General features: G+C 39.0%; 9 protein-coding genes, 1 long non-coding RNA gene and 3 other non-coding genes across 43 annotated transcripts; 5 read left to right on the plus strand and 8 right to left on the minus strand.

The window, feature by feature from the left end:
- Window positions 1-3609: 3609 nt before the first annotated feature.
- LOC106650160 (voltage-dependent calcium channel type A subunit alpha-1) lies at window positions 3610-142337 on the minus strand. Of its 17 annotated transcripts, XM_023463399.1 has the most exons (34): window positions 86792-87027; window positions 47371-47485; window positions 46003-46382; window positions 43028-43131; window positions 42526-42681; window positions 42222-42442; window positions 39180-39283; window positions 38240-38355; window positions 37904-37963; window positions 37698-37799; window positions 33958-34170; window positions 33450-33877; window positions 33053-33375; window positions 32845-32967; window positions 32189-32764; window positions 31717-32062; window positions 31446-31610; window positions 28619-28729; window positions 25027-25110; window positions 24675-24722; window positions 21651-21767; window positions 21510-21575; window positions 19995-20086; window positions 18910-19391; window positions 18713-18817; window positions 18540-18640; window positions 17000-17056; window positions 13586-13833; window positions 13126-13135; window positions 9770-9900; window positions 9555-9700; window positions 9067-9099; window positions 6784-7274; window positions 3610-6704 (listed from the first exon to the last, which is right to left on the minus strand). In XM_023463399.1, exons 1-34 carry the CDS (start codon window positions 87025-87027, stop codon window positions 6645-6647), a joined length of 6150 nt encoding a protein of 2049 aa, XP_023319167.1. In that variant the 3' UTR covers window positions 3610-6644. The 17 variants fall into 17 exon arrangements, with proteins under 17 accessions (XP_023319167.1, XP_023319169.1, XP_023319168.1 ...); XM_023463401.1 differs by lacking the exon at window positions 9067-9099; XM_023463400.1 differs by lacking the exon at window positions 9067-9099 and having other exon boundaries at window positions 6784-7277.
- A 1116-nt stretch (window positions 142338-143453) lies between these two features.
- LOC106650127 lies at window positions 143454-161064 on the minus strand. Of its 12 annotated transcripts, none has more exons than XM_014367959.2 (21): window positions 161039-161064; window positions 159454-159509; window positions 158119-159378; window positions 157359-157919; window positions 156496-157290; window positions 155942-156281; window positions 155123-155599; window positions 154826-155054; window positions 154063-154473; window positions 153895-153992; window positions 153620-153818; window positions 152905-153165; window positions 152697-152835; window positions 152166-152609; window positions 151005-152096; window positions 150275-150385; window positions 148748-149026; window positions 147965-148400; window positions 147797-147876; window positions 146570-146656; window positions 143454-146063 (listed from the first exon to the last, which is right to left on the minus strand). In XM_014367959.2, the coding sequence occupies exons 2-21, from the start codon at window positions 159457-159459 to the stop codon at window positions 145980-145982; spliced, it is 7389 nt and encodes a 2462-aa protein (XP_014223445.1). In that variant the 5' UTR covers window positions 159460-159509; window positions 161039-161064; the 3' UTR covers window positions 143454-145979. The 12 variants fall into 12 exon arrangements, with proteins under 12 accessions (XP_014223445.1, XP_023319176.1, XP_023319181.1 ...); XM_023463408.1 differs by lacking the exon at window positions 161039-161064 and adding an exon at window positions 160729-160840; XM_023463413.1 differs by lacking the exon at window positions 161039-161064 and adding an exon at window positions 160196-160715 and having other exon boundaries at window positions 157359-157664.
- Window positions 161065-161773: 709 nt separating this feature from the next.
- Window positions 161774-163544, plus strand: LOC106650128 (vesicle-trafficking protein SEC22b-B). The gene is made up of 4 exons (XM_014367966.2): window positions 161774-162125; window positions 162503-162612; window positions 162688-162995; window positions 163069-163544. The coding sequence occupies exons 1-4, from the start codon at window positions 162051-162053 to the stop codon at window positions 163215-163217; spliced, it is 642 nt and encodes a 213-aa protein (XP_014223452.1). The 5' UTR covers window positions 161774-162050; the 3' UTR covers window positions 163218-163544.
- Window positions 163545-163608: 64 nt separating this feature from the next.
- LOC106650129 (box C/D snoRNA protein 1) lies at window positions 163609-165224 on the minus strand. The gene is made up of 8 exons (XM_014367967.2): window positions 165104-165224; window positions 164850-165031; window positions 164679-164770; window positions 164424-164602; window positions 164266-164352; window positions 164081-164185; window positions 163894-164018; window positions 163609-163811 (listed from the first exon to the last, which is right to left on the minus strand). Exons 1-8 carry the CDS (start codon window positions 165166-165168, stop codon window positions 163642-163644), a joined length of 1005 nt encoding a protein of 334 aa, XP_014223453.1. The 5' UTR covers window positions 165169-165224; the 3' UTR covers window positions 163609-163641.
- A 185-nt stretch (window positions 165225-165409) lies between these two features.
- LOC106649948 (zinc finger CCCH-type with G patch domain-containing protein) lies at window positions 165410-168004 on the minus strand. Of its 4 annotated transcripts, none has more exons than XM_023463387.1 (10): window positions 167956-168004; window positions 167587-167887; window positions 167324-167521; window positions 167165-167248; window positions 166960-167097; window positions 166752-166894; window positions 166493-166671; window positions 166134-166415; window positions 165881-166060; window positions 165410-165812 (listed from the first exon to the last, which is right to left on the minus strand). In XM_023463387.1, the coding sequence occupies exons 2-10, from the start codon at window positions 167611-167613 to the stop codon at window positions 165523-165525; spliced, it is 1521 nt and encodes a 506-aa protein (XP_023319155.1). In that variant the 5' UTR covers window positions 167614-167887; window positions 167956-168004; the 3' UTR covers window positions 165410-165522. The 4 variants fall into 4 exon arrangements, with proteins under 4 accessions (XP_023319155.1, XP_023319156.1, XP_023319154.1 ...); XM_023463388.1 differs by having other exon boundaries at window positions 167587-167668; window positions 167789-167977; XM_023463386.1 differs by having other exon boundaries at window positions 167587-167668; window positions 167785-167977.
- Window positions 168005-168057: 53 nt separating this feature from the next.
- On the plus strand, window positions 168058-170924 carry LOC106649949 (60S ribosomal protein L3). Its single transcript, XM_014367679.2, has 7 exons — window positions 168058-168141; window positions 168655-168847; window positions 169158-169326; window positions 169596-169918; window positions 170079-170281; window positions 170367-170522; window positions 170706-170924. Exons 1-7 carry the CDS (start codon window positions 168139-168141, stop codon window positions 170922-170924), a joined length of 1266 nt encoding a protein of 421 aa, XP_014223165.1. The 5' UTR covers window positions 168058-168138.
- LOC111694617 lies at window positions 168504-168582 on the plus strand. The gene has a single exon (XR_002763674.1). It is a non-coding gene; the product is annotated as a small nucleolar RNA U43 (small nucleolar RNA).
- A 4033-nt stretch (window positions 170925-174957) lies between the features above and the next one.
- On the plus strand, window positions 174958-176828 carry LOC106649951. Its single transcript, XM_014367681.1, has 2 exons — window positions 174958-175160; window positions 175939-176828. Coding segments are annotated over exons 1-2 (891 nt in total). The 5' UTR covers window positions 174958-175159.
- Window positions 176829-179693: 2865 nt separating this feature from the next.
- Window positions 179694-183289, minus strand: LOC106650096. Its single transcript, XR_001339317.2, has 11 exons — window positions 183205-183289; window positions 182566-182689; window positions 182214-182344; window positions 181783-181881; window positions 181399-181457; window positions 181125-181207; window positions 180745-180832; window positions 180477-180552; window positions 180235-180286; window positions 179970-180051; window positions 179694-179773 (listed from the first exon to the last, which is right to left on the minus strand). It is a non-coding gene; the product is annotated as an uncharacterized LOC106650096 (long non-coding RNA).
- LOC111694619 lies at window positions 182417-182494 on the minus strand. The gene has a single exon (XR_002763676.1). It is a non-coding gene; the product is annotated as a small nucleolar RNA U43 (small nucleolar RNA).
- Window positions 182760-182837, minus strand: LOC111694618. The gene has a single exon (XR_002763675.1). It is a non-coding gene; the product is annotated as a small nucleolar RNA U43 (small nucleolar RNA).
- A 3720-nt stretch (window positions 183290-187009) lies between the features above and the next one.
- On the plus strand, window positions 187010-189771 carry LOC106650024 (ankyrin-1-like). The gene has a single exon (XM_014367799.2). The coding sequence runs from the start codon at window positions 187087-187089 to the stop codon at window positions 189448-189450; it is 2364 nt and encodes a 787-aa protein (XP_014223285.1). The 5' UTR covers window positions 187010-187086; the 3' UTR covers window positions 189451-189771.
- Window positions 189772-190029: 258 nt separating this feature from the next.
- LOC111694615 (transmembrane protease serine 11D-like) lies at window positions 190030-202930 on the minus strand (the record flags this gene model as incomplete). Its single annotated transcript, XM_023463407.1, has 6 exons — window positions 190030-190205; window positions 194301-194505; window positions 194594-194845; window positions 194927-195240; window positions 202460-202745; window positions 202819-202930. Coding segments are annotated over 6 exons (1345 nt in total), but the record flags the coding sequence as incomplete, so codon positions are not given.
- Window positions 202931-205071: the final 2141 nt, after the last annotated feature.

Genomic DNA, 205071 nt, shown 5'->3' on the forward strand with positions numbered 1-205071 from the left:
TTTCAAACAAAAAATATATGTATACAAATAAATAAATTTAAAAACATAATTTAGAATTTTTATGCTGGTTCGAATAATTTGCTGTTACTTGCATGGATTATTATAGAATTTGTGATTATTATGAATTTTACTTACTTATCGTGATTGTCTATACGAAACAATTTGTATCCATTCCTTATAAGTACGAAAAAAATTGAACTTCATATTAAATAGAAGCTTGCAAACGCTGTTATTGACAAGATCGTTTTCAGTTGGTTGTTATAAAAATTAAAAATAATTCAACGCAAATAGATTTACAATTAAGTCGACGACTATTTTATATTGAGCTTTTTTAACAGATGTAAGTTTGCTTAATGATTTTACATTTCGAGTAAGACTGTAATTATACAAAATGAACTTAGATTTGACCGTGGGGCGTTGATGTTATAGCGATAAGTACAAGTGCGTCGAAGCACAGCTTTGTATACGAAAAGGGCACACAGTTATTGTATACGAAAAAGATCGTCCGCGAATGTGATCGCTTGTGAAGCGGCATCATTCTACGGCCGTTCCTTATGATATAATATACACTAAGCGGCTCTAACGAACCTTTTAAACGAAAATAAGATGACAAAAAAAAATGTAACAATATGTATTTGCAGCAGAGATTTTTTTAAGATAAAAAATCTGCAATCACTTCTAAACTAAATAATGCGAGAACGGAATATTCTTTTCGTTAGCGTGTTTCACTCGATTTTTAAGGAAAAAAAGATTTGTAAACTAGAAATGACATACGACGATGTGCAATGTAGTCAATCTTTCTATGGTATACCGCTGATATAGCCTTTTTTATTAATAATCGTATACGTATGTGATAAGGATATTGAATCGACGTTTTATGCAACATTATATTATATTATAATATATTTAGAAAAAAATTATATCATTGGTCACCGTGATGGTTTAAGAAAAAAAGTACGGTGTTTACATAATACGAAGGTATACCAAAATGAATTACACATTGTATTTACTAAAGAGCATTATAATATCGAAATAAAATTCTCAAAAATTGTTCTGATTTTTTTTATTTCTTATTCGTTTGATACACTTGTACTTCTTTCCTGGTAAAAATTTACGACAAAGATAACGGCCTAATGACTTTTCTAAAGTTTAAAAATGGTTATTGAATAGAAAAAAATGAAGCGCCGTATGGTCATAAAATATTGAAAAAAGTTACATTTTTCATTAGTATATGTCCAATTTTAATAACTCTTTTATGTCTTAGAAACTTTGGGTTGGGTTAAATGAAGGAATCGGGAATGAAAAACTTATTAAGAACATACTTTTGTTTGATTTTTTTCATACATTGTTTATTTTTCTTCTTAAAAAAAGAATGAACTTGAAATTGTTTATTTTTTGTTTGTTTGTATAATAATGCGAGTAATGATTGGGCATTTTGAAGCGACGATAATACATGCTAGGTTTTGCAAATTTAACTAAGTTTTTGTATTTATAATCTTTTTTTTCGATTTATAATTATATTTATAATTATGTATATATTTATAAGATTTTCTTCGGTAATCATGACCCATACTGCGTTTATACTTGAAAATTTTATTTTCTCAATGTGATGCATCAATTGAGTTGCCATCGCCAACACGCACAAACTCATTAGAATACATGTACATGTAAATTTTAATAAACCAGAGCTGTAGCAACTTATTTCCTTCTTTTTTGTTGCATTTACGTACATTTGTGCGATTTTTATTGCCCCTCAAAAATAAATCGCTTTTTTCGTCTGTATTTGATACAATTTCGAAAAAAATTGTTTACAGCTCTGTTTATTACATGATTGTAAGAAAATGACGATTTATCGTATTATACTTTTACACTGCACACTTGCATACATATGTGAAGATTTTTACGTCGTTCCGCGTTTGATTTTTAAGATGTTATGTTCAGAAACTAAAAATTAAAAACGAATTTGAAATTTAACAACCGTATGACTGAAAATGATGATTTTTTTCTACTTTTTTGTGTTATCTATTATTCGAAAACATTTCAACATTAATGACTTGATTATGCGTGTTTCAATTGACGCTTTCATACATTCACATAATATCTTCTCCGATTATAATCGTCACAAACAAATATCATTTCATCTTTCTATACATTACTTAAAATTTAAATCTTTCGTACAGTGTTTATTCACGTATTAATATTGATTTTATTAGTATGTATAGTACATAAAGGTACAATCTTTCATTAGTTTGAGATGAAGAAAAATGTGTGTTGTCATTATCATTTGACATTCGTATGTACATTTAATAAGTAATATACAATGACTTTACATCGATAACGGGATCAAGATGACAGATTTTTACTGAGGGTTTTTCATGAAAAAATCTTTTTTTTACCAGAATACTTTGATTCTTAATCAAAAATAACAACAAAACATTCCATTACCAATGGATTTCATTTTCTTAACGGCTGCCATAAACTTTCCAATAGTCTATATGTCTTATGTCATTGATATAAGCTTTTTCCGATGATACTCGCATCGAGATTTTTTTCTCACATTTAAGTCTGTTATATATAGCAATGAACTAATGATCCAAACATTCATATTTAACATTCTTAATGCTAAAATAAATATTACTTGTTCCGTGTGTCGTGTATGGCAGGGTTTTGCAAACATTTTATGTATTATTTTTATACTCATCATTACATGCATACAAAATGTGGCCTTTTTTGAATGGGCAACGCATAAACATGAACATACAGTCATTATCTGAGGAAATTTCAACTTTTCGTTGTGTGTTGCAAATATATTATATTATATATTTATGGTCTTGCAAAACCATTCAGCTTCACATGCTTTTTTTTAACACAATAATTTCGAAATTTTCTTCATATTTTTGTCATTTTATCATTTCATTAAAAAAGAAAATTATAGTTATAGTTACATCATGTCCTTGAACCGATAAATTTGAAAGGCATTGATAGTTACTTATTTTCAGAAAGTATAAGCTTATAATTATTATTTATCATTTATTGGCAATGCAAGCGTACAAGGTTTTACAAACCATCACCGTATAGTTTACATATATTTAACTCTTTTTCAACATTTTATACCTTCCAATCGAAAAACAACGACTCATCTAATCTCTTACAGAAGTGTAACGTGTTATTTTCATTTTTGAACAAATCAATATCTTTATCAGGCACACGCTCATCTTAATCACACTCAAAGGAGCACTGGTAGAGAATATTTTGATGGATAAAAAAATTTAATCTTACATTATTGAGATAAAGTTTTTTTATAGATTATATCGAAGTGATGTCGATTATATTTTGTAAAAGTATGAAACTTTAAATTGAGCCATAACAAGTTGCTGGCTCATCAAGTCCATGCGACACATTTTAACAGAATACGTATAATATATCTTGTCATTCATTTTAAAATAATATTATATTTTTTACATTTATTAATGACTTTTTTATTTTTATTTTATTCGATTTTTAATGTTAAACATCCTTTTCGCATTTCCAATATTAGTTAAAAAGAACTGTAACTAGTTTTGTATTTTCAAAATGAAAATAGTAAAAAATAATATGAATTATTATCGTATTAAGTTATTTCAACTGATTTTTTAATTAATAATCAAAACGATTTTTTTTTACTATGATCTTAATTTTTAATGAAACTATATCATATTAGACATTTATTTCTCTTACGACATCACTATCAGAAAATTTGGTCGTGTTTCATGCCGTTATTATTTAATCGTTTAATTTAACTTATTATTATGTTGTTTTTTTATCAAGCTTATGTTAACGTATAACTTGAAATGAAAATTGGCTAGAAAATTGAGAGGATGCTAAGAAGTATTCCTACATTTAGACTCTAATAATAATAGATGTAATTTAATATTCTCATTCACTTGAATACACGGTGATCCTAACAATAAGTCATTATGAGATAACAAATACAATTTTTCACGTAGTAATAACATTCAATTACTCACAATAAAATTTAAATATATTTCTTTGTTTAATTTATAAATTCTATTTATTCGATAACTATTTAATATAGATGATGTAGGTTACAATGTACTATATAAATAATTCAGCGTGAACATGATCAAGTCCACTGCTCCAACATTCAATTTTCTTCATTTTTTTGTAATTTAAATTATGATATTTATCACAGAAATATTACATTAATGATGTAATTTAAAAGATTTGAATCCTAGAGCGGTATATTTTCACACTGTGACACGAACATTTTACGAGTCTCTTTTACAATTTATTAATTGCTTAATTGGTTAGTGAATTTTCAATGAGTTCTAATAGTATAAAAACAGTTTCGCATTGATTTTTTTTTACTATTTATGAATATTTTATTCAATAACAAACTAGAAATGGCTTATAGAGTTTGAGTTTATAACGATTTAAGTAAAAGGTAGTCGTTTTTAATTTTAATTTAACTTAAAATAGTCCAAAAAAGTTGTTATGTTAAATATATTTCTGAGCATTTTGACGTTATTCATGTTTAAAATTTGATGCACTTAATATATAATTTTTATTAGTAATTGATTTCACACTTATTGGCAGTTTTCGATTCGAGAAAATTAAAATAAAAAATGAAAATAAAATAGTAACCAAAGCAAATATATCATTCATAAATATTCATTAAATGTTTAATAATTTTTTTAAATATTTTTTCAAAACAATCTTTTAAATAAAATTTTTTTGTAGTAAATAATGGGGAAATTCCACCCAAACATTTTATTATAAATATTCTATACCACATGAAACATTATCTTTAACACACAAGAATAAATTTCTTTTTATTGATAAATGTTAACAAATAGCGCAAAAAATTGTTTTCATTAATTTATAATGTAAAATATTGCGTTGTACTTGTCCACCTGGGATAAGATGTGCAATTATCAATATTATCTTTTTTTCATAAGTGTTTTTTACACTGAAAACTGATCGTCATCAACATAAAAACGGACGAAAGGCAATTCATTTTCCTATATTTTTAATGATAATCAGATTTACGTATTTGTAAGCAACTCCTCGTATTTATTTTTATATATTTTTTTAATTACGTGATAGAATAAATTATTTTACTTTACGATTCAGATAATTTCTAATATTATCTACAATAAGATAATATTACGGTAAGCTAATATTATCAATAAATCAGACTTTTCTCGTGACATGATAAATGGAATGCTCATAAGTTTGCACGAGAGGTGGGTCTTAATAAATTTTTTTAATCGAGTGAATCTCATTCATATGTTTTTTTTCGCGTAGAAAGGCTGCGAATAGTGTTTATTACCTATTAAATCTCTACACACGCAGTGGACTCGTTCGCATTTGACGCACTTCAAAATTCACGGTAAATTTTTAATCGACTGTCTTCTATATTTTATGAATGACGTTTAATAAATTTTGGCAGTTCGGAAGGAACGCGAGAAATGCAACGCTAATCATGCAATCATACTAGGCTTCTAAAAAGCTAAAATTCAGTTATTCTCATTCCTTTATCCGTTTTTTTTACTTTCTTCGGCATTTTAGTTCTGTAGAGGGATATATTTTTTATAATGTTTATTATATTTATATTTCCTTTTTTTATTATAATCCGTATAAAAAGAGGTGGATGACACCGTAATAACGAGTTATTATTTACTTTGCTTGAGTTTAATGATATACATATTAATTTGCTTATGTAAATTACATAAGATATATGGCATGTTAATGATTTTTTTTGTAACGTGAAAAGTATTCGTTCATGTTCTTAATTATTTATAGCGAGATTGAAAAAAATACGAAAAATCTCTTGACTATATGTTCAGTGTCACAATTTTTACAATGAAAGAGTTCTAATAATTAATCTTTTCATGTGATCATAATATGTGTATTCGGTATATTTATATATTATTAATTCACACGATGATAATAGTAACAACATTTCACGTTTTATACTCTTCAATTATATCGATAACGAAAAAGAAAAAACATTTCAGTGTTTTGTAATATGTACAATCGGTCGTGCTCGTAATAAAATGTTCTATAGGATCGTATTTTCATTAATCTAGTCCCTTTTTTATTCGCATATAGAAAAATGAACTCGTCGGAGGTTTATTCCTTAAAAACTATTTTCTCATATATGCTAAGATAATAAGCGCAGGCTGTCAAGCGAAACGCGTCAAATATAGATTCAGCCGGCTGTTGTTATAAATCTTATATTATCAGTTTTACATTACTTATTGAGTAGTACAACTACGTTAAATATAGTCTGTATATTTCTGAAGGACAAAATCAGGATGAAAATTGTCAGCTTCACAAGTTTGTTCCTCTGAGTTCAAAGCCTATACAGTTATTTATAATTTTACGTATTGGTAAACGTGACTAATAATCTATCGGAAGCTTCTCCGTATCGTCACTCTTACCAACAAGAAAACCGCCCGTTTTTAAATGTGTTAGTGTGTATGTGTAAAAAGATGCGCACGCATGGTTATTTACATTATATATTTTCTCGAATGAATTGTTGGGCGGACTACTGTCATTTACAGCGAAACTGTTGATGAGAAAGGCTCGACGTTGCCCGGTGTTCGCTGATGGCAGTGTGGTCCAGACTGCAACCGGGGCTAGCACCAGTCGTCGTCGTCACTGTCGGAGTGCCTGGTGCGCGCCGTTCGCGATTTCGACTGAAAAAAGTCGCAATAAAGTCAGGATCTCGCATCTTTACCGATGGTCGGTAAAACAGATCGTTGTTCGGAATCTTACCTGAGGCTTGTAGCCATTTGGTACAGGACTGGGTAGCATACGGCCTCCTCTACCCATAGCGACAGCTTGCTCGAAACTAAGTGGACAGATTGGTGGACCGATTTGTCCATTGGTCGGTGGTAAGACGACGCCCTGCTGCACCGCCAGAGGGCCGTGTGTCGGGGACGCGCTCAGCTTAGGAAAATTGATGTTCGCCGGCGTCTTGAGCAGCAGCGTCGACGGTTTGCTGGGCGTGGGCGGAAGCCTGCGTCCTTGGCTTATGCGGCGCGTCACCAGGACCGGATAGCTGTGTTGGTGCGGCTGATGAAGATAGTGATGGTGTCCGCCGGGACCGATGCCGCCACCGCCGCGGCCGCTCGTCATCGGGGACGGTGATCGCGAGCGTTGGTCCAGCGACGTGGTTCCGTACCGTCGACTGTGGCTGTCCATGTGATCCATACGATGCACCGGACTGGGCGAGCGTGCCGGGGACGTTGACGCGCTCCAAGGGCCTGCTTTCCAGGGGTTAAAAGTTAGGGCCAATTAATATTTGAGAGATTATCGATTTTATATTGGGAAGATAGTCATTGCAGTTATTTTTGTCCAAATTCACATGTTTACAACACTTGTTTTTGACACATCTATACTCCTCAAAATAAATGCTTGTAACTAAATTATAGTGACGATCGAATTTAGCATTACCAAAGAAATTTTCGCGTTTTTTCATTAACTAAAGCGGGCTTTAGAAAAATAAGTGATTTAACTATTCACAGCAAATAGTAGTAAAGAAAATTTCTTAATTTTTATTCCAAATTTTTACCAAAAAGTAAACATTGCCATTGATATGTCAAAATAATTATTAGCTTGAAATAAATCAGAACGAGGAGTATCAGTAAATTGTCATTAAGAAGTATGAAGTTAATTTTTACAAATAATTTTTAAAAATATAATACTTTAGCTAAAAGTCATTCCTGGATATTTATACAGAAAAGATAATTTTTCATAAAATATAATTTGATATGGCGCTGAATTGCAAAAGCTCATACAAAATTTCATAGCATGAAATTTGTTTTTGTTTTTTGTTTTATATTAGTATAAGTATTATTTTTAGAAGTCTGTGTGGTAATAATTAATTTACCTATAAAACCTGTTTACTATACGTAACTATCGGGATCGTGCAGCTCCTAGTCTAAAAGTACTTTTTGATTATTACAAAAAATATAGTTTTTTCTCATAATAACAGAAACATTATTCAAAGTTCCTAAATAGAAATGCTTAACATTTTAAGGATAGTTTTTGACGAACAAAAAGTTTTTTGTACGTATTAAAGTCATCAGAACTGGAAATTTACGTAGAAAAGATGTAATATTTTTTCCAATATTTTAGGACCACATAATGCTCCCTGTTTTTTGCTATCTAATGACTTTTATGACTACATAATCCTTACAAATTATGAGTTAAACATATTTTCAGTAGTAATTTTTTAATAATTATAAGTCAAATAATTTTATTATTCAATGGTCAAAGCTGTGCTTTGACTCATTCAATGATTTTAACTTTGCCACTTGCAGATTTACAGATAAAGGTATTCGCCATCTGGTGGTTGAAGCCTAAAGTGGTTATTATTTGAAATGCGCTTAATATTTTCATATTACATAATTGTATTAGATAAATCGACAAAAACAAACCAATTAGTGATAATTTATTTTAAAACATTTTAAATAATCATTTTTTTCTTACCAGTTCACTTTTAATGTTAAGCATTTCCCTCAGCATTTCTAACGTTAAGTTATACTACATTTTTTGTAATTTTACTACAAGTTTTTGTCTCTACAATGTGCACACGATCTTATCTAACAAGTGCTGTTCATACACTACAAGATTTCAAACTAACTCCGGTAAAAGGAAAATTTCATGTCTACCACGATGCAAGTCGCTGTGATGATACGCGACTAATCGGGTGTCTATGATTGGTGTCTGCGTCGAACGTTAAACCTTGATTATTACTTTTTTTTGTAAACCATTAACATTAACTGAAAAATCTTAACGATTTAACGAACAACAAAGGTGTTATACTCATTTATGATTGTGATAGGAATCAACAAATGTCTGTGTGGTTTATAAATGTAGTGTGTTCTGTGATTGAAATGAAAAAGAAAATGAAAAATAAGAATCTGAAAAATAATCGCAAAAAGCTGCATTTACAGGATTGAAAGAGAAAAAGAGAGAAACAGAAAGTAAGAGATCTAGAGATAGAGAGAGAGAGAGAGATAATAATGAGAATGCTTTGGTGAAAGAATTTACCATCGTCGTAATAGTCGCAGTGGTCGTAATAATCTGTGTAGCGCATAAAAAAGAACAGAACGAAGAAAACTTATTACATCAATTGATAAAATATTGAGCTTGTTTCTTTGGTAGCGAATGATCTATTGAACAATAACATTCAAGTATCAATAAAAACAATTTAAAAACTCTTGCTGCAAGTTTTTTTTAATTCTTTCCATCTACGGGGGTTGATAATTAAACAAAAATTGTAAATGTTATTGAACAAAAAAATAACACTATTGAAAATCATAATTTTATCGTGTACAAACAAACACATCTTTAACCTAGGTTTCTTCATACAGCTGAATTTTAATAACTTCTCTGAGAAAAAAAATCAATGCAACAAGTACGAGCTAAACACTTGCAGCGCGAGATTCTTCAATTCGTCTTCTTTCATCACGAATCATATTTTATATGATAACAATATTTATTATTATTATTTAAGATGCTCAATTTCGATAACTTACCCTTGTATCTTCTTTTGTATAAGAAATGTGAATGGGGATAACGAGCATCCCTTTGCATTTCAACGACGTTGTTGACGGTGTCACTGAAACCGTCGTGATATTGACTTCCTCGATGATCATACCTGTGTTGCCTCGGGGACGGCGATCTAATAAAAAAGGGAGAATTTATATCACCATCAAGTTGTCCATAGGAGGTAAAATTAAGTATAAATTACCTCAAACTTGGCGATCTGGAGTGTCTGGTTGGATGGGTTTGATGGTGCGGATGAAGCCTCTCGCCGTCGTGCGTGAGACTCTCGAGACTGCCGGCTCGCGAGTCAGTGATGCCCACATCTTGCAAATCCATCTGGTCGAAGAAATAAATGGAAGGCAAAAATGAATTACCGTTCCAAGAATCGAAGGTTGCTTATAAAAAATCAATTAAATTATCAGATGCCAAATCCAGGAAAAAATATATCAGAGGTCGGCTCGTGATATAAAATTCCAGATTGGCCTTTCTCGATCGATATATTCTAGTTATAATTGGCGTCAAACTCTGTTTCGATCAACGATCATTTTATATGACCAAAACATGATAATATCGTCAACGTTTCCAATGACCACAAAATCATTGACGATTTTGTGTTTACATTATGCTAATCGTTTCATTTATTTTTTTGTAATTTTATTCATTTAATGCCTAAACTTTCACTTTTTTTTGTAACATTAAAAATTTTCTTGATCGGATCAATGACGCCTTTTGCCTCTGTCGATGGATCAGCTCTTCGGACGAGTTATAAAGGTTTATGACTCGAACGTAGAGATTACGGTTTTTTCAAATAATTGTGCGCAAGCTCTTCACTCGGTGTTATTATTAGTAGTTAGTACTAATCTAAAGCAGTTCTAATGAATTAATGCTTGTATAAAACTTTTCAAAATATCTTTTTCTAAAAATTCAGTTGCTATATTAGTGATCATTGTAAGTTTTGGTTAGAGACGCAAGAATGAGTTAATTTAAGCATTTGTTAGAGTTTGAAAAGAGGCAAGATGTGATTATTATAAAGATCTAATATGAAGCTGTTAGATGTGTTTTCTAAGTGAAATTTTGTTTTGCTAGTTAGAGAAAAAAGTTGCTTGCAGAATGTAACATTTTTATATTATTATCATCGCATGCTCAAATATATGTATAATATATATAAAAATTATTAATCGTTGTAATCGTGACATGCCCATGCTATTAGTTGCAAGAGAGGGAGAAAAAAAATCGAAAAATAATTCATCCTCTATTTTCAAGATTGATTCTTTTTCATCACCATTGGTTAGATTTGCTGTGAGTGCCTCCAGAGGTAGAGCCATATTCAAGTTTCTAAGTACTTACCCGACAGTCTCAGAAGATAACCGGGACACGTAATTAAATATATTTCAATAAACCAACGAAAAATTACAACTCGATAAAGATACAATCGTTTCCGTTATAACTAGACTAGAACGTTGATCGTCTAAAAATTTCACCGGTAAAACTGAGATCTAAGACTATCAATGGTCGCTAATCAATCGTTTTCTAAAGACCTCGAATGAGACGATGTTAAAATTTTAATACCACTAGACATCGATTCTGTTGGCCCAAATGGACTGCCAACTATTAAAAGGACTAATCCTTTGATGGGGAAACTAAATCTAAGAGGAAAATTTACGAATCACGAATAATTATGAAAAAAATCATCTATAAAAGGACGAAAACAATCGATACCCTCTATGAGGGCCAAATCCAAGATGATCTTGATTTAATATAAAAATGAAACTCGAAAATGCTGGACTCTCTATTGAACGAAAAGTAAACCATATGTACTAAAAAGAACGTAACTATGATACAAGGAAATGGAAAGCACACCTCAACAAGCTAGAAACTATTTATAAAACTTGTGATCAAAACAATATCAAAGATCCAAATTCGACAGAGAGCTGTCAAATCATCACTAAATTAAAGTGACAATTAATTGTAGGGATGCTTTTTTCAGGCGGGCGTGGGGTCATTTATCATAATTCAAACCAAAACTATATAGAAGGAACTTTTGTTGTTGAGAACCGAGTTAATTGACACCTTTCGGTGGCGGATCGAGGATCGAGAAGCATAGATGCTGGAATGATGGCGATGACGCGACGATGACGGTCTGCGATGATGGTGATGATGATGATGACATTGATGATGATGACGATGGTTATGGTGATGATCACGATGCCGCAGACGATTGTATTTGTCATAGTATTTTTTTTGGTTGTCGTAAGCGTCGTAGTAATATTTGTTGGCGTTTTTGTGATGTCGATGGCGATGGTCGTGCTCCTGCTGTTGTCGATGATGGTGATTACGATGATGCTGATGATAGCGCGACTGATGCTGTCGAGGCTCACGATAGTATGGATCGTGACGGTAACCCAGATGCGAGGCCGGCCGCTGCTCGTGATAATAATCACGGCGATGCTCCTGGTGCGAGGCCGGCCTCGCGGGCCGTTGCTCGTAATAGTCGTCCATGTAGTAGTCCTGATGGGACGCGGGCCTCCTGGGCCGCACGTAATAGTCGTCTCGGTGATGGTAGTAATTTTGTTGCGAAGCCGCCCTTGTCAATGTCGGCTGCTGCGGTGGTTGATAGCGATACGAGTAAGCCTCGTCCACGTCGTAGTCCTGGTCCGTAGTCGTAGTAGCTCGTCGCGTCGCGGCATCGTCGGCCGGATAGTAGTAGGAATAGTACTCGTCGCGATAGCCGGGATACGACCTGGAGCGAGGCTCGCGGCCATCCTCCCACTGTGGCCGATCGTTACTACCATGACGATGATTGTAATGATGATCGCGACGCTGCTGTTGCTGCTCGTCGTGAGAGTAATAGCCGTGATGAGACGCGGAGCGCCGCGATCGGCGGTAATCGTTGTGATGACGGTTATTGTACAAATCGTAATCTTGATGAGATGTGGGACGGTAATAGTTTTGTGATTGATCGTGATGGCGAATGGTTGGTGGTGGTGGTTGATCGTACGGCACCGTACGATGATGATAGTACTCGTGCCGACGTGAAGGGGAGGACATGGAGTCGAGGCCAGCGCCGCGGCGCGGCGACGTGGACGACGAATACAATTTGGAGGCACTGTGGCGGAGGCACTCGTGGCCGCTTACGTAATTAGGCTCCGGCGGATACAAGCCGTAAACGTTACTATCGTAATTGTTACGCGCGTCGATCGGCATGGCTCGCTGCTGCTCGCGAGCCCGATCGTAATGAGAATCGTAATCGTAACGACTGTCGTAGTGATCCGCGGGGGACGACAAGAGATCGCGACGATGATCGTCGTCGTCGTCGTAGAGAAAATCGTCGCGCATCGAGTGCCGGGACGACGAAGCGGTAGTGTCTTTCAGCAATGGCTCTAGCTCGGGGCCGCGCTCTCTCTTGGCTCGGTTAGCCTTTCCTGCCTGCGACGCGCCCACCAGCCCATCGTGACGATCGTCGTGATCGATCATCAACCCTCCCTCGTGTTCGTGGCTACCGTCGTCGGCTAATGCGCCGTTCGTTAGCTTATCGTACTGCTGTGACACCTTCCAGTTCACCTTTTTATTCCTGCGAAGCATACAAAACAGACGGGAAGAAGGCAGAGATGTCTCAATTTTGCTCTTTATGATTTGTTCAATTTTAAGGGGCCAGCTACAGTGACTGCAATTTACCAACCACTTACTGCTATACCGACATTATCTATTCTTCATTTTTTCTAAACTAACTTTTTAGAGATGGCTCCATTTGCAGAGATTTACTTTGTAAGAATGGCAATAACTTCAATTAATACTAAATTCTGAATAATTAGAGTCTTTTTCAATAGTTCCATGAAACTGGATATTGCCGGTATAGTAGTTGGTTGCAAACGCTATTAACCGAATGCGTGAAACGTAGCACTGCCGCCGCTTTGAAGTGCTATTTTATGGAGACAGAGCCAATAGATGCTCGTAGTGGCCACCGTGAATTCACGCAGCCAGCCTATGTAGCTGACACCCGATTGGTATAATTCATACGTACTTGAGACTTCGCTGGCGTCTTTGCTCGGCGGCGGCGAATATCCCGAACGCCCCGTCGTCGTCGCCTTCGGTGCGCGAGCCCCTGTGCCCATGATGCGGATGGTGCGGATGATGCGGATGGTGGTCCTTGCTGGGCTCCTGACCCGGTACCGCCGGGTCGAGGCTATTGGTGCGGCTGCCCGGATGGTGATTATTACCCGTGTGATTAACGGCTGCGACGTCCAGCAGCGCCTCGAAGAACGTCGAGCGCTGTAGTGTGTAGCCACGGTGAAATGGCAGATCGAAACAACAACCGTAAACAGGTCAGATTCTCCATTGTCTTTCTCTCACTCGAGTTAAGTTTGTCATTCAAATCATAAAAAAAACTTTCCGCGCGATATTTCTTTTTTTTTCCATATTTTTAAACAAAAAATTGTGTTTCCGTTTGCTTACACGTGTCAACGAAAACATTTCTTTTTGCTCGGTTTATAAACGCGCCGCTGGCAGAATCCACTTTACCGTATGTACACTGGCACATACACAGGCTTTTCCCCGGGATCACGTATCTTCTCTTGCACTGTATTCCATTATCGACGAGCTTCTTTCGTCATATTGTTAACTGTTTAGTTTTCTACTCTCTGTGTTTTCTCCTTTGGCATTCTATATTATAGATATTATATAATATATTTTTGTTATCATATAAATTAACTATAACACGTTTTTTTCATTTAATATTTTTTTTTTGACAGTATGAGAATATATTGAGAAGAAAATTGATTGATGCGAGGTAGTATAGTGAAGTAGTAACATAGAGCTAATAAGTAAAAGGCGGAGATGTTATAATTAGGAGCACGAGAGCAGAAACACTAAGAATCAATTTTTTTTGCATTTTAATCAATAATAGTTGAAATATATTCAATATGTATAATAATATATCACATGCCAGAAAAAGTGTCGTGGTGGATAAGTGCAGAGTGTGATCGTTTTCATCATAGTTAATGAGCAAATTTTGTGAACGAAATTTTGTTGGTTTATCGTTAACATGCATCGATATATGTGTCGATATTAACGATCGTATTGAAATATATAATTCGAATTTGTGATATACTTTTTATAATAATGAGACAGGTTTTTGAAGGATTACACGAGACTTTGTGCTTTTTTTTGTAGTTGTTTGTTATAGTGAATACGGCGACACATAATATTTCATTGATTGCAGTTGTGAATGTAACACTAAAAGTGATCAATCAGAAACACGATCTCACGATACTTGGCCAATTGATTTTCCAAATTTTTTTTCTCTTTCAAAGCCTGTATATATGATGGTCGTTTGAGCGTACATTCTGAATTTGGATGCTGCTCAAATGGCACACAAAAATATTATTGAAGATAAAATAACGTTTTCATCTCGATAATTATTTCTATGAATTAAAATACTTTTCATTAGTCATATTTGTAAAAATGAGACACGCAATCTGAAATGTGTTTTACCTGCAAAAGAATCTATAGAGGCAAAAAAACCATTTCTGATTACTTGCTCATTTAACTTTATGAACAACTATTAGAATTTCGACTGAGTAAACAACTCAACTCGAATTAATCAATAAATCGGATTATTAATTTATAACCATTGAAAAATGTTAACATTTAAAAAAACTTTTATTCTCGAAAAAATATTTTGTTCATTACGAGCATGCCTGATTGGTCATTATTTGAGCTAAAAAATTAATTTCAATATTCATCGACAGTGAAAGAATCTCACGTTCTTTCATTGTTGATCGTTAAAAACTATTTTCTATGCGATGTAAATTTATATGAATTGGATTAAGGGAAATTCATGTTATAGAAGTACAGTCTAATTTCGCTTCAAGACAGTTCAAAGCAGACTAGAAAAAAATCTACATCCATCATATCGTTAGTAAAGTACTCTATAAAAAAATCTAAAAAAAAAATTAAACTAGTCTACAAGATGCTCAAGTGAAAAATTTGATATACGTATATTATATTATGAAAAACAGACTCGACTAGGACTACACAATAGACATGAGAAAAGTAGATAATGATATATATAAAGATAAAAGAGTAAGTAACAAATCTAGTTTCGATCTAAGACCGACTAATTTGTGACTAGTGTGAAGTCGTATTTGGTTTTGTATAAGATTTTTGAATAATTGTTGATGTTGCGGTATATATTTTATAAGACATGTTACATGTGCCGTGAAAAGACTATTAGTATGAACTATTAGTAATGAAAGTATATAGAAATAATCAAATAATTGTCATATAGAGGCAAAAGGCGAGCTAGTTTACCAACTAGTGTCTTCAATTGTATATATACCTCTACGGAGGATGTCACTTCTCTATTTTTACGCTTATTAATTTTTTTTTGAAACACATATCAGACGATCCTTACTTACACATAAAGTAGAATACTCTAAAACACACACAAAACACGTTGACGAAAACGAGATGATATACATATATTATTATGCGACGCAAATATTCTTGCGCTAAACATGTTTGCGCTCGATATTTTTTTATAGTTTATATCAATTCGTTAGTAATAATATTAAATATTTTAATAAAAAGTGTGCCGTGCATAAAAATTCTTCCGAATGAACTGAGCTTTAGACTTTGTTTTCAGAAGTAGTTTTAAGCAAGGCAGAAAATATATTCTTGTAATCTCTTTTGCTACGCATTGAAACAATCTGGAGCTCGAAGAGATTGCAATGCTATTCTACACTATTTTTCTCTACTATTATTATCGTGCTTATAATGTTGAAAAATGGAACTTCTCGTTCACTGGTTCTTTTTTCCAAAAGCTAGTCTATTATTCTATATGCTTTGAACTTATTTTTTTATGTAGGCATTCTAAGAAAAATTTCTATATTTTTCTCAACTATGTGTGTCATATTATAAAATCAAAATAGATCTAAATTACGCTTGTGCGGTAGTTTTCTAACTAAGAAAGCGCAATGGTCGATGTAATTAAAATGTAACAGTTATAGATTGTTTTTATTTTATATTTTTGATACATCGACAACTGCACTGCTCTCAACTTTGAAGAAAAAGAATTAAAATAAAAGAACGCCAAACTATAAAAAAGATGATATCTGTAAATTTGAGGTAAAACAACTAAATGATATATCTTTCAATTCAAGGGAATAAATAACTTTACTCGTTCAACTATGTTGAAACATCAAATGAAACGATAAAAACGCAACAAATGATAAAATAATGATGCGACGACAAGTAGACAAATTATCTTGTCACCAGCGAATTTTTTTCCAGAGATAATCTGTCTTCGTAGTCGTCCAGTGATAGGGTGCGAGCGAATGTTAAACATTATTAAAAATGTATATGTCAATGAAACAAAACCATGAAGAAAGGCGTTGAAAAAGAATTAAGATAAAGAGAAGAAAAGAGTAAGTACTACCGCCTGGGCTCCAGCTTTTTGCCCGGCATTTTCGTTATCGATAAGTTCGTTATCGTTCTGCAAAATAAAGAAAAATCATAAACAAATGATTGAGAGCTTTATTCATTAATCTTTTTTTTTAGTTTTCGTTTTTTACTCATTTGAGTCAAGACCAATTAAGATCTTTTAATTTTTTTAAATTTTTCATATAGAAGTGATTAGATACGTGAATCTAAAACCTATTTTTGCAATAGTGGCATAAAGTACAGATCTGCTAAATCTCTCTAAAGACCCGGCGATGCCGAGTTATTGTTTTCTGCTTATAACATTATCTGTTTCTTTCTTGTAAGAATATTTTTTTACAAAAGATAGTCAATCAAGATTACCACTCAACACTCAAACTCTAATTGTGCCTACTTTTCACATCATTTTTATGATGGTTAATCTAAAAGTTCGACTAAAGGTACTCGTTTTTCGATCAAGAATTCAAATATTGAAATTTTTTACAACAGTTTTTCTAACAGGATCTATCTATGAGTTTTTTTGATATTGTCTATTATTTAGTTTCACTTTACAACATATTAGATAAAAAGAATAGTTTCAGCTACATTTACCGAAAAAATCTAAGTCCATTTATTTTTAGTACACGATTTCTAGATTAAAAAAATATTCATATTTCATATGGTTTCTAATATCTAGTCACATTTTATAACTATAAAAAAATGGATATTATTTATTGCAGCTTTGCAGTACTTGAAAAATTTGATCGCCAGAACGATCGGAAGAGATTTCGACTAGCTCGAACCTCGAAAACTGTATAATTTTAAACATTTGTTTTGATAGGAGTTTTTTTTCGATGTTCGTCACTTCATCAATTTTCATTATGCCGAGAATATTGAGTTTGATCATGATCATAATGTGTTTCGAGTGGACAAACACAAATGAGTGTGTGAGACGTTCGATGAAATGACGATGTCAATCGAACTAACATTTATTATCATGTTTTTTTATATTCACGTTGGATTGGGTAAAACTTTCACATATTTCATTAGCACTACTGAACACAAAGTCGAATGGACTCCATTAAGGTTTCACGAACAAGTAAGTTAGTACTGATTAACTTTTTTTCATTGACAATATGCAGTAATGGAATATTGTTATGCATATAATGGAGACCAGTCTAACAAAGAAATGAATCAAATAAAAACATCTAGAAGCATCGGTTATTTTTCTAATCGATTTTCACAAGATTTCATACATTGATTATTATCTTCGTTTTTCCATTAAAGTCAACAAACATTCATTCCAACGTTCAGTTATATTTATGATATTTCGTAATTACTTCAAGCGGCCCCTTAATTTAAAAAAATCTCTGCTTGTACTTTTAATGTCAAAAATGATTTTCGACGTACAAGACATACGAGACTTTTTTGTTTATATATGCTCGGGCCCTTTTTCTGTCATAATTCATTTTTTCAGAAACATTGATTAATAACATTATAAAAAAAGTAATGAACTCCGCACGTTTGTAATTAAAAGATATGATTTTAACAAAACTTACCTGGGTCGATTCTTTCTGGCTAAATCGTGTGGTCCTCCAACACTCAAGAATTAACAGGCCTGCGTAAATCTTACCAACCGTAAGCTTATTTTTCTTAATTTCTGTAAATCACGGAGATAATGTTTTTACTTACTGATTTTACAAAAATGAATAATGTAAACGCTGATTATTACCTTCTGATCTAGGCACCAGAAGATCTAACATTTTCTTAGCCTGCAGAGGCCATATATTTTTAATCGTTCCTCGAAGTTCTTCGTCAGCCTGGTCCATTTCATCAGCTAAAAGTATGAAAATTTCGAATAAATAAAATCACAATTTTTAACCGAAAAACAATCCCGCCCTCGATCGAGCCCGCAACATGTACGCTCACCGCTTCGCATCTTGATGCTCAGATTTTCTCGAATCAGAGCAAATAGCGTAGTCGTGAAATTGACGCGTCCGTCCTCGTCGACCGGCATGTTCATCCTTATCAATTTCTTGTACGCCAGCCTATTCGGACACTTGTTGCCAAAGCCTAGCGGTGGCTCCATGTTCTTCAACATGTCGTACATCTCGGAGTAGTGTATCTTGCCGGTCGCGTTCGGATCGTACTCCGCCCATATCCGGACGAACTCGTCGAGATGATGGGCGCCGAGGATCGACGAGTCGCGCGTCAGATAATCGAAATTGTCCATGATGACGGCGACGAACAGATTCAGCATGAGAAATGAGCAGAAGAAGATGAAGCTGACGAAGTAGGCGTAGGCCAGATTCGAGCCGCACTTGTCGCCTGCCTCCTTGGAACGAGGATCGCACTGCTGATCGGCTATGCAAGCCAGCATGATGTTCGGCCAAGCTTCGCCCGTCGCGCATCTGTCGGTCGTCCGAAAGAGAAATATTTCGGGCGAAGAAAAAAATTATGGGGTTGAGATTTTGTTACTTTATAAAGTTATTTGTGTACACACAGTTATTATTTTTAGAAAATTTTAAGTTCGTTTTTTTTGTCAAAGTAATAAAAAAAGTTGTTATTGTGGTTAGAAATCAAACATTGAATAGACATTCTAAGCTAGAATTTACTGCTAATAAAATTATTAGGCTTAATTCAGAAAATTTAAATGAGTTAGTTTATGGTACTAAATATGATTACAGAAAAATATACTGTCAAGTTCAGATTTTTTCGCTAAAAAGCCGTGCAATTAATGGACGAAAAAACTAAGACACCATATCACTACATCCAAGTACTAAGTCTCATTGTGTCGTAATTTTTTAATCTCCAAAATTCAAACTACGTGTCCTCAAGATGTGCAGGAAAACTATCAGGTTTTTTCTTTTGAAGTCGATTATAGATTGTAACATGGTATATTCATCATATGTATTTATGTAATTTCGATGCATAGATTATTAATTTTTTTTTGTAGAGGACCATCTGATTCCAGCTTTCGTGCACGTCAAATGTCGATTAAGGCAGGCACTTACCGAAATAGTAACATCAGACCTTGAATGAAACTCTGAAAATTATTGTGCTTGTTGATCGAGTTTTTCTCCACCAAGGCGATGTTACCAAACACCTGAGAGCGTAGGTAAGCAGAAAGGGTTGGCCCCAGCGAAAACAGAGCGGAAAGCACCATTAAGTACGTGGTAATACGAGTGAGCAATGAACGAATTTCGAATGAATCACTGCCGTTATTATTATTTTCTTTTATAAATCATCGATTCCATCTCAAAATTTGTCAATATATGGTCGAATCGTGCGCAACATGTTAATTTTTTTTCTCATCAATCGTTTCTTCGTGTGCTCTCTCTTTTGCTGGGCCAGTCACTATATGTATTCAATGCTATACTATTGCGGTGATAACTATCAATAATAGCACTATTTGCTTTACTTGGTTGTTTATTATGTAATATATAATAGTAAAATGTTCTCACTCTACGTACTATTGTATTATGTAAGTATATAATAATACCATGGTAATTAACTAAAAATAATAAAGTTCATTCTATCTTTTTAATGGGCAATGATAAAGGATTGAGTTTCAAAAGTTCAATAGTTTACCTAAAATAAGAACTTCGTCGAGCAGCTTACTTCTAAAATCTACACTGTCAGGCTTTTTATCAAGCTAATTACAACTCTCTCCCAAAAGTACACAATGAGGTATGTTGTAAAAGTTTTACATACGAAAAAATCGCCCATTATATTTTCAAAAATTAACTAAATGTCATAACCTTCTAAGCTTATTATATACTTCAAATATATAATAAAATTTCAAATAGGCTTATGTGTTTTTCAGTCATTGTTTCTATGAAAATACGATAATTCATAACTAAGAAAACTATTTGTATAAATAAATATATAGTGTTGTTAAAATCAAGGCAAGAAAAAAAAGTATCTTGTTTGAACTATATGTGAAGCAAAAAATTATGGTAAAAACGCATGGGCGATATGTAGTAGTAGTAGTAGTATAATAATTTGTATATATAATATATAAAACGTAAGCTCTCATCTATGTTGAATAAAATACTTTACGTAATAATATAAAAATATTGTAATAATAAAAAAAGTGGTCTGTTTAATAAAGAGAGGATAAATAAAACTAATGAGTCTTTCTCTCTGCCCATTATTCAGCTGCTCGACTCACCGAAAGAGCAACATAAGACCGCCGAAAAATGACTGAAAGTTGTTGTGTGATTCGATAGCTGTCGTCGGGTCGTTGGCCAAATTTCCAAAGACCTAGATGATGAGAGGGGACAAAAAAATTGTTCGCTGTAATTAATGCGCTCGGGGTCGTGTGTAAAAGTTACTAGAAAAAGTCCGTAGAGGTCACTGTTTACAATTCACCGGCTGTTAATAATCCCTGTTAATAATTTTCCTCTGGCCACATTGACATTTTTGCGATTGATTTTTTGCACTCGTCAAATTGTATTATTCATAAATGAAAATGAATTTATAAGGAGTGATGATATTTTATAATGATAATTATCAACGATTCTTACCTGCATACCGATGATCGCGTAAATGAAAAAGAGCATCGCTATGAGTAAACAGACGTAAGGTAAAGCCTGAAATGAAAATTACAATCGTTTCAAGCAAACGATTCGCAAGTCGTTCGGTAGATTTTTTTTCTTTTCACAAACCTTGAATGATTGTACAAAAGTCCAGAGGAGAATACGTATAGTGTATCCCTGCCTCAAAAGTTTGATAAGCCTGGCAGCCCTGAATAGTCTGAGAAAGCCGACATTGATGAAGTTCTCCTGCAGGGAACAAAGAAAATTGCACTTAAACACAAAATATTGGTGTTTCAAAGATTTTAAAAGAGAAGGGCTTCGTGCGAGCAGTAAAGACTCGACGCTCGAGTTTTTGTGTTACATTTGTCGGACGCCAGTTCGGCGAGTGATAAACGCTTTAACACAACCTCATACAGTCGGACTTCAGCGCGCTCGAAGCTATCAAAATTTTTTTCGGTCATGTCTAATTATTTTCTATCATATAATATTGTCAAAAACGTCATCAATCAGTTCTGTAACTTTCTAAATACATTGGTCAATTAAAATTAGTTCTAATAGTTTTCTGGATTCTTAATGAAAGGTATACGTATGGTTTTTTTTTAAACTGATTTGAAATATGATGGATCGAAAGTAAAAAACATTTTTAAGTAAAGTTACACCACAATGTCATTAATTGTAGATTAATTGTAGATTATCATCATGTAATTATAGATGTGATTAAATTTGGATGGCCATTCATTTTTCAGATCAGTTGTAGATTTAATTTTTTCGAATCCTTTTTTCATCATGGTGGTGAAAAATATAGGGTACCACCCGATGAACTGTAATTCAGATTTACAGACCATGTGTTCAAGCTGCAATATAGTTTGCACGTGATTAAATTACAATATACAAATCATTACATAAATCTCTGATTTGTAACGATAAGTCAATTCAAGACAGAAAGTAGAGAAATCCACATTTAAATCAGCATAGAAAATAAAAGTACGTAAGAAACACCAAGCAGGTCAAAACTATTTTCATGTAAAACAAAGTTTACACCGATGCAATATTTCATCGAACACATGGTCAAATGAATGAAAGTAATCGATCACATTTTCAAATGATCGATTCAGTTTTTTCTATTTTCGTAACAGTATGTTTGTAATGATCAAATTTTCATTTAATCACTACGCATGTTGAAAAATACAATCGATAAACTATCTTAAGTCTAACATCATTTTTTCAAAAAATTCAAATTGTTTCATTAGTCGTTAAAAGGAGTATTAGTTTGGTACAATGTCATATTTGAAGTTGCAATTCACAAAATTAATATTAATAATCTTGCAATTCATTAAAGAATTAATCGTAATTACATATGAATTCATGTTATTCATTTATAACTAACCAGATATTAACACCCAGTTAATATAAAGTTGAAATTTACCAAACATTTTTTCAAGGAACTACTTGTGGTATTATTCGGTAAAATGAATCAACTATTCTATACTAAAAACAAAGAGAAAATTTGAATGATTTATCGAACAATTATTTTGAAAAAGTATACACCAAAAGTTTGGCAAGTCAAGCTTTTTAGAAAATTTTTAGCGAAGCATGAACCGCACAGAGTAATCGAATAATATTCGTATATTTACAAACATCAGTTGAAATATTTCAATTGCATTGCAATAGAAGCGAAAGTTACAAGTCTCAGTGTTGCCAAGTCGTTGATTGAGGTATCATTTTTTTTTTAAAGTTGAGCTGTTGTTGTGGTGATTTTTATCTGCAATAGAGGTTCTGTGAAAGGATGAGTAAATAGACACACATACAAGGAGGTATAAGCAGAAACATTCAAAGGTTTTGCAGTTTGAAATACGAAAGGGTTTTGGTAACAATGGGTGTACTCGTAAGGATGTCTGATCGTTAGTCTGATTTGTTTCTAGTCGGAAAAGTTTACAAGTGCTCACAGCAAGCGACACAGATGGAAAAGAACAAGCAAGAAAAGACGGTGTAAACAATAGAGTTTCACATTATAATTCATAGCTTACATTTAGATGCAATATATAATGTACATTTTGAGAGTAGTTTGCGTATTTTAATGCAGAGTTTTTGTGAACGTGTCTCACCTTTCTACCTCTAGTGAAGGGCATGCCCTCTTGAGAACTGAAGTCCTGTTTGAGTTTAGAATGATGTGGTTACGAATTTTATTTTTGGAACATACATGATAAACAACGTGTTTCTTTGTTAGATGATAAAGTAATGACGGATTTAATCTTCAAAACAATTAGAAAATACTGTGTAATTTTGAGACATATACAATTATAATAATGTGCAGAACAATTATCAAAATCGTTGGGCCGAGCTAATGGATATTAATTTCAAGCACTACCAGGTAATGAATATAATAATCTGAATGGTTTAACAGTTTCATCACAATGCAGTTTCAAATTTAGGGAACGATACAAACATGAATTGGTGTGACAATGTTGTGACATTAATACTTGTGTTGTTAACGAAACGGACATCACTATTTAACGAAATATATGTTTGAAGGTTTTTGTTGTTGTTGGCAACACTGTCAGTACAACTAATATAAAACCAATTTCAACAATTTTTTGTTTGTTTTTCACTTGTTCGATAATCCTTTTTCACTTTACAACTTTGCTGTTCAATAAGTTGCTATAAAAACGTAGGGTTTACACATACTTATGACGTAGAATTTTTCTATAGGATTAATTATCTTTGAACATCTTAACGATAATAACTACTTTGTAACATAATTAAATATTTTTATTTACTAATTGGCTACTTAATGCTATAAATATATGTTAAGTAAAATATATTTGTCAGCAGATATCATTTAGATGATTAAAACTAAATGATTATTAATTAACTTATCCAAACAAAGAACATTGATGGCGACTATCAGGTTTTTACTGGTAATTATTACTATGAAGAGGGATATTAAACTAATAATTTGTCGGATTTTCAGAACAGCAACGATCTGCAACTTCCACTACGGCAACTTTCCTCTGATAATCCAAGTCTAGCTTATGTTAATAATAAACTTGTAATATTTATATAATATATTTGTGTCAACGTCTATTGATGTAGAGAAAACTAAACTACAAACTGGACTATTTTCTGACACGTGTTATCTCTCCATCAACTTACCCGTCGCGCGGTATCTTTCTCTGTTTGAAATAATCGAGCTATCGTATCCTGTTATGGGAAGAAAACAATTTTCAATATTTTTTTTCTTTAGTAATGTCAAGCCACGGGCGAATTTGCTAAACGATTTTAGAAAAATTCCGTTCGGTCTATCTGCGAGGCCCGCAAGATTTTTCGAATCGTTTAACATATTCTTACAATCGCAGACTTGATTAATAACGCTGGAATTGTGAAATTGGTATTTATTCTGTTGAAGGTTGATCTCCTGCTGATCGCGAGAAAATGTAATACAAAGTAGTTGCTGGAAGGGGGAAGACGTGAAACCCGATTCAAAGATACTCAAAACTATACATACCCCGAATTCGATGACAAGTGCGTCCACGATACTACCGATGACCGTGATGAAGTCGAATGTATTCCATGGGTCCTTAAAGAAGTTCTACGAGGAAAAGTTAGAAAAAATATGTATTAGCATGATTTTGATGTCCAGAAAATTGCTAAAATCTTTTCATTTTTTTCAAGGAACATCATTATTATTTTTTATCAAATTATTCCATTTTTTCAATTAAGTAAAAAATGGTTTATCATTATGTTCCTTCAAAAAAATTAATAATTAGCCTAATTGAAAGCGCTACTGCTCTATATTTAATGTTGAAAAGACATTTACTGCTACATTGATTTTATCTTAGCATCTTATGTAGAGCTGTTTTTTTCAATCGATTTAATTGTATACCTCATTTTAAACTCGGTATCCGTGTTTGAACAGTCATGAATCCATATCATTATACCATTATGTGTGTGTATAATATGTGTAATACTGTGGCTAATAAATTGTGTCGCACCGGTGTTACATAAAAAAACTTAAATTTTTAAATTGATAACTAGAAAGATGTGTGTTTTGTTTTATTTTTTCATTACGAAAATTCATGTGTGTGACGCGATATTGTGAAAATGTATATAATGCGATTCAATATAACAAGGCGTGTGCGTTAAGGTGTGCTCTTGGTATTAAAGCGAATCAAACTTGGTACGAAGTAGCCAATGTATTATATTCGCTGGTATGTGAACAAGTAATTCCATTGATCATTATATATATTTAAGCTATTCTCCACGAAATTGAATTCTATTTGAGTTGAAAATAGATAGATATAGCAAAATTTTCAGTTATTCAAGTTCGAGAATAAAACAATTTCGCTAAGTGGTCTCGAAAAAAAAATCATATATATAGTGATCACGTAACATATTGGATATATATACTGTGATATTGGTGCGTGTATATATATATTCAATTAACGTGTGTGGCCAAAGAGTCAAATATATTTAAGGCATATATATAAGGTATACTGTTATATGCGTATACTTGAGGTCCTCATACGAAGTATATAGTAAATGGTGATAATATAGAGTCGAGTAATTCGACTTAAATATTTACGAGTGAAAGGATTTTTCTATTGAAAAATAAGTATGATAAGATATATCTACAGGAGCATGCCGGTCTTTTAACAAGCATTCTAGAAATATATAGTTTTCAGATAATGTATTCAATTAATCCATCGCGTTGTTACCAAAAAAAATTAATGTATTTCAATACCAAATAAGCAATATTGTTTTTAACTAAGTTAATACTGGTAAATACTCTGCAGTAATGATATAGTTATTAGTAATAAACAAATGTTTGTTTCAGCCTTTTCATATAATATATAATAGTAAATACGAATATCTAAATAGTAGTAATAATGTGAAAAAACTAGTACATCTATGCAGAGGATGAAAAAATATTCCAAGTAGTAATATTTTGCAAGTCTGAGATACATACGTATTATGAAAAAAACTAAAAGCGTCCAACGCTCGACAAGTTATCATATAGTAATGTAATAATATACCCGTTGACAACTAATTTGTAATAAATGATAATAAATGTATATGAAAGTATATTGTATCAACTAAACATCAATTCTTCGTGCACGATTAAAATATTCAATAGATATATTTCTACGTATAATAATCGGTCTGGATTACTTTCATTCAACATTACAAATAAAAATTAATTAACTTTGATTCGTTTGATTTATTAAGCGACCTTTATCGAACGGGTGTTTTGAGAGATCCTTTTCGATGATGTGATAAGTCCCTGCTTCAGGCCAGACGCATATATTTTTGTTTGTGTTTCAAAGAAACTTTATATCATTTTTTATTCGAGCTTCTTTTGCCACGACGTTATATTATTTTAAAAAAATACTCTTTGTTGTTTTGATTAAGTGAGCGTGATATAACACGCATTGTATATTGCAGTGAGCTATATGCATTCATTACTATAATCAATTATGTTATTGCATAAATATCATTAGGAAAAAAGTTATTTTTACAAATTTTTTTATCATCTTAAAAAAATGTAATGTAACATATGATACATTTAAATGTGTGGTAATATAGTGAAGACTTATGAATTAAAAAAGGCTTGGAATTTTGTTTTTGTTTATGTACCTTGCATCCGAAGGCGATGAGTTTAAGGATGCACTCAATGAAGAAAAAAAGGGTGACGATCAAGTTCACGACGGTCAAGATGTCCAATAGATATGGAGACGCTTCGTGATACTACAAAATACATCCAACACATAAACGTAATACACACGATTTTTTTTACCATGGTTAAAAATCTTTTGTTATGAAATTTTGATGCTATTGTTGTGGAGAGAGACGATGCCCGAAACCGAGATTTTTTTCCTCTCGACAATTTCGATTTCTCTGTGTGCCGTAGTCCACTATTTTCCGTCGACCGAACTCGTCAGTAAATTTATTATGTTACGGTTATTCATTGTATAAATGTTCATTAATATACTTAAGCTAATTAAAATTACGATTGCTTTATCATGCAATTTTTTCACCTACAACTTCTGTAAAATAAATCCAAATTACAGTAAAAACAATTTTATAAAAGTAATGAAAAAGCTCCCGTAAATTTCTACCCAAAAAATTGTATTACAGATAAAAACCCTAATATTATCATCTATTTATTCATTAAATTTTCATATAAAAGCAAGCAAAAGACATGAAAAAGCACTCAAAACGAAAATTGCAAAGAACTATTTACAGTGTGAGTATAGAAAAATTATTTTTAGTATTATACACGTGCTCATTCAAATGAGATATTTTCATGCTAAAGGACTACAACCATCCAATCTAGTCTACAAATAATATTCTAAAAAAAATATCAATTAATAAAAAAGCAAAAGCACGATGAAATATTGTAACATGTTAATAAAAACATTCATATAAGCATACATCAATGTGTCAAATAAAAATCAAGTGTAGGACATGAATGTCATTTATTTGTGTGTTAAATTAATTGGTACGTTGAAAATGTCGAATGTACTGTGTGAATAAAGCTATAATTTTTGTAGATGGATACTTTTTGTTACTGCGCATGTTATACATTTTCAATGACATGATCTGTTGATTATCGAACCACACTCACGCATCTGTGTTATAAATAAATCACCTGTAAAACACCAGGATACCGAAATCCTCAAGATCCGAATCGACTATTTTTTTTTCTTATTTTAATTGAATTCATTTAGTTCATTAAATTTCACTCATTTTTATGCCTATCTCTAATTTTTTTGGCAATTCAACCAAGCTATTAAGCTATATGTTTAATTACTTTTTCATCTACGAAGCCAAACTTATCGGTACGATAAGTTTGCAGTGAAGTTCATTTTACGACATTGTTAGTACATTCATCTGAGACTCTAAGAATTTCTACTTTATTATGAATTAACGAAAAATGTCATGAAATCAAACCCCACTGAAGTATGCAGAAGGAAATATCGGATTTTAGGAAAACAAGTGATGTAGCACCAGTTTATCAATAAAAAGCTGAAGGATAATTTTTTAATAGGTTTTCTTATGGTTCTTTTTGTTCTTGAAGGTTTTTTTGGAAGTCTTACCCTGACGCCGAAAGCGGCGATCTTCATAGTGCACTCGACGGTGAACATCCCCGTGAAGCACATGTTCATGTACTTCAATGTGTTCTTGTACCCGTCGCTCTGCCGGTGGTACTGCAATGCACACACTGACAAACTCACGGCCCACAAAAACAAGCTCAATACCAATAATAATGAAAAAAAAGTCTCCAGCGGACAATTCAAGCCCTTTGAAATCGATTATATTTGATTCTTTTCATTTCAGTTGTTTTCTTTTTAATTATTGTGGTAAAAACAAGTGCTCTCTTTTAAAAATGTTTTTTTTACTTTGCTTACCAAATTGACTAGGTACTTTTCAACTATGTTTTGCCAATTTTGGACAGAATAAATGATTTAATTACTCGGTACTACTCAGTCTAATAATGTAGTATATGTTTCAGCTAGTTTACTGCCAAATGAAGGATTTTGAATCAAACTAATGCTAATAGGACAACGGCAAAATATTATTCTCATTACTTGAAGTATAGATAGATACTAAATGGTATTGGTTCAATTGGGATGTAGAAAAGTACTAATTGTTTCTAACGTAACACACATCATATACGTGTACATCGTATATTACTATTATCCATTGAATGATTTTTATGATAATTTTTCACAATAACATTTATGACAATGATATTCTTTTTCTGGAAAAGCTAACTGGCTCGAGTCTCGTTCATTTTCATTGTCATAATTTCTGTAACGAATTATTAATTTTATAATGGTTATGAATGGTTTGTTTTTTCTTTGAGATAATTATGAAAGGAGTTACTATCAAAACAATTAATGATTTCAGGATTGATAGATCAATTGAAGCACGTCATTCCTTTATGATCCTTGATATTGGGATTGAGGTAGAGGAAAATTGTGAATACGGATATGATATAGAAAACAGGATTGAGTGAATTTTGTTTCGTTTGTGTTTTTTTTTAGTAAAAATAGAAAGTATTAAAAATCATTTACTAAAAATATAAATAATTTTTCCGTGTAACGAGACGGTTTATAAATGCATCAGACGAATGTGAAAGTTGGTGCCTTGTTGTATTTGGTGCAACAAACAACATGCAACACGCATTCAGTTGAATTTTTTGTGGTCAGAATCCATTATTTATTTTCATTTCCGAATAAATAATTCGATCCGAAGAGTTGCATCAAAAAATAGAAAGTGTTCAAAATTCGAAACAACCCTTCGGAAGTCAAATGCCACATAAATATCAAGTGGTAAGAACATTTCGGTGCATTTAAAATTTTTTGATTTTGCAATAAAGGTAAGAATAATAGTTCTAGTGCCAATGCAATAAAACTCGAATATTCATTTCATTTGTTAGTTTGTCAAGCATAAAGAACGAACAATCGTGTAAATATAGTGGTATAAAAAGCTTATCAAAAACAAAACGAAATGAAGATCCACTTTTATATCAGAAAAATAACAGTGCGCACAGAACAATAACCATAGACAAGTAAAATTAATAGGCAGTTTTATGTACAGCAGGAAAATGAAATTACGTACAGAGAGAATTTTTTTTTATTACAAAGATTTCATTCTTTAGAGTAGAAGTAATTTTTTTACGCACAAATACGTTTTGCTGAAGATTTTAAATTGTACTTGGACGTGAAAATCATAAGGCCACGATAAATTGATTTAAAGGCTACTCTAAAAGCGCTATCCTTCCTCTGTTCTCGAGAGGAGTATTTTTAAAAGAATACAGTGAGCAGTATGTCATATTGAAAAAATGAAATAAAAAATAAACCTGTTATCGCGTGGTGCAAAAGCTTTTATCGTTCGAAATTTACTAAGTTTCAGATTGAATTAAGTTAGGAGTTATTGAAAAACTTGTGCTGTCGAGAGATATTTTATTTTCTTTTTTGGTTACTGTATGCATGATCAATCAATCGACCAAAATCTACTTGTCAAAAGAAAACTAATTTTATAGGTTTGTTATGAGAAAAATACGAAAGTACAAATGAAGCCTTCGGTTAGTTGGTTAGCAAAAAATGTATTTACTTGCAAGGAATATTGTGGATTTCAGAGAGGTCTTTCAGAGGATTCGCCGATTTTTGGTAACGTGAATTTTCAGATCTTTGTACAAATTTACAAAGCTGATGACGTACGTAACGAGGGGATTGTATCGACAAGACTGACAATATCTTTGGTTATATTCACAAAGGTTCAAACAAATAACAACAATACTAATTATTAATAAACGATGAACGAATATGCCTATAAATATGTATGTTTCGTGAAAAACATACATAATCATATTCACATTATGGACAGGGTTAACAGACATACTCAAAGAACACATAAGTTGGCAAGCAAGTTATGACCCATTTTTTTCTTATATAAATTTTGAATTGAGATGTGCAAACATTTTTTTTGCACATAAATGTAAGAGAAAGCTCTCATTTTTTTCTTCGTGAATAAAACAGTTTGTAACAATTTTTCGATCTTATCATATGTATATAATAAAACAACAAATTTGAAATTGACATTGAACACAAGTTATCAAGTCAAGTAATATTCAACACAGCAATTTTTCATGAAATATTGAACGAAAAAAACTGGAAACATTATTTACATTGGTGAAAAAGGGTTTAAATATTGATTACGTTATCTCTATTTTCATGCTCCCCTTTTTAAAGTTTCATTTATATATCGAAAATAAAAACCGTAAATTTTTTCGTACCCCGATGTTTGATTTAAAAATAAATACGATGATGTCGCGATCTCGTATTCATGAACATATCAAGTTATAAATATTTGCAATGATAAAGACCGGATAATAATGTTGAAAAAAAGATTGCTTACCTTCATCATGAGTAATAGTGTATTAAATACGATAAGCATCATAATGCCATACTCGAAGGGCGTCGACATGACTATCCTCCAAATTTTATACTTCATACTGTTTCGCTCCTTCGGCATATACCTCTCGAGTGGTCTGGCCTGTATCGTAAAGTCTATACATGATTTCTAAAAAGAATAAAACAGCCAAGCAACACGTTGGTCAATTTTAACATTGTCAAGCTGGATTCACAATTTAGTAAATTCAAAAATAAAACCGCTATCCGATCGTCACCTGATTCTTATCGATTTCCCCGTCCTGAAGCTCGGCTTCGCCTTGCTCTTGGAAGGTAATGATAATCAAGGCCACGAAGATGTTGACGAAGAAGAACGGAAACACGATGAAGTAGACTATGTAGAATATGGACATTTCGATGCGAAAGTTCTGTATGGGGCCCTTGTTCTCGTAGGTGGCCGCCATGGAGTTCTGCAGGACCTGAGGCCAGCCCTCGCCCGTCTGCACGGCGAACAGCGTCAGCATCGCCACCATGACGTTGTCGTAATGAAAGGACTGCGACTCCCATTTTCTTTCGCGCGCCTCGGGATGCAGCTCGTTCTCCTCGAAAACGAAGAACCAGCCCCTGCGCGGATGCACGGAAAATTATTAGTGTTTTTACGATAATTGCGAGTTAGCAGCTATACGAGGCGCAAAATAAATGAGGCAAAAAGTTTTGAAAAAGATTTCGACCAAGCAGGTCGATACTCACTGGCAGTCCTCCTTCGTATATTTGCTATCGTCGGTGCAGTAGAAAAACTTGCCGTTAAACAGCTGCACCGCTATTACGGCGAAGATGAATTGAAACAATATGTACACTATGAGAATGTTAATGACGTTTTTCAAACTGTTCACAACACAATCGAAGACCGCCTTGAGCTTGGGCACGCGCTTGATCGTCTTGAGCGGTCGGAGCACTCGCAACACTCGCAGCGACTTGATGGTCGACAGGTTTTTGCTCGCGGAGCCGCCACCCTCGGCGGCGGTCATGTCGAAGGCGAACGACACGGCCGCGCACACCACCACGATGGCGTCCATGAAGTTCCAGAACTCGCGCAGATACGAGCCCGGGTGCAGTATGATGCCGAGATCGATGATCTTGAGGATCATCTCGATCGTGAAGACGCCCGTGAAGGCGTAATCGAAGTAGTTGAGTATCGTGTTGCGCGGATTGGAGTCGTTCACCGGGTCCTCCGCGGCGAGCGCTATGCTCGACAGCGAGATCACCACCATGATGAAGAAGTCGAAGTAGCGCAGATTCACCACCCAGTGAGCGCCTCTTCTTACTCTGTATATGAAAAAAAAACCGATGCATTTTTACTTTGGTCTATGCGTATAGAGATTCAAACGTTGTGACGTCAAACTCACGGATTAGTAGGAGATAATATAAACATAGACGAGTATGGCAGCATTGGTTTTGGTCCCGAATCATCTTCGTCGTCTTGTTTTTTCTCCTCAGCCTCTGGTTTACCACCTTTACCACTTTTGTTGCTGGAAACAAACGAAAGATGCGTATCAGACTACTTGCCTCTCACGAAAAGTAGAGTAACAACAAAGAGAATAAAATAATGCTTACAATTTGGAGTTGGCGTCCCCGCCCTCGTCGCCGAGGTCCACCTTGGGTCCGTTGGAATCCGGCTTGAGGGACTCCATCTCCTTCTCGAGCTCGAGCTGTTGTTTTTCCTTGCTTTCTTCCTCCTGCTCCTCTTCGGCCGCTGTGAGTTCTTGGGCGTTCGCCAAATTATCGACGGCGATAGCCAAGAATACATTCAGCAGCGTGTAATTACCGAAGAGCACCAGGACGATGAAGTAAAGACAGTATATCATGCCCTTTTTGTGACCACCTTGAGATTGGATGCCTTGATACATGACTTCGTTCCAATCTTCGCCGGTCAATATCTGTATCGAACGACAACAACATGGTTACACAGAGATGCTCGTTTGGGGCGCGACAGGTCGTCACGTATACTCACTTGGAAGACGGTGAGGAGTGCTATGGGGAAGGTGTTGAAGTTGGTGGGCGGCGTGCCGGTCTCGAAATTGAACTGGCCGCCGAAGAGCTGCATGCCAAGCAGTGCGAATATGAGAATGAAGAGGAAGAGCAGGAAGAGGAGAGATATGATGCTGCGCATCGAGTTGAGCAGCGAGATCACGAGATTCCTCAGGCTCGACCAGTACTTGGTGACCTTGAATATCCTGAGCAGGCGCAGGGCGCGCAGCACGGACAGACCGAACGAGCCCGACTTGACCGCCGACCAGATCACCTCGAATATCGAGCCCGAGATGACGACGCAGTCGAACCGGTTGAAGCTCGACTCGAAGTAGATGCGAGGCCCCAGGGCGTACATCTTGATCACCATCTCGCACATGAACAGGCCCAGGAACACGAACTCGGTGTAATCTATGGAAATATTGCAGTTAGTTTCTGGTATGAAAAAAGTAGACTATGTGTAGAGAATTAAGTGTAGAGTCAAAACTCACAAAGAAACTCCGTGAGCCAGTCGGGCTGTCCGTAATGCTCGACGGCTACGCACACCGTGTTGAAGAAGACGAGCACTATGACGAACCAGTAAAACCACTGTGTCTTCACCGTGTGCCTGATCCAGAAGCGAAACCTCTTCTCGGATCGCCAGAAGTCGGCGCAGGCGCCCTGATTCTTCACTTTGGATTTGAGATAAGAGGCTCTGCCGAATCCTAGAATAAAAATCATCGGACGCAGTTAGAATCAACGTTTTTCTCTGCAAGCTGGCAATTTGTACGCTCAGCACGATTACGCATTTTAGTTTTTGGTTCAGCGTTCAAATATATAGATCATTATTAATTATATATTCAATGCAAAAATTGCCAAAAATTGCCGATACAACTATTTATTAATAGCGCGAAGCGCTCACATATCAACGTTAATATTATATATGACAAATATTTCAAATTTTATAGATATCAATTAGCTGCGAGATCATGTCAATTATGTCATCTAAGGCTAGATAGCAATTTATTAATGATTAATTGCGTTTTCTATTGGTGGAGTGGGGATCGAGTTTGCGAGAACACGATGATAATTTTTTCGTCCAATACAAGCTAAAAAATGAAGAAAGGCATCTCGAAAACTCGATCGTGAACATGAATTATAGGACCAGGCTATCTACTGGTAGCTTATTGCGTTGATTTCAACCAGGAACATTTCTCTAAAGATGTGCTCATGTCAATCAGCTATGTGTGATCGATGACTGGCCCATCGATCACAATCTAACGGTAGCATATTTAATTAATACATAGTATATTATTCTATTATTTATATAATATATATGCACGAAATCACAAATTAACTAAGCTATTTCGACAATATAAATGCTATATATAGTTCAATAATTGCACTCACATTTTTTTTCTAAATATACGTACGCACATTATGTAGTCAGCTATTTGTTAAATCTTAAATATAACATAAGGTTCACCACTTATTGTGATATCTAGCAAAGTATTAATCTACTACTTTGACGCGTTCTAATTCTTTATTGTTATCGAGTTTTTTTTCAATAAAACCACTACTTGTAGGATAAAAAGCGACACTAAATTCAATAATTGTTATAATACTGTTTTGAGCTCTATGAGTTCGAAGGCAACAAGTTTCGTGAAACGAAACAGAAAAAAAATAGAAAATGCCAACTCCGCCTTCGTAACTCGCTTCTACTATTTCGAATTCAAATGCAACTATTCGTTTTATGGTTTTATTCGTATTTTTTTTTTAAACATAGCCGCGCACTATGATAGTTTAATCACTATGACGTACTCGTCAACTACGGTTTCAGTTTAATTACAATCGAGCTTTAGCTATTGATCTTGCTATACCATGATTATATGATGTTTATGATGGAGGTTTATATGATGCGAGTTATATGATATGACGAATGATTCGATAAATATTATGTAAATGTGATTATGACATTGGACGGGTACAAGTGTTATGTTATTGAAAACAAAATCGGTTTAATGAAAAAATAAAACAAAAGGATTGCAATTAGAAAATTTGTCCGCGAGTAGCGAAGCATCATGAAAATGCATAATAAAAAGTAAACGGTAGCTGTTTTTATTTTCAAATACAGAGACATTTACTAGTTTTTTTTGGTAGTTTATTTTCAAGTATGGCTGCAGCAATCGCTATAAGATCATCGCTATTATATGCAACGAGACATTACAGAATCTTATTGATTTATATAGGCTTATTACAAAAAAAAGAAAAAAAATCAGCGACTGGATGCAATATACATTGATTATTAGGCAGAACAATTGGCATCCACACAACGAAGAATATGGGACCAAAGAACTTTTGGAAAATTATCGAATAAGTTTATCTTTATCTCTCTATATTCCGCGAGAAAATTGCCGCGCCCGTAAACATGGCACTGTTCGTGTGTATATTATTGTTTGTCATGTGTTTTTTTATCGTATGTATGAACAAAAAATGCTGACTCTTTTTACGTCTTGTTTAGCTTATTGTTTTCTGTATACGTTTAGAATGTGCTCTTGGTGTTTTATATTGTTACACATGTTCGTGGGTCCGAGTTTCGTGTGTGCGTGTGCGTATGTTATTTCATTTTTTTATTAAGCAACGAACAAATAAAATTTTGCGTCCTTTTTACAATTCGGCTTTTTATTGTCATTCCATTCGTTTTTCGTTAATGCCGAAATTGAAAGAGAAACGCAAATTCAATATATAGTAGAAATATGTCAATAATAAAATTCTACATACTGCAGTCATCCGAATCACGAGGCTCTTTCAAATTAGTAATAACTTCATATGTATGTTTATTTGGATATATGAATGATAATAACAATATGACAGCGACTGCAGCTTTTTTTGTTACAAGAATTGCGTGAGATTGCGAGTATGTGTGTATGTTGTGACAAAGTGAGTATGTATGCGTGTATTCATTGTCTGCGTTTGTTATTTGTTTTGTGTTTCGTGTATTTCGTGCGTACCCTCTCGTACAAGCGTCGCTTGTCGTACAAAAAAAGTAGAATAAAAGATTTTGAAAATTGCTGCATAATCAGCGTCTTCATCCTTATCATGCTAATGAGAAACGTAATAATTTTCAAGGGAAAATTTGCGAGACAGCGTGTTAAATTTGCGAGCATTTCAAGTTTAAGGATAACTGCATTAATGAATCTAACGTAATTGTTGGAATGAGCTCGAAGAGACACGGGTACGAGAATCACGCATTGAAGTGAGTCTGTGTGTGTGCTGTTTAATTTTTTGTGTATAAGTGTATCATATGTGTGAGTGCGAGTGTGTTTTTTTAGCAAGAGTTTTTAAAATACATATATAAATAATAATTAGGCATTACAGTACCGTATAAAGCACTCGTTACTTTCAACGATAAATAATAACACAAACAGTTATCAAAAGAAATTAACAGTAAAATAAAAGTTTAGCTTTTTACTCGTATGATAAATAACGTTCAACAAAAAAGTAATAATAAATAAATAGATATGTAGAGATAACTGCTAAGTATGTGACCTGGATTGTAGTTACCTTTCAGTTTTTTCTTAGGCTCTGAAACAAGAAGATCATCTGATAGCGTGTGTTTAGAATGCTTCTTGATAAAATTGGTTGGGGTGGGGGTGATAATAATAGGGTGGGAGTATATGATTCGCGATAATGATGAATATATATTAGATATATCATATTGATATCCATACATGTGTTATTTTTATTTTTTTTGTTCATTCATGATTGCACATGTATGCATATGATTTTTATAATATTTTACAACTACATTGTACATTATTTTGCTTTCAGGGTTGTTATGAATCGATCAATATTTTTGATTAAAAAAAGTATATGTCCGATTTCGTTGCATGAAATTCTATATTATAGGGGAGATGTATAATTATTCAAGTCAAACCTCAAATTTAATCCACTAATGAAACGATGAAACTTGGATAGAATAGTAACATTATGTAATTTATATTATTTATACGCTAAGGTGCAACAATTTCATAACTCTTTATAAAACTCGTTATACATTAATTCATGGATCAAAGAAACGTTAATATTATAATTATAAATAAATATACTGATTGTTAATGTAATAATTAAATAATCATCATATCAATAAAAAAATTGTCAATATCCAAATATAATTGACAATTATACGGTTTATCAGAAAACAATCGATAAAGATACGGTTATTCAGTCGAACGGGAAAAATACAACTCACCATCGTCCGGTTCGTCCTCGTTGTCTTCCTCCTCGGTGTCGGTGCTTTTGCTTTTCCCGAGGTTTTTCAGCTTTTTTCTCTTGGCCGCGGCTCTCCTCCGCGCTGAGAGTGGAACAAAAAGACAAAACGATTTAACAACTCGTAAAAAGCGCTCGTCTCATTATGTCGCTTATATATAGGTGGTGTATAAGGAGAACTTTTATTACCTTCCATGATGTGCATTTTTTCCTCCTCGGTGGTACGTTCTTCGGCCAAGATGACCTCCTCTGCAGAAGATTTTTTAATGCCATTATCTATTATATGAAGTATATCGTGCGTAAAATCATGCGGGGATTTTCAAGCCGTATTAATACAGACACTTGCGTTTGCATAAATTATAGCAAAACGACGCTGGCGCATCATAATTTCGGAGCTTCGATATAATAGCGAACATCGATCGATATTGGGTAATGTACGATTTATATACAAAGATGCTTAAATCTAAACACTCAGTAAAATAAAAAATAAAAAATTATGATTCAACTAGCTTCATGTGTGCTAACCTGCTTTACAGATCCATTCGACGTAACCGTTGAGCTCGCGCTCGAGCTGCTGATGTCTTCGCATTTTCAGAAAGGTCTGCCGGTTTTCGACCTTTTCTCTCTCTTTCGCAAACTCTCTACAAGCGTACAAGGGAAGGAAAAATTTGACAAAATTGTATACAACAGCAAAAGCGGGTTGACAAATTTTTTAACATAATATAATTTTTACATCATGTATGGATGTCGAGAGAAGAAGCCTTTTACTTTTATTTTTACAAAGCTTCTTCTTTCTTACCTGTTTAATTTATTTGACACATTCTTTTTTTTTTGCAATTATTTTTTTATACGCACAAAGTATAATTATGAGATAGTATTATTCTAGCTTTTACACGTGGATAGTATTACATACTTAGCCAGAAAGGCGCGCCACAGTGCTCCTCGATAAGGGAATTATATTTGCGAATCTTCCTAATTTTACGTGTTGCTTTAAGCTTAAGAAATATAAACTGTATTACATTTTAATGTATACAACTGGAGATATAATTACTCTGGCCAAGCTCTACGTTTTGGAGCAATGAAAGAAAATGAGAAAATTATAAACCTGCTTGAGTTATCCAGTCTAAATAAGAGACGAAGGCAGTAGCGAAAAGTCGCTTCATTTTTGCCTTTTGATAATTAGCTCGTCTCTCCACACGTGTTCTTTCGTTTGAAAATTCCCTGAGGAGTATTTTTTGGCTTTTATTTTCTTTTTTTGTATTTATTCGAAAAAATGACTAATGCTCCCTTCATCTGCATGTTGAATTTTCGTGTGTATATACCATTATAATACGTCTCATAACCCAAGGTGGATGTTATTCAATTCCAAATGAAATTTGATGAATATATAAATAATTGTAAATGAGAATGATCGATTTTTTTCTTAATGACATCATGATAGTGCGTTTTTGCCGATTCAACTTACCCGCTCAACACACCGAGAACTAGATTCAGCATGAAGAATGATCCAATGACGATCAGCGGTATAAAGTAAACCCAGTTGAACGTACTACCGAGTGCGTCATTTGTCTAAAAAATTCATCAAATTATCGTAAAAGAACATACATGGTTAATTAATTATTTTTCTGTCGTTTTAACATCATCTCTATTTTTTTCTTTTTTTTCCTCTCGCTTTGATATATTTTTCTTTCATCTTTTGCAAAAGATTATAGCGTGTCTCGGGATACATAGCACAGCAACACAACATCTCAAATACAAATCAGCGCACGTTTATATAATAACGATAATAATAATAATAATAATAGTGAATGGCACATATAGATTTGTAGGAGCCAGATTATCGCAGCCAGTTTGACAAAAAAATATTGTGCATAAACACACACAGGCGCCCGCACGCAAGTTTTGTAGACCATCAGGCGACATTTAGAAAAAAAAAGTTACACTCATAAATGTTCGAAGATAGTAATAGTATAGTAAGTAGATTATAGATTATAGAGAGTTAGTGAGAAGTTGCAGAGTACACATTATAGAGTTAAAAAAACATTGCCAAGCTTAATTTCAACACATCAAATATTGCTTATACATCTCAGCATTGTTTTACACATAGAGAGATAGATAGAGAGGATATTTCATCTATGCTGATAGAGTAGAAGTAAAAGAATTTTTAGCACAGTAAATAGATTTTATGAAAGGGAGGCACAATGAGTTAATTTTACAATGCCATTTGGATTTTCGATGCGTTTCATATTGATATTATATATAATAGGAAATGAATATATATTTGTGCTTTAGCAGGTTTTTAATTGAAGTTCCTTTTGTTGCTATATACATGATACCTTCGAGTATTTTCAGTAATAACTCGAAGATTTCATAATATTAACTAAGGAATTATATTCAGTTCGTTAGTAAGGAGACTCGACTATTCGGAGTGAGATGATGTTATATCATATATATTATTTTGTGAAAATTAGTAGGCCCTTATGATCTTGCCAAATACTCAAAATGAGATTTTGCTTTATATAGTGCAAAGGAGATTCACTCGTGTCTTGAATTATTTACAGACATTTCATGACGTATTTCTAGGTAGAGCTAGACTAGTGATAACTATTTTGCAAGTGAAAGTGTTTAATTATTGGTATTTTATGTGAACAAATACGCGACACGCCAGAACATAAAAGCAACGCGACTTCGTGAAATGATTAATCAAATTTTATGATACTACCAACAACGTATATGCAAAATTTCATCACCGGCATTAGGTGATGACATTAACATTTACTTACATGCGTAAAGCATAGGTATTTTCTGCTAATCAATGCACAAAGTAGTGTTTTGAATTTTCTGGCGTGCAACGAGATCGAAAGACACCAGTGAAATTTTGACTTTCGGCAAGATATTCAAGTTTTATGGAGTTAGGGCAAAATATGCACGTACATATTCGGGATTATGTACGTACATATTATTTGGTAATGAAATTATTACAAATGAGGTCTAGAACTGACAGTGTCATACTGAGCAAAGTGAATACATACGTCAGTGTTAGCAAAGATTTGTCAGGAATCCGGAGAACATTTACAAACACTTTTTTTAAATGTCATGCTTATTGCCACGCCATGTAAAGAAAATTAATTCAACAAAGGTTGCAATTGAAATGAACAAAAAATCAAATAAAAAAAAAAATTTCTCACGCGTAAATGAATTAAATTGAAGTAAAATTTTGGTGATTTTCAATGAAAGAAGTCGTGCCTGCGCTTAAGAAAATGTCGAACGGTTTTTTTACGTACTCGTCTTTAAAAGTTTGCTTTTAATTTATGAATTTTATCGTATGCTCACATATTTGAAATTGAAAAACTTTTTTGGAAAAATACATACAAAAATTAGACTCTGAAGAAAAATTAAAAAATGGCAAAGAGAGTATTTTTAATATAGCTATTAATTTGATGTACCGAAAAAATTGTACCTGCATTATCATTCTAAGTGCATGGGTGTTATTTTACAGGAGTGCAATTGACTAAATATAATATTAGTTCCTGAAAAATAAATATGCAGGTATATTTTATGAAAATATTGCTGAAAAGTTATTTTTTGTTATTTCGTAAAATTAAAAATGTATCTTATTATCTCAGGCACGAGCTCTTATTGTTAATTGTGTTAGTAAATAATAATATAAGTATATATAATTACCACCAATTGAGATTTTCAGATGCGTCTAAAACATCAAACGATAAGAGAAAGAAAATACATCTAAAAGGTAAAGCAAGAAAAATACTAACAGAAATTGTGAATTATAAAGAAGAAGAAATATTAAGTGCATAACATAAGCAGACGGCAATTGGGCACACCTTGCATTTGTTTCTTCTTCGCATTGTTGGCGAACGTAAAATTAAAAAAAATCATCAAAATATGTAATAAATTGACCAACAACACTTACGAGTAAAATATATTTTTTAATTAATACACTTGATGATTCGGTGAGCAAAATAAATCATTGCCATACTGTAACGGTGAAAAATTTTCTTTCAAAAAATGTTTCAAAACAATATATGATTTCAAACTTTGCACTTACGATGAAATTGTTTTTCTTTTCATCATGAATAATGTAAAATCATATACTATAAGTCGTATAAAAATTCAAGAAGCATCGCTCAGCATGTTGCATGAAAAATCAAAAAGAAAGCAGGTACAAAAAATGCTATGAAAAAGTTTCAAAAATTACAAACATAAGCGGTATATTGTTTATACTTAAACAAGCGAAAAAGAGACGAATGCAAGGTCGAATGGTTATATAATACGGAAAGACATTGAGATAGAAAAAATGTACAGAGAAGTCGATAACCAGGCCGCGCATATAGTATACTGATAAAAAAGATAAAAACAGAGCTATGCCAAAAGCTCGCTCGGAGTATATTATATGCATATTTTTTTTTCGTATTTTTCATTCATCTTGTTTTGTTTTTCATTTTGTTCCAATTCCAATAACACTGATGAACATATTGCTGCGTTTTACCCAGTACAATATGGCAGTCCAGCCCTCCATGGTGATACACTGGAAGACTGTTAGCATAGCGAATCCGATGTTGTCGAAACTGGTTATGCCGTTGTTTGGTCCCTCCCAGCGATCGGAGCACTTCGACGTGTTGGCGTTGCACACGTGGGCGCCCATCGGCGCCTCGGATTCTATGTCTGTGTTGCACGGGTTCGGCTGTTCACCGTCCTTCACGATCAGATCTGTAAACGCGATCGTGTCGCACGCGGCAAATTACGGTTACAATAATTGCTGCGCCAGTCCAACTTGTATGTCGTCAACTCACCGGAATTCTCGATGCTGTAGCACGTTTTGTGCAGGGTACCGGAATAAAACTCCAGCCCAATGATGGCAAAGATCACAATGGCAAACAAGACGAGCAAGCCAATCTGCAAGAGTGGTGCCATCGCCTTGATGATGGACTTGAGTACCACCTGGAGACCTGTTTGAAGAAATCCGCACAATTGTTAATTAATTTAACGACACCGAGGCGCTCCCGCGCGCCGGTTCGGGAGACGATATGCCAGCCGGCACTCAAAACTTCATCAACAATGGTTTTGTAATTTCATAATCTTTTATCTACTCGCTACGTAAAAATCGTATCTAAGATACAATTTTATACTTTTATATTTTTAACTAACAACGAAAAAAATAATAATAAATACTCGACTAACTACTGGTGCTAATTAATAACAAAAACTAGTACTATCTGTGCTTGATCATTGTTATAGTTTATACGACTGACAGACGGATAACGCCAGAATTAGATGGGAAATAGGTGTACTCACTTGGAATGCCGGAAACAAGTTTCAGCGGCCGAAGCACGCGTATAGCGCGCAACGTTCGCAGATCCATGTCCAGGTTTATGCCCTGCGGGAATGCCGTGATGAACCTGCCCAAAACACACACACAAGCCCGCCACACTTTAGCTACTTTATGCTACTTCGCTATTAATGAGTTGAGGCTAATTGCACTACTAAACAAGTAGCAAGTATATGTATGGTAATGTTCATTGTTATTTGGTCGAATTCTTATGTGTTTAAATATATGAAATCTCATCTATGTTATTCAAATTTTCTATGACTATATCTCATATATCTAAAACTAAGGTGTTTGAAAGACATTTTATGAAATTTTAGCTGAAGAAAAAGTTTAGACGATGATAATGATTTACTAGCGGTCGTCATTTTGAAATAATGTTAATTGCCAAATGTCATGTAACTAGTATATATTTTTTTTAATTTCTCAAAATGTATTTCATACTTTGTAGTATTTCTATATAATTATCAAAATGATTCATTAGTGTTTGAACAGTATTATTTTGATCCAATTAAAATATTACAGTTATTTGTAATGATTCACTTCAATAAATATAATTTATAATCTTCTTTAAAATGGTAATTACAACATCGAAATTGGGTGAAATAAAAATTTACAAAATATTGAAATGAAAGTATAAATTTTAAAATTGAAAATAATATTAATGTTAAATAACTAAAAAACTAAATGATGAAAAAATGGATGAGAAATATTAGTATTGCTACGTTCATGTATCATATAATGACCTAAATCTAAGGCTAAGCATTAAGATATGCATTATGATATTCATGTAAAAATACTTTCTAAAAAAGACACACAGTTTCATACTATTTTACTCATTTTATCGATTGGAGTATTGAATTTCTAAATCTAATTATAACAAATATTCGCATCTGCACGTAGTGATAATGTATATTAAAATTTAATTTGAAATTCTTTTTGAAGAATTTCCGTCGCATTGAAGATCTCACAGTCAGTTGATTAATTACTCGTTGCTTTTCATTTAAATGTGTTTCATGTGTATTTTCGAAAAAGTTGTCTTTTATTCGTAAAAAGTGTAGCAACGGTCATAAACTTCAGTAACAAAAATATTCGAATTAATTTTCTCTAACATTTAAAACCGGCTGTACAGCTACATTGAATTCATCGAATTGCATGTGAATTCTCAAACAGACAAGTACTCTCGAAGCTCGGCTGCGAATTACATTTCAATCATTTTGTCAGTCGGTGCAAATTTGATAACGGCGTAACTAGGGGTTACATTTTCTATTAATATTTCTAGTTTCAGAACTAACTCGTTGGGAATTATAATGGAATGACAAACTAGCAATTAAAATAAGCGACAAAACAGATCTTCCGTGCAGATTAATCAAGTTCTTGATGGTCTATTTTTATGTCGGACTAAAAAATGCGCTCTACTTGTATATATCATCTATAGTTTCGTAGCGAATCATCTTCTATTGAATCACACAGATTCTAAACTTATTTTTCTCCTATAAGCTTGAAACTACGCACTATAATGTGTTATATTTTGTTATTGCGTCGATTACGACACGCACATCGATGTTAGTTTGTTGTTAATCCTTACCCAGGTGTGGGACCTCTCGTACTCTTGTTAATCCTTGAACCGTCTGATTATGATCTCATCGGAAACATGTACTACCCTATGTTATTTTGCTCATTTTTTATTAAAGTAACTAAAGAATTTAAAAACCTAACAATCAGTAAATCTAAATAATTCATGAGTCTACTTTTCTAGCCTAATAATGTTTTCGTCTCAAAAATTCTTATCAATTACTTCTCAACGTAGTATTAAAACTTTTTTTTGTGTTTATTCTGCTTGACGAATCAATACGTCTACGAATACGATCGAGTACCAGAACATTGTTGAAAGGTAAAATCGATAGTTGTTGAATGTAACAGCTTCTGATTGAGTATTTAGTAAACCTCTCAAGAATTTTACTGTTTATTTATTTTTGTTTTACACAATTTTCAATCATACGCTATCTATCATTTTTACAGCAAAAAATGAGCAAAGATTAAGATAATTAGTTTACTAGAATAATAATGTGTCAACTATCAGTTTCGTTAAATTTTCTATTTCATTAGATTTCCAAATTTATTTTTAATGAAAAATACATCATTAGACATGTAGAAATATGACGATAAAATAAATTAAGACTGTCACACACTAACTTACTTACGTCTAGAACTAAACCCTAAGACCTAACGGTAACTAAACTTAATAAGATGTACATCATAATTTCACGATTACGTTAAGTGTCACAATTAAGAGCTCTAAAAGTCACTTTATTCCTATTGCACGTACATATAATTAGGGGACCAACTAAGTTGGTCTAGTTTCAAAACTATCTAAAAACTCTCAGCTGCTTTACAATTGATAAACACAGGAAAGTGCACAAGAATAATTGTACACGCACTTGTATTAGCCTAATTGAATCGAAGTCAACGGAGCTTTAGCATTTTTACGCACTATGAAAAAATTTATTAAAAAAATCCTCCAACTATACGACTCTTGTTTCAATTCCACTCGTTTTTGTTTTTGTCAACTCACTTGGTATTTTTGAAACCAGCTTTAACGGCCTGAGTACCCTGAAGGAACGTAGCATTCGCAGATCGACTTCCACATTCGTTTCGGCGAAAACAGTCAACGACCTATTACGTATATTCATTTTATTTTTTCAATTTCTACTTCTCGTTTTCAATCAATGAACGTTAGTCGATAGTTTTTTTTTACATTTCTCGAAAAGTTGAATGAATTATGCGAATAAAATCAACGAAAAAAAAACCACACACACAGGATGAATAAATCATGGTGATTTGAAAACATTACCTTGTTTGCTCATTGGATAGATTTGATGAAAAACATTTTTTTTTGTTTTTCAATGAAAATAAAAAGAAGCAAAGAAACATGCAGCCTTACCCAGTGACAACTACGAAGAAGTCCATGATGTTCCAGATGTTTCTGAGATACGAGCCCCGATGCAGCACGAAGCCGAGCGCCAGGATCTTCAGGCTCGCCTCGACGCAAAAGATGCCGAGGAAGTAGATCTCCGTGGTCTCGAGCTTCTTGGCCAGTGTGGTCTTGTCCTGGCAGGGCAGATGTTCCTCGAGGGCCAGCACGACGCAGTTGGCTATGATGGTGAGCAGCACCGCGTACTCGAAGGGCGGCCATTCTATGATGAATCGTGTGTGCCGCCTAATGCAATTGTCCTCGCTCAGTATGAACAGGGAGGACGGGCCCTTGCGCTCCCCGTCGCCCGCCCCGCCCTGATCCCGGCCTGGTGCCATGCCGCCTAGTACCTGCGCATAGAAACGTGTGGTGGTGCCGTATTGCCGGGGTTCGGAGAGAAACTTTTGGGTGTTCGACTACGTCGGGGCTGTGTGTATGCAGCTGCCATCTACTCCTTTTCTCCTCCTCCTCCTCCTCCATCTCCATACCTCGATCTCGCGCAATTCCCCGGTCTGCCGTTAACGAGCCAACTTTTATGTTATTATTTCCGATGAAACGGGCGCCGCAGTGAGCTTCGCTGATTAAATTTTACCCCTCGCGATACACTCGCACACATCTCGTGTATTATAATGTACACGCTGAAGTAGTTCACTGCTCTTTCTCTGTACGAACCAACATTTAAATTTAATTCCGTAATTGGACCGGCGTTACGATGATGTACTTTTTTTTCATGAATTGTTTCTTGAGAATGGAAAAAAGTTTGCAAGCTCCGACGCGCAAATCACAAAGTTTCCGAGTTTTTTACCTGAGTCAATAATGATGAATGTACATTTTTTGCTTTAGTTTTTTTTTTTTTAATACCGTCATGGCACGGTGCCCTTTTTGAAATGGCGCGTGGCGGGCAAGGTACATCGATAAAATCCAATTGAAGTATCAATTAAAATGAAATGGCGCTTCGGCTCTCTTGCTCACTTTCTCTTCATATTGCGCAAGAAATTAACGCGCCCGTGTACAGATTCATCGTCGACGAAGTAGCGGCACAGCAATTTCAAATTCGTTTAGAGGACAACTCAATTTTCTTCCATCTCTTTCCCACTTCCCCATAAAGGCACAAAATTTCATTAAACCGAGAGGAAAATAAACTCGTTACATGCATTCGATCGAGCAGCTCTCGCGTAGTACATCGCGAGCGCATAGGAAACGAAAATTAATAGAAAAAGGAAAAAAAGTAAAAACTGCGTCCGCCTAGGTCTACGCGTGTATCGATTGTCCTCGAGAAAGAAGAGGTACGAGAAAAGGGCAATTATGTCTTATTAGGAAACTGCCGGATGACCTTACCTCCCCGCCGGTGCCAGCCCAGTCACCGAGACCGCTCAGACCGGCCGCCCTTTGCCTTCTCCTGAACTGACTGGTGTATCCAGGTTCCCTTTGTGCCGCCTCTTGCGCTGCCAACCTGAAATCAACGATTTTTCATTGTGTAATTTTATTATCTGCATTGACACACGATTGCATTTGTGTATAGACGAATATATAAATGTATATGGGCTATTCCACAGTGGTATAAACAAAATGATTGTGATTTCTCCTATCTTGTAGGTCGAAAAAAAAGGTTTTTGGCGATTTTTCTGTTAATACGTTACAAATATTAGGCGCATTTTAAATAACTTGAAAATGACAATCTAATTGCTTCGAAAAATCTGTAAAAAACTTTAACCACTCTATACATAATAATACTATTTTAAGCATCTGCCATTAGATGGCGAGAATCGCTTCACGCGTAAATATGCATGTGGAAAAGTAAAAATAATTATATAAGTTTAATCCATTAAGTTCAGTCCATCATATTCAAAAGCATTCGGTTTTTTTGCTTTTCAGAGGAATGGTGCACGTGTCCAATAAAACTAAAAAATTAAAATTCGGGGCAAATACGTCGAATGAGCGGCATTTACCACGCTTCACGTGGTATAGCCCACGTATACAAATAAACCAATATCTTCTTCGGGCAAATTCAATTAATTTCGCTAGCTTATGTATTCGAGATTACGTGTAGGCATTGTTATGCGAGGTGGGAAAGGAGGGGGAGGGAGTCGGCTAACACACAACGACGTGTATTAGAAAATCGATATAATATATCACGAGCCGTGTACACGCGTGCACTCGACTAAAGCGAGAGAGGGTGAGAAAGAGAGAGAGGCGAGTGGAAAAAAATGAGAATCGCAACTCTTGACCCTGTAACGAGAAAACTTGTCGCTCGGCTATTTTCATCCGCAGGCAGTATACCGTAACAGGGGCTCATTCGACGAGAGAGTGAGAAAAAAAGGATAATTCTTCGCGGCACTTATACACACGTATAAAGAGGAAAAGGGGCTAATGAAGTTGAATGCAGCGCGGGCGCGAGGGAGAGCTACAACAGTCGCGCGTTATATTGAAAGGAAGAATTTGGCCGTTTACGAGTGATTGATGAAAAAAAGGAAGGAAAAAAAGAAGAAAATTCACGACTTGTTGGAGAAAAAGAAAGATATTACTTCCAGTCTAATTACAGGGACAATTAAAAGCCGTACGCCGCTGCTGCCGCTGCCCTGACAATGTGTATAAGTGTGCCGAGCCGAACAAAGGTACAGATCTCTCGATGCATATATCTATAAAACGTAAGCTGCAGTATAATGTATATAAGGCGCGGGACGGAGAGACATTATGACCTACAATTATACTCCATAACTCGCGGATATAGAAAAATCGAGGCCTCGTCGTTTCTCGAGCACTTTTTATCGAGGATATCCAGAATTGAATCGACGCGCGTCGATTTCGCTTGACATTCTGCTCGAGAAAAAGAGCCTAAAAGTGGACTCGAGCGCACGTAACGAAAGATGGACTCGCGTTCACTTTTCCACACATGCACACGCATACAGATATGAGCTAAACACACTTTCTGCAGAGTTTGCACAAATGAAGCCGCTGCTGATGCTGCTCTGGGTACACACTGGCGCCTGTGCTCTCATTCGAGTCGAAATACACGATGTTTAGGCATTAATGCATGTGTGCACACGCGTGGTCAGCCCGACTGAATACACGATTTTCATTCCACGTGAAAGTACACACATCGCGACTATACGATATCTTTCTCCCTCTCTCTTGAGTAGATCCCTTACTCACGAGGCTTTCCGCTATTATAATGTAGAATTTTTCACGCGTTAGTGTTTGTGTGGTCATATACGCACGTGTGTGAATTTCCCCTTGATGCAACTGCTGATCAACAAAGACACGCGCCTGACGATATCGTAAGGCCGGTGTAAATATTATTGTTTGGTCGAAATTTCAGCAGATGCAAATGGAAAATGCATATTCATGTATATTGGAAAATCCATTCGTGGTTAAACAGTGCTGTGTATTATATAATGTCTATGACTGATCCAAAGACACATAATACATTTTATACTCATCTACATGTGTAATGTGTATCGCAGATGCGATGCGCACTGTGCAATTTCGCGATCGCGAAATGACGATGACTATCTCGATAAAATACAAGGTAGGTACGTACGAGTTATTGACCTGCGCGACGCGGCCTGTTTTTCTCTCTTTTTCTCCAAATACATGTGTGGGTGCATACGATACAACTACGGAGCTTCGCTAAGTACAAAATATAAATTTCAATAATACAAGCTCGAGCTTGCGCGCTATATGCGCTACATGAGATACATTAGGGCTGATGACTCAGGATATTACACTCACGTGTGCTGTATGTGTAAACATATTCGCGACTCAAATAAATTCGACATGCTAGATCTGGGACACGCGATCGCATTCCCACAAATACCACATGCATATACGAAAGAGACTATTATAATTGTATTGTCGTTTCGATTCACAAAAACTTCGCGGTCGCCTACCTGTATATAAAAGCTCGCGATGTGTATACAATACATACACACACGCGCGCGCTCGCAAACTTATACGTAAGCGCTGTATACCGCGAGATAGGAAGTTATAGGCTGTTAACGAACGTCTAATATATATACACACGTGTATATGTGATGAGGTTGAGCGAGTCTGTGTTTGTGAGAGTGTCGATCGTTGTGCGACAACGACGTGGCGTATATTATACACATTCGGCTCGACGACGAGCGACGACGAGATATCAATCAGATCGATACTCGAGCAAGTGCGCGCGATTTATTGTTTCGAATGACGAATGAGCGCGTAAAGGTGAAAATGATCACGCGATACACACGTACGACACAGCTGCCGATGCGACAATTGTACTTTTCAACTCCTTATGCGCCCCGAAGATGCGAGTCGATGTACACGAGTGACATATCGCTTGACATATGTGGTAGGAAGTGCTTATATCGATATGTTTCCTATTAGACATGATCAATATTTTATGGATGTTTTTAGCTTAAGAGGACCATTAGAAATGGAATACTGATAACATTTTCACACTGCATCGAAACCTTTCTTAGATTTATATAATGATTTTAACTTTGCCACTTGCAGATTCACAGATTAAGGTACTCGCCATCTAGTGGTGAAAACTTGAAGTAGTATTATCGTACTTAAAGCGGTTGAAAATTGGTCTAAAATTGTTGAAAAACTTAAATTGTCAATTAAAATATAATTGTAACGTAATTGTAACAGAAAATCGCCAGAAACACGTTAATTAATTGCACTATTAAGAATATTAACATTAAAATGGAAGTAAGAGTGGAGAAAGTTCTTTTCCTTGACGTAAATTAATTCAAATTAATGTATAAGCATTTAGGTTGATTTAATTTGAATGAAAATTTAAGGATTTTTTCATGAATCATAAATCACATTAAATGTTAATGTAAAAAGTAGCTATCAGGGCGTTTGGTTCGGCGCTAGTTTTAGTTTAGTTCGGTCCCAATTCTGAGTGCTGAACTCATTGATGTTTGTACACACCGGGCTTTAACTTATTTAATTAGTTTTACTTTGCCACTTGTAGATTTACAGACAAATGTACTCGCCATCTAGTGGTGGAGCATAGCTTTAATAAAGATAATTATAAATTTCATGTGTAAAGGCATTAATCTTCAAAGAAAATGTTTAATGTTTTAGCAGAATCTTATTATGTATTTAAATTTAATTTTCAACAATATACCGGTGTAATGTAATTGAAAACATTTAAAACGATAAATTTTTGTTAACGGGCTATATCGATCAATTCTACTATAGGATTGCGTTCGCGTATTATGCGCACAGAGGATAATATTATGGATTATTTTGGCCGCCGAATAGACAGCTCGATGCGACGCGAGTCGATTTATCGCACGCGCGGTTAATGGCACGTAGGATAGCGATCGACGCCATATCGCAATAACCGCGAATATAATTAATGCAGCCGCGCCGAGACGAGACCTTATTATCCTTTCGATTATATTATCGCTTGAAACCATCGGGGGGCGCGCGTTGTTACTGACGCGCGTGTATGAGCTGCCATAAAAGAAAACTGAAAATCCGATTAAGTTTTTTTTGTTCTCGTGGCCGTACGTTTATTCATATAACACCTGCGCACCCGTCAAAAATGTTCACGTCGCGTCAAGTCATTACTTAAACGAATGAACCTCCATATAGCAACGAGTTTCGAGCTCATAGCTACAAGCGCGGAGTAAAATTCCGCTCGTCAAAGAGAAAAAGCGAAAACAATGAAGAATCATCCAATCAAAACTCGTTTCAACGCCTGCGTTAATTTTTCACCATAATAAACGACCATATGCAACGTAATATTATATAATACGGACACAAATAAGTAACATATATATAGACAACGGCAGCGATCGCGGTGGCACTGGCGAAGCGTATCCCCACGAGTCGAGACCTATAGGACGGCAGAGAAAAGTGGAGGGGGAGGAATATCGAAATGACACAACGCATTTACTTAATTAATCGCTGGAATACGTCGGCCTGATGGGTTCGCGCGCGCGTCCGATCGATGTATTATTATAGTGTATGTATAAACACACACACACACACATACATCGCGAATTATATACATAATAAACTTCGAGAGAGGGTGAGGGAATTGCGAGAAATAATGGAAAGTATAGATATATATGAATTTTAACGATGGCGCGCCTCCGAGCTGGATTCTGTTCCCGATATTACGTGTGCATGTGCCCGCGTGTGCGTATCGAATAGGCTGCGTCTGTGTATGTATACGTAGGGCATGCAGTGCTATTGATTATAATTTAGTCGCGCACCAGTACATTATTCATTGTCTAATTCGACACGCATGTTGTTCTCTCTCTTCAACTTTATATATTCGATGCATTCGTGCGACTCGCCCATATACATACACGACTCTCTCATATGCTGATCTTTGCATCTTGAGTCGAGTATTAAATGTGTACACCAGCTCGAGGCTCTCTCCGGTGGAGCTGCTGCACAGGTCATTCCGTTATATTATGTTCGGCTGCGACTTGTTACAGAAATGACAGTTTGCGTTATTGCTTTACTGCAGTAGCAGCTTACGTACTACAGCGCGCGAGTCAAGAGGGATGCACACACACACATACACACACACACACACGTGCAGCAGTGCTGCATCGCAGCTGTACACGATGGAGGCTTCATTAATATACATTGGATACGATGCATGATCAGCTGGCTGGGCGCTGGTGCAGCGCAGCAGTAATTTACTTAATCAACGTGAAAACTTGTCATTTTGAGCGTAACGGCCGTCCACGTATCGTTGAATATACGTATATAGAAAGTCCGCGCCAGCAGTAAGCTCGCGCTGCCTCATCTCCTCTCGATTCCCCACCCCGTCATAAAACTCACCCCGATTAATAATTCAAGATGATATTTTTGTACCGAGCTGCTATATACCTTCGATTTTTGCAAACTGCGCGGGGAAGATCAAGTTTGCAGTCGCCGCGTGTAATATTGAAGTGATATCGATTTCTCTCGCGGCTATATGTACATTTCTCCTCTTCTCAGACTCTCTCACTCGCCGAGCTAACCATCCTCGACATTCGAGTTACAAGGGATTCGATTTCATAATTAAATAGTTTCCCTCCTCTCTCCCTGTAGCTGACTGGGCGCGAGCGCTACTCTCTCTCTCTCTCTCTCTCTCTGCGCTCTATAAGCCACATAGACGTATGAATACCGTAATTCGATCTTTTTATCCTAGAAATTATTTATCTGTTATATTTTTTCTCTCCGCGATGGGAAAATTCAACGCGAGCTTAACGGCGAGGCGGGGAATAGATTTTAATCCCTCGGCGCTACGGGGTAGCGCGTGTGCGAAATCTCCAAGCTCGAAAAATATGCAAGCCGCGAAGCAAATAAAATCAAGCGCGATAGTACGTATAATATATAAGCGAAACAAAATCAAGCCGTGTGAAAAGTTACGGACGCAAAAAAGGATCGTATACTAGCTTGTATATAGCGTAAAGCCGAAAAGCTCGAGAGCACGAGGATAGCTTCGACACATGTCACGCTGATGTTCTACCACGTTACTGTTGCCGCATGGTTATATTATATATTCAAACAATATAAGGCGTTTAATTTTGCTCAAACAAGGAAAGCTAAACACAGATTAGTAGGGGGCACCCATTTTTTTACAGTAAGTTTTATTTCTATGGGAGACTTTATTTTGCACTTCTCGGTAATAAAAGTGCTTTGACTTATACAATTATTTTGACTTTGTCTCTTGCAGATTTACAGATAATGGCACTCGCCATCTAGCGTTCGAAGCTAGCTTTTATTTTGATTGAATTTTCATACAATTTTTGAGAAAAATTAATCAGTATTAAAACCTTAATTTTCCATTTATTAAATGAATTTAAGAATATAGTTAAATCTCTTTTGTTCATTTTTTTGAATTAAAAATGTAATGTATACAATTGAATTTTGATGCATTTTCGTGCGGTTTATGTATAGAAAAATAAATCAGTACTCATAACTCTAGTCTATTTTGGTAAAGTACAGTCTGATTAAACATCTGCATTAAATTTACGGTTGTTTTTACAGTATACGATAGAAAACGATCTGGCACTGATAAAGCCCCTACTACGCTGCATTTGCGTTTTCTCGGTTGTGTAGAATTAAACGCTTCATAGTGCACCGTAGCTCGACTCATTTCGACGACGACGACGGCGACGACGACGTATGTGCAAGCAGTGACGTCACGGCCGCAGCTCGCGCAGCCATGTTTCGATCGTGACGTCAAGCGCGCAAGCAACTATATACCACGACGACGACGACGACGACGAATGCTTCGAGCTCGCTAACCTCGGCGCGACGCCGCGCGTTTGCGAACACGTTATGTTGTGCTATATATGCATTCTGACGCGAGGCACTAGTCTCTCTCTCTCTCTCTCTCTCTCTTTCGTATACGGACTCTGTGTGCCCGCCTGACTGCGAAAGCTCGTTCTCGTGCTCTGTGGCTCTCTCGGCCCGACTAGACGACATTGACGCGTCTTTAATGTACGAACACACACACACACGCACAAACGCATACACACGTATGTAATTGTATAGTTTGCTGCTATAGCCGTGTTAAAGCACGTTCACGCACGTGTGCTTATATTCATATACCAAAGCGAAACTTGCTATTTTTTACAATTGTGTACAAACGCGACTCGTTGCGCTGCGAAAATCGACAACTCGCGAGCTTTTCTTTCTCTTTTTCTCCCCCTAGCGCTTTGACTCTATATTTATACGTAACGCCTAACTGTTTGTATGTATGTATGTGTGTGTACTTCGGCACTTAAACAGTCCTAACGAAACGAGGCGAGAACTTCAAACTTTATGCGTCACAGCTGCGTGGAAAACTTGCAAAAATCATAAAATAAGCACATACGTGGCGCGTGCGAGGCCTACCTCGTATACGTGTAGGTAGATGAAGTGCGCGGAAAAAAACGATACGAATCGCGCCGCACGATGTCGCAGCCATTGTTCGCAGAGCTCGGCTTTTACTTTTTTGTCCGTTCGGCAAAGTCAAGTTATTTTGATACAGAGCTTGCACGTACACACACACACAAACGTGTCATGAGCATTACCACCAATGGAATATTTACCAATTTCCCGCGCGCGCGGTCTATAACATCTGTTGGTATTGATTTTTTTGCGATACAGCGGCGACGGCGGTGGCGGCATAATTGATTCTGCGGGCTCTCGCGCGCACGTACATACATATACCTACGTATATGCGGCGTACCGATGTGCTGCTCGTGTATCTCCAGCTTTTCAACTTTTTTTTTATTTCACTCGGCTTTTCCTCCATCCGTTATTATATTCATCGTCTATATTGATTGACGCGAGAGCGAGAGAGAAGTTGACTCTTTTTAGTTCACTTTTAATGGCAATAATTACTGCGTTGTGCACCTGCACTCACGCAGACAGATGTAAAACTGATACATGACATTAGAACTTTGTTCCAATTTCTGAGTGACGAAGAGAAAGAGAGAAAAAAATGAAAAGTAAACCATAGTTGAACGATCGCGGCGATATCTGTAATAATGAAAGACTGCGAAATCCATTCCTCGACGTTTTGCGACGATAACACAATTCACAATTGATTTCCAAGCTTGCTCTCCATTCATCCGTCCGACTAGCCTTCAAAGTTTTTCAAGCTCGAATTAAGAAAAAGTTCAATCGAACAGAAGAGAGCGCCCGAAGAAGCCTCTCATTTAAATTGCGCCTCATAATCCTCTTATCCGCACTCGCTGCTGCTGCTGTTGCCGGCAACTGGCACACTACTGCGCGCTCGTGATAATTGCTTATACTCTTTTGGCCGTCATTAGCGTTCATAAATATACATGTGCAGTCGGGGAAGTTTATCATTTCGATGCAGCAGCAGTAGCTTGGTCCGGCCCCCCGGTAGAGTTTCTTGTGCGTCGCGAAAATCCTATACATGCTTTATGTACTATATTATACAAGGGAGAGAGAGTCCAAAGTAGTACGAGTCAACGTGGAGTCAGACGCTAATGACAGTTTGTGCATGTAAGCGAATATTGCACTCTCTCTCTCTCTCTCTCTCTCCGAAACCCGAAACTCCCTTTCGCATATCTCACTCTCCAGTAAGCCCTGGCAATTGTCCAGCTGAGGGATTTTACGGTTCACGGCACTTTGTCGGGAGGCTTGGGCGCGCTAGCTTATGTGCATACGTACTAGCTGGCTGGCTTGCTTGCTCCGTGTAACTCGGGCGGCCCTTTCTGTTATATACCTATTCTACAATACGTATACGTATATATGTACAAAGGCGCCGTGCGCGCGATAGATTGAATGAGTCATTGGATTTTAGCCGACGACGAGCGCGCAAGGAGGAGCACGGCTCCGCGAGCTAAAGAGATTTTCATTCGCAGGCTGGCATCAACGTGTTCGCAGAGCTTTAACCAGCATGAAGGAGCTAAGTAATATGGGACACGTTCCTTTATTATTTTCCACTTTCGACCCCGGATTGATAATTTTATTCTATATTTTCTTGATTAGTATTATGGTAATTAGCACTCATGTAGATAGAAATTTACAAATTAGTCTTTACACTTTCGATCGATAAAATGAACTGTAACTTTTTATCATCTCTTACGTCGGCCTTAGTTAATTGAATTTTCGAAAATCATAAATAATGACCACATTATAAAAAATGGACAGATTGTCAGTTGTGCGAATTTAACACTTCAGTAAATATCTTGTTCTATCTGTTCAACGAAAGTAAGATTCGAACATCCAAGATTCTCGAATTCTAAAAGGTAAATTTCCGTTCCCTTCCATATTTCCATCCGATCCCCACGTACCATTCTGAACTCAATGAGAGTAAAGTATTCAAGTAAATTGACGATCTCAACGAAAAGGATGATCGATGCCTACACAAGTTATCTCCCATTTCCCTGATTTTCTCGAGAAATTCGCGCAAAACTCGACGGATATAAGGGAAAAAGTGAGGAAACAAGAAAAGAAAAAGGAGAACGCCCAAGTTTGCCGAAGACGAATAAGCAAAGTTACGATGATCCATCGCGAGAGCTCTCGCCCTTGTCGATTCGCATCCGAGATAAACTCGACTGGCGGCGGCTGGACGTCGCAACTATTTACCAAGTTATGAGGTCGTATACATTACAATTGTATCGCGTGTGTGTTAAAGTACGCCGCCGCCGCCGCCACAAATGTTGCAACACACTGCACAGCGCGTGTACGTGTCGAGCTATTTTGCGGCCGAGAAATTGCATGCCAAGAAACTAAAGCCGCGAGTGCACATGCAGCACACAGTTAGCCGCGGGAGTCATTTTTCCCCCGGAGCTCGATAACGTCAACGACTCGCTCGTGTACAGCGTCTCGACGTCTGTCGCGTGGATATACACGCGCATATACGTATATAAGTATATGTGCACGTGCGCAACGCACACTACAGCAGCGAGGTAAAACTTTGAATTGGATGGGATTTGCAAATTGTCGAGCGGGTTAACTTTTTGCGCACTCGGAGTAAGAGTATTTGCAATTACGCGCAACACGACCGGCGGAATCGTCGACGCGCCAACGACGAAGTAGTAGTAGAACGAGAGCGTATGTGGTCAGCCGCTCGGAAGGAATTGCGTTAAAAAAGTCTCTCGCGCAATCCGATAACTCGAGTATTTAACTCTTTATTCGGGATACACGATCCCTTGTAATACCGACGAGATCGAGTAGCAATGTAAGCGCTGAATATATGTGTCTTGCTGGGACATTTTTTGTTTAAGTAGAATGTTACTTGACATGTTTGGATCCTCAAAAATTTGACAATCAACTTCTCACTCTATTAATCAATACTATTCGATTTTTTTTTCGATGTGTCGCTTTTTTTTCGTGAATAAGAAAAAAAATTGAAAGGTAAAGATGCTTGTTGTTTTAATTTGTGTAACGAGTTTACATCTTGTCTGGTTCAATAAAAATTTAAGCTTGAATAGACTTCATTTGCGTCAACGTGTCCCATTGTTTAGTCGTCGTATTCTAATTTTAGAGCATCACTGTATATAAGTCCTTATATTATACACGTCATGCCTCGTGTTGTTTTCTCAAACGACGCGAACCTATCTAGCCTCGGAAAAACTTGGTTCGCAAGTGCGTCGCAAACGAGGTAAATAGACCGAATCGTATTAGCGTGGACATTGTTCACGCGCGTCGAGGTAAATTGGCACGCGCGCGTCGCAGCTCCAATAATTGCCTCGTGCGGTCTCGTTGCGTATTACGCGATCTTTAGAGCCAAGCGCAAAACCACTAACCGTCTGCGCCAGCAGCAGTCCCTCCGGTGTACAGAGAGCCAGAATGAGAGATAGAGCATTTACCCAATCGCGAGGATATTTAATCTGTCACGAGGCGGTATCGTTGCGACGAAACAATGCGCTTCTTGAGAGACAGACTGAGAGAAGTCAAGCGATGCATCGTCGAGATCTAGCTAGCTAGCTAGCTGCGAGGTATACAATTGGCAATAGAGAGAGAGAGAAATATCGTGTGCGCACATAGGCCACATCCGTTTGATACGTTATATAGCTTTACAGGTACAAAAGGGAAAACGTAAGACTGGTAATATACACAAAAGCTCGAACGATCGACGTCGGGCGATGACGACGACGACGACGAGGAAGAGGAGGTGGAGGAAAACGACGACGATATAATTAGGTTATATAGATCGTGAAGAGAGAGAGCGAGAGAGAAAGACAAAAGCTTTGGCCTTAAATTTGCAAAGCTTGACTGATCGATTTGCTTGGGTGATTGATTAAAAGCTGACGATGACCTTTTTTCATATATACAAACAGACTCGCGCACCACAGCTCGCACACACACAAACACGATAATATATATACCGTTCCGTGCACACGTACAAACAATTTTTTTTCGACGTCTCTCTTTCTCTCTTACTTTGGCGCTGGGTGTCTCGCACGAGTAGCGATAAACAGGATCGATATCTTTGTCAGCAAATACGTCCCCGCGCTCGGAAAGGGAAACAATACGTTTCCCCGTACAGGGTCAGTAGGGTTGTTGCGCGGCCGAGAGATGTAAAGCCGCCGAAGAAGACCGTAAGAAGAAGAATGAGACGTAGAAAAGTCGAGGAAATTTGCACAACGATCAAATATTACCGAGCTTCGTGCCAAAACTCGGCTCTGTTTTCGGCTTCGCTTCGCCCTCTCCAAAGTACACACAGACACACACACACACACAGACGTAGACGCTAGGGAAGCAGAATCGACGAACTTTTTAGCTCGAGCTCGAGGCGTCTCCGGAGACGAGCGGATGTTTGATTAATTAACGCGCGCCGTCGAGAAACCGACACACTCACACTCACACGCATACGTACCTGACACACTCGAGCGCTTATCGATTTTATTTCGCATTATGTATGCCTGCACGTATACACACGTAATATACAGAGAAATTCTCTTCTCCGTGCGTACGGTGAATATGTTATTATGTATAATAATCGCTCGCGATGATCGCGACAGAAAAGAAGAGCTGCGCCGTCATTGCATCGCGTCACACGGCATGTAGCCACAGCGTATAAGCTGCGAGAAATGCTTTAATTAAACTTCGAGCTCGCACACACGTGTCGTCGTAGTTGTCGGTTTTATCCAGGGAAGTTCGTTATTGTGAACGCGATCGCATGGAATGAGTATGGTATTGAGCTTTTTCGTCGACAATATTGAAAAAAGAGAAACAAAAAAAATTCGAACAAAAAGTAACAGTTACCATGAAGTTTCATATTATGATTCATATGGATGTTGGATAATGAAATCATCAGATCTTCATATGTGTGGTTTCATCGCTCAGCTGTACCTTTTACACACATACACATAAGTATCATTGTTCTGTATGATAAGAGGAATGAATAAAAACCTTCTCCATGATTTGAACACAAAAAATGAATGAATTCATAATTTTTTATTTACTTATTTCATTTTTTTAACACGCAGCCGAATTTTGGCCTGCAGCAGCCAAACAAATATGATATAAATCTTTGTTCATTAGCTCACTGACGATTATATTACAGCAGACAATCGGCAATTGGTGGCGCGTTAGCTCCAAGAAAGAACTTCGGGCCCAATCCCGGAAAAATCTTCTTGGTAATATCTTGCAGAGATGCGCGACACAAACATTCTGAGGTCTTATGGGTAACCTCAACCATAGTCTCGAACTCATAACCTCCTTGTAGTACTCTTCGCATGTAATTACGTTCGCCGCCTCGTCAGGTCGTAACCGAACCAGGTCGTAGAGTGAGCAATTCGGATTTATCATTAATTCTTTCGCGTTTTTCGCAAACTCCTCGTTGTTATACCATTGGTCTTCAAAATTTGTAGTATCGTCGAGCAATCCGATATCGTCAAATATTTTCATGAACATCAGGGCATCGCTTCGATCCAATTCGATTCCTTCTTTTTTCAAGCGCTCAATGATCATCAGAGCACCAGACGCCAGCTTTAAATTACAATTGATCGTAGCTTTTCCAAATCGTGATTTCAGTGCATCGGCAAATTGATTTTCAGTGGGAAAAACGAAGTTGGACAAATCAGCCCCATGATCTAAGAGTACACCGACGGTCTTCGGTAAGAAATTTGATATGGCCCGATCCAACGGGGTCCAGCCCAAGTAATCCCGGGCATCTACTTGTACCGTCTGATTTACTTCTTTGCAAATCTTGAAGAATAGCTCCGCTAAGCTATCACCGCGATTTTTGCAAATAACGTGCAGAGGAGTCAATCCTTCCACGTTGGCTAAATTAGGATTGGCTCCTTTTCTTAGCAGCAACTCGGTCAAATTACCATCGTCGTGATCCAGTGCTAAATGTAGCGGTGTGTTACCTTTCTCGTCTTGGGCGTCGACTTGTAACGTATGATTCTTTTCGTCACAGATCTTGAAAAAAAAATCCACCATGCTGTCATCGAGGTAGCTGTTCTTGTCGATGATGTGCAAAGGTGTTGATCCTTGCGCATTGCCTAAATTAGGATCAGCGCCATAGGATATCAGCAAGTCGACGACATTCACATGGCCGTATTCCACAGCCAAGTATAGCGGCGAAGGAATTTTTTCTTGCGCAAGGCAGTTGGGATCCTGGCCGAGTTCGAGAAATTTCTCGACAACGTCGGTGCAGTCGTACTCGCAGGCGATGTGAAAATGTGTTAAGTCTATCTTTTCGTCGATGTAATTAATGTCGAAGCTATCGTATATTTTAAATAATTCATGGACCACGTAATAACAATTGTCTGCCCAGCCTTTAACAGCATGATGCACTGGCGTGGTGCGACGCAAAGATGGCTCCCCACCTTCGCCAACGTCAGGCTTGTCCTTGTACCCGGAACTAACCACAAAACTGAGCACAGCTTCGGAATTCAGACACTTTTTGAGAAGCCAATCCATTTCTTCGCGACGAAATATTTTCCGAAGATCTGGATACGGGCCCTGCTAATCTTCGATTATGGGCTCGAGTTGTTCATTGAGAGGACAACCTTCATCATCTTTTTCCATCTCCTCAGTGGCTATGTCTCGCATACACCTCAATTTTCGTAAATTTTCGACTATCTCTTGGTGATTCCTAATTGCAGAATTGATGTCGTATTGGCCATCGTCTTCGGCACCGATACCGCCGAAATATACGTCAAATTCGTCGTTGGTCATCGTTTTTCTCGCACTTGCACACAACGCACAATAGCTTCTAATTTAAGGTTATTTTGAACTTTCTTTTCAAGAGCCACTCGTGACTCGAGGTTGTCAATGCGATCGTACTTTGTTTTTTACGCTGCGCTGTCGACTCGTAGCATAAACTGCATCAAGAATCAAGATGGCAGTGCGAATCGCGAGCTATGCGTTGTTTGCCTGATCAGCACCACGCACGAACACACACTGGCAAGCGAAAGAGAGAGAGACAGAGATACGCGACACTAGAACATCAACATTTCAGAGCACATAAACGTCGAACAGACGATTATCGCGTTCGCTTGTTTTTTCATGATCTAGCCACCCTATCGATAATGATGAGGAAAACGCACGATATTTGCGACAATTCGACATGAATAGAACGAATAGAAATAATAGACATCGATCGATTATATCCCATCGAATTCTGAGATGACAGACACGTAACTAACTCGCACGTCCGCAGTTATTTCGTTGATTCAGAAAAAAAAAATAATCAACGCCGCTTCGGCTTTCCGAGCATTTGTTTACGGCAAAATGTTTTAATATACCTAAGACGCGGCACAGCTTGAAAATGGTCACGCGCGGATATATATGTCAACGAACTCGACGCTTTAGTTTCTTTTGTATAAGCTGCAGCCGCGAGGGCCACGTGTGTATATAGTGTATACTACCCGCTGCAATATATACGTCTGTAATGTATGTGTGCTCGGTGTATGAAACATACAGGTAAGTTCGTGTGAAAAGGGCCATGTCGCTCGCAACTTTTCGTTAAGCATAAACAAGAAACACATTCAAGGATTTATACTTGTATACGTGTGCGCATTTCGCAGGTACCAGGTAAACTGTAAATGTTAAAAAAAAGAGCCTTTTGAAACGAACGTATTTGAATCTGCGCGAAAAAGCACACGTTGTTTGAAATATTTTCCTCGTGTATATTCCGTTATTTTGCGTGTGTATGCATGTGCGTGCACGCAAAAGTATAGTAGTGGCTCCTTTCAAAACGTTTAATACTCCTGGACTTGTTTAGCATATGTAAACTTGGTCGAATGGGACTTTTTTTCTTCTTTCTTTCTCGATGCACATGTCGAGTTATGCTCGCCAAGGGGTCGCTTTTGTTTATTGTACCTCGTATACGAGTGCAATCAAGCGAATGAAAAAGGAAAAGTCCGCGGGTCGAGCCAAAAATGTTCTTTTAAAATTACATCGCGAGAAAGCAGTGGAAATCTCGGCAATAATAATTGAAATTTCAAAGAAAAGACGAAATACGCACCGAGCTCGAGGAGGCGAGAAAGAGAGACAGAGAGGGTAAGTACAATATTAGCGGCGAAATATCTCGGCTTTGCGCTATACGTACAGCCACAAAGCTCTATATGTATGCAGCTGTGTTGATATATAGAAATGAGGTGCAGACAGAAAGCTAAATACCAGCAGCTAAAACGTATGCTAATAGATGGTGTGTAAATCGGAATTAATCTCCAGGAATTGAGCTCAAACTTATTTGCATATATGCACGTGTTGCGTGAAATGATATTCTCACACACACACATACATAAGCTGCATGCACACGTACGTTATATCGCGCGACGACGTTGTTGAGCTCTCGTGTACCGCATTGACCCGTTTATTGCGCCAGCCACGAGATTTTAAACTGCGTTTTCCCTTCAAAAACTTTCGCCGTCGTCGTCGTCGTCGTTGTTGTTGTTATCGTCGTCGTTGTCGACCGTATCATATACACATGCGCCGAAAAGTCATCCCTCCGTCCTCCCGTCGATGCAGAAAAGAGAAAAAAAGACTCGACAAGTTCGACGAATCGCATAGGAAATGTAGGTCGCAAATTTTGACGAGAGAGAGTAAAAGAAAGAAAAAGCAGCAATTCCCTGTATCTACTTACATATATCTAGATCATCTTACGTCTCGTTTCGCGTCGTTGCACCGTGTATATAATCGTAATTCATCATTGGATTACGTTGGTCCCGGTAAGTGAGCATTATACAACGTAGAATGAAATAAAAAAAGAAGAGAGAGAAGAGAGGAGGAATTTTATAATAGATGCGTGCCTCGTGTAATGGCTGTATATATTTATAGAGACTGGGAGTCGCAGCGAAGCATAAAAAGTCGTTATAAAATACGCGAGCTGCAGCCGCTATATATATCGTATATATACATCACAGTTTGCACGATAAGGTCCCTGCGAAATACAATATACATTGGCATTTCGTGCATGCTATACTCGCTCGCTGTAGTGTGCAGCAGTATTGGTAGAGTAGTAGTATAGCCTAGCAGTAGTTGACCCTAGTTCACCTCGCGTTCAGGCACATACAGACACACGCACACACGTAAGCGTTTACTCCAGTGTAGAAGAAAGAAAGAGAGCGAGACTTTACCCCCGGTGTCTCTCTCTCTCTCTCTCTCTTTCTCTCTGTGTCTCTGTGTTATAGAGCGCATGCAAAGCTCGAGACACACTATGTACGTGGAAAAGCGTCGAACTTTTCAATATAGAAAGCGGCGCACGAGTCTTTTTTTTTTCGCACAATTTTTCACTGGTACTCGGTACAATACGCGTGTGCACCTACGCGATTCCCATTCTTTCTTACTCTCTCTTGCGCGAGCTATGTCTAGTGTTCTTTTGCGCTCGCTGCTGCTGCTGCTGCTGCTACTGCCTGCGGTCTCGAGTGCGACGCTATACGTGTGTGCTTATTCATCGTGTGCAGTACGAGGCAGATAAGAAGAAGAAGAAAAAAAAGAAGAGTATAGAAGAAGAAAAGAAAAGTAGAAAAGCTGCGCGCGGAGTAGAGAGAGAAGATATCTCCAAAAGCCAAGACGACGACGACGAAGAGGAAGAAGAAGACGGAGCAACGTAAGAACGAGAGCCGAGGAAGAAGGGTCTACTCGAGACGTTGATAATGGTGCGGTGCGGTACACATCATATATATACGCTGCCTGTGCACCCCCTTACACGCACGTATCTATATACGCTTGGCATATACGCACACTTGTACATGTGCGCGCCTGCTGTTATGTAGCTTATACGTACGCGAGCACCCGCGACCAGCCGTGAACCGACGAGTGTATACACTTGCACCGTGTGTGCGTCGTGCCCCCGCGTGCAATATGTGCTTGTGTCTGTGTGTATGCACCATAATAATACAATACCACCTCTGTCCGACACAAAGTTGGACAACACAAAATTTTCCGCATAAATTCAAGAGAATAAAATGAAATTACATAGAAAAAAAAGAAGCAAGCCGAAGGAGTATACACACGCGCGCGCGCATTGTCATTGTTATAATGTTATGCTTGCCGTGTACAATATGTATGTTGTAAGAGAGAGAGAGATATGTAGAGCCGTGCGGGGTGCTCAACCACGTATAACATACACCTCTCGCAATCTATATTAAATTTGTGTCTCGCTCGCATGTCTCGGGTGTTAATACTCGAATATTTTTCCGCTGCATCGTAATTGTTAATGTAATAATTTTTCTTAAACATACGCGACTTTATAGTCGATGACTTTATGACTTACCTCTAATGGGAGGCAGGCTCTGGATGAGGCCATGTTGTCACTACATGCGTGTGTTATAATCTCCACACTGCCGTAACAATAAATTCACTATATTTCCTTTTTTCGGCTTCTGTAGAAAAAGCTCCGATCCGCACCGCCGCCGCCTGTACAACTATATTTTTCACACTCCGCTCCTCTCTAGCCCTCGCTCGCTCTCTCTCGTACTCTCTCTCTCTCTCTCTTTCTCTCTCTCACTTTATCTCACTGTGTCGCTCTGATAATGCCTGCACTTACAGCCTCCTACCACGCATACTCTCTCTACTACACTCGTATAGACGCGAAACCCACCCACTACTGGCACACATATAACATGTGTGTGTGTGTCAATGTGTGTGCACGGGCCGCCAGCGAGCGCGCGACCGTATGTACGTAGGTGTGTGTATCCACTATCCACTGGCCTGTTCTGTGCTGATTGCGTGTATGTAATCTATATAAAGTGTAATTGTGTGTGTACGTAGCACTTTTTTAACGATGGAAAACCGAACGACGAAGCCGAGCTAGAGAGAGAGAGAGATAGAGAGGCTAGGATATAGGTGCTAGAGCAAGCTATACGACGATGAGAGCGCACACTCGAACTTCTCTCTTCTTTTGCACACACACACACACACTCATACACACACACCACCAGGAGCGAGCGAGCGAGAGAGAGAGAGAACACACTGGGGAGGGCACACGCGCACTGCTATACTTTTGCTTTTAACCAGTGATCTGCTTCTCTTCTGCTTCTGCTTGTTCGTCTTCTTCGTCTGCTTGTAATCTTCTTCTCTTTCTGCTGGTGGGCTTCGTTTCAGCAATACCTTCCCTTTACCGCTCAACGGTTCACGAGATTTTCATTAAATTCATCCGTATATATCGCAGTGATTATTAGCGCAGCGACACCAAACCTCGACGTGTGAAAATCTTCGAAGGGGGGTAGGAGGGGGGAGGGCCTTTCTTCTCTCGTCGCGGGTACACCAGAATCCAACTCGGTTTTTTGAACTCGAATGTAGCGAGATATATTTGAACTGCTTGTGTATTGCCGCTGCTGCCTCTATCCCGATTCGATGCCGCTCCCTCTTGCTGGGACTTTTTTTTTCTTTTTCGTCGTCAGCTTTACCGAATTTTCGCTCACAAAAACACGTAATAAAGCACGTCAACCACCGCTGTAAACTTTACTGCTGCTCATGTCTCGCGGATATATTCGCACTATCGCTGCAAGTACGATGGCTCACGAGTTACACGTGTCATTATATCGATGTAGATGTAATGTATTCACGACGATAGACTCGATGAATAAAAATTGCTGTGCTTTCGCTCGTTCTCGATCCTTTCTTGCTTTCACACGTTGCAGAGCTTGTCAACTAGAACAATTGCGATGAGTCAAGTCTATATATATATACACCGCTGCAAGCTATAACGAACGACAACACAAATTTTATATGTATGTATATAGGCGTGATACGATATGCTTTCTCGTGACCAGGAGCCGGACGACTGCGCGCTCGTTGCTCTACTCCCACCTTTTGCGAAATGTGAACAGCCTGACTGATGTGCGCCAGCCAGCGCCGCTAGAGTCTGCGCGCAAGCTCGCAGTTTTCGCAGCTCGAAAAGCTCGCAAGCTCGTCGACTGCGCTATTCTCCGTGCATGCTGCAAGCTGTATTTCTCTCTCTCTCTCTCTCTCTCTCGCTCCTTTTTTTCTACAGAAAGTACACGTGCACTACCGTAGATAAGCCAAGTGCAGCACCATCCAGCTCTCTATGCGCGCACGAAAAACGCAGTAGCGTACATTATTATAACCGTTATATTATTGCGCCCGGTCGGGGTACGGGGATCGCGTTATTTTGCCACCGAGAACTTGCGGATCGCATCCGCTGCAGTTCGCAAGCTCCGTTTGAGAGTCGAGCTTACGGGAACTTTTATTAGTGTTTTTTTGAAAAATGATCGCTCGAATTGTTTAGAAAGAGAGAATAGGGATGAGAAATGATGGAGTATATTACTCACGGTTACAAGAAAAATACGATAGGGGAAAAGAGAGAGAAAAAAAGTAGGGGACTCTAGAGAAGTGCGATTGGATCGTTGCTATCCGAAACGGATAGATGATATTATTTTCATGTTGCGCCATTGGCCATGCGCAATGGGATTGTCGTTGTACCGTCGAGCAACGACGACGACGACGTTCGCCCTGCTCTGTAGCCACCACCGCCGCCGCCGTCGCTATATTATATATGCTATATTTGCAAGACATAGCGCAATGCATGTGGAGTTTGCATAGACTGTTATGAGACACGTCTCGCTTACTTTGTGACACATATAACGCGCCTGTTGTTTAGTTATGGAATATGCTTTTATTTACTGAAGAGGGTGTAATCAGTTGCACAAATTTTCATGCAATTTCAAAAAATTCCATATTCCATTCATCGATTGTTCGTAAATAAAAAAATCCGTATTAAATAATGATGTCATCCGATCGAGCGGTTCATCGTACGCCTCGATACACCGAGCCAATATTAATTTTTCCAAAATTACCGATAACCAACACGCGGCATTGATTGGAAAGTCGCGATAATGACGTGAAACCCGGTTCAATCAGGTGTCTAATGTATACGTTGAACCATGCTATAGGCCGAGCGGCGCGCGCTATAATGAAGCGAGAATAGCGCGATCGAACGCCAAGGGCGCATGCCCAGCCACCGCCGCGCCGTAGTCGTCGTCGTCGTCGTAGCCGCGCCACCACCGCAGCTGGCTGCTGCTGCTGCTGCTGCTGCTGTTGGCGTTTGGAAACATAGGATCGTACCGCTGAAAATCAGGAGCCCCCCGTACGTACTTTCTCATGTAGTGGAGTTTTCAGCTTGTATGTGACGAGGCAAAAGGCAGAGGGATCCAATTTCAGCTTGAGAATTATAAATTGCCATATGAAAATGCACAACTGCATCGTTCCCAAAAGAGAACTGTTAAAGAAAGAGTTCAACGGAGGCAGTGACGGCGACGATGCTGCAACGGCATGTGGGTGGAAAGGCGTACATGTGACATCACATATACACATGGCTGTTTGCGCGCGGCTCGGGTTGAAGCGCGCAAGCTCAACGACCTCCTACGCCCTGGCAATTATTGCAGTGGTCGTTGTCGTCGTCGTTGTCGCAGTCTTCCCAAAGCGATTTTGACTGCTAACTTTCATACTTATACTCGTGCTTGTGCAAGCCTGTCTCTCTTTTCCTTCACCGTTGAAAAAGCTCGCAGAAACAGCAGCAACTTTTCCGACGCGCGAGATTATGTTGTTGGGGGTTGCGCGGAATGCACTTGCTCGAGCAGACACACAAAAGTATATACGGGCCCGAGCATCGTGGCAAGATTTTTTTCAGCTCGCACGACAAGCGAGCTTTTCCTGAGTAATTCACAATATCAAATATACCATCATAATATTTTTTAGTCTAAATTAGAGTCTCACACGATGTGTTGCATCAATTGTGTATAAACGCACGTGATGGTTTTTAAAAAAATGTATCTTAGCCTTACATACATCTACGAGGGGGGCAGCCCCGTGTACAGATACAAAAGCATAGGGTACGTAGGAATATATGTATGTAAAGAGTATGAGGGAACGAAAGAGAAAGAGAGAGAGAGAAGCAGTAGCACACGTACACGATATACATAGTTTGACTTCTGGGTTTCTGGGTTCGACTGCCCCCCTCCCGGCCCGCTCCTTCGTGCACATATATATACCAGTGTGCCGTGTGCTCGCACAGAAATCAGAATATATAAGTATATAGAGCCTTTTCGAGCGAAGCCCCAGCAGCAACAGCAGCAGCAGCAGTGGCAGCAGCAGCGGTAGCAGTTGTAGCAGCAGCAGCAGCGTCGACGCTACGTTGCAGAGGTACGGCTGCACGCATCGAATGTGGAACAGTAGGTCAGCGCACTCCGTGACCCCCCCTGCACGGTATGTATAGAGAGAGAGTCAGGCAGGCAGTAGCTATATAGTATAGTCGAGCTATACGGCGACGCAGTCTCTCTCTCTCTCTCTCTCTCTCTTTCGAGTCGGATGGACTACAGAGTACAGAGCCCCCCTCCCACCCGCACTAGCTGTAGCGTGGGTGAATAATATAGCTATATTTGTGTGTCGAGCGGGTTGCGCGCGCAACCCCCTCGAATCTCGCGTGTCTGTGCATTGTGTGTGGCAGCCACGTTGTAGCATATAGCTCTCTCTCTCTCTCTCGTGCTCTACTACTCGCAGGCATGCCCACCCTCGAGCGCCTTTCTCTCTATACGTATATATAGGTAGCACTAAAGTTTCTGCCGCGGCCGTCGCCACCGTTAGCTTCTCCGCTGCTGCTGCTGCTGCTGCTGTTGGGGGTGTCTATGCCGTGTGCAAGCTCGCGCAAGCAGCTCCGACAAAACTTCTATCCTCTCTGTCTCTCACCCTTATACTCTCTTCGATGCCGGACAGCAGCAAGCAAGCCAGTAGTGTACGGGAGAATGTTGCTGGAGAGGATTGCTTATGATGCTGTAATTAAAATGCACGAATCGTATCAGACGAGACACGAATTGTTATAGGGCCCAACGCCAAACCCTACTTTTGTGTTTACGATCTCCCACACCGATATTATGTACATAACTACCCGGAGCTACGAAGATGCCTGCAAATAATCGCATTTCGTACATAGGGATGCACTCGAGTCTGCAGCTTATGCTTTGTAGCAATTGGATCCGGTGACTTGTCGTAAGAGCGACAAAAAAAAACCAACGCAAACCCGATTGTTTATGCGAACCATGAATAAAATCATTTAAATTCGCATTAAAATATTAATAGAGTCAAAAATTTTAGACACGATTTACGCCACTGATGTATTTACCAAGAGATCGTCATGATCATCGAAGCGATTCTGCCTTTATTCTTCCCCACCTCGCCCACCTCAAATTATATCAAAATAAACACACGCACGCACAAAGACATGAGGTGGCCCAGCCACAAAGTGCGCGGCATATAATATATAGGTAACGTGTGTCGTAATGTGTGTATCGACTATCCGTAATCTATGTACACGCGCGCATACTCGCTCGTGTGCGGCTGAGTGCAGGCTTATATGTATATGCACAAACGTTAATGCATGCGCATAAGCGCATATATATTGCCAGATAGATCCCTGCGGTAATCGGCCAAGCGCGCGTACACATATTATAGCTTTACATATACGTATATAGCGTACAGATGCAGAGAGAATGATCAATTCGTATAATTTTTTGCCCCATTAAATCGATCGGATTGCCTGCCAGCATCCAAAGTGCACGTCGAATTCCCTCGCAAGCTACAAAGTCCCGCGCAGCTTTTGAGATATATAAATGCAGCAGATCGAGGCGATCGCTCACAAGGTCGAGCGCAAACGTTTTTTCCTCTCTCCCCTTTTTTTTCAACTTACGACGACTGCAGTAGTAATAAAATCAGCAGTAGCAGCGACAGCGGTAACGGCGCGGGCGGTTCATTTATAATGATATTATGCACTAATGTATATAGCACGTTATAATACCGTGAACGAGCTTACGTCGCGAGTCGCTTATACGTATAGGTATATACACAGCGCAGGTATATGAGAGAAACGGGGGGTGTCGCGCGAGCAGCGGCTACCCTCCCGCGCACCCGCGCAGATGCAGATGTATTATAATTTTAACGGGGTCTATTGCGATTTTTATCAGTGCGACACGCTCGTAAAGTATCGCCGTCGCGCGCGCCCGCTTATTAATATTTATGATTTAACGCTGGCCGAACGTTTGATGTATGCGCCCGCAATTTTTTAGCAATACGATATTTTTTCATACTACCTGATTATAGGTGGCGCGTGCGTGTGTACATTATCGTAAAAAGTGTGACGAATAGCTCGAACGCGATGATTTTTTTCGAGGACAGGGTAGAGGGGCGAACGCGACGCAATTTGGGGACAATCGCTGCGACGCGCTCGACTGCAAAAACGTGTATAAACTCGTTAAAATAAACTTTCAATTTACACATGCACACCCACACACATACGCAGACAGGCAAAATGGAAAGAGCCTCGAGTTCGCTCCCTCACTGCCATACGCGAGTCTGCGTCGTGCGTAAGTAACGGCGAAATTTGCGCACTTGAAAATTCCTAGCTCGTACTCTCTGCAAGGCTATTATGCTGCTTTTACGCGCACCTCGAGTCAAGCCAAGCGCCGCGGAGAGGCAGACGGAAAGGGGGTGAAGAAAAAAAAATTCATAAAAAGTATGCAAGTATCTCCCCCGCACAGTCCACCGCGTTGCACGTACAAAAACATGTGTATTAAACGTGAAAAAAAACTCGAGAGCGCTTACGCATCTCTTCGTTGCGCTATGTGCAGCTCTCTGCATTCGAGGCAGGCTTATTATCTTACTTTTGCAGTCGCTGCGTACTTTTAATTCAGACGCACGCGTACACACGGTATGTATACGAATTACGCGTGAATTTATTTATTTATTTTTTTACTTATTCTAAAACCCGTTTGCCTTATCATAGCCACGGCCGGAAGGCTTACAAAAAAAGAAGTAGAAGAAAATTCATAAAAACAGGCCAGCAAGTTGTGACTCTGCTGGCAGAAACTTTTCATTTCAATATCCATTTACAGCAAGATCGCAGTTCCACCAGCTTCTTCTTTTTTTCCTTTACTCTTCTCCGGCGTCGATATAAAAATTCCATTTCTCCGCATCTCTTGCGAAGAGAGCAAGAGGGAAAGAGAGAGAGAAAAAACGGCCAACACTCACGGTCGCGGGCGCGTGACATAATAGCTCCGGCTGTGTGTATAATTGAAAAAAAAATTTTTTTTCCTCCCTATCCTTGCGCTTGCATAAAGATTTCCATTTCGTCCGTTGCTCGGTGTATGTGTGTGTGTGTTTGTGGATTTCTTCGTATATATAGGAATATATATAATAATAATACGCGCATGCAGTTGTAGAGCTGCCTTTGAAAGTTTATCGTTCGCCCTCAAGCAGCAGCGGCAGTTCTTTCTTCGGCGGCGCGCGGTGCACACAATCCATACTTATTTCATGGTAAACAGGACAAGAGAGAGAGAGAGAGGAAGAAAATATCTTATGCTCTACTTACAATACAAGCGAGTCTGCCTTCTCTTTCAAATCACTACGCGACGACTATATCGTAGATATATATAATTTTTTTTCTTTTTCTTTTTTCATCTCTCTATATATCTACTCTCTTTTCTCTCTTCTTCGCTCACTCACTCTCTTTCTCTCTCTCTATCTGGGCTATTATATATAAAAGTTTGAATAATTGCCGTTTGCTCACAGAGACTCTGAGCGCGAGCTGCTGGGGTGCGCTCGACGAGACTCCGGTCCGCGTTTTTATCTGCGCCTTTCGCATATATGAAAGGACTCGCGTAATTTGGTCCAATGATACTGCCGGCGCAAAAGAGAATATCGACTGGGCACGTTAATTATAACGTCATTTCGAGGATGGAAAAAACGTTTGAGCAATTTCGAACTGGAATATATCAGCCACGCGGAATTTATCCAGGCGCAAAAAATGTTATATACAACTTTTTTTATCATTAAAAACTCGTCCGAGCGACGATAAATAGGTAATAAAACTTATATTTAGCTCAAAGTGAAAAAGATAAAAACGCGCCGAAACATTCGTTTTGTCTGGCTGCACGTGGCGCAGTATAAACCTCGAGGAAATCACAGCTGCGTCCACGAACTGATATAAGAGCAGTAATTCATCGTTCGATTTAACGTCGTCATTTCTTTTTTTTTTTTTTTTTGCTTCATTCCTCGCTATCTATTCTCGAATCATCGAGCGCGCGGCGCTCCTAACACGTACTACGCGAAGAGAGTATATCTGCCTGCTGCTGCGTTTGCCTTGGCGCTTCTCTCCCTGCATGCGTGGTGCATGCATGTGACTTCGACAGATGAATTATTGTACGCGGCTATATAGAATCGTCGTCGACGTCGTATATGGATATAATAGATGCTCGAGCGAGTCGTTATTCATCGTCAGGCAGTAGCAATGAGGACGTTTTTTTTTTTAAGTTTTATCCGCGCTTATTATATGCAAAGAAAGAAAGATTACCGCTTGGGCCGCGGTGGGGAGTGAAAAAAATGTAACGCAGCTCTTTGCTTTATAATATCTAATTTATCAGCAAAATTGAAGAATACTAAGATGATTGAAAATGCGACAACTTTGCGTTTCGATAGTATTTGTGGATCCGTCAAGTTTCATTATAAGAATGATATAATTCATGAGTAGTTAGAAGTTTGAAAAGTTATATTATTACGGATAATTCGGTCCTAAATTAATAAACTGTATGATTATTTTCTCTTTTAAAAACATAATTTCCCGATCGCGTCATCGCAAAATGGTATTGTGATTGGCCGTTGGAATTCTTAGTTACATACAAGTTTCTTTGTGGCTCATGCATGTATGACACTGAGGCAAATTTGTATTCGTAAATCGTTTTTATATTCATATAAATAATACACACATGCGAATTTATAAATACGGCGCAGGCTTGTACTTATCTTTGGGTAATTGGTCCGAATCGAATGGTAATTTCAAAATAATAATTTTCCATCGTTAGATACTAATCGTCTTCACACATGGAGCTTTTTTTTATCGACCATTACGTTTTTTGTGGGTACGAAAATCAAAGGAAATCAGTTGTCGTGGTTTTTGAGCTATGTTCAAGTCAATAATTATTACTTCAAGGCCAGGATTCCATTATAAATACCGATAAGAAACGGGTACTGAACGCATAGTTGAAGGATCTTTTCAACAACAATATATTAAAGAACAAATTGAAAACGAAACCTTATTTATATTCGAGTTTATACATCGGTGACAATAATAACAAAAATAATAACAATTTCAAATATTTTAATATTCTTCAAAAATATAAAGGATATTCGTATAAAAGATTTTCCAAAATAGCATAGCATGGCCATGTAAGTGTAGAAGTCTTCATTACCTCCAAATATTTCGAAAAAAATCTCTTCTTCCTAAGATTTGACACGATCATGTACTGCATTTTTGTGTTTTTTGAGTTCATCACGTAGCCCAAATGATTTGTGACAAGTCTTACAGGCGAAAAGTTTGCTACGATCATGTACCGTCATTCTGTGCCTCTTGAGTTTACTCTTCTCTCCAAAAAATTTGTGACAAATTGCACATTCAAAGGGTTTGATCCGATTATGTACTGTGTCTACGTGGGTTTTAAGGTATCTTTTTATTCCAAATGATTTGTGACAAATTTCACATTCAAAGGGTTTGATCCGATTATGTACTATATTTACGTGGATTTTAAGGTGTCTTTTTAGTCCAAATGATTTGTGACAAATTTCACATTCAAAGGGTTTGATCCGATTATGCACTGTATTTACGTGGCTTTTAAGATGACTTTTTTGTCCAAATGATTTATGACAAATCTCACACTCAAAGCGTTTGCTCCGATTATGTACTACATTTATGTGAGTACTGAGATAACCTTTTATTCCGAACAATTTGTGACAAATTTTACATTCGAACGGTTTGCTCTGATTATGTACTGCATTTATGTGATTTTTAAGATCGTTCTTGTATCCAAATGATCTTTGACAAATGTCACATACGAAGGGTTTGCAACGATCATGTACTAAATTTATGTGTTTCTTCAGGTTTCCTTTTTCTCCAAATGTTTTGTGACAAATGTCACATTCAAAGGGTTTGTTACAATTATGTACAGCATCAATATGAATTTTTAAGCGATGTTGGTATCCAAATGACTTTTGACAAATTCTACATTCATAAGGTTTGTTTTGATAATGTACTACATTTATGTGAGCTTTGAGATTATTTCTGCGAAAAAATGTCTTGTGACAAATCTCGCACTCGAAGGGTTTGCTACGGAAATGAACTGCATCTATGTGAGATTTGAGTCCCTGTTTTCGTTGAAATGATTTATTACAAATTTTACAATTATATTGCCCACTGCTCTTGTGTGTTTGATCGATTTGTCTTTTTAGATTCACTGTTTCTCTTAAAATTTTTCGGTACTTTTTAATCTCATGAAATACTATAGTCTGAGACTTTTTTCTAAGTATTTTTAACTTCTTATTCTCATTAATTTTCAATAGGGAATTTACTTTAAACTGACAGTTATTATCATAATCGTATTCTTTCTTTATCAAAATTATCAGATCTTTACCATTAAAATTATTATCGTGAGTCTGTTTTTCTATTTTCACAATAGGTAGAAAACTTTTATTTTCAGTTTTGCAGATGTTTGACGGAAGAGATGTTGTTTCAGGTTTAACATCTTTGCACTCAAAATCTATGAAAATTTTTTCATCTAATTTATCCTGTAATATAATAAATAATCTCATCATATGATTTGCCATACATATAAATTATATATTATTTTTCATAGTGAAAATTAAAGCATTAATAAAATCATTGAACTTACTGATAATTTAAGAATCGGGAATATTTCAAAGTTTTTGACTTCGCAAGATTCCACCGAATGGAAATTACAATTGGCGCCTGCGTGTGGCCAGGTATCATCTGGCTCTTCCTTCACCCTAAAGAACTATCAAGATTGATGAAACGTTCGTTTAAAAAAATCATGGTATGTAATATGTATGAAAATAGTTTTACCCAACCGCATCTCTGTTGCTATCCATTATTCACCTGATTATATGAAATCACTGTGAATCTTCACGAAATACACTGAGAAAGTACATTTTGAGGTTATGCGTCTCGAACCAACAACACTTAACCTTGACTTCGCCAATTTGTAAATACTTGATTAGGAATTTAGCTCTTTGTCTAAGTAACTGAACGCACAATGCTGGTATATATTAGCGAGGTTTTTAGACCACGATTGAGATAGTTCCTCGGTGATACGTTCCCCCTCTACTTACTCTATATGAGCAATTCTCCAAATGAAACGCATTTTTGGAGGTAGAATCGCGACAAATTTTTTTTTCAACCTACGCGGATACGGACCCCCGGGAAATGTTTTTGGGGGTCCTAGGAACATGTAACCACGTAGGAACCATTGAAATTTCAATAGTGCCTATTTTTATAGCTACTTTTGTGATTTAGAGGACGAAAAATCATGTTTTCTCGTAATAATTGCTAATTACTCAATTTCTAAGTCGTTGAAAAAGTATCAAAACTCATCTAAAAAAAATAACTGGCTACTGTGTTCGATAGGAAATTTTCTCAGCTTTCCAACGGTGGTATCAGATTTTCCGATAAGTCGCACATTCACCGAGAAAATCGCCATCAAACGTGCCAAGCTAAATATCTCGAAAAACTCGGTACGGAAAAAGTGATCTTTGAGGTTTATTTTCAATTTTTCCTCGTGAAAATGAAATTTATCGAAAAATCTGACTACACCATGAGAAAGCCAAAGAAATTTCCTATCGAAAGCATATCTTTATTTATTTTTTCGGTGGAATTACAATGTTATACATGGGAATTTCTTTCACGTTGTTCGCTGTTTTCTGTTTCCGAGCTGATTCAGCGCGGTCGCGAGGTTTTCGGCTCGCTACAATCAAAACTAGCTCGTAATTCCACTGAAAAAATAAATCAAGATATGCTTTTGATAGGAAATTTCCTCCGCTTTCTCATGGTGTAGTCAGATTTTCCGATAAATTTCATTTTCACAAAAAAAAATCAAAAGTAAACCTCAAAGATCACTTTTTCCGTACCGAGTTTTTCGAGATATTTAGCTTGGCATGTTTGATGGCGATTTACTCGGTGAATGTGCGACTTATCGAAAAATCTGATAGCACCATTGGAAAGCTGAGGAAATTTCCTATCAAACACAGTAGCCAGTTATTTTTTTTAAATGAGTTTTGATACTTTTTCAGCGACTTAGAAATTGAGTAATTAGCCGTATTTACTAGAAAACATGATTTTTCGTCCTCTAAATCATAAAAATAGCTATAAAAGTAAGCACTATTGAAATTTCAATGGTTCCTACGTGGTTACATGTTCCTAGGACCCCCAAAAACATTTCCCGGGGGTCCGTATCCGCATAGGTTGAAAAAAAAATTTGTCGCGATTCTACCTCCAAAAATGCGTTTCATTTGGAGAATTGCTCATATACGCAGTAATTTAATGTGATAGGGACTCACACGTATCATCATTAGAACTGCACCGAAATTGTAACGAAAATGTCATTCATTCAGGCGCCAAATTTGCTTACACAAACGCGATCGTACCAACAGATAAATACAAACCCACACTGATAAAGTGGTACTACAAAAATGACATTAGGTAGTAAGTTTAATTAGTCATTGAAGCTGTAGCTGATAGTAAAGTAATTTCGTTTGTCTCGTCGATAATTGTACAAAACTTTTCTTTATTTTTTATTATACTCTTGTCGAATGGATGGCTTTATAAACGTATTGTGATGGGTCGTTGAATTCGGATAGATGGCGTTCGATGCTTTGAGCGCAAGTTTTTAAATTCTTGATAATCTGATGGAGAACGGCTGGACGCCATACGGCGGTAACATCTGGTTAATAAGCTCGTGCTAAAAAGTGATAGTACTTAAAAAGCCGAGTTTAAATTTTAGATATTTATTTAAGATCTTGCTGCCAGTGGTTTTGGCCTAATCTTCTTATTTCTTCAATTTTACATCCCAACTCAATAGTACCAGCTAGCACTACTGAAACAATAAAGAATCATGATACCCTCGTTCGTAGCCCTGTCAACTGCATTACTACGAGCAATCGTTAAACGAGAAAAAAAATCGCCGGTGACATTCATCCATGGTAGTCCCGACTACCTCGGCACTCCGGTACAGGCACACATAATGCAGCTCAACGCACAAACACACACACATACACAAACTTACGCACACGTATACACGTACAGTATAGATAGTGCATGGCTATACGCGGCGCGTTGTGCAGCGGTGTGCGGTGGTGGCAGGCGTGACTCGACCGACTTTGCCGCGCGCTGCTTGCTTGCGCTGCGCGCCTGGATCCCGCTCGACCCAGATTCTTCAGCCACCCTATAAAGAGTCAAGAGTTTGTCTACCTGAATATATATCTATAGGCGACTCTGTAACGTGCTCTGCCTCCCCTTCCGCCCCCAACACCGCCCGACCGCCCGACCAGTCAGCCAGCCAGCCACCCACCATGACTCAACCCCCATGGCGAAAGATGCGCGCAGCTGCTCGTGTACTATATACGAAGAGAGCAGCCGAACTATTATCTTCGCCCTCCATAGCCCGAGCTGCGTACACACATACACATATCCTACTGTCCTAAATTCGAGCCTCGGCGCTACGATCTATATAGGTACGTCGCGCGGCGTGCCGTGGCTGAATCGAGCGAATTGAGCGTGATTTAAGCCCTACGTGAAAAATCTTTTCTTTTTTTTTTCGTTTATCATATCGAGAACTGGACGCTAATGGTATTAATAAAGCTCGGCCCACGGACATAATTCACGCTCGTGTCCGAATGTGTTATATATTCTTTTTAATGCAATGAATCATCGTTAGAGTTAGCCGTGTGTCGTAACGCGACACTTTTTTCAACTTCAACGTTACGGTGTGTACATTGTTTCATTTATTTATTTATTTTTTGTTCTTTTGCACCTCGTATATTATAACGACAAAAGTCGTATTATGCACGCCTTTTCCTGAAGTTTAGCTCATTTTTGCCCCTTTTTTTTCTAATCGACCGTGAAATAATTCATCCGACTTACGAGCGACATAAATGTACGCTTGTTTTCTCGTTCCCTTTTTTTTTGCGTGTTTCATTGGTGCATGCTGCGCGCTGCACCAGCAGCGGTGTGTATGTGTCTGTGCAACTGCGATAAAAGAAAGCTTCGGAAAACAATACGAGAGCTAAAGTATACAAATGCGAAATGTATAATAATAGAAAAGTGACGTTAGCTTGTTCCCGAGAGATATAGAGAGGCTATTTCACTCCCTTTTTTTACTACTCTTGAAATACATGTAATAGAATAGACAACAATGAGCAAATGGATAAGAAATACTTTCTCCCGGTGGGTCAATTCGATGGCAGCGAAACGGGCTTCGTATGCAATTATTACAAATAAATACAAGTATTTGAATTTAGCTAGGAACGAATTAAGCGAATGTAAAATTGTTCAGTATTAACTCTCCTATATAGTAGAAACGAGTGAAACGCTCAACATTAATAATAACTAAAAGCCTAATAACTAAAAAAATATCATTTAAAATATTTTAACTTACCTTAGCATTAATTGACTTGTTTTCAACTATTTTTCTTATAAAATTACAATTATGTTAAAAATGTTAAGCTTATTTTAAACAAATTGAAAATGACAATTTAACTATTTTAGCAAATTCAAAATAGCTTTCAAGTACTTTAGTGCGATAATGCCACTTTAAATCTCTACGGCTAGATGGCGAGTATCTTTATTGCAGTAAATCTGCAAGTAAAAGAGTTGAAATCATTGCATAAGACAAAGTATGGTTCAGCTCTTGATATCGTTTTCCTATTGTTTTGCTTTTTTTTTGTATACGGCACCCGCGAATGACTAATCGAGGCAAAAGCAATTCCGGGCTCTGCAGTCGAGACATTCAATTTCGTACGAATTAAAAAGTGCCTCTTGTAAATTATCACGATTCGAATGAGCATTTGGTATTCAGAATGAAGCAATGATAGCACGCGTTGTTCACAGCAGCAGCAGCAGCAGCAAAACCAGGCCGAGTAGGCCATAAATAATTGCGCTCGTACTAGTGCACATGCACGCACCCGCATACACGTACACATATGGACACACATACATACACAGACTCGCGCATAGAAGCACAGACAGAAGCATAAAAAAGATACCCGTATATATAGATACATTGCTGTACTGTGCTGTGAACGCCGCGCATAATGTACAAAAAAGGGGGAAAAGAAAGAAAGAGTTTCAAGAAAGAAAAAAAAAAGTTTTTTGTACTCAAAGTCAAGAAAGGAGCGTTAAACACTCTCTTGCTTTGGATATAGGCATAAAAATTGTTAGCGTTCGCGAGAGCGCGTTGAAAAAAATTGGCTCTCGAGCGCCAAGAATGAAGAAGAGGAAGGAAAAAAAAGGCAACGTTCCTTAAGCAGGAGCATTTATCTTATGAGCTGAGCATGTACGTATAGCTTATAAGCGCAGAGAGGTGGGGATCGATAAATTTTCAGCTCTCGCAAAGTAGACACGACGAGTAGCAGTAATTTTTAATGGAAAAGTGTCGAAAGTCGTGTGTGCCGCGCGCGGCCTATAGAAGATTTCGCAGGAGCCAGTCCCCCCAACTTTGAGTCGCGCAAGCTCTATAAGCAGCAAAAGCTTCATAAAAAATAAGAAGCGACGTGCCTAACACACGTATATATACAATATATAATAGCGAGCGATCGGGCGATTGTATTTATCGCTGTTCGGCGCAGGAGCGAGAGTGACTCGTCTCTTTCTCTATATTATTGCTCTCGAGTGCGGCGACGACCCCCGCCTTAATCGTATCATGTACGCGATCGACCAGTCAAAGCTTAGCCTGAAATTGTTTCGTTATATACACGTATATATTGCGCTCTGTGTAGTATCGGCACACTCAGCACACACGATCGAGTTATAGAGCGCGGCAATTCGAGCTCGAGAGAGAGAGAGAGAGAGAGAGAGAGAGAGAGAGAGAGAGAGAGAAAAAAAAGTAAGGCAATAAAGAAGACTCGCGCTGGTACAGTAGTAGTACTCGAGAGTACGTATATAGTTGGAAATTTCGTTAAAAAATGCCAGTGAAGCATCGAGTTATATCGCGTATACGTTGTAAAACGGCAGTTGTGAGAGCAAAGTCGAGACTCGACGACAGTTATCTATGTGTAACTGTGCTTTATATACGCCCGAGACCGTATCGAACACGCACATGTCGCACGCTTTAGCCTATATGCTATAATAGGTAAAGGTGTACGAAGGTCAGCTGGGCTTTGTGCGTTATCTTTGCCCTTCTCTCTGTACAAGCATACGACGTAATACAGTGTATACACATTATATACGCAGGTCTCTCTCTGGTATTAAGGCGCGTTGGCGAACGAAGCGAGGGAAAAAGGGGAGAAATAGAGAGAGAGAAATATAGGCCGCTTCCGCTGACTGTGAACTAGTCAGGGCTTCGTAAGTCCAAAGTGCGAAAACCTTCTCTCTCTCTCTGCACTAGCTCTATTGTTCGCTTCGCTCGCGTATAACATGTTAGGCCGCGGCTCGCTCGTTCGCGCGCGAGAGAGAGAAAGAGAAAGAGACTCGACACGTTGTTTGTAATTGCTGATTGTGCGAGCTGGCCAATGTCAAGCTCTACATTCGCGAGCATACACACATAGACGTGCTTAACTATTCGCATCTTCTTTCTTTGTTCACGTGTGTATGCACTTGTATACATGTAGAGAGATCTATTTCACCCTCTCGTCTCTCCCCCCCTCTCTCTCTTAAGCATGGGGGAGAAAACATAGAAAATTTAGAGCACAATAGCTGCAACTACTGCTTCTGCTGCGGCGCGGCCGAGTTAATGACTCGAGCCCTCGAGAGTCCCACTGGTAATGAATTTTTACACCCGCACCCGAGTCTTTGCTGGCAGTGTGTATGTGAGCAGTTGTACGGATTTTTCTACTATTTTCTCGAGAGCGCGCGAGCTTCTATTACGTGCACTTGATTTTTTATTTTTCTCTCTCTCTTCTTTTTCTTCCTTTTTTTTTGCAACGCCGAACTATTTGCTCGACACGACTCGCTCGATGTTTTCTTCCCTCGTTCTCCCTCTTGTCCAAGTGAAAGTACCATTAACCCGAGTCAATTTTTTTGTTGACCCAATCTGACGCATCCTCGTGGAAAAGTAAACGATAAAAGTTTCTCTGATGAAAAGAAGCAAAAAAAAGGGCCGGAGAGAAAGAAAAAAAAATCCTATTGGCAAGTGTGCCGTGCCGCGCCGCGCATGTTTCTGTGTCCGTGCGTGTGTGTGAGAAATACACAAAAGCTGAGTAAGATATTTTGCAAGCCGAGTCGTACTACTGCCTATTGTCGCGTGTACGTACGTATACAGAGACACTCGACATCGCGCAGAGATGACGAGAGGAAAATACGCTCAATGTCTCTTTTTAACGGATAAACGCGAATAAGGTTTCTTCTTTCGGTTTTTCGATGTAGCTCTCTCGGTGCGTTTGGCCTTCTTCGTCCGTGCTTGCACACACGTATCGTATACGTACGCCCACTCGTATATACGAATCGTCTGCAATCATATATTTTCCATTTTCCCTTTATATCCCTATAAATTTCGTAATAAAATATTCGAATTCGAGGATCGCTGTGCCGAATAATAAAGTATTTTGGAAATGCCCATAAAAACGATCCGTATACACGATTGTCTGGCTACGTCTCCGAGAGAACTTTTTACTCGGCCGCGCAGCTCGAGGCTCGCACAGCGCACAGACACAGTCAAAGCAAAATCTCGATGTTAACCCAGATAGACGCGCCTATCTACGTAAGGGTATAGACAAAAGTTAGCAGCAAATTGAAAAGCCGTTTTCTAATTCACTAGCGCGCGCCCATCACAAGAGGGGAGAAACTTTTTTACTCGATGCTCGTCTCTCGTTTCTATACTACGTCTGTGTTCAGGGAAAACCGTTCCGAGCACGGGCAATATCTTCTTTTATTTTACCCCACGGTATATATCCGACAGAGAGAGTGTATTATACGTGGAGCCAGCGCGGCTACTTCATTACCGAGAATTGGTTGTGTGCTCGCGCTGCAGCTCGAACACACACACATACGGGAAAAAATCGCGTTGCGTATTTTAATGCAAGTGGAATACGTGGAAAAGAAGCAAATTACTCTTTACAATCGTTTTTCAGGTCACACGCAGAAGTAGCAGCAGCAGCAGCAGTGGCACTGGCAGTCGTAGTGTATTTAACTAACGAAGTTGTTTAGCGCCAGAGAGAGAGAGAGAAAAACTTGCAAACACTTCCCATTGCGAAGCTTATCGAAAAATGATTTTCTTAGCTTCTCCTTTTTTTCTTCTTCTCGTTATTTAAGTTTATTTTTTCTCATCGTGGCTACGGCAACATTATAGCAGAGAGCTAATTTATGGGTTTCACGCAGTCGAAACTTTCTCGTGCGCCTACGTGTATAATGCTTAATGACTTTTCTCCTCGTGGACGGACGTCGTGTGTATATTTATATATATTGTAACTACGGTGCATAAATACACACGCACGTGGTTTTTTTATTTTTCTCTCTTTTTTTCTTTGCAACTTCTGTTCCATGCAACATGCTATATGTAAGGGTATATACGTTTGCGCATGTAAATGTGCACATACAAGCTATACCCGAGACGCAGTTCAGTGCAAAAAGTGCTCGGAAAGTAACGAAAAGAAATTAACCGCTTATACCATTGCGGATTATTTTTGCACGGGTAGTGCGCGAGCACGAGGGAACGTCAATCTCGAAGTTAAACTAATTAATGTTATTAATGTTTTTTTTCTCTGCGCGCTTTCGCTTCGCTAAAATTATAAAGTTGCTCGAAGCTCGCGGCGGCGGCCTCTCAAGCGCGCATTACAATATGTAACTCGAGTGCACGCCGCGACCAGAATCCGTGGATATAAATGTTATTTATTTTCTTTCTCGTTAAGCTTTATAACTGAACAAATAAATTGATCCGATGAATAGAATAATCTATACGTCGCCTGCGAGAAAATATCGACACTTGCTTACTTTTCTCTCTCTCTCTTTTTATTTTTATGTCACGACAATCGCGAACGATGGCAATGAGTTTGCATCTCCATTACTACCAAATGAATCGAGCAAAGCAGACTTTGCACGTCTATTATGTATCGAGACATCCAAGACGGAATCTTTTTTCCTCCCCAACTCGCTTCGTTACTACCAGGCTAATCCTCTTACAGCTCCACTATCTTATGCAATTTCTCTGGGGGGACAGCACGGATAGAAAATGAAAATAGTGAGTGAAAAAAACTCCTTCGGACCACACACATGAGAGAAAGATGAGACGAGGAGCAGTATAAAAAAAAAGACATCGTCCCCGTGCGAAGAACGAGCGCGAGTAAAAACGAAAGCAGCTCGACTAGCTACTAGCAGACGTAGCAGCAGTAGCAGCGCAGCGCAGCAGCTAAAGCTCGGTTATACAGTACTATACAGTGCATAGAGCTCGAGCCAGCGGCAGCAGCAGTATAAGCTCGAGAGTCAGAAGCTCAGCGTGCGAGGCGAGCGAGGCAAGCAGCCGAGCCGGCACGCGCAATGCGGGTATTGATTCACGGCACGGGGGCGAGCACCCCTCCCAGCGCGCACCAACACATAGTACATAGAGCAGCAACACACACGAGCGTCTATGTGTATGTACGTGTATCGTACACGTTCGCCGCTCGCAGCTCTCGAGCCAGCGCGAGCCATGCTGAATATACGTGTTGTGTCCGTATATGTCAATACATGCATACACGTATGGAGCGCAGCGTACACTATGCCTGGTTCACGACTCCCGCGACTCGCTCGAGCGTGTTTTCGCTCACAATTAGTCATATGTGTATGCGAATAGGCTTACGACGACGGTGACGACGACTTTCGTCGTTACCGTCATACATTACTACTATTCGCGAAATTGTATAGAGTCGCAGTTCTCTCGCCATAATATAACGTGTCTCGTCGTCGATATATTTCGTCATCGAACGATCGAGGCATACCCCTTATCCAATGTGCTTGAGTTTATTTATTAGTAGCGATGCACTAAATTACCACGGAGCCGTTAACCGAGATCGTGCGCACGACTATCAACCCTAAAAAATGCGCAGATACAGCTCGTTATTGTAAGCGGACGTTAAAATTCTACTCGGACGCCGCAATGCCCCCTCGCACACACAAAGACACGCGGTCGCGCGCCCGCTCGAATTAGTGGTCAAACAATCGAAGAGTAATCGATATTTCGCGTATATAAACAAGCCATGCAGCAGCAGCAGCAACACACCCCTTCTCCGCTCCGAGCAGCGCAGCAGCGTGCATGTAGGTGCCTATATATAAAATAAAGCGATGCGCTCAGAGAGGAGCGGCTTTTTCTACCTATATGTGGTATTCGGGTTCGTGTATTCGCCAGTAGCCCCCGCAGTGATACGAAGCCGCGTACGGTCGGACGCTAATCCACTGTGAGCTGCAATCGCTGCGCTATCTGACGGCTGAGTGGTGCGGCTTTACAATCCCGTTGCGCCGATCCAACGTGCGATGATCGAGAATTGACCCTTTGTGGGAGGTGGGTGCGTCGTGAGTGTAGGCAACTGTTTTACTTGCCACCGATGCTCGAGCTTGCGACACTGAGACGATCGTCACGTCGGTACGGTTGAGCTTGCGCGAAAGCTCGCCTGCTTCGAGTTACCTACCGACGACGCGGAGATCGTTGCGAAATCTACCTATTCGGCATTTTTTTCGAAAACTTTGCCGAGATTACAAATTTGATAACGTAGTATACTTGTTTGACTTGGAATTACCATTGAAATCGAAATTGCGCATCGCCGACTCGCGGCTGATGTCGTTTTCAACGAGTTCCAAGTAATAATACGGGGCACAAAGTAAACAATAAACTAGTTTGGAAAACTGGATTTGTTACCGCGTGCATCGCGTCTTCCATTTGATAATCGTGTACCATACCACATTCGCGAATCCATATTATATATAAATCCGTTCCCTCGAGAGAGCTGGGAAAATATAGTAGAAGTAACTCGATGCCCATGGAAATGGAAAACGTCCAAATCGGATCTGCGCGAGCACGAACGCTACGACAGCGACGAAAAATAATATTTCAGTGGCTGCGAGTATCTCAACTCTAGCGTGATCTTCGACACATTGTCCGATATTCCTCGGTAAAATGTCCAATGCATGTGTTTCATAAATAAACATTGGACAACCGTTAAAGCTCTGTCGATTGGTTGCTGTTGCATCGTGAGATGAATTCGACGATTTACGTCGAGGGCGATATTTTCTGCTTTTTCTTCGTATTACATATCGCGCTTGCAAATTTGTGTATACATGATCGTAAGAAGATTTACAAACGTAAAGATCGTGAAAATTATATACTTAAATTATATACTTAAATTTTGTTACTAGCAGATTTACTTGTGAAGAGGTACTCGCCATCTACCGGTGGACACTTAAAGTTTTATTATAGTGTAAAAGTGCTCGAAATTCGTCTAAATTTTTTGAAACTATCAAATTTGAAATGATCAAAGTTGCTCAATATTTCTAGCTTAACTGTAAAATAATTGTAATAAAAAAAGCCAAAAACAAACCAATTTACGATAGTGTATTTTAAAATGGTCACTTTTTTAGTCATTAGGTTATTATTCACGATTTCTACCAGGGAGTAGAAATGAATATTTTCTGCTTTCTCTGTGTATTACATCGTTTGTGCTGAACTTGTGTGCACAAGCACGAATATGACAAAAAAAAATGTGTCGCGTACTCGCTGATACGCGTTCAAATATACAAATTGAAGTGCTAATGGATAAAAAGTACGATCTCTGCGTACGGAACACGATTGTATCATGTGCATGTTATACATATAATAATAATAAAAATAATAATAATAATTGGCGGACTCACATGATGTCACCGAGCTTGAGCCTGGTCTGCACGACGGCGCAGCTCTTGTGATCGCTGGTGGTGACGGCGGTCCTGCGTCTGGCGTAGCGCGGCGCGTCCGAGGCCGGCAGGGCCGCCGAGTCGCCGTTGCCGTTCGGATGATTGTTCGGCCCGCCAGCCATGATGCCGCTACGCACCATCGGGCTGCTGCCGCGGCGTCGCGTCGACACGTGACGGCCACCCACGCTTCCCAGCATCCTGCACAACAGATACACAAATACAAATTATTATCATCATGTGCGTGCACGCTGACAGTCGCGAATTTTGGCTTAAATTGGCTTAACGCTCAAAATTTGCATTTCAATTACACGTTAATCGTTTGGATATACGTTGGAAGGGGTCGACGTAAATTCACACGCGACTGTCTTTTTCATTTTTACGCCAAGTGTACGTACGTACGCAGTCGAGTGCAATGAAAAGAAAAGAAAAGAAGCTGTTGAAGGGAGTTACAAACTTCCAAAAAAAAACCGTAAAAATTTTATGTGTGATCTCATGCGGGCTCAGATAAATAAACCACCCGCAAGGAAAGCTCACATGGAAAATTCCCAAAGTCAGCTCATTATATTTCTTCCTATCTTCGCTCGTTCTCTCTCTCGCTTTATCTTGCTATTTTACTTGGCAGACCCGGATGCACTCGTATTATATCTTTCTCTTACATGTGTTGCTTCTGTTATATACACAGATACTTATTCGGGACACTCGATATTTTGCATATCGATTGAAGCAAAAGTCTTTCGCGTATATATTTCCATGTTCTTAAGTACTCGGATGAGTTTTATTTTTCAACTCTCGGAAAAGGGATATATAATGCATTAGCTGCTTTTCTACGACGGATCAAGCTCGATAATACTGTCTGAATGGAGGAAATACTTTTGTGCACGCTGGAGTAAAAAATTGTTTCATCGAGGTGAAAAGCTCGTATCTCCGTGATTTATTATCCCAAAGCACAGACGACAAGTTGGAAAGATAGTTTCGCGAGAAATCTTGGAGTTTTTAGAGTACAAATTATTGCTGCCAGCACATATGAGTATATACGTATAGTTATTATTGACATTAACTTAAATTAATCGAGCTACATAGCTGTAATTACAGTTTGTTATTAAATTGTTAATTAAACAAGAACGACCCATCTATTTTGGTATTAAAGTGATAAATATTTTCTATCGATTTCCCCCTTATATTTATTTAAAATTAAAAGCCAGCTCGCGCTTAATAAACGTATTGGCAAAGTTTTATTCGACTGATCCACGCAAATTGGAAATCGAGCACGCGGCTCGATAAAAACAATCAAAATTGAAAGAAATAATATTTGTTGAATGGAAATTCGATTAATTTCGTTTCACCGATATACCAGCAAGAATGAAAATAAAAATTTAAAAAAAAATCGAGCCCTTCTCGAAAACAATGGAAAGGTACAAAACTGTAATTTGAAATAAAAAGCTTAGGCACACACGCGTGCGCACGTGGAAAGAAAAGGAAAGGTAATAACGAATCGATGCGATAAATTTTATGGAGTGCAATAAAATATAAGCAGTGCTGCTGTGTGTATAATAATAATATATGCATACGTACAAACATACAATGGAAGCGGTGACATTATGCCATTGTAGTCACGCAATATCTTAAACTCGCCCCTCTTTTTCTGTGCGCCTCTCGCACGAATACACATAACGTAATACGTACATATAGTATATCCAAGCGAGGCCCTCACTCGTGCCTCATGCGCTTATTAAGCGCGGCGGAGAAAAGCTCACGTATATATATATTCCTACACCATGTGCGTGTACACGTACGCGACTTTCATTAATGCGATATGAATGCACGCAGAGAGAAATCTAAGCTCGTATAATTAAACGTTTGACTGCTGCAAGCGACTGACTTTGATGGAAAAGCCGTACATTATGCGCAGAGATTTTTACCGCGCGACGATGTACAAACGCCTCTCGAGAGATTTATCAGCGTATCGTTGCCACTTGGCACGTGCTTGCCACTAGCTCGCGAGAGAGAAGGAGTGTATATTATATATGTACACGCATACACTCGATTTGACTTTGTAATTGCGTGTGCGCAGTTGCATTCGAAGAGCAGCTCTGCTCCAGCTATACACACACATGTATACATTTGTTAGTTAAAGCGCGGTAATACTAACTAGCTGGAGAATTTTATGTACGATTATGTGTAATTATTTATTTCTACCTGGAAAAATATCTGAACTCGCGTTATGTCGGTACGATATAGAAATGTTCATATTTTCTTTAACGTTAAAGCAGCGGCAGCAGCAGGTACTTTAATTGAGCAATAAATTTGCTGAGCGAGCCGTTGATTCGAAGGATGATCCGCGTGCCTTGTGTGGCCGCCGCCGTTGCAGCTCTCCTCGCTCGGCCATTCTCTAATTAGAGCCTTTGAGATATACTAGTGAGACTCGAATATTCCAACTGCACACGACTTCATGGACTTATATTATAGGCGCCGTAGCTCTGCCTTCTTTCTTCTTCTCTCTTATCCTCGTTTTCGTTAAAGAGAGAGAGAAGTATTTAACCGCCTTTTAAAATTTTCAACTCACCCTCTCACGCTCTCTTTTGGGCTTTATGTTTCATGGGGGCGTCTATTATTTATGCCTAAAGGCTCCTCTCTCTCTCTCTCTCTCTCTCTCGAGGCCATCGCCATAAAGTAGCGCGGCGTACGTCTTGAAGCAGTCCTAAAATTCATTATTTATGCCATTCCGCGCGCCGGCGTTGCACTGCTTATACTGGACTCCAACGTCCGGGTATATACGTTATTATACTCGTTGGGCCGCTGAAGGGGGGCAGAAAAAAAATCGAAAACGATCTTGAGTCATCGTAAATTAAAAGCCCCGTTGCCGTCGAGCGTATATATATAGGACGTTGCGCGCTCGGCTGCGGAGCTATTTTTTTGCTCGAATCAATATTAAAAGCGATAAAGGCGTACGAGAGATGCGTACAGTAAAGTATATATACGCGTTTAGACGGTGAATTTTGTACCCAAGCCCAACGGTCAGCACCGATCGTCGAGTAAATCTTGCCTTTTCCCGCATCTTCGCGTTCGATCTAATAAATACGCGAGGGAGGAAGAATCAATCTTAATATGTTTCAGGGAAGAGAGGGAGCTTAGACTGCATAAATTGGAGAGCAATTAGCGTCTCTAATTCACGATGGATATTTACCTTAAACACGGTCGGAGCGTGCCTGCAGTGCTGCGCGTACTACTACATGCACACGCGCTCGCTCACTCGCTCGCCGGGGAGAGAGAAATTTCGGAGCGCAAATTCACCAAGTAATGAATTTTCTTTAGACGCAACTGTCAGGCTCGGGCTTTATACATCGTGCATCGGGGGAGTGTTAATTTACTTAACGAGTTATAAATTATGTTACTCCGTATCAATTCCGCGCGCGCCTGTATGTAAACCAAAATGTACATAATTACGGGAGCTTTTCGCAGAACGAGGAAGAGAGAAGAACGAGAAAAAAAAGTCCTATTGATCATATAAACGTTGGTGTGTATAAAAGCGCGCGGGGGCGGGTTTTCGACCTGAGCGCGCGATGCTTAATTATAAATATATACGTGCGCGTGCATGTTTTATACCTGTGCCTTATATTATATACATACACATACGTATACACACGCGAAAGCTCGTTAAAGTGTAAACTTGGGAAGCACCGACGATAATGTTTCCGAATGCAATTTGTGCGCCACAAAGGCCGCAAGTTTGTGCCCGCGCATATGCGCCGCTCTCGACTCTTCACCTGCTATTTGCGGCATTAATTGCGTCGGAATTTTTTTTTCAATTTTTAAACATTTTTTTCTTTTCAACAGAAATTTTCAAAGTGTGCGAGTGTAACGCGCGGATAATAAACGCGCGCGTGGGATCGCATTACCGAACGCGCGCCGTCGTGCCTTGGGGCGGGGGAGGATCCTTGAGACCTGCTAAAAATCTTATCTCGTGTACTTTGACACTCAACCACAACGTCGCCGTCGCCGAGACGGCGTGTGACGATAATTATCGAGCTGTTATAACGGCTGAGGAGGGTGGCAGCATATCGTTTTCCAAAAGAATAAAGCTCTATTATTCCGCGTTAAGGACGACGATCTCGGGCGAGCAGAAAAAAGATAAGGGGGATCGCGTTCTCGAGCAGCACGAACGAACGACCGAACGTACAAAAAAAACGAGGAAGAAAAATTAAGGGAGAAATAAATCGATGACGGCGCCGGGGGAGAAGAGAGAGAGAGAGAGGGTGGAAATTTCGAACGATCTTGGCTTATAATGGAACGGTTTTCCGTGTATATAAAAGATAATTTTTTCCTTCATTTTTCCCCCAATGCCCGTAATATCAAACGATTTTTGATTAATGAAATGAACCAAACGTTTTTGCTCTTTTATATTTGAGCGTTTAACGTCAAAAGATTATGAATATGCTGGAATTCCATTAATACATGTTCGGATAATTTAGCGTTTATATGTATATACCGTTTTGCGAGATATTATAAGCGCGGCTGCAGCAGTGCTCGCGCGGAGTCTAATGTGGCACGCACGGAAGTATTAACAACCCTGGAAACCTAATGAAATAGCCCAAGTATATGTATGTAGCTCGTGAGCCATTCAACTGCATAGCGAGCGAGTTTAGTATTGCGAGCCAACTCGGAATCGTCAATCGCAGCGCGGCGACATGGCACTGCGGCAATCACCGCGAAGACATGAATCGATAATTAAATTTCTCCCATCGGCCATCGATGATAATTTTCCAGTAACTCTCCGCCGACGTATAATCGAATCCTACATAATTACCGCGCCAGCAGCGATCCGCCGTGCAATTTTTTCAACAAATCGAGAAGAAAAAGGCGGCATCGCTCGAGCAAAAAATTTATTACGTATCTGCGATGAATACTGCGTTTAAAAATACATACGCAAGAGTACAAAGTTTCGTTAATTGGCCATCGTTCGTGCGATAAATAATTCAATCGCGACGCGCCAATAAGCGATCGCAAGCACTGTTATTCCACGATCGATCACAAGTATATATCATTACGCTCTCATCGCTCGAGTTCTGTTTTTCCAATACACAAACTATTATAACATCGAGCTATCAAAATTCTCACTATTATACCTCCCTCTCTCGGCTGTCTCTCTACATGGCCCCTTAACTTTCTTCCCGTTCTCGCTTCTAATACTGCTACTACTACTACTCCTTTCGTGCTCGCGCGCGGTATCTACTGCACTCGAGCCCACGTATTATACGTAGTATAGTCGAGCTTTGATCGAGAAAATATTTATGCTGTTCTAAAGTTGCTCGTTTGTACGTATAGCCGCAGAGAGCTATAACGCCGCGCTGCCTTACAAGAGCTCGAAGAGGAGATAGAGAGTAAGAGAGAGACAGAGTAAACTTTCACGAGCCTCGCATAATTACAACACGTGCCTATAATACGTTTCATGTTTCTGTGATATATGTGCCTAGTTTGTACAGCCCACACACGCGCGTACACACGGATTCTAGCACGCGGAGGGCTTCATTCCGATCAATTAATATTTTATCTATACGATGCAACTATTATATATGCGACGCAGCGTGGCTTGTCGTTACAGCGATTTAACGGAAACACGAGCCACACGCAGCAACACGAATAGTATGTACCGTGTATCGTAAAATACGTATAATATAATTTTAAGGGAAATGGATCAATTTTGGTCAGACGTCATACGTATGCGCGTGTACAGTTCGCTGCTCGCGCCTGGATGGAACTCGAACCAGAGAGCGCATAGCTCGCTCGTTGAATTTCGGCATCAATGCGACTTGATTGCACGTTGTACTTCCTTATTATGTTTCGCCCCGGCGCTGTACGTCAAAAGTCGCGCTCGAAATTTTGCAATAATTCCATCCGTGTATATAAGCGACGACGCGACGGGGCGCAGGGCGGCTCAGTCGAGTCTATGCAGCAGCGACTGAATTCCTGCACGCGCGGCTGAGCAATGCGAGAAAAAAAAGAAGAAGCAAACAATGAAAAAGCAAAAAAAAACAAAAACGTTGAAAAAACAACGAATGTGTAAATACAATGAGCTCGAACAAGGTGAGCTCGTTAGTTATAATTTGGTTTGTTGGCTGCACCTGAGATATATAATACTTTTTCAATTATTATTTTCACGCACGTAAAAACACACCGAATGATTTTCCTTTTTTTTTTTTTTGACTTTGTGTAGTTGTTTTCACAGCTGAAACAGCGCACACGTCTAATTAACACTCGCTCCTCTCGCGTTATAACCTCGCAAGTACGACGTATATCTCTCTGCGTATGTACTTTTACAAATGAGAGTAAAGCAAATTGCGCCGATAGTGGGTTGGTTTGTCATGGACGGAATGAGAGAGAGAATAAGGCACATAAAAGCAAATGACCTCTACTTAAAAGTCAGCGAGATTTCCCGTCATTCTCTCGATAACGACTATTTCACTGCGCGTCTACGGCTGCAGCTGCTGCAGTTGCTGCGGCCAATTTTCAGTTCACCCGAATGGACGCAACTCGTGACCGAGGGCGTTGGCTTTTCGAAAAATATGAACGTTTTTTAATCATGTACTCAAAAATTGCTGCGGTCGAGTTTTCAACGGGAAGCTGAACAAGCGCGCCCGCGTGCCACGTGGTCTGTTTGTTTTTCCGCGCAAGCTTCAAAGAGTGAAATCAGCTGCAATGCAATAGCGTCGGGAGTTGATTTGATGCAAAAAAATAAAGGGTAAAGGGCAGAAACTGAAATTACATACAAAAAACAACAACCGAGAGTCAAACACATCTAAATATTAACAAAGGTAAACGATATTCCATCTAGCTGCGCGCATATTAAAGTTCGAATAGAGTGGAATTTCGAGTATGCGGTATAGATATAGATGCTGCTGTATGCAGCGACGCGGGAGCTAGCTTGCGCGCGAAGCTCTGCAACCTGTTGCTATGGTACCCGCGGGGATATATGTCTCTTTTCTCTCTTGTACGTACTCGCTCACGCCTGACCTGATACATGTACATAACACACGTGAGCGTTTTATATATAGAAAATATTTCACGTTACTGCTTTATTTCTCGGTTGCGCGAATTCGTGTCTCGGCTGCTTTTTTTTTGTACCCCCATCTCCGGGACGCATTGTCGTGTAAAATTTCTCGTCTGATTTTATATCGTCTCTCTCTCTCTCTCTCATCATCGGAAATAAAACGGGATGCGTAAATACATGTGCGTGCAGTTAGCTGGTTTCCCCATTTGACATGGAGCAGCTCTCTCCTTCGGAGTCGTCGGCAAATTAACTTTTATATTCCACAAGGCTGCAGCGGCGATGACGACGAGGCCACGGGGATTTTTTTTGCTCCTGTTCACCTTCTTCTCTCGCTCCTTCTGCCGCTGTCTTATATATAATAATATATATTTACTGTCTGAAGCGACCGCGCTCGTTTTCATTAGAAGAAATATGGTTTCGCGGTAGTTGAGGCGCAGTGGATTTTTAAATGAGTTTACCTCTCTCTCTCTCTCTCTCTCTCTCTCGTCGAGTATATATACCGAATTTATGTATAATATAATACAACGAGCCAAGAGCCTTAACAAAGTGAATAATTGTCCTAGAAAATCGTTGGAAACGAAAATGCTTCAAGTTTTTCTTTATTATTGTTATTTGGGTATGTCACAGCAGCTGCCATGAAAATGATGACTTGACATGCAAATTCTTGTCTCATAAAAGTTTACTAAAGGGGGAGGAGAGAGCGTGAGAAAAAAATGTACATAAACGCATGCGTATTCTTCGCATGAAGAAAGAGCGGAAAGGAGGAGGCGGAGAAAACGCGTACGGTAAAAATGTCTTTGTATTCTCTCGAATGCAGAGCAGCAGCAGCGCCAGAAGCAGGAGACGTACTCGATTATCCTTGACAATGTTTCAGCTTTCTTTCTTCGAATGCGTGCGCGCGCGCGCGTGTGTGTGTGTGTGTGCGAGTGCATACAAGAAGAATAAAAACAAAATATGTACAAAGGTAGAGGAGGCAATTTTTCGTATCCAACGGCGGCTGCATAATTTAGTCAGGTGCGCAATTATGCCTTTTTCCCCCCTTTTTTCATTTTAATTTGCAATATAAAGAGCAAAATACGAGAGAGTAATACCGATGTTTTTCACTTCATCTGCGAGAGCGAGCTGTAACTCTTTCAAATTGATTTCTCGTTTTCCGAGAGAAATTTTCTCTTTTCTATCGTGGCCCTTTCTATCGTGACGCGACTCGTGCTACCAGTGCGTACATACTTCAATGCACCGTCAATCCAATTTTTCTAAAAACTTCGAGCTTGCTTTCTCTCTGACTTCGAGAATAATTACATCGAAGTAGATCCCGTTATAAATATGAAAATCCCTTCCAAGAAGTATCTCGAGTTATAATTAAACATCTTACGCGTATACAGGCATTGAACATTGATTAATTAGTAATGAAACTGTTGTTGAAGTTTTATCCGATTGCCTCTTTGTTTTGCCCAGCTCGCGAAGCGCCCAGTTTTGCATACCTATGTACTGATTTTATATCGCGACGTGGCCCGCGTGGAATTCATTCCGCGGCCGCGTGCGAACTGCAAAAAGATTCGCGTGAAAAGAAAAGTTTAGACTTGACCGACGTAGCTTAAAAAGACTCTATCTTTCTCTCTTTCCTTTTTCTTCTCTCTCTCTCTCTCTCGGATGATTGCTGCTATTAAAAGCTGCCTGCACTCCGTTAATGAGCTTCGTTCTTTTTCCTTTAAACTTCTTTTATCGTCTTATAAACTGGCGTAAAAAAAGAGGTGAAAAAAAATCCATCCGTACCGCGCGCCACATAAGAAAATCACTCACGCGCGTTTGTACAAATAAGTACGTGCCGCTGGCCAAGAGCGGCGGCTCTCGCGCTCGCTCACACACAGGAGATACTTTGAAATCTCATAAAAATAAAAGAGCGCGGGAGAACGAAGCGAATTATAGAACACGCGATAATATATAAGAGTGCGCGCCTCGAACCGTCAAACGCATTTTCGCCTGCACCGTTATTACTATCATTCGGTCCGTCAAAAGCCCAAGTTTTGAAAATTATAGCACGATGGTATACCAACGCTGACTCCGAGCTGACGTATTTAAGCGCTCGTGAGGCTGTTTTTAATAAATGTACGTGAGTCTACTTGAATATAATATTTCTCGTATGCTTCGACTTTTATAACACTTGATTTTATAAGTTCTCTGTGATGAATTTTCCGATAGTTTTCTAAACGCACGCGCACGTTGATGATATAATTTTATTATTATAGCAGCCTCGGACAGAGTTTTCATTTAGAAGTGAAAATTGTTTAGGTGCGATAGGCACGGGAAGTTAAACCGTACTAAAGTTGCGAGCACGATAATGTGTGTTTAGAGTATGCTTTGTAACATGAATTTTTCTAAAAATGATATGCACTTTCTTCAGGATTTTTGTGAAGGTACCCTTTCTAACAGTTCTTCTAACGCGACTGCTCATTGATTATAAAAATCAGTTCTTTTTTTTTTGCAAAAAAATGTAAGCATTAATATTCTAGAATTCGTTTTACATTGCGACAAGATGAGAGCAGAGTATCACATTTGATTATGAGCTTTTTGATTCCATCGACAGATGGAGTATTGTAAACCCGTAAGTGGCAAATAAATGTTCATAGATTATATGTATAAGTCGGTATTCATAACATTTACAATGTTCTTTTTCATTAGCCTCGGCGACAAATTGATTTTTCCAATTATCGATTTCAATCTCCATTATTACTTTATTTTAAGTTAAGTAACTAAGTGAGAGTATAAGCTTGTATCCATATTGGGTTATAAACAAAAGTAACAAATAAGTCCGGCTTAGATACTGACTAATCGTATACTAACATGGTATTATTTACAGTAATGCCTAAAATTTTTTAGGCATTGCGGGTTTTACCTAAAATTGCTTAGGCATTGCGGGCTTTGCCTAAGAAATTTAGGAATTTCCTATACTTTTTTAGGCATTGCGGTTTTTGCCTAAAATTTTAGGCATTTTTGTTTTTGCCTAGGCAAAAGTCACTTTTGCCTAAAAACGGGTTTTGCCGGTAACATATACAAATGTTATACAAATACAAATACAATTACAAGTTTTTGACGGCTTTTAAAATTTTATAAATTCAATAGTAGAAGGCTATTTCTCTTAAATAAAAAATACTTTAATATTTAATGATTTGTATTTAATTATTAAGAAACAGTAAGGTGACACTAGATAAAATTTTATCCATTAATGAAAACTTTTTAGCCATACGTTTTGTCAGTCTAATTGCTGAACACTTCAGGACTTTAAAAATTATTTGCCCCGAGCTGCTCAAAGGCCTGTACTCAGGCCAAGTTTAATTTTCGTAACAAAATTTGATGAAAATAATGAGATAACTACTCGTAACCTTTTTTTCCTCTTTATCTCTCTCTTCCAACGCGGCTTATTAACACGAGTTACAAAAATAGCCGAAGGTTATAGCGGTCGGGTTCAAGTGCATCGTTGCATCGGAGTACACAAGCGTTATAACTCGGGCGATTTAGTAGCAATTTTCGCAAGATATTCTCGTGTATATAAATCCTCAGTTTCACTAACGTTTCCCATAGCGATCATCCATTCGGCGAGGAATGAAATTTTTTTCTGCCCGTGCACCTTAAAAAATATGAAATCGGGCTACATCCCTACATCCAAATGTTTAATTATAGAAAATCACTCGCTCCTGGCTGTATATACCTCGCGCACACAATGTGGTTTATGATCATATGGGTACGTCGGCAAATTCGAATCCAAATACTCTATACGATATCGTAATTAATGCGTCAGGATGCGCCCGTTGAAATTATACCATGCATGCTGCCAAGCTCTTGCTCGAGTTTTCTCTTGCGCATGTAATAAGTATATATCTATGCGGACGAGCAAATTAATCCGCTCGCATCATCGCTGTCGGTTTTATATATTATTATGTGCTAAAAGTTTCAATCTTAGCGATGCGCTGGCGCGTAGTACATTACCGTATATTATATATCCTGCGCTTATACCGGCAGCGCGCGGTGGGAAGCTCGAAATTCGCTCGGGCTTTAATCGCGTAAAATCGATACACCGAAAGTAATCTAATCAATCCCACGGCCAACACCATCGCACACGCGAGCCAGCTACGTATATGCGCCGGCAGTCTCTTATCTATACACACACGTATGTAGGTAGGTATATATATAAGTGCACAGCCACGGCGGCCCCATCCATACTATAGCTACCAAACCTGGTGGCTGACGCCGTGCAGCACTGCAGCTTTCGTGCCTCGTCGTACGCCTCGCGCAGTACGTAGCAGCTATTTCAATTACAGAGTATGTTGTACGCGAGAACCACGCGCAGTTACACACTTGCGTGACACACGGCTGAATACATTGTCGTTGACGAGATTTTTCATTTTTCAATTCTCTTCCTTCCCCTTTTTTCGCCGTCTGTTTCTATACGACCATCCGCGCGCTACTATACACCTACCTCCCACCCTTCTCTTTTTTTCACCCTGGCTTCGCGTTATACAGCTTTATGCGCGCAAGAAGAGTAGTGTGCGAGCTCGTTCGCGCGGATGAAACATTTTTCATCCGAGCCGTATAACAGCTGTATATACGAGCGCGCGCGAGCGAGCGTCGAGAGTGAAAATTTGACATTTATGATCTGCCCAGGCGAGTCGATGATTTTTAATAACTTCCCATTTGTCTTTGTGCTCGTCTTTTCTTTTTCTTTTCTTTTTCATATGCACACGATGCAACGAGATGCACGTCGAATATGAATGAAAAATATTCGATGCTGTACGCAAGCAACGCAAAGAGTATACTGTATAGAAATGCACCGTGAATGCAGTGCGTGAATTGCATTATTCACAGCGCGTTGAAGCTGAGCTTGAAAGAGTAGCTGTGTATACCCTTGCGGCTTCCTGCCGCCGTGTCCTGTATAGTCCCTCGTGGCGCACGAAGAAGCCGCATGTGGAGATCTTGTCTCTTCGAGTTGACTACATACATTAGGAGGGCAAAACACAAAGTCAAACGGGTAAATACGTTCACACGAGTATATCAGAACCATTCAATTTATTCCGCTGAGCAGATATTCATCTTTCGAATGATCGAATATCAAATTCTGACAACTATCTACTGTATGTAAGAGGCAAGAACTGTACACATTTGCAGCACACGCGATCGAATCTACGTGGCGGTAAAGTTCAAAGGTATGCACCAAAACCTGCGCCCGTACGAATACATATAACCTGAGTGTATCTCGATGTTTGTGTATAATGCATATACGTAGTCGGGATAACTTTCGCCAAAAAAATGGAAATCGACAGAAAACTCAATCTCTTTCCTGGGCGCTCGAAACAAAACGCAAACAAAACAACAAAAAATACAATGGAACCATTTGAGCGGTTCATGCATATATGACGAGTATATATTTGTTATATATGTATGTAGCGCGTTTTCTGTATGTGCCCGGGATACATTTACCGAAGAAAAACGAATCCTCGATTTTTCGATAAAAATAAAAACTTTTCGTGTGCGAAGAAACTGACGGAACGGACGATGGGTCACGACTACATAGTATTACTATGCTATGGCCATGCGCGCACGCCAGACTGTCATTTATACATTCGGTCGCGAGACAGCTCGGCGGTGGTGTGGACCGCGCGATCGGCCCTGTATATATGCGCGCGATCGATCTTTTTCGTGGACCGGAGGCCGCGGAACTTTCCTCTTCGTTCAGCGAATACGGATCCAAAAATTGAAATTAGTAAAATTACATTTTCGCAAAGATATTTGATCGGGTTCGGTGAGTCATTGCGCTGACATTTGATGCTACGCGGTACACACCCTCGTCCATATGTGTATAACTCAGTAATTCGAGCAGGGAAGTTCGTGCACATAGTTTTTTATTTTATTTATTTATTTTTTCGATATGAATTCTACATGCCATTCTGAATCTATTGAAATCGACCCCTCCGGTGCACTCTCGATACATAGCGGAATGAGTACAGCAACTCGAAATGAAAACTATTACGAATGCGTGCAAATCACACGGAAAAAATGAATCTTACAATACTCGAAATCGAACCTGCGCACCTAGGTATATACAGGTGCGTTCCGATATAATAATATTATATTGCACATGGCTGCAGCTATACAGTACGAGCTTGTACGATAATACGACTGAGTGCGCGCGTGAAATATATATTCTTGCTTTGTGCGTGGATGACGCGCGGCTGCTGCTGGCTCGATACGCATTGCGAAACGCCAAGAATAAAACAACCTCTGTCTCGCTGACAGCCGCACTAACGCAGCGATCGTCGTCGCGTCATTGCTTCGCCATTATCTACATTAAATATTTTCCTATCTAAAAATATACGCCTGGCACTACTGTACAAACGGATCGTCTACGTACGCGTATGCGTACGTGCATGCAACGATGCCCACGCGTGCGAGCACAGATCGATTTTGTCTTTTGAACTGTAACGGAGTGAGAGAAGGTTACGCATCGAAACAGAAAGAGAAGCGGACTCTCTCAGCTCCTCGTCCCTCGCTTTCTCTCATCCACGTTCGGGACCATCTTGACTTTTTCCACCTTTTCGAAAGATTACCACTTTTATTCCTCTGCAGCTCTATCTGTGAAGTCGCGCCGTCCATATCCTGTGTAGTATTCTGGGCTCTCTCGCAAGCAGCGTACGCGGCGTCGCCATTCGTCATCGCGATATATATGTCGAGCGAGCGTATAACCATCCATATCGGATACTGCAACGGTATTTGGACGAGTGGAACCGAGTCGATTCGAGATAAGACCTTTTCCCCGGAGCTCGCCCGAGCTATTTCTGTAAAAATATCGACTTTCGCTCCTCTCGTCCTTGTTAATTTTCTTTTTTCCTTTGTTTTCATAGAGAAACAAGAGTGCGCGTCGATGCCTAGTGCACTTCGTCGAGTATATGAGCAATTCTATAAAAAAATATTTGTCTCTTGACGCGTGTAATGGACGTTGAAAATCGTTCATGGAGATCCCAAAAATGTTCGGCAATGCGTGAATAACAAAAATTTTTCATAGATATTTTGTCAATAGCTATTTTTATGTTCCAGAGAATAAAAATTCGCATTTTTTCATAAATATACTACTTATTATGCGTTTAACCTCGACGGAATCATTCGAGGCTGTTCTCTGACTCTCGTTTTTTTGCTTCAAAACATCGAACAACAAAAAAATCCTCCAAAGAAAAAAAAAAGTACAAATAAATGGCGTTTTTTTTTTATGAATGTTAAACTATTAAATGTAAAAATTAAATCATTTTTTACTTGACAGGCATGATCTTAAAAGGAAAAATATGATGAGATTCGGAATAGATTTTAATAAATTCAGATTATTCAAAACAATTACATCCAATACGTTTTATTTTATTAGTTTTTATATGCAAAGGATAGACCTTTTCACATTCATAAATAATTATAACAGTTGAAAATAGTCTCAAGGTTTTTGAATGTTTTTAATCATCAAATACTTATGTAAATAAAAGTTTATTGAGCTCAAACTTCTCGGTAATAATATGATTTTTTTAAGGATCGTGTACTGAAAAAACGTGAGTTATTAAGATATCTTTGTGACCGTAAGACTTGCGACAAATATCTCACTTGAAAATTTTACTCCGATTATGTACTGTATCCATGTGTCTTTTTAGATAACCTTTTTGTCCAAATGATTTGTGACAAATCTCACACTCGAAGGGTTTGCTACGAACATGTACTGTATTTATGTGCACTTTTAGTACCTGTTGGTATCCAAATGATTTGTGACAAAAATCACATTCAAAAGGTTTGCTTAGATTATGAACTGCATTCAAATGTCTTTTTAAGTGAGCTTTTTGTCCAAATGATTTGTGACAAATTTTGCACTCGAAGGGTTTGCTACGGTTATGTACCGTCATTGTGTGCCTTTTGAGATCTTTTTTGTATCCAAATGATTTATGACAAATTTCACACTCAAAGGGATTGCTCCGATTATGTACTATATTTATGTGAGTTTTGAGCTTACTATTGTATCCAAATGATTTGTGACAAATGTCACATTCAAAGGGTTGACTCCGATTATGTACTGTAATTATGTGAATTTTGAGGCCATTCTTGTAACCAAATGATTTGTGACAAATTTCACACTCAAAGGGATTGCTCCGATTATGTATTATATTTATGTGAGTTTTGAGGCTACTTTTGTATTCAAATGATTTGTGACAAATGTCACATTTAAAGGATTTGCTTCGATTATGTATTACGTTTATATGATATTTTAATTGTTGCTTTTGTCCAAATGTTTTTTGACAAATGTCACATTTGAAGGGTTTCATCCGATTGTGTACTAAATTTATGTGAACTTTGAGGTTAACTTTGTATGTAAATGACTTGTAACAAATCTCGCATACATATGATCTAATGCTGTGTTGTGTCGCATTGATATTCAATCGGGGATTTTCTTGAAAATGACTATTATTATCGTAGTTGAATCCTTTTTTAATAAAAATTATTAGACTTTTTTCAGTTAGATAATTGGTCTGAATTTCGTTTTCTGTTTTCACAATAGACGAATTACTTTGATACTCAGTTTTGTAGATGGTTTTTGATGAAGACTTGGATTCAGGTTTAACATTTTTGCACTCAAAATCTACGAAAATGTATTTACCTAACCTATCCTGTAACGCCACAGCCCTATTCGCATGTTTGGCCTGAAATGAAAATGGTGGGCTAGTTTTTGACAGTGAATCATTAGAATATAATCAAAACATTTGCACTCACCGATAAATCATGAAACGAACATTTTTCAAAGTTTTTGGCTTCTCTAGAGCCCACCGAATCAAAAGTATTATCTTCACCTTCATCCGGCCAAACATCGTTTGGCTCTTCCTTCACCCTGAAAAATGACCAAGTTAGATAAATCGATCGCTTAAAAAAATACCATAGCATGTACAAGAAACTTCATACCTAACTGGAACCTGTCTGCTTTTCATAACTCGGTTTATTAAATGTATCTGCACTAGAGAATTGTACGATATGCACTATAAAAATATTCGAGGTTATACACCTCGAGTATGCAACACTGTACCTCGATTTCTTCTCTACACTTTTTACGCAGATAACTTATAAACACTTGCTCGTTGTGAAATTCAACTCAATGCTAGCTAATGAACAATTTAATCGTATGTGATGAAGCTTTCTTTTATGGCACAACAGTTACTATCAATCACCCAACTGCGTGTATAGGCAGTTACTGGCCAGCGTTTTGCTTTGTTTTGTATCGAGAAGCGCATGTCGCGCTCTCTCTGGCAAGTATGGCAGGAATCAAGTGGTGACACGCGCTCCTCATATACAGCGGAGAAATTTCCGTCAATATTCTTTTCATTCTCATTTGATGTTGTACACTTGTGTATGACATTAAAACTGAGACGTGGGAAAAATATAAACAAAGCGACGTAGGGCGCGCTCGTATGTATGAGGTTTAGGCAATAATAAAAATAGTACACGGGTTAGTATAGGAAGAGAGAAAATTTGAATAACACGTTTATTTTAAAATATCATCAATGAAATTAAATATAATAATGAAATAAAAAAAGTATGAATTATAAGTGAAAAAAATGTCAGTCATGATTTCAGCCTTGAATAATAAGGATTTTTTTACAGAATTACTCATGCATGGGTGCATATGGCACGCAGAATCTATGTTGCGTATACATTTATTATGCATACATATGTCGAAGTGCGGGATCCGTACTACACGTCACACAGGTACACTGTACATCGAAGAGCAGCTGTTGATCGTAAAACATCGAACAAGCATCCGTACACGGAATGATGCGCAGTGCGCGTATAATATACGTTGCGGTGTGCACGAGAGAGAGAAGCTCGACGCGGACGGACGGACGTAGCAAGCGAGAGAAAGAGAGAGGCTATAATTACGAAAGCTCGACACGTCGAGCATACAGTAGTACGAATCGCGCCGCAGTCAGACATCAATGTGTACACGAAGAAAGAGAGAGATAGACAGATAGAGAGGCAGTGAGCGAGTGAGTGAGCGAGAGCAAAGCCGAGGCCGAGCTTGGGTATTCGATTCTCGAATGGAGTTGCCGAAGTATATAACGACTCATTTCAAGTCTTGTTACAACACCGAGGCACCGAGCAGCAGCAGCGGCGGCGGCACTCGAGCTTGCGCCGCTCGCACAGCTCTGCACTGCCTAGTATATGTACAGTAGTAGATAGTAATAAAGCCCAAAGTGGATTACTGGAGCGCCAGCTTGGCGCGAGCATGGCGGCATCGTCGACGGCGGCATACGATTCTCGAGTGCGCGCAAGCTCGCGCCCATAGGTGTATCGTATATCTCTCGACGTACCTAGCATAGTAGTGTATATATACTATATACGCGAATCATTCGCCGTGATAGCCGCGCGTGTAACGAATGGTGCATGAATCAATGAACTGCGAGCGGGGGACTGCTGGAGCGCGCGACTCGCTTTTGCTATTTTTTTTTATTATTCATTAAACATTTAATCAAAAAAGCAGTGAAACGTCGAGCATATAGATACCAAAGGAAAAGAGACGAGGAGTCGAGTGTCAAAGAAATCCATTAATTTTCTCTGTCAGTCGAGTTCCGTGTACAAAGTGTAAAGTATATATGCTTATCTCAGTTCGCGGCATTGCTGCCGCTAGAATAATATAGTTCTTATAATAACGTTTTTCAAACATCGGTTCTGTAAATTTTCTCTCTTTCCCTCGCGTATCTCTTGATCCAATTGAAACGAACGAAAATTCCATTACATTTTTTACCTCTCGTTACAGAAGGGCAAAACCAGCAAAAAAAGGGCGATTTTTTTTTGTTACAATGCATTCCCATTTCGAAGGAGAGAAGAGGCGAATATACAGCAAGAATTGAGCAGCAAGCGTCGGAGCAGAAGTCAAAGCTCGCAAGAGCGTGTACATGACACAATGGCAGGATGAGTAAAAAATAAAAAGAAAAAGAAGGGAACGTGTCATATAAGAGGATCAAGAATAATACTGCATGGAGTAAGAAAAAGGAGGAACAAGAATACGTGACATCTGGGCGAAAGAAAATGTTGCTATTTATACGCGCCCCCATAGCTGCGCTCGCCATAGCTATCTTGGAAAAAGAAAGAGAGAAAGAATATAGTTGCACTCGGAGCTAGCACTAGTACGTAGCAGTAGTATACACGAGTTTTACGAGATCCTCCCCCGTCCCTCTTTCCGCCCGTCTCTCGCGAATCTATTTTTCATTAAAGACGTAGAAATAAAAATAAAAAATATATTATATTATGCATCGTATAAGCTCTGCACTGCACCGCCACAGAGACGCGTTAGCTTTTAGACTCGCGCGCGCGCGCGCGGGGAGCTTTTAAAATCAATATAAGTGTATACGTATACGAAAATGAACACGCACAGCGCATGTAAAAGCGCTCGTATACTACTAAGCTCTGTAGTGCGCGCAGAAGGAAGCAAAAAAAAAAAAAGAAATGAGAACAAACGTTAAGCGTGTTGCGCCGCGCGCGCGCGAACCGCAACTGCCTGTTCCTCGCTTCATACTAATAATAACGAATCTAAAAGCTCGCCCCCGCGCGCGCCGATGCTAAACCTACTTTTTTTTTACTTATATAGCCGCGTAAGTGCCGTTTGCGTTCGCTTTTATATACGAACGTATGAGTGTGTACGCGGTATAATAAATGAATCGCGCATATACGTGGTCGTATACACGCACGTTAGTACACACGTATTATGAGTCTTGCTGGAGAGCCGGGGAGATGGGAGCGAGGGGAAATAATGAACGATATAAATAAATACCACGCCATGCATAATTGAAAAGACGTTAATGTGTATATAAAGGCAGGCAAATTATCGCGCGTATTCGTGTAGGAGAGAAAATAATGCAGTAATTATCTTCTGGAATGTAATGGACAATATAACAATCTTCGTTTGAGCGTGCATGAAAATAATAAAAATGTACACACATAACAACGTATATATGGCGCGCGTCAAGGCATCACAAGTATCGGCTGAACATTATCAATCCTTGACTCTGGGATAATAATACTTATATCCACTCTCTCTCTCTCTCGCTGTGTACTCTCGGAGCTGCATCGTATCGTCGATGAACTAGTTAGCAACAAACTTGCTACTACTACTACAGAACTACTACTGCTTGACGCGCGCTCATCGCACTCAGAGAGAGAGAGAGAGAGAGAGAGAGGCAAGCAGTGGCACCGAGCCCTATATACATACACACTCTCTCTCGCTTAAGCCCGCTACTGCTCCGGCGCTGATGCTCGTGTATAACAGCGAGTAATATAATCTTCTTCCAGCTCAACAAGTGTCGTCGGTGCGGCTGGCTGGGATATCGATGCATACACACACACATATCTCACGAGCTTGCGCGCGACTTGCGCGCATACGTGCCGTTTTCGCTTGGTTTGCTTCGACGAAACTTTTCCTACGTATATATTTTGATTTCGTTGAAATAATAACGAGCCTCGGTGCACATTGGGATCATCTCGTAATACATGTAGGAGGATCGGCAGCAGAATAGCTCTGCCATACATTGAGTTTTTAAATTCATAATAATGTGGAATGGCCAATGAGTCGCGATCGACCAGCGTACTGGTATATTTAAAATGCGAATCGTGTTGACTGGTGAGCGGTGGCTATCTTATAAATTCATCATTAGAATAGTTTTTACGATTTTTAGGGGTATGAGAAGATTATGGTCACGCGAAATATGTTGGATGATGCTCGTATAAATCTGTAAACGTTCAACAGAAAGAGTTAAACTGCTTATATTTTCAATCAATCTAAATATAGCATTGAAATGTACGAAGCCATCATTTTTTTTAAAAGCGGATTGATACGCAAAAAAAGTTACTCAACATTTGTATAACATATTCAAGAGCGAGAGAGCGTGAATCATCTTGCGTGTTCGGCAGTAGCACGAGTATAACAGATCAGCAGCGTGTACATAACAGAAGCTAAACTCGTACCGCCTGTTGCTCGATCAATGCTCCATACTATATCGATGCAGTTTCCTGTACGCTTTGCCGATGTTTACCTATAAATATAAGAGTTTGCACATGCTACACAGAGAAGGAGACAAATCGCCATCCACGATCAAATAGAGTCATTTTCACCGAGGATTTAGCAATGGCCCAACGTTGTAAATTAAGATTGTATCATTTTCCCAGTGAGAGAAGCATATGAATATCGATCGGCGCGGAGAATCTCATTACCCTCGGCGCGATCTTCGATTTACTGCACCGTACGGAACGTACGTACCGTGAATGGCGAATACATATAGACTTAACGGAGGACGAGAGCTGTGTATTATGCTAATTCCAATTAAAGAGCTCTATATATAGCAGAGATCCTGGATCTTTGCTGCGAATAGCGCCAGGAATATCTATATATAGGCGTATAATACGGAGCCTTGTCGAATGAAATGCTAATCTATACATTTTCCGGAGGAATCGACGAGCAGGAGAAGCTACTGAGAGCGAATTAAAAAAGTTCATTTAACACCGACGGGCGGACGGATTATATTGCTGCTTCCGCTGCACGATCGGGCCAAGGATCGGTCTTGACGATAACGATCTCCAAAGTAAATGGAAAGAAAAAAAAACTCCAGCTGATATATTTCGATCTTTCGGGCGGCGACAGTGTGACGACAGAATTCAATGGCCCGTAATAAGCCATTTCTATTGCTTATTCTAATATCCATAAACCGTGCGCGCTATATTGTGCAAGATTGGAGTTTCTTACTTTGACAATATAGTTCAATGTTTCCTCTTTTTCTCTGATCGATATTTGTGTAGAAACTTTTCGAACGCAGTTATTTTGACTCGTGCGCGCGTGCTTTATATCGAGTCAATTTGAATAATCAAATATCGATGGGGGGGATTATTTCTTTTTCGAGCTGCACTCGGCCACGCGGGGCTCGAGTGAGCGAGCGAGCGAGAGAGACAGAGAAAGAAAGCGATGACTATTGAGAAGCGACTGATTGCTTTTTCGTACACGAAAACTGATATATAATAGTCGATATACGAGCTCTATCTCTCGAGCATCCCAGCGACGATTAGTGCCAATATTTTTCATCTCTTTTTTCCCTCTACTCTTTTTATTGTTATATATTCGAAATGAACCGAGCGGGCAATATTTTTTCGGGTCGCGCGCGGCGCCGACAAAGCGGGATCGATGATTTTTAATAAAAACGTCATTTACGCAGCGATAAAAATGATATCGATTGTTGTATCGCGCGTGCACTCATTATTTTCCTTGGAGGATATAGAATTGTTGTATATACCATCCGCTGAGTGCGCGAAACTTTTGTTTGACCGAAAATTGAACTTCTCGGCACGTTTGTCTTGTTGGCGATTCTCTATCTCCCTCTCTCTTTCTCTTCCCTTACCTTCGTATATATATAACAAACACAGACACACACACATACATAACAACGCGTTACTAGATAAATACTCGCTCGTGATACACGATCTTTGTAATGAAATAACAGGATTTGTCTGGGAGCGGCTGACATCGAGTCAAGAGAAGGAGGAGAAAGGACGTATAGACTTACCTCGGCTTGCTTTTACTCTCTGTCTTCAATTAATCTCCGAGTACCTTAATTTCTTGCTTGGACTATTACTACGACGATTTAATTTTAAGCCAAGAATATTAGCTCACCTCCTCTAGTGACAAATACAATTACCCCCATAAAAAATTGCTTTTCCCTTCGGGTTTTTCTTATACTCTCATATTTTTACATCTTGTCCTCTTTCTTATACTTTCATATTTTTACACCTTGTCTATCCTCCTCGAATATGCAAGCGCATATAGTTTACATAATATACTATATTTTCTGAAGTTAAATGCTATTAGCTCAGGCGCCGATCATCATTGTTTTTAAAGCGAAACTTTATTACGAACGTTGGTTATAAGGCAATAAAAAACGAGCGAGTACAATTATCTTAGAATTATATAAAATAATTTTAATTTTAAGTAATGATAATGCAGTGTGATAAGCGTAATAATAATACAGAGACTTTTGCGCGCTATGATTGACCGGTGCTCTCCAGAGCCGAGAGGTAGTCATCCACAATACGACCAGTCGCAGGCTATGAAGTACGCCAATCATGCCATGGCGTGGGGACTGCAAATTTTTGAATAAATGTTTCATTTTTTTACTATAGCATCAGTATAAATATCTATTTAGTCGATGTTTTTAGTGTAAACTCGAGGTTATCTTTCGAGAGTTTTTTTTGAAGTAGTTAGCTTTAGAAGGCCAAAAAAATCCTCTAAGAAGTCGTTCTCAAGTTAGAATTTCATATTGCTTCAAATATTTTAAGGATAATGTATAAACAAATAAATCGGGAATTTATTTGTAAACAACATTACAATCATAACGATTTTGACACAGTCCCTCAATACACTGATAATATTTATAGTGAAAACAAACTGGTTTGAATGCTGTCTTTTCCGACGAAACAAGTCATAACAACAAATGACAAATTTTACTCATTTAATTTCTGGGACACCAAATAGAAAGATCAATCGTTTCATTTAAGACCCCAAAATGGATAAAAGTGAAAAAAAATCCAAAGAAGTTGTCTCTGCTGATAATTTAGATGAGCAAAATACTGCTGTTTCAGATGACAAAAAATACGTTTGTGATATTTACCAGGAGGCATTTACACTAGAATCAAGCATGATAACACGCCGAGATACAATTCACAATGAACAAAAATATTTCGCCTGTGACAAGTGCGAAAAGAAATTTGAATTCAGAAGTCATTTGAGTAGACACCAAATATCGGTACACAAACGCTGCAAAGATTTTTTATGTGACAGATGCGAAGAGAAATTTGTGAGCGAATCCAGTTTGATTACGCACCAAAAATTAGTACACAAAGATCATGAAGTTTTTACATGCAACAAGTGCGAGAAAAAATTTGAAAACAAATCAACTTTACTCAAGCACAAAAAAATATTCCACGAAGTTTTCAAAGATTATTTGTGTGAAAAGTGTGCCAAGAGATTTGGAAATAAGCATCATTTGCTCATACACGTGAATGCGGTGCATGAGGGTCGCAAAGATTTCGCATGCGACAAGTGTGGGGAGAAATTTAAAAATAAATCAAATCTTCTCTGCCATCAAAAAATAGTACACGAAGGTCGAAAAGATTACGCATGTATTAAATGCGGGAAAAAATTCGGACTTAAACAAAATATGCTTTTGCACCACAGGACAGTCCACGAAAATCGAAAAGATTACGCATGCGAAAAGTGCGGGAAGAAATTTGGAACAAAATCAAATTTGCTTTTGCACCAGAGAATCGTACACGACGGTTTCAAAGATTATGCATGCGACAAGTGTGAAAATAAATTTGGACAAAAAGCATCTTTGTTTTTACATCAAAAAATAATCCACAAGCGTCGCAGAGATTATGCTTGTGATAAGTGCGAGCAGAAATTTGGACTATATATAAATTTGATTAGGCACCAAAAGATAGTTCACGAAAGACGCAAAGATTACGCATGTGACAAATGCGAGAAAAAATTTGGACTGAAATCAGGTTTGCTCAGACACCAAAAGACAATCCACGAGATTCTCAAAGGTTCATATGCATGTGGCAATTGCGAGAGGACATTTGGGGTTCAAAGCAATTTGATGAAACATCAAAAATCAGTCCATGAAGGTTGCAAAGATTACGTTTGTGAAAACTGCGAGCAGAAATTTGTAGAAAAATCGAAATTGATCAGACACCAAAAGACAGTCCATGAAGGTCGCAAAGATTACGCATGCGACAAGTGCGAGAAAAAATTTGGACAAAAAGGAAATTTGCTCATTCATCAAAAAACAGTACACGAAGGGCGCAAAGATTTTGCATGCGACAAGTGCGAAAAGAAATTTGGAGTAAAATCAAAATTAAATAAACATCAAATGATAGTACACAAGGGTCGCAAGGACTTTGTATGCAACAACTGCGATAAAAAATTTGGAGAAAAAACGAAATTGCTCATCCACCTAAAGAAAATACACAAAGTAACTCAAGAAAAAATTCGGACAAAAATCACATTTTCTCAATCATCAAGTAACAGCTCATGAAGGTTGTAAAGATTTCACATTCCACAATTGAAGAATGCAAGAAGAAACGATGATTGATAATCTATTAGTTTAGTGACTGCGAGTCAAAGTTTGTGATTCATCGTGAGCATAAATTTCGTTAACTGTTTGTATATATTGCAAATTTTCCCTATCATTCAAATAAATAAATTTAAAAAAAATTGTTTCCTGTAAAAAGTAAACCATTTTCATTGCTTTGATTTTCCACTGGATTAAAATCATCATTTTTACTTGAGAATTTTTTTTCTTCTCATCGGTACTTGATAAACTCTGCGTTCCAAGCTCTCAGCCCCGTCATGGCATAATAATTTATCAAAGACGTACAATACGCGACCACTGAAAGCTCATGGCTGCCACTGTATACTATCGGAGCGCGCTCGTATCGGCGCTAGCGGCCGAACCGTTCACGGGTTTCGTGTCTTTGGGATTAATTTCCGAATTGTATTCATCACGCGCTGAAGCTTTACAAATACGTTACGCAAATTGCTGGCATCAATTACATCGTTAAAATGCCCGCGATTCAAACAAAGGAGAGAGAGCGAGAAAGGACGAGTGAGTGAGGATCACTGGTGAATTGCCATAAAGCGAAACGCGAATTGTGCGATATAATTTTGAAACTAGCCAGCAGTCAACGCGTAATAGGTATGAATTTATGCAACTCTCGGCCGAATTGTCAAAAATCACGTGTGGCTTGTCGCGCGCGTCAAATTTTTCATAATCCAGCGGTAAATGCCTTAATTGCTTCGAGTCAAGTGCCGCAACTCAACGATGTATTAATGTATGAAATACAATTCAATTGAGAAATTTGTAATAATGTAAAATAAATGCCTTCCGAATACATCGAGGTAAAATGTACTTAAGCATGATCACGAATAAGGAATTTTCGCATAACATAGGCTGCTGCGAGAAAGAGAGAGAAGCTTACATTATATCAGCAAACGCGAAAGAGTCAGACACGGTAAGCCAAGAAATCACTCGAGAGAAATTACTCTCAATACATACAACATTTCTCTCTCTCTTACCTCTCTCCCTCCCTAGCCTCTCTTTTCCGTTTAGCCTGATATACACTCTTGGCATTTATCTTTTCGCGCCGTTGTTACGCTGAAATTCCGCCGCACTGCTACGCTGTGTAAGATTGAATGAAGGGATGATTGATGCGCTTTGAAATTCTCCCGATGCGCGCACATAGGTAGATGTGTGTGCTATGTACACGTGCACGTGTCAGAATTTTCATGTGTTCCGCGAGCAGCGCAGCTAGTAGTAAGCCTTTCCCTGCCTGCCTCATGCCTGCAGTGCACACAGGCACGCCTTGAGTATTAATCAAAATACATTGAGCGCGGCGGCGAAGGGAAAGAATGCGAGGTGCTGCTGCTGTGGTACCGCAGCACAACGGCCCGTGCTGCCGCTGCGATGCTTCCAACACATTCGCTCGTTCGTTGCCCTCTTTCTCTCTCTCTCGTACGGTTATATCGCATGCTGCGTCGGCCAATCTTTTTATTTGATACATATAAATTTTTTTCATTCCAGCTGCAGCCTTGTGCAGCAACACGTACAATTTGCTCTTTTGTTATCCGCACAGTCGAGGATTGCTTTAATCTACAAAGTGATGCGCTCGTGACGTAAATTTTTATTACGTCATTTTTATCGTTTTGTTGTTGCAGTCGCTCAGAGCGCTGCGGCACGCCGAATATAAGGGTTTAAGTAATTCGTGTGCGCGATATTTTTAATTTTGAGATTTATACGATGCTGTGTATACCAAAAGTGAAAATCCTATGTGGCAAGTAAAAGCGACGATGTATAACTGCGCCCTGGAAATGCAACGAGAATAGAGGAAGCCCGAATAGTATATACCGAGTCTGGCGCGCGCGACGCATTTTCGGTTAATCGAATATCACAGCTAGCGTATGGGTGTGCAGCGGCTCTTTCGTGGCGCATAAATTTTCTTGACATTTTCCAAATTCGCCCAAGAATTCTCGGTACATAATATAGCCTGGCACACGCCTTCGTTCATTCTTATACTTATGTGCAGCAGTTCCAAAAATATATACCCGTCGTGGCGCGCTGCCCGGGGGCTGGCTGCGCACAGGCGCGCATACATCGTTTAAAAAAAATTCTATTGCAATTTTCACACGCTTATTCTCACGAAAAGCCAGTCGCGTATAATATGTCGCAGGCGCGAGCGAGCGAGTAGAGCTGCTATTGCCGGAATTGCTCGAGGCAGTCGTTTATAGAGAGACGCGCGCGCGAATAGCAGTCTCGAGCACACATGCGACGCGGCGCTGTATACGGCAGCAGTTTCTATATCCGCGAACGAATATACCTGTATGCGATGCGCGCAAGACGTAGAAGAAGAAAAAGAAGAAGAGAAAAAGTCGATCGCGCGAAAAGAGATGCGATCGCGTGCGGTGTACACGATGATCGTGACTCGAATGTGTACGTAGAGGCGGCGGCTTTGACGCGCGTTAACAAAATGCCACACTGCACCGCCGCCGCCACCACCTATGTATTATATATCGACGTGTCGATGTAATTTGAAATTATACTTCTCACGGTCCATAAAGCTCGTTGACGGCTTCTCACATGTATACGGCGCAGAAAAACTTGTGCTTGCGACTCTAGAAGCAATACATCAAGTCGCAATGGCAATTCGTCATATCGAGCGGTCAAAAAGACGCGATCCTCGCGTAGAAGCGAGCTCGAGAGACTCGACTCGACTCGCGCACGACGTCTTATATCTCGAGTCCGCAAGAGTAAGAATTGAAGCTCAGCGATATCTTTGCTTCTTGCATCCCTTATATATATAGGGGTCTTTTATCATATCCTGGCTTGGGACTGCACAAGAGAGCAGCACATAGCCCCCGAACAGAGAGAATGGAAGAGATCATCCGGTCGGTTTCAATTTATTCCCTCCTCTCTCTCTCGTCCCCCGCCAAGCCACTCTTGCGAGTCAAATAATTCCCCGGGATATCCACGCGCTATACTGGGGTTCTCTCGTTCGTGTGCACGATCGCGAGCGCCGGATTTCGGATATCTCTTTAGCCGGCTGTATAAGCTCGCAGCATCCGAGTAATTATTAAATTTTACCCTCTCTCCCCCGCCCACCGAAAATTATCCAATTTTTTCGTGCCACCTGCCGTCGCTGGCTAATTATAATAATAATCATGATAATTTTACAAGTGCGGGCTCGTATGCGACTATAAGCAGCACAGTCGCATGAATATTCACGCGCTGGCGAGAGGGAGAGAGAGCCTGACGTGTAGTTTAAAAAATATTTCGCGTAATCGTGCGTCGGTGACAGTACATACCGTACACAGCCAGCGAAACGTCGTTGAATTTTTTATCATCTGCAGCGCATAACGCATACATACGCATTTTTACTAGGGTAGTTTTGAACTTTTTTTTTATTATACACCGAGGTAGGGAAACGCGCGGGGATGAGCGCATTATGCGTGGCGAGCTATTTTATTTTTTTGTTCCGTTTTGTCTCGCGATGCGCAAAAGGTTAATCTATGCGTACTCGTATGCTGCTCGACGTTATACTATTTGAATATATTCACGACGACGAGAAATTCATATAAAAATTTTTTGAGCCCGTGACTCGGTAAGGATTTTTTTAGTATCGCTAATGCACGAGGAAACGTTGTTTTTATTCCCTCAACTTTGAGAGCGCATCTGCCAATGAGTCGAATCAAAGCCGCATGCGTTTATTTATATAACAGACACACACGCGAACTAGCTGTGTTTGTTCAACGCGCTGCCACAAAGAAAGAGCAAGGAGCAACAAGTTTATCGAGCGATATATATGTATGCGCGCGCTCCCTCTCGCTTTATGTTTCGCGCGTTAAACTCCAGCTTACGAGTCGTTTGAAAAGAAAACAAAAACGCTGCATGCGAAACGTGACTCTTACGCGGTTTACATTTTATATTCAATCGCTGCGCGACCAGAGAAACCCGTGTAAATGTATAATACACATTCGTATCACGATTCACCGCGAACGAGTCACGCGGGCGAGTCGATTCGGGAGTAAATTCGTTCATTTTTCGCAAAAATTAAAAACAGAGAGACGCGTGCCGTTTACCGGGCCAAGTCAATCTTTCGATTTATGTGTATCGTATGACTGTAAACGAGATAACAATGATATGGTTATATCCGCGCGCTTTTCGCCCGTATAATAACCGGGAGGTTCGAGAGAAATTTGAAAGTACAAAAAAAGGAGGGAGAGAAGAGCATTTATCAAGCCGATCACGACGCCACTCGCGTTGAATAATAATATCGAAAACAAGTACCGAAGCTCGGCGGTCTTTTATTATATACACGCGCACACGCGCACACAGTGTCGCATAACTCCGAAAATACAATAAAATTATGCAAAGATAAATTTTATTATGATAATTCGCGAGCGCAGTGGGGAAAAGCTCGAGGCACGCTTTGGGCGCAATTTATTCGCTTTACGATTCTGAATGAAGCGAGCTTTTTATCGCACGCGCGGCATGTGAGAATTCGATCCTGTACAGCAGCAGCAGCCAAAAGAGGCTTCAGATTTGCGTGCAGAGTACGCACACACGTCGTACGACGAGTGAAAATAACACTGCGCTGCAGCTACATTGCTACTGCGAGACGACTGGGTACACGTCGTCGTAGTCGTCGTCGGTGTAGCATGCAGAAGAGAAAAATCGACTTCATCTTCAAAGAGAGCTTTGAAAAGTAAAAGAAACACGTGGGTGCGTACATCTGAAACGACTTTTTTTTATTCTTATTCTTCTACTTTTTCTAAGCTCCAGTCGAACGTCGTCTCGTGTAGGGGGGTGGAGGAAAAAAGGAATGTTTGTGAATATAAGGAGCAATGAAAGAAAGAGGATGGACTCGCTTCTTTTATATATAGACATGCTTACGTGTGCGCAGCGTTATATACGGTAGCGAGTGAAAGAGAGTAACATCATGGGCAGAAAAGGAGGAGGAGGAGGCAGGCGAGCGCGCGCGAGTTGCAAAATCGATCGAGGCATTTCTCCGGGACAAGCGAGGAGCAGATTATGACGGACGTGCATTATAGATATGAAAATGTGCGTGTTTGCTCCTGGAATATATGTGCTGCGTGTTTCAGGCACGTATAAGTCCATGCGTAGGGTCGAAGAAAATAAAATTGCGCACGGAGATTATGGCGAAAAACAGCAATAGCGATTCAGATTTTGCCGCGCTTACTTTCCTCTTTTTTACGCGGTGAAATAAGAAAAAATATCGAAAATCATCCTCTTCTATTTTTTTTGTTGGCATCATTTGAAGCTTCTCCATTGATTTATATGGTTTTTCATAGCTAAGTGCATACAGTGTACAGTTCAATACAGAAAGACGGGTATTAAAACATTGCGATTGTTCGCAATTATAAACTTTGTAACATAATGACGGTTGCACAACTGCCAGAGCTCGGTGATGATCCGAAATTAAAAGAAATAAATATTTTTCAAAGTTGGATCATAATTATAAAATTTATGAACGAAGCGATAAGCTTGGTAAACAGTAACCGATTTATGTTTATTCTTAATTGTAGAAGTACAACTGATGACATTTTTTCTGCCATGTTTGAAAATTGAATAGTTTATCAGTGTTAAAATTTACTCAATTGTAAAATTGAACATTTATACTTATGAATGTATATTTATTATATTGATTTTTCCAACAATTATATGCACTTTTTTGTATAATTTTTTCGTTTTGTTTTGTGACTAGATGTAAGCAAAAGTATCATATTTGATTACAAGCTTTCTGATTCCATCAATAAATGGAGTATTGTAAATCCGCAATTGGCAAGAAAATATTCGTAGGGTATATCTACAAAAAATTTATCAGCAGAGGTATCTTTGATAATGTTTGTAATGTGTTATTAATTTATTTTTAATAATTGCTCTATTTCGGTTATATTTAGATAAATATTTAAGACCGCTTCTACATAGATGCTAGAGGCGAGCTTGCGAACGTTGATTTCATATTTATTCAGCGCTTAGAATTAATCACCGCGTCGACGATCTCGCGAAAAATCAATTTAAATGAGCGTAATAAACGAGGTGTGAATATACAAGGAGAAGAGCAAAACAAACGAATCATCATCTACCTCGATTGTCTGTGTGCATGTGTGCGTGTGTGCGTAGCTAAAGTGCTGCGTATGTATGTGTATATGCAACGACGAGATAACGAAACGACTTTAATAAATCGTTACTTGCAAAGCTCGTATCTATGTATATAACGTTATATATGTAATGAATGTTTGCATTAGATGCCGTAAAGTTGTATCGTCGTTGAAAACTTGGAAATGTCTGCTGGAACCAGTCGTACAACTGTACTTTATTCTTTCGAACTTGTCGACATATCTATACATATCATGTAATAATTGACGAAAGCTCTGCGATCAACTCGGGATAGCTTTAATCAGCCGAAGTTAAGAATTTGTTGCTCGCTCGAGTAGTGTAGATCGATTGTAAAGCGAGGACAGCGCCAATACATACAGTTCAAATCTTATTCCATATATTTTATATACTACTCCCTTACAAAATGGATGACTTGATTGCGTCATCGAAACGAACCTCTTGGGATTAGTCGTTGGTGTCCGTGTAGGAATGTCATCTCTACATTAGGCGACGAGTTTTTGAATGCATCATAACATTGTGGCATTTAAGTCACTTGATATAAGTTGTGCATGCGAAGTGGTGGCCCGTATTAAAAAGCAAAGCGTGATATTTCACCCGACTGCATTTACGAGCATTGACTATGTTGTGATTGATGTCTTAGTTTTTTAACAACGATTGTAATTGTTCAATCTTTCCTTTGTACGGAAAATTTTTTAAGGGTAAAATAATTGTTGCATCAAGTCAAGGATTTTCGACACTCGACCAAAATCGACAAATTCATCCTAATTATTTGTATTGAAAGGTTGACAATGCCATATCGATAGACAAAACATCGCTGTGGTTGCTCCTTGGCGTAACGTTCCTCTTCTACCGTCGACTCAGTTTTTCCGAACGCAGTTACCACACAAAAGAGAAATACATCTCCAAAGTCACACCGATGAAATGCACATAATGATATTATACTCGATATTTCAAATAAAATTCAATTGGTTACTGCAGCTGCATTTAATAGTATAATAACTTCGGTACTAGCATCGATAATTGTACAAAATACACTTCTAGGTATTGTTTACTCTTTTAAGAATAAATAGTTTGATTGTGTCGAATGAGCTCATGTGATTGGTAATTGGATTTGAATTGGTGACGTGTGATGTTTCGCGCGACGTGTTAAGTTTTTAAATTCATGGTAAAGTGATCGAGTGCGGATGCTGGTTTTCGCACCCGTGGAGTGTTAAAAGCGGAGCTTGCTAACATGTAATCTATAAAAATGCAAGAAAATAAAACGAGCAATACGAATGCACATCGCTCGTTAGACAAAGTGATCTCATTGCGTTTATTTTTTCAATCGTAATGACATATCTTACAGACAGAGAGACGCGATCGATGCGCGGCAATTACCAAGCACCTCCAGCCACACGCCCAGACACACTCGCGTACACGTGTGTGTATATAAGTGCTTAAACACGCAGCCGCACGCACGTTATATAGCTCTATGCCAATGTACATATACACAATGTACAATACGTAATTAATTTCAAGTTGGTAGCGGCAGCGGCGGCGCTTCCTCCTTGAGCTATGCGCTATATATACGCTTGCTCAGAGATAGAGAGAAAGACAGACACAGACGGAGAGCTCTGGAGTCGAGAAATCAACGCGCCTCGCTCAACCGAGTTTACACTGCCTTGGATATTGGAGTTTCAACGCTGCCGGGGTATAGTACTGCAGCAGTAGTTCTCCCGACAATATTATTACCTATCCGCGCGAACATGTACATACGTATACGCACTTGTCGATGTAACCACAGCGCGAGATTTTTTTTCTTCTTTCACTTTCTTCGCCCTTTGAAACAATAATAATCCAATCGCTGCGGCGCGGTCGTGTGCAGCAAAAGTTGCCCTTGCGCAAATTGAATCCCGGCATCGAGAGAGCTCGAAATATATATACCTCGAGTACGCGCGTGCATACTTATTCCGCTGCACACACAATTATATATCGACTTTCATTGTAGTGCCAAGTACGGACCGTACTTATATGTACGATATCGAAACTCGTGCGCGCAGAATCTGTATCGTATGCTCTCGATGCTGAGCGCGAGTGCGATGTAATAATATTTTACACGCACGCGTGGCCCGATAGATATGCAATAATAACGACGATAATGGAAAAAAGGTATAGCGAATCTTCGCGAGCTTACGTCAAGGATTTGCTACAGCCTCGCGCGTGCATTAATGAAGTTTTATTAAAATATAATACGGAGCAGATACGATGCTGCAGCACGGGTTGCTGCTGTTGCTGCTATATACGATGCTGCACGTGCTATTATCATAAAGGTATTTTTTGCACCTCGTGTGCGGAGCGTGTGCAGCTGCAGCTCGCTCTCAGCCTCCGCGAGACTGCTGCGTATTTGCTGAATCGATTTCCGCTGAGAACCTTGACCTATCGCACGCGCCTCTATTTATTATTAAAAAAAATATGCAACGGCAACAACAACGTGTGTATTATGCACCGTAACGCGCGTGGCGCGTGTACCTCAAAGACTCGCGCGTGCACGATTTAGAAAGGACAAATTGAAAAGAACGAGGGTACAAAAAATTACTCAAAGCATGCAAAATATGCGTGTGAACTGCGGTACCTTTGTAAAAAGGAATCGAAAGTTGTATCTGGTACATAAATCACGTTGAATTCCCGAATGCACAGAAGCATAACTGCGCTATATATATACACGCGACGAGTCTGTGCTTGCAGAGAGAGAGAAAAAGAGAGATATAGAGGCTGCGCGAGTGGGGGTAGATTTGCTGCCTGGTTGAAGAAACATCAACAGGTGGAGCTCAACTGGCGCTGGGTTTATATTGGACTCGAGCCGAGGGAGATCCAGGGGTGGGTAGAGTATGTATACGATATACGTATAACATTATATCGATAGCAGATACGCGAGCGACGACAAACATCCAAAGATCAATAATTCTAATTAGTCGGCCTTATTAGTCTCTGTGTAAGGCTGATCCGAACTTCCGATTCCTCTATTGGAAGCACAGTGTATAGAGAAGCTACAGCAGCAGCACTTGCACAAACGCTATTATAATGCAAAATCTTGCAAGGAAAACATACGCGCGGACAGCGTATGAGGACAGATCCTTTGTAATCGATTACTTGTACCAACCATATTTGGCCGCAATGGCTTGGCCATTTTTTTTCTTACTCACTGGCCAGGCAGATACTATATTACGAATATTATTATTAAACTTGAGCGATTACCTTTATAAGCTGCGGGGGCACGCGACCTATATATTTTCGTGCGCTACATGCACTTTTAATAATTACCTCGGCCGTGCCGCGCGCGAGCCCGGGCCCCCGCTGTGTGCATCGGCTAACTTTTTCCATTACTCGCGAGTGCCTAAAGAGAGTTTCATGCGCCTTTTCAAAGCTTGCTCAGGACGAAAATTAAGAGTGAGGGAGAAAAAAATTGCCTCGCGTTCATCGGGAAAACAAGGAATTATATAAAAATTTTTACATCTCTCTCTGCGCGCGCGTGACGCAAACACGGACAGTGAAAAGGAGCCGCGAAGCTGCGCGCAGCTTGCAATGAAAACTCTTAAAACGCGCGAGGCAGTACAAGTTCGCACTCGGAAAGCCCCGGCTTAACAGCTCGTCGTAAAAATATCTCTCCGGCCCTGCTGCGCGATACATGTAACATCCCTGCGATTTCAAAAGCATGTTACGAGTTCGCGTTGCGTTGCTGCATTTCGAGATTTGTGGATTGTTACCGCATGCGTATCCGAGGGTCGGCGAGCGATCGAAAATACTCATTGGTGCATAAATTGTGCGCGTAGAATATTTTAACAGCTGCCGAGATCACATGTGTAAGCTTAGGTATAATCATATATGAAACACATCGCGCGTACCAACAAAAACTTTTAACGACCTCGTATAAACATGAAAGCTTGTTGTTATATATCGAAGTCAAAATCATATTTTTGCCCTGCGTGAAAATTTTCCGCTTGAGAATATTACAGAAAACTCGCGGCAGACGCTCTTGAAAGTATATATAGCATATATTATATAGTATGCGCTTCGTTTGATTCACCTTCCACTGTCGGCGACGGCGGCGGCGTTTGTCAACAATCGCCTCGAACGCGACAATGGAGACTCGCGAGCTTTTTATACATATGGAATATATATAAAAGCGCGTAAAGATAGAAGAAGGCGAGAAAAAGAATGAGCGAGAGAAAAACAAAAAACTTCCGCGCGAGCTTAATTTACTCTCCCGGCGCGTACATACCTCTTACGCGTAGGTGCTAGGGCACACGCGCATTAAGAAACTCTTTCTCTCTCGCTTGGGTCGGTCTTCATGGAAATTTCTTCGCGCGCCAAGCACAAAGTCCTCGATTTACCCTCTTCGCTCGCGCTTAAATGTAAGTGCGAAGGTTTATATACTGCGTTGGGGGTATGTTTGTTTATTGTTACGTCTCTCGAATGAAAAGAGCGAAAAGTATATATGTATATGAAACGACTAGCGAATCAGCAGCAGCAGTAGTAAGTGCAGACGTTTACTTGGGTGCGAGCGCGTACGTAGCAAGTGTATAGTCCTCGACTATTTTGCGCTTCGTAAAACTCCCAAAGAGAGCCGAGAGCTCGAGCTTGAGGGGAAGGGGTAAAGGTAGTGTGCGAATATCCGCGCGAGATAAATGCCGCGATGTACCCTGCAAATGACTGTTTCATGCGAGATAGCTCGAGCGCGCGCGTATTGTCTCGCAATTAACGTTGCGCGCCGCGCGCTCGCGATTCCGAATCGTCTTCTTCGCTGGGGAGTAAAGCGCGCGTAGTCCTTTTATGCTGCACAAAACGTTTATGTATCGTTTATACATCTCTCTCTTTCCTCTTCCACGCGCGCTCGAGTTTATATTATGTGTATGTGCAACGTGTTACGCAACTCTCGAGTCGCTACATATAAGCTCACTCTCAGCTGTTGAAAAAATTCGCTCGAAAGTGCATTTTTCAAGTCGACTTATACAGGCAAGCTGCTACACGTACACGTATATAACTATAAATAATGAGCTTTATATATGTACGGGGGGATCAAGCTCGCGCGCTCGAGCCCCGGCCGTGTGCTCGGGAAAATAAAAGTTTTTTTTTTCTTCCCCTTCAACAATCGAATAATCGATTATGCACTCTTATCATTATTATTATTCCAACAGGTTCTCGACTAGGTAGATATATAGAGGAAGAAACGCAAACTTTTCCATTGTCTGTATCGCTGAAAGAAAGTTCTTTTTTTTTTTTAAGTCGCGAAAAAGCAATTTCACGAGAGCGAGTATAGCAGCCAGCCTCTCGCAAGCTCTCGGCCACGGCGGCGGCGGTGGATAGCAGCAAAGGTGCGAGGATTTCAAAAGTGATTGAATAAAAAAAGCTCGGAATTTTGTACTTTGTGTGTTGTTTGGTGCTGCTGCCGCTGTTGTTGTTGTTGTTGTTGTTGTGTGCACGTATACGTGTGAGCATGTACCGTCCAACTTTCTTCTTCTTTCTCTCCCTTTTTTTTCTGACGTATTCGTTGAATAGTGGCTCGCGAGCTTGAGTGGTACGTACAGCTACAAGCGTGTATATGTGTGTAAGGGTAAGTATATCGGGCCGTTCGAAAAAAAACTTGGGTATAAACACGCTCTCTCGAGCTATTCTCCGAGCTGCTGCTGCTGCCGCTGTTGCAGCCTCTTAATGCACTTCTGTAGCAACATCTAAAACCACACACGCTTGAGATTTATCTGAAATTCATCCTGCTTAGCCGCTCTCGCTCTTGTTGGAACAAAAGAAAGGACCCAGCGCCAAAGGAACGATTAGCTATTTCGACTCGTTCTCGTTTCTTTTTTTTATGAAATACTCCCGCGGTAAAAAGCCTTTCCAATTGAATTACTTGTCTTTGCGAGCGCTCTCGAGCTTTCTCTTCTTCTTTCGTTGATGGATATAGAGAAAAAAGAGCCCTAAGCTCGACGAATCCCATACGGACCTCTTTTCCTTTTTCGTTTTTCCCTCTTTTTTTTCTTGCTGCACGTCTTGTGATTAACGATGTTTTCATCCCTGCGTATATACGTTTTACGATTCGGAATAATACGCGATACAAGAGTCAATTGCTCCCCATTCATTTCGCTACGGATCTTTCCTTTCTCTCTCATCAATCGTCTCTCTGTCTATTGCTCTCTTGGCTCTCTATCTATATAGAAGAATTATTCTCTTTCGCTTTTTCAAAGTTAAACCAGGCGGACTCACATGACCAAAAGAATTCACCGGCAGCTGTGCTACAACGTGTACACGATACCACGATACCAATTTAAGCGTATTACTCAGAGTCGGTTTTACAAAGATAACAAAAAAAAATGAAAATAATAATAAAACACGAGCACGTATAAGCGTGCACCTCGCGTAGAAGGAGCCCAGCCGTACGCGTTATATTATACACACGCGCGCGTGTGGAACATCAATTTACCTTTTTCCGCGTGCTTATAAACGCATACGTATTCGTTTAAAATGACTGAAAACTCATCGTGAGCGCTGCAAAAAAGTGTACATGTTAGAGATACTATCCGAGCCGCCATAATTAATGGCCAAAGATTATACGAGGAACGTACACACGAGAAGGCGAGAGGTATAGCAGAGAGCGGGGGAGAAAGTTTAGAAAAAAAGGCGCACGCGTGTAACTTTTTTTTGTAAATATAATAAAGAGCAGAAGATGCGGATTAAAAGATAGTTTTAACGACGTCGTGCTGTGTAATGGATAGCAGAGAAGCCAGCTCGATATCTTCGTATATATGTGGATGCGCGTAATAATAATTCCTTAACGCGCGTGACATATATCTTAACCCTTCGGTATAAATTATAATTGCTTTTTTTCATTCTTTCGATTATTTACGACGAACTCACTCTGTCAGTGACAGCCACAAGCACGTACACACCGATACGTAGTATATATTACGAACAAATGCCAAATAACACGTTGCCATGTGTGTACCAGGTATGTGTGTGTGCGAGCTGTTGTATATACTCGTGTACGCGGAAACTAAATGCTGTATTACTAGACTACTGCGCGTCGTAAGAGATACAGAGGCGCAGTCGAGCTCTATGTGCACGCTGGTAATATAACGAGACGTGGCTGCAAGATAGGCCTTTGGGGCCGAATATCAGATTGCGGTCGTCGTGTCCAGCCGAACCGCACCTTATCCGCGCGCAGCGCAACGCATAGAATTGCAGACACGCTGCAAACTCGAGCGACTATCTACTGCGTGTGTATATATCCAACGTCGATTGGCATCGTCTACTTTCTTCGAAAAAATCTTCGTTTTGTTCGTGTGTTTGTGTGAGTGTCAGTCTATTTACATAAATAAGCCGGAATTTATGGATATCAGTGCAAGCTCCTACTCGGAATTGTATACCTACTTTTTTACATGCGTGTGGGGGAATAACCGCAAAACATTACGGTTTACATATTGGCCATGATGTTACGCAAAATACTCTTCTTTTTGCGGAAACTTCGGGGCAATTTTTTTGCTCACAACTCGACGCGATTAAGCTGTCACGTGAATTTTTGAAACGAATAGCTTGATGATATATTACGTTATACTAGTACGTGCGCGAAGCAGCATATTGCGAAGAAGCTAATCTTTCCCGAGCTTTGCGCTTTGCCGCGCTCATAATTCGATCGAGTGCTGCCGCTGCAAGCTCGCAAGCTCGCAAACTCGCGAGCGGCGGCGCAGGCACGGCTATACGCGCTTAATGAAACGCCATCATAAACTCAAAAGTCGAGCGCTCGCGCAAAACACGTGCGCGTCGCTGGCGGTGGGTAGTAGGTATAGGTAGCGCGCACGTCGAGAGCTGCTGCTCGCTCGAGTCATTAAAATAGTTACAATACTCGAGTAGTAGCGTATGTGGGCGTCCCGTGCAACGACGACGACGGTGAGCTTACATATGTAAATCGCTGCGTAATATAACTTTGACTCGAGGCTGCGCAGCAGGTAGTCTTGTATAGGACGCGCGTATGGTATATCGCTGCTAAAACGACTTTCGCCAATTACTCGGGTTAAAAGCTCGGTGTAATGATAAATTTGTACCAGCCTTTTTTTACGGCTGGTGAGCTTGAGCTCGAGAAAAAAGAAGCAAAGTTTAATTTTGGGAAACGTACGTTACTTTGATTTGGCAAGGAAAGAGCGTGCGAAATTAAGCGCACGTAATAGCATTTCGGGCAACGAGAGGATCGCGATTGCAATCGTTGCCACTGAAAGACAAAAAATGTAATTGCAATCGCGATATGGGCTATTAATATTTATACAAAAAGATATAAATGAAAAAAAAAGCCAAAGGAGAAAGCCGCGCGCCGAGTTGAAAAGAGCTTCCACGACCAGCTGCTGCTGTTGCTGCTAGCTGTGCGGCCGCTGCACCCAGGGGGCTGGGCGATCGATGGGCTTGCCTGGCTCACTAGGCTCGCTCGCTCACTCTCTTTTTCTCTGTGTAGCAACCCCGGGGTTACGTATACCTACCTACCTGCCGACAGCGATAGCAACATGTTTTTCTCATCACTTTTAACTTTCGCGTAATTTTCCTTCTTCCATCCTCTCTCTCTCTTCGTTTTTTTTCTTCTCATTCACTCATCCAATCTCTCTTTCACTTTCTCGATTATAATGTCATATATATTAAGTTATTTACTTTGCCGATACTGCTATGTACGGTTCTCCCTTTTTTTTTAATCCAAGCGAATATAATGAAAAAATAGCTTTCGCACTAATTACATGGAAAACAATCGATTATGCCGATGCTAGACGACGGCTTCTGCTGATGCTGATGCCGTTGCTGCCTGGCTCTCGATGGAGGATAAATTAACGCGATGAAACAGCGCAAAATAGGAAAGTAATTTCTCCCTGCCGACGCGCATATTGTAACGCCAAACTAAATTGAAATAGCTCGACACACACAGACAGATACATAAAATACACTCACGTAGTTATATGCAGAGAGATTCGACAGATGTGAGAGTTACTCCAGCTATATTTGTCACGTGTATGGCCAGAAACCCTGACCAATACGATATCCACTACTCCCCCTCTTCATCAGCCCGCCGTTGCACTCGCGAGCGCTAACTAATACCTCTTTGTGTCATCACCAAGAGAGACAGAGTAAAAGAGCGACCAGATTTGTGCATTTAATATTATATATACAGTATATCGCTCGACTTTTGGCCTGATTTTCAACGACCGATAGCCGTATAACGTCGAGCGGCGATGTACATCGGCCGTTTGCACTATATAGCGCACCAGCTTCCTGCCGATCGAGTAAATTTTTTTATTTTATCCTCTATCATAAATAAGCAATATCATTCGTAATCATAGTCTGGCGTCGCGGAAACGACGTCATAACCGTGGCTTGTCCTCTATGTATATAATATCGTACCCAGCCTAGCCTTCGGAGACAATTTTTTCTTTCTCGGCCCACGCGAGAGTTGGCTTCCGAGCAAAGCGAAGAAGAAGTAGTCGCCTCGCTCGTCGAGAAGCGAAACTTTATAGGTTGAAAAAAAAAATCTCGCAAACGTCCGAAGCAAAGCGTGTTGTACGACGACAAAAAGTGCCGGAAAACGTTGCCGTACACAATACTTGTATACCGCGAGATTCGAAAGTTTTAAAAATTGTATAGGCGTATACGTATACATGCATAAAGCTCGGTTCTCTCACGCAGTTTCCACGTCTTTTCGCGCAAAGAGTTGTTGAAGACTTGGTGCATATACACTTGGTAAGTACACAGTGTATAAGTGCCGCGTACACACAATATACACGTCTTGCGCGTTGGGCGTGCTGCAGTGTACAGCGGAAAGTTTCGGCTTATTTTGTTTACTCGAAGAATCTATTAGTTCTTCGACTCGCTCTTGTCTCGCTCATGTACATTGTACATGTGCTTATATACATTCTCTGCTCCGCTGCGTCTGTATATTATTCGTTATAACGAAACTGCAAGCCGGCGTAATACGAAAATAAAGTATCATATCGAGAGTGAGTGAGCGAGTGAGTGAGAAGCAGAGAGTGGGGTTGAAAGTTCGAGAAGCGTGTCTAGCGCGGCGCAAACGACCTCGACGGGCCAAAGGGGGAGGGCAAAGAAGCGAGAGAGAGATTGTGATTGCATATACCTACGGCGTTAGGGTCTACGAGGCGCTCTCTAGCTTTACAAGGAAAATTCAGCTACATATACGCCGATGTTTCGCGTGACCACTGCCACACACACACACACACACACACACACACACACACACACACACACGCACACACACCAGCCTTACCATATCCCTTATGGCTGATAAGTGCTACTGACCTCGTAAAGTAAGCACACGTATACTAAAGGTACTACATCGCACGCGGTACTAGTAGTGGTGGTGGTAGTGGTAAGAGCTTAAGCCCTCGACATTCCCTTGATTGCTAGGCAGCTGCTAAAGACATTCTGATGAGTTGTAAGAAGGAAAAAAAACGTAAATAAATAACGACACACATGTTTACGACTCGAGTGATAAAGTTTCTACCAAGACGTTGAGGAGGAGGAGGAGGAGGAGGAGTAGAAGGAGCTCTGATTGCGGCAACGACCCCGAGTCCCGAGCAAGTGGAAAGTATCAGCCAACGGTCAGACCAGCGCGGGCAGATTTTTCGGTATATGTAAAACTGGTCAGCTACTATGCACGGAACCATGCTATATACACGCTGCGTCCAGTGTATAGTATACGTAAAACGAAGGCGAAAGCTTAAAAGCAAAGTCAGAAAGTGCTCCAAGATTGATAGATCCTGCGAAAAAAAAAAATAAAAAATGGAAAAAATGTCTTTCCAAATGGTCTTGCGAGCCACATGCATACGTGCTTGCATGCAACTTTGTGTATACTGTATATTACGTCTCGAGCGAATGCAGTAACACAAACGCCATACGGTATTTTTTTTCAAAACTCCCTGTGTTTTCGTCAAAAGGTACAGAAAAACTTAATCCGATTTCGCCATCATTTATAATAGACATTTTGCAAAAGTACGTTTACACCGCGTTGTCCCGAGGTACTGCTAACACTGTATAAGCTGTAACTTACTTTTTTTCGTGCCCAGGAAGCTTTCAATTTTTTTGCAGTTGCGACGCGCCCTTCTAGAGCTTTGTATATAACCAAGCCGTTATTTAAATAATCAGCTTTCGTCCAAAACACTTATCGTTGAATTATAAAATGTTGTAAAAAAAAGTAGAAGAAGAAGAGGAGGCAGAAAATTTGTAAAATGCATGGCGGCGTACACCCGATATTTTACATTTTTTTAATTTTCATAACTTGATCGTTCGCGCACGGTGCTGGAAGTGGCGGTGGCAGCTTTTTTCGTGCGCAGCTTCTTTCATTACAAAGTCAAATTATCCTGTACAAGCAACAGGGCGTATAATACAGCGTGTATACGCGTTTTTATATACTACGACGTATATTTTGCGTACAGTTATTAATGTCGATGGTCGCCTGCTGCTGCCTCGATCTCGAGTGAAAGAAAAACGAGACAGAAGGAGAGAGACGAAAAAAAGAATCACAACAATCTGTATACATTACGCGCGCAGGGGTAGTAGCTGAGAGAAAAGAGCCGCTCGGAGCGACAACTGCGTCGCTCACAATTATGCTAATTTCGTACTTAATTTTCTTCCAGCTGTGCCTCCCTCCCCGCGCGGCCGCGTGCGTTAATCTAGTCCTAGTCCTGACAGCTGCATTTAAAGAGATATCGTATAACTCGAGCTTTCTTTTGTATAATAATATAATATAAGCAGAGCGCATTTGCGTGACACGAGATGCTGCGCGAGACCCGGGACTTTCGATTCATGTTACCGTGAGCTTATCCAGGCCGATGTAATTTCGTTTCATCATCTCCCGAAGCTTTCTCGTTTATCCGTTTTTTGTCAAAATTTCCGTTTGATTAAAAAAAAAAAAAAAAAAAAATTGAAACCGAATCCTCGCCGACTTTATACATACAATTTGAGAATTACGCCCGTGCTCGAGGCTCTTTCGGGTCATCAGGGCGCGCGAGACTCTTGCTACCGCATACGCGCGCGGTTGGTGAGCAACGGCGGTGGCGGTGGCGAGACCGCCTGCAGTACAAACGTTGATTGAACGAAATGCGTAATGGTTCGCTGCGGGCGCACAATGACGACCAGCCGTAGCAGCAGCATCATCATCATCGTGATCAACGCATCAGCCAAATCTCCTATGTATTATACAGAGATATGTATACCAACGACATCGTGATGAGTGATTGACACTTTCGCGCACTTTGTCTATGCAGTATAGTGATTTATACACACCTAACCCCCGTATACACGTATGTACGATATATATGACGTGCGTAGTGAGCCCGTTTGCGTCGTTGAAGGATTTTCCCGAAGCTTTGAAACTCGCCACCGCTGATTTTACTATTGTCATACTTGTATAAATATGATCGAGCATCGCGGGTTCTAAAGTCAAAACTTTTCTATTGAAAAAAAAGGTGGCCGTAGAGGCGATAGCAGATAAGGGTGATGAATCTGAGAATGAATACTTTAATATTTTATAATTTATAATATATTGTAAAAGGATCTATTGACTCGATGTTACAGAGGGCTATTTTGAAATACCTCGTTCTAAAAGGCTAAAAAAATCCTCAAAGTCCTCAAAGAATGGTTAAAAAAAAGTTGAAAAATTTCTCGCCAAGTTAGGATTTTCAACTGGTTCAAATATTCTTATGCCAATTTATATGACTTATGACTGTTAAATAGGTAATTCTATTGTAAACAATATGATCATAAACGATTTTGACATAATCCCTCACTACAACACTAATCGTGTTTATAGTAAAAGCAAATTAGTTGGAATGGGATGTTTCTCGATTAAACAAGGTATATTATATAATTTCTGTGAAACTAAATAGAAAGATCAAATGTTTAATTTAGGCACCATAATAGATAATAGGGACAAGAAATCTGAAGAAGTGGTTCTTGAAGATAATTTAGATGAGCAAAATACTGCTGTTACAGACAACAAACAACTCGTTTATGATACCTGCCACGAGGCATTTACATTAGAATCAAGCATGATGACACACCGAGATACAATTCACAATAAACAAAAATATTTCGCCTGTGACAAGTGCGAAAAGAAATTTGAATTCAGAAGTCATTTGAGTAGACACCAAATATCGGTACACAAAAGCTGCACAGATTTTGCATGTGACAGATGTGAGAAAAAATTTGTAAAAAAATCCAGTTTGCTTACGCACCAAAAATTAGTACACAAAAATCATGAAGTTTTTACATGCAACAAGTGCGAGAAAAAATTTGAAAACAAATCAACTTTACTTAAGCACAACAAAATATTCCATGAAGTTTACAAAGATTATTTATGTGAAAAATGTGCCATGAGATTCGGAAATAAACATAGTTTATTTTTGCATATAAAAACGGTACATGAAGGTTGCAAAAATTTTGCATGCGACACGTGTGGAAAGAAATTTGGACTTAAATGTAATTTACTCTTCCACCAAAAAATAGTTCACAAAGGTCGCAAGGATTTTTCGTGTGACAAGAGTGAGAAAAAATTTGACCACGAATATCGCAAAGCTTACTCATGCGATGATTGTGAGAAGAAATTTGGACAAAAATCACATTTGCTCTCCCACCAAAGAATAGTCCACGAAGGTCGCAAAAATTACACATGTGACAACTGTCAAAAGCAATTTGGACGAAGATCGGATTTATATAGACACCAAAAGATAGTACACGAAGGTCGCAAAGATTACGCATGCGACAAGTGCGAAAAAAAATTTGGACACAAAAATACTTTGCTTGTACATCAAAAGACAGTTCACGATGGTCGTAAAGATTTTGCATGTGACAAGTGCGAAAAAAAATTTGGACACAAAAATACTTTGCTTGTACATCAAAAGACAGTTCACGATGGTCGTAAAGATTTTGCATGTGACAAGTGCGCGAAGAAATATGGACAACAATCAACGTTACTTTTGCATCAAAGAATAGTCCACGAGGGGCACAAAGATTATGCATGTGACAAATGCGAGAAAAAATTTGGGAGAAAAACAGATTTATTGTATCACAAAAGATTAGTCCACGAAGGTCGTAAAGATTTTGCATGTGACAAGTGCGAGAAAAAATTTGGGAGAAAAACAGATTTATTGTTTCACAAAAGATCAGTCCACGAAGGTCGTAAAGATTTCGCATGTGGCAAGTGCGACAAGAAATTTGGTCAAAAAAAGGATCTGCTAGTTCACCAAAGGATAGTCCACGAGGGTCGCATAGATTACGCATGCGACAAGTGCGAGAAGAAATTTGGAAAAAGTTCGCATTTGTTCGCGCACACAAGAACAGTCCACGAAAGTCGCAAAGATTTTGAATGCGATAAGTGCGAGAAAAAATTCGGGGTCCGATGTAATTTGATAACACACAAAAAGACAGTACACGAAGGTCGCAAAGACTACGCGTGCAACGATTGCGAAAAGGTATATGGAAAAAAATGGCATTTATTTAGGCACCAAACGGCAGTCCACGAAGATCATTAAAATTTCGTACGCGACAAATATGATAAGATAATATGTCTCAAATACATCGAAAGAATGAGATTTTTTAATTAGTGAGAATTTGTAGTAAATTTTAGAATATATTTATACTTGTTCTGATATATTGATTCATGTTAAAAAAAAAGTTTGATTGCATTTAATTTCAACTGGCACAATTAGACAATCTAACTGTATTAACCACCTTTATCATGATAATACATTTTTTTATAATGGTCCGTTTCCATATTAACTCATTAAAAATCGTTCAAGCACTTTTTTTTCATAATTAAAAATATGCGAATCTAATTTCACTTCATATGATAATCCAAGTCTTTATGAATAGTTTATTACACGAATTTCTCGAGCTGCTTGCATTCATATGCTTCGAATAATTCCTCAGAAAATAGTTTATATTTATATACCTTATTACGCTCAATAAGTTCAACTGAGTAATCTGCATGAAATACGCGACACCAAAGGCAAGAGTCGCCAGTAACAGTTGCACGTGCAACGGCCCATAGCTCCACGGAACAAGAAGGGAGTGCTAGCTGACTTTCTCAGCACTCGAAAGCGCCGACAAATCACAGCGCACGGATCAACACATAGACGCTGCTGAGTCCCAAAACCAATTGGCTTTGAGTATGTAGTAGACGCAGCGCTCAAGTGGCAGATTCTAAACTTTGCAAACACCAATATATAAACTTCATCTCTCATATTACACCACTATTGTTTCGACGCCGCACAATAATCGCTTTTACGGATTAACTCCTCGTACCCAACGCGCCTGTATAGGTATAGGAGTTTCACTTCAAAAGGCTAGTGGCTTGGCGAGTGCTAGGATACGGAGAGGGATTCATAATGTACAAAAAAAAAAACGATCCGCAAAAAAGTGGAGCGGGTTAAAGCTGACGACGACTCGAGCTCTGCTGCTGTAAAACGGCGCGACGCAACGATCGATCGGACGCGCGGTGGCCGACGTGCACAGATCGTTGCGTCAAGATTGCCTTAATTAAAGCGAAGATGACGAACGACCTACAAAACTCCGTACTCTTTTTTCATGGCGATAGTGAAAAAAATTCGTTGATTCTTTTTTCTTTTAGTTGATGCGCATTTCGCAAGCGCAAAAGATGTGGGACCTATATACACGACCTATATACACGAGCTGTGTGTAAACAAGCAAACAGTATTATTAATATTTTTATAAAAAAAAAAAAAGAAAAGAGAGATCAGCAGTCGTGCTTACACGCGCCACATATCATTTGTCTTTCGAGATGCATATCGAGTTTGCGTAAAATCATACGTCTCGCGACAACGACGACGTTGGAACTTTGCTTGGCCGTTGTCGTCCGCGCGCGTCTTGGGATCTCGGGGTGGCGCGAGCGAGCTTTGACGCAGCACAGGTGCATTTACGCGCGACGCGCCCCGTATACAGCCGAGCTGATATGCGTCATTATCGCGCGGCCGCCCGGCTAAGGTTGACGGAGAGATGCATCTTACACACGAGCTCGTGTAACGTATACTTGCGCATACCTCTATGTATTATGTATACACACACGCGATAATGCACACGAGAGGGTAAGCTTTCATTTTTCTTGTGAAAAATATATACAAAATATGCATAAAAAAGGAAAGATTACGTTTATGCATAGGCGTGCGTGCGCGTGCACGTCTGACAAACTTCTTTTTCTGCCATATTTCATCATCCGGGGCAACGAGACTTTTACTCGGCGCACGCGAAGAGTTATGGGTTGCGGAGCGGCGGCGCGCGTTAAGGCTCTCGTCTCGCGGATTCTCGTTTCTATCGTATGTATAAGTAGTGCATACAAGTATACGCACCTACGCGAAAGCTGCCATTAATCCTCGCGCGCGAGCGTAAACTGTGCATACTTTTAACTAAATCCAAGTCCGGCGCGCCGAATGTTAATGCAATATTGGTTAAATTAAATGAAAAAGTTCCGCGGATGGGTGCGGAAAGTGTAAAAAGAAGAGTAAAAAAAAGTTTCGTTGTGTATAACAAGTTTGGCGGTTCTCGCGTATCGAGTTAATTTCTTGAATAAAAAAACAAGAGAAACGAGATGAAAAAAGCAGAGAGGGTACGTAAAGTACCGAGAGGAGAAAAATGAGTATTTATTTGTCATTTAATCCACGAAATATGCAGTTGAAATAACTAACAAAACGTTCGATACAAACAATGTAATGATAGCAGCAGCAGCAGCAGTGGAAATTCATACAAATATACATATAACCGACAATACTAAAGATTAACGAGTCGTAATGCTTCGTATACACTTCGGCATTGGACGTGTCGATGATTAACCATAGTGCGAAGCATCAGCAACAGCAGCCACAGCTTCGGACTGGTTAACGCGCAGCAAAGTTAACGAAACAAATTCAGAGTATTATACATATCTGTAGAGAGCGAGGGGAAGGGTGGGAGAGAACAGTGCGGCGATGGGCGTCGAGCTTAATTATATACACGCCCGAGCAGACAAATTGTTTGCCCGTAGTAACCGTTATGCAAACGACATTTTTTTGCGTTAACCCAAGCGCTCAACAACAACGACCGTGGAGGGAGGGAGAAGAAGAGAAGGCATTTTGCAGCTCGCGCGTGCAGCAGCATCAGCGGCAGCAGCAGAGCAAGCGGCTTGTGTTATTTTTCGCAGCTCTTCCTTCCTACGCTCTCTCTCTCTCTTTCACTCTCTCGACTAAAAACACGAAATCGTTTTATAGCTCGACGCGCGTAGTAGTATAGTACTCGGTAGCGAGAATTTTTTAACGAGCTTGTAATTTATTTCGTAATACCCCCGCGCGTGCTTTTCACGTGTTATATATATTTATGCATTGCATAGCTCTCTTGCTGTAGTGTACAGTGGTGGCGCGTAGCGAGCCTGGCAAACAATGCCAGCGAAGAGGAGAGATCCACCGAAGACAAAACGTCCCCCATAGTATGGATAGCTTTACAGTGGAGAAATGTTTCTCTGCCACTGCTGCTGCTGTTGCTGCTGCTGCTGTTGCTGCTGCTGCTGCTCGTGTATATGTATATCTGACGGAGCGAATTATAATTCAATTTCGAGGCTTGGAATCATAATCGCTTGGAATCTTTGCACGGCTGCACGGGAAATAGGGTGTACGTATCGTTGTTATGTATATAACGTCGCGCACTCGAAACTTTGCGCAGGGCCTCGCAAAGCTCGCTCGCTCTAGCTGGCTTTGTCTTTTATACGTATATATGATCGCGCGGGAGGAGGAGGGCAAGCACAGACTTCTCTAGGATGCAGAAACAGAATTACACTCGCAAGCACATTGAATTGTATCGCGTCAGCGTCACGTGTGTCATTGTAATACGGATGCACGTACACGACTCTCGAGACTAATGGCATCTATAGGACGGAAAGAGCGCGCTAGGACTGCAGCGACTCGAAGCGAATGTATTATATGTATTCCTCGCCGACATCTTAATTCAAAACAGCAAACTTTCTCTCTCTATCTCTCTCTGGCTCTCACTCACGCACATGATTCTTGCCTCTCCTTGCTTACAGAGCTTTTTTCGAGTGCTCGCGAAAATTCGTCCCGATTACTCAAATTTTCGAATACTCGATTCCTTCGAGTACAGGAATATCTTCTTATCCCGAATTTCATTGTTCTTTTTTACGTAGAACATAACTAATTTTTTTATTTATAGATATTTTAAACAGATATTATTAAAAACTTATTTTGGCATCCAGTACAATCAGAAAACCATTCAAATTCATGAATGTCTTAAAAATGTCTGATATAAATAAAAATGTCAAATCTACTCAAAAGCGATGAACAAGTAGCGGCTTTAGTAAGAAAATATGATAATAATTAACCATCAGTTCGAATTATACGAGATAATGCTGCGAAACTTGAAAAAAAAACGCCACATTTGGGTAAACATGCTGTACTGACTAAAGTTACTCGCAACTGCAACGTTACGAAAGTGAAAGAATGGTTAATGGTGTGGCTTAGTCAAGATCTCAATTCTATTTTACCAAACGATAAAATGGAATTAAAAGTAATTGGAATAAATTTGGATTGAATTGTGTTGCAAAAATTAAAAGACATGGGCATGAACTTAGACCTTGCGTTTGTATAACCACTTATAATGGATTTTCAGTTATGACATCTGATAAATGTGGAGATAGAATGTATATTTAAATTTTGTATTATTGTAATATAAATTTTATATTTTGTAAGGATCTGTTAAACTGTTATTGCAGGGAATTTTTTTTGAAATAATTTAGTTTTATTTTAGATATTGTACAATGTATAAACAGATAAATCGGTAACTTAATTGTAAACAATATGATTATAAACAGTGACATTTTCCCTCGAAATCATGTTTAGAGTAAAAATAAATTACTGTAAATATTGTCTTCTCCGATGAAACAAGTCATACCGTCAAAAGATAAATTCAATCAATCGTTTAATTTAGGCACTAAAATGGATAAAAGTGAGAAGAAATCCGAGAAAATTGTTTCTCAAGATAATTCAAGTGAACCCGACATTGTCGGTTTAGACGACAAAAAATATTTTTGTGATATTTACCAGGAGGCATTTACACTAGAGTCAAACATGAAAATGCACCGAGACGCGATTTCGATTTGAGACGCGAGATGCGAAAAATTTCGCATGCAACAAGTGCGAAAAGAAATTTGAGTTTCGAAGTCATTTGACTAGACACCAAATAACAGTACACAAAAATCGCAAAGATTTTGCTTGCGACAAGTGCGAAAGGAAATTTGAAAATAAATCAAGTTTACTTAAGCATAGAAAAATATTCCATGAAGGTGTGCAAAAAGATTCGGAAATAAACAAAGTTTGCTCAGACATGTAAAGACAGTACATGATAGTTGCAAAGATTTTGGATGTGACAAGTGGGAGGAGAAATTTAGAAAAAAATCACATTTGCTCTTTGAAGACAGCACACGAACGTCGGAAAGATTTTACCTTAAAAGTCTACGACGATTACTTATGTAACAATTGTGGGAAAAAATTTGGGTATAAGCAACATTTGTTCGTGCACATAAGAACGGTCCATGAAGGTCAAAAAGATTACGCATGCGACAAGTGCGAGAAGAAATTTGGGGAACGGAGCAATTTGATCAAGCACCAAAAGACATTGCACGAAGGTCGCAAAGATTACGCATGCGACAAGTGCGAGAAAAAATTTGGAAAAAGTTCCCATTTGTTCGCGCACACAAGAACAGTCCACGAAAGTCGTAAAGATTTTGCATGCGATAAGTGCGAGAAAAAATTTGGGCAAAAATATTATTTATTTTCTCACATAAAAATAATCCATGAGGGTCGGAAAGATTTCGCATGTGACAGATGCGAGAAGAAATTTGGGCTTCAGGGCAATTTGATAAAACACCAAAAGACAGTACATAAAAGTCGCAAAGATTAATCAAATTGCACCGCGGACACTTCAAATCCGTACATAAATATTGTAAAGATGATGAACGCGATGAGTGTAAAAATAAATATGAGATTCCGTCAAACTTGGGTTGACACCGAAAAAAATCTATACAATCCACAAAAACTACCTATTCTATAATTATGGAAGTTTGTTAAGATTACGTATGTGATAAATGCGATAAAATTGTTTAATAAAAACGCAATTTTATGCCCAACATTTTATTAGCTCATAAAGTCAATCTTTTTGCATGTGAATGTGTGGAAAGGAGTACAAAATAAGAATCAATTTGAGCAATCATATATGAGCTGTTTACAAAAAATGTGTAGACTTTGGATCTCAACATAAATGTGACTTATAATAAATTTGAATAAAGGAACATTTGAGAATTTCATACTTACCAGGAGACCCTTTTCAATTCCAGACCACCGGTCTTTTCCAACGCTTTTTGGTTATTCTGGTACATAATAATGAACCTTCTTATGCTTGATTTTATCTCATAAGTCTTAAGGTCCATTTTTAAATAAAATAAAAAACAATTATAAAAATGAACCTCAAGGCCTATGTGATAAAACTGAGCATAGAGAGCTTCATTATTATGTACCAGTAGACTATAAACAATTCTGGATAAGGTCTGTGATCCAGAGCTGGGAAGTTCTACTGTAGCTAATTTTTTTTACATAATTAGTCGAATTAAATCTTTAATAATTACGTTCATCCATGATATTACCTCTTTTATTATGGTTTGCTTTGCGATTAACACTGATTATTTTTCAATAAAACTTCGAATTTCTTCATAACCAAAGGTGAATCAGCTCGTGGCTCGCAATGAATGTTGGTAAAGAAATTTCAACTGTTTTTTTCCACAATCAAGTTTTTATGGGTAAGTGATAGTTTGTATAAAATGCTTTAATCTCTTGTAGTCACATGCTCCGTATAGTTTCTCAGAGAAAAGCATGTACTTCATCTATATATATAAAGCGAAGTTGGTGTCTGTTTGTCCTTTATGATCTCAAAAACTATCTGTCCAATCGGCTTAAAATTTTTACCACGTATTCATTATACCCCTGCGCAGGTTTCTATCATATTAAAAACATTATTTGCTTATTTTTTTTTGAGTTCAGAATTTTTTCGTATTTTACCACTTCGCGCGCTCGCTCGCCCCTTGCACGGTTAATGGTTATAAAAAAGACCGAAAGCAGTTGTTTTTTTTTACACGCGGTGAATCGGAATACATTGTATTTGACGTGTACATGTGCTATTACGCTATTTGAGTTTTACAAGTATGTGAACTCAACTTATACATTTCCTACTACGCACTTGACGTGGCCTGTTTAAGATCTTTTAAGCAGTCGAATTTGTTGAAAAAATTGAACGTGGGCGAAGCCACGACGGGGTCGCTAGTTTGAAATAATGAAAAGCGCTGATTTTGTTCTTAACAATTGTAAATATGTATAGAAATTATATAAGAATTTTTCTAAAAGTTCAATAAAAATTGTCACTGTCATGATAATGCTTCATTTTTTTAACCAGATGCCTGCTAGTTACTATTCTCTGTGTATTTTCAGTCAACTTGGTTCGTGCGGCCAATCATATGCTGGATTTTTTATAAACGTCAGGTAATGATGCGCAATTCTGAATTCATAGTTAAAGATTTTGATAAATTTGCTGAAAGATTGGCTATTTCTGACATAAAAGACGTGACAGGTGAAAAAATTAAAACCAAAAAGTTTTTTCTACATTCCCGGGTACTCGAAATTTTTTGACTCGTATATAATCCGCAGCAACAGCAATGGTGCAATATATAATACCGAAGCACGTAGCAGAGATCACGCATCCAAGTTCATATAAAGCGATGAAAGAGCCACTGCAAACTTGTTGCTCTCTGCCCGTGTATAGTACGTGTGCAGTACACCGATAGTCCACTGGTATACCGCAAGAAGTAGCAGGAGGTACAAGGCCTAGGTGTATAATTGTCTTTTATGCAGAAAGTCAGAGCGTTGAGAGTGCGATACAGAGAGAGACAGAGACAGAGAGGGAAAAATAAACTCAATTTTAAACTGGAAACAAGCAACAGCTCCAGAGCGTCGTCGTCGCAGCCAGGCTAAAGAGATGCGTGCGTGCGATCCATTAGACTTTGCCATACTCTCAGCCTCTCTCTGTCTCTCTATTCCCTATGTCTTCCTCTATTTCTAGCACGCCTCGTCGCACAGATGCAAGCACAATCGCATCGCACGGTAGCGTCTCACTCACGCGGCTGCAGCTGCTCCGCAGAGACGTATTTATATACGTATATAGCACAAAGTATTGGTCGAGCTGTATACGCTAGCACAACTAGCCGCGCGCCGTGACGTTTGAGCTGCGTATATATACGTATAGAAAAGCTACTGACACTGCAAGCTCGCACTAATGGACTTGTATGCCGAGTATATATATACGCGTGTGCGGAAACTTTGTCATTACGACGCGTAATATACCTATGCACACACATACTCTCTCTCTAGTCGTGCGATCCACATAGAACCTAAGTGGATTTTTTCCCAGTTGCGGTACACTTGCACGTACGTACGCACTCACACTCTTGCATTCACGCATCACGTGGACAAAGCAGAAAAGCTCAAGGAATGCCGTGTTAGTAGAGTCTCTGCTGCACGTTGGCTCGTCGAACTCGCCTCGTGAGTTATGTGCAGCCGCGCGCGCGCGAACTTTGCCAAAGCTTTTGTCCGACACGCGCGGGCTTCCATGATACGGAATACGTAAGCCGGGCAGTTTTATTAATTGTTTGCTAATCATTTGCAACGGGCAACTATACGTATACGCGACCGATGCGCAAGGGTGAAAACTCGAGTAAACCTGGACGAAAGAAATTAATAATGAAAAAAGAAAGAGAGCGATATCCGCGAGTATGCACAAACGTCAAAGTTGTTTTTGATTAAAGCAGATTTTATTGTTCGACCATGGTAGTAGCTTCAAAGCTAGCTGTTGTTTTTTTCCACCCTTCAGTATTGCAGAACTGTGCGGAGCGTACCGGGCGGAACAAAAGTTTTATCAACGAATTCAAAGAGCTCGTTCCCTTTCCTCTGTATTTCTCTCTCTATCTCGTTTGCGTACGAGTCTAATAAATAATTTTACAAAAGCTCCCCGAGTGTACACGCTCGCGCGAGTGTGTGTGTAATCTCGTGTACCGACGGTGCGCAGCGGACTTTGGCTGCTGCTACGTGCAGCTCGCGCGCGAGCAACAGGTTTTATATACACACACAGACACATACTCGTTGTGCACTTGCAATGTATCGAAAGCAGCAGCAGCAGCAGCAGCAGCAACAGTACCTAATAGCGGAAATGCACCGAATGCACAAACACATCGGATCGGATCAAGCGCGCCGCGTAGAGCTTGTAAACTACTAATTACACAGGGTTTTTTCACTCCTTTGAAAAATCATTGCGTCACGTGAGCTCAAAGTTCTTTTACATCATACCTTTTATCCTCCATCGATCGCGATTTTCAAGCTCGTAATGCAATAAAGCTCGTAACATCCGAGCGCGATAAGAATAATATAATTGGAAAATGAAGCGAGCTTTCGCGTCGTTATTCATAGAAGCCGCGAGATATAAATAATGACATTAATAGAGAGGTAATGATACGAAACGGACGGAAGCTGTCGATTTTATTACACCCTTATGCTATATATCTCTCTCACTATTTATCTGCGCGACCCATGAGCCAGACAACGCGATCATACCAGGCGGCCGCGCGTCGACGGGCCAAATAAAATAAAAAAATAATAATCCAGCCACTCGAGCTTAATTCTTTTTTCTACTTGTGTGTGTATGTGTGAGTGTGTGTGTGCGTGCATAGCGTGAGAGCGAACGTTATATTATCCTTAAGCTGTTGGCTTCCAGGCACGCGCGCACAGTTATTACGTAAGTATACAAGCGAGCGCATGAATTTAAAAATCATACACAGTACTTGTGCGCCGCGCGCGCGGAGGACATACGTCACAGCGGTACATATATACCTTAGATTCGCGTACTGAGATAAGGTGCTTTTCGAGCCTGTACGTATATTTTTTGTGCGTGCGTGCACATACACTCGCTACAAGTGTACTAATCCTTCGTTTAAACCTTTTTTTTTGTTGTACGTGCTTTTTAATCGTTAAAATTGCTTTACAAGCTCGACAAGTTGACGAGTGGACGTCGGCGGGGAATTAGGAGAAAAAAAGTTTCATTGAATTTTCCGTCGTTCTTTCGATCAATCGTAATTTCGCGTTGATTCGTTTATGAATAAATGAATTTTCTCAGCTCAGCGAGGGGCAACCCTTTCGTACATGACAAGATTACGGAATTATTTTCTTGGACTGTACAAAAACAATAATCCAAAATGTATCAGTACTCAATTTGACCTCCTGTGGTCCAATCCGTTCCCTTCGCACAAAGTAAAGTCGCATAAAAAAGAGAGAGAGAGAAGCGGAATCCCTCAATCTCGAACATGAATTGTGTATTACATATAACTTATACACACAGGAAGCATATCGCTGGAAATAAGATAGAAGCGCGCGTTCGGCGATCGATACAGCTTGGAGGCGCGCTCGCGGGCTCCCAACACAACAGGTTGCATGCCGTATACCGCGCGCGCGACTTTTCCCTGCGACGTTCGTTGACAAGCTGCGAAGAACAATTTTTCCTTCCTTCGCCCGACAACAACAACGACGCGACGCGAGAGATATGGGACGCGCGAGGACGAGATTTATGATGCGCCTAGCGCCGCGCATCTTATGCAAATGACAGCTTTTCGATTACGCGGGAGCCCCCCGTTCTTGCGCCCCGCGAGCGCGTTGAAAACGCGCAGGGATATTGAAATTTTGATCGGTGATCGCTGTGCACTGTGACGCGCCTCGCGCAGTGCGTGAGACGAGCGACGTACAGCACGCGCGACTATACAATACGGTATTATATCGATCAGCCGCCACCGCCGCCGATGTATTATAAGCGATAAGAGAAAATATCCATTATGCAGGCGAGTGGCTTCGTTTTCGATCTCGCGATTTTGTCGTCGCAGGACCAGAATTCTCGATTATAACGCCGTACGCGTTTATGTATGTAATGGAATTCCAAGCGAGTCGAGTGCGTACCTGAACCGATCTTAAAAAATTGGCGATCGCTGAGGAAGAGAAGATCCGTCCGTCAGCTTCGGCGCATCGTCTTTTTCGTCTCCTCGCGACAAGTGGCCATGATTTTCTTTGTATCCGCAGCTATATGCGAGTACGTGACACTGTGCACTGAACTATATAATGAATAAATCTAAGAGCCTTGCGAGTATACTTTTGAATCACAATAACGAGACGATTTGGGCACGAGACACCAACTTTATTATCGCACACTTCTATCTTCTCTTTCACCTTTTCTTCGTGCACATCACACCAAAAATTATATACTTTGTACACGAGATCGAAAGGAAGAAAAACAATATAATTAAAATAAAAGCGAAGCACTGGCACTAATAATTGAAAAAATAAACTCCTACGGCGATACGAGCGCCTAGCAGGAACGCGAACTATCACTACTTCATTTATTTATCTTTTGTTTTTATCTCTACGATTATCATTTTTTATTTTTTATCATCACTACGGGGGGCGAACGGAACCACTACACATCGCGCGCTCTATTAGCACGACGACGACGACAGCTGTGCTGCAGCGCGTCCGTCTGCCGCGTAGCCGAGCTAAGCTATAACTGGCGGCGGCGGTGGCGCGTCCAAAACACATAGAGCAGCAGCAGCATGATATCCCATCCGCAGCCAGCAGGAGCAGCGACGACGACGACGACGACGACGTAGCTTCGCACGGAGCTTTTTCCCTGTGCTACCTCCCTCCCTCCTCTGCTCGTGTGTGCCATGTATATTTTGAAAACGAAGCGCCAATCGCTACGATTCGCGCAAGCGCTTCCCGCCACCCCCAACCGACCGCCACGACTCTCCGAGGCTTCCTCGCCTGGCTTCGTAGTGTGCTTGTACCTTATACGTACCTCGAGTCTCAGTGAAGCTGTGTGCGTATAGGCTTACAGGTGGTTCGTCGATCATCCTTGCCCCGCGCGTATACGAGCAGCAGTAACAGTACGGCAGTAGTAAAAAAAGTGGCTGTAAATATAGTAGTTGGGTAAGCAGAGGAAAAAAACGTAGTCACGAGTCAGCGCTTTTCATGTGTAATTCAGCATTTATTTCATTAATGGTACACAAGAATAATTATAATAATAATGAATAATAAGATAATAATAAAAATAAACATAAAAATAATAATATAATAATCATAACCACCTGCCAAATATAATAAATATAATTCACGAGCAATTCGTAGAATGAATAAATTAAAAAGTAAAGCGTGCGACAGAGAGCACCGTCGCACCCCTCATTTTCTATCAACACACGCTTCAGGATTTAGTTTTTTACAATATTTCAATAACGTGATACGTATATTGCGTATATATCAAGCCAAAGTACATTAAAGTAATAAAAAAAAGAAAAAGAAAATAGGACCGCATCCATTTCCCGTAATATCATACACGAACGTATACACTTAATTGTTAATTATAAAGATTTTGTTATTAATAATACTTTGCATTCAACTTTAACTCGCGCGTACATATAATATATGTGTATATATCGGAAAATCCATCGCATATCATAAATAACATAATAATTATTATCACTGCGTACTCAAATTGGCTCTCTCTCTTTCTCTCTGCATTCGTATGTCGACTTTATATATAGATGTTTATATATACGGACGGAGCTCGCACGCTATCAGCATGTTCATACACTAATAATATTAAATGAATTCTGATTTCGATAATTCCGGCGTATTAAATTGAATTTTATAGCTATATAGTCGATCGAACGATTGAAAAGCAAAGTCAATAAAAATCGTTTCGTCAGACGCTTTTTTGGCATTCTTTTTAAAAAGTTCGTCGTATCAACGTTAAACAAGACGCGGAAACATATAGAGACAAAAAAAACCGGGAGACAGAAATTTTCTTTTTCACAATACATGACAAATTTATCGGTACATTTAAATCTACGGTAAACAAGAAAAGCTAACGGTGATGCAAGACAATTAATTCAAAATATTATTTCGTATGTACACACGCGAATGTCAAGCTCTAATAAAATTTCACTGAAATAAACCTTACTTATGATAAAAGAGGTAAGTAACAAAACTTTCGTTTTGCAGTGAAACAAACTCGACTAACAATCGTTTTCAATTTTATCATAATAGAATCGGCCCAATAAGTTGGGTAGCTCTGAATGTAATATTATTCATGTATATAACTCTATGATACTCCAATGAGACAATTGCAAAGGGGAATTTATCGTATATATTTTGTATGTACAATATTATATATCTGTATATATATGTAGACCATCATGCTGTTAATTTGTGTATATATTCTCAATACGCGATTGTTTGTATCGATAACTGATGATATTGTTGATAATTACAATGAGCAAAGTTCGTCATAATCATCAATAATGATTCAATTTTAAGCTTATATATCTCTTTTCTGATAATATACATAACATGAACTATATCCTCCACTTTTCTCCACTTCTCATTCGAGCATTTACAGTATATAGAAATAAGTCGAAAGATAAATGACAAAAAAACTTAATTACAGAACTAGTTAATAAAAAATAATTATATAGTATATGGAAATATAACAGTTTTTTAAATGGATAGATAATTAAATCCATTTTCTTAATTAACTATTAGAAAGTGAATTGAATAGAAAATAATAACTATCTAAATATATATACTTTTACTTTTCCTCCCTGTAACCATTATCAGTAAAAACATCATATTTCTTTACAATTGTTTGAATGAAACATGTGCGTTTAAAACGACGTATTGTTTCAACGACTCGCAACATGCATTACATCAGCACTTGCGTCTTTTGAATGCTTTATCATATCGACAAAATGAGCAGACTCGACTGTTATTAATTGTACATACCTAATTATCGCTAACTTTTTTTTTATTTCCTATAAACTTTTAAAATTTGCAATTCTCAAAATTGCCTATTTTTATTAAGAGGAAGGTGTATTCATCGATGTAATATCAATTAGATGATGCATCTAAAACTACATATCACGCGCTCTCTTAGCCAAAATGTAAAAGTCCAATACAACACGCGCACTATAAAAAAGTTTTATTTCTCTAGTTTTAGCAATCGTTACAAATCAGTGGATCATAAAGAGCTCTTGCATTGTCAAAATCGGAAAACTCTGGGTGCGTTCAAAAGAACGATTCTACGTGATTGCAATTCAACGAGGAACTGAGTTTTCGTCACCTATTTTCCATCTACACAGCGCAGACTGCTTTTATAAAAAATCAGACTTTCACTTGCAACATCGATCTATGTTTCTACGTTTTTTTCAAATTTCTTTGCTAAAAAATTTTATCAATTATTGCACTATAAATATAATAATAAATCGTTCAATCAGAAATGCGAAACTACGATCTACGAAGTCTGACGCACAAAGTGTTAATTACTTCAAAAAGTGGAGACAAAAACTGGAGTTAACAATATATATATGTACAAACTCTATATTCACACTCATACATTCACACATACACACAAACACTCATGTACGCACATGTATATCGACAAAATAATCTGTTTACGATATACATGTGCGTACATCGCATAATAAAGTAGCGTCGAAAAAGAGAAGGCAGTGTGTCGCCGTAACTTCTTTCTTTTGTACACATTGCACGAGACCCCAATTATCAAATACCCACTGTGTCTTGGCGTTTAGTTCTCTCTTCGTTTATTATCGTGGTGGATAGCGACTGCGAACTTGATGGGTCTTCTGTGATCGATCCTTCATACTTTCGGGGTTGTACATCATTGGTCCCTAGAGAGACGAGAGGAGTTGTTTTTTTATTTCGATGATGCAGGAAAAAGTCGAAGGAGAAAAGAAGAGAAAAAGATTTATTTATGAGTATAAATTTCATCTGGTCACTGATATATCTGTAGTATATGTCATATATCATGATGTATTTATGTGCTGTTTGCAATGATATAATTAAGAATAAGCCGATTGTTGTGTATGCTTCAAGCACTTATTCTGGAAAAATTTTACATTAAATGCGTGAGGCATTCACAATCAATTTAAAGAATGCGAAATAAATGTAGCATTGAATTAAAAAATTTAGCAACGAAAAAATACTATTCAAAAAATTGTCACGGTAAGCTTTCCCCTAGTTTTGCAACAAATACAATTCAGCATTGTTTTTTTTCGCAGTCTCATAAATATTTTAGTATAAAAATTGGCTATGAATACCAATCGCTCGCCGATTGCAGCGGACGCCATTAGGTACTTTGGTTTTAGAGCAGTTACAGAAGTGATGAGAATTTTACCTTTTCCCGCTGTAGGTGTCGCGAATCCCTCATCGTGTAACTCTGCACCTCACGTGACAGCGAACTGGCCGAGCTCCAACGCGAGAGCTGTCATTGTGTTTCGTGAAATAGTGCGTTTTTGGTAATTAAAGTATCGTCTCAAATTGTTTGTGTTTCGTTTGATAATATTTTAATATATGACAGCAATAATGAGAGTTAATAGCTCAACGATTAATGGAATTGGAATTATAGATGCGTTAGCTATTTTTGTTTAGATCATCACGTGCACGGATTATTAACACACAGTGGGGAATGTTCAAAACAAAGTCCCAAACCAGATGGAAAGCTCATTTCAGAAATATTTATCGGGTGAAAAAAAAGATCAAAACTAGCGCAAATAACAACAATGTTTAAAAAAAATGTTTGAAAAATCAACATGCAAATTAAAAGAAGCGAGTTTCGAATGAAAACGTGGTTGAAAAACTGATGCTCGAGAGACTATTGATAATGATAATAATTGTAAATAGGCAAATGCAAATCAATATTCAGTATACTCAGAAGAATCGTTATCTACAGTCTCCGAATTATGAAAATATTGTTGGTCGTCCTTACTGTTGATAATAATTGTTATTTGGCTAGATCGTTCTGCTTCCCAAACTGCTGGCAGTTAGACATGGAACGAAAGTTTATGATTTAAAAATGTATGGATCATTTTTAAAAGTCATCATAGACAAGAAAAGTGATTTAATTAGTCGAGTATCTTTTTTACCATTGTTTAATAATATCTACATTAATACATTGTTGATGAGACAAAATATAATTTAAAATCTACTAAACATTTAACATAATAAATTTTTATTATTCTACCATGCTGAGATTTTTGAATATAATACATCTTACATTCTCACAATTCATATTTGACTGTGCGTACTATTGAAACATAGGTGATTGAAAGAAAAATAAAAAAATATCCATAACGAAAACATACATGGAAACAAAACTAAGGGAAAGTTCAGTTAAGTAGACGTGCTGAAGAAAAATAAAATTCAAAACGTCTACTTCAGTCAGACAAAATCAGAAATTTATAAATTATCAAAAAAATAATGTAAAACAGCACAGACAAAACGGAAAAATAAATGAATAATAATCATAACAAATAATTGACAAATAACAAAAATAATTACATGTTAAATTACTTCAAAAGAAACTGTTTTTGAGAATATCTGGCAGAAAAAATCATCAACTTACCGAAGGCTGTGCATTATCGTTAGGTTGAGCTGGAGCCGTCGATGGGCTTAAAAAATCTACAGGTGCATTAGGATCGTTTACTGAAATAAAAAAAATTGTCATTGAGACCAGCCAATATAATAACACAACGTTTTTTAGGAAATAATTATCGAAAAACTATCAACTTACCAGCTAAAGGTATAAAAAGTTGCGGTGTGGGTGCAGCAGGTGATCCAGCTGGAGTCGAGGAGGCCAAAGTCGCCGACGATTTGTTAGGATTCATCACGTCGACGTAATTGGCTCGCATGTTGCGCCCGCGCGCCATCTTGTAAATATTACCACCGCCAGAAATGACTCTCGTACTGTTCATAATATCATCTGCGTTGGACGAGGGACTAGATATTCCTGGAGATGAAGTCGCAGCAGGCGGTATCGATGCCAGTCCAGGCGTGCCGGTGGGCGGTAGCGAAGACGGTCCGCTCGATGGAGCCGGGCTCAAAGGATTCGAAGCTGGCTTAAAGCCAGGAAGTTCCGACATCTTTGGCGGAGGTGGTAGAGAACTTGCACCTTCGCTTTCACCCTCCTCTGTGTTAGTCCATTTTTTCAAAACTGGATCCCATACGATCTGTTTACAGGTAAAGAAAAAGATTCGTATAAATTTGAAATTGTTCAGATTAAAAAGTCACCAATGAAACGCACAAAATGATCCGAAAATCAGACTCTGATAAAAAAACTCAGTCAATGAATGTCAAAAATTTAAACAATGTTAGCACTCATGTTAGAGACACGAAAATCATTAAATGAATCAAAGTTTTTCGTTACATTATTCGTGTAGCGCTTCGTTTCTCCACTTTGCATTAACGTACGAATTACCAAAGGTATCCCTGCTTAATCATATGCATGATGAAGTGTTCGGAATATTCACAAACTCAAGTTAAAAAAAAAAAAAATAATCACAGACATCAAACTCACCGTCGGATTGCTGTCATCGGGCAGAATCATTTGATTTTTCGGTTTAGGTGCCAGTTTACTGAACAATCCACCGAACCAAGAGCTTCCACTGTTATTGGCCTTGTTTTTATCAGCTTGCTTATCTTGTTGTTTTTTCGCATCCGCTTGTCCGGTCGTTGACTTTCCATGCTTGGGCGATTCCATTTGGTCCAATTCTTCCAACGGATCGTATTGTTTACTACCAGAACTGGGTCCCATCGAAATGCTTGGGGGGCGTAGTTGTTGATGCTGTTGCTGAGGCTGGAAAGGAAAAGAAAAATTGATTATCGCAAATTTGTTCTGGCAAAGTCTGTCCTCGATGCTAACTCGTCCCTCTGCTAAAAGATTTTTAGACACAATGAAATCTTAAAACTAAGAGACAGACATCGAGAATACACTTTGCTTGCGCTTGTTTTCAGTTTTTTTTTTTTTTTTTTTTTTATAAGGTACGTTATTTGAATATACACTACAATTTGTGCAGCAAAAAAGTCAACAACTTTTCAATGTAAGCAGAGGTAATATACAATTTATTATATTTAAGCAAGTATAGATAGATAACTTAATAATTCATAATTGCACGTCGATAAATCAACAACATGATTTTTGTACAGTTGATTAATAAATTTTGGCATCATCTTAAGTAGATAAAATTGACATATCTAATAGACGCAGTACTATCACAAGTAATAAAAGCATTATAGTAAATACATAGAAGCATTGGTCATTTCATTTGAGATTGAACGTCAAATGTGATTTGTGTCGTGGTCATTGTTGCATTGTAAAATTAAAATAAAGCACAAAACACCATGTTCCCTTGTAAAAAAATTACACATGCACACGTAAATTCGTCGATTTTTTTCATTTTAAGCCAGTCGGAGCATCAATGTCAAAAGTCTTGGAAATGCTACGAGTTGCTGTGATTGCAAGTTTTTTATCACTGTCAGTGGCATCCTTGATCATTGGATTGACACTGTTTAGAGGAGCATCGATCGGGTATGTGCCACCAAATATAAGTGGCCTGTATCTTGGTCGAAGAGCGTCGTTATGTCTACTCCAGGCATCGACAGTGTCGTAAATAACTTCCTTTCTTCTTATGTGAGGAGCAACTTTAACGACTTTCTTCTCGTCAAAATTGCAATATTGCCTTAGCGATTGTCCACTGTCTATTTTTTTCTTCACTGCAGTTTTGACTTCGGCGACTTGAGAGAGATTTTCTAATTTCATGCGCTGAAACTGAATGTCTAAGTCGGTGGTGATTTTCGGTGATTTTTTGACCTCCGACTTGACATCTTGGTCAGAATCGTCCGAGTGATTTGGTTTTTTTGCATTATTAGTTGATAGTCTGGGATAAGCTGCGCTGGTTTTCGGGTACTTTTGGAGACGCTGTGCCAACGGCGGCGGCGCTTTGAACGTGACATTGACGTCCTGGTTTACTCCAGGTCGTCGGCGCTGTCTCAGCATCAATTTGGGAGTGTTAACTAAGTTGCAAGCGGGACTACTGTTACTTACTTCGCTTTTCTTCGCTGGACTAGGTTGATTACTTGACGCAGTCATAATTGATGCTGTCGTCGCTGTTTTAGCCTCACTGGCTTGCTGCTGTTCCGTAGCAGCTTTATCCTTCTTCAATGGAGGGTGAAAACGTTTTGCGATTTCGACCCAGTATGATGCAAGGATGATGTGGGGTAATTGCGAGCGTTAAAGAGAACAGGTGAGATGGACAAATGTTAGTTTTTCTTTTTCTTGACTTTTGTGAGGTGAATTTTTATATTGTTAGCGAGGAGGAATCGGAATACCTTTAAGTGGGTTTAATATTTTTGTGTTTCGATCAACACTGTGCACAAACTATAGCAATTCTAGTTCAATTTTTAATCCATCATTTTTTATGAATATTAAAAATTAAAATTAGTATTTTCTGTTTGAATTACATTCGTTATATTCCAAATCCCCTCCTTACTAATACTTTTGTGCAGGGTTAATTATCAAAATTTTGAGCAAATCATCAGCTCTTACGAATGTTTATAATATGCTTCGACGAGTTGCTCAAACACTTCATAAGCAAATTTTTCATTCAAAAAATATACACGAATCTGATTTGCAATTGCTTTTGAAGTTTTCTTAAAAATTAAAATTTCATCACACTACAGACATAATTTGACTTTCCTTCATCCTTAAGCAAAACGCGTTATTTTTAGTAAAAAAAAGCAACTTAAACTATATAAAATAGAAATAATAAACCAACCTCGTAGCCCCACTTGTTTTGAGCGTCAACTTGTTCAGTTTGCTTCTCAGCGCCGTATTGGTTTTGCCAATCATTTTGCTGGTAAGATCCATAATCTTGCTGATCATAATTTGGCTGTTGTTGAGGTTGTTGTTGTTGCTGCTGTTGTTGTTGTTGTTGTTGTTGTTGTTGTTGTTGGTGTTGTTGCTGCTGCTGCTGCTGGCTGGCCCAATAATCTTGTTGATAAGATTGGTACTGTTGCGGTTGGTTATCATTTACAGGTTTGTACTGATTATCCAAACCATAACCATCATTGACAGGTTTTGTTGGCCAAGCTACGCTTGTGTCAACTTCTGGAACTGACATTAGCGATGGTGGATTGCCATCTATACCGTAATTATTCCACGACTGCTGCTGCTGCTGCTGTTGTTGTTGTTGTTGTTGCTGATGTTGGGCGTTGTCATTAGATTCAAGATTCGATTCGGCTATTGTGGCGTTAGCAGCAACCTCCTGTATCTCGCCCTTCTCAAACTTGCCCACAATTTCGGTAAGATTAATGAGCCAAGGCAGATTGGCAGCATCTTCATCAGAATCTTTGCAAACTGGATCGTAATATTTGAGGCGATCGCCAAGAACATACACTTTATTTATAAATGGCTGCTTGTACTTTTCCGGGTTGGCAGCTATGTTAGTTGCTATTTGTTCAATGTAAAGTAAAGCTTTTTCGATGAGTCCGTAATCAACCATCTTAATGACCATGTCAAATTTAAAGCTTTGAAGCTCAGCCAAACAAAATGATGGCTCGCTGAGTTTCCGGGCGTACTCGTAGATTTCTGTCAGCATAATGGCATCGGTACTCATGAACTCGGAATAAGGTTTTTGGTGATTAGCACCGATCAAAACGAGTTTAGAGCTATTACTCGATCCGTAAGAGCCGAAATCGGCTTGAGTGAGAATGTAACAGAAGTGAGCGGCATGAATATCGCCTCTTGATGCTAAAGTATCACCTAAAGTAACAATTGACCTTCGATTTATATCTGGATTTGATGAAGTATTAGAGATTATCATAGCCAAATGAGGTCGCCAATCCTCTCCACGCGAATCAACAACATTCTGTAATAAAAAATGCATTTGTAAAACAAATTATAACATTATAACAAATTGATTAAACATTTTACTCACAGTGACATTGGCAGGAATGCGTCCGGAATGTAATTGATAAAGTGTCTGCAACGAATCTTGTGGAGGCAAACTGTTAGCAAATCGTGTCATAACTGACGCGTGCGTACGTTTATCTAATTTGCTAGCCAAGAAAAGAGCGTGTCCCCATAAACCTTCAACCATCGCAAATTCAAGAGCTTCTTGAACTAAACCATAAAGTAAATAATTTCTGAACTCGTCCGTCAACTGTTGGATCGTTTTTGTAGGCTTGACGGGTTCTTCAATTTCACTTTGGTTAAACACAGCATTGTCATTATTCACACCTTTATCACCTCCAGAAGCCTCGGATGGCTGAGACACGGTGGAATCTCTACGTTTCCTGTCTCTTTGATGACTGTTTGCTTCATAAGGATAAGCATCTTTGTTTTTCAATAAAAGTGTCGCAATGTCCACTCCAACAACATTCTACAAAATTGATTAAATTTTAAATAATGACAAATTTTCTAAAATTCCAACATTTTTCATTTATTAATTGAATAATTGAATTCTTACCCCGTTTTGCTGAATCAACAAAATCATCAACTCATACAACAATACGTAAGATGATACTTCGAAAACGTCTTCATTTGTAGAGGCTTCTTTGATCTTCTTTTCACAGTATTCAATAATAGTCTTTTTATGAGTTATGCCCCTAAAAAAACAAAAAGTCCATTAAATATAGGAAAATAAATGCGAAAGAAGTTTGAAAACATTTATTTACTTCATCAGTGGTCCTGGATAAGAACGAAGTTCTCGGAATGTTGGATCATGTGATAAAATATTCTCCATTGGCAGGAAATCAATCCTTGCTCTTTCTCCTTCAGTTGGATAACTAGCAGGCATGTGCAATAAGGATCCAATAGTAAAAGTACCTTTAGCGTGAGCCGAGGCGAACTTAGTTGGAGTTAACCTTGAAGATACAGTTGTTACTTGATCCTCCATCATTGACACATCAGTCAGAATCCGTTTGTCACTGGAATTTCTGCACAAAAATTTATGAAATTAATAAAAACGTGATAATTTAACGTTTTTCATGTTTTACAAAAAATTTAAAAACTATATATATCGATAATGTAAGATTAAGCATTTGAATATTTCGCAATAAAAGAAGCATGTTATTCTAATTCGACTGGCATTTCTACTTGTTTTTTTTTTCAAGTCACACCTAGTTGAATTACTTCGACCAAATAAATTTCGTCTTCGCGAGGGACTTCTTGACCATCCATAGTTGAAATAAGAAGATATGGATGCGGCATTATTCGACGGCCGCAGATATACATTCGGGTAAGCGAAGGATCTGACATGCAATATATAACAAGGATGTGCAATTTAACAACACATGGTTGCGTTAGCAAAAAGTATTTTGTTCATTAAAATCAAATGGTGCGGAAATTTTGGAATAATTCATTTAGTTTGAAAATAAAAACAATCTCTACCTTTCATCGCAAGAACTGCGACCGGAATGTACACTGGCTCGATCTTCAGTAAACGTTGTGCTAACACCTCGTTGTACCTGTTGTTGATGTTGATAATATTTATGATACCATTCAGCGTAGGCAGCAGGATCCGTTCTCCGCATATTTTCCCAATAAGCATAATAATCACGATTGTAATTGGTTGAACCGTACTCGTAGCCTAAATTATTTTAGATAATAATTAATTTTAAAAGTGATTAAAAAATTCGAGTGACTTATTTGATGATAATTCTTACCACTGTAACCATAATTGGAGTATGGGTCTCTTGGGCGCATACTGTAGTAATCTCGATCTCTGTCGTTGTAAGACGATCTGCTCGACGGTCTCGAACTACTAAAATTTTATAAAAACGATTTTAAAAACTCCTTTTAGATCCTGTTGACTTGAATTGAAAATGACTTACTTTCTTCCATATGCATCCTCGTAGTAGTCTCTTCTGTAGTTCTCTCTCGGATCTCTTGGATCATATTCAGGATACCTTCTACCCCTCCTCCTATCTCTATCCATGTAATCTCGGTCTCTCGCAGGATATCTTGAATCGTAATCCATGCGTCTCGGATCACCGTTCGATCGATCCCTTCTACCGTTACGATCATCTGGTCTGCGCCTAGATTCGTCCATGTCGTCTTTCATGCGATTGCGACGATCTAGATCGTCTCGTGGATGCGCTGTACGATCACGACGATCGTCCTCGTCACGGAAGGATGTATCGCGACGGTCCAGATCTTCTCGAGAACCATATTGACGATCGTATTCTGCTGGACGACGGCGATCATAGTAGTAATCGTCCTCAAAATCTCGATCCCGGTCGTAGCTGAAAATGTTAATCAAATTTTTTTGTAAAAGATGATATAAATTAAAACCAATGTTTACAAAACAGAAAAGCAGAGTAAATTATCTACAGTAATGAAATAAATGTGTAATGCATGCTTTTTGCCAATAATTTTTCCAAATTTCATTGTTGTATACCTCCTTAGTAACCATAAATAAATTTGAATGAAAATAATATTGAAATGTTAAAGCTCATTCAATAGATCTACATTTAAGAGAGCACTACTCAACAGTTATCAACTATAGTATTATGGAAAGTAAGAAACGTCTACGATTATTGGACAGGCAATAATGATAGCATTATACATGTTTGTAGAACATTATTGCAGACTTACTATGCAGGCTTTCGATTGTAATCATACCGAGAGTGTCTTGGCTTTGGACTACTTTCTCTGCGCCTATCTCGACTTTCGTCCCTGCTATTGCCAGAGCCTTCGTCGTCACCGTCTTCATAAGAATCGCGTCGATTCGGCGGGACTGTTTGTCGCTCACCGATCGAAGCACCAACAGCTTCTTCGCGTTTGCTTCTGTTATCGCTTGACAAATCTTGCACCACGGTCGACGCTAAAAATACAAGTATTTCAATTAGGATAACTCGAGTTGAAAAATTATTATCTTTGTTCGTGACTTACAAGGAGCACCGCCTGTCTGCTGCGAACCCGTAACAACTCTTGCTGCACCAGCGGCTTGACTCCTGTCATCCGGCATTGTCATCATCTGCACGGAATCCTGAGGCGACGATCCACCGGGCACTTGTCTAGTAGCTACTGCATCGTTCGTCGGTACGATCGACTCATCGGGCTCGTTGTTACCTCGACCTGGAATTTCTCTAGGTTCGAGCTGATTTACAGTGGCACCAGTGAAACGCTGTTGCTGTTCCTCGCCCGATGGCTCGTTCCGCGACTGAGTGGGTGGCGGAACTGGTGGTAAGGAACATTCTCGACCTGAAGGATCGTTGCGGCGTTCGCTGAGGCTCACATTGTCCAATTCACTACTGCTGCTGCTTCGTTGATGCTGAACTGGGGCGGATGCTTGTGTTTGTTGAACGATGTTGGGCACTGAGCGCTCTTGACCAGGTGGTACATCGCGTCTATCCGATGACCGATCAGCTAAAACCGAATAAAAATAAATTAATTTTATAAGTCTATTTCATTTTAAGACGTTTATATGAAAAAAAAACAGTGTATAATGGAAATATTCTAAATGTATAATTTATCAACTTGCTAATGATAAAAACCGTCAATAAAATTCATCGCACAGTACGACGTATGATAAACGTTGTATACAAAAGCTTCAAAAGTGCAGATAAGAAAAACTTGGCGAACATAAATGAAGTTTGCGCTACTATAATTATCATTTGAATTATTGTTTGATAATTCCATATGAAAAAAATGAAATTCACGAGACACATTCAATGTCTCATGTCATAATGTATGGAAACGATTACTTACCATGCAAACTTGGGCGTAAGGGCGGTCCATGAGTTTGCTGATCCTGTCCAGAAGGTTCATTCCTACGTGGATCGGACACGCGAGGCCCGAGAACAACACTGACCTGAGTGGCATACTGCTCTTGTCCAGTAGGATCGTTGCGACGCTGATCGACGCTGGCTGATTGACCGGGCACTTCGCGTAGGAATGGAATGTCACTGGGCACCTCGTCATTTTCATCATCTTGACTTGGCGGTACTGGATTTCTCGGCTGCTCAGTTTGAGAGTGAGGATCTGTGAGTTCACCCGTTTCCAGAAAAGTGTTCCGGTCATTCGAAGCGAACTCGTAATTGTCAGGAGTCTGAAAACGAACATGAAACTTCATTTGAAAACTGTTGCGAATTTCAATATACAACAGAATGTACACTTTGAACACATCACTGGCGTTCACACTGATCGAGCAACAATTTTGAGGAAATACAACGTCCTCTAAAGTATTATTAGAGTTTTGGCAAACGACCAACAAAAAAATTCAATTTTACTGAATATCTAAGTAACAGTAAGTTTAAACACACCTGCTGCTCAGTTGGTATAGCCTGTTGGATCTGTTGAACAGTAGGAACTTCAATGTTGCTGACTTCCTGCCTAAAATCACGAATTGCAGGTTCTTTTGGTGCACTTGATTGACGTAGAACTTGCTGTTGATCATTGTCCAATGTTTCTTTGTTAATTGAATCACGCGAGCCATATAAATCTCTTTCCGGAACTTCCGGTGTAACAACTTCCAAATTGACAAAGTCTATTGGTTGATGAATGTTTTCGTAATTTTCAACAGCTTGTTGTGATGGTTGTGGTAGTTCTGGTTGCCGCTGCTGTTTTGAGGGTAGTTGAGATCGCTCAACACCAAATAATGCATTATTACTTGATGATGGATTTGCCATCTGGTTATACCACTGGTCATAATTTACAGAGCTGGCATTGTCTCCACTTATCTTACTGGTACTAGATTTAGAAACATCAAAAGGTCCAGATTTTATAACTGCAGTACTTTCTGTACTAAATGCTTCTTGTTTTAAAACATCAGAGGTGTTTAGTGTAACATTTTCAACTGGCTCTTGTTTTATAGATTTAATATTCCAATCATTATCTACATTAGGCTGCTCTGCAGTATTCTCTTTAACTAAGGTAATTTCTGCATTCTGATCATAAGTAGGATTAAGATTCAGATTACTGACACTGTTAGCTACATCATTAATTGGATTCCAATCAACATCAACATTCCAATCAAGATCCATGTTATTTTGAGATGAATGACTCTCTGTATTAGCAGATATGCTATTATCTGCGCTAATTTGATTGTTACTAGTAATCTGAAAATATTGGATAAATGTATTATTTTTGCAGTTAAATATTTTTTATAACAACTTATTCTACAAACCATTTGAGATTGAAGATCATTTAATGATGTAGAACTAGTAGTAGGCGTTAATGATCTTTTTCTATCTTCCAATTGTTCAGTACTACTGGACATATTAGCCATTGAACCTGAAGTTGTTGAAGTGGTAGACGAATTAAAATGTGAGGGCAAAGCATGAATTTGTTGCCATTCACTTTTATGATTCTCGGAAAGAGATGATTCTTCTAACGATCCACCAGGTTGCAATTTGGACTGCCTCCACTGAGTATTAGAGATATTAGAAGAAGCTCCTGGCTGCCATTGTGTTGATGAACCTAAATCATCAGACTGAGACCAGGAATTATTAGATGGTAAAGACTGTTGTCTTGGTAAAACATTCTCAGAACTGCTTTTGGACCATTGATTGGACATTAAAGGATTTGGAGGCAACCAATTTCTAGCAGATGAAGCATTTTCTTGGTAATTAGCTTCAAGCGAATTATAAAAATTTGGTTGTTCTGTATTAACTGCATTAGTAGTTGATGAAAAGCTGTTTACAAGACTTGGTTTGCTCTGTTGAGATTGATGCATTGTTTGTTGATTCTAAAAGCACAATGAATAATTTTTAGAAAAAAATGAGCAAAAAATTCAAAATAATTTGAATGAAGAAAAGCTCAAAAGTTGATTGATTAAAAAAGTAGGATTATCAAAACATTAATATTAAAAAGCAATAATTCACATAAAATTTTTAAATAAATTATCAAGATTTTCAAATAATAAATTGACTTGTGCATCAATTTACCTGTTGGGGCCATGTAGTATCCGGATAATGATCCTGGTTTGTAGAACTGTGAGGTTCTTGCCAATAATTTTTTGAATTTGACTCAACATTACTTTGCCAATTATGTGCAGGAATACTCTGTTGCTCCTGTTTCGGAGGAGGAGTTTGTTGTTGTTGGGATTGTTGCTGAACGGCATGTTGCTGCATCAAAGGGTATTGCTGAATCGGCTTCTGCTGAACGGGTGGTGGCTGATGAACTTGTTTCTGATTAGGTGGTTGTTGCACTGATTGGTTTTGTAATGGTATTTGTGGAATCATTGTTTGTTGATGCGGTTGTTGCAGGGGCTGATTTTGCAGTGGTTGTTGCTGAATTGTTGAGGGCTGTTGTGGTTGTTGATGCATTGAATGATGTTGTATCATTTGTTCTTGCAATGGCTGATGCAGCTGAGATTGTTGTTGCAGTGGTTGTTGCTGCTGAGATTGTTGTTGCAGTGGTTGTTGCTGCTGTGGCTGATACTGTTGTGGAGATTGCTGTTGTTCCCAATTAAAATTATTTACAGGTGGAATAACTGGTGTAGGCTTTTGATGAACTTGTTGTAGTTTTTGGTTGGGTACTTGATTTGGTAATGCATATGGCAAACTTTGACTATGCTGCTGTTCATTTGACCATTGATCCGCAGAAAAAGATGAATTAGAATTTGGTCTAGGAGGCGAAGTAAACTGATGATTCTGGGTATGATTGCTGTATTGAGGGTAAGAATCATTTTGTTTCAGCATTGGATCTCTGACTGGTGGTGGAATTCCTGCTCTTGAAGTTTCTCTACCAGAAGTAGCTTGTTGACCATAATTTACAACTGGTCTATTATTTCCATTTACATTTTTATAATAGCTATCTTGATTTGTTGGTGGAATAGGAGGCTTTTGATTGGAATAAGGAGTATACTGATTTGATAATGGAGGTTGGTTGGTTTGATGGTGCACCTGCTGCTGCGGAGGTTGTTGCGGATGCTGCATATCATTTTGTTCAACACTCCAATTCCAGGAATCACCTCCATTATTAACATTATTGGCATTATTAGCATTATCTACATTCCAATTCCAGGCATCATCAGACTTGTTCTGATTTACTGCAGGAGCTGGAGGTGTTTGATAAGCTACATTAGCATTGACACTAGGAGGTCTTGGCACTGCACCTGCTTTCCATGGCTTTTGATTCTGTATTCCATATCCTGATTGATTGGCATCTACTCTTGCTCTTGTAGGACGTGCTCTGTAGGGATTCTGTACAGAAAAAAATGCATATTTTTGAGACTGCACATAAAAGCCATTTCTTGAAAAAAATAATTTAATACTCACATCCATAATAATATAAAAATAGTAATATCACGAAGAGAGACGTCTCGATGATAAACCTGCAAAGAAAGCAGTGATTGTATGAATACTACAATACGCAAAATAAAGCCAACATACGTTTGTTTAGATAAGCGATAAATAAGTCAAAGCAGAAAGCGGGGTACGTCAATGTTTTTCTATTTTCTTCGTTGCCGAGATCATGGCACAATGCATCGATTAATTAATTATTCGGTAAGAAAACGGAAAACACGCGTCGTTGCTCGAAACATTTATTACCAATGCGAAATGCATAAAAAAGTGACAGTGCAGCTTTCACAATGATTTGCTTTGCTTCATGCGTATATGTGTGTTTGGCGTATACGCACACCCACATATGTATACACAGCGAGAAAGAGAGCGGAGATATTTCACGCGCGACGGTCGAACTCTGCTATCTATTGGTCATTCAATTTCGGAGTCGATCGAGGATCGACATGGAAAAGATGCACTCGAGCTGCGTTGTCCGAAATCTCCGCGTGAAAAAATCAACAAAAAAACAACATCGAATGCAGTTTCTCGGCGGTCAAAGTGTGCCAGCTGTGAACGCAGCACGGACAAATGTACTCGCGGGTTGTAACATATCGCGCGAGAGCATGGAAAGGGGGAACATTGCCACACGCACTCTCGATGTGTCGTACACGCAAGCCACTATTACTATCGTCGCGTTAAAAAAAAAGGCTGCTGCTAGGCATCCAATTGCACTCACTCTCAGCTTCGAACGTTCTTCGGCGCCGCTTTTCCTTGGATCATATCATATAGTAATGCACTTTTGCACCTTTATTCGTGTATGCTGCTGCTGCTGCATACACACACACACGTATCCACCCGCACTCACTCGAGAGAGATAGAGAGAGAGCGAGAAAATAATTTGCTTGCAGCCTGTGCAACGACGACGATCGCTCGCGATTACACGCACACAGTCGGGAAATCGCTGATACTCGTTTCTCGCTGTCTCGACTCTAATTATTATCTATACAATATGTTGCGGTGGTGCGGGAGATCTCGCGCGACCGAGCGAGAGCTGCACGCGCGCAAGTGTGCGAATCGCGGAGTCGATATGTATGCTATGTAAAGACAGTCGGGCCGACGCACACGGCTATACGTTCTTCAAGAAGTTGGCATACAGTCGGACATTGCACACACGCTATATTATGCAGACGCACACACGTACAAACCCACATACACACATGCAACACAGTATAGGCACAGAGACAGACACTGTACAATATTGGCACATACACACGTCTATAGGTGAATACAATATTGTGCCACAGATTACGCCGCGCGCGATTATACGAACAAGAGAAGGGGAGCCTTCAGGAGTGACTGCTGCTGTGCTACCTATATTCTAGATAGTACGTTACGTGTCTGCGTACCCGCGAGGCATGCCACTAGGCGCACTCGAATTTTATATATAGAATAAATATACTCGATGTGACAGCCAGTAAAAGTAGTGTCGCAAGCTGCTAAACCGCCGCGACTGGTTATCTAGTTGCGCTCGCTCGGCTTATCACCAATACACTTTTGCGTACATATAATAATAACACACCTATATAGGATAAAACGTAGGCGATTCACGTCAGCGCGGCCGCCCCGCAGCGTAGCAATGTAGACGTGGTTTCGAATGCTCGCAAAACTTGTCCGTTTCTCGTGCAAACGGCGCTGAAACCGGCCGCGGATATATAAACTGAGGAGACTGACTTACTGTCGGAGTTCGGAGTTCGGACTGAGCGCGGGCGTTTCGATATGTATCTCGACACGATGAGATTTCACCCAGTAATACACATTTTTGACAGATGGCTTTTTGGGAATTACAGATTGAATTTAATGAATTTTAATGATGCGCATACTACTTTGAGATAATGCATGTAGTTATGTTTTGCTTCATTACCATCAATCAACAGGCTTTATCTTAATATTTTAATTGGTACAAAGCTTTCGATTGAATATTTTAGGGTTTAATCATTTCCTAATGCTGATAAAAGGGAAATTTCCTCGTTTCTGGGCTCATTACAAGCCTTTTCCTTACAGAATATCAAATGTGTTTTAATTGCCTTGTCAAAGACATTTAACCCGATACAAACAAACCGAATATCATAACGGAACGTCTTTCCGTTATCTACATCATCAAGCACAATCGTGTTGTTTAATCACAATCCGGAAAATCAATAAAACTTTTGTACATTGCAGCTTTTGCGGTTTTAAAACGTGTAACATTTCACGAACTTGAAAGTTACTGACGTGGACGCGGCTTTGTGGCGAATCGCAAGAGAGGCCTCAGTAATTCGCGCTGCCTGCTGCTAGTCGAGTTTCATCGCTAAACTGACGATTGACGCGCCCGTGTGTCGAGTTTTGCGTGCGTGTGTGTATACTGTGTACAGAGCTGCCAGCAGTTGCAATAATAACAGCCGCAGACGAGTCGCACGTCAAAGCTGCTGTGCAGAATCCTTCGATCTGTCTCGTCTTTTTCTAACGTAAATAACGCCGCAAAGTGTCTCACGGAATTTCGTTGCTCTGCTGAACTTTGGATCGTTGCATCGAATAAACAATAGATCGCCAAGATGATTTTAATGACGATGATAGCGCGATTAAGTGACGGTTTGCCCCTAGCAGCTGCTATGGAGGAAGACGAGCAGGTTAGAAAGTTTTTTTTTCTAATGGATATGAGCAATTTTAATGAGATAATGCCACGACCGGTAATTACCGTGATGAGATATTTTCACCAAGTTTAGAGTTGGACTTGTTCTTGTGAACTATCGTGCTTTATCTTTTTCCCGTAATAATGTAAGAGATATTTGAGTAGTGATGCAAATTAAGGTACAATGATATCATCGCAATTTATCTACTCACTCAATTATTCCATTGTACCAGTAGCCCTTGATAAAATAATGGTTTCATTTATGGATGAAACAACACTTTTGGAAGACAATTTTTTATTGATTTTGATTAATTTAGATAAGCTTGCAATCTATCTTACTTTAACTGAGTAATTGTATTTTAATATAATTTTTAGGCTGGAAGAAGTATTGTAGAATATAACAATCAAGCAAAAATGCTGTTCAGAAAACTGAACTCATATTCACCTAAAAAGTGTACTATTGAAACTGGTCCATATTTATTCCAGTAAGCAATCTTTCTTCAAATTTGAATATTCAATGAGCTTTCAAACTTTAATGATACATTATTGTTATTTTTCAGTTATCTGATAGAGGGTGATGTGGTTTATTTAATTTTATGTGAACCTCGTTATAAGAAAATTACTGCTTACAGTTATTTAGAAGATATAGCGCAAGAATTTAATGCTCAGTACGGCAAAAGAGTCAATACTGTTACAAGGCCCTATACATTTATTGAATTTGACACTTACTTGAAAAAAGCTAAAAAGGTATTTTTAGATGGAAAACCTAGAAGAAATATGAATGAATTAAACTCACAACTTCAAGATGTCCAGAGAATAATGGTACAAAATATTGATGATGTCCTGCAAAGAGGCACAATATTATCAGGTTTGACATTAACTCTACAATCCTAATAATATGCATACAATTTTATAATAATTGTAAATTAATTAATTCTCAGAACTGGACTCCAAAACACAACACTTATCCATGCTATCACAGAAGTACAGAAAAGATGCTGCTCTCTTGAATAGTAAATCGATATATGTTAAGGCTGTTGTTGGATTAGTTGCATTTTCAGCATTTGTATTATACTTCTTCATTCTTTAGTAAAAGAAAAAAATTTTGGTATTGTTATCTTGTGAAGGGTTAGTTTTATACTTATATTAATGAGTTGAAAAACAGTAGCTGCATGATTAAAAAATTATTTACATCAATTTTATTGTATGAGCTTTACTTTTAAAATCCCTGATTCACCAAAACATCTTTTGGATTATATTTTGCTATTCATCTTTTAAAAGTGAGTTTTGTTTGATTTACATATGTACATTAATTTTGATAGACTGTAATGACTTGTCAATGTTTAAGTGATATGTATTTGAATTGTCTTTGGGAGAAAATACGAGAAAAATAGATGCTTTATAATTATGAACCTATCAATGTTAAAATAATTTTAATGTAATATTATGGCAAAAAATTATGTATGTACAATACGATTTTTTTAAAAAAAATACAAAATTAAATACAAATCTTTTTACAAAAATTGTTCTGAGTCTTCATCATCCGACAAATCTCCATTGAAAAAGAAATTATTTGTCTCTTCAACTTTTTTCTTCACAATAGGTGGCTTGAGATTTGTACTGTCATGAATTTTTCTCTTTGGATTTTCTTTCCTTATATTAACTTCTTTAAACTCTTCATCATCTAAAATTGTAAAATAAATAAGCATTGTAATTCACAAAATAACTCGTTAAATATTGAAAATCCATATAGAATTAATTTTTACCACTTTCTATTATTTCAAACATGTCTGCGTGGTCTTTCAAAATTATGTATATTATTGGATATTCTATTATTGTTTTCTTATTGAAGTTGTCTCTCAGAGATTCTGTCATATCCAACTCCCAAAATCTGAAACAAGATTGATTATTGAATGAAATTTTTGAACACAATTGTCAGTAGTTAATAATTACCTTGAATTTGACTTTTTTACACCTTCAGCTTTTAAAAGGGCTCTTAATCCTGGTATTCCAGTTCCTTTATAATATTTCAATTTACTTTGTAACGCGATTAAATTACTAAAAAAAAAAATAAAAATTCATATCAAAATAATTTTTAAATAATACTTGACTTACAAATATTAATTTTCTCAACTTACTTTGATGATTCTTCTGTTTGTTCTTTCAAAGGATCAGCATTAAAAAGTTCTTCTAATACTGTAGACAGTTTTTTTTCATCCTGAACTCTATATCAAAAATACAGTCAGTTATACAAATTTATAGTACAATAAAAAAATTTATGAAACTTTATTTTTACCTGTTTATCACCCATTTTGAATTTTCTGCATTTGGAAAAATTAGTTCCAGTCTCCAAAATAGCTCGTGTGTTTTAAAATTTAAAAAAGTGCTATTTTCTGCATGTTTGCTGAAGTGTCGGGGTAAAAATCTGAGATTTGTACCCCTTTTTTGTGCAGCAATTCTCAACTTCATTAGTATCTAAAAAGTAATCAGTACATCAGCACAAAAATTTAAAATTCAAATATTTTGAAATTTTAGAAAAAAAAAGACCTACTGGTGGCAAATTTCCAGTGCGGGTAGATAATTTTAAAGGATCTTTCTGCATAGCTTCAACAGATCTTCCAATACCTTCTAAGAAGCGATAATCTAAATAAAAATTATTTTAATAAAAATCATGTTCCCTTTAATGATAATATATGAATTAGTACTTAAAAATAATATTCACCACTTAATAGATCCAAATCTGTAAATTTATCTTTAGCGACGAACTTGGTTTGATCGCGAATTCCGTCACAATCTAACTCTTGTTTATGAATGTTTGAACATGTCAAACAACAAGTTCTAACCTCGCATTTTGGACATGTATATTTTGCTTTATTGGCCTGGCACACCTCGCAATCTTCCAGTCTAAAAAACAGATTAAGTCATTTAAATTTTTTTTTTACTGATAGAGTAGATAATATTTATTTAATTATTAACTTTTTGTTGATATTGCGAGCCGATTCGGTGGCAGCCGATTCCATTTCGCAGTCTTGATCTGACATGTTCGACTACAGTTGTATATTTATAAACACGTGTGTTTTGTCGACTGTCGACGGCACACTGCGGTCTACAACTGATTTGTGGCGCCGCACGTGCTCGAATAGACGGCTCACATCATCCAAAGGAATCAGCTGTCACAACTTTATTGACGACAGCACTGATTGATGATTCAAAAAGTGAAAGTAAAGGGTGAAATGCACGATTTTAAAAATAATACATAATACACTTTTCATAATGCTCATCTTGGGTTTATTAAAACGTTATAATTAATTTTTCAATAAATATATAATATATATATAATTAATTATTTACAAATAATCTATAATATCATTTCGAAAATGATTACCATTTCGATATTAAAATTCAGTGAACTTCTCCTTGAATTTTCTTTGATTCTGTTCAGATGATATGCGTTTTGCTGATGCTTTTAAACTCGTGATTTTTTTTTGAGTTTCATTGTATCTTGCAACTGCACTATTATGTTGTATACTATTAGCAGCAAATTGATTCATTGACTTCTGGAAATAGGCAGATTCTTTTTCCAGTTTTGATAATTTTTCTTCAATTTGATAACTTGCTATTCTGAGGTTTTTACTAGACTCTTTTTTCAATTCTTTGTGGTCTTTGGAACTGCTTGGCTCATCAGCTTTTACAATAAAATTTTTTGAATTAATAAATGTGCATAATGTACAAGAAATATGAAAATTAACTTACTCTTGTCTCCTAGTGTTTTGTTTATAAAATTAAAAACATTACTTTTCTCCCTTTTTACTTGATTAGAGTATTCTTTTTCTCTTTGTTGTTTCAGTTTCCTCTTTTGCCTTTGCATTTGTCTTTCAACACTGAATAAATTTTTATCACCACCAGCATGTTCTTTCAATTCCATACAGTAATCTAAAGTAAGATTCCAGTAAATTTAATAATCCATAGGTAAATTTGAAAAGAAATATTAATGAGAATTTTTTACCTAGTGATTTTCCTGCTGGCAAAACACTTGCTTCTACAACCTGAACTCTACCATCAGAGTTTTTACCTAAACCAGTACCATGTACGTAACCCATTTTTTCCATTAATTTACTACCTATTCCTCGAGTGTGCTGCTCCCATGCACCAAGTTGTTTACTAGTATCACCTGTTAAAAGTGCCTTTTGAATCAACTCTTCACTGGGTTCTTGATTTATATTTGAATAAGTTTCTTTTTCATAGTCACTGTCATCAGAAGACTCAGACATTTGTAGTCCAGTATCATCTAATATTATAATCATGAGAAAATAATTTAAGTAAAATAAATAGTAAACTATTTTTGATGTCATGAAAAAATTTTACCTAGAGGTAATATGTCTTGTATTCCAACTTCTGACACAGTACCACTTGCTTCAGATCTTAATTGGTACAATTCATCTGAATTATCAGGACATTTTAATATTACAGATCTGTGCCACAGATTGTTTTTTTGTTTTGACAATATCCTACTGCCCATTTTAAGATTTGAAAAATCTGGTTCTCTGGTATTAAAAAAATATTATTTAATTACACATTTCTCAGTTTGAATATTTTTTAAAAGGTTGAATATGAATTTTATTACTTGTATTCTTCCAGTTTTGCAAATGAAATAAGCTCTCCATGAGAGAAATGGCATTGTTCTTCAGAAAATTTACAAGATCCATCCAAAAAATAAGGACAAGGAAGCATTTCTTTATGTGTTGGATTTATAAACAATATCCTCACCTGAATAAAGTTATAACATTTTAATTATGTGCATAAATTATAAATTTTTAAAATTATTCACCCACCATCACATCACTTAAATCAGAATCTTCACTATTTTCTGCATGAACTGAACAAATCATAGCATTGTGATATCCTGTACCACCCCAACTGCTGCCATGCGGTGCTCGACATTTGGTACCTTCAAGAGCCTTTAATTCTTCCTAATACAGCATAAAACGGTGTAATATTTGAACTTTTATAATTAGTATGATACATCATTATACTGACTTCCAAATTTTTGGTTAGCTTTACAACAGGTTCTGTATTTTTATCATCATTTGATGATGGCTCGTCAAGTTTAGCCATTTCAGCCTTGTAAAAAAAATATATTTTATATGAAATTAAAAAATCTAAATTTAATGCACATTTTTCTAAATTAATCCGTACCTTGAATAGATCATATTCATCATCTAAACTGTTATTTGGCTTATTAGTACTATTAGTAGCTTCACTAATATCATCATCACTACCATCATTAGTTTCATAGGCGAGTTGAATTATTTCATTTAGATCAGATTGCAGACTTAATAAGCTTTCTCTTTCCTGTCCTGTAGCATTGACAAGGGCTTGTTCCACTTGGAGAAGCTGTAAAAAATCAATTTTGAGTTTTATAATCAACTAAACCAAACAATGTTAAGGAAACTACATACCTGCTCTTGGTACTGGCTAATATCCATGTCTTAATTCCTCAATTTTTCAACGAAAATAAAATTAAAAAGCCTCGGAAATTATCTTGACAGTTCAGCAGAAAATGACAAACAGACAAACTCGTTTAAAAGGTCAGAACAGTTGATCACGAAGTTATTATCAAAATAAACACTTGATACTACGATGACGGTGTTCCATACCTACTTCTGATTTTTTGTCCAAATTTTCGATATGACGAGGTGAATGACCGATGTGAAAGTAATATTGTACTTATATTATAACAGAAGCTTGACTGTACTTTTCCTAAAATGCATTACGATTTTACTGAACAATGTTCAACTTACAACACCCATGGTGTAAAATTACTTTACTTTATTATGACATTTGACGATACGGATGACTGTAAAAGAGGACTTGAATATTGTCGAGACTGACTAGATGGCGCTTTTAACAATGAGATAGAGTCCTTCATAATCGACTGCATGCATAGTGCACTGTAGCGACTGTCTGTGCAAATTCACCGCTGCTCGTTCATTTTCATCGTTGGTGGAACAATGGTAAGACGCATTTTGCAATCTGAAAATATTTTTGGCATCTGTAGACAAAACTACATACCAAATTTGACAAAATATTCTGATAAGATCCTTTTTAACCATCGCGTCTTTAGTTTTGCAAAAAATTGTTAAATGCATTTTAAAGAACATGCATAAGATTAACCATGTGGCATGGTCATCGATAATACTTACACATTTATTATTTATTAAACAAAAGTTTTGATGAATTTTTTGTCCATTATAAAGCATTATTGAAGATTTCGTAGTATTATCATATATTTGATTTTCCGAGAACGATCCAATAATGTTTTTTAATCTAATACATTTTTGCCGGATTCGCGTAACCTGCAAATGCAGTTGGCTATATGATGATTTAGATAATTTTCTGTTTATGGTTTTCAACTGATTAACCATGAAGATATTATTCTAGGGCGGTCTGAAATGTCATTATATGTCGAATAATTCCAATAATTCCTTCAATCATTTTTTAATTTTTGCACTTTTATACTTGTACAGTCTCACAGAAAATTCAGTGCCCCCCGTCATGGATCCATGGGATTCTACCCTAAAAAGAGATCCCAACGTCATCGTGGTAAAGTAAAGGCTTTCCCTAAAGATGACCCAACTAAACCAGTTCACCTTACCGCCTTCATTGCCTACAAAGCTGGTATGACCCACGTTGTAAGAGAAGCAGATCGTCCTGGTTCAAGTGAGTGATATCAATATTAATCGATTAAAATAAATATTAAAAATAGTAATCCAACGCCTGGGGATCATTTTCTTTGAAATTGATGGCAGTATGAGAGCCGTCTGTACGGTATGTTCTCCAGACTGCAAGGCGAATAAAAAACTTGCCCCCTACTTGTAGGTGTGAGCATAAGTTCGGTATATTCCATAATCTTGATGTAGCCCATTGGGCCAAGATAGAGAGACAAACCATATTGAACACAGTTTATAAGTAAATAATAATTGAGTACATGTATATGATCAGTTTTAAAAGCAAAATTTTTTTTCACCAGAGGTGAACAAGAAAGAGATTGTCGAAGCTGTTACAATCCTTGAAACCCCACCTATGGTTGTTGTTGGAGTTGTTGGATATATTGAAACACCCCATGGTCTTCGTGCTTTGACCACTGTCTGGGCTGAGCATCTCTCAGAAGATTGTAGAAGAAGATTTTACAAGAACTGGTAAACAACTTTTTATTTTACCTTCCACATCTAAACAATTTTTTTATTTGTTTTTATTAAAAAATTCCAAACAATTATTTAATTAGTCCTCCTTAAACTCTCCGCTCATTATGATGAGAGTTATTATATGACTGGTTTTAGCTATTGAAGTTTTTGATACTCAATTTGGCTAAACTGGCTAGTGTGTAGCAATCTCCGCTCATTTTGATGAGATTCACACATTGCAGTTAGGATATGTACAAAAACAAGGACATTTGATTTTTTCTCAGGTATAAGAGTAAGAAGAAGGCCTTTACTAAGGCTTCCAAAAAATGGAAGGATAATCTTGGTCAAGCTTCAATTGAAAAAGACTTCAAGAAAATTATCAAGTACTGTAAAGTTGTTCGTGTAATTGCTCATACCCAAATGAAGCTTTTGAAACAACGTCAAAAGAAAGCTCATATCATGGAAATCCAACTCAATGGTGGATCCATTGCAGACAAAGTTAACTGGGCTAAAGAACATCTTGAAAAGTCCATTCCTGTCAGTAATGTCTTTGCCCAAGATGAGATGATTGATGTGATTGGTGTCACCAAGGGAAAAGGATACAAAGGTAAAATACTATTCGAGACAAGTTTCTTTGATTTCCAAAATGAAATTATAGATCGACTTGATTATTCTGATAAATCTATGTTTTTACTGAATCTAGAAACCCCTTATTTTATTCGAGCTTTTTGTTTTGAATTGCTACTAAATCTTATTCATTTTTTTAGGTGTTACTTCGCGTTGGCATACCAAGAAACTGCCGCGAAAGACGCATAAGGGTCTTAGGAAAGTTGCCTGTATTGGTGCTTGGCATCCAAGCAGAGTATCTTTCACCGTCGCCCGCGCCGGTCAAAAGGGATACCATCACCGTACTGAAATGAACAAGAAAATCTACCGAATTGGTGAGGGAATCCATACTAAGGACGGAAAGGTAAATTTTTGTTATTCTAATTTGTAAGAAGACTTGCGGATTTTGTACACACAGTGCCTAAATCTAATATTTGAAATAATTGCAGGTCGTTAAAAATAATGCATCAACTGAGTACGATCTTACTGAAAAGACCATTACTCCTATGGGTGGTTTTCCCCATTATGGTGAAGTCAACAATGACTACATCATGATTAAGGGTTGCTGCATGGGAACAAAGAAGAGAGTCATCACTTTGAGAAAGGTACGTCCATTACTTTTTGTTAAGTTTTCCATGTCATCTACCTTCAGCCGCTTAAAGTTTTTATCAGACAAAATATTCATGACAACATACTCAAAATCAAGAAACTGATGAAAATTAACATCATCTGTTTTGAACAGTATCTCAAACTAAAACAACTAATTCGACTGTAATTTTTATTTTCAGTCGCTTCTTGTCCACACGAAGCGCGCGGCTTTGGAGAAGATCAATTTGAAATTCATTGACACGAGCTCCAAGTTCGGTCACGGTCGCTTCCAAACTGCTGCCGACAAGGCCTCATTCATGGGTCAACTCAAGAAAGATCGCATTCGCGAAGAATTGGCTCAGAGCGCCGCACCTGCTGCTACTACTGCTGCTGCTGCCCCGGCCACTGTAGCTGTTTAATAATTTACATACTTTGTATGTTTATTATGAATAATAAAAAAGTTTTTTAAACTTATTAAATGGAATACATTTTCTTTAAACAATCAATCTTTACAATTAACTATTATTCGAAACTGACTATTAAAAATCGACTCTAGCTATAACTATAATAGTACCTATATTGTGCATATAAAATCGTGAATGTATGCCCCAACCTACACGTAAATAATCAAAATGATAAAAATGTCATACAGTTGTTATTTAACCTAACATTGAGTAAGCGATCAGTTAAATTTCAAATTGAATTCAAATACACATTTAAAAATGGATCCAATTGTAAAATCGATCGAAATGGAAAAAATGCTGGTAAAAGACTACTCTTACCTAGAGCAGCATAGAATATTCGAACTAATTCAAGTAATAGACCCCTTATTTTTTACCATCGTACCCTTCGAACCGGTAAAATATACATCCAAATATCAAATGGAGAAAAAATTTCTCACTTAAGGAAATGACTGCAATGCTCTTGTTGAAAAAACCCGACGATCATTTGCTGTACCTGAAGCAGTGCGTACGTCATGCTGCTAGGAGATTATACTCTCCAAGGATTATTATGATTGTCCCGAAGAATTTCGGTATCAATACTTATAACGAAAAATCGATCGACAATCCACGATGAACGATGACATTTGGTTGCGGTTTAACACTTACAGATGCGCAGCGTGTGACGGCAAGATTGAGCAAGAAACTGAAGATACCGATCATAACTTCGGAGGAAGTGTTGAGCGACGACGCACTCGTGAGTTCGTCATGATTTTTCTTTTCAATCTAGACGTTCACATGCACGTTTCATTTATAGATATTGAAACATGCTCCGAGATGCTACGCCGAAGCTGTGATAAAAAGTTGGAAAGAAATTTGGAGTGAGCACATGAAAAACAATTCCGATGGATGGATATTCGTAGGTAATTTTAACACATTATACTTATCAAGCGATGTACATTTATTTCAAGTACAAAATTAACTCGACCACTTCGATATATCCAGCATCGGACGATTTTGGTTTGAATGAACATTTGGCAAATCGATTGAAGTACGGCGGAATCGTTCCCACTCACGTGTTCGCCATAGTTTTATCAGGTACAATAATGACACTCGATCCATTTTTTTCGTTTATATAAAAAATGTTACACGATTATTGCGAGCAGAGGAAGACTCGTCGGACGATTATTGGATCAATATAACCGGACTCAAACGAGCTTACAAACACCTGATCAAAGTAATTGACACAAGAGCGGCCGCTACGTATTAAAAAATATTTGTGTCCATTCGTGAATTACCAAACGAGATTAAACTTTTTGCCAGGATATTCATGCGGAGGGAAAGAAGAGCCGCGACATCGCCGAAGAGTGCCTGGACCTAGCTCGGCGAAGATACTTGTTTCCAACATGTGACAGGTCGATGCGATTACTCTTGCTGAATTTTTTCAAAGCCGAACTGAGCGAAGATTTGGCTAGACAGCTAGTCAAAGAGTGCAAATTCAGGCATGAAATTGAACTAAACGAATGTATGCTACTGCTTTTCTTATTCTACGATCGTTGCGCAAAACATTTCAATGGTACATTGAATTTAAGTGGATTTCGAGCGGATGGTGGCACAGGTCGCACTTCAAAGAAGCGAGTTGGGGCAGAAACTTCGCGAGGAGAAGGAAAAGCTAGTCATCGACGCGCCGGCTGATCTCAAAATAAAAGCTTTCGAAGTATCGTATAAAAAAAGCCCCTACCTTGTTGTTAAATTATTGTAGAATGATGAATGATTCGTCGCCATAACAGGAGCGCTTGGCGCAGTTGAAGCTGCTGGACAAAAGATGGATACTCACGGGGGTGGAGCGAGTCGAAGATTTCAAGGAGCTCGACGCGAGCATCGTACCGCCCAACCGAGTCCTCATGCTGGTCGATTCGAGTGCCTTTGACAAAGTCAACAACAACAAGTTGCTGCCGTGGGAAGCACCGGAAGATCCCAAGAAACAAAAAGTTTGATCGTCGTTGGCTTTTTTTATACTATTGAAAAGAAAAATAATTAAATATCGATCGCAATGTAAATGTTCAACGTTATGATGTTGCGCAGCAACGACAACTCATGTGGCACATGAAGGACGCGCTCGCCTACGCCGGGCCGAGCGCCGAGGTGATACGACTGGACTGCAAGTGCAAGACCGAGAATGATGACTGCAAGTGCAAGGCCGAGGATATCGCGGCATTGATCCTGGCGCGTCTGAGCGAGCCGGGCCCGTTTTTGCCGCGTCGAGTGGGCCGAGCCCCGACGCCACCGCCGCGACCCGAAGAGATCGAGTACGAGCCCGACGACGAGCCCGACGTCAGCGTGTTCGCGGAGATACGCGAGCCCGAGCCGATTTTGCCGCTTATTTAGTCGTGCAGCTTTTTTGTTGAGGATAAAATTTTGAATGATAGAAGTGAAAAAAAAGCATAGGAATAAAAGCGATGTTTCACGTCGAAAATTGCCCGTCTTTTGAAGCTTTCAAAGCCGAAACGTATAAATTTTCCCGTATAAAATCAACTGTAGCAGCAGCAGCAGCAGTACAGCAGCAGTAGCAACTCTCTAACTTTGTTATAGAGTCTCTCTTTGTGAGGTAGCTAGTGCGGGTTGGATGTACAGAACTGCGGCTTCATCGCAAGCGCGATACATGTATATAAAGTCGAGCCGCTTGGCAAGCTGCATCGCCCCGTCGTCGTCGTCGTATATAAACGAGGCGCCTGTCCTTAATGCGCGTAATTGCCTCAAACGCGAAGAATATTTCGGTAGCAAGCCAGCAGACTCTGCTGGAGGTCGCTCGACTTTGTACTATACTATACCTACTACTACGTGATCCTGCGACGTTTCTGTGCACCCCCGCACATGGACTATACACATGTAGGAGCTATGGGGGACAGCGACTCGAGAGCTTTTTAGTATGCGCGCGCGCGTTCACTACTTGTATGCTGCATACACCCCTTTTACGTGGAGCGTTGTACAACGTAACAGCGGCAGCGGCAGTAGCGTCAGTAGCGGCTTATCAAAGTTCATTCGTGTATCTTACATGGGAGCCTGTGCTAAGCGCCCTCCGGCGACCAGTACCTACCCCCGGTGCACGATATCCGCCGCCTGTGAATCGAATGCCCCGATATATATCCCGATACTCGCGTTCGCGCACATGTTAGCCGAGTGCGGGCCGAGCGCAGCGTCGTTAATCGCGTAACTCGCAGCGTTACGTCGTATGTGGGACCTCGGGTCGTCACAGTTCCAAGGCGTGCCTTATGTAGCATTGCACACCGAGCGCAGTTGAATTCTCCTCATTCGCGTGTTCTCTGCGATACTGTTTATTGGAGGACGAATCGCGTCGGCCGGGCAATTGGCACGTGCGCCAAAAGACACCTTCGCGCCCCTTTGCTACTAGGCTAACAGGACGAGCTCGCAAGTTGCACGATGCGCGGATCGAGTCTGTACTATACTTACAATTGTCGAAAAAGGAGACCGTTGCGTTTGTTGCGTCACATGAGAATGAAGAGCCGTAAAAATCTCCCTAAGCCAAGTTTGATTTTGTAAAAATATGCGTTTAACTACAAATTTAATTTGTAGTACATTTTTAGTTTAAGCAAATTTAAAGGGACCGGTAAGTTTGAAATCATCCGTATTTGCGTAAATATTGAGTAAGAGTAAATTAATTGTATTTAACTATTGTTAAGTAATTACCCTCAGTCCCAATTCAGGCGATATTTCACTAAAAATTCATGTTTAATATATCAATGAATGTTTGGTACGCTATTCGAGACGTTAAACACATATTTGTGCTGGATTCGATTGCTTCGTTGTTAATACCTATATTGTTGGCGACGCCTAGAGGCCGCGAGCTGTTACACAGGTCATCGAGACGAGCGAGCAAATAAAGTAGAGGGGACAGAATGAATGAAGTTCGCGCAAACGGACGATCATCCACTCATATTTAACTCTCGCCGACGCCGGCACCCGATACGAGTTTATTCGCGAATACCCTCAGACTCGTGCATTTGTTTTTAAAGATAGAGTGTGCACACTACAGTTGATAGCTCTGCACGATATTCATAAATTCTCAATAGATAGTATTCTTTATTTATCATGATCAGTGATTGATTCTTCGAAGTGCGTAGCCAGTGTTGTCACATTATTATTTCCACCAAGTTATCACGAGTCGGCAAAAAAGTGGGGACGTACGCTTGAAAAGTAAGTAAATTTTAAGTCATTTTAACAGTTTGTGAGTGTTAATTACTTGGTAATCGCGGATAAAATTCGGGCATGCCGACGCATGAATCGCAAGAGCGAAAAAGAGGAAATTCGATTATTTCGTGAAGTATTTGTCTTTTGTTTGTAGTTCTTCTTTAAATTTGACAAATTTACATAGAATCGAGCCGCGTGAATAAGCACAGTGGATAAAATTGTTGGCAAAAACGGTTATTTTCGGTGCGCAAAAACAAAGGACTCGAATTCGCTCATCATTACACAGTAATTTTTCTCGACAAGTCTCTGCCGGTAGGAGCGCGCGTGCTACACGTTTAGAGATACACGAGCGTACGACATCGCAAGGTGAGAAAAAAATCTATCGCACACAAAAACAAACGAGCGTGACAAAGAAGTGTCAAACGGTCGCTCAGCGCTCTATGTTTCAAGTTTTGATTCACATATTCAAAGATTAAAATCACACAATAATAAATAAATTCATTAATTCAATTAATTCTTTTCTGTAAATTTCTCTCACATACATATTAGATTGGGGTATAGGATGTATGTATAAATATCAAACTAGAAATACAGTTCTTAAAGTAACGATTAGTTTCGCATTACCCTGTTTGTGTATTTGACAAAGTCACTTCATTAGTATCGATATGCACAGCCGGTCAGAATCGCAGTGTTTTTAAGGAATTGTCAAATTCCATACACATGATATAAAAATGTATTTTTCGATTGCTAAAATACTCACACGCTTAAATCATTTTCTTTCAAGTGTCAACGAAGGAGAAATATCCTTTTCATTTGGGTGGAAGAGGCCCTAACGATCTTTGGTACGAGGAGATGAAGAAAATTGCATACAGTGTCGAGGGAATCCTAAAGCAACAGTTGGAGATTGCCACTGAGAATCAGATTATCCTCAAGAAGATTTTGGAAGTGCAGCGTGCAATAACAACAGCCACTAACGAGAACGGCACTGAGAGTAAACTCATTAATAAAGGGTCAAGAGAAATTTCACAACTCGAAAGAGATCTCATGGTTATCGAAATTAGAAAAATATTATATACTATGAAAAGATCAGCTAAAGAAAAAGCCAGAGATTTTATCGAGCGATTTGAAAGACTCACCAATGATTTTGATAAATATAATGATTCAAAGATGCCCGATTCAGAGAAGGCAGAACTTTTTTTTGATGCTGTTGGTGATACTTGTCCGTTGTTTAAATCAACATTTAATCTTTCGAAAAGTGTCAGAGGAATTAACATGAAATATGACGATATGAGAGTCTGTCTTTTAGATATGGAATCGGAGATATATCCTGACGAGCGACCACCTAAAACTCATAACTCGCCCGAAAGACCATCCTTGGCTGAAACAAAGTGTCATAGGTGCAACGTGAGGGGACATTGGGCCGGAGAATGTCCACTAGCAAATACAGACATGTACTTCTGCTACAAATGCAAGGATATAAAGAAGCACAAATCCGACTACTGTCCGAAAAATACTCAACGAGTCGTATCTGAATCTGAATCTGATTCAGATTCAGATTCTACTCCTAATCGTAGGTCAAGCTTTAGAGGAAGAGGTAGAGGTAGAGGTAGAGGTAGAGGTAGAGGTACGAATATATTTAGAGGAAAAAATAGATATAATCCTTTTGCAAAGTAATTCAAGTTAAACCATTATCCCATTTAATAATTATTTTTTATTTTTCGTTTTTATATTACTTTGGAAATTAATTCTTAGAAGCAAGTCGATACAATAAAATATTTTGAAATATAAGCATGGTATTGTGTTAATGGTTTGTTAAAAATCCAAATCCTTAATTCCGTCATCCATTATAAATCTACATTTTCATTCAACGTTCATTCATTCATTTTATCGTGAATAATAACAATTTGTTCGGTACTTTGAATTGGATACCAGTATTCATTAATCAAAAGTATAATGAAGAAATTAATTCTCACAGCAGAACCTCCAATGGCGTATTGTTTTTGTAAAAGCGAAGGAATCTTACGCGCGTGTGGCTTACAAATTTAACGAAATTAATCGACTCATGTTTAGAAATAACAACATTTACTTGAATTTTTTTCTTGCTCCAATGTGATGAAAAACCAGATAGAAGACGAAAATTTGCTATACATGCATAAAAGCTCGAGCGCATCCACATGTGACCGTACGCACGTACGCGAGGCACTTCCGCTCTCCGCACAAAACGGGTAGGGTGGCCGTCTCACCGTATGCGAGCAGGAAGTCGTATCTTAGGACATTATTCGCGTGCAGAGGTGGAATTCCCGGCCTACGTCTGTCTCTTTCTGTTTCGCTCGCTCGCGCGCGCGCAGTTATATATATCGAACGCAGTGGTGGCTCGCGCAACGAAGGGCCTCTGATCGTGCAGCGAGGGTATATATATCTACGTATAGAAGCTGTATCCTCTCTCTCTGTAGCCTGCACCGCGGCGTACGCGAATCCGGAAGTGGCACGCAACACGGGGATAACATAAGCCTCGAGTCGAAATTTCGCTCTCCCGCTCGCGGCTGCTGCGTGCCTGGGCGCTGACCGACGCGCCGAGCGAGTGATACGAGTCAACGCGCGGGAGGATCGCGCAAAGCTCTGCGTACTACTGAGGAATTCACTCAGTTGGCGCGTCGGCAGTAGTACAGACTACTTGCAGAGAAGCAGTAGTCGAGCCCGTGCAGTCGCGGCGATGGTCAGGCCAGGCAGCAGCAAGTGAAACGAGTCAACACGTGGAAGAGACGTTACGGCTCGCAGGATAACATGAGAAAAGCTCCCCTCCTGTCTACCCTACCCTATATATGTATTATATAGTTGCTGTCGCTTGCGCAAGCTCCAAGCGCGACATGCTACCCTCGTAGGCAAGGCTACGCCCCGATTCAATTCGCGTGTCGAATCGTCTTGCTCATTATAACACACGCGTTTTTTTATTTTATTCAGAGAGCATCTTTATTATGCGTCGCGAGGGCACATACGTGCTTGTACAATAGATACAAGCAAATATGTACAATATATATGCCGCTGCGCAAATATATACACGATTTCGGCACATATAGCATATAGAGGAGCGAGCTTTAGGATCGGGAAGACATGATTTACATACGTGTCGCGAAATAAAATATATATACAACGCGGTGCTATGGCGTTGCCGGCATTATTATAGATACGTATACGTATACGAATTCCCTAAATATATATATGCGCTCGCGCAGCATATGCGGTATGTACGGCTGCGCGAGCTTGCGATGTGTATAGACGGATACACGTAGTGTTACTTGGCGCAGCGAAACCGAGCGCAATGTAACGCCGGTATAGGGCCGCAGCTAAGCAGGTAGCTCGCGTGCATATGTATATAGTGTACATAGGGTCGCAAGCGCGACATTTGTGCGAGCTTGCACTCGTGCCGCGATGCATCGTATCGCCGAAGCACGTCGCTCGTCGCACAGGCGATCGCCCGCACGAAGACTCGATCAAACCTGGCGCGACGTCAAAAGCGCGTCTCCTAACATATTTACCTTTACGCATATTCTCCATACCAGGACCACATGCGGCTCGAGGCACCCTGTAGTCGTCGGGGATCGTCGTCGTCGTTCCGCGCGCATAGCATCACGTATCATGGCGCGCCCTTTTTTCCTCTCTTTGTGTCCCGCATATATGCGAGATGTATCCACCCCTGCGGACAGCAGTAGGTATCGCAGCTGCACGTGGTACGTTTTTTTTACCCCAACCAACTCCAGCTCGTGTTATTATACAATATATAGTATAAATTTTGGGCTCGACGCCAATACGATGGACATTCGCGCTATCAGGATCCTAGGAACATTCCGATGTGGTTTTCAAGGCTAGCTATAGGGGTATGTATACAACGTAATGGAGCCCGCATGCAAAAAGACGCTTTTGCCGGTGGAGTTTGACACGCTTCTCCGCGGTATGCGCGCGCCATGTGACAGAGCGACGGCTGCTGCTGCTGACTTTTCGTCAATGTCGCGTCACATGTCGAAAGGATAGCGCCAGAAGCATTCACGCCACCAGGAAGTTATGTTTGCCACGCGCGAGACGGATATACGGCCATGGGCAGGATCGCGCGCCGCTCTCGTCTATATCTCTTACTCACGAGCAACGCCGCCGCCAGCAGCAGCCCCTTTCTTTCGTTCCCTCCAACTCGCGTCTCTCGTTTCGTTTGTACGTGCGTTGTGATGCGCGTGTGGGTGTAGTGCACCCTATGATCGTACCCTATGCTCGTCGTGCGCACGTATAGGCGATGATTTCGCAGGATGTGTGCGTGATTCTGGTGCTGCTGTACGGAGAGGGAGAAAAAAAACAGCGAAAGAAGGAAGGAATAGAGTGCACAGGGTCGCAGGAATTTAGAAACCATTCACACAAGGACTCGGCGCGCTATAGGGATCAGGCGTGCCAGCGTGTAAAATGATTCTTTTTTTGTATCGAGGGAAATTCAATTTTTAATGGTCGATTTGTCAATGACAACACAAGAGTTGTAAGATGTAAATTTTTTTTATTTGTAGAATAATTAAATTTACACAATTTAATGAGCGAACGAGTCTGCAAGCTGATTGAGCCAAACCATGGAAACCCAATCTCTGAAAAAAAAATTATTTAGTTAGAAACTTGTCGAGAAATAAATGAAAAAACATTTTTTTTAATAATACATCAGATTAAACTCGAATCACGGTATTTCATAATCCTTTTGGCTTAATGGGTAATCATCACGAAAACTTTGACTGCGTAATATTTTCATTTCAAAATTTAATGTTTTAAATAATTCAAGATACACACCTTTTAACTCAAGCAGATTGGTTAGATATGAGAAGTGTGTTCCTATTTTTTGTTTTAGAGAAGTTGAACGTAACTTGCATTTCTGAAAAAAAGAAAAGAAATTTATGTAGTATGTTTGTTTAAAGCGTACAATTTTTTTTATATTTTGTTGCACACATCAGTCCTATCATTCAGAATCACGATTTATCATAATCCTTTTGGCTCTAGGTATACTCATCACGATGAAAATTCAACAACATTCACTCATATTATATAATATATTTACCTTTCTTTGAGTTCAACGATTGTAGAGAAAAATAATCCAAGAGTTGATAAATCTGTAATGAAAAATATTTATTAGTTTTAATTCACTCGTAAATATGTGAAGTATAAAATTTTAACAATGTCAGATTAAATTCGAATCACAATTTTTCATAATCCTTTTGGCTTAATGGGTAATCATCATTATAACTGGAAGTATGAACGCGGTTTTCTTAACAATATGCTTAATTTTTAAATTATATTTACCTTTTAAATTTTAAGGCTGTTGGAAATATCCCATACAAATTGTAAGACAAATTTTTAATGGAGGTAGAAGATGAAACTATAGAAAAAAAAAATTAGTTATTTGCTTTGTTTTAATTTTAACACTTCTGAATGTCAAACATGAGTTAAATCAGATTAAATTCGAATCACAATTTTTCATAATCCTTTTGGCTTAATGGGTAATCATCATTATAAAAAGAAGAATTATAACAGCCATTTATAAATATTTAAATTAAAAAAATATAAATACCTTTAAAAATGTAGGTGCTGTTCAAACATTTGATGGACATTGGAATGCTTCCAGAAGTCAAATTCAAAGACTGATTTTTATGAATTATCTGAAATAAGTGCTTTTATTAGTTGAGATTTCTTAAATAGAAATAAGAACAGCATATGTTTTAATAGCGTCAGTCCTATCATTCAGAATCATAAAATTTCATAATCCTTTTGGCTCTAGGAATACTCATCATAAAATATTTGTCAAACATTTTTAATTCCAAGTTTTTTACTTTTTTCAAATTTATCCTTTAATTCTTTGTCAATAGCTCTTTTTAACAATTTATTATGAAAATTAAATCATGATTAAACTACTTAAAACGTTTATATAGCACAATTTTATATTAAACTTACCAATCTTGAAAGCTGATATCAATAGCCACATTAAACTAAATACTCTGCTTCCAAGTTACCAATAATTCAGCAGAACAAAGCAGCTGGAATTTAAAAAATATACTGTTAAATAAAAATTCTAAAAAACATTTTTTAATAAAATATATATCTAAATTGCTTCAGTAGGAAGGCAGCATGATGGTTTCACCAGAATGGTCTGATAAGGCAATCATGTTTTATCATCATATAAAAAAATCATTTATAAAATGTAAAGTTGGATGAAAGTAATTCTTACCGATTCTTAAGATGGCTTCAAGTATCAGCAATGATTTCTCTACCAAATGTCATGATGAACTGTGGGAAATAAAAAATAAATTTTAAGAGACAAAAATTTATGACTAAAAGTTCATACATATAAGTAATTGAATAATATTTAATAATGGGACTGTGCTCAGTATGGTTTGTCTCTCTGTCTTGGCCCAATGGGCTACATCAAGATTATGGAATATACCGAACTTATGCTCACACCTACAAGTAGGGGGCAAGTTTTCTATTCGCCTTGCAGTTTGGAGAACATACCATACAGACGGCTCTCATACTGCCATCAATTTCAAAGAAAATGATCCCCAGGCGTTATTACTTGTGAAAAAAAATTTTATTCTTTATAATTTCAACTTACATTACTTGAAGTGAAGAACTACATGTTAAACATGATTATCATCATGATTCACTGGCTTCAAATATCAGTAGTTATTCACCAACTCCACCTTTTGGATACCTGCAATATGAAAAAACTGTTAATGCTACGTCATCTAGACAAATATTGTCGCCATTCAGTTTGTTTTTTGAAATAATTGAACATTATTTTATAATGGGCTGTGTTCAGTATGGTTTGTCTCTCTGTCTTGGCCCAACGGGCTACATCAAGATTATGGAATATACCGAACTTATGCTCACACCTACAAGTAGGGGGCAAGTTCTTTATTCGCCTTGCAGTCTGGAGAACATACCGTACAGACGGCTCTCGTACTGCCATCAATTTCAAAGAAAATGATCCCCAGGCGTTGTTACTTGTGATAAAAAATTTTATTCTTAATTATTTCAACTTACATAAATTGAGATGATGAACAACTCGTTCAAACCGATCATGGTCAGAATGATTGCAATCAAGTTAACATACTTAATTGGATCATTTTTGGTATATTCATTTTGCCATGATTAAGTTGAGTCTCAAAATCGATCTGCAGAAATAGAAGATACATTTATAACAATATGATAATGCATAAATTTCATAATTATATTATTCAAGTTAATTGATCAGACCGCCCTAGAATAATATCTACATGATTTTTCAGTTAAAACCATAAACAAAATATAATCTAAATCATCATTTAAGTAATCAAGTATGTGAAAATAGTCATGAATTTAACTTTATAATATCTGAATAATTTTGTAACCTTACCTTAAAAACGCACGTGGAATTCCAAATTATTTCATTCATTTTTCAAATAATTTTTGTACGGTTGAAGCGAAATTATCCTCTGCGAATAAACGATGCCTTTGGAGTGGCACACAGTTTTCGACTTCTGTAAAAGATAATGCAGAATTAAAAAATTGCAAAAGTAACACGCGGCAAAAGTACTTCGTACGATTATAAGATTCAGACCGCCCTAGAATATTATCTTCATGATTTATCAGTTTAAACCATAAACAGAAATTTATCTAAATCATCATTTTATTCAGAAATAGAATAGAAAAGTGTAAAATTGCAGGTTATGCATATTTGAACTACAAATAACTTGCTATGAATGCGTTTTTTGATCATTAAAAAATAGAACTAGAATTTCTTTCAATTTTGTTCTCGAACGGAAAGTTGCCAAAAGTATTTAATAATTATAATTCGAGCGAATTCAAAATGCAACGTGGTCGTGAAGAGCCCACGTGCTGGATTGTAAAAAATAATTAAAATTTAATCGATAGGACTTTTACGAATCAAACTCGTAATTTTTAACCTTGATAATGGCAATTGTTAAACCCATCATCAAAGAATTAGTGATCATTGAAAAAGTATAATTAATTTAGCAACAGCGGCAGATCTTACCATGTTGAAACCCCGGTGAAAAATTGGAGCGAAGTGCTTACTGCGGCAAGTGGAGGCACAGAATGGACCGAATACGCGGCGCCGCTTACTCGGCTCGCGGAACAAGAGCGCTCGGCCCGGAAGAAAACGAGATTCATGTGAGAATTTAACGGACTGCTGGTGCGTGCGCAGCACCGCGCGATTTTCGTATTAGGTAAATAGTGGTTTGTGTGCTGCGTAGTGCTCAAATGTACGAATTGGCATGTGAAATTTGTCAAACGATAATTTATTGTCAGGTTGAATTTTATTTTTATTTTATGTTGTGAAAATATTTAACGGTTTATTTGTCAAATTGAGTGCATGAACAAAAGTACCGAGGTGCAAAATTTATTCGAGATTACGCGTAATAAGTGCAGTTTATAAAAGTTGATGAAACACGATGGCTCGATCAAAAAAGCATCGGTAAAACTGAAAAAAAGTTAATATTTTACAAATTGCTGTCAATTAGTGCATCGAGTGTCATACTACAGTTTGTCGCAAAAGAGTATATACAGTACAGCACACACACAACACGTAAAGCAATTTGCGAGTCGAGCAATGATCAAAGAGCTTGCAACGCGATGTACCTACGTATACACGCGCAGGTAGGATGATACGCTCTATATATAAGCTGTTCCTGTGGCTTTAACTTAATAAAACTACATCAAACGGATAGCTAGCTTATATATATTATACCTATATATGTACGCGCAGCTCTAGGTTCTCACGCTATGTGCACACGGCTTCAAAGCGAAAGGAAAAATAAAATAGGACCGCGAGGGATGTACTAGGCTCGCGTTACCCTTTATATAATATATGAACTTGGCGCGACTCGTGCGGCAGGGCATTAAAGAGAGGGTAACAGGATTGACCTCGAATCGAGCTTCAAAGCAGCGAGTTGTTTTTCTAACAGGGCAGCATGGCCTGCTTGTCAGTCGCCGTCGACGTTATAGGTATATATAGCATATATTTGTATCGCAGTCGCGCAGTCCTGTGCGTAACGCGCTGCGGGTATACAAATGCTTGCCTCGAAATACAGTAGATGTATGTACTCGAGTCAGCGAGCAGCTCCGCTTTTGACCATATAAGGCATTCGAAGACGTTTTCAAAGCTAACTGGACAGGACTTCATGATGTCGCAGGAAGTGCGCGCAGCCTCGGGCTCGACCCCCGTAATGCGCGCGGTGCAGTGCGCCTGCCTCTGAAGGGGTTGCTCGTCGGTGGTGGTGCCTATTCACTAACGCGCGAGCCGTGCACGCATGCGCCAAGCCGACTATATCCTACGGTCTATAGCAATAATATTCACGAAGGCGAGATGCATCGGGATACCCTTCGGAATGGAGTGCGCGTTTAGCCCCACGCCGTCGAGTTGTATGGGTGCGTGGAGGGCGGGGGCTGCAGAGTCGATACGGATCGCACCCACGCAAAGCCTAGAGTCGAGTCGCAGGAGCGCAGGAGCGATTTAGGAGCTGCGCGCCTTGGCGAGCGCCGATGTAACGTTGAAAAGCAAAAAGAAAAAATGGTCGCTCACCGAGCTCGTGGACTGAATCACGCCCTGTGACACACGATTCGAACTTATTTTACGTAAGATTGATCCCAGTGAACGTGTAGCGATTAGTTCTTGGACTTACGCTCTATATTCTACGGATAATTCTGCTAAATCAGTCATTCACTGAGATTGAAGACGGTCTGTCGGTTCAATAGGATCCTTTGCTAAATTTATCTATTGATTAACTGTGGCTTTATATAAAGTAAATTTTGTTTTATGAATTTCAATGAAGGAAAAAATCAATACAGGACTGTTTTGTTTGGTAAATTTTTATTGGTTTACTTTAGTTTCAGTACATGGCTCGAATACGTTGTTTTTGATACAAGCGTTTGAGTATTGAGGAGCGCGCTTTGCGCTCCCCCGTGCAAGTACGCTCTTTACGTACAGCGCATCGAATATTTTTCAAATTCCCTTTGTAAAAGCGTTTTTTGTTAACTCTGTGCCGTATAATTAAATTGGCTCGTCAGCTATATAATACTTTTTAAAATATTACATTCAGCGTTTTAATATCAAGTCGCCTTGAAAATCTCAGAGCTTCAGTTTTGTGTTTAGTGCGTTTACCTTTTTCGTCCCGGCGGCCAAAACGGAAAAGTCAATTTCTGCTGGGGGATTCATGAAAAATAATATACGCACCTATGAAGCGAAAAAGAAAGCCTCAGAGCACATGTTTATCGGCCTCGGCCTCGCTTCAGACGATAATTACACGTGCTCTGAGGCTTTCCAGTTTTTCGCTCCCTAGGCACGTGATACACTATTGCATTCGGCTCGTGCTATGATCCCTCGTTTTACTAAACAACCATAGCTGCACCCGTTGAGAAATATACTATTATATAGATAAGTCCACCTTTGTTCGGACATTTGTGATGCGACGATGAGGAGGCACTGCTGAACCTCAACGTTGCCTACGATTGTTTTATGCTGGCAGGGGACAACATCAATCTCACAGCACATTCGAAGCGACGTACTAAGAAAAAAGGTATAATTTTTTGCCGAAGGGTAAAAGGGGGTATTACTACACACGTTTTGGATCTTTGATTCTGAAGTATATTTCTGTGGTGAAAAGGCATAACGACTCAAGCCCATTTTTCGTACTTTCAAGAAAAACCTGTTTTAAGTTGATTGTGTCGGCATAACTAGACGCGGATGAGTTGAGGTCTGAACCTATGATGTTTATGCTACAATGAAGTAGCTTTTGAACGAGGTACTTATGAAATTGAAAGGCGCATCGCAGCGATGATACAGAGCAAAACACATTAGTCCAGTGAAAACTTACATGAAATTGCATTTTGTTGGGGAGGGATGAAACTTTGTCTACTTTATGTTTTTGGGTGAGCTAATTCAATACCGATGTTATTTTTTACCTAAAACATCAGGATCAGGGTAAAATCAAGGGGGTAAGAGTTTTTCGCTCATATCTCGCGAGCGAGGCAAGGTACAGAAAAATTAATTACACCAATCGATTCCTCGTAAAATTTTACATCAAAATACACTAGAAATTTTTCAAGTGTAATTGTTCACAATATCAAAAAATAAGTTTACAGCGGTCGGCGGTGGTGGGGGCCAGCGTCGAAAGGGAAGCGACATACATATAGATATACTCGCGCGAGAGGGGTTGTGATTGAAAAAATGAATGTTTAAACACAAAAAAATTGCGGTCGAAACACGAAAAGATGAATAAAAACTTCTAGAATTTTTCTCAAAAACGAAGGACTTGAGAAATAAATGTATTTCTTAACTTTATCTTATTCAATCTAAACCCCGCTAACTTTTAATTAAATTCTTTACTTTTTAATTTAATTAGAATTAGTTACACGCATATTTTCTTGACCCCATTTTCACCGAAAATACAGTGGTCGAAAAAGTGTTGAAAAACGTCCTCTGGGGAATTAATGGGTCATACGTAATAAATTATAATTTATAATAATTATTCTCATTTTCATATACGTAAACATTTTTCTAAAAAAGGAAGTTGTCTTCTTTAATTGAGTTATTAATACAAGTAGAAATATTGTTTCAGACATTATTGTTTGACTACCTGCTCCAAAAAAAATGAGGATTTGAGCACATCTAAAATTATTCGAATCTATATTGAAAATTTCGTGTGCAAAGTAATTATATCAAACATCGGTTAACGCGTTTGAAAAGTTGTCAAGTCTTTATGTATTGTGCAAATACGTGTTTACATTACCGCTCAACCGCTTGGTCGAGTCAAGTTGTTCAGTATACACGTTACAATCGCCGCGCTGAGTAATCGTTACAGAGAGATCGTGTCGACCACAGCAAGTGATTCTCGTGGAGAAAAGTAAAGTAACCGCTATGTCTGAATTAGAAAATGAATTGAAGCGCTTGCTAAAAAATCATAATTTGGAGATCAAAGATGATCGGCTCCGTCTTATCTATAGACTTTCACGTATAATTTGTCACTGGTCGAGTGATCTTCCAAATCTGCAAGCTTTGATCAAAGATGAATCCATTATCGAAAATCTTCTCTTGGATTCTGTGGATTGCGTGGGAGAAGAATTCATCAGATTTGTGGCTCTCACCGGCTACAGAGACGTGCCCCGACTCGACGAGGACGGACAGCCTATAAAGATTCGCACCACACCGCTGCATCTCGTGGCTCTACGCGAGACATTGGACTACAGTAACGTAATCCGTAATCTGTTTGAAATCTATAACAGTTTCGACGTGAATTACATCGACGACGAGTCGGGCCTCACGCATTTCCATGTGGCCTGTAAATACGGTTTTATCGACGTGATCCGGAAATTCCTCGAGCTCTGCAAGGCCGTCAATCTCATCGAGCCGGCATTGCTTGGATACCACAGAGACGTGACCGAGCTGTTGCTGAGACACTGCGCCGATCCAAATGAGGTAGAGATCGACGCCCGGGACAGCGATAACTACACGCCGCTCATGATGGCTCTGCACGGCAAAAAGTGGGAGCTGGTCGAGCTGCTTTTGCAACTCGGCGCAAATCCGAATCTGGCCGACGCCGGGGGGTGGACTGCTCTGCACTGGATTTGCAGCAGAGGGAATACGGAGTGCGCGAAGATGCTGCTCGAGCGCTGCCACGCGAGACATCGGCCGCTGTGGTTCAACGCCCGGGACAAGGGTGGCAACACGCCGCTGATCATTGCTCTGCGGCGTCGCGATTGGGAGCTGGCCAAGCTGCTTTTGCAACACGGCGCCAATCCAAATCTAGCCAATATCAGAGGACTGACACCTCTGCACGAGATCAACGACAAGGACCACGACAACTATACCGAATGCTTGACGGAGAGGTTTTTCAAGATCGTCGAGGATGTACAAAAATCGGTGCAAGTCAATGTCAATGCTCAGGACAAGGATCGTGACACGCCGCTGCACTTGGCTCTGCGCGATGGCAAAAAGGAGGAAGCCAAATTTTTGCTTAGCAAAGGCGCCAACCCGAATTTGGTCAACGCGACGGGAAAGACTGCTATGTTCATCGTTTGCAATCGATGGTCGAACGAGGACGCATCACTCGAGCTGGCCGAGATGGTGTTTGAGTTCAGCGAGGAGCGGTATCGGCCCCTGCAGCTCAATGTACAGGACGAGAATGGCGAGACGGCACTGTTCGGTCCTGTGCGTCGCGGTCAGAAACGACTGGTCAAATTTCTGCTGGAACGAGGCATCGATCCGAATTTGGCCAGTAGTTGTGGACAAGCTCTGCACCAGACGATTCTTCCAAAGTGCGACGTTGACGTGGTGAGGCTGATTTTCGAGCACAGCCAAGAGAGATACCGTCCGCTGCACATCAACGCTAAGAAGAAATACGGCGATACACCGTTGCTCATAGCCGCAATGAACAACAGACACGAGGTAGTCGAGTTCCTACTGCGAAGAGGCGCCGATCCCAATGCAGCCAATGACCAGAAACAGACTTCCGTGCATCACTTGTGCAAGTTCGACTACATGCCACAGCTTTATTCGCGGGCACGAGCATTGTTTGAGATCTGCGCCGAGATCGGTCAGCCGGTGAAGATCGACGCCAAGGACAATTTGGACCGGACACCGCTTCAATGGGCCGTGGCGAATCACTCGCCGATGATGGTCGATCTTCTCTTGGATCGTGGCGCCAATCTGTCGAGCTTCGTTTTCCCGACCGAGAGTTATTTCAATGCAAGTTTTAAATCGGTATCGTTTAAACGCGTGGAGAAAAAATTCATCCTGGCGTCCGGTATGATGGCTGTAGTCGAGCGTCTGAAGGCAAGAGGATACGAACTGGATCGAAGCGACACCCTGATGATCATGAAGGTGTTTTCCGAGTTGAATTGGTTCGAGAATTCGGCGGATCTCGAAAACAATTGGTACGACGACGAGGAATTCGCGACAGAAGCGAAGCAGGCGATGATCAAGCCGAACCTGTCGCTCTACGACCTGATCCAATTGCGACCAGACGAAGCGAGAAAGCGACTCTCGTCGATGGAGTACTACGAGTTCGCCCGTACATTGGACTGGCTCCGGCTGCCCGAGCGGCTCAGGGACGTTTGTGCTCGGCACCTGTGCGAGAAACTGTCGAGACGATATTTCCAGCGATGGGCTCTCTGCCCATTCTGCGAGTTGATTCGCCAACGACTGCCGTTGCTATGCTGTGAAATGATCCTCGATGAATTAATGAACCGAGATTTACACAATATTTGCTTGGCGGCTTGTTAAAACCAAAGCTCGCGATGACTCTTGCATTTCGTGTAACCATTACTATAAGAATAACGAAAAATTGTATACGCGTTAGGACAAAATTGCAGCGAGACAAATGCGTATCCGTATACGTACGGATGATTGAAAAAACAATCATTGATATAAACTTGAGCTCCGATACATTAGTTGGTATTGAAATAATATCAATAATAACGATCGGACAGATAAATTTTACAATCAAACATGTAAATACAAAATGACTACATGTGATATTTCTTTATTTATAATGTAATACTACAGCTGCTAATTCATTGGCAAATAAAGTTTGCTTTTAAAAAATATGATGTTTTTTTTACGTATATCATTGAACCTGAACAAATTTGAACACCTTGTCAAGATAAATGCAACTAGTGCCAACTAGTATAATGTTCTATTATCACTACGCAGGCTGCTGATGAATCATATTTGCTGTAAGTGTAAGATCTTTTCATGTATGAACAGTCGAGTTCAACTGTTGTAAAAGGAACTCTTATTACACCTTCTTCTTCTGTAGTATAATCTACATAATCGCCTCTTTCTAATGCCCATACTTGAACTTTAATTCCTGCTTTTTTCATTACGCCATAATGCATAATTTTGAACTTGAACTTTGCAAATTCCCATGAGTTCTTCAAACTTGGACAATCCGAATTCTGTTGTTTGACATGCTATAATGGATGCTGCATTCAAATCTAATGTGCTGTTGGTGTCAGGTACATTACTTATTTTCTTTTCTAATAAGCACATATCGCATTTAAATTTAAGAGTATGCAGTAACCCATGATTAGATATATTTATAAGTTTAATATTATCGAATTTACAATTGAATAAATGATAATGATTATCGAATGCTTTGTGTAATCCAAGACATGTTAGTTACCACATTTATATCTGTACATTTGATATTTTCAACGAGTTTATTCAATTTTCCTTTTTCTATTACTAATTCTTCGGATTCGATATTTTCATTTTCATTACATTCGTCTGTACTTAAGCAATTAAATAGATCATGAAAGCGAACGGTACTTTCATTTAACGTACAATCAGCATCTCGATTTGTAGAAAGTATTTCATTAATAGATATAACTGTAAATTGATATTGCTCGTCATAAGGATCATTTTCATCACTTACATAATTGTTCGTAATAATATCAAACAGATTTTCTATAGATGATGAATAAGAACATGCTACTCCTTTGGAATCAACTTTTCCATCAGATCCTCTACTGTGTGAGTCGAATGAACCGATCTTATTATTAAATGTTATTATTGATACTGTAACAGCTTTATCGTCAAAATACCTGACGTTTTTGTACGAAGACAATCTTGCAATAGTTTTATTAAGTTAGGCAAACCTGAGTTATCATTTACTACGCGTCCATAAGTAATTTGATCAATATTGATCTTATACATCTTATGTTAGTATTAAATTCAAGAATTTGATTTTGCTAATCCTCTGCGGTTAAATAATGGGCATTTCTTTCATTTTGGTTTGGAACTCTACGATTCTCTATTTCTCCTATAAATAATCCATCACCGATACTTAAAATGTCATCAACATCTTTTGATACCAATTGATCGAATTGTTTTAGAAAACTTATTGCAATACTAGCGGCTGCCATAGCTGTACACTGTCTACCTCGAGAAAATTGCGAGAAACGTGTGTCGCCTTGATGTATATGGGCTATTCCACAACAGGTGTTGCAGGCCCTAAAATGAAGTTGAAACTAACCATTTACTCTTCAAGAACACAATGAAAAACGAAAATCCTGAAGACCACAGCCCCCTAGGTCCAACCCTCATGGATATATAGGGGCTCAAAATTGGATTTTCATGTTTTGAGGATATTCTGCTTGTTACTCTGCTTTTCTAGGGTGCACATGAAAAAGTTTCTAAACCATGTTTTTTCATATAAAATTTGATGTAGAATTCAAATCTGTACTCAAATATAATATAATGTATCTTAATCAAATATAATATATCTTAATTATAGACAATTTGGTAGCTTGCGAAGAGCCAAAAAACAAGGAAAATGGGGAAAAAACCATATTTTTTGGCTACCAAATTGTCTATAATGGTGACTCAGTTACCAAACTTTATCAGAAGTTGTATTTTGGTGAATCGATGAACATAATACAATATTGGCCAATTTGAGGTATACGAACATATTTATTTTTTGATCTTTTACACTATTTTTTCAATTTTAAGGAGTTTTTAGGTTATGAATGTCTTATTTGAGGACAGATTTGAATTCTACATCAAATTTTATATGAAAAAACATGGTTTAGAAACTTTTTCATGTGCACCCTAGAAAAGCAGAGTAACAAGCAGAATTTCCTCAAAACATGAAAATCCAATTTTGAGCCCCTATAGATCCATGAGGGTTGGACCTAGGGGGCTGTGGTCTTCAGGATTTTCATTTTTCATTGTGTTCTTGAAGAGTAAATGGTTAGTTTCAACTTCATTTTTTGGGCCTGCAACACCTGTTGTGGAATATAGTACTGCGTACTATTGCATTGGATGTAATATTTAAATTTTGAATTTGCTTAGAATCATCAAAATTATCAATGGAATTGATACTATCTAATTTGAAGGACTTTTTTTCATTTTTTCATAAATTTCTCCTAACATTAAACAAAAATAATATAAATAGCATTATGAAAAATAATTAAAATAATAATAATAATCATAACAATAATATTCTTATACTTTTACTCAAAAAATTACATTCATTATTATAGAACTTATTTTTACTGCAATTTTCCTTTTTCGTTGTTATAATTCATTAAATTCCAACCATGATCCATCCAAAGTTCTACAGCAAGCTGTGAAACTAGGCATGTACTTTGCATGAAAAAATTTTGAAGAGCTCGATAACCACAACCCCGGTTATGGGGTGGCAATGAAGGGGGATGAAAAATCGCAAAATTGTCATTTTTTAGTTTTTTTAAATGGACGTAGAAGCTGATTAGATAAAGCTATCGACCTCCGTGACATCTCATTGAAAAGGTATTTTTATTACGTTCAAATCGCCGTACTCAAATTTAAGATTTGTTCAAGAAAGACGGAGATACAGATGTTTAAATGTATCAAAATTATGAGAAAGAGTGTATTTTCAAGGTTTTGATAGGCTGTAATTTTGTTCTATTAACATGAATCTCTGAAATTTTATATGAAAGTAATCAGCTATATATAGTTTGAAGCCATATAGATAGGGTTCTTGGTTTTTTCCTCTATAGCCGAAAACGAGGCTCCTGAAATCCGATATTTCAGCCTTTATACATGCAAAATGCAATGTAAAAAAGGCGGTGAAATTGTTTAAACACCCCTGGAATTATCGCAAAGAAAGCATTAAAAAAAATCAAAAATCATATAACCGACGTCTTTTTTTATGAGGAATCCTATGGTGACCTGAAATTCGACTCATTTTTTATTTCAGATTTGAAAAGAGCGAAAAATTCCATGTTCGAGTACGTCTTTTGTTTTTATTTTCAAGGTTATTTTAAAGGCATTACAGTTCAAAAATAAACTCTTTAGCTGAGCTTAGTATTAGGTTAAATGGGGGCTTTATTACAGATCCCAGAAAAAAAAAGAATCAATCACATGAAATGATAAAAAAAGAGCTTTTGACTATGCGAACAATTTAAAAAAATTATTGTCACGAAACTTCAGTTTGCCTTCGTTACTCATCTAGGAAGGTTGCATTCGTCAATCGCTACTTGTCCTAAAAAAATAGATTTTTTTTTAATTTACTGTGAATTACAAGTTATTTTGAAAGATATTGCAAAAGTCTGTGACTTTATTAAATGTGCTTTGAAGGAAAATCGCTTGATTATAATGAAAACTGCTTAGAGTGGCCCTAGATAGGGAGGGAAAAATTTATTGCGCTGAAGCAAACGCGAAGCTAAGCGAGGGAGAGAGAGAGAGAGAGAAAACCGAGGAGAAAAAAGTTATACACACCCAAGTCGCTTGGGTTTTTTGTTATGCACTCATTACGTTTACGTCGCATGCTTCATGAAGTTAAAAAATAAAAAAAGAAAGGAAAAGAAACAAGAAAAACGAGAGCATAGGATGCACGCGTATATCTCTACTTTGCATCGTTTTCGCAAGACGTAAGAGAATAGCGACGGAAATACATATCTTTTGTTCGTGCGCGGTCCTACTCGCGCGTACTTGCCGCTAACATGTATACCGCTCTGCGACTGTGGCGACGATATATATAGTGCACGAGCCAACCTTTCATCCCAGCAGAGCTTCGTGGATATATAGGAGAGCTTTTAATACAAAAAACAAGTGAGAGAAAGAAGACAAGAGGCTCCTATATGTAATATAAAGAAAGAAAAGCGAGCGAGAGTCAGCGATTGAGGTAGCAGATCTCGTTATGCGCGACTTAGTTTTAAACAATGGAGGGAATCTCTCGCGACGCGAATAACAATGGCGCACCGGCTTCTATATTGTGCTCTCGGCACTGCGCGCCAATCTCCACTGACAATGAATGAGTGAGTTGAAAAAAAAAAAAAAAGAATAATAAAAATAAAAACGCGCCTAGTCAAGCGCTTGAAAGCGACTGCGCTCGTGGCGCTCTTTGCGTAGATTATACTGTGTTATATCCACGACAGCGACAGCCAGAAAATAAACAAAAACAAAAGATGAGAATTAAAAAGGAAAATCTCTCGAGGTTTCGCTCGAAGCCGCGCGCAGTCGAGGTTTAACGAAACGTCGCGGAAATTAGAGCGAAAGTTCATTTGGGAAAAATCGCTGATCGGCTTGCCTATTGTACAATATGATCTCGCCGCGATCCGTCGTAATTGGCAAAGGGTAGGACGCGCCATTGGCCAGGAATAATCTGGCTGGATGCGGCCCGGGCGCGGATGGGCGATTGCCGAAGTAGCTCGATTCTCGCTCGACGTAGGCCACGAAATGCGACACCTTGGTGTAGACGTCGGGCTGAGCGGTCGGGCAAGCCGCCCCCGAGGACACCACGCCGTAGATCACTCGCTTGTCCGAGCTCGCCAAGGGTCCGCCGCTGTCGCCCTGTCATATGCCATCGATCGAAAATTAATTCACCGAAGCTCGTTGACGCGCGACAGGCAACTTTTTTCGATTTATATTATATACTTACGGTGCAAGTGCCGTAGTTATTGGGTCCTCTGAGGGTGCAGAGCTTACTGGGCGTCACGAACCAGTCCTTGGAGCACTGCTCGTTACCGATGAGACGCGTCGCGAGCGGCTTCAATCGGACGGATCGTGCCCGCGAGCGATCGTCGCGCCCGTAGCCGGTGACAATCAGTCTCCGGCCGGGCGGAAGCTCTTCGAAAGGCTTGGGCAAGTCGATGGGTCTCACGCGACGAGAGAAAACGACCGGCTCGCTCAGCTGAAAGATTTTAGTTAACGAGCGATTGCGGGTAAGAAAAGCGATACTATAGCTAGCGACGTTTTATTTTATACGACTCACCGTGACGACGGCGATGTCGGCGAGCAGCCAAACGGGGTCGTAATCCCGATGATAAGATATCCTCGAGACCTCGTGGACCCGACTGGTTTCGAGGCTCGTCGAGCCAAGCTTGACTCGCGGCTTCGCGCCCCCGGGCCAGCCGACGTCGACCAGATCCTTGACGCAGTGAGCGGCCGTGAGGACGTGCCGGGCGGACACGAGACTGGCGCCGCACCAGTAGGCGCCGGAGCGCATCAGCGCCCCGTGATACGGATACTCGCCCTCGTCCGCGTAACTTCCGTCGTTCGATATTCGCGATCTCAGTGCGTTGTTGACTGCACATATTATTATATCGCAATATTAAGATGTACTTCGACCAGTTTTTGAAGAACTTGTTTTCAACTTTTTTTCGGTTACTCACGCGAAAATGTGCCGATTAAGGTCCCTATAAACAACGTCAAGTGCTCGAAAACTCTCATACCTCGCGGGCAAAAAAAAAACTGTAAATTAAAGAATCCAAAATGCACGCGTCTCGTTGGTCGATCAACGAGCCACGAGTAGTGAGTCGCGCGCGTCGTGCTCGAGTTTCGGCCGCAAGTAATAGCCGCGTCACGAATTTTTCTGTAGAGCGGTGCACGAAAGCCACAAACTTGTCTAACTTTTCCATCATCTTTCGACTGCCTACGTGTTAAAAGAAATAAAAGAGAAAATCGTCTTGTTACATAGTTGTAAGTTGCAAAACTTTTATCATTTGGCGTCCGGGAAGGGGGTTGGCTCTAACACTCGCCACAACAGCACACCCTTATATGCACAAATCTAACACATATAATATATCGTCGAGCGCGTGTGTCGAACTTTTTAGACATCACGCATCGTCAAATATCTACGACCGAGAGAGAGAGAGAGGGAACGAATAAGTAAAGGAGTTGAAAAGAAAAACATTTCGTACGTGACTTTAAAAATCCACACACTTATCACGAGTGTATATATATAGTGCGCGCGCCCGCTTGTGTTCGGAGACACTTCAATTACCGAATATATAGAAAAGAGAGAGAGAGAGAGAGAGGGAGGGAAAAAAATCACAGTCGAGTTGCTCGCTCGAGCAAGTCTGTTGGATATACTTTTATACACATGTGCGCAGTAGAAGAGAATATCTTTAAGTGGTAATCGTTTGCTCGACGCCGCACGCGCGCTACAGGCAGTCTTGCGGGACTGTATACCCTGCTACATATACAACAATATAAAATGCACAGGGATGATCGAGCGGGCCGGGGGGGGGGGNGGGGGGGGGGGGGGGGGGGGGGGGGGGGGGGGGGGTCTATTAGATATACTCTTCCGCTTCCCGACAAACTTTTCTCTCTCTTTCTGTTCTCTTTGCTGATAATTGGATTGTGTATACACGTACACAATATAACATAGCTGGGTGTGTGTTCGGTTACGAGAAGATACTATTCTATGGCGTTTGATTCTTCTGACCATCGTCCGCGTGTCGAGTACCTCTTGTATCGGCAGCGTCGACAAAAAAGTTGCGCGCGCGTTAAAGTACGTACGATATATGTAGGGGAAGTACAGTATTATTACACGTACTCATACTTTGTCTCACTTTGTCTTATCGTCTTACGCATGCGTACGTTATATTTCCCATACATATATAAACAGACATTGGTAATTAAAATTTCGAGAACAAAATTACGTTCGCGGCCTTTGCAGCTTACAATCTATCTATACAAAGTACGTTTATTATCAAAGAAAAAGAGTGCGTGACCACGAATCGATTTTGTTTATGGTAAACTCGCAGGCGGATAAATTGATGCGAGCCATATATTAAAAAGAATTCATAACGGTAAGGTGCACGTGTACAATTAATGGGTACAAGGGATCAACGATTTGAAACAAATACGCAGCCGTCGCATCGCGCTTCAATGGCAACGCACGAAAGTTGTGTACGCATTATAAAAATATCTCCTGGGCCTCGATTCGCGCGCATTCGCAGTAGTACACAGCGCCACCGCCCCTCTCGCATACGCCTGTATTATACATTAAATTTATAAATATATCGCGAAATGAAAAAGCCGCGAAGAGCGAGTTTGAGGAGAAAAAAGCTCGATGATAAAAAAAAGAACCAGTATCGTACGTAATCTGTATGAATCGCGAATCCGAGGCCGCGTTATATGTGCATACACACACACACAAGCGGAGCTATAGCGCTCGAGCGAAAGCTCCATTGAGGAGCGACCGAGCGTGTGAATATAACTGCGCGCTGCTGCAGTTCCTATACCTATCTACCTATCTCTCGCGCGGTAACATCGCATGAAAAGCCCCGGCAGAGCGAGCGAGAGAGAGAGAGAGACTCGAGTGGGCGAGACTGTAAAAAAGAAGTTATACGGAACTCGAGGCTCCGCAAATATACCGAGGAATTGAAAGCTTTTCTCCTTTTTTTGCCCCCCAGTTTTATATTTTTCCATTCCTTCATCCCTTTTATTTCATCTTTTTAACTCTCGACGCTATCTATCTCCTCGCGCGCGCGCGTCGCTCCTCCTAGTTTTTTTTTGCTTCCTCTCCCTTCGCGCGTTATCGCGGTTCGCTCTCTTTCTTTTTGTATTTGTTTGTTTATGCGATCTGCGTACACATAGGCTGCGCGCATATATAGCTGCAACGCGCCATCTTTCTTCGGTACACGCATGCACGCGGCCGCGCTGCTTTATTGATACCAATGACGTACATGTATCCTACGTGTGCATACATAATCGTGACCTTTTTATTTTCCTCTTTTTCTGCTCTCTCGCTAGTACTCTTTTTTCCTGCATTCGAAAATTTCATTTTCTTTCAGCGCGCGTGTACACATAGCCGAGCGTGTTTATGCTGTATAGCAACGGAAAACGTATTCATGCGACTGAATGGATACGTACGCATACGTACACATCCGATGTATGCAAACTCGATATGTATGATGCGATACGGTTGAAAAGATACGATGATGATGTACACTATACACATGTAGCGAGTTGATCGTTGCAAGCTCGTGCGCTTTCGATGTAGTATATATTTACGCTTGTGTAACATTATGTACGGGGATGAGAAAGCTGAAAAAATCTTGCATTGATAATGAGAGCGCGTTTTTATTGGCATTTTCGGGATTAAAATATTTTTCATGCGTGTGTCTAGTTGGGTACGATATAATCTAGAAGAGATTGACAGGTACAATTCATTTTTATGAAAATATAATAAGACACGTTCGCGCGCGCAACGCTTAAAACGTTATCTCTGCGCTGACCGTCAAAGCTTGAATTCTCTAAAAACGACATCCCTGATATGGCATAAATCATTAGCACGTAAAATGAGCGTGAAGCAGCTCTAGCCCAGCGTGTACTTTTGTTGCCAGTCGAGATTCGCAATTCATGCAAATTTGAAGCGAGCAAGAGTCTCGAGCGAGCGAGAGGATAAACAAGCATTTCCTCGGTGGCTCGTCCTAAATCATCGCCGCAAGTTTCGAGGCTTTACGTATAGTAGCAGCAAACGTTGATTTGACAAAGTCGCGCAGCGGCGGCTTGTGCTGCGATTCCGCTTACAGTCGCTTTTCCACGCGGTATATATCTATACGCGATACACCAATTGCTAAAGCTCAGTAGCGAGAGAGCAGAGAAAGAGGATATCATCATCTCGCGCTCGTTATCTGCTCATTGAAGTTAACCACAGAGCTTTAAGTGCGCCTATATATAGTGGTTGTGCCCCGCTACGCTTCGTATACGCAGGAGAGAGAGAGAGAGAGAGAGAGAGAGAGAGAGAGAGAGAGAGAGAGAAGAAGGAATATAATATAGTGGAAGGAGCTGCTACGATGTGTTGGAGGAGGAGGAGGATGAACGAGCGAGGGTGGCTGCGGTTTTAGCGGACGAGCCAATCGTTGTGTGGAATCGGCTCGTTGCCGAGGTAACCATCCCTACCTGCTGCGGGCCAGAGAGAGAGAGAGAGAGAAAGACAACCGTCATACGCTTTATACACCGCAGACGAGCAGAATATACCGTATACATAGCGTAACGTATCATTTTATCCGAAAGCTATATATAAATATCGTATTTGATACAGTTGCGGCAGCAACTCTCGTCGAGATATTACACAAAAGATTGACGTAATTTAAGCGAGAGAGATGATGGAAAAATTAACTTGATGCTCGTCGACGCGGAGGGAAGGGGGCGGGGGGCAACCGAGTTTGTTGAATATAAGGACGTAGGCAACTCTGCGTCGATATCGGAATGTATATCATACAAGTTATTCTTCGCTAATTGTCTGCTGGGCTATTCTAATAGAGCTTGACTTTTACCAATTATTTTTCCTCTTTATTTCGGTATAGAACGAAACATTTTTATACGCGTGTATCGATAAGTGACTCGCGATGAATTCCAAAAATTCAGAAATTCGCTTGAACGATGGCTTGTGGGGGTAATGCACCTGCGTATGCGTTCGTGTATCGATGAAAAGTGCAATGCAAGTGCTGTGCCCAACAAAAACTGCAACGATCTTCTCGCGCGAGAATTGCAGCGAGCGAGCTATACGTACATTCGTTATTTATTATACTCGAAATATCTCGCGAATATATTCGCGCACTTGTTGCAAAAAAAAAAAAAAAATAAAAGAAAGAAACTCGAATCAAGAGCTGCGCACGAACGTATCGCGTTATATGCGTTACGCGAGCGCAAAAGTTTTCCTCGGCATTCGAATTAAGCTGGCGAACTGAGCGCTCGGCATGCTGCGAGCTGCGTGGCGCGCGTGTCAGGTCAAACGGAAGTGAAAATCTTCCTGTACAGTGCGCGGTGCATTTTGCACTCTACATGCGCTCGTACGAGTACGATGAATATAACTGCGGATATGAGCGCGGAAAACGCGCATTTTTTGTACATTTTTCATTTTATATACCTGCACGTATAACGTGCCCGCATAAAACTCAACTGCGTGGCACTTCTCGATCATCTGACACGTGCATAATCAACGTGTACGGTAAATTTTTTTCTCATTTTATCTCCTATTTTCGAAAAGCCTCAACTTTTCGTGAGCGAGAGAGAGAGAGAGAGAGAGAGAGTTTTACAGGCACGGCTTTTTTTCCTAGCGCGCGTGTAAAGTTATTCAACCTATTTTAGCGGGGCACGTATAACAGAGAGAGGGAAGACAGGTAGGAGAACTTAATTAAAACGCGAAGGTAAATTTTTTTCGCCTATCCATATATTCAAGCGTTATGTACGCATCCTCGTCAATGCCCCGTGAATTATTTGTACAATGTATACGATCCCGGCACAGTGGATGACTATGTTATTTATTTTATTTACACCCTTCGTTTTAGTATGTATCTCTATCAGCGTAGAGATATTCAACATTAATAATGGCCTAAGCTAAAATAATTATATTTATGTAACAAGTGCCCAAAAAGCGTTTTTGGGCACGGGTGTGCGGAAAAAGACACGAGTGTCGGCTATGCCGTCACGAGTGGGTTTTTTTCCGCGCACTGTGCGCAAAAAGCTGGGCACGTGTTGCATACAAAATTTTATGCAATAGTAAGCGAAAAATACTTTCAATTAAATGAGTCATTTTACCGCACACCAGTGTCCAAAATGAGGCATTTTACCGCACACCAGTGTCGAAATGAGGCATTTTACCGTATACAAGTGCCCAAAAACGCTTTTTGCGCACTAAAAAATGTGCGAAATAAGACATTTTTCGTCATACTATTGCATAAAAAGATTTTAAAATACATTACCATTAATCGGCTCGCTTTTGGCTATTTTTCTGTAACAATTAGATTGACAATTTTGTGGTTAAACATTTTAAATAATCTAGTAGTACAATTTAACTGCTTCAAAAAATTGAGATCAGCTTTCAATAATTTTAAAAATATACCACTTCAAGTATCCCCGACTAGATGGCGAGTATCATTATGTCTATAAATCTGCAAGTGATAAAATAAAGATAATTATATAAGTCAGAGCACAGTTACGATATCAGTTCATAAAAGTACCTAATACAATCAAAGTAATAAAGAGATTGATTGATAAATGAGTAGCGATTGAAAATGTGTTGAAATGGTCATTTTCATGAATTTTGTATCGTTAAAAAATGGTGGAAATAGAGCCATAAAATATGTTTAAAAAATGTTACCCTTTTGGTTAGTATATGAGCATTTCTATAAGTAATACAGCTTCTCCGAACGATCTTGTTGTACAATTATCTCAATTATCGTTTAATCTCAGGACTATAATATGCGTTACTCAATCAATATGCGTGATTTTATTGGGGAAAAAGGTGCACTAGTTTAACGAAGCGTGATTGTTTTGTATCAGCTATCATGCGCCCGATGGGCAGGCGATAAGAGGCCGAGATGTACGTGACGTGAGAAATATACGTGTGCAGTCATTCATCGTTGCATATTGTACGAATGCAGCGCGTAGAAGCAAACGTGTAATCATCCACTCGTCAACGAATCGCGAGAGATTAGGTATATTTATGGAATAATATCTATATCTAAGCAATTACCCCCCCGATGCGCACGACGCCTCCGTCCATCGCCGTATAGTACCGGGGTACAAGCTTTACATTCGAAAATAACAAATGAGTCCGTATTATATGGTGGGCGGTAGATGCGGATTGGCTTGGATAATGTATACAGCGGCGCGCGCGCCGCATACGAGAATGATAATAATTGTAAATTGAAAGAGAGAGACAGAGACTGGGCTGCGTGTGTAAAGCGAGTGATACATATAAGTGAGACATTGAGGGTTGAGAAAGTTTACAAAGAGAAAAGAGAGAATAAGAGATCGTTATCGGCAATTTGTCCCCGGGGCTCTTAGTGCGTCTCTCACTCCCTTCTCGTGTGTATGCGTATGTATATATGTGTATGATATGCCACGGTGACAAGTGTTCCCAATGTATACATACGTACACACAGACGTATAATAGCCTCGTCATCTTCATCCCCTCTGTACCAACATATTTTGTGCCGGCGCACATGTATATGCGGTATATAACACACGCTCCGCGCTCATTGCCCAGACGTCGACGTGCAAAACTGGAGTAATCTCGTATTCGGCCCCGAGTCTATACGCGGTATTTTTTTCCAATAAAATCACACGATTCTTAGTGCGTATACTCACGCACTTGATTCTCTTTTCAATTCATTTCGAGCAAGTGCACAGACTCTCGCCCCAACCCTCGTGCTTCAGAACAGGTCCGTTTTGTCATTCGTGTATTATAAACACGATGTACTTGTATAAAGGTATATATAATTGCTGGATAAAAGATTCTTTGAGATACAATGACGCGACTGATCCAATTTGGCTGTAATCATCATGCCACATCCGAGTCGACGAGTTGAGATAAACATTCATGCAGTTACTCAATTTTCTTTGAACGATAGTATTCAATGTACCGATATTTTTTAAGTAAAAATTTTGTTTGTCAAAAATCGAGATAAGTGTAAATATTCCCATTTGAGATGGGACTTAGCAGAACAATTTTTTTCACATACATCACAGGTATAATGCGGTGATTTGACGTGACGATTTATATTACTTTTGCGAGTGAACGCTTTTTCAGGTACATAATTTTCTTGTATGAGTTCATTGTTAGAATTCAAATTCAATTCTTTTTTCACTTCGTTCACAGTTTCTATTTTTACGTTGTTTTGACTTTCATAATTGCTGCTGAATTTCATATCTTGCGAGTGATTTCTAGAATTATTCTCAATTTTCTCGACTGCTAGTAAATTCATGCCAGGCTTCATGTCTTCAAATTCGAATTCTATTTTTATTTCATTATAAAGTTCATAATTTTCGTCATTTTCTCGAAGCGTATGGCTCTGTTAGTTAAATTTAAAAGAAAATTTAGGTAAAATTGACCATGATAGTCGCTCGTTAATTAGAAATTCTTACAGGGTTTTCACGCAGAAACTTAGAAAATTGAATAGTTTTAACATCGGGTGTCTGGTCATTAACATTGTAATTATTTTCAACATGTGACACATCGATAGGTTCTTTTTTCACTCTAAAAAATACAAATGAGAATTAGTATTATTCATTATAATATTTTCATAATTTCACTCTCATAAAATGACAATTACTTAACGATGTTAACGATGTTAAATATGTAATTTTACTTATTCATTAAAAATTGCCATATTTGATTATATTTTGTAATAGATTTGCTTCATTTTACACATTTTTCAATAACTATGAAACTTTAAATCAAACAAATCAACTGAAGCAATTAAAAAAAATATAATCATCCGCAGATTCTGTACGTCAAGATGGCGAAAAATATATCTATATGCGCACCAAATAACTCCTGCCTCTTATATCAAAATGAATAATAATAAATAACGGAGCAGCCCTCTGCCCTCGGTCGCGAATTAATGCGCGAAAATTTCGCGCGCATTCGTGCTTCTCCATTAATACTCGTTCTTGATGTATGCGCAAAATGTTAAGAAAAGGCGAGCAGCGATGATACTCGAACGATCATATTCAAATTCGCGATATTTTCGCAGTCGTTACGTGCCGTACATAAATACATACGAAATATGTTTTGGTCGCGCGCGGATGTATAAATAATATACGCAACCAAGCAGACAGTTTATGCGGCACAAAATAATCAGCGGAGGCCGCTTTGCCGCCCTCATGCAAATGTTGCGCTGCTTGCCGAGGCCTCTTGAATTAATATACGTATTGCGCGCGCGTTACGTATAAGGATCGTTACATGATGCACGCAACACGGTCCCCGGCGATGTTCTTCTTCTTCTTCCTCTTTTACTTCTTCTTTTTCCGACTTTATTTTTTTTTATTTTTTCTTAAAAATGCGCAAGACACGATGCCGCCCGCCGAGTCTCGTTATAATATACCTACCCCCCGCGCACGAGAGAGAGGTTAAAGCGAGCAATGAACGCGCGCGTGTATTTTCCTTGATAGGTACTACGTGTACAAGTGGCTAAGGGCGCCTCGATGCATGCATAATAGCTCCGGCCGCGCGCGCCTTGCTCGACTATATACATGTTACCGCACAACGCCGTTTTGTTATGCGATACCACGAACTCGTGTGCACTGCACTTGCATGGCCTAGGTACGCGGTGCATTTTTTCATCCCCCTTCGGCACGGCTACCGTATCTCTGCCTGTTACATCTTGATTTTAGTATACATCAAGAAAACTGGCATAATTGAGTTGTTATTGCTTTTGGGTCATTTTTGGCGAGAAGCTAGATGTCGCGTGCTAGAAAAATTTATAATTCGTGTACACGAGTATGTATGAAGGACAACTACGACGACGAGATGCAGCTCAATGCAATTATTATTCTTCTTTGACCGAAAACGAGCGTAATACGTTAAATTATATCATATGCATCTGTGAATCGCATACAGAGAGATCTCTTGCAGTCGCGCGGGGGCGAGACTCGCCCTACCCTCCTCGGCCGTACGGTACGTAAATATAAAACTTTAAAAACTCGAGGCTGCGCGCGTATTATATCAAAGACGAAGCATAATAAATGCGAGTAAAGCGATAATTAAAAGAGCGAAATGTATATATGATACTACACCTCGCGGCTGCCATGTGGAGCAAGTCGAGACTTTAACCTGCCTTATAACGAGTACCTGCCTGCTGCCATATCAGAGAGAGAGACAGAGATCAGAGATGAGAGACGAGATAAAGAGAGAGAAAAGAAAAACTTCTCTCTGTATTAACATATAACGCGCGAATGTACTGGAGAGAAGCAGCTCAGTCCTTAACTTATATACGTAGGTATTTTTAAACTGCGTTAATTAAATTAATTGAATCAAGCTACGCTTTCTCTGATGCTGCATATACGTGTGTATGATATATAATGCATACGTGCGCCGAGAGGCCGGGGTGCAACACTCTTTATATATGGGCTATTCCACAACAGGTGTTGCAGGCCCAAAAAATGAAGTTGAAAGTAACCATTTACTCTTCAAGAACACAATGAAAAATGAAAATCCTGAAGGGCACAGCCCCCTAGGTCCAACCCTTATGGATCTACAGGGGCTCAAAGTTGGATTTTCATGGTATGAGGATATTCTGCTTCTTACTCTGCTTTTCTGGGGGGACATAAGAAAAAATTTTTAAACCATGTTTTTTCATGTAAAATTTGATGTAGAATTCAAATCTGTACTCAGAT

The sequence above is a fragment of the Trichogramma pretiosum genome, unplaced genomic scaffold (assembly GCF_000599845.2).
Source record: "Trichogramma pretiosum strain Unisexual culture from Peru unplaced genomic scaffold, Tpre_2.0 scaffold121, whole genome shotgun sequence".
NCBI lineage: Eukaryota > Metazoa > Arthropoda > Insecta > Hymenoptera > Trichogrammatidae > Trichogramma > Trichogramma pretiosum.

Excerpts from the sequence above, each read along its gene's own strand:
- LOC106649949 (XM_014367679.2), top strand. Across the intron at positions 169,919-170,078 it reads CAAGGGAAAAGGATACAAAG|GTGTTACTTCGCGTTGGCAT; the intron begins GTAAAATACTAT and ends TCATTTTTTTAG. Across the intron at positions 170,523-170,705 it reads GAGTCATCACTTTGAGAAAG|TCGCTTCTTGTCCACACGAA; the intron begins GTACGTCCATTA and ends TTTTATTTTCAG.
- LOC106650128 (XM_014367966.2), top strand. The coding sequence starts at position 162,051 with ATGATTTTAATGACGATGATAGCGCGATTAAGTGACGGTTTGCCCCTA. Across the intron at positions 162,126-162,502 it reads CTATGGAGGAAGACGAGCAG|GCTGGAAGAAGTATTGTAGA; the intron begins GTTAGAAAGTTT and ends TATAATTTTTAG. Across the intron at positions 162,613-162,687 it reads ACTGGTCCATATTTATTCCA|TTATCTGATAGAGGGTGATG; the intron begins GTAAGCAATCTT and ends GTTATTTTTCAG.
- LOC106650024 (XM_014367799.2), top strand. The coding sequence starts at position 187,087 with ATGTCTGAATTAGAAAATGAATTGAAGCGCTTGCTAAAAAATCATAAT.
- LOC106650160 (XM_023463390.1), bottom strand. The coding sequence starts at position 87,027 with ATGCTGGGAAGCGTGGGTGGCCGTCACGTGTCGACGCGACGCCGCGGC. Across the intron at positions 46,383-47,370 it reads GGGCTGGCACCGGCGGGGAG|GTACTAGGCGGCATGGCACC; the intron begins GTAAGGTCATCC and ends TTCTATGCGCAG. Across the intron at positions 19,392-19,994 it reads GGTCTGATGTTACTATTTCG|ATGCGCGACGGGCGAAGCTT; the intron begins GTAAGTGCCTGC and ends GACGACCGACAG.
- LOC106649948 (XM_023463387.1), bottom strand. The coding sequence starts at position 167,613 with ATGGATATTAGCCAGTACCAAGAGCAG. Across the intron at positions 167,522-167,586 it reads TTAGCCAGTACCAAGAGCAG|CTTCTCCAAGTGGAACAAGC; the intron begins GTATGTAGTTTC and ends GATTTTTTACAG. Across the intron at positions 165,813-165,880 it reads CAAAACACTAGGAGACAAGA|CTGATGAGCCAAGCAGTTCC; the intron begins GTAAGTTAATTT and ends TTATTGTAAAAG.
- LOC106650129 (XM_014367967.2), bottom strand. The coding sequence starts at position 165,168 with ATGTCAGATCAAGACTGCGAAATGGAATCGGCTGCCACCGAATCGGCT. Across the intron at positions 164,771-164,849 it reads AGATTTGGATCTATTAAGTG|ATTATCGCTTCTTAGAAGGT; the intron begins GTGAATATTATT and ends ATTTTTATTTAG. Across the intron at positions 164,353-164,423 it reads TCAAAATGGGTGATAAACAG|AGTTCAGGATGAAAAAAAAC; the intron begins GTAAAAATAAAG and ends TTTTTGATATAG.
- LOC106650127 (XM_014367959.2), bottom strand. Across the intron at positions 155,600-155,941 it reads CTTACGCCCAAGTTTGCATG|CTGATCGGTCATCGGATAGA; the intron begins GTAAGTAATCGT and ends ATTCGGTTTTAG. Across the intron at positions 148,401-148,747 it reads CCGATGACAGCAATCCGACG|ATCGTATGGGATCCAGTTTT; the intron begins GTGAGTTTGATG and ends ACCTGTAAACAG.